This window comes from Nycticebus coucang, chromosome 10 (assembly GCF_027406575.1).
Source record: "Nycticebus coucang isolate mNycCou1 chromosome 10, mNycCou1.pri, whole genome shotgun sequence".
In the NCBI taxonomy this organism is placed as follows: domain Eukaryota; kingdom Metazoa; phylum Chordata; class Mammalia; order Primates; family Lorisidae; genus Nycticebus; species Nycticebus coucang.
This window is the reverse complement of record NC_069789.1, coordinates 100,251,172-100,531,715: the sequence shown is the minus strand read 5'-3', so window position 1 is coordinate 100,531,715 and position 280,544 is coordinate 100,251,172. Positions and strand designations below refer to the sequence as shown.

Sequence of the window (280,544 nt, the reverse complement as noted above, 5' to 3'; positions counted from 1 at the left end):
GTATAATTAGTACTTTTATATGAACCTTAGACAATATTGCACATTATATAGACCTACAGACCTAATCTATTTGTACTATCTGTGTAGAGTTTTAAGGTGTTACTGTTTTTCTGACAATTTCTTAGTAACAGTGTAGTGCATCTGAATATTGATTAAAAATATTTTTCAAGTTTCTTAATGGACTTTGAACCTAATGTAATATTGCATTATTATTAATATTCAACATAAGATAACATGTATAATATTGAATTAATGAATCCTTGGCAATTCTTAAAGAAATTAAAATCAAGGGAGATAAAAAAATATTACCTAGACATTGTACTTGTGTGTTTTTAATCTCTATATTCTTATAAGCATATTTCTTCTGCAGTTAGTCACAATAAAATCAATATAGATTTTTTCTTGTAAAATATTTGATGTTTTATTATAAAGGAGAATTTTTAAGATTTAAGCAAATATTATCATTTAAAATGTTGTTTTGACTATCAAACAATGAATGTCATACTAAGGTTCATTGAAAAAAAATTTTTTTTTTTGAGACAGAATGTCATTTTTACCCCCAGGCTAGAGTGCCCTGGCATCAGCCTAGGTCACAGCAACCTCAAACTTCTGGGCTCAACGGATCCTCCTGCCTCAGCCTCTGGAATAGCTGGGACTATAGGCACCCGTCATGACACATGGTTAGTTTTTCTATTTTTAGTCGAGACAGGGTCTTGCTCTTGCTCAGGCTGCCTGAACTCAAGAGATCCTCCTGCCATGGCCTCTCCGAGTGCTGGGATTATAGGTGTGAGCCAGTACACCTTGTCAGTTCATTCAATTTTTAAGAAATGTGTGAAATTGAGCTGAGAAGACTAGGAGCTGAGAGAAATGAAAATTTGCCTCTGGTTATTCATTCTGTACTTGTTGTGTTGTAGTAAAGAGTCACTTTATTTGTTTGTTTTCATCTATTCTGCCCAGGGGGGAAACATTGTCCTCCCAGAGTGGGTCTTCTTCTCAAAATTAAAATTTAAACTGACTCTAATTATACTTTTGGGTACTTTATTGATTGTAAAAACAAGAGTCTTTCACTTCTGAAAGAATGAACATTTCTCAAGGTTCTTTTTTTTTTTACCTTTTGTTGTGGTTGTTATAAAATGGTTGGTCTGATTAGTAATGCAGTCAAAGCTCAGGACATATTCTGCTCTCAGGTATCTTTATTCTGATCTTCATCAATTGACTGACTATATTCCCCTGGCAACTCTATCAAATGTTTCTCTTCTCTAAAATAGATCCTTCATTCAGGATTTTTGGAATGTTTTGTTGTTTTAAAACATGGAGTGTTTTGTTGTTTTAAAAAATTTTTTTTGCACCCAGATTACTTTTGTGACTCTTCATGTAGATGCTTGGTAGACCAACCTTGTGTGGCTGTCATATTGCACATATGAACAAAAGAAAGGTTCTGGGAATTATTAGGCATGGTTGGTTTGCTTTATGCATCCTTAGGTTTTCAGTGGCATTGTGTAGGTTATCCTGCTATTGGGCCTCCAGGGAAAGAGGGCAGTTCATCTTCCCTTGTTGCAGCTTTGTGTATACCTTCATACCTTTATAGGATGTTTGTCTAGCATGCTTATAAGTAAGGTTTTATGGGCAATGATGGTCACCAAATGCTTTCTCTTAATTTGCAATATTCTTCTTTCTTTTCTTTCCTTTCTTTGTTCTTTCCTCTCCCTCTTTCTTTCTTTGTTTCGAAGGGCTTTATTTTCTGGCCAGCAGTTTATGGCATAGAAGAATTCCAAATGGCCATGCTCCCTGACTGGCTTGGTCTTTCCCTTTTTATCAACAGTCAAAAAGTTCCAACCCATAGGTACCCTTCTCATGGGCCAGTTTGAATCAACCGGGAGATGCTATTCCAGCCCCTACAGAACTATAGGATTTCACAGAACTTGGAAATTTCCAGGTTCCAGGAAGTTAAGTTTATAAATTACCAAGAGCTGAGTCACCATGGAGAGGACCTCACAGGTATATCCTTGTGGTCTCCTTGAGAAGACCCGTTCTTCCAGATCTCACCCTTTAATTTGCAATATTCTTGCCTATTTTTTAAAATTTCAGATTAATGTAAGGCTACATATGATTAGGTTACATTGTTTGCTCTTGTTAGTTGTAGTTGAGCCCTTCACCCAGGAGGTGCCCTATACCCCTGCATTGTACCCATTAGGTGAGACCTTACCAAGCCCCCTCCCTTGTTCTCTCCCCATCTCCTCCCCTCTCCCCATCTCCTCCCCTCTCCCCCACTTCTGGAATTTAATTGTGTTTTTCTCTTGTGTGGCATGTGGTTGTTTATCTACTAGTTTCATATTAGTATTGAGTACATTGGATGCTTGCTTTTCCATTCCTGTCTTACTTTACTTAGGAAGATGTTCTCTAAATCCTTCCAGGTAAATACAAAAGGTGTAAAGTCTTCACTTATTATGGCTGAATTGTATTTTATGGTATACAGATACAATAGTTTATTTATCCTTTGTGAGGTGATGGGCACTTGAGTTTCCACATCTTGGTGATTATGAATTAAGCTGCGATAAACATTCTAGTGCAAATGTCCTTACGATAAAATGACTTTTTTTTCTTCTGGGTAGATCTCTAGTAATTGGATTGCAGGATCAAATGAGAGGTCTATTTTTAACTCTTTGAGGATTCTCCATACTTCTTTCCAAAAAGGCTGTATTAGTTTGCAATCCCTTCAACAGTGTGTAAGTGTTCCCTTCTCTCCACACCCATGCCAGCACCTGCAGCTTTGGGACTTTGTGATGTAAGCTGTGGATTAGGTGGTATGTCAAGGTAATATCCTTGTCTGTTAACAGTAATCAGGGCACGTACTCTATGGGGCAGATTATAAAATTTGAAAATCCCAGTATTTATCAATGCTTTCTTTGCCTTAAATGTCTTCCAGAATTAAAGGAGAATGATGAAAACATTAACAGAATTAAAAAAAAAAACTCATTAAAAGTTGTGGCAGTTTATTTATTCAAAGTACAGGGGCCAGATGTTTTGTCTGAAAGTCTAAAGAACATGAGCGTTTTAGCAAATATAAGGCTAGTGCTCCTCTAGATAAAATAGGAATGAATAGGCCCATGAGAAGCCTGGTTACTAATGGCTTTGCACTGGTGAGACATCTATGTAATGGATAATATTGTGCTAAATTATTACAAAACATTAAGGTTGAGTTAAATTATTACAAAACATTGAGGGCAATTCATTCAGAGGTTCAAGAAGTCCTGACTCAATGGATTAAAAGCAAATTTCATTCCCAAAAGACATTATTTGAACTTGACTGAGAGGGGTCTAATAAAGTTCAGCTGTTCACAAGGCCTCTGTTTTAAACTCCTGTCTTTCACAATAAGGAAATATTGTTCCCATCCTTCAAATAGTTGCTTGCTATTAACTCCTACTTTTCCTTAGACATTGGGACTGACAACAAATCCACCTCTCCCTGAGTTTCAGACCCATGAGAAATTTACAGGAAGATCCTAATTAATGGTAGCCTGAGACCATAAGGATAGCTGGCAGGCCTTCTATTACTAATATAATTCTAACTGTAAAATCTCAAAACTTTCCAGACTTGTTCTAAGTAAATTCCATTCTACAACAACTGATAAAAGAAATTTCCAGCAGGATGCTACTCACCTCACCCATTTGTTGAAAAGAAAATCTTGCTTCTGATTTTATTTCTAACTAGATAGGAATTTGTCTGCTGTCTACACAGTTCTTTGCCCCCACAGGTGTTTGCCCAGCCCTGCACTGCTACCCTCACCCTAGTCATCCACAGTGGTTAGTGGTTTCCTGTGTAGCCTTCCAAATTTTCTTTACATGTATATAAAATATAATTATATTTTCTTCCCCTATTCACCCTTCTTACAAATGGTGGCATGTGGTTCCCACATTGCTGTGCACCTTGTGCCAAGACATAAAAAGAACAAAATATAAGAGATAATACTGACAAATTTAATTATATTAAAAGAAAATTCCTTTTGATTATCTGAAAAATTTCATGAAAAAAGTAAAAATGGGTGGTGCCTGTGGCTCAAAGGAGTAGGGCGCCAGCTCCATATGCTGGAGGTGGTGGGTTCAAACCCAGCCCCGGCCAAAAACTGCAAAAAAAAAAAAAAAGAAAAGAAAAGAAAAAAGTAAAAATGGTGAGTTCTCAGTTGGGAGAAGATATTTGTAGTGAAAATACTTGTATAAAGGATATACATTTATAGATCTCATTAAAACCACAATGAGAGTTCGTATCACATTTACTAGACTGGCAAAAATGTATGTCTGACAACATTGGGTGTTGGAGAGGAGATGAGGTGGTAGGAGTGCAAATGGCTTTAGTCACGTGGAAAGCAATTTGATAACATCCGCTAACATAGGTGAGGCCTCTGCCTCATAGCTCTGTAATTATATTCGGCTCCAAAAAACCTCTTTTAACACCTGTATGCAAAGACATGTCACCTTTCTTTTAAATAAAGAAGGCAAATAAATAAACAAAATAACTCAACTTAAATATCCGTCACTGTGGTTTACTTATAGATTGGGATGTTATTCAGCAGTGAGAACATATTATAGAAACATAAATCAACATGAATGAATTTTTTGAACACGATATTGAGTAAAAAAAAGGTTATAGAAGAATAAACAGAGCATGTTACTTTAGAACTTAAAAACCTGCACCACAATTCCTTTTGTTACCTAGGGAAACAAATACAGTTTTCAGAAAAATACATGAGAATGATAAGCACCAAATTTAGGGTAGAGGTTACATCCGGGTGAAGGGAAAACTCTCTGAGAGGATCCTGGGGGCTTCAGTTATATCGTGTTGAACTTGGAAAGTATATTCTAAAATTTTTAAGGAAAAAATTACATGGTAATTTTTATTTATTAAACTAGGTGCTGAGTATATAGGTGTTTATTATTATCATTTTTACTTTTCATTCATCTGAAATTTTTTAAAAAAACCCACCTGACTCTACATAAGACTTCTAACTCTGCTAGAAGATCTAAAAGTTAAATTATTCAAATGTTTAAGCTAGTTGAATATTTGAATAGCATTTGAATTTCCAAAGCATTTCTTTATTATTTTATTTTATTTAATCTATAGTGCACATAATTTTTGATCATTAGTTATAAAGAAATCTTCTGATTTACTTAATAAAATAACAAGTTTTTAATTTTATCTTTAGTTTTTTCATCCACCAATACAGATGCTACTCAATTTACGATGGGGTTGTAGTCCAATAAATCCATTGTGGGTTAAAAATATCACAAGTCAAAAATGCATTTTATACACCTAACCTGCTGACTGTCAAAGCTTAGCGTAGGTAACCATGCTCAGAACACTTACATTAGCCTATAGTTGGGCAAAATTATCTAACACAAAATCTATTTTATAATAAAGTGTGAAATATTTCATGTAGTGTTTTGAATATTGTACTGAAAGTAAAAAAAGAACGGTTTTATGGATTCTCACAATATGGTTTCTACTGGAATGTGTATTAATTGTACACCATTGTAAAGTCAAAAACTTGTTAATTGACACTATTGTAAGTCAGAGACTGTCTGTATCGGGACACTCTATGTGAGCTACCTAGCCTGACTCCAAGTACTAGTTCTTCAACCTGCATCTTGGTCCCCCATTTGCCTTATCCCCAGGCACCTCCATTCTGGCCCAGCAGTGGACTCATGACTTTCTACTTACGTCCCCATACCATGGCCAAGACCTCCCCTTAGGAAAAGCGTCACTCTTGCTTAAAGGGATGAATTTGTTCCCTTGAACCTCAAGAGGCCCATCACATAAGGATTCAGGTTTACAACACAAGAGCAACGCATCACAGGTGGAAGGGCTGAGCTTGTGATAACATGCAAATGACTAATGATAGCTTCATAATTGCTATCCCAGCTGGAGTAAAGATTAAAAAGACAACTCAGAACCTTCTTCATATGTTGCTGTGTCTGTAGCTGGAGCATAATCTTCACTTGCTTTTAAACTCTGGAGTTGTTCTTTGTGAGTAACAATGAAAGTGGACTATGGTGAATTTTGGCCAGGGCAACTGAGCAGTCAGAGCATACAAGGTCTAGGATAGAGAAGAATCCATACAGTAGATCCATACTGATCACCTTTGCAGGTGGCCCTCATAAGATAACTCAAGAGTCACAAAACCATTGATGGTTTTTTACTTCTGGGCCATGCTTTCTGGAGTTCACTGGCATCACTGCACAAAGTAAATAATCATCCTTGATTAGCCCAGTGACTGTAAATAGAGTCACTCAAACCCATGCAAATATTTGAAAAAGGGTATCCTCTTGATAAAAGATGATGTAAATTAAGAGAGGGAAGAATAATGTGTATGCTCGGTATGAGTATTTATTTTCGTTTTGATTTTTTATTAGTGTTTGCTTTATTTTGAGTTCCTAGAATAGTATTGGGACATAATGAGAATTGCCAAGGTTGGTTTTTATACCAACGAAGGATTAACTCAACACAACAATGACCCAGCATTAGACCCAAATATCTATGACATCATGAGCTTAAGGAATCTTAGAAAAATTTTGAAAGGCTGTAGCTGTACACTTTGCTTTGAATTTTGGGAAGTCTTTTGTATTCCTTAATTCACCCCAAAGTACTAGCCAAACTATAATATAAAACTTGAGGGTCTCCCTGAAATATGAAAGAGCAAGCTATGCTAGGTTTAATTTTATGTGACTTGCCCGCTTTCCTAATGTTTCTTTTTCTTTTTTTAACTAAGTTGAGACCAAATATAAGATCAACCTTTCTTCTCACCCCAGATTTAAACTGAGCTTTCAGTTTTTGGTGCCTGTTGCTAACGGAATGGGGGTGGGGAGGCTTGTGAGGGGGAGTGGGAACCGTTGGTGTAGTCCATCCTGTTTCACAGCATATATCTCTGATTTCCTGTTTATTTTTTAATGTTCTACATAGAAATAGTTTGTACAACTTTGAGTTAAAAAAAAAAAAAAAAGAGTTTCAGGATGGAAAAATCAAGCTATCTGCAAACCCACCAGAAATCCACCTTTGTCTGGGCATCCTGTGGCTCTGTCTGAAAGAGAACTTTGCATACTTAGAGCGGCTACGCTGGGTACCCTGGAAGTCCTAGGGGACCATGCCTCACTGGCACAGCTGGGTCACCTGGAAAGGTGGCTTGGCATTTGTAGTAGATTACTTTCTGGGCCTCAGTTCTTTATCTGTGAATTGAAGGGGTTGGTTTTGTTGACCTTTAGGTGGTTTTTTAAAAGGCCTTTTTCTCTGGATTTCAAGGATCTCAATTTTGCAACAGGAGGCTGGGGTCAGGAAGAGTATGGTCTTCAACTTTCTGTTAAGAAACTCAGGTGTTCTGTTCACATCTAAGAATGCATAGAGGGTGATGTGGGTTCTATCCTAACTCCTTTTGACCATTTTGCCTCTAATGTCACCAAGGTGATAGTATTGCTTTTGTGATGAATGACAATGAATTGATGTGGATTTGGAAGAGGATAAGAAGAGTGTTTGCATGGAATCTTGTGCTTTTTCAAAATTTTGCATAATTCTTCATTTGCATCTTTCTGAAACCCTCTGAAGAAAGGGAACCCAGAGGAGGGAGCAATATGGCAGCTGAGTAACAGCTTCTTTGAAAGTCACATAAAATCTTTGGGGAGAGAAGATTCCCAGCATCTCTGGTTTGTGGGCTCTGCTCAGAAATATCCCTTTGGGGACACAGGGAGACAGTGGGAGACTTCTGGACCCTAAGAGGAGGACAAAAGCAGTGGACAAGTGGCAAGTGGTTGCATTCATTTGGTCTGAGGCTGTGGCTACCACAGCTGTAACACAATAGCAGCAAGATGGCAAATAGGGAAGGCCTTCCCTGTGGGCTGTTTTGATTTTTTTTTTGGACTTGGGCACCTGGTTGAACCACTTTGGGTGGGAGGGTGGATGACTTTAAGCATTGTCTAGGGCCCTGGATTGAGCCACTGAGCCAGAACAGAGCTAATATTGTTTGGCTGTGGGCTGCATGCATGCAGCCATTGTGGAAGAACTGCCCCTGTAGGCTCTGCCCATAGGTTTGCAGAGCGAGGCTCTGGCTGGGAGACCTTGGGCAAGAGATTGAGTGACTGAGCAATGCCAAAAGCTGGAACTGAGATCCTGGGGAAGAGCAGAGATTTCAGTGTTTGGCAGTAGCAGGGCTGCCTTGCAGCCTCAGCCCTCAGGGGCATAGAGTGAGACCAGTTTGGTTGTCTGGATAAGTGGGCAGCCACTTCAGGAGAGATCCCAGTGACAAGTGTTTTCTTGGGAAAACTTCTGCTTAGCCAAGGTTAATGGTTTAAAGTGTCCTTTAAGCAGGCTGAGGAAAGACTCAGGTTTTCAACCCTGCGGGGTTTGAGAAATCAGCAGAGGCCTCCAGTCTCCATCTCATATAGCTGTTATCAGCATTGTGATTAACATCTCATACCCCAGAATATCACCTGTTGCCCAGACGATATTCAGCAAGATATATGTATACTTCTTTTTTTTTTAAATTTCAACATTTTCCCCCTAGATTTTTCTTTCTTTTTCTTTTCTTTCTTCATTTTTCTAGTTTAAATATAATTTTACATTGTTATCTTCTTTAATAATAAGAACTTCATTTTTGCTAGTGTTTCTGCCCCTATTATTTGGTTTTTCCCCCAATTTTATCCCATAAGGTTTTCTGTTTGTTTGTTTTGGCTTGATTTATGGTATTTTTGCCTTTCTTCTCTATTTGGTGGAGGTGGGATACTGTGCCTGAACAGGCTGGCAAAGAGCTACTGTCCTCAAGGGAACCACCCAAACCAGCACCCCCAGAGGTTGGGGTTTTTCTTAAGCTTGGGTCAAAGTGCCCTACTGTACACCTTTATTACTCCTATCTCCCTGTTTCTGTGCCTCTCTTATTTTTGTCAATATTCCCTGTTACTCACCCCTTCTTTTTTCTCTTTTTAAAAAATATTTTTTCCCTTCTTGCTCTTCAATCTTCTCATCCCTTTGGTCCTGTACCAAAAAGACTCATTGAAACCTTAGGCCAGAGGCATGGTAACTTAAAGAGTAAGAGGAAGTGAAAGGAAAATTAGGGCAATGAAACAGATAAAAGAAAACACTCATGAGGAAGAATCAGCAGAAAAATCCTGGCAACATGAAAAACCAGTCCAGAGCAACCCCCACAAGGGGCCTGGGGTCTGATACCCTATTACTACAGAGGTTTCTACCTATAAAGAAATGTTAGAAATGATAGAAGGGGAATTAAAAATACAGCTGATGAAAACAATGAAGGAAATAGCTGAGAAAGTGGAAAATAACCAAAAGGAAATCCAAAAACACAGTAAGAGATGAACAATATGAAGAATATAGAAAGAATATAGCAGAGCTGAAGGAATTGAAGCAGTTAATTAGGGAACTTAAAGATGCAATAGAGCATATCAACAATAGGTTAGACCATGCAGAAGAAAGAATCTCAGAGATAGAGGACAAAGCTCTTGATATAACTCAGATAGGCAGAAAAGAAGAGAGAGAAAGCAGAATGTTCACTGACAGAATTGTGGAACTTTATGAAGAGTTCAAACATACAAGTTATAGGTATCCCAGAAGGGGAAGAAGAATGCCCCAGAGGAATGGAAGCCATACTAGAGAATATTATAAATGAAAATTTCTCAAATATCACCAAAGATTCTGACACACTCCTTTTAGAGGGATATCGGATCCCACGTCACCTCAACTCTAATATACCTTCTCCAAGACACATTGCGATGAACCTGTCCAAAGTCAAGACAAAGAAAAGATTCTGCAAGCTGCCAGGAGTAAGCACCAATTGACTTACAGGGACAAATCCACAAGGGTGACTGCAGACTTCTCTAATGAAACTTTTTAAGCCAGAAGACAATGGTCATCTACCTTTAATCTACTTAAACAGAACAATTTCCAGCCCAGAATTCCATATTCTGCTAAGCTAAGCTTTAAAATTGACAGAGAAATCAAATCTTTTACTGATATGCAAACATTGAGGAAATTTGCCACAAGAAGACCAGCTCTACAGGAAATGCTTTGGCCTGTTCTACACACTGACTATCACGGTGGACCACCAGCAAAGTAAGCACCCAGAAATTAAGGGATAGAACCTAGCTTCCACAAAGATGCAAAAGATACAACTAAGCAATGGACTTCCACAAAATAAGATGAATAGAATGCTACCACACTCATCAATTATCACAATAAATGTTTTTTTTTTGTTTGTTTGTTTTTTGGCCAGGGCTAGGTTTGAACCCGCCACCTCCGGCATATGGGACCGGCGCCCTACTCCTTGAGCCACAGGCGCCGCCCCTCACAATAAATGTTAATGGCTTGAATTCCCCACCAAAGAGGCATAGATTGGCTGATTGGATTAAAAAACACAAGCCATCCATTTGCTGTCTGCAGGAAACACACCTAGCCTAAAAAGACAAATTAAAACTCTGAATTAAGAGTTGGAAGACATTTTTTCAGGCAAACGAAATTCAGAAGAAAAGAGGGGTTGCAATCTTATTTTCAGACACATGTGGATTTAAAGCAACTGAAGTCAAAAGAGACAAAGATGGTCACTTTATATTGGTGAAGGAAAAAATACAACAAGAAGACATTTCAATTCTAAATATTTATGCACCCAACTAAAATGCTCCCAGATTCTTGAAACAGACCTTAATTAGTCTGAGCAATATGATATCCTATAACACCATAATAACAGGAGACTTTAACACTCCTCTTACAGAGCTGGACAGATCCTCTAAACAGAAATTAAATAAAGATATAAGGGATTTAAATGAGACCCTAGAACAAGCGTGCTTGATAGACATGTATAGAACACTCTATCCCAAAGCTAAAGAATATACATTCTTTTCATCAGCACATGGAACATTTTCCAACATTGATCATATCCTAGGACACAAAATGAACCTCAATAAAATCAAAATAATTGAAATTTTACCTTGTATCTTCTCAGACCACAAGGCATTAAAGGTGGAACTCAACTCCAACAAAAATGTTCAACCCCACACAAAGGCATGGAAATTAAACAACCTTGTGCTGAATTAGAGTTGACTGCAGGAAGAAATAAAAGAGAAAATCATTAACTTCCTTGAGCATAACAACAGTGAAGACACAGCTACCAAAACCTGTGGGATACAGCAAAAGCAGTCCTGAGGGAAAAATTTATCACTTTAGATGCCTACATCTGAAAAACAGAAAGAGCTCATCAACAAACTCACAAGCCATCTTATGGAATTGGGAAAATAAGAACAATCTAAGCCTAAACCAGCAGAAGAAAAGAAATATCCAAAATTAAATTTGAGATTAATGAAATTGAAAGCAAAAGAATTATTCAGAAAATTAATGAAACAAGGACTTTTTTTTTTTTTTTTTTTTTTTTTTTTTTTTTGTAGAGACAGAGTCTCACTTTATGGCCCTCGGTAGAGTGCCGTGGCCTCACGCAGCTCACAGCAACCTCCAACTCCTGGGCTTAAGCGATTCTCTTGCCTCAGCCTCCCGAGTAGCTGGGACTACAGGCGCCCGCCACAACGCCCGGCTATTTTTTGGTTGCAGTTTGGCCGGGGGCCGGGTTTGAACCGGCCACCCTCAGTATATGGGGCCGGCGCCTTACCAACTGAGCCACAGGCGCCGCCCCAGGACTTTTTTTTTTTTTTGATAAAATAAATAAAACGGATAAACCTTTGGCCAGACTAACTAGAAATAGAAAAGTAAAATCTCTAGTAACCTCAATCAGAAATGTAAAGGGGAAATAACAACAGATGCCACAGAGATACAAGAGATTATCTCTGAATACTACAAGAAACTCTAAGCCCAGAAATTTGACAATGTGAAGGAAATGGATCAATATTTGGAATCACACCCTCTCCCTAGACTTAGCCCAGAAGAAAGAACAGACCAATTTCAAGCACTGAGATCAAAGAAATAATAAAAATCTCCCAACAAAAAATGGTCCAGATGGCTGGTCTGGATGGCTTCACACCAGAATTCTATCAAACCTTCAAAGAAGAGTTTATTCCCATACTGTAGAAATTATTCCAAAAAGTTGAGGAGGAAGGAATCTTCCCCAACATCTTCTATGAAGCACACATTACCCTGATACCAAAACAAGGAACAGATCCAAATAAAAAGGAGATCGTCAGACCCATTTCACTTATGAATATAGATTCAAAAATTCTCAACAAAATCCTAGCCAATAGATTACAGCTTATCATCAAAAAAGTCATACATCATGATCAAGTAGGTTACATCTCAGGGATGCAAGGCTGGTTTAACATATACAAGTCTGGGTGGTGCCTGTGGCTCAGTGGGTAGGGCGCCAGCCCCAGATACCGAGGGTGACGGGTTTGAACCCGGCCCTGGCCAAACTGCAACAAAAAGAATAGCTGGGCATTGTGGCAGGTGCCTGTAGTCCCATCTACTCGGGAGGCTGAGGCAAGAGAATTGCCCAAGCCCAGGAGTTGGAGGTTGCTGTGAGCTGTGACACCACAGCACTCTACCCAGGGTGACAGAGTGAGACTCTGTCTCTAAAAAAATAAAAATAAAAAAATAACATATGCAAGTCCATAAATGTTATTTAACATATCAACAGAAGCAAAAACAAAGACCATATGATCCTCTCATTAGATGCAGAAAAAGCATTCAATAAAATCCAGCATCCTTTTCTAATTAGAACACTAAAGAGTATAGACATATGTGGCACATTTCTTAAACTGATCAAAGGTATCTGCGACAAACCTACAGATAATATTTTACTGAATGGAGTAAAACTGAAAGCTTTTCCACTTAGACCTGGAACCAGACAACGTTGTCCTCTGTCACCATTATTATTCAACATAGTGCTGGAAGTTCTAGCCAATACAATTAGGCAAGAGAAGGAAATAAAGGGCATCCGAATGGGAGCAGAAGAGGTCAAACTCTCCCTTTTTGCTGACAATATGATCTTATACTTATAACTCCAAAGACTCAACCACAAGGCTCCTAGAAGTCATTAAAAAATACAGCAATGTCTCAGGATATAAAATCAATGTCCACAAGTCAGTAGCCTTTGTATATGCCAATAACAGCCAAGATAAGAGGCTAATTAAGGAGGGTACATGTGAAACTTCGTAAATGTAGAATGTAAATGTCTTAACACAATAACTAAGAAAATGCCAAAAAGGCTATGTTAACCAGTGTAATGAAGATGTGTCAAACGGTCTATAAAACCGTATGGTGCCCCATGATCACATTAATGTACACAGCTATGATTTAATAAAAAAAAGAAAAAAGAAACTTAGTAAATGTAGAATATAAATGTCTTAACACAATAACTAAGAAAATGTCAGGAAGGCTATCTTAACCAGTGTGATATAAAATATATCAATGTTCTATAAAACCAGTGTATGGTGCCCCATGATGCCATTAATGTACACAGCTATGCTTTAATAATAATAATAAAAAAAAGCTTTTTCTGCAAAAAAAAAAAAAAAAAGACACAACTCCTTTCACCATAGCTTCAAAGAAAATGAAATACATAGGAATATGCCTAACAAAAGAGGTGAAGGACCTCTAAAAGAAAATTTTGAAACCCTAAGAAAGGAAATAGCAGAGGATATTAAGGAATAGAAGAACATATCATGCTCATGGCTGGGAAGAATCAACACTGTTAAAATGTCTATACTTCCCAAAGCAATCTACTGATTCAGTGCCATCCCTATTAAAATGCCAACATTGTACTTTCAAAACTTGGGAAAAATGATTCTTTGTTTTGTATGGAACCAAAAAAAAAACCCGTATAGCTAAGGCAGTTCTGAGTAATAAAAACAAATCCGGGAGCATCAGCATACCAGATTTTAGGCTGTACTACAAGGCCATAGTGGTCAAGACAGCATAGTACTTGGCACAAAAATAGAGACATAGACATTTGGAATCAAATGGAAAACCAGGAAATGAAACTAACATCTTACAGCCACCTAATCTTTGATAAACCGAACAAGAACATACACTGGGGAAAAGAATCCCTATTCAATAAATGGTGCTGGGAGAACTGGATATCCACATATAAAAGACTGAAACTGGACCCACAACTTTCTCCACTCACAAAAATTGATTCAAGATGGATAAAGGACTTAAATTTAAGGCATGAAATGAGAAAAATCTTCAAAGAAAGCATAGGAAAAACACTGGAAGATATTGGTGTGGGGAAAGACTTTATGAAGAAGACTTCCTTGGCAATTGCAACAACAAAAACAAATGGGACTTAATTAAACTGAAAAGCTTCTGTACAGCTAAGGAGACAACAACCAAAGCAAAGAGACAGCCCACACAATGGGAAAGAATATTTGCATATTTTGAATCAGACAAAAGTTTGATAACTAGAATCTATACAGAACTCAAATTAATCCACATTGAAAAAAGCCAACAATCCCATCTATCAATGGGCAGGAGACATGAATAGAATTTTCTCTAAAGAAGACAGGTGAATGGCTAACGAACATATGAAAAAATGGTCATCACCCCTAATTATTAGAGAAATGCAAATCAAAACCACCCTGAGATACCATCTAACCACAGTGAAAATGGCCCATATAACAAAATCTCAAAACTGCACTTGCTGGTGTGGATGTGGAGAGAAGGGAACACTTTTACAGTGCTAGTGGGACTGCAAACTAATACAACCTTTTTGGAAGAAGCATGGAGAACTCAGGCTAGACCTTCCATTTGATCCTGCTATCCCATTACTGGGCATCTACCCAGAAAGAAAAAAATTCTTTTATCATAAGGACCTTGCACTAGACTGTTCATTGCAGCTCCATTTACAATCGCCAAAAATGTGGAAACAGCCTAAATGCCCACCAACCCAGGAATGGATTAACAAGCTGTGGTATATGTACACTACGGAATACTATTCAGCCATTAAAAAAGATGGAGGCTTTACATCCTTTGTATTAACCTGGATGGAAGTGGAACACATTATTCTTAGTAAAGCATCACAAGAATGGAGAAGCATGAATCCTATGTACTCAATTTTGATCTGACGACAATTAATGACCTAGTACATGGTGGTGGGTGGGGGAATGGGGGAAGGGGAGAGCAGAGAGAGAGATAAGGAGGCTGGGGGATTGGTGAAAGGAAGAGCAGAGAGAGGGAAGGAGGGAGGGGGTGGGGTGTCAGTGTGTGACACACCTTTTGGGGGCAAGACACAATTGTAAGAGGGACTTTACCTAACAGATGCAATCAATGTAACCTGGTTTCCTGTACTTCGATGGGTCCCCAACAATAAAAAAAAAAAAGAAAGGGGACCAAATAACACAACTAAGATTGATAAGTCATTTACAAAGTGCTAGGTGCTAAGCTATTTATATACACTGTTATAAAACTTCATTTATATTCACATATACACTTACATACATTTCATAACAACTGTGTAAGATAGGTACTGTTACCTCCATTTTACAGATGAGATCAATGACCAAGGAAATTAAGTAATTGAGTCAAAGGGATATAGCTTACACGTGCTAAGACCAGGATTCAAATCTGAGTCGGCCATCTGCAGGGCCTAATGTCCAATCGCTAGTCTGCACTGCCTCTCTGTAGGAACTGAGGTCAAGGATACCAGTGTGGTCTTAGAAATCAGGCTGGACCCCAATTAGTTATCTTAGAACCTCGATTTTCTGACTCTTGTCCAGTGCTTCTTTCTTTTTTCATTTTTTATTATGAAATATATCATACACAGATAATATTGGATGAACACACGTATAGTTTCTGTTAAACTGTGTGGCATTGTTGATATTTGCTCAGAATTGACACATAACCATGGTAACTTCATGATTTAATAGACTATATTCTAGCGTAATGAGCTAGTTTCATGTTAAATTGATTCCCCCTTGTATAATCACCACCCAGCATAAACATCAGAGCGTTGCTGTCGGTGTGCTTTTCCTTCTTCTCTCTGGGTAACACTTCGCTGATTTTCACAATAATCATTTCTTTTCTTTGTAGTTTAACAAGTGTGTATTAAACTTAGTTTTGTTTATGTCTTCATATAAATGGTTAGCATACTGCTCATATTTTTTGTGACTTGCTTTTGACATTCGATATCATGTTTGTGAGATTGATCCAGATTGATGCATGCAAATATATGTTTGTGTTGTTATTGTTTGTGTTATTACTGTATAATATTCCATTTTGAGAATAAGTCACAGTTTATTTATTTATTCTGTTGTTGAAGAGCATTTCAGTTGTTTCTGAGTTTTAGCTAATTAGCCCTACACTTTTGTAAACATACTTGCATGTGTCTCCTGCTGCACATGGCAGGAACCTCTGTAAGTCTAGGGTATATGCTTGTGGTTAGACTTACTGAGTGGAAGAAAAGCTAAACTGTTTATACCATCTCGCTCTGCACCTAGCAGGTGCCAAGTTTCCATTGCTTCATCTTTTCTTACATGTGGTATTATTAGACTTTAATATTTCTGCCATCTAGGGATGTGTAACGGCACTTCACTGTCATTTTATTTTGTATTTCCCTGATTTTATTAAAGACGTTGAGCAATTTTTCATGTCTGGACTGATGATTTGACTTTGCCCTTTGGGAAATGTTGTTTATGTATTTTGCCTCTATTTTATTTTACTGTTTCTCTCTTTCTCTATCCATATTTCTCCATATTAGTCCTTTGTCAGTTATATGTGGTGTAAATATCTGCTCCCAGTTTTTGTCTCAGCTTTTCATTTTCTTTTTGGTTTCTTTAGGTAAACAAATTAAGAAAATTTAATGTATGAGGATACCCTGTTTCCCCCAAAATAAGACAGTGTCTTATTTTAAGGTGTGCTCCCAAAGATGCGGTAGGTCTTATTTTCAGGGGACGTCTTATCTTTCCTGTAAGTAGGTCTTATTTTCAGAGGATGTCTTATTTTGGGGGAAACGGGGTAGTTAGTGCTTTTCATGTCCTGTTTAAGAAATCCTTTTCTGGGCCAAGATCATGAAGATATTTTCCTACATTGCCTTTTAAAATCTTCATATTTTTGTCTTTAATACCACTGGAATTGAATTTTGTGTGTGGCATCAGGTACTGGGGGAAGGTTCAGTTGGTTCCAGTGTGATTTACTTTCAAAATCCACCCTTTCCCACTGATCAGCACTGACACCTGGATTTTATGCCAGTTTCCCATTGTTTTCTCCGTGTGGGTGATCATCCTCCTTTCTTCAAATATGAGAACAATGGAATTATTCACCTTGGTTACCTGTTTCTCCTCCTCCCTGCTTACTGTTTCCTTGTGGTTGTTTTACAGATGAAGTGTTATGAAAACACTACAGTGTAATTAGTGTTATTTCTTAACTTCTCTGAGTTAGCTCCGGTCAGACCTCCACCTTTCTAACGATTTGTAAGTCCCATGGATCCCACTTTCCCCTCGGGGGCCTTGTTCCAAGTCAGAGCTTGTGAACAGTGAACTCTCTGGCTTTGATACTCTGGGGCAAACAAGGAAATAATTCACTTGGGCCTGCAGAAGTTGTATATTAACCTGGAAGCCAGAAGATATGGGTCCTTTCTTTAACTATTTTCTTTCCTTTTTTTTTTTTTTTATTAAATCATAGCTCGGTACATTAATGTGATCATGGGGTACCATACACTGGTTTTATAGACCATTTGACACAGTTTCATCATACTGGTTAACATAGCCTTCCTGGCATTTTCTTAGTTATTGTGTTAAGATATTTATATTGTACATTTACTAAGTTTCACATGTACCCTTGTAAGATGCACCGTTGGTGTAATCCCACCCATCACCCTCCCTCTGCCCATTGTCCCCCTCCCTCCCCTCCCTCTCCCCCTTCCCCCTATTCTTAGGTTATAACTGGGTTATAGCTTTCATATGAAAGCCATAAATTAGTTTCATAGTAGGGCTGAGTACATTGGATACTTTTTCTTCCATTCTTGAGATATTTTACTAAGAAGAATATGCTCCAGCTCCACCCATGTAAACATGAAAGAGGTAAACTCTCCATCTTTCTTTAAGGCTGCATAATATTCCATGGTGCACATATACCACAATTTATTAATCCATTCGTGGATTGATGGGCACTTGGGCTTTTACCATGACTTAGCAATTATGAATTGGGCTGCAGTAACATTCTGGTACACATATCTTTGTTATAATGTGATTTTTGGTTTTTTGAATATATACCTAGTAGAGGAATTATAGGATTGAATGGCAGATCTATTTGTAGATCTCTAAGTGTTCTCCAAACATCTTTCCAAAAGGAATGTATTAATTTGCATTCCCGCCAGCAGTGAAGAAGTGTTCCCTTTTCTCCACATCTACGCCAGCATCTCTGGTCTTGGGATTTTGTGATATGCGCTAATCTTACTGGAGTTAGATGATTTCTCAAAGTAGTTTTGATTTGCATTTCTCTGATGATTAAAGATGATGAGCATTTTTTCATATGTCTGTAGGCCGTGCACCTGTATTCTTCAGAGCAGTTTCTCTTCAAGTCCCTTGCCCAGCCTGCAATGGGATCACTTGTTCTTTTCTTGCTTATACGTTTGAGTTCTCTGTGGATTCTGGTTATTAAACCTTTGTCGGAGACATAACCTGCAAATATCTTCTCCCATTCTGAGGGCTGTGTGCTTGCTTTACTTACTGTGTTCTTGGCTGTGCAGAAGCTTTTTAGTTTGATCAGGTCCCAGTAGTGTATTTTTGAAGCTGCTTCAATTGCCTAGGGGGTCCTCCTCATAAGATACTCACCCAGACCGATTTCTTTAAGGATTTTCCCTGCACTCTCCTCTAGTATTTTTATAGTTTTATGTCTTAAGTTTCAATCTTTAATCCAGTGAGAGTCTATCTTAGTTAATGGTGAAAGGTGTGGATCCAGTTTCAGTCTTCTACAGGTTGCCAGCCAGTTCACCCAGCACCATTTGTTAAGTAGGGAATTTTTTCCCCACTGAATGTTTTTAATTGGCTTGTCAAAGATCAAATAACAGTAAGTAGCTGGATTCATCTCTTGGTTCTCTATTCTGTTCCAGACATCTACCTCTCTGTTTTTGTGACAGTACCATGTGGTTTTGATCACTATCAATTTAAAGTATAGTCTGAAGTCCGGTAGCATGATTCCTCCTGCTTTGTTTTTATTTCTGAGTAATGTCTTGGCTATTTGAGTTTTTTTTTCTGATTCCATATAAAAAGAAGTATTATTTTTTCAAGATCTTTAAAGTGTGACAGTGGAGCTTTAATAGGGATTGCATTAAAATTGTATATTGCTTTGGGTAGTATGGACATTTTAACAATGTTGATTCTTCCCAACCATGAGCATGGTATGTTTTTCCATTTGTTAACATTTTCAGCTATTTCTTTTCTTAGAGTTTCATAGTTCTCTTTATAGAGATCATTCACGTCCTTTGTTAGATAAACTCCCAAATATTTCATCTTCTTTGGCACTACTGTGAATGGAATAAAGTCCTTAACTGTGTTTTCAGCTTGGCTATTGTTGGTATATATAAAGGCTACAGATTTATGAATGTTGATTTTGTAACCTGAGACACTGCTGTATTCCTTGATCACTTCTAAGAGTTTTGTAGTAGAATCCCTGGTGTTTTCCAGATATACAATCATATCATCTGCAAAGAGCAAAAGTTTGATCTCTTCTGACCCTATATGGATACCCTTGATCACCTTTTCTTCCCTAATTGTGATGGCTAAAACTTCTATTACAATGTTTTTTTTTTTTTCTTCTTGAAATTAAATTTTTATTTTACTTTATTATGGTCACAAAACATAAAAAAAATTTGTTAGTCTTTTTTGAGACTTGCTTTATGATCTACTTCTATAAATATTTTGACATGTGTTATCAAAAAGAATGTGTCTTCTCCAGTTTGGGGTGCAAGATTTATACATGTCCATCAGATCAAGACTTAATAATAAATTATGTTAAAATAATTTACATTTGGCTTTTCTATTACAATGTTAAAGAGCAGTGGAGACAATGGGCAGCCTTGTCTGGTTCCTGATGTGAGTGGAAATGATTTCAATTTAACTCCATTCAATATGATATTGGCTGTGGGTTTGCTGTAGATGGCCTCTATCAGTTTAAGAAATGTCTCTTCTCGCGTGGATGTGGAGAGAAGGGAACACTTTTACACTGCTGGTGGGACTGCAAACTAGTACAACCTTTCTGGAAGGAAGTATGGAGAAACCTCAAAGCACTCAACCTAGACCTCCCATTCGATCCTGCAATCCCATTACTGGGCATCTACCCAGAAGGAAAAAAATCCTTTTATCATAAGGACACTTGTACTAGACTGTTTATTGCAGCTCAATTTACAATCGCCAAAATGTGGAAACAGCCTAAATACCCACCAACCCAGGAATGGATTAACAAGCTGTGGTATATGTATACCATGGAATACTATTCAGCCATTAAAAAAAATGGAGACTTTACATCCTTCGTATTAACCTGGATGGAAGCGGAAGACATTATTCTTAGTAAAGCATCACAAGAATGGAGAAGCATGAATCCTATGTACTCAATCTTGATATGAGGACAATTAATGACAATTAAGGTTATGGGGGGGGAAGCAGAAAGAGGGATGGAGGGAGGGGGGTGGGGCCTTAGTGTGTGTCACACTTTATGGGGGCAAGACATGATTGCAAAAAGGACTTTACCTAACAATTGCAATCAGTGTAACTGGCTTATTGTACCCTCAATGAATCCCCAACAATAAAAAAAAAAAAAAACCAAAAAAAAGAAATGTCTCTTCTCTACCAATTTTCTTAAGTGTTCTGATCATGAAGGGATGCTGGATATTATGCAAGTTTTTTCTGCATCAATTGAGAGAATAATATGGTCTTTGGTTTTTAATTTGTTTATGTGCTGAATTATACTTATAGATTTACGGATATTGAACCAGCCTTGAAACCCTGGGATAAAACTGACTTGGTCATGATGTATAATTTGTTTGATGTGTTGCTGGATTCTGTTTGTTAGGATATTGTTGAATATTTTTGCATCTATATTCATTAGTGATATTGGTCTATAATTTTCTTTTCTTGTTGGGTCTTTTCCTGGTTTGGGGATCAAGGTTATGTTTGCTTCATAGAACGTGTTGGGTAGTCTTCCTTCTTTTTCTATATTTTGGAACAGGTTGAGTAATATAGGTACTAATTCCTCTTTAAAGGTTTGGTAGAATTCTGATGTGAAGCCATCTGGTCCCAGGCTTTTGTTTTTAGGGAGATTTTGTATGGTTGATGCTATTTCAGAACTTGATATTGGCCTGTTCAACATTTCCACTTGATTCTGGCTAAGTCTTAGAAGGTGACGTGCTTCCAAGTATTGGTCAATTTCCTTAAGATTTTCATATTACTGAGAATGAAGTTTTTTGTAATATTCATTAAGGTTTTTTTGAATTTCTGAGGAGTCAGTTGTTATTTCATCTTTGTCATTTCTGATTGATGAGATTAGAGATTTTACTCTTTTTTTCCTGGTTAGGTTAGCCAAAGGTTTATCTATTTTATTGAGCTTTTCAAAAAACCAACCTTTTGATTTATTGATCTGTTGTATAATTCTTTTGTTTTCAATTTCATTTAATTCTGCTCTAATTTTGGTTATTTCTTTTCTTCTACTGGGTTTGGGGTTGGAATATTCCTCCTCTTCCAGTTGCTTGAGATGTCCCATTAAGTTGTTAACTTTCTCTCTTTCCATTCTCTTGAGGAAGGTTTGCAGTGCTATGAATTTCCCTCTTACGACTACCTTTGCAGTGTCCCAGAGGTTCTGACAAGTCGTGTTTTCATCGTAGTTTTGTTCCAAAAATTTGGTAATTTCCTTCTTAATCTCATCTCTGACCCAGCTATCATTCAGCATAAGGTTATTTAACTTCCATGTTTTTGTATGAGTATTCAGATTCCTGTTGTTACTGAGTTCAACTTTTATTCCATGGTGGTCCGAGAAGATGCAAGGAATAATTTCTATTCCTTTAAATTTACTGAGGTTAGACTTGTGACCTAAGATGTGATTGATTTTGGAGTATGTTCTGTGGGCTGATGAGAAGGATGTGTATTCAGTTTTGTTGGGATGAAATGTTCTGTAGATGTCTGCTAAATTCAAATGTTGGATGGTTGGGTTTAAATCTAAAATTTCTTTGCTCAGCTTCTTATTGGAGGATCGATCAAACACTGCCAAAGGAATGTTGAAATCTCCGACTATTATGGAGCTGGCGGAGATCAAGTTGCTCATGTCTGTTAGAGTTTCTCTTATAAATTGAGGCACATTCTGGTTGGGGTGCATAAATATTCATAATTGAAATCTCATCATATTGAGCATTACTCTTAACAAATATGAAGTGACCATTCTTTTTTTTTTTTGAAGTGACCATTCTTATCCTTCCTTACTTTTGTTAGTTTAAAGCCTATTGTGTCTGCAAATAGAATTGCAATACCTGCTTTTTTCTGGTTACCGTTTGCCTGAAATATGGATGACCATCCTTTCACCCTGAGTGTATATTTATCTTTTAAGGTAAGATGTGACTCTTGTATGCAGCAAATATCTGGTCTGAGTTTTTGAATTCAGTCAGATAACCTGTGCCTCTTTAGAGGACAGTTTAAGCTGTTCACATTAATGGAGCATATTGATAAATCTGGTAAAATTTGGGGTATCGAGTTTTTCAAAAGTCCAGTGGACATTTTTAATCCCTTTGCCACTGTGGAAGTTGGAGTTTGATTCTGAGTGAGTTTACTTTTGTGGTAGAGGATTGGGCTGGTCATTATGGAGGATAGGTCTGAGAATATCCTGAAGAGCTGGTTTGGTTACAGCAAATTTCTTCAACATATGAATGTCATTAAAGTATTTAATTTCTCCATCATAAAGGAAACTCAGTTTAGCTGGATACAGGATCTGGGGTTGAAAGTTATTTTGTTTTAGGAGATTAAAAGTTGATGACCACCCTCATCTGGATTGAAAAGTTTCAGCAGAGAGATCTGCAGTTATTCTAATATTCTTCCCTTTGTAGGTAATGGACTTCTTATGTGTGGCTGCTTTCAGAATTTTCTCCTTCATATTAACTTTAGTGAAGTTAATTATGATATGCTTGGGGAATGTCTTGTTGGGATTGAGTCGTGCTGGAGTTCTGAAACTGTCTGCTATCTGACTTTCTGAATCTCTTAGCATATCTGGAAAATTCTCTTTCATAATTTCATGGAGAAGGGCCTCTGTGCCTTGCGAGGCCACTTCATCACTTTCAGGAATTCCAATGAGGTGGATATTAGCCTTCTTTGAATTATCCCAGAGCTCTCTGAGAGAATGATCCATTTTTCCTCTCCATTTCTCTTCTTTGAGAGTTTGGGAGCATTCAAAAGCTTTGTCTTCAATGTCAGAAATTCTTTCTTCTGCTTGCTCCACTCTGTTACTGAGGGATTCTACTGTATTTTTCACATCTTTGAGGGCTGCAAATTCTTGCTTCAGTACGTCAAAATCTTTGGTGGTTTTGTCTTTAAATTCGTTAAATTCCTGAGACAACTTTTGAATTTCTCCTTGAATTTGTAATTCCAACTTTTGAATTGTTCTTCGAATTTCTAATTCCAATTTTTCCTTCATTCTATTAATCTTATTTGCAATCCAAATTCTGATTTCGATTTCTGATATCTCAGCCAGCTGTTTATGAATGGGACCTTCAGTTACATCTGCCATATCTTTTCTTGGGGGGGGAGGGGTTGATCTATTCTGGTTATTCATGTTACCAGAGTTTTTTCGCTGATTCTGCCCCATGATTATTTTACACTGTTTGACTAGATGACTGGATAAAGAGAAGTTGGGTTCGGGGCTCCAGGAGTAGTGATTAACCAGCCCTTTGCCCAAAAGCTGGGATTGGTGTTTGTACCTTTTCCCCTGGAGCTTTGCTGAGACCCATACAGTACTATGGCCTGAGAAACTGGGGACCTGCTTGGTGTGGTGGGGCAAAGTGGCTCTGTCTTATTTTCAGCTAGTCTCTGTCTGACCCTAGTGAAACAGTTACTCTGGATTGAAGTCTCAGCTGTGGAGAAATACCAGCAATTAAGTCACCCTGCCCCCCCCCAGCAACAATTGGAAAAGGAAAATCAAACCTTCCTACAACCACACACCCAGGGTACCACTTGGATAGTCCTTGGGTGATTGGCTCAGTTCAAAAAGTCCAAATCAATTGTCTCAGTCAGCACCTGTCTCAGATGGGAGAGTTTAAAAGGTCTCTGGCAACCTCTGGTAGGGGGGTCTGCTGACAACTCAAGTATGACTTGCTCAGGTGGTCCGTGAAGTCAGGAGGATCCACCCAGCAAATAGATTAGTCTGGGAAAGTTGATGCCTCCTTCCCCACCTTGCATTTCTGTCACACCGAGTCACTGATAGCCACTCAGGGCTGTGACCCAGTTGCCTCGATGAGCAGATATTCTAGGGGTTTGCACCTGCCTGAATCACAAGGAAATCTATATCTGCTCAGCTAGGCTGCTGCTCTCTGCCTCTATCCAGCAGGGGGAGGTGAGGCCTGACAACCTTGGGTGCTTGATGGAGGCTGGGGGGTATTAACTCAGTTCCAGTCCTGCCCCTGATTGATGTTACTGACCGAACAGAACAACTTTGTGGAATTTGTTTCTGTCCTGGCTAAATTCCCCTGCAGAAGAGAAGCTGTTTTGAGTTCACAGAACCTGCGCCTCAGGCCCTGTCTTTGCTGCTGCAAAGGTTTGTATTCACAGCTCAGTTAGCTGTCAGTTCTAACCTCCTAATGATCCCCTGAGAGCCGGGTGCATCTTAGGCTAAGTAAAGCAGTCCTCTGGGTCAGCTCCACCCTGGGAGTCAGCTGGCACTGCACGTGCATTTTCTAGTCCCCGCACTCCACCTAGGCCAGTACTGCCTCAGGAAAACCCTTTACTCACAGGGCCTGCATTTCCATCCCAGATCTGTTCCATGGTGGTTGCCACCTGAGAAGCTGCCCAGCCTCCTCTGGTTGCCCAGAGAGACAGGGGGTGTGACTTCAGAATATCCAGGGGTGAGCCTTATTATTGCCAAAAACGGCTGCTGCTTTGTGCCTTGGGGCACCGCCGCTCTGGCGTGGTTCCCTCTCAGCCGACCATCTTCTCCTCACTCCCATGCTGCAGAATCAGCTGCAGTCCAGGCCCTGTCCACACCCCTCGAGAAATCACCCAAGAATCTGGACTCCTGGGGGACAGGCCTCCAGACCTCAGAGTGAGAGTGGAGGGGAGTCCTGGGAGCTCAGAAGTGCAGGTAGAGAATATATACAGTTTTATACAGTTTTATGCCTGGCAGGAGAATGCCATGGCACCCTAGTAGGGGAGGTAGGTCCAGTTTTTAGAGGGTCTCTCCCATGGAGAGTAGTGGGAGGACCTTTGAACTCTGGTCATTTGTTTGTGGGGCACTGAGCCATTCTCATGGGGGAGGGGACTCCCATCTTCTTGGTGATGGATTTTGTACCTTTTGTTTGTATCCTTGGGGTCACAGCTCACCTCAGTGGGGTTGATGTGCATTCTTCAACCTTCTCTCTTGGTACAGCTCTAATCCACCAGGTTACTTGCTAAATTTCTGTCCTTTAACTCTCCTTCTGGATGGGAGTCTCTGTGAAAAGCTGGCTTCAGTCAGCCATCTTGTCTCTTCCCCCTCTTTAACTATTTTCTGTGCAGCCCTGGGCTAACCTCAGTTTTCTTATTTGTTGGATTACATGAGTTACAATCTCTCTTTTATTTCTAAAATTCAAATGGGACATTGTCACCATCTGTCTGTGTGACTAAATGTATCTAAACATCTTTGTGGTTTCCTTTTCCATAGCTCAGTCTCTTTTAGACTGTCCAGAATGAGTCCTAAATAAACATCTGATTTCTTCCTTGTTTGGGCAGAACGGCAATGGTATACCTGAGAAGGAAATGGAAAGGAGGCCTCCTACTTTGTAAGTGTTGATGAGAAGTTTATGAAAAAGGTTGTAGGGCCCATCCAGGCTGCCCTCGATCACTAGGAAGCTCTGTGACAATACATGTAAGTCTCTGAACCTATACTTTATACACTTGTTAGGACGAGCACATCAGAAACTGTACATATAAATAATGAAGTATTTTAAAAATGAAATTCTTTTATGGACATTTACTAAGTACCCACTTTGATCCTGCCAAAACAAATAACCCATGATCCCTGCCTTCAAGGGGTTCACCATCCAGAACTTTCACAGAGACAACATGGTGTCGTGGAGAGAATACTGGAGTAGACAGGAGAAGCCTTGTTTCCTGGCAGTATACTGTGTGGGATCTTGGCTAAGTTTCCTCACTTCCCTGAATCTGAACTTTTTATTTGTAAAATGAAGAATGAGACAGATAAACCAGAGGGTTGATAATATCTCTTTTAACATTCTCTGATTCTGTGCCCTTAAACAAACCACAACGATTCCTCATCTTTTTGGCCTCCTTTGTAGTCAGGTTGTAAAGGTCAAGTGAGATGTGAGTGAAAGGAGTTTGAAACCTTAAGAGGCTATACAAATGGGATGTGCAGGATGTGTTATTGTCACAGGTTTAAATGGGTTTTGAAACTGGTTACCTGATTTGCGGGACTTATTGCAAGATGAGAATGCAGACCCCTGTTTCAAATTATTAAGACTTTCAGAATGGCAACAGCAGAGCATTAAATCAAATGTTAGGGCCCTGGGTGATTACACAAGTCACAAATCCATGAATCGAGCCCTGGTGGTTTTGTTTCCAGACTGTAATTTCCTAGGCACTCAGCATTCCTGTTCACCTTGCATTTCTCAGGGGTTTATAGGATTAGGATGTCTCCTTCAGTCTTTACTCATCCAGTGCAATACGCAAGGATCAGTCATGCAAGTTATTATCCAGTGAGTAGGAAGTGAGGGAATTCCCTGGACTGATAGTGCACCCAAATGTAAGTAATTGTAGTTGTAGAGATTTTGATCTACTCTACTGAGGGGTCCTTTTGACTTGTTGATGTCAAAGTTCCCCCTTGAATGGTTTTAAGCAGTTACTTGGACTTTCCCATTGGGGTCTCCTAACTTCTTACTCTGTTGCATTTTGTTCTCTACCCAGAACATACCCTATAGCCAGCCTTCCACCCCTCCACCAGCCCATCTTTGAATGCTACACTCAGTTCCCTTGGCCTTTCCTTTTACTTTAAGTTGGTGGTCTTCTTTTACTTACTTCAGCTTTCTGTTTGAACCTCAACTGCTCAAGAATAATTCCTTTTAACCGTTCCTGCCAATTTCCTTGGATACTAATGTAATTCTCAGTTCCAGAGATTGTCAACTTTTTCCTAGAACAGAGCTACTTTTGATTTTTATAAAATCTTAAGACTACTGGGCTGAAAGTTAGGGCATAGGGGGATTACCCATGTAAAGCTTCAGTGCTTCAAAATGAGGAATAGCTATGTAATAAAGACACCTGGCCAAAGATGACTGAATATTGTCTAACTAGGCTGTCAGAGGCATTTGAACGTGGGGTAGGAGTTGGAGATAGGCAGTCATAAGTGCTTTCCAACACCGAAAATCCCGTGACTCTGTATTAGTAAATTTACCAGCAGGTTGACTGCTCTTCTGCTTCTTTGAAGGTCTCTTCAACACAGATGGGATCTTTTTGGGGTGGAGGTATGTTCCAAAATTAGATTGTGGTGGTGGTTGCTCAACTCTATAAATTTACTAAAGATCATTGAACTGTATACTTCAAATGAATGGTTTTATGTATGTGAATTATACCTCAATAAATCTGTTTTATAGAAAGTCTCTTAAGATTACAACTGCCATATTTTTAAAACAATGTATTATTTTCCAATATACATTATACATGTTTAAAGTATGTGCTAATAATTGAGGTACTTTTAAAAGACCAGACATTCGAGTAAGAAAGTTAATGTAATACCTGGAAGATTATCTAGAATATATTAAAATGATGAAAGCTTTTAACAAAAGGGATGGAAATCACCAACAAAGCTGCTGCCCTATTTTAAAAACTTTACATTCTTCTTAGTGAAGTATGACAGAATGAAAGAGCAAGTATCCAATGTACTCAACACTAATATGAAGCCAAACTACATTAGACAAACTAATACATGCCCACACAAGAGAAAACTAAATTAAATTCAAGTTGCAGGGAGGGAAAGGAGGAGAGGGGAGGCAAGAAGGGGATTGGTGTGTTCCCACCTACTGGGCACAAGGTAAGGGTATATGGCATAGCGCCTGGGTATAGGACACAACTACAACAGGGACTTTACCTAACAAATGCAAACATTGTAATCTAATAGTTTGCACCCTCATATTAATCTGAAATTAAAAAAAAAGATGACAAAAATATTTAGTGAGTTTAAAATTTACATGCAGTAAAATCCATTCTTAGTGATATATAGTTCTACGGGTTTTCACAAATACATACCGTCATGTAACCACCTTCACAATCAAGATACAGAGCCCTTCCATTATCCTCAAAAATTCCCTGTGTTGCCAATTTACAGTTAATCCCTTTCTCTACCTGCAAACTCTGGCAGCCACAAATCAGTTCTGTGTTTCTGTCGTTTTTCCTTTTCAAGGACATTGTATAGTATATACATTTTGAAAAGATTTTCAAACTTAAAAGTTCCCAATTTTAATTTTTGAATTATGAAAATAATGGTTATTTTGGGGTTGGGGGGATTTCCCTGTGGTAACTAGTCAGATTGAGAAGAGCAAATTAGCAGAGGCAGGATGAAATTAGTCTGAATTCAGTCACACTGACGGGATCACAGGTGGTTAGACCTAGAAGGGCTTTCAGAGTCACTTAGCTAACATTCTAATTATAAATATGAAGAAGCTGAGGTTCAAGGAAGAGTGGTGCAAGCTTTCATGACATGAGCTGGTCTAACATTCAGTTTCCCAATAGTTAGCTTCAGTATGCTTCCTACTACTGTATGCCATGATTCTGTCAGTTTTGTCTGACTCTGCATTCTAGCACAAATTCTGTCTCCTTGTACTTTCTCTGCCACATCCCTCATTGCTGATGATCAAAATAATACTTGGTATTTATCACCAGTCCTGGAAAAAGGATGGTTTTTGAATTGTCATCTCATTAAGTTATTCCCAATTCTTTGCCTCATGAAACCGTATCTCATTCACTACTAGTTAGTGGAAGGGTGTTCATTCTGCTTATAGGCAAAATGCCCACGGAGAAAATACACAGTTCAGAATCCAGTCATTTTTAAAAGGCAAGAACTGAAAAGGCCCTTAGAGATCATCTGAGGTGGTTTCGAGGCATTCTTACGCATTTCCACAGTCCCCACCTGGAGCATCTCAATAAAGCAATAAGGAAAGGGCTGAGTGTTATCTGTGCTATCTCCTTGAATGAAACCATATACTAACATTTTGATTCTTCCTGAAGGGCTTCCTTTAATACTTACTGTAGTGCTGAGATGCTGATGATGAATTCAGACTTTGTATGTTTGAAAAAGTCTTTATTTACCTTTGGTTTTGAAGGTTATTTTAACTAAGTATAGAATTCTAGGATGGCAGTTTATCCCCCCTTGCTTTCAAGATGTTGCTTCCCTGTCTTCTGGTTTGTCTTATGTCCAGTGAGAAGTCTGCTTTCATTCTTATTTTTCTTCTTCTGTACATATTGTGTTTTTTTCTCTGTCTGCTTTTAAGTTTTCCTTTTTATCACTAGTTTTAAGCAATTTGATTATGATGTAGCTTAGCATAGTTTTCTTAAATTTCTTGTGGTTGGGATTTGTTGAATTTCTTGGACATACAGGTTTATAGTTCCATCAAATTTAAAAAAGTGGGCCCTTATTTCAATTTTTCCTCCTAACTCTTCCCTGGACTCCAATCACATATATGTTAGTCTATCTGAAGTTGCCTTATAGGTCAATGATGCTTATTTTATTTTTAGTATTTTCTCTATGCTTTATTTTTGGATGGTTTCTATTGCTGTGTCTTCAAGGTCACTAACCTTTTCAGCTCTTAATTCCATCCAGTGCATTTTTTTTGCATCAGATATTGTATTTTTTTTTTTATGTTTATTCAATTTGGGCCTGTTTTATTTTTCTATGTCTCTCCTTAATATAATCACATTTTCTTCTACCTTCTTACACTTATAAGATGTATTTAGAATAGCTTTTTTAATGTTCTTTTCTTCTAATTCTATCTTCTGTGTCAATTTTGGGGGGTTATATTTCTAGTGATTTGTTTTTGTCCACCGTAGGGGTCATATATTCCTGTTTTTTGCATGTCTAATAATTTTTTATTGAATTCCAGATATTGTAAAATTTAGATTATTGGAATTGTTTGTATTCCTTTCAATATTTTTGAGTTGTGTGTACAGTTAATTTACTTGGAAACCACTTGATATTTTGAGGTTTGCTTTAAAGTTTTATTAGGTGAGATTAAAGACAGAACTCTTTATTTCTTTGTACATATTATATTTCCATCTGGAATCTTTTTATTTCAGCCTTAAGAAATTCTTTTATCCTTTCCTATAGGCTGTGGAAAAACCCCTTTTTAAAATATTTTATGTAATATAGGTCTTCTGGTCATTTTTATATTTATATTTATTTTATATTTCTTAAAACATCTTTATATTTCTTAAAATGTTTTTGTTTTAATGGTGAACTGATAATATAAACTACACTGAAACTCAGCTCAGACTGATAATCAATCAGGACATTTTACACCTCATTTAGGAAATGAGTATAATTGTGATAGATGTGTTACTTAGTTCAATGTAAGCATTTCACATTGTATATCAAAGCAGTACCCTGAACCCTATAAATGCATCAATGTTATGATTTAATAAATTTATAATACAAACATCCATCAAGTTATGATTTAATAAAAATAATAATAAAAAATAAAAATAAATACACCTCATTCAGGGGTCTGTGTCATGTAGCAAACCAACTCAGTACATTCAGCGCCTGCAGGAATTAACACAAGTAATAGTTAGCAAAAAGAAATTTGAAAAGAGATACTTATAAACTAGAAAAATATCATGCACCCAGCAAATAATATAATGGCAGATATGTAAGATCTCCCCTTATTTAAAAACAACACAATTTGGAAAAAATTTAAATACTTAGATAAATGAAAAGACAGATCTTGCTCATGTCTTGGAAAGTCATTATTGTAAAGATATTTTTGGCCAGGATAATAAATAAATCTATTTTAATTTCAATAAAAAATTGTGCTTTCCTTTCTTAAGGTTATTTTCTCTGGATAGAATTCCAGATTACCAGAATGTTTATTGCAGCCCAATTCATAATTGCTAAGTCATGGAAGAAGCCCAAGTGCCCATCAATCCACGAATGGATTAATAAATTGTGGTATATGTACACCATGGAATATTATGCATCCTTAAAGAAAGATGGAGACTTTACCTCTTTCATGTTTACATGGATGGAGCTGGAACATATTCTTCTTAGTAAAGTATCTCAAGAATGGAAGAAAAAGTATCCAATGTACTCAGCCCTACTAGGAAACTAATTTAGGGTTTTCACATGAAAGCTATAACCCAGTTACCACCTAAGAATAGGGGGAAGGGGGAAAGGGAGGGGAGGGTGGGGGGAGGTGGGTAGAGGAAAGGGGATTGGTGGGATTACACCAGCGGTGCATCTTACAAGGGTATATGTGAAACTTGGTAAACGGTCTGTGAAGCTAGTGAATGATGCCCCATGATTATATCAGTGTACACAGCTATGACTTAATAAAAAATAAAACAAATAAAAAAAAGAATTCCAGATCAATGTTCTTTACTTTAAACACATTAAAGATTTTATTTGTCTTCTGGTTTTCAAGTTATTTTTTTTCTATGATACTTCAACAATTCTAATATCTTTTCTCCTATATGTAATGTTCCTTTTTCCTCTGGCTGCTTTTAAGATTTTCTTTTTATCAATGATTTTCAGCAATACAGTTATGATATTACTTCATGTAGTTTTATGTTTATCTTATTTGTGGCTCATTGAGCTTCTTGGATATTTGTGTTTATAGCAATTGAAATACTTTAAGTCATTATTCCTTTAAATATTTTTCTGCTACCTCTTCTGATTACATTTATGTTATACTGTTTAACAGTGCCACTCTTTGCTGAGGCATTGTCTCTCTCTCTTTTTTTTTTTTTAGTTTTTTTCTATCCCTCATTTTGGGTGATCTCCATTGAATGTAATCAAGTTCATAGATTACCTCTTCTGTACTTGTTAAACTTAGCCTATGAATTATCATATCAGATGTATTTTTTGACCCTACAATTTCCATTTGGTTCTGTTCTGTTTCTTTATCTTAGAAGATAACAAGAATCAAATACAACTTCTACCTGAAAAGTTAAAAAAATTTAAGTTAGTTTAGGTTTGTAAACTCAGTATTTAAGAGGGACCTTTGAGTAGCCATGAAATTATACCACTCAGATCTTTTGTTGTTGGAGGTTAATTGATTGATGATTCCAGCAGCTGTTCTCTGAAACCACCATTGTGTTTGCACTGAAGCCAACCTTTTAATGGGCTGCTCCTAGCCAATGATTGAATGTGGCACAAATTCTAATGCATGCCTTTTCCTGCAACATGCAGACTTCTCTGATGGGTAACTTTGGTTTGAGTACTCCCCATCAGCCTGGCTGCAACTTTCTTTTTTATTTATTTATTTATTAAATCATAGCTGTGTACATGGGGCATCATTCACTAGCTTTACAGACCATTTACCAAGTTTCACATATACCCTTGTAAGATGCACCGCTGGTGTAATCCCACCAATCCCCTTCCCTCTACCCACTTCCCCCCTCCCTCCCCTCTCTTTCCCCCTTCCCCCTATTCTTAGGTTGTAACTGGGTTGTAACTTTCATGTGCAAACCCTAAATTAGTTTCATAGTAGGGCTGAGTACATTGGGTACTTTTTCTTCCATTCTTGAGATACTTTACTAAGAAGAATTTGTTCCAGCTCCATCCATATAAACATGAAAGAGGTAAAGTCTCCATCTTTCTTTAAGGCTGCATAATATTCCATGGTGTACATGTACCACAATTTATTAATCCATTCATGGATCGATGGGCACTTGGGCTTCATCCATGACTTAGCAATTGCAGCTCAATTCATAATTGCAACTTTCTTAACACAACAGTCTGAGACTCTACCTAACCAATTCTTTTCCTCTCTTTTTTCTACCACTAGAGGTCATATCTACATCATGGTCTAAAGAGCCTCTCCACCTTCCTCCTGCTCCATATTCTTTTTCCTTCATAGGCTTCTTTCCCATTAAATTCTTTGGCATCTGATTCTTGGAGGATCTGAACTAATATATTTATTATTGTCATTATTTTTTTTTAATTTCAAGTCAATATTGGATTCCATTCAAAGAAACTGTTTCATGCCTATACACTCTTGGTGGGAATGTAAATTAGTATAACCACTATGGAAAACAGTTTAGGGATTCTTCAAAGAACTAAGAGTAGACCTACCATTCTATCTAGCAATCTCATTACTGGCTATCTCCCCAAGGGAAAAAAAGTCATTATATCAAAAAGACACCTATACTTGAATGTTTATTGCAGCACAATTTATAGTGGCAAAGACATGTAATGAGTGAATAAAGAAAACATGGTGTCTATATACACACCATGGAGTACTACTCAGCTATAAAAAAATGAACGAAATAATGTCTTTTGCAGCAACTTGGATGGAACTGGAGACCATTATCCTAAGAGAAATATTGCACGAATGGAAAAACAAATACCACGTGTTCTCATTTATGAAAGCTAAACCATGGGCATATATGGACTTAAAGTGATATAATAGATATTGGAAACTAAGAAAAGAGGAGGATGGGAAGAAGATTAGGGATAAAGAGTTACCAATTGGGTACAGTGTACACTATTCTGGTGACAGGTACCTTAAAAGCCCTGACTTCACCACCTTACAATTCATCCATATAACAAAAAACAATTGTACCCCCTAAATTTATTGAAATAAGAAAGAATAAAGGCTAATAGATGAAAAAGTTCCAGATTTAGAAGCATTTGAGAACTGGTGATCTGTATTTCATCATTTAGCACTTGAGAGACTAAAGCTCTGAGGTCCCTTTTGAATATAGAGTTTACAAACCTAAACTAACATAAATTATGGCAATAGTAAAGTCATGAAGTCCCCTTCTTTTTTCTAGGAACCTGAGGTCCTGGACCCAAATTCAAAAATTCCAGTGTCCTAGTAATGACTGTTACTATGTCGTTTTTTAGTACATGACAACCCACTTAACTTCTCCAAACTTGTTAAAGTTGTTGGGCTAGTTCATTTCTACAGATGTTTTAACTCTAAAATGTAATTTTAGGGTGGTGCCTGTGGCTCAAAGGAGTAGGGCGCTGGCTCCATATGCCAGAGGTGGCATGTTCAAAACCAGCCCCAGTCAAAAACTGCAAAATAAATAAATAAATAAATAAAAAATAAATAAATAAAATAAAATGCAATTTTACAGGTGAGAAAACTGAAGTTATTTACCTGACCAATTATCTAAACATTTGTTAGATAAAGCATGTATGGATTGGATCTTTTTTTTCTCTAACAGCCAAGTTACTCAAGATTTTTTCTTGTATTGAACTGTCTTTAGAAAAATACCCTGGTAAACCACTCATGGTAAAAGATGAGGCCATGGATTTCAGGATTTTGGGAACCAATATAGTTTAAGAAAAAGTGGCTGATTTGTTTCCATAAGAAAGGGAAGGAATTTGGTTTTGGTCCTAGGAGGGAACAGGAAAGGAAGGAAGAAAGGAAAAAAGAAAGGTAAAGGAGCAAAGCCGGCACCTGTGGCTCAGTGAGTAGGGCGCCGGCCCCATATGCCGAGGGTGGCAGGTTCAAACCCAGCCCTGGCCAAACTGCAACAAAAAAATAGCCGGGCGTTGTGGCGGGCGCCTGTAGTCCCAGCTGCTCGGGAGGCTGAGGCAAGAGAATCGCGTAAGCCCAGGAGTTAGAGGTTGCTGTGAGCTGTGTGAGGCCACGGCACTCTACCTGAGGGCGGTACAGTGAGACTCTGTCTCTACAAAAAAAAAAAAAAAAAAAGAGCATTAAACTAGAGAGCTACATAGAAGGAAAATTACCGGGGGTGGAATGAGGTAGAATGGAAGCTATTTGTCCCATGTATTAATTAGGTTTAATTTTGAAAGTGACACAAACCCAGTTCAAAGAAGCTCATATGAAAAACCAACATTAGTGTTTAGAGAGATTCCAGGATAGTTTGTAGCATTTAAGGAACAATTATAGAAACAAGAACTACAGAAACTTGAATTAACATTGCTGGCTCTTTCTTTGTCTCCCTTCCTCCCCCTCTCCTTTCTTTTCCTGTCTTTCTCATTTTTGCCTTTCTCATTCTTCGTTTCCCATTGAACTACTGCAGGCAAGACTTCGTCATATGGCAGGAAATACAGTTACCACCAGACCCAGCTCAGCAACCACATAGAGAGAGAGCTTTTTTGGTGCAAGTATCCATATAACAATTCCAAGGACCTGTTATAATTGGCTCTGCTTGGATTACACGTTCATCCCTTGAGCCGGTCATCAATACCAGGGAAACAGGGCACTGTGATTGTCCTACACAAGTCATGTGCCTCCATTTTTGTGTGGTGAGAAGGGCTGATTACAAAAAGAAAGGGAGTGGAAATGCTTGCTAGGGAGATAAAAATAGTTGCTATATTGGGTGCTTCATTATAAAGCAACCCCTTTTCCAAAAACCTCCAGTATAATCAGAATGTTCTATCCACACAGTGATCTTGTGTAAATGGTGTTTTTTAGGTGGAAATTATGGAAAAGATCCTGGACCTTGCCTAGGTTTAAGGTAGTAAGGAATACTGAAAAACACACAGGTGGTTGAATAATCTGTCAACTGAACTAATTGAGCATAATCAGAAGTTTGGAGCCAGAAATGTCAATGAGAGCCATGCCAGGAAAGAGGGCATTGGACCGTCATAGGATGTGGAGTAGAGGTTTGGGCACATCTCGTGTGCTACTGTGACCTGGAATGGGGCTGATCTACAACTGCTGGGTTATTTTTAAATATAATCATGGGAATTTTTTAATTCCTTAAAATTTTTTATTTTAAATCATTATGAGTACATATGATTGTATATCTTTATAGAGTACTTACGATGTTTTTATATAGACATACAATGTGATTTAATCAAATCAAGGTAATTAGGGAATCCATAACCTCAGGCATTTAACATTTCTTTGTATTAGGAACATTCCACTTCTACTCTTAGTTATTTTGAAGTATACTCTAACTCACTGTTGAATTTAGTTACTGTGCTGTGGTTTCAAATATCATTCATTTTATCTATATATATCTAACTACATTTTTGCACCCATTAATCATCCCCACTTTATCCTTCTGTCCTTACTCTCCTTCCCAGCCTCTGGTAACTATCATTCTACCCTCTGTCTCTATGAGACCAATTGTTTTAAACATTTGGCTCCAGATATGAGTGAGAACATGTGAGATTTGTCTTTCTGTGCTTGGCTTATTTCACCTAACATAATGTTCTCCAGTTCCACTCATGTTGTTGCAAATGGCAGAATTTCATTTCTTTTGGGGACTAAATAATATTCCATTGTGTACAGGTACCACTATTTCTCTATCCATTCTTCCAGTGATGGACACTTAGGTTGATTCTATATCTTGTGACGGAATAAATATGGGAGGGCAGATATCTTTTCAATATACTGAATTCCCACCTTTGGATATATACTTAGCAATGGGATTGCTGGGTCATACGGTAGTTCTATTTTTAGTTTTTTGAGGAACCTCCATACTGTTCTTCTTAGTGGTTGCACTAATTTATGTTCCCACCAACAGTGTACTAGGGTCCCCTTTCTCTACATTCTCACCAGCTTTCATTATTGCCTTTTTTAAAAAAGCCATTTTAAGTGTGATGAGATGATGTCTCATAGTTTTGATTTGCATTTCTCTGATGAATAATGATGTTGAGAGTTTTTTCATATATCTATTGGCCATTGGTATATCTTCTTTTGAGAAAAGTCTATTCAGAACATTTGTGCATTTTTTAACCAGATTATTGGATTTCATGGGGGTATATTTCTTTCTGCTGGGAACTTTTAGCTATAATTCCTGTGATGTGGGTGATACTTCTTATCTGACTGGCTGGTTTTAATTTCATTCCTCATTGCTCATGGGGAACCTCTGTAAGTCATGAGCTTTCAAACTGCCTCGGGGCCAACTCCACCTTGGAAAGCCTAAGTCTGGGCTTGGGCTACAGTCAACATTCTTGTTCCATCGTCTGTGGATGGTCAGTCCTCTTTCTGCTCTGTGTCCTCAGGCACATCTATCCACAGCTTCTCTTGATACTCCTTACACCCCCCAAACTCCGGAGGACACATGTCACTCTGAATGATCTCATTTATGGTTCTATTGAAACCTGTCCAATTCCCCTGCGGTGAGGGGAAAAGGAGTAGAACACAGTATTCCAACAACTCTTTCCAAAGAAAATCCTGTCCTCCTTCTCTTCAACTTTAAGCCCTGATGTAGGCAATATGCTAAGAGGTACAAAACAAGTTTTTGGTCATCTCCTTCATAAATTCCTGAAAAAGTAGGCAAGCTTTGAGATGTGGGGAGAGCTTAGCATCTATTGTTTTGTTTTTGATTTTTGGAGTCATAGTTCAAACTAAACCAGAAAAAAATAGCACTTTAAATTCCTTTTACATGTGCGTTATCTCAATTATGTAGGTATGTATGTTGGTTCCATTTTACACATGGGGAAACTGAGGCTTAGCAAGGTTAAGTGATTTGTCCAAGGTCACATAGGTAGTAAGTGAGAGTGACAAAATCTGAACCCGGATTTTTCTGACTCCAGTGTGTGCTCTTTCACTTTAAAACTGTTAATTGATCACTAGGGAGGCCTTGAGTCTTGTGGTTACTGCTCTGAGCTGGCATGGGGAGTCTTGTTCAAGTGCTGGTGCCTCTGACTCACTGTTGTGTTTAGTCCAGTTAACCTTTGTGCCTAAAATTTCCTTTATGTAAGCTGTGGAACATAAAAATGCTTAAAAAAGCCCTTCTTCCCAACAGAACTACATTGATGATGATGAGCTTTGTTGGGGGGGGGGGGGCGGGGAGAGAGGAAAAAAATAGTAAGACTAAAAAAAATTTTTTTTTTCTTTGAAGACAGGGTCTCACTCTGTCACCCAGGTTAGAGTGCAGTGACATGACCATAGCAGCCTCCAACCCTGGGCCCAAGCAATGTTGCTGCTGCAGCCTCCCAAGGAACTGGGACTACAGATGCATGCCACCATGCCAGGAAAATTTTGTTTTCATTTTTTGGAGAGAGCAGGTCTTGTTATGTTACCCACGCTGGTCTCAAAGTCCTGGGTTCAAATGATCCTCTGGCTTCAGCCTCCCAAAGTGCTGCACCTGGCCATAGAACTAAGATTTCTTAAGCACCTACTGCTTTGTGTGAGGCAGGCTCTGTGATAGCTTTTTAATTTAATTTAATCAAATTGGATTGAAAAATATTTAGCAACTGGTCCAGCACAGACACTGATCAGCAGGCTGGTACTGCGGAAGGAGGCTGGGCAACTCACACAAGCCTAGTGGCCAGAGAGCAGGGGCCAGGATTCACTCTCAGGGCTGGGCTATCCCAAGACAAAGTTTCTCCTCTTTGAGCTATTTGAGCACTTCAGAAGAAAGCAGCCACACCTAGGACAAGGATAAACTAGGTTAAGAAGTTTCCTTTTTATGGTTCCCCTTTCAAAGGAACCCTGTTTTGCTTCTTTCTCTTATCTGTCCCTTTCTCATGCCACTGGTGGACTCACAGGAGTTGACTTAGGAGCTTCAAAACCTTGTGTTCAAAACCTTATTTCCTGTTCTTGTGGTAGCACTCCCAGTTGAGATACACTTAAAACACTTAAAGGAACACACCCCTCAAAAAAAAAAAAAGAAGCAAGAAGGATAGGATGGGAAGGAGGAAGATTATGAAGAAGGAAAGAAATGAAAGAAAAGAAAGAAAAGCAGTATTCAGATGAGGGCACATTTAACCAGATGGGCTCACCGGCTTGGAACGTTGACAAATGTCATTTCTGGCTCCCTAAGAGCCTTCAACATCAAATTGCATAACAGCCCCCAGTATACTCACCTAATGCGAGGGAGCTGTGGTGATCATCACCCGGGAGTGGGTGGGGGTGAAAGGCAGACACAATTACTTGTGGAAAAACTAAGGACAAACAGGAAGAATTAAAAGAGGAAATGACTCATAAACAATGGAAGGGGACCCTCCTCTCACTTTTAGTATCCCCCTCTCAGAGGGGAGTGTTTCCATTTGCTTTGTTTTCGGAAGTTTTCCTTCCACAACTCAAACCCTCCTAATTTCCTTCAATGAGAGAGAGTCAGTGTTTCCGAGGCCACAGCAAACTTCCCTTCCTCTTCTTTCACCCTGACTTCTCATGAGCCATCTCAATATTGAATATTGTGTTCATTATTTGCTATTGAAGAAAGCAGAGCTTTACTCAAAGACTTGTAAATGGATTATTTTAAAACACCTTAGCATCAGTTGCGAGTTTTAGGGATGCTGGTAAAATTTATCTGAGGAGTAGAAGACTCTTGGAGGGGTGGGGAACCTGCGGCCTCAAGGCCACGCGTGCAGCCCCTTCACTAAATCCAAACTTCACAGAGTGAACCCCCTTTTTAAAAGAATTTGTTCTGTAAAATATGGATTTGGTCTAAAGGTCACATTCAAGGATCCAGAAGGCCACTGGTAGCCTCACCGCTGCAGGTTCTCTACCATGATGCGTGTGATCTCTTTTGTTCAGATTGAGACCCCAGAGCTTCTTCTGAAAAAGGTGCAACTGTGACTAGGAAGAGTTTAAATTTATCTGTATGGTAGAGTGACAGGTGCATTTCAGTTTCTACCTGGGAGGCAGGGGTGTTATGCTGGCAATGTGTGACTACCACCTCTCTAGTAACAGCAACTCCAACCAGCAAACAAAACCCCATAAAACTCTGCTTTGCAGCACTGGCCCACTTCCGTGGCAGCATTTCCATCAGGTCACAGAGTTAGGAAAGGCTGTGTGCTACTACACAGCATTTCCATTCTACAGGTACCATAGATGTAAATAACCTCAAGAGTAGAGAAGGAAAGTGCAGTAAGATAATTAGAAAGTGATGCAGTTGAGTACTTACTACTTTTTACCGTGTGTAATTTATTTAAATGTAAACTTGTTTACTTTGGTTTTTAACAATGGTTAGGTTTAACAGCTACCTTATAGAAATCCTGAAATTGCAGCAGTTGATTCATGTGAACCTATATGAACAGCTTCCCACAAGCTACAAGCTTTGGGGGGCTGGAAGGTGGGGAGGAGAGTGAGGCTGTGTGGGCTCCCAGGAAGGGTATATGCTGGGATCTAAGGAAAATCAAATCCACTGGGAAAATCCCTGTGCAGAGACAGCCAAGGGACTTTGAGGACAGTGACTTGAAGGACTTGATTTTAATTTATTTCCCATTCTGTACTGTGCTGTAGACTTCTGTTATCCTCCAATCTTCAAGTAAAAGTGGAATAAACTGGACATGGTGGTGAGCACCTATAATCCTGATTACTGGAGAGGCTGAGGAGGGAGGAATCACTTGAGCCCAGGAGTTCGAGGCTAAAGTGATGATGCCACTGCTCTTTAGCTTGGGCAAGAGTAAGATCCTGTTTATAAAAAATAAATAAATAAGTAAATAAAAATGATAAAGAAAAGATGCGTTCTTTTCTTGAACCTTGGGTTGGAGTCCTTGGAGGGACAGAGTCCACGCTTATGATGAAGTTGCATCAAGAGAACACAGTTATATAATAAGGTGAGATGACCACAGGGCTTGGGAATTCCCTAGGAGCAGAGCTGTGGAGTGAGAGGCAACTGCTCCCTTCAGATCCATCCAGAACTCCTGAGAAATGATTTCTGAGTGGGTCACAGGGAATGGAGGTATTTATTTTTAGATGTTAAAGGAAAGGGTGAACCCAGAAGGCTAGAAGACCTAGAAATATTTGGTTTGATAACTATTTTCTTTTGATATTGAGCAAATGAAGGGTTGTTCTAATTTAGGGAGGTCACTTGTTCATTCTTATTTCTGCTTTGGCAATGGGGATGATGTGGAAATATGTACAAAAAAACCAAAGACCTAAAAGTTATGCCAGTAAAAGTATAGAAATTGCCCTAGATTGTAAACTTTGGACAGTCAGATTACTTGACCAGGAGAGACAGTAAGTAAAGAAGAACTACCCCATTTCACACTGTCTTATTTTCGGGGAAACAGGGTAATTTGCTAAAATGGCCTCCACCATGCCTTTGTCCTAAAGCCCTGTAGGAGAGGTCCTTGGATCGTCTTTTAGAGCCTGCTAACTTTTTTTTTTTTTAGACAGAGTCTTGCTCTGCTACCTGGGCTGGAGTACAGAGCTGGCTGCAGCCTCCAACTCCTGGAGTCAAGCAATTTTCCTGCCTTAACCTTGTGAGGAGCTGGGACTACAGGTGTGTGCTCCTATGCCTGGCTAATTTCTCTATTTTTTTTGTTGAGACAGGGTCTCGATCTTGCTTACGCTGGTCTTGAACTCCTGGCCTCAAATAATCCTCCCACCTCAGCCTACCAGAGCTGGGATTACAGGTGTGAGCCACCAGGCCCGGTCACCAACATTTAATTCACACAGAATCAAAGGTAATTTATTTTCAGACCACAGCAAAAATGAAGCAGCAGGTTACAAAATGCTAGGATTATAAGAGGCAAGCATGGCTGGGCATGGTGGCTCATGCCTGTAATCCCAATACTCTGGGACGCCAAGGTTGGTGGATTGCCTGAGCTCAGGAGTTTGAGACCAGCCTGAGCTACAGTGAGACCCTGTTTCTAAAAATAGCTGGATGTTGCAGTGGGCGCCTGTAGTCCCAGCTACTTGGGAGGCTGAGGCAAGAGGATTGAGCCCAGGAGTTTGAGGTTGCTGTGAGGTATGATGCCACAGCACTCTCCTGAGTGTGACAAAATGAGACTCTGTCTCAGGGGTGGGGGGGGGGAAGAGGCAAGCTCTATGACAAAAGAAGTAGCTATTGTCCTTAAATTAGGAGAAAACCTAATGAAGTACAGTAATTAATAGTTACGGTGACAAACATGATTCATCAAGAATGGTGAAATAATAGTTACTATCATCTATTTAAGAAGGAAGATGCTATTTAAACATTTTAGACAGAACACAAAAAACTTCACAACAAAAAGATGTTACTTGAGAGGTAAACTTAAATTATTAAAAAAATTCATTAATACGAATCACTTTGTTACTTAAGGATGCTGGATAAATGCAAACTCACTGTCCAATTTTCATATTTGAGTTTTAAAGAACTGTCTATAAACACCTTCCTAATTTATCAGTCATTTGAATATAGTAAGAAGTCTAAATTTTACCTCTGGCTACACTTTTCCACTTCATGTTCTTTGTCTCATTCTCAACTTATTTACAACCAAACTCATCAATTCTTCCAAACCAACTTTCTATTCATGACACCAGGTTTCTAATTTTGTATAATAATCACTAAGCCTGGGGCCTTCGAGTCATTCTTGAATAACTTTCCTATTTCCCAGGTGAAATCAGTTTTAAAGTTCTGTTTCCTTGCTTATTCTGTCCCTCTGTTTTTATTTTCCCGGTTAATCCCCTTATCACCTTACACGTAAGTTATGCGTAGCTCTGTAGTTGATAAACTGTCATTACGTTAGGCTTTGGAAACCCACGTCTTCCTTCTGATGGAAAGCATAGACTTTGCTTTTTGACCTGAATTTTAGTCCTAACTCTACCTTTTTCTATTGTTGAAACTTGGGCAAATAAATTAGCTTCTAAACCTCAATTTTTTCAACTGCAAAATGGAAATGATAATAGTGTCTATACCATATAGTGTTATTGTGAAGATGAAATGAGGTAATTATTTTTGTATTTGGCATGATTTAATTTCTTCTTATATTCTTCTATATTTTCCAGATTCCATTTTATGATCATGCCTTACTTTAAAAAACTTCATTAACTTTTTTTTTTGAGACAGAGTCTCACTCACTCTGTTGTTCCGGGATACAATGTCGTGGCCTCAGCCTAGCTCACAGCAACCTCAAACTCCTGGGCTTAAGGGATCCTCCTGCCTCAGCCTCCCAGGTAGCTGGGACTATAGGCACCCATCACAATGCCTGACTAATTTTTTCTACTTTTAGTAGAGATGGGGTCTCGCTCTTGCTAAGGCTGGTCTCAAACTCCTGAGCTCAAGGTATCCTCCTGCCTCAGCCTCCCAGAATTCTACGACTACAGGTCTGAGTCGCCCACAGCACCCAGCTTAATTAACTTATTTTTGACACAATAATTATACACATTTATGGAGTACATAATGATGTCACTACTCATGTAATGTGTAGCAATCATATCGGGGTAAGGAGCATGTTTGTCATCTCAAACATTTATCGTTTTTTGTGTGTTGGGGACATTCAATATATTCCTTCTAGCTATTTGAAACTATATTACTATTAACTATAGTTGTCCTGTAGTGGTATAGAACACTAGAACTTATTCCTATCTAGCTGTAATTTTGTGTCCTTTAACAAATCTCTTCCCATCCCCCCTTTCCCCTATTCTTCCATCCTTCATTATTCTCTACTCTATTTTTTACTTCTATGAACTCTACTTTTTAAAGTTTTCAATTGTGAGTGAGAACATGTGGTGTTGGTGGCGCCTGTGGCTCAACAGAGTAGGGCACCGGCCCCATATGCTGGAGGTGGCAGGTTCAAACCCATCCCCGGCCAAAAACTGCAAAAAAAAAAAAAAAAAAAAGAACATGTGGTGTTTACCTTTCTTTTCCTGGCTTATTTCACTTAACATGATGTCCTTGGTTTCTATCTGTGTTGTTGCAAATGATAGGATTTCATTTTTTATGGCTAAATAGTATTCCCTTATGTATCTATACCGTATTTTCATTATCCATTTATCTGTTGTTGGACACTTAGGTTGATCCCATATCTTGGCTGTTGTGAATAATGCAGCAATAAATGTGGGGGTGCAGATGTCTCTTTGATGTAATGATTTCCTTTCCTTTGGATAAATGCCCAGAGGTGGGATTGCTGGATCACATGGCAGTTCTACTTATAGTTTTTTGGGGAAGCTCAATACTGTTCTCCATAGTGGACACAGTAGTTTACATTGCCATCAGCAGTGTATAAGAGTTTCCATTTCTCTGCATCCTCATCAGCATTTATTATTTCTTTTTTTTTTTTATTATAGTCATCTAAACTGGGTTGAAACTTCATTGGGGTTTTGATTTGCATTTCCCTTATGGTCAGTGATGATTAATGATGATTTGAATTTCTCTGGTGGTCAGACTTATTTCATATATTTCTTGGCCATTTGCATGTCTTCTTTTGAGAAATGTCTGTTGACATCATTTGCCCATTTAAAAAATGTATTGTTTGTTTCTCTGTAGTTGAGATGGTTACATTCCTTGAATATTCTGGATATTATCCCCTGTCAGAAAAATAATTTTGTAAATATTTTCTCCCATTCTGTAGGTTGTCTTTTCACTTTGCTGATTGTTTCCTTTGCTGTTCAGAAGTTTTTAGTTTGCCTTAATCTCATTTGTTTATCTTTTACTCTTGTTGCCTATGCTTTTGAGGTCTTGTTCATAAACTCGTTTCTTAAACCAATGTCCTGAAGCATTTCCCTTACATTTTCCTTTAGTAGTTTTATAGTTTCAGGCCTTACATTTAGATCTTTGGTTTTGGTCATTTTGAGTTAGTTTTTGTGTAGAGTCAGAGGTGGGGGTTTGGTTTCTTCTGCATATGAATATTCAGTTTTCCCACTACCATTTATTGAGAGATTATCGTTTCCCTAATAAGTGATCTTGCCACCTTTGTCAAAAATCAGTTGGCTATACTACATGCCCACATAAGAGAAAACTCAAATCAATTCAAGGTGGGCCAATGAAGGAATGAGGGAGCAGGGAGAGGGGAGGAGGCAGGGTGATGGGTGTGCTTCACACTTAATGGGCACAATGTTAGGGTGTATGGCACACCTCTTGGGGGTGAGATACAACTATAAGAGGCACTCTACCTAACAAATGCAAACATTGTAACCTAATTCTTTGTATCCTCAAACTAACCTGATACAATAAAAAAAAAAAAAAAGAAAAAAGAAAAAAAACCCAATAAAGGTATCTATGCATGGGGGAAAATCAGTTGGCTATAGATGCATAGATTAATTTCTGGGTTCTTTGTTTTTGTGCCAGTGCCATGCTGTTTTGGTTATGATAGCTTTGTAGTATATTTTGAAGTCTAGTAGTGTGATGCTTCCATCTTTGTTCTTTTTGTTCATGATTGCTTTGACTATTTAGGGTCTTTTGTGGTTTTACACAAATTTTAAGATTTAAAAAAAACTGTGAAGGATTTCATTGGTATTTTGATAGAGATTGCATTGACTCTGTTGATTGTTTTGGATAGTATTGTCATTTTAACAATAATTAATTTTCCAACCAACCCATAAGCATGGGTTATCTTTCCATTTGTTTATATTCTCTTCAGTTTCCTTCATCACTGTTTTCTAGTTTTCCTTGAAGAGGTCTTTCATCTGTTTGGTTAAATTTATTCCTTGAGTTGTTATTGTTGTTGTTGTTGTTGTTATTATTTTGTGGCTATTGTAAATGTGATCACCTTCTTGATTTCTGTTTCAGTGAGTGCATGGTTCACATACAGAACAGTTACTGATTTCTGTATGTTGATTTACTGAATTTGTTTAACAGTTCTAAGAGTTTTTTGGTCTTTAGGGTTTTCTATATATAAGATCATATTGTCTGTAAACAGGGACAGTTTGACTTCTTTCCTAATTTGAAGGCCCTTTATTTCTTTTCTTTGTCTAATTTATCTGGCTAGGACTTCCTAAATAAGCTAATTTATATACAATATCAGCATGCTGCCTGGCACATAGTGGCTTCTTCTCACCTCACTTGCCACTCCTTGTTAGAGTCCTTTGCTCCATCTTCCTCTGCAGAGGCAGAAGTCTGCCTTTGCTTTTTCTCTTTTCAATCTATACTCACAACTAGGTGACCTCGTTTAGTCTCAAGCCTTTAAATAACACTTTTATATATTTTTTTACATTAATGCATTTATGGGGTACATGTGCTGATTTCATATAGAGTTAGGAAATTACATCACACTGGTTAATATATACCTCATCTCATTTACTTAGTTATTGTGTTAAGACATTTATGCTCTATACTAATAGATTTGACATGTACCCTTGCATTATGCACCATTGGTGTGATCCCACCATTCACCCTCCCTTGATCTGACCTTCTCCTACCCTTCCCCTTTCCCCCTCCTCCCTCCTTCATCTTGGGCCATAGTTGTGATCTATTATTCATATGAAAGTGTGAATGATTGTAAATTGGTTTCATAATAGTACTGAGTACATGGGATATTTTTTCTTCCATTCTTGAGATACTTTACTAAGAAGGATATGTTCCAGCTCCATTCATGTAAATGTAAAAGAGGTAAAATCTCCATCTTTTTTAAGGCTGCATAATATTCCATGGTATACATATACCACAATTTATTAATCCATTCATGGGTTGATGGGCACTTGGGCTTCTTCCATGACCTGGCTATTATGAATTGAGTTGCAATGAACAATCTGGTGCAACAATCTTTGTTATAAAGTGATTTTTGGTCTTTTGGATATACACCTAGCAGAGGAATTATAGGATAAAATGACAGGTATACTTTGGGATCCCTGAGTATTCTCCATATTTCTTTCCAAAGGGGACATATTAGCTTGCACTCCCACCAGCAGTGCAGAAGTGTTCCCTTTTTCTCCACATCTACGCCAACATCTGTAGTTGTGGGATTTTGTTATTTCAGCCAGACTTACGGGAATTAGATGATATCTCAAAGTGGTTTTGATTTGCATTTCTCTGATGATTAAAAATGATGAGCTTACATGTGTCTGTAAGCCATGCGCCTATCTTCTTCAGAGAGGCTTCTGTTCAAGTCACTTCTGTTCAAATCCCACAATGAAATGGGATTACTTGTTCTTTTCTTATTAATTAGTTTGAGTTCTCTGTAGATTCTGGTTATCAAACCTTTGTCAGAAGCATAACCTGAAAACATCCTCTCCCATTCTGAAGGCTGTCTTCTTGCTTTACTTACTGTGTTCTTGGCTGTGCAGAAGTTTTTAATTTGATCAGATCCCAGTAATGTATTTTTGGTGTTGCTTCAATTGCCCAGGGGGTGGGGTGGGGGTAGAGTATTCTCCCAGGCCAATTTCTTCAAGTGTTTCTCCTGCACTCTTTCCAAGAATCTTTGTAGTTTCATGTCTTAAGTTTAAATCTTTTATCCAGTGAGAGTCAATTTTTGTTAACGGTGAAAGGTGTGGATCCAGTTTCAGTCTTCTACAAGTTGCCAGCCAATTCTCCCAGCACCATTTGTTAAATAGGGAATCTTTCCCCCAATTTATATTTTTGATAGGCTTATCAAAGATCAAATGATGATAAGTGTCTGGATTCATCTCTTGGTTCTCAATTCTGTTCCATACATCTACCTTTCTATTTTTCTACCAATACCATGCTGTTTTGGTCTCTATAGATTTATAGTATAGTTTGAAGTCTGTTAGTGTGATTCTTCTGCATTTGTTTTTATTTCTGAGTAATGTCTTGGCTATTTGAGGTATTTTCATATAAAATGAATTACTATTTTTTCCAGATCTTTAAAGTATGATGGTGGTGCTTTGATAAAGATTGCACTAAATTTGTAAATTGCTTTGGGTAATATGGACATTTTAACAATATTTATTATTTCTAGCCATGAGCATGGTATGTTTTTCCATTTGTTAACATCTTCAGCTATTTCTTTTCTTAGAGTTTCATAATTCTCTTTATAGAGATCTTTCACATCCTTTGTTAGGTAAATTCCCAAATATTCCATCTTTTTTTTGTCACAACTGTAAAGGGAATAGAGTCCTTGACTGTTTTTTTTGACTTGACTATTAATGGTATATATAAAAGCTACTGATTTTTGAGTATTGATTTTGTATCCTGAGATGCTACTGTATTCCTTGATTACTTCTAAGAGTTTTATGGTTGAGTCCCTGGGATTTTCCAGATATAGGATCATATCATCTGTGAAGAGTGAAAGTTTGATCTCCTCTGACCCTATTTGTATACCCTTGATCACCTTCTCTTGCCTGATTGTGATGGCTAAGACTTCCATTACAATGTTAAAAATCAGTGGAGACAATGGGAAAACTTGCCTGGTTCCTGATCTGAGTGGAAATGTTTTCAATTTTACTCCATTCAATATGATACATTGGCTGAAGGCCTCTATCAGTTTAATAAAAGTCCCTTCTACACCTGTCTTCTTAAGTGTTCTGATCATGAAAGGATGCTGGATATTGTCAAAAGCTTTTTCTGCATCTATTGAGAGAATCATATGGTCTTTGTTTTTTAGTTTGTTTATGTGATGTATTATATTTATAGATTACGTATATTGAACCAATCTTGAGACCCTGGGATAAAGCCCACTTGGTCATGGTGTTTAATTCGTTTGATGTGTTGTTGGATTCTGTTTGCTAGGATCTTATTGAATATTTTTGCATCTATGTTCATTGAAGATACTGGTCTATAGTTTTCTTATTGGGTCTTTTCCTGGTTTGGGGATCAGGGTGCTATTTGCTTCATAGAATGTGTTGGGAAGTATTCCTTCTTTTTCGATGTTTTGGAAAAGGTTAAGTAATATAGATACTAGTTCCTCTTTAAAGGTTTGGTAGAATTCTGATGTAAAGCCATCTGGTCCCAGATTCTTCTTTTTTGGGAGATTTCATGTAGTTGATTCTATTTCAGTACTTGATATAGGTCTGCTCAGCATTTCCAATTCTTTCTGATTAAGTCTAGGAAGTTGGTGTGCTTCTAAGTATTGGTCAATTTCTTTCAGATTTTCAGATTTCTGAGGATGAAGTTTTTTTGTAATATTCATTACGGATTTTTTGAATTTCTGAGTTGTCTGTTATTTTGCCTTTGTTATTTCTGATTGATGATATTATGGACTTAGGTTTATCAATTTTGTTGAATTTTTCAAAAAACCAACTTTTTGATTCATTGATCTTTTGAATAATTCTTGGTTTTTAATTTCATTTAATTCTGCTCTAATTTTAATTATTTCTTTTCTTCTGCTGGGTTTGGGGTTGGAATGTTTTTCCTTTTCCAGTTGCTTAAGATGTCCCAGTAAGTTATTGACTTCCTCTCTTTCTATTCTCTTGAGGTAGGCTTGCAATGCTATCAATTTCCCTCTTAGGACTGCCTTTGCAGTAATTCTGTTCTGATAATTCGTGTCTTTTTAGTTTGTTTATGTGTCTTCCTGATAATTCGTGTCTTCATTATTGTTTTGTTCCAAAATTTTGGCACTTTCCTTCTTAATCTTATCTATGACTGAGCTATCATTCAGCATAAAGTTATTTAGTTTCCATGTCTTTGTATGAGTATGCAGATATCTGTTATTGGTGAGTTCAACTTTCATTGCATGATGATCTGAGAACATACAAAGAATAATTTTTATACTTTTAAATTTGCTGAGGTTAGATTTGTGCCTGAGGTGTGATCAGTTTTGGAGGATGTTCCATGGGCTGATGAGAAGAATGTGTATTCAGTTTTGTTAGGATGAAATGTTCTGTAGATGTCTGTTAAATTCAATTGTTGTATGGTAAAGTTTAAGTCCAAAATTTCTTTGCTTAGTTTCTTATTGAACGATCTATCCAATACTGCCAAAGGTGTGTTAAAATCTCCAACTATTATGGTGCTGGAAGATATTAAATTGCTCATGTCTGTTAGGGTCTCCCTTATAAATTGAGAAACATTCTGGTTGGGTGCATAAATGTTAATAATTGACATCTCATCATGTTGAGTGTTTCCCTTAATGAATAGGAAGTGACCATCCTTGTTTTTCCTTACTTTTGTTGGTTTAAAGCCTAGTATATCTCCAAATAAAATTGCCACCCCTGCTTTTTACTGATTTCCATTTGCCTGAATTACAGATACCCATCCCTTCACCCTGAGTATATATTTATCCTTTAAGGTAAGATGAGAATTTTTTTTTTTTTTTGAGACAGAGCCTCAAGCTGTCACCCTGCATAGAGTGCTGTGGCATCACAGCTCACAGCAACTCCAAATCCTGGGCTCGAGTGATTCTCCTGCCTCCACCTCCCAAGTAGCTGGGACTACAGGTGTCCACCACAATGCCTGGCTATTTTTTTTTATTTTTTGGTTGTAACCATCATTGTTGTTTGGCGGGCCCAGGCTAGATTTGAACCTGCCAGCTCAGGTGTATGTGACTGGCACCTTAGCTGCTTGAGCCGCAGGCGCTGAGCCAAGTTGCGATTCTTGTATGCAGCAAATATCTGACCTGTGTTTTTGTATCCAGTCAGCCAACCTGTGCCTCTTAAGAGGACAGTTTAAGCTGTTCACATTAATTGAGAGTATTTATAAGCCTGGTAATATTTTGGGTGTCAAGTTTTTCGGAAGTCCAGTAGACATTTTGAACTTTTTCATCACTGTGGAAATTGGGTTTTGGTCAAGAATTTCAAAGTGAGTTTACTTTGGTGGTAGAGCACTGTGCTGGTCATTATGGAGGATGGGTCTGAGGATATCCTGAAAAGCTGGTTTGGTTATGGTGAATTTCTTCAACATGTGTATGTCATTAAAGTACTTAACTTCTTTGTCATAAATGAAGCTCAATTTAGCTGGATACGGGATCCTGGGATGAAAGTTGTTTTGTTGTAGGAGATTGAAGGTTGATGACCATTCTCTTCTGGCTTGAAAGGTTTCAGCAGAAAGATGGGCAGTCATTCTAATATTCTTCTCCTTGTAGGTTATTGATTTTCTTACATCTGGCTGCTTGCAGGATTTTCTCCATAATAACTTTGGTGAAGTTAATTATAATGTGTCTAGAAGACGATTTATTTGGGTTGAGTCATGCTGGGTTTCTGAAATTGTCTGCTATCTGAATTTCAGTGTCTCTTGCCATGCTTGAGAAGTTCTCCTCAATTATCTCCTAGAATAGAGTATCTGTGCCTTTTGGACCATACTCTTCTCCTTCAGGCATTCCTGTGAGGTGAATGTTTGCTCTTTTGGAGTAGTCCCACAGTTCTCCCAGGGAATGATCCATTTTTGCTCTCCACTTCTCTTTCTCTTTGAATGTTTGGGAGCATTCAAAAGCTTTGTCTTCAATGTCAGAGATCCTTTCTTCTGCCTGCTACATTCTGTTACTGAGGGCTGCAAATTCTTGCCTCAATGTGTCAAAATGTTTGGTGATTTTGTCTTTTTTTTGTTTTTGTTTTTGTATTTTATTTTTTTATTAAATCATAACTGTATACATTGATATGATCATGGGGCATCATACACTCGCTTCATAGACCATTTGACATATTTTTATCACAATGGTTAACATAGCCTTTCCGGCGTTATCTCAGTTACTGTGCCAAAACATTTACATTCTACATTTACCAAGTTTCGCAAATACCCCTGTAAGATGCACCACAGGTGTGATCCCACCGATCCCCCTCCCTCTACCCACCACCCCCCCTTCCCACTTCCCCCTATTGTTAGGTTGTAACTGGGTTATAGCTTTCATGTGAGAGCCCCAAATTAGTTTCATAGTAGGGCTGAGTACATTGGGTACTTTTTCTTCCATTCTTGAGATACTTTACTAAGAAGAATATGTTCCAGCTCCATCCATGTAAACATGAAAGAGGTAAAGTCTCCATCTTTCTTTAAGGCTGCATAATATTCCATGGTGTACATATACCACAATTTATTAATCCATTCATGGATTGATGGGAACTTGGGCTTTTTCCATGACTTAGCTATTATGAATTGGGCTGCAATAAACATTCTGGTACAAATATCATTGTTATGTTGTGATTTTTGGTCTCCTGGGTATATGCCCAGCAGAGGGATTACAGGATTGAATGGCAGATCTATTTTTAGATCTCTAAGTGTTCTCCATATCTCTTTCCAAAAGGAATGTATTAATTTGCATTCCCACCAACAGTGCAGAAGTGTTCCCTTTTCTCCGCATCCACGCCAACATCTCTGGTCTTGAGATTTTGTGATATAGGCTAGTCTCAGTGGAGTTAGATGATATCTCAAAGTAGTTTTGATTTGCATTTCTCTGATGATTAAAGATGATGAGCATTTTTTCATATGTCTGAAGGCCGTGCGCCTGTCTTCTTCAGAGAAGTTTCTCTTCAAATCCCTTGCCCAGCCTGCGATGGGATCCCTTGTTTTTTTCTTGCTGATGCGTTTGAGTTCTCTGTGGATTCTGGTTACTAAACCTTTGTCAGAGATATACCCTGCAAATATCTTCTCCCATTCTGAGGGCTGTTTGTTTGCTTTACTTACAGTGTTCTTAGCTGTGCAGAAGCTTTTTAGTTTGATCAAGTCCCAGTAGTGTATTTTTGAAGCTGCTTCAATTGCCCGGGGGGTTCTCCTCATGAAATAGTCACTCAGACCAATTTCTTCAAGGGTTTTCCCTGCATTCTCCTCTAGTATTTTTATAGTTTCATGTCTTAAGTTTAAATCTTTAATCCAATGAGAGTCTATCTTAGTTAATGGTGAAAGGTGTGGGTCCAATTTCAGTCTTCTGCAGGTTGCCAGCCAGTTCACCCAGCACCATTTGTTAAATAGGGAATCTTTTCCCCACTGAATGTTTTTAATTGGCTTGTCAAAAATTAAATAGCGGTAAGTAGCTGGATTCATCTCTTGGTTCTCTATTCTGTTCCAGATATCTACTTCTCTGTTTTTGTGCCAATACCATGCTGTTTTGATCACTATCGATTTGTAGTAAAGTCTGAGGTCTGGTAGTGTGATTCCTCCTGTTTTGTTTTTATTTCTGAGTAATGTCTTGGCTATTCGAGGTTTTTTCTGATTCCATACAAAACGAAGTATTGTTTTTTCAAGATCTTTAAAATATGACAGTGGAACTTTAATAGGGAGTGCGTTGAAATTATATATTGCTTTGGGTAGTATGGACATTTTGACAATGTTGATTCTTCCCAGGCATGAGCATGGTATGTTTTTCCATTTGTTACCATTTTCAGCTATTTCTTAGAGTTTCATAGTTCTCTTTATAGAGATCTTTCACGTCTTTTGTTAGGTAAATTCCCAAATATTTCATCTTCTTTGGCACTACTGTGAATGGGATAGAGTCCTTAACTGCTTTTTCAACTTGACTGTTGTTGGTGTATATAAAGGCTACCAATTTATGGATGTTGATTTTGTAACCTGAGACGCTGCTGTATTCCTTGATCACTTCTAGGAGTTTTGTAGTAGAGTCCCTAGTATTTTCCAGATACACAATCATATCATCTGTGAAGAGCGAAAGTTTGATCTCTTCTGACCCTATATGGATACCCTTGATCGCCTTTTCTTCCCTAATTGCGGTGGCTAAAACTTCCATTACAATGTTGAAAAGCAATGGAGACAATGGGCAGCCTTGTCTGGTTCCTGATCTGAGTGGAAATGATTCCAATTTAACTCCATTCAATATGATATTGGCTGTGGGTTTGCTGTAGATGGCCTCTATCAGTTTAAGAAAAGTCCCTTCTAGACCAATTTTCTTGAGTGTTCTGATCATGAAGGGATGCTGGATATTATCAAAAGCTTTTTCTGCATCAATTGAGAGAATCATATGGTCTTTGTTTTTTAATTTGTTTATGTGCTGAATTACATTTATAGATTTACGTATATTGAACCAGCCTTGACACCCTGGGATAAAACCAACTTGGTCATGATGTATAATTTGTTTGACGTGTTGCTGGATTCTGTTTGTTAGGCTCTTGTTGAATATTTTTGAATCTATATTCATTAGTGATATTGGTCTATAATTTTCTTTTCTTGTTGGGTCTTTTCCTGGTTTGGGGATCAGGGTGATGTTTGCTTCATAGAATGTGTTGGGTAGTCTTCCTTCTTTTTCTACATTTTGGAACAGGTTGAGTAATACAGGTACTAATTCCTCTTTTAAGGTTTGGTAGAATTCTGACGTGAAACCATCTGGTCCCGGGCTTTTCTTTAGGGAGGTTTTGTATAGTTGATGCTATTTCTGAACTTGATATGGGTCTGTTCAACATTTCCACTTGATTCTGGTTAAGTCTTGGAAGGTGGCGCGCTTCCAAGTATTGGTCAATTTCCTTCAGATTTTCATATTTCTGAGAATAAAGTTTCTTGTAATATTCATTAAGGATTTTTTGGATTTCTGATGAGTCTGTTGTTATTTTGTCTTTGTTGTTTCTGATTGATGATATTAAAGATTTTACTCTTTTTTTTCTGATTAGGTTGGCCAGAGGTTTATCTATTTTATTGACCTTTTCAAAAAACCAGCTTTTTGATTTATTGATCTGTTGTATTATTCTTTTGTTTTCAATTTCATTTAATTCTGCTCTAATTTTGGTTATTTCTTTTCTTCTACTGGGTTTGGGGTTGGAATGTTCTTCCTTTTCCAGTTGCTTGAGATGTCCCATTAAGTTGTTAACTTCCTCTCTTTCCGTTCTCTTGAGGAAGGCTTGCAGTGTTATAAATTTCCCTCTTAGAACTGCCTTAGCGGTGTCCCAGAGGTTCTGATAGTTTGTGACTTCATTGTCATTTGTTCCAAAAAATTGGCGATTTCTTTCTTAATCTCATCTCTGACCCAGCTATCATTCAGCATAAGGTTATTTAACTTCCATGTTTTTGTATGAGTACGCAGATTCCTGTTGTTACTCAATTCAAGTTTTATTCCATGATGGTCCGAGAAGATGCATGGAATAATTTCTATTCTGTTAAATTTACTGAGGTTAGACTTGTGACCTAAAATGTGGTCAATTTTGGAGTAAGTTCCATGGGCTGATGAGAAGTATGTGTATTCAGTTTTGTTGGGATGAAATGTTCTGTAGATGTCTGCTAAATCTAAATATTGGATGGTTAGGTTTAAATCGAAGATTTCTTTGCTCAGCTTCTTGCTGGAGGATCGATCCAACACTGCCAAAGGAGTGTTGAAATCTCCGACGATTATGGAGCTGGAGGAAATCAAGTTACTCATGTCTGTTAGAGTTTCTCTTATAAATTGAGGTGCATTCTGGTTGGGTGCATAGATATTAATAATTGAGATCTCATCATGTTGAGTATTACCCTTAACAAATATGAAGTGACCATTCTTGTCCTTCCTTACTTTTGATGGTTTAAAGCCTACTGTATCTGCAAATAAAATTGCAACACCTGCTTTTTTCTGATTACCATTTGCCTGAAATATGGATGACCATCCTTTCACCCTGAGTCTGTATTTGTCTTTTAAGTTAAGATGTGACTCTTGTATGCAACAAATATCTGGCTTGAGTTTTTGTATCCAGTCAGCTAACCTATGCCTCTTTAGAGGACAGTTTAAGCCATTCACATTGATGGAGAGTATTGAAAAGTCTGGTGGAATTTTGGGTATCGAGTTTTTCAAAGGTCCAGTGGACATTTTTAATCCTTTCGCCAGTGTGGAAGTTGGAGTTTGATCCGAAGTTTCTAAGTGAGTTTACTTTTGTGGTATAGGATTGGGTTGGTCATTGTGGAGGATAGGTCTGAGAATATCCTGAAGAGCTAGTTTACTTATGGCAAATTTTTTCAACATATGAATGTCATTGAAGTATTTAATTTCTCCATCATAGATGAAACTCAGTTTAGCTGGATACAAGATCCTGGGTTGAAAGTTATTTTGCTTTAGGACATTAAAAGTTGATGACCACTCTCTTCTGGCTTGAAAAGTTTCAGCAGAGAGATCTGCAGTTATTCTAATATTCTTACCTTTGTACGTAATAGTTTTCTTTCGCCAGGCTGCTTTGAGAATCTTCTCTTTCATGTTAACTTTAGTGAAGCTAATTATGATATGTCTGGGGGATGACTTATTGGGGTTGAATCGTGCTGGGGTTCTGAAGCTGTCTGCTATCTGAATTTCAGATTCTCTAGGCATGTCTGGAAAATTTTCTTTCATAATTTCATATAGAAGGGCCTCTGTGCCCTTCGAGGCCACTTCATCATTCTCAGAAATCCCAATAATTCGTAAATTGCTTTTTTTCAAATTATCTGAGAGCTCTCTGAGTGAGTGATCCGTTTTTGCTCTCCATTTCTCTTCCTCTTTGAGAGATTGGGAGCGTTCGAAGACTTTATCTTCAATGTCAGAAATCCTTTCTTCTGCTTGCTCCATTCTGTTGCTGAGGGATTCTACTGTATTTTTCATATCTTTGAGGGCTGTAAATTCTTGCTTCAGTGTGTCTAAGTCTTTGGTGGTTTTGTCTTTAAATTCGTTAAATTCTTGAGACAACTTTTGAATTTCTCCTCGAATTCCTAATTCCATTTTATTAATCTTGTCTGCGATCCAAATTCTGAATTCGATTTCTGACATCTCAGCCAGTTGTTTATGAATGGGATCTTCAATCACATCTGCCGTATCTTTTCTTGGGGGGTTGATCTATTCTGGTTATTCATGTTACCAGAGTTTTTCCGCTGATTCCGCCCCATGTTTATTTTACTCCCTTTGATTTTTCCCCTGGGGCTTTATCGAGGGCCCGTACAGTGTTGTGGCCTGAGAAACTGGGGCCCTGTCTTGTGTGGTGGAGTTAAGTGGTTCTGTCTTGTTTTCAGCTGGTTTCTGTTCGATCCTATTGCAACTTCTACTCTGGCTTGAAGTCTCAGCTGTGTGGAAAAATCAGCAATTAACTCACCCCGCCTGCCCCCCTCTGGCCCCAGTTGGAAAAGGAGAATCAAACCTTCCTACAACCGCACACCCAGGGTACAGCCTGAAAAGTCCTCAGTCTATTAGCCCAGTTCAAAAGGTCCAAATCAACTGTCTCAATCGGCACCTTTCTCGGGTGGGAGAGTTCAAGAGGTCTCTGGGAACTGGATCACAGGGGCCTGGTGACTCCTCTGACACGGCTCATCCCAGTGCAGTGTGGAGTCAGGAGGAGCCACCCAGCAAACAGAGCAGTCTGGGAAGGTTGACGTCTCCTTCCCCACTTTGCCCCTCCGTCGGACCCAGTCACTGGTATCTCTGCAGATGGCTAACTCAGTTGCCTGCAGTGAACAGACACTCCAGGGGTTTGCACCTGCCTGAATCTCAAGGAAGTCTGCCAGGCCCCCGCAGACTGCCGCTATTTAGCAGGAGGAGATGGGGCCTGACATCTTTGAGTGCTTGATGCAGGTGATGGGAAGGAGGTGTTCACTCAGGTTTAGCCCCGTCCCTGATGGGTACTGTTAACAGAACAGAACAGAACAGAACAGACAACTTTGCGGGGTTCTGTCTCTGTTCCTGCAGAAATCGCCTACAGAAGACGGGCTGTTCTGAGTTCAAATGTCTTTGCTGCTGGAGGTTTGTGTCCTCTTTGCTTCTGAAGGCTTGTGTCCGATCACCTCTCTGGGTCGGCCCCGCCCTGGAAGCTTCCTGGGTTTGTGAGCAGTGTCAGGAAATCCCCCGCTCACCGGTGGCCTCCTCTGGTTGCCCAGGGAGACAGGGGGTGTGGCCTCAGAATATCCAGAAGTGAGCCGTTCTGCCGTTAAAGAAAAAACGGCTGTTGCTCTGCCTCCAGGGTACTGCCGCTGTGGTGTGGGCACTCAGCCGACCCTTTTCTCCTCAGTCTCGCGCCCCAGAGTCAGCACTGAGCAGCCGCAGTTTATGCTGGGTCCACACCCCTCGAGAGATCCCCCAAGAATCCGAACTCTTGGGGGACAGGCCCCCAGACCCCGAGTGGGAGTGGGGGGGAAGCTAGAGTTTCATTCAGTTTTATGCCTGGCCGTACTGTTGCCCGCCCAGGGAGGGCTGCTGCACCGCACCTCAGGGAAGTGCCACCAAGGCTTGATTTCCCCTCAGCAGAGTGCCCTCTCCTCGCTCATGTGTCTCAGAGTCAGCGCTGACCTGACACAGCTCAGGCACTGTGCACTCCCCTCGAGAAATCACCCAAGGATCCGAACTCCTGGGGGATAGGCCTCCAGACCCCGAGTGAGAGTAGGGGCACTCAGCGGGGAAGCTAGAGTTTTATTCAGTTTTGTGTAGTAATGTTGCCCGGGGAGGGCGGCTGCTCCGCACAGCAGGGAAGTGCCGCGGAGGCGTGACTCCCCCTCAGCCTGGTGCCCTCTCCTCGCTCGCGTGTCTCAGAGTCTGCGCTGACCAGTCGCGGCTCGGGCACTGTGCGCTCCCCTCGGAAATCACCCAAGGATCCGAACTCCTGGGGGACAGGCCCCCAGACCTGGAGTGAGAGTGGGGGGGAAGCTAGAGTTTCATTCAGTTTTATGCCTGGCCGTATTGATGCACCGCAACACAGGGAAGTGCCGCTGAGGCGTGACTCCCCCTCAGCCCGGTGCCCTCTCCTCACTCGTGTGCCTCAGAGTCAATGCTGACCAGTCGCAACTTGGGGACTGTCCACTCCCCTTGAGAAATCACTCAAGAATCCGAACTCCTGGGGGACAGGCCTCCAGACCTCAGTGGGCGGGAGGGGAGTGTTGGGGATTCAGGGTTGCCGGCAAAGGATTTTTAAAGTTTTATTCAGTTTTATGTCCGGTAGGAGAACGCCACGGCACCCCAGTAGGGGCAGTAGGTCCAGTTTTTAGAAGGTCTCTCCCGTGGAGTGTAGTGGGAGGGCCTTTAATTTCTGCCCGTTTGTTTAATTGTGGGGCTCTTGAGCCGGTCTCATGGGGGAGGGGGACTCCCGTCCGGTTGGTGGTGGGTTTTGTACCTTTTGTTTGCGTCCTTGTGATCACAGCTTGCCTCAGCGGTGTTGATGTGCGTTCTTCAACCTTCTCTCTTGGTGTGGCTCAAGTCCACCAGGATACTTACTAAATTCCTGTCCCTTAACTCTCCTTCTGGACGGGAGCCTCTGTTGAAAGCTGGCTTCAGTCCGCCATCTTGTCTCCCTCTGATTTTTGTCTTTTAATTTATTGAATTATTGAGACAACTTTTGAATTGATGTTTGAATTTCTCATTCCATCTTTGCCTCTATTCTGTTAATCTTATTTGCAATCCAAATTCTGAATATGATTTCTGATATCTCAGCCATTTGTTTATGAATGGGATCTTGTGTTGTGTCTCCTTTGTCATTCCTTGGGGGAGTTGATCTCTGATTGTTCATGTTGCCAGAGTTTTCCTGCTGATTCCACTCCATGATTATTTTTCACTGTTGGCTAGAGAAGCTGGCAAGGTGAAATTGAATTGAGGGCTCCTGGAGTTGTAATTGACAAGCCCTTTACCAAAGAACTGGGACTGGTGATTGAGGCTTTTCCCTTAGAGCTTTACAAAGGTCCCATTCAGAACTACTGCCTGAAACTCTGAGCACCTGCTTGGTGTGGTGGGGCTGGATAGTGCTGATCAGTATTCAGCTAGTCTCTGCCCAATCTTAGTGAATCAGTGGCTTTGGGCTGAAATATCAACTGTGGAGATATATAAGCAACTAAGACACTCCACTCCCCAAAGGTGACAACTGGCAGGGGAGAATCCCACACTCCCACAACAACACAACCAGGGCACAAACTTGGTGGGTCCCTGGGTGATCAGCCTAGGTCAAGAGTATCAAACCAATTGTTCTGGTCAACATGAACACTGATCTGGTGGGAGAGTTCAAAAGGTCTTTAGCATCTAGTCAGCAGGGGTCCACTGGCAGCTCAATTTGACCCCAGTGGGAGGGATCATGGAGCCACCACCACTGTCAGGGGTGGCACTGCCACTGTCCAGTGGTGGTGTAGGTCTGGGGTACTGCTATGTGCAGGTTGCTGGAGCTGGTGGGGAGCTGGAGGGCATTGCCACCAGCTGCAAGTGTCATAGGAGCCTGGTGGGGAACTGGAGGGCAGATCTGCTGACCCCTGGCCTCTGCCCACAGGAGCCTGCGGGAAGCAAGAGAGTGGAGTCACAGGTCTCTGGGGTCTCAGGGGTTGCAGGAGCCAGGCAGGAGTCACTGGCTGCAGGCCGCAGGTCTCAGGTCTCAGGAGCCAGGCAGGAAGCCGGAGGGTGGAGTCCCCAGCCTCCAGGGCCTCAGGGGTGCAAGAGCTGGGCAGGATTTGCCAGCCACAGGCCATGGGTCACAGGAACTAGGCAGGGAGCTGGAGGATGGAATCACCGGCCATGGCCCACACTGGTTGCAGGAGCTGAGTGGGAGTTGCCGGCTGTGGGCTGCGGGTCACAGAGCCAGCCAGGGAGCCAGAGGGCAGAGTCACTGGGTAGGCCACATGGGTCGCAGGACCTGGGCGGGAGTCACCAGCTACAGGCAGCATGTCTTAGGAGCAGGCAGGATTCACCAGCCATGGGCCGCAGGGGTCACAGGAGCTGGCAGGAGTTGCCCGCCATGGGCCGTAGGATCCGGGTAGGGAGCCAAGCTGCCCACTATGGGCTGCCGAGCAGGGGACCTGGTGGGCAGCGGTCTCCAGTGGTCGGTAGTGCGGGTCTGAGCTATGCTCTTTCCAACACGGGGCAAGTCTCTCTCCCCTTGTGACTTCCCGCCTCTATTAAAGTTATAGTTTCAGCACAATGGCCCCACAGCTCATGAGGTGACCTGCCCTAGCAAAAATCTGCCAAATGCTCCAGATTTTGCAGGGGGTAGTCTTCCATACTGCCAGAAGAGGCAGGAGGGGTGGTTTGGGAGTTTAGGAAGGCAGGGAGAATACCAGATCAACTTTCAGCCCAGGCAAGAGACTGCCTGGCTTGCAGTGGTATCTCTCTGTGGAGGGAGTCCTGACCCTCAGTGTTCTCTCCACTTTGGTGAAACAAAAGGTCCTCTGTTTTCTACTGGACTCAAGCTGCTTTCCTGGGAGGTGGAGGGGAAGGATTCCCATCCTCTTTGGGATGAGTTTTGTATCTTAAATTTGTTTCCTTGGAGACCCAGCTTGTTGCAGCAGGGGTGATGCAAACCTATTGACCCCCTCTCTCAGCTCATCTCCTGATCTTCTGCTTTATTGGGTTATTTCTGGCCATTATTTCTCCCTCTGGACAGGAGCCTCTGCTGAAAGCTGGCTTCAGTTGGCCATCTTGCCTCCCTCCCAATCACCTATATGTTGGTGATTCCCAGGTGTAAGTTCTCTGTTGTCACTTATCATGTCTGGGTTGGTGACATTCATCTCCAAGTTTGGGGCATATGAAGCAAGAAGAAAACTCAGGAAATTCACTATCTAGTCAGTCTTTCCTTGGGTCCTGAGATACCTAGCCTATTCACTTTTCTGCCCACCTTTCAGATGTTTCTTTTCCACTGGTCCCTGTTTCCTGGTATTCACACTCTTATATAATCTCCTACTACATGGTGCTGCCATTGTTCTATATGACCAATAGGATATGGCAGAAGGAATGGCAGGCCACTTCCAAGATTTAGTTTAAAAGCACTAAGGCTTTGATTAACTTATCTTTCTCTCTGATCATTCACTCTGTGGAAAGCCAACTGCAAGGTCCTGAGAACATTCAGAGGCTCGAGTGGCTGACAAATGATGTCTCTGGTCATGTGGACTGACCACTACCATCACAGGTATGGAGTCCTAACTCAGGCTGGCCAGGCAACCTCTTATGTACACTGTGAGAAAAAGGGCCAGAGTTTGCTTATGGGAGCTTTAAGGAATGTCTAAGAACAGAACTGCTGGTGTCTGTCCTGTTGTATTGGGAGAGAATGAAGTCAAGTGAAGGCAAGCAGAGCTGAGAGACTGAAGAAAGATCACATTAGTATAACATTATTTGAACCCTGGATCCTGTTAGACCTGGAGCAAGGTCTACGACTTAGACTTTCCAGCTCTATAAGCCAACAAATGCTTTCCCACATTTTTTTTTTTAAATTTCAGATTAACATGAGGATACAAACCATTAGGTTAGAATGTTCGCATCTGTTAGGTAAATTCCATGTTGTAGTTGTGCCCCTTACCCAGGAGGTGTGCCCTTTACCTTTACATCATGCCAATTAGATGGGAGCACACCAATCCCCCTTCCTCCTCCCCTCTCTCTCTCCTTTCTCCCTCACCCCCAACTTGAATAGAATTGAGTTTTTCTCTTGTGTTGATGTGTATTAGTTTGTCAACTGGATTCATTTTACTATTGAGTACATTGGATACTTGTTTTTCCGTTCTTTGTTTTTAATCTTTAAAAAAAAGTTTTAGGTTAATGTGAGGGTACAAACAAGTAGGTTGCTGTATTTGCATTTATTAGATAGAGCCCCTCTTATAGTTGTGTCCTGCACCCAAAAGGTTTGTCATATACCCTTATTTTGTGCCCATGGTACACATCAACCCCCTCTCCTCCTTCCCCTCAAATTGAATTGAATTGAGTTTTTCTCTTATGTGGGCATGTAGTAGATCATCTACTGGCTTCATATTAGTGTTTTTCCATTCTTGTGATATTTTACTAAGAAGAATGTGTTTCAACTCCACCTGGGTTAATACAAAAGCTATAAAATCTCTATCTTTTTTAATGGCTTAATAGTATTCCATGGTATACATATATCATAGTTTATTAAATCCATTTATGGGTTGATGGGCACTTGGGTTGTTTCCACATCTTGGCAATTGTGAATTGAGGTGTGATAAACACTCTAGTGCAAATGTCCTTATGGTAAAATGATTTGTTTTCTTCTGGGTAAATGCCTAGTAATGGGATTATAGGATCAAAAGAGAGGTCTAATTTGAGTTATTTGAGGATTTTCCATACTTCTTTCCAAAGAGTCTGTATTAGTATGCAGTCTCACCGACAGTGTAGAAGTATTCCCTTCTCTACACATCTGTGCCAGTATCTGAAACTTTGGGACTTTACCCATTTGTTTTTCTTGTACAATTTTATAATACTTTTTTTTGGTTTGTGTTTTAAATAAGCAGAAACATTGTAACTAACACCCTTACCTACCCTGGACCTCTGTTTTAGTTGTGAATGCATTTGGTTTCAAATTACCAGAAAAGGCAAAAAAAGTGTCTTATATAAATAAGAGTTTATTTGCCTCACATGATAAAGGCAGTAGGGCAGCCCAGAGCTAATGTGACAGCCCAACAACACCATGGGGAACCCACATTCTCTCTGCATTTCTGCTTTTCATCTTCACTTGACTTTGTCCTCTCACTTGCTTCCAAGTGGCTATGCTTCTCTAGGTCTCGTGACTGCTCTACTCTGGAGGAAGGAGGAGTGAGGAAGTGGAAGAGGCCTCATTTGCAGACTTCTGCTTATGTCTCATTGGCCAGAGTGTGTCACATGCCTTCCTGTAGCAACAGGGGAGCTGGGAAAGTAAGTGTTTAGCCTTGTCTCCATATAAGAGTTGGGCAAAGGAAAGAAGAGTTGGAAATGGACAAGCCCAAGTCAAAAACTTGAGTTTTTCTCCGAATTCCAGCATTACATTTTACCTCTTCAACTGCCCTACAAACCATCAGCCATCTGCTAGCTCCACAAATCATTCTATATTTGATTACTGAGTGTTATTGGATAATAACCACAAAAATTGTAGGCAATAGAGCTTCTGCATATGAATGGCATTTAATATCATGTAAGCACTCAGAACTGTTTGTTAGTTCTTATTGTGATTTTTTTTTAGCTTCTGCTGTTATTCTGTTTAATTAACATTGCAAATCTTTACCCCATACTACTTTCCTTAAGCCCCCTTTTCATGTTCCCCTCCCTCTCAACAGTTTGCAATCCCTTGTTTTGCTGAGAAAAGTCAGGCTATTACATACAAAGTTCCTCTATTTCTTATAATCAATCTTTCTTCATTTCTTTTTTCTCCTTTAATTCCTAGACTATAACCTACAGTTGTGGTCTTCCCCTCACCCATATCCATTGTGCTACAAGTGACCTGAGGTTAATTTTATTCATTATTGTATCCCAACACTTGGCATCATGTGCTAGCAGGCATACCATAAATATTTGTTGAGTTTTTATTGAATCCTTTTTGCATAACTTCGCTACATCAATTATTCCCTTTCTCTCCTGAATCTTTCACCTCTTGTACCTCCTATCTTTCATTTTATAAACACAGTCAAACTTGTTTTTTACCCAAAAAGACAAAAGGCGGATATCCAAAAAGAATAAAATCCTTCCTTCTCTTGTACCTACACTCACTCATCCCTTAGTTAAACTTCTCAAAAGAATAATCTCCAGTTTCATTCTCTACTTCCATTTCTTCCAGTCATTTCTCAACTCATTGCTTACCAGCTTTAACCCTAACATGTAAATGGAAAGTCCCCAATGACTTCCTACTCACTAAATTCATATATTACTTAAGTTTTCTGCAGAATTTCCTTACACACTTTGTTTCTTGGAACTCTTCCCTTCCTTAAATTTTGTGACACTAGGATTTTTTGGTTCCTCTAACTCTCCATCAATTCTCTTTTCCCTTCTTTTGGGATCCTCTTCTTCAGTGGTTGTTAGGTGGAGCTCTGTGTGTGATCATCTTCTCTTTTCTCAAAACACACACATCCTGGGTGATCTGATCAATATAATGGCTTTAGCTGCCGCCCAAATAAAAATGGTCCCCAAGTCTCTGTTTCCACTTTCAACTATAATTTTCTTGTTCAGAACTCAAAGTTGTGAGGGAATGAATCAAGTGAACGTGTGGAAGAATTATATCCAGGAAGTGGAAATAGCAAGTAGGATTGTGTTTATCATGTTCAAAGAATGCCAAGGAAGCCAGCATGGCTGGAGCTCAGACAGCACAGAGAAAATTAGTAAGAAATGAGGACGGAGAACTATGGTGAGGGTGTAAGGCCTTACATGCCACTTTAATCACTCCAACTTCTATGGGAATGGGATAAAAAGCCACTGTAGGGTTGAGCAAAGAAGAGAAATGTTGTGCCTCAAGTTTTAAAAGGATCACTCTATTGGAAATAGATTGAAAAGAGCAAAGTAGGAATCAGGGTAACCAGATTAGGAGGCTATTGCAGTAATTTAGATGAGAGATAATGATGATTTGGCCCAGGGTAGCAGCAGTGAAGTAGCCTATCATGAATATATACGCTATCGGAGATGACAGATTGTATGTGGGGTCTGAGAAAAAGGCAAATGCAAAGATTTTTAGCCTGAGTAACTGGAGTGATGGAGATGCAACTTACTGAGCTTGGAAACACTGTGGGAAAAATAGGCTGTAGAGAGGATTAAGAAGTCACATTTGGACTAATTAAATATGAGATACCTATTAGGCATTCTAATGTAGAAGTATTGTAGTTGAATAAAAAATGGAGTGTAGGACCCAGCACAGTGGCTCACACCTGTAATCTAGCACTTGGGAGGCTGAGGTGAGTGGATTGTCTGAACTCACAGGGTTGAGAACAGTCCAAGCCAGAGGGAGACCCTGTCTCTAAAAAACAGCTGGGTGTTGTGGTGGGTGCCTATCGTTCCCATGACTTAGGTGGCTGAGGCAAGAGAATGGCTTAAGCCCAGGAGTTTGAGGTTCCTGTGAGCTATGACTCAAAGGCACTCTACCAAGGGTGACAAAGTGAAACTCTGTCTCAATAAATAAATAAATAAATAAATAAATAAATAAATAAAAAGGAGTCTAGTGGTAAGTGGGATTGGAGGTATAAATTTAGGAGTCATCATCCTGTAGATGTTATCTAAACTCATGAAGCTAGATGAGTTAATCATTTGGGAATAAAAGGAAAGAGAATAAAAAGGGTTTAAGAACTGAGCCCTGGAGCAATCTGATGTTAAAAGGCAGAGAAGGGGAGAATAAATTTTCCGTAGGAGACTAGGGAATGGCCAGTAGGTGGGAAGAAAATCAGAAAAATGTGGTGTCTTGGAAGATAATTGAAGAAAATGTTTTAAGGAGAATGGATTGACCATATCAAATGTTGCTGACAGACTGAACAAGCTGAGTACTGAGCGTTTTAATGGGTTGAGACAGTGGAAAGAGAGAAATAGGAATTATGCTGTAAAGAAGGAGAGAAATGGGGCAGTAGCTAGAGAGAGAAGTGGATTTGAGGGAGTTTTGTTTTCAATTAGATGAGAGAAATGAAAACATGTTTGTAATTTGACAAGAAACATCCAGTAGAGAGGGAATTTCTTTTCTTTTCTTTCTTTTTTTTTTTATTGTTGGGGATTCATTGAGGGTACAAGAAACCAGATTACAGATTGCATTTGTTAGGCAAAGTCCCTCTTGCAATAGTGTCTTGCCCCCAAAAGGTGTGGCACACACCAAGGCCCCATCCCCCCCACCTACCCTCTCTCTGCTCTTCCTTTCCCCACCCCTCCTTCCTTCTTCTCCCACCCCCACCGTGTCCTTAATTATCACTAATTGTGAGAGGGAATTTCTTTAAAGCAGGAAGAGAAAGGGGAGAATTGCTGGAGTGATGTCCTCAGGTAGGTGAGAAGAGATAGGTTCTAGTGCATAAGCAGAGGAATTATCCCTTGCTGGAAGCGCAGTGCATTCATCCTTAGTAACAGGAGACGACAGAGCCAGGTACGGAAATAGACCGATGCATGGATGTTACAGTGAAAGTGTGTAGAAATACTCTTCAGATGGCTTCTATTTTGTCAATAAGGAAGTTAGAAGTACTAGAAGGCTCATGCCCCCGATTATTTCTTTGCTCTCGTCTTCTGGTTGTCTAGGACTGTGAAGGAATGAAGTATGGCAATAAAGGAGAATTGCCTGGCAGCACTGAGATTAGAGATCATAAATTTAAGCAACACAAGTCAGCATGGTCTTATGTTTTTCTCTAGCTACCTTTAGTTGTACAAATTAAGATATGAGTGAGCCAAATAATTGGATTTAAAAAGTATTGACTTCTATTATTATTATTATTTGGTCTGGCAGGTATAACACAAAGTCAAGGGCCAAAGGTGTTGAAGAAGGAGTGGTGGGAATGACTTACTGTAGAATTTAAGCTGAGTGAGGAGGGAAGTGATGACTCAAGGGATATGAGGAACAGTTTAAAGTGCTGGATCAATGGACCATAAGTTGAGGGATGGAAGTCAAAGGATTGTTGGGGTTGGGGTGCAAGAGGGAATGAAATGGAAAGATAGAAGGGTGTGATAGGGACAGTGGGATGCTTGAAATTAAGATTATGGGAGGGGCGGCGCCTGTGGCTCAGTCGGTAAGGCGCCGGCCCCATATACCGAGGGTGGCGGGTTCAAACCCAGCCCCGGCTGAACTGCAACCAAAAAAAAAAAAAAAAAAAAATAGCCGGGTGTTGTGGCAGGCGCCTGTAGTCCCAGCTACTCGGGAGGCTGAGGCAAGAGAATTGCTTAAGCCCAGGAGTTGGAGGTTGCTGTGAGCTGTGTGAGGCCACGGCACTCTACCGAGGGCCATAAAGTGAGACTCTGTCTCTACAAAAAAAAAAAAATAAATAAAATAAATAAGATTATGGGAGGATTGCAGCTTTTGGTAGTAAAGTATGACTATAGAAGTGGAAGGTTGCAGCCAAATATTCAGAGTATCTATTCTGTATTAGGTGCTGTTCTAAGAGCAAGGAATACAACAGCAAAGAAAATGGACAAAAATCTATGCTTTCATGAAACTTAAGTGGGGGAGGCAGGCAAGAAACCTGTATAGAAATAATGTATTTTCCAGTAGTGATCAGTGCTTTGAGAAAATAAAAGGTAACAGGGCAGAATGAAGTGAGTAGACAGGGAGGCAGGAAACAATTTTAGGTAGGAAAATCAGGAAGTTCTCGCTGAGGAAAAGAGATTTTAGCACAGGTATTTACGATGAGAGGAAGGTAGCCACACTAGGACCTGGGGGAAGAGAATGTCACAGAGCAGGACAGCAAGCATCAAAATTCTTAGTGGTACATACCTGGCATGTTCAAAGACATGGGCAATATTGCTGGAAGTCTCCTCCTATCACAGGACATGGATCCATTTATATATTTACCCACTTGGATCTATTATATATTTGTATCCCGTGATCTCTGGAGACTGAGGCCATGTGCTCAACTGATTGCATTTGTTAGGCAAAGTCCCTCTTGCAATCATGTCTTGCCCCCAAGACACCAAGGCCGCACCCCCCTCCCTCCTTCCTGTCTTGTTCTAGGTCATATGCCCAGTGTTTAGTTCAGCAATCGGCTCACAGAAAGCCGTTAAATGTTTACTAAATGAATGCATGACTACATGACTATTTAGTAAATAACGTTATTTATAGGATTAGTTGTTTAATAGATGCTTTTTGTTTTCTACATATAAAAATTATAATATTGACTCTGCCTTTTCAAACTACACATTCTGCTATCATAGGTGGGCTCCTCCCTCAAAAAATCTCTGTTCTCAGAAGTTAGACGTTCAAGTTATTTTCCCTTTGTCTTAAATTACCATATATTCACCCTGTGATTTGTATTGCCATCAAATCCTGAGAGGGGCTTTGTGAAGCGAAAATTCTCCTTCCCCTGGGTCATTAGAAATCTTAATCACATTCAGTGGAAATGAACAAAGAGAGATAGAAAAGTGAAATTTAAGGTGATTACAGGACAGCCAGTCAGTAGAATCTAGGGGAAAAAAATCTATTTATGGGACCAGAATCATAAGAGAATCCAAGCTAGGTAGAGGTAAGGAGGAGCCAGAGAGACAGAGGAGAAAACTGGGATGGTGGGACTAACTGACAGTTAAGGAGGGAACCTTTAAGTGTGGGGAGGATTCTGTGATATCAAATGCTGCAGAGAGCACCAGAATGTAGAGAAAAGACCTCTGCATCCAGATGGCCATGTCTTTTAAGAGTGCAGCCTTGGCTTTTTCAAAAAATTTTAAGGTATTCTAGTTCCTTTGCCTTTCCAGTTTCCAATTTAAAAACAAATTTGTCAATACCCACCGAATTACTTGGGGTTTTGTTGGGATTTGCCTTGAATCTATGGATAAAATAGAAATGCTCTGTATTTTGAATGTATCACTGTTAATATCCTATTGTGATATTCTGCTGTAATTTTTCAAGATGTTACTATTAGGGCGAACTGAATAAAAGGTACATGGATCTTTTTTTATTATTTCTCACAACTGTAAGTGAAGTAACAATGATCTCAAAATGGTTTAACTTTAACATCCTACAGAATTTTATCCAAGATATTATTAAAAGAAACACACTTGTTTCTGGAAGGACAGATTCAATACTATAATAATATCTACTTTTCCTTAATTATTTTACAGGTTTAAAGCACTTACAAGTTCATTTGAATGAAATTTCATTTTTGTACTTGATAAAATGGTTATAAAGTTGGCTTGTGTAAGGAAATAGCTAAAAATATTTTTAGAAGTAGAGTCATAGGATCCAAGTTGAATTATCTGGTGGTACAAGTTGTGTAAACCTATAAATAAAATAATACAGAATGGGAAAAAAAAAAACCCAGAAAGAGTGCAGCCTTGGGAGAATGGTGAGGCTAGGTGTGAGGAAGGGAAAGCTCTGGACATGGCCAGAGGTCACGTGGTAAGAGGTCAGTTATGACATCCCCCCCCTCTTTCTTCCTACAGGGGCTATCTCTTGGGAGGGGAACGTAGGGGAGGTCAGACTTGCTCTCTCTCCTTTTGAGAAGTCACTTCTCAGCTCAATATTTTCATCAACTTGAAATCCAGGGGGAAACATCGGTACAGTGACCTTGGAGAAGGGTTACCTTCTCTGCTCTGTATCCAGCTGTGTCTGTCTTCCTCATATCAGCTTATATGTGGATCTGAGGGAGGCGAGTTGCTTCTTCACTAAAAGTTCCAGGTAGGTGTCCTAAAGCCACAGGGTCCAGGTGCTGGTTTGAGGGTGGGATGGGGTGTGGACGAGGGAGATCAGATGTTGTTATTTCGAGGCTAACTAATATGCTCTCTGACTGGCAAGAGGTGAGGCAAAGCTTCATGGCATAGGTTAGAGGCTGGAAATGTAAATATTTTTGGGGGCTATGCAGGCATCATGAGTGAATGAAGTAGGCAGGGCAGGCCAGGGGTGAAATCGGGAGTGCAAGCCCCATTTAGAATAGGCCAAATGCTGCTCTATACCAGCTAATTATTGTCTTGTAGGAACATGGTGCCAGTGTACAGGAGATCAGGATCTCTAGGCGAATTTTTCCAATTTTTCAGGTTAGTAATTAAAAATAAAATAAACTTGTAGTCACAGCACTGGGGAGGCTGAAGAGGGTGTATTGTCTGAACTCACAGGTTCAAGGCCAGCCTGAGTCAGAGCGAAACCCCAGCTCTAAACAATAGCCAGGTGTTGTGTGGCAGGCACCTGTAGTCCCAGTGACTTGGGAGGTTGAGGCAAGAGAATCGCTTCCAGGGGTCCTCAAACTTTTTAAACGGGGGGCCAGTTCACTGTCCCTTAGACCATTATAGGGCTGGACTATAGTTAAAACAAAACAACAACTGTGAATGAATTCCTATTCACACTGCACATATTTTATTTTGAAGTAAAAAACCAAAATGGGAACAAATGCAATTACACGGCCTCATGTGGCCAAGAGTTTGAGGTTGCTGTGAGCTGTGAAGTCACGGCATGCTACCAAGGGTGACCAAGAAAGACTCTGTCTCAAATAAAAGCACCATGGGGGCCACATTTGTGACTTCCAGTTTAGGACTTAATGAGATGTGCCAAGGATTTGGGTGCAGTGGCTCACACTTGTAATCCCCAAACTTTGAGAGGCTGAGGTAGGAGGATCACTTGAGCACAGGAGTTTGAAGTTACAGTGAGCTGTCATGACACCATTGCATTGCAGCCTGGGTGATGGAGTGAGAGCCAGTTTCTAAAAAAGAGGTACACAGAGGGATACTTCTCTGATTTCTTAATTCATTACTCACCTCTCCTTATCTCAACACTTCCATCCTGGCGTCCCTGGCCCTTTTCCTCAGCATTTGCTGGACTTGGATTGTTTGCTGATTTGTGGGAGGTAGATGAATGGACAATGGCTTATAAATGTGAGTGGGGAAAGATGGGGATATTTCAACTCCAGTTTCTCAAATCTGTAGGATGCCCTCTGTTTTCCCATAAGGTAACTGAGGACAAACACAGAACCTCACTGAGAAAAATAATTTCCTCTTGAAGACTACCCCATGTGATCTAAATGCAAAATGAGTCTCTCTCTTATTAAGTACCCTGGAATTACCTGGGTAGCTAAAAATATTGTTGCCTGAGGCCCAGCCTAGACCAGTTCAATTAGTATCTCTGGAGAGTGGACCTGCCTTCGGTAGCTGTAAAATCCCCAGGTGATCCTAATGAGCAGCCCACGGGTTAGGATTGACCAGATAGGTGATGGGGTGGGATGACTGAGAATCCATAAATTGTGGGCAAAGTTTGGAACAGATGGTGGAGTAAAATATCACTGAATGGGACAAAGGCTCAAAGAGAAATTGCATGGACAGGTGTGCTGCATGATTCATGATTTCTTCTTATTACAGGTTGGGGAAATTGGGATGGGGGAGGGAATCCTTTTGCTTGGATAATGGCCCAGCAGAGCTGAGAGCTAAGAATGTGCAGAGAGGGTACATAGAGTGTTAATAATGGCTTCATTCATCTGTGAACAAGGAATTAAAGGTAGTTAGATAGAGACTAAAGGAGGAAACACTGGTGGGTATAGGGGGAGTGGAAGAAAGGTGGGAGAGGGAATTGCAAATTTGAGATTTCAGAGGCAAATCAGATTATTGTGTTGTGATGAGACAGTTTGGGGTTTGTCACCATGGTGTGATTACTTTGAAGACCTATCCCTTCTGAATAGAAGGAACCCCTTCTGTTGTTCTGAACTTTTGCCAACACTGGCTATATTCTAACAATCTTAGTTCATTCATTCTGTACCCTGTTCCTTCCTCTAGTCTTTAAACATTCTCCCCCACCCCTGCCCATAAAATTACTTCCTATCTATTGTTTGTTCATGTATTCAACAAGTATTTAATGAGTGTCTACTTTGATAGATTAGAGTACCAGGTGAGATTCTGGGGACATGGTCCCTATTCTCATAGGACTTAGGGTCCAGTACAGATAGACATATACATACACACATATCATATATGTGTCTATACCATTACATAATGCTTACAAAATTATAATTTTTGTTATGAGACCATGTAACAGAGAAACTGACCTAGCTGGGGGTAAGGGTGGGTATTTAAGGAAGGCTTCTCTGGGGGAAAAACTTAGAAACTGGGTCCTGAAGCATACACAAGGATTATCTAGCTGCTATGCATATGTACATGTGTGTTGATGTTCCAGAAGGAACTGAAGGCACAAAGGCACAGAGCAGGAAGGAGTGTTTGGAATATTCTAGGAGCTGGATGAAGAACAATGTGGCTGGGAATCTGTGAAAGAAGGGATAGAAATGTGAGTAGGGTTGTTTTTCTTTCTGAGATAGAGTCTTGCTCTGTCACATGGGCTAGAGTGCCATGGCCTCAGCCTACGTCACGGCAACCTCAGACTCCTGGGCTCAAGTGATCCTTCTGCCTAAGCCTCCTGAGCAGCTCGGACTACAAGTGTGTACCACCACACCCAGCTCATGAGTAGGATTCTTGTAGGCCATGACAAAGGTTTGTGACTGCTCAGTGGGTATAATTGGGGGCTGTTTAATAAAAGGGGAGAAGATTCTTATTCCCTTGCATTACCTTCCCAGGACAGCCAATTATATTCTTCTTATCTCAATCAAGGCAGTTTAATGGGTCTACAGTTTCCTCCATTCTCCAATAAAAATAATAAATGACAAGCTTGCTTTCTGATCAAAAAAAATTTGGGGGGGCATACATTTTGTAAGCATTGCATGTTTTCTTCCCTGCTTACAAAATGCAAGGAGTGAGGCATTCAGATCTTAATGTGTTTGCCTTTAGAATAATGGGTTAGTTGTCATTGGTTAAAGCCATTTGTGTCCCACAAGAAAATAAAATAATCAATTACATGGTGAGTCCTGGGTGGGCTTCAGGCCTATGAAGGAGATCTGGTCAAGAATGTCCTGTAACAATGGTGTCATTTCCTGACAGTAAAAAAGAGTAGTAGAAGAAAAGGCTTGGAGAGAAAAATTAAGAGTTTTGACTTTTTAAGTCAACCTTGATGATATACAAGTAGAGATGCCAGGTAGGCAGTTGATGATGTAAGCCAGGAGGCCAAGGCTAAAGGCTTAAGTTTGGAAAACCATTAGCTTATAGAAATAGAAATGGCTGACACATAGATAAGATAAGAACACATAGATGGGGAAGTGAAAGGTACCCCTGTAGAGCCTTAGCTCCAGCCTTCACTGGTCCAACAGAGGAGAGAGAGATTCACAGGGAGACTGAGAAGAAATTGGAAAGGAAGGAGGGAAAGGAGGAAAAACTGGAAGATGGAGTTACAGAAGCCAAGAGAAGGGAGGATGGTCTTGAAAATAAACATGGAGGTTTAAAAGATCGAAGGAACTATAAGAGTCAGGAAGTCTGTATTTTGTTACCTTGTCTAGAGTGAAATATAAGGTTAGTCTTGCTTGTGGGCTCCTTCCTTACTTGCCTCTGCTTATAGTTTTTGTTTTAGCTGTGATCCTCCCCAAATGCAATGCAGACCCAATAGATTCTAGTAGATGCGCTGGGTGGACTAGTAGTCCCTCCCATGACATATTCTCTGATTTTCATGCTGGTTTGGGGCACTCTAGAGATTGAAAGTATTTCTCTCCCTGTCCTGACTTCACAGATGACTTCTTCCCCTCTGAAGGACCTTGGACATCTTTCAAGGTTTCAAAGAAAGTAAGCTTTTTATTCTTGACCCACCTGGTAAAGAAGGTACTCTTTTACCTGCCCAGTGAGATTTTCCCTGAGCTCTAGGCCACATCACATGGACATGACAGTAACCCTCTTCTTCCTCTTTTCTTTAAAGCCTCCATGACTCTATTCCTTGGAAGCCCTTCCTTCTTCCTGATTCAGTGTTCTCTGTCTTGTCTTACTCCGCTGGCTGATAATGCAGTTAACACCCAGAATTTGAGATTAATTTAACTCTGGTAAATATTGTTTTCTTTTCATATTGTTTGCAGCCATTATTTCTGTTTCTCCCTACTTCACTCCTCTCTGCTCCAACTCCCTCTCTCTTTGAATGTTGGGGTCTTGAGAGTTAGTTTCTGTCTCATGTCTTGTTGTGTTGAAGGTCTGTGAGAAGATTCTGTGAGTTCAGGGGGATGTCATTTAAAAATAATAAGTTATTATTTATTAACTTATACTAATTCCATTAGAGTAATCCCAACATTGATGACTGATAGTATTGAGCTTTTTTATGTCATGGAAACTGCTGAGAGCTTCAGGTGTATCATCTTAATCATTTTCATGAAACCCCATTACATTTTTATTTATTTAAAAGTATTTATTGAAACTTTGCAATGTGCTAGATATTGTACTAGGTACTAGGGTTGCAGTAATAAAACAGCCATCATTTCTGCTCCTGAGTAGCATATGGTGTAGTGGGGGGAAATAGACATAAAAAGATAAATATTTAATCACATGATAAACAGTATCGAAGATGTAAGAGAATGATAAGAGGATCCATTTTAAATAAAATAGCTGGGGAAGTCTCTCTAAAGAGGTGATATAGTTAAGCTAAAACTAAAGCATAAGGAGGAACCCAGCAAGCTGAGGAAGGTCCTTCAGGCAGATGGAAAGGACTCTAATGATGTAAAAGAACCTTTTCCTCTCATGGAGGGGCTGCTAAAGATCAGGGAGGCCAAATAGATAGGGTGTGGGGAAACTGATGCTATCTGAGGCTGGAGACGGGCCAGGCTATCCACGGTCATGCAGACTGGGTTTCAATCTGAGTGTGATGGGAAGCCTGCAGGGTTATAAGCAGGCAAGTGGAAGATCTGCTTATCTTAAACACATTACTTTGGCTATCTTTGCAGAATGGGTGGAAGGGGGACAAGAGCAAAAGTGGGAGAGCTGTTCCAACGTTATAGTCAGATTCCTGGTTAGGGGTGGTTATGGTTGGATAGAGGATGGTAATCCAGGGCTTAGAGAGAAGTGGATATGTCCATATTTTTGAGGTAGAGTTCAAAGCACCTGGTGATAGAGAGTCAGGGATGATTTTGAGGTTTGGCTTGAGTGATGGAGCTAATACATTACCATCCTCCTCCTTTTTCTGGCTAGGAGACTAAAGCTCCAAGAGGTTAGGTAACATATCCCAGGAGGTATGTCTGTAAATGTTGCGCAAATTGAGCAAGCTAAATCCAAACACCTGAAATCTGTAATCTCTCTGTCAATCATAATTCTATTTGTTTAGTTACCAGAAGAGAAAGTCATACTCAGTTGTGTGTCTGAAGCATGTTTTGGTCCAGTGTGGGCTGGAAAATATTATTTATTTATTTATTCATTTCTTCTTGTGCCAATTGTCATTTTGTAGCAAGATGGTGGAATTAGTTATAAATTTAAATCATAACTTGGAAATCTTTAGTTAGGCAGCACATTTTAACAAAAGTAAACCTCTTATTCATAAGTGATCAAGTAACAACTCAAAATGCAGAGTAAGAAGGATGAGAAACATCTTACTGGCCAATAGATTTAGTTCTTTCACTATATAAAACTCGTTTTCCTGCGGTACAGAGATGCTCTGTGCCACATGCTTCTCCACCAGTGGGCTCAATAACCAGGAAGAGACAGAAAGTTTATCATGTGCTCTTGTTTGTCTTGATGCATTATATTTTGCACAAAGATATGATAGTCCAGGTGATTCTTTACTTCCTTATGTACTCAATGTAGCCATTCCCGGTGAGTAACCTCCAAGGCCATAGCAATGTTATTCCTCTGGACATCAAAAAAGTAATGCTGCTTCTGACTTCTCAATATCAATTGCATCCTAGAATTGTTGATGGACACTTGCTTCACCTCTTCTAGCTGGGGAAGTTTTTTGCTCATTGAGTTTCTCAGCAAATTCTCCAATAGAGCACCATCACCATAATTTAAAATTATATTGTCAAGTAACCCCTACTACTGATATGGTAGAGAAGGTCTCTGGCATAATCACAAATATTTCTTGGATAGAGAATACAAAATAAGCCCAATTCTGTGCACACAGGTCCCATTACACCAGTTTTAGGATAAAGAAATTGGAAGAATTTCTTTGTTTTGCCCCAAACAAACTTTTCTTCCATATTCAGGAATAGGTGATAGGAGGGCAAGACGTGGCTGTCCTGTGTGAAAGATCCCTGTTGCCTATAATACCCCTGGACCTAGGAGGGCTGAGTTCTTCAGAGAGGTGGATCTTAGGACAGCATGGTCAGTGGAGGTCCAGGCAGCAGTCTTACCGTTCCTGCAACCCTGACCCCTAGAAAATATTATTTAGATAACATGATGGAAATTATGTTATCCTTAGGTATCTGACTTCAATAAGCAGATTTAAGTCTGAAGGAGTGGAAGTAATAATCCTAGATATTCAGATTCTGTTGTCAGGATTAAACCCAAGCTTCTTGCTTTTTATCCTCTCCATGGGATCAGCATATTATGTGTGTTTTCCCGGATTCTGCTGAGGCCTTTCAGCAACTTACACGACGTGGTCAAGAGCAGTTGCCCTGGGAGAAGTGGGTTTAGTCTATGGGTAAAAGAGGAAACTGAAGTAAGTAAATAGTCCTCATGGCTACAGAAGGAGGACTGAAGACCATCCCCAGGAAGCTAATAGGAATATTGATAGCATAAGGCAGGATTAAATTAGAAAACAAGTAGGTTGAAATATCAGTTATGGGTGATGATCCTAATATAAGATAGCTTCCTGGTTATGTTTTGGTGATGTCCTGAGACTTTCTGTATCCTGCTGTGCAAAATGTGCAAAATGACCCCTTTACTTTTGTTTTATTTGTAAAATCATAAGTCTGAAGAGAAAGGTAAGAACATAAGAACATAGGGCAATCAGGGGCCTACCTCTCTGGAAGGATTGATTGTAGAGTAAATTGTGACAGGATCATTATTTTTCATAGGTGTTGGGCTTTCCATTTCCTGTAAAAAGAATCATATTTATTTGGTTCATACAGAGACTAAGAGATTCCTACATAGATAGATGGATAGGACAGTATAACAAGAGAGAAAATATGTCAAAGTTCTTCAGTGAGAGGGACAGGGCATGTTTGGCAGGACACCAAGCACCACCAGCCGTCAGAACTGGGAAGTTTTAGTGGCATTTTCTGAACCCCAAATAGAAGAGTAACACTCCAGGAAACCAGTGGGCTCAATAACCAGAGAGAGGCAGAAAGGTAGGGAAAAGAAAAGTTCTTGTCCTACACCCAACTCTACTTTCCTTCCTCCACTTTAAAGAACTAACTTATGTAGCAAATGGCTATCATATCTTTTGTCTAGATTATTACTAGCTACACTTGGAGCTGCCATTTTGCCTGCTTTGGTTAGAAATTTTCACTATAATTCTAACTGCCTGGTCACCATGTGCTGGGGGCCTCCTCCAGCATGGGGAACTGGTAAAGTATGAACACCAACCTTAAGCATGGCTCTCCCCACATGCACAGTGCTAACAGCAGAAGTCCCCAGGCCCCTCCAATCACCTGCTCAAAATTTTTGATACTTTAAATTAATTAAAGAGTATCTAAAGCATTATCAAGACCTCAGAAACTTTCCAAATTTGTGGAAGATTAGTTTCTTGGTTTGTTTGATTCAGCCTTGATTTGAATTTAAATTTGTTTCAGCAAATTCAAGAGGGCTTTCAAGGAGCCTACTCACAGATACCTGTGAGGGGCTGTGTGAGGGGAGATTTACTTGGGGAATGCAAGATATATAGCTGGACCATTGCTTCCATTATTTGGAGAATGCTGAGTTTTCTTGGCTTATTTTTCCAGAAGACATGAAAATTGGCCTCTCAGAAGGTATAGTATTATTTAGAACCGTGCCACCTGCAGGTGGTTTATTTAGGGGATGGAGGTTGCTGATGTGTGACAGTGGAGTTACTGGTGCATGACCAAGTCCATCCTGTTATCTTGCTAGAGGGGAGGAGTTGCAAGTTCTTGTCTCCTTCCCCCTTTCTGAGGTCCTGTGACACCCCTATACCCTTGTGTCTAGAGTGAGGAGCCAGTCCCCTCCTGTGGAGCTGTCTCCTTAGGAAACTTTCAAACTTAAGAAAACATTGATCCATTTGGCAACTATTTACTGAGTGTCTTGTTAGGGTATAGGGGAAGAGAGAGGGAGACATAATTTGCACTTCCAGGGAGCTTGTAACTAAGCTGGAGAGACTTACTGATGTATCAAGCAGTTAGACAACAGCATAAAGCAGGGCATCAATAAATGTCCCCTCAGGTGAGAGCAGCAAGGGACAGCAGACACTGAAGCTCGTAGCTCTGAGCCAATGTGGCTGCTCTCTCCTCCCCCCAGGGGTGTATGTCATTTGATCAGTCAGATGATAGTGGTGACAAATCTATGAGTAATGACTGTAGAACTGATAGTGATGGATTATGAAGCTGAAGACTCACCGTGGTGGGATGAGTGACCGAAGCATACACAGTACTGCTCTCTGGGGGGACCGATGCATTCTCTGTATTCCTCAGGGACAGTGCTGTTGACACAAGAAGGCACAGTCAGGGGCGGAAGAGCCCCGGGTTGCTCTCCTAGGACCTCACCTTTCCTGGAGCACTTTCTTTCCCCAGAGAAGGTTGTTGTCTGAAGTATTGCCCTTCCATAGGGTTTATTCTGGGTTGGCCAGAACCTTCTCAATCATGTGGTCTATTTCTGACCTCATCTCTTGAGGTGGGGAGTGGTCTTGAGGTACCCTAAAGCTTCAGAATCTCCCTCGGGCCCCTCATGTGCATCAGGAAGCTCCTGCACTGCCCACAGAACTAGGGACACCTCACTGGTGAACAGAATGGAGCCAATCATTTCACGTATGGAATATTATTCAATTTTTCAGAGGTCCTTAAGCGGATTGGATTTTATTTTAGAGATGAGGAATTGGAGGCTCAGAAAGTTCAACTGATTTGTGCAAAGTCACGTGGAAGGTGACAAGATGGGAACTTGAATGCATGTCTTCTGACTTCAGATCCCATGCCCTTTCCCGTACAAATGATGTCATGCATCATTCATCTGTGAAATGAGACTCAGCCACTCTGAGACCAGAATCATCTCTTCTGACTGCATCTATCCATGGCCCACACCCAGGCTGGACAGTAGGGAATAGTCTCTGTACAAACCAAATGGGTATGACTCTTTTTATAGGAAAAGGTTTTGTGCCTTTGCTGCTGTAGTCATGTCTGGGCCCTGGACTTGCTGGGTGGCAGTGGACAAGCCCTTTTGCTGGCACTTAGTTTATTCATCAGTAGGGTGGACAGTGACCCTGATCTCACCAGGAGAAACTGTGTGAGTGACCAGCTCGCATGCTTGTGAGAGACTCTCTGGGTCCCCTGGTTACAGATCAGCTCCCTTTGCACCCTGGGGACTGATATTCTGACTCTCTTCTCTCTCTAGCCCTTTGCCACCCCCTTACCACTTCTATTGGGCTCTTTCCATCTGTTCTATGACTACAAGTTAAGAATCTGGGTGCTTACCAGGACCCTGGGCTTGCTGGGGAGAGAAGTGACGGGAATCTGAAAGATAAAATCAGAACATTGAACTGTGTGGCTGCAGTGAGAGAGACCTTCTGCCCCCCACCCCATGGGCATCTCTCTAGAGGATATGGTGGGAGAGGACCCCAAAGGAAGGGAAGGCAGCCCTGAGGCTGGATCCCGCCTTTCCCAATAGGTCTTCTCCTTCAGGATATTAGTAGGTGTGTGGTCACATGCCAGGGGTCATCTCAGTGGATTAGTGAGCCAGGGTTTGCATCCTTCCTCCCTTTACCTGTCCTCCACCAGAGATCCTTGGGAATCACAGGTCCCACACTCTAAATCCCTGGTACCTTGGAGAACAGACAAGTAGCAAGAAAGAAAACCTGCCTATTCTTTTCCAAACAGTACAGTGTAACAGTACTGCACAGATAAGGATGAATGCAAGTAGTAGTAGTATAGTAGCCCCCGCAATCCACATGCTATGCAGGTATAGATTTTTCTTAATGCCTGAAAGGAGAAAAAAGAAGTAGCATTTGAGACACATTGAGTGAGGCCCCCATGGAGCCTCTTCTCGGCTGCCTTGGGGGCCTGTGTAGGTTTGTCCACACCCAGAGGCTCTGGGGGGGGTCTGAGCAGGTTTCAGGGACTAGGTGTCCCATGTGGCAGGCAGGGCAGGGTGGAGGACATCCCCGTGGATTTGGGGATGAAGCAAACTGCCTTCCTGAGGCATTTGCTCGTGGGCTTTGAGAGGGCTGGAGGAGAGGCTGGGGGAGGCAGGGGAGGGAGGAAGGAAGGAGAGACCTTTGGGAGCCATGAGAGCCACAGAGCTTCCATGGGTGCCCGTCCCCTCCCAGCACTGTTCAGCTGCCTCCCACTGGCCCACTGCATTGGGAACCACATAGGATGTGGGGGACATGCTACACCCCACAGCTGCACAAGGCTCTTAGCAAGACCTGAGGCAGACTGCTACCTTTGCAGAGCGCTTGGGCAGAGACAGAGAAGGATAAATTGCTGACAGCGTTCTCAGCTACGCAGGTATAGTTGTCTTCACTGGAATTTTGGGGGTTCCAGAAGATAGTGAAGTTTGGTTTACTTTGATGTATGTTTTCTGAGGTCTGCCACCTGAACAAGACAGTGTCACTTGGGTTCTCCACAGAGCAGGTCAGGTGAATTTCACAGGTCTTATTCTTAATCAGTGGAATGTGACTGGTAACTTGTATGTTCCTCAGTTTTTCTGTGTGAAGAAAAAAGACCCAGATTAAGAGCAAATGGCTTGGCTCAGCCTCCTGTGAAAAATATTCATCTCAACATTTTATATTCCACTTTCGTTGTGTGTTATGGCTTGTATACTCTGCAAATGACTCAGCTTGTATTGCCCAGTTGACTGTAGCAGAGCGTGGGGCAGCCAAATGATGGTGACATTAATTTGGGACAGGGTTGGCAGTGGGAGGAGTAGGAGGGGAAAGGATTGAGTTGCCATCAATTAGGTAATTCTGGGCTGGTCACTTTACATTTCCAGGCCCCAGTTTACCCCTTCTAGCCCTTGCATGCTGCCCCTGTGTGAAGACAATTTGGAGACCTCAGCCAGGTCAGAAAACAGGAGACCAGGCACAGAGCCCTATTTCTTTTGTCATCTGAATTACCTAACTAGGATGGCAGAGGGAAGTATCACTTCCTTGGGGAATCATATTTCCCACAAATCTGTGGGGATCCTGCTTCTTACTGTATCTGACGCTGGCTCCAGTGATGAGAAAGTGACCTGGATGTGGAAGTTCAGCAAGACAGAAAGAGACATATTGAGAACCACAGAGTTAAGGAAGGAAGGAGTGAAGAAACTGAGAGAGCACGTGGGCGATTCTGGGGACCAAAGAAGTGCAATATGTTTGGGCATTTGAGGTGACATGTATTGCAAATATTTCTGAGAGTGAAAACCAGGAAATCTCTCCTAGTAGGATGTCAGTAGCTCTCCTGGAAACATGAGAACAAACAGAAAAGACCACTGAGCTACTCTTCCCTTGAAGGTTGAAGTAAAAGTGACCCCACAAAGAACAAAATGACTCCCACTCTCTGATTAGGAGGGGCAGAGTAATGCTTTAAGCTCAGAACTGAGTAGGAGTTGTGGAATATGTGTATTCATATCTTGTCAGAACAGAGTTTTCATGGATGGGAAGAGAGCTGGATTTGGAGTCAGGAAGACCTGGACTCCTTTTTTTTTTTTTTTTGCATTTTATGGCCAGGGCTGGGTTTGAACCCGCCACCTCCAGCATATGGGGCCAGCATCCTACTCCTTTGAGCCACAGGGACCACCCCGTGGACTCCTTTTTTTCCTCTCAAAAACCTACTCAAGCTGCAGCCTTCCCCACCTTAGTTGATGACAATTGCGTTCTTCTAGTTAATGAGGCCAAAACTCCCAGACTCATCCCTAACTCATTTCTTCATCTCACATTTCTACATAGGGAAATCTTGTGGCTTTACTGTCAACATGTACTCAAGATGCAACCTCTTCTCACCACTTCCACTGCTACACATACTATCCTGATCCAAACCAGCATCCGGGCTTGCTTGGGTTATTGTAATGGCCTCCTAATCATTCTGTTGGTTTCCACCCTTATCTCTTAAAGTCTGTTCTCAACAGAGACGCCAAAGGGATACTGTGAACAAGTAAGTCCAATCTCCTTACTTTTGCAAAATCCTCTGATGGCTCTCAATCTCACTGAGCATAGAAGCCTGCAATGGCTCTCAGGCCTCACATGATGTGCCCCCTTTTCTCCTTTCTGGCCTAATCCCCTTGCTCTGCGCCTCGATGTTTGGCCTCTTTGATGTTCCTTGAGCATGTCATGCATGGGGGAACTTGCCACCTGTTCTGGATGCTCTTGCTCCCAGGTATCTGCATGGCTTACTCCTTCACCTCCAATAGGTCTTGGCACAAATGTTACCTTTTCAGCGAGGGTTATTCTGAGCACTCCCTTTAAAATTGACCCAGCTCTCTGGCACTCCTGATGCTCCTTCTTCTGATCTCTCCTTTTTCCATAGCACTCATGGCTTCCTTATGTACTGTGCATCACTTGTTTATATATTATATGTATAGTTTATCACTTGCCTCACTTCCCATCTAGAATGTTGGTTCCATGATGGCAGAGATCCTTGTTTTGCTCACTGATGTATTTATTCCAAGTACCCAGAACAGTGCCTTATACATTGTGCCCCCCAAAGACTCTATGAATAAATACAATGTGGTGTCAACATCTTTCTTAACACTGAACTCTAGGCAGTCACTCCCAATTAATTTGTATTGGCCCATCAAATCAAATCTTAGCCATTCCTTTCCTGGAACATACTGAGAGATTGATCAATGTTTTTTTTTTTTGGTGGGGTGGGGGGGTGTTAAAAAACCTCTATAGTGCATACCTTGAGATTCCTTTGCACTAATGTAAAACAAGTTTACACATCTGTGTATGTGTCTTGGAGAAGAGCTACTCCAAAAAGCCCTGAAAAACCACCTCACGAGTGTGGCTGTTGCAGGAGAAGTCATACTTCCCAACAATGGCAGAACACTGTCTCAGGTAATGCAATGGAGCCTGGTGTGGGGTCTGTTCTTGGGATTCCACTGGACATGTCTCTCTTCTCTGTCCAGTGTCCTAGCACTGCCTCGATGATGACCGGTCACCCAGGGTGACCTCACAAAAGGTATGTCCATGTCCTGATCCCCAGAATCTGAATATTACTTTATTTGGAAAAAGGGGTCTTTGCAGAAGGAATTATATTAGAGAGCTCATCCAGGATCATTTAGGTGCACCCTAAAACTAATGATAAGTCCTCTTATAGGAGAAAAGCCGAGGGATATTTGAGACAGACAGAAGAGGAGAAAACAAAAAGAGGAGGAGGAGGCAATGTGACCCTGAGGGCAGAGCCTGGAACAGTGCAGCCACAAGCTAAGGACCACCAAGGCATGCTGACCAGCCAGAAGCTGAGAGCAGCAGAGAACAGATTGTGCCCTGGGCTTCCAGGGGAGCATACCTTGCCCACATTTGATTTTGGACTTTGGGCACAAACTGTGAGAGAGTAAATTTCTGTTGTTTCATGCCACTTAGTTTGTGGTATATTGTTTCTGCAGGCTAAGGGAACGAATACACTGCTCCAAGGTGATTTTGCCCCTGTTGTCAGAATCTCTGTTCTGTGTCTTATTCTTTCAAGGACATGACTTTGACTAATCTAACATGGTCAACCTGTTAAATACTCAGGAGATACTAAAGGTTCACATGTAACCTATTTGTGGAGACATTTCATTTTAACAGTGATTTTTTTGGGTACCATATCTTAACCCAAAGGACCTGAGTGAATTTTAGACACTCTGAGCTCCCTGGTAGACAAGAATTAAAGAATCTGGGCTGCTTTAATATTGTCTATTCTGATTGCTGATTTAATGCTTGAGTCTCCTGTTGAACATTGCTGCTATGTGATTACCCTAAAACATTCACAGCATCTCTGAACATAATTGATTGCTAGAAAGATTCTTTTTCTGGTATTAATTCATAAGCTATCTCATTACAGTTTTCATAATTTTATATTGCGGATGTTTTCATTCATTCATTAATCCTGGGGAGGGAGAGTTTTGACTAGTAATGTACATGAGCTGTCTGGGGGAAAATATTGTTAGAAATTAAATAACCTTGACAAAAAAGACATTTCTCTTTATCAGCTCATCCTTACAGAGCACTTTGTAGGTAGACCCACTGTCCTGTACACAGACCATTGTATCGGGTCAGACTAGCCTTTGTTGCCAGGGTGGTTCTGTAGGAGATGCTGCCATCCATTCCCTTTGGGCCTGTAGGCAAGTTGCTGTAACTGAGGCTAGATGCCTCAAGGATAGATTGTGCCTGTCCCATGGAGGTTTTGTGAGATTACGTGGCAGCTACATGGCCACCATATAACGAATAGTTCACTTCTTTAGTTTTGCTACATTTCTTGATGAAAAGAAACATTTGATTGGGTGAGGGGAGAGAGGTGATTCTGGCTCAGGAGTTAAAAGACTCAGGTTCATTGTCAGCTCTGCCCTTAACTGGCTGTGCTGTGCTGTTGAGTGACTACACTGCTGGACTGCATTCTGATGCCAAATGCTATGCTGTTTACCACTAGGCCACAGTGTACATGGGTGTTCACATAGGATTGAAATGCATAACCTTTTAGTCCACGTATAATTAAATTCCACATTCAGACTCACCAAAAATCCTCAGAGCATAATCAGAAAACTTTGTAGAGGTCTCTGTGGTGATCTGGGCTCTGTAAGATCCTGTGTCTTCCATCGTCAGGTTGCTGAGCTGCAAGGAGCAGCACCCAGGGAAGGTCAGCCGCGTTCTTAGTTTTGGGTTGGTCACCCAGGGGTTTGAACTTTGGGCTTCACTTAGACTTATGAAGGCGATAGATATTCCATTGTAAAGCCAGGTGATGGATGTGGCATTCTCTCCCGTAAGAAACTTCAGGGGAAGAGTTACCGACTCTCCCAGCACTGCATTCACTATCGATGGGGTTGAGTTGTCCCGTGAAACTACACTCCCTATAAATACAGAAATAAAGTCTTTAAAACTGTCCTTAAAACCATACCCCCCAAGTCTTGCATCCTTTCCCCCAACTCTGCTAGTCTGTTAGAGCACTCTGATGTCTATACCTAGAGATGTGATGGATTAAGAAAGGGTCAGGAGAAAGACTGAAATGAATAATCACACTCCCGGCAGCTCCACCCCTAACAGAATGTCTGGTACCCTTGGTTAATGGACATTTGACCCAAATGCTCCTTTATCAGTTCACCCTCCCACACTGATGGTCTGTCTTGGGTCATGACCATACTCTGTGACTCCAACCTCTGAATTCTTAGAGCATTGGGTGGTGGAGGACAGAGAACTATAGATTCCAAAAATTGCAAGGCTTTGCTGATGACATATAATTAAAGCTTGACATTTACTGATTACCTACTGTGTGTCCAACACAACAGGTTTATGCAATTTAGAAGACTGACAACAGGGACTAACATCAGGGATGTGTAGCACAGACACTTCTCCTTATACATGATTTCAATGATGCTGACAATTCTGTAAGGCAGGCAGGATGGATATTTTTACTTCCATTTATACACAAAGCAGCTGAGACCCAGAAGGATTAACTAATTTTCCCAGGGTTACACAGCTGACGAATAGCAAAGTCAAGACTCAAAGCCAGGTTCTTCTTACTACTTTGTGCTCTTTCTTTTACTTTCTGCTCTCAAAAGATCATAACATAGTAGTAGAAGAGATAAAACTGATAAATATAAAAATAATAACACATAATGGCCACATTCTTGTGGGCCTCTCTCAGAGCCATCAAGGTTTGAGCAAAAAAGGTGAAATGGTCATAATTATTTTTAAAGAAGGTGCTTCCTTAGAATCTTTTCCCAAATTCTTAGCAATTATCACACTGTTTGTACTTCCTTGTTTACTTTTTTTGTCCGAAGATGCCTTAATTATCCTTACATCTCAGCACTCACCACATGGTGGGGTCTGTGGGAATGTCTGAGTGGTCAGTGAATAAATAACCATCACCATTACTTCAACCTTCTTGGGATCTCTAATTTCTCAGGAGAGGAGCTGAGCAGGGAAGGAAACATCTCTTGAGATCCTGATACTCAGCTCCTGGGTGAGCTTGCACATCCTCTCTGCTTCTGGAATTGTCATACGGCTCCCAGGCAGATGAACACTACCATCAATTCCTCTGCTGTCTTAGTCTTTCCATCAGCTATAAACATGCTGACATTTGTCATCTCCACCCTTTCCCTCCTAGAATCATATGGGCAAATGCCACATGCTAAATCTTGAGCAAAAAACCCCCAGATACAAAACAAACAAACAAACCAAACAATGGTACAATTTCACTTTTTTACAGTTAAAAAACAGGTTAAACAAATCTGTGCTGCTCAAATTCAGGGGAGTAAGTGCCTTGAGAAGGAGGGAGGGAGAGCCCAGGAGAACTGTGAAGGAGGGATTCTGGGTGCTGATGATGTTTTGCTTTTGACTTGTATTTGGCTACACAGATTTATTCATTCATGATAATTCATTAATAATTTATTTATGATAATTTGTTGATCTGACACTTATGACCTATACAGTTTTCTCTTTGTATTTCCTTAAAAAAAAAAAAAAGCAAAACAAAATCATTACAATGGCCTATAACTATCAAAATGATCTGACCATTTCTCTCTCTTTGACCTAGTTTCTATAATAGGCCAAAGCTTTTGCAATTGAAGTTTTCCTCTGCCTGCCACACACTTCTTCCAGGCATCTACATGGCTCACTCTTTTGACCTCATAAGGTCTTTTATGCAAGTGTTCCCTTTCAGAAAGGTATGAAGAGTATGACCACTCTTTCCTTGCTACCACCCCCCTACGCTTGCACACATAGCTGCTTTTGGATTTATTTTTCTCTATGGTACTTAACATCTAGCATACTTTATAACTTACATATTTGTTTTGTTTATTCTCCTTCCTCTCCAGCAGCATGTAAACTCCATGAAAGCAAGGAATTTTGTCTGTCTTGTTTACTGTTGTGAACATTCTTGAACAGTGTCTGGCACATAGTAGGCATCCAATGATTATTTGTTCAGTGGTGGACACATTTCTATGCCTCCTCTTCAAGGTTCTCTGCCTAGAACATTAAGGCTCAATTCCTCTTAGTGGCCCAAGGACTCATCTCTAACTATTCTTCCCTCGTCTAATAACACGCCTGTAAGGATCCTTGGTTTATTTATTTACTTATTTATATTGTTAAACCATAGCTGTGTACATTAGTGCAATCAAAGGGTACAATGTGCTGGTTTCATATACAATCTGAAATATTCTCATCAAACTGTTCAACGTAGCCTTCATGGTATTTTTGTAGTTATTGTATGTAGACATTTATATTCTGCCTTTAGTAAGTTTCACCCGTACCCATTCTAAGATGCACAGTAGGTGTGGCTCCACCCATCACCCTCCCACCACCCTAACCTTCCCCCTCCCTTCCCCTTCCTTGGCCCTTTCCCCATAGTCTTGTGCTATAGTTGGGTTATAGCCATCATGTGAAAGCTATAATTTCGCTTCATAGTAGGGCTGAGTACATCGGATACTTTTTCTTCCATTCCTGAGATACTTTGCTAAGAAGAATATGTTCCAGCTCCATCCATGTAAACATGAAAGAGGTAAAGTCTCCATCTTTCTTTAAGGCTGCATAATATTCCATGGTATACATGTACCACAATTTGCTAGTCCATTCGTGGGTCGATGGGCACTTGGGCTTCTTCCATGACTTAGCAATTATGAATTGGGCTGCAATAAACATTCTGGTATAGACGTCTTTGTTATATTGTGATTTTTGGTCTTCTGGGTATAGACCTAGTAAAGGAGTTATAGGATCAAATGGCAGGTCTATTTTAGGTCTCTAAGTATTCTCCAAACATCCTTCCAGAAGGAACATATTAGTGTGCATTCCCACCAGCAGTGTAGGAGTGTGACCTTTTCTCCACATCCGTGCCAACATCTCTGGTTTGGGGATTTTGTTATGTGGGTTACTCTTATTGGGGTTAGGCGATATCTCAAAGTAGTTTTGATTTGCATTTCTCTGATGATTAAGGATGATGAGCTTTTTTTCATGTGTTTGTAGATTGTGCATTTGTCTTCTTTAGAGAAGTTTCTCTTCAAGTCCCTTGCCCACCCTGAGATGGGATTACATGTTCTTTTCTTGCTAAACGTTTGAGTTCTCTGTGGATTCTGGTTATTAGACCTTTATTGGCGGTATAACCTGCAAATATTTTCTCCCATTCTGAGGGCTGTCTGCTTGCTTTACTTACTATGTTCTTGGCTGTGCAGAAGCTTTTTAGTTTGATCAGGTCCCAGAAGTGTATTTTTGATACTGCCTCAATTGCCTGGGGGAGTCCTCCTCATAAATTCACCCAGGCCGATTCCTTCAAGAGTTTTCCCTGCACTTTCTTCAAGTATTTTTATAGTTTCATGTCTTAAGTTTAAATCTTTTATCCAGTGAGAGTCTATCTTAGTTAATGGTGAAAAGTGGGGTCCACTTAAAAAATAGTAGGACACCTTTGCAGGATGTTTGCTTGCCCTTGCCCCAGTCTCCCTTCCCCAGTTTGATGGCTGTAGTCTGCATCCCCAATATGAGACCATGGTCCCTGGGTCCAGGGAGCACAGAGCAGACCTTGTTTGGAAAGAATGAGATTTTGACCTATCTGGGTGTTCCCTAAAGAACTGATGGAAGGCACCTAACTCAGCACTCTCAGGTGGACAAGTGGCTATGTACTTGACGTTCCTCATAAACACTGAAAGGCAAATAAATAATCCACTAACATCCAGGGCAAAATATTATAGTGGAGGCAAATAATAGACATGCTAAAATCCTGGGAAGAAAAGCTGAGGAGGGAGATTCTTTGGAGAATAAGGATATTGGAAAATGCTTACTTATACCATAGAATTTAGAAAGCCACATGGATAGATTTTGAGGATATCCTCCTAAGTAAAGTACAACAAGAATGGAAAAGTAGACACCCAAGGTACTCGATACTAATACGAAACTAGTAGATGACCTACTACATGCTCACACAAAAAGAAAAAAACAAAACTAAATTCAAGTAAGACGGTGGGGAAGCAGGGAAGGGGAGAAGTGAAGGGGGAGGAGGGTTGGTAAGTTCTCACCTAATGGGTGCAAAGTAGGGGTATATGGTGTATATGGCATAACTCCTGGGTGAAGGGCTCAACTACAACTTGGATCTTACCTAAAAAAATGTAAGCAATGTAACCTGATCCTTTGTACCCATATATTAATCTGAAATAAATAAATGACATAAAATAATAAAATATAAAAAAGAAGTTTGCCATACACACACACAAAAGAATCTGATCACTTAATGCTAAATGAAAAAAAAAAAAAGAAAGCCATATGCATACCCAGGGCATGGCATATGCTTAGAAAAACTCTGAGAAGATCCTAACATTTTACCTATGACTGATGTTTATGTTCAGTGAAAGCAGAAAGTTAAGGCAGATTGAGAAACAGCCTGTCTAAAGCATTAAAGGAATGCCTCGACACAGAGCCAATCTGCAAACAAGGATGGAAGTTTTCTTTTGTTGGCTCCCGATTGACGAAGAAGTATCTGTCAAAACACTAGCTGAACATAAGCTGAAGAAAAAGAGACTTCAGAGAACACATGTACCAATACTATTAATACAATCTTTACAAAAATAGTTTAGAAAATTTACTAAGCAAACAAAAACTACAACCCCAGCAAGCAACTACAACAAATACTGAGGAGGTAGAAGAGTCTGATTCCAGACTCATAATATTCAAAACTTCTAGTTTACAACACAAAATTATGAAGCAGGTGAGGGGGAAAAAAGTATGACCCATTCACCAGAGAAATTAAGAGAAATTGTCGCAGAAGAGGCATAGATATTGGATTTACTAAACAAAGACTATAAAATTCAACTGTCTTAAATATGCTCAAAGAGCTAAAGGAAATTATGAACAAAGAACTAAAGAAAATTGGGAAAAAGATATATGAACAAAAATGAGAATATTGAAAAAGATAGAAATTATAACAAAGAACCAAATAAAAATTCTGTAGCTGAAAAAAATACAATAATTGAAATGAAAATTTTAATAGATGATTTCCACAGCAGATGTGAACAGGTAAAAGGCAGAAGTAGCTAATTTGAAGCTAGGTCAATTGAAATTATCCATGTATACAGTTATGATTTAATAAAAAAAAAAAAAAAGAACAGAAAGGAAAGAATGAAGAAAAAATGTATAGAACTTAAGAGACCTGTGGGATACCATCAAACATACCAAGTAGCATAATGGGAGTATAAAGAGAGGAGAGAAAGGGGCAGAAATGATTTTAAAGAAAACAATACCCCCAAATTCTCCAACTTGATAGAATGTATGAACTTATACATCTAAGAAAGTCAATGAATTCCAGGAAGAATAATCACAAAGAGAACCACAGTAAGACAAATTATAATCAACCAATTGAAAGGCAAAAACAAAGAAAATCTCAGATGCCGAAGGAGAAAATGACTTAACATGTTCAAGTGGTGTTCAATAAAATTAACAGCCAATTTCTCAGAAGAAATCCTGGATGCCATAGGGCAATGGAATGACATATTTAAGGTGCTGAAAGAAAAAAGAACTCATCAAACAAAAATTTTACAGCTGACAAAATTATCCTTCAAAAATAAAGGTGGATGAGGAGAAAAGGGAATACTTCTACACTGTTGGTAGGAATGCAAATTAGTACATTCCTTTTGGAAAGATGTTTGGAAAACACTTAGAGATCTAAAAATAAATCTGCCATTTAATCCTATAATTCCTCTACCAGGTATATAAACAGAAGACATTATAACAAAGATATGTGTACCAGAATGTTTATTGCAGCCCAATTCATAATTGCTAAGTCATGGAAAAAGCCCAAGTGCCCATCGATCCACGAATGGATTAATAAATTGTGGTATATGTACACCATGGAATATTATGCATCCTTAAAGAAAGATGGAGACTTTACCTCTTTCATGTTTACATGGATGGAGCTGGAACATATTCTTCTTAGTAAAGTATCTCAAGAATGGAAGAAAAAGTATCCAGTGTACTCAGCCCTACTATGAAACTAATTTATGGCTTTCGTATGAAAGCTATAACCCAGTTATAACCTAAGAATAGGGGGAAGGGGGAGGGGGGGGGAAGGGAGAGAGGGAGGGGAGGGAGGGGGGAGGATTAGAGGAGGGAGGGTGATTGGTGGGATTACACCTATGGTGCATTTTACAAGGGTACATGTGAAACTTAGTAAATGTAGAATATAAATGTCAAATGGTCTATAAAACCAGTGTATGGTGCCCCATGATCGCATTAATGTACACAGCTATGATTTAATTAAAAAAAAAAATAAAAAATGAAGGTGGAATTAAGACATTCCAAGATGTTAACAAAAGCAGATGGAGTTTATTGCTAGTAGACCTGCACTATAAGAATTGCTGAAGAGAATCTTTCAGGATGAAATGAAAGCACACTAAATAGTAATTCAAAGCTCTATCAAGAAATAAAGAACAAAGGCAAATTTAACCATTTAGATTAATACAAAAGTCAATATACTCTTTTTGCTTTGCAATTCCTTTTTTGACATAATTTAAAAGACAAAATAACAAAACAATAAATATAAATTTATGTTAGCAAGCACACATGTACAAGAATGTAAATTGTGACAACACAATGAAACAGATGGAACTATATGGAAACACAATGTCTGTATGCTTTTGAAGCTAAGGTGATGTGAATTCAAAACAGCTTCTTAGAAGTAGAAGAGATTGATTGCAATCTTCAGGATAACAACTAATACAATAACTAAAAATACAGAGAAGGAAATGAGAAATGAATCAAAACTAAAAAGTATCAATTATACACAAAAGAACCAAGTAATGAAAGAAATGAGGCAAAAGTGTAAGAGATCAACAAAACAAAGAGAAAATGCAAAAAGTAAGTCCTTATATATCAGTAATTACTTTAAATGTAAATGAATCAAACTCTTCAATTAAAATGCAGAAATAGGCAGAATGGATTTCAAAAACATGATTCAACTATTTGCTATCTTTAGAGACTCACTTTAGATTCAAGGGCAACAATAAGTTAGAAGTAAAAAGGTATTTCATGCAAATAATAACCAGAAAAGAATTGTGGTAGCCATAGTAATATTAGAAAATAAACTTTAAGTCAAAAACTTGCTAGAAACAAAAAAGGACATTATGCATTGATAAAATGCAACTCAGCAAGAAGTTGTAACAATTATAAACACAGACACACCAAAAAACAGCCCTAAAAATATGAAGCAAACATTAACAAAATTCAAGGGAGAAATAGACAGCTCCACAATAGTAGCTGGAGTATTCAATACCTGCAATAATGGTCAGAACAACTAGACTGAGATCAATTAAAAAAAAAAAAAAGAAGACTTGAAAAACAACATAAAACAAGTAGACCTAACAGAAGTACACAGAACACTTCATTCAAACACAGCAGAATACACATTTTCCTCAAATGCATATGGACTATTCTCCAGGATAGACCATATGTTAGTCCACAAAACAAATCTTAATAAATTTTAAAAGACTCAAATTATATAGAGTCTTCTCTCACCACAATAGAATGAAAGTGAAAATCATGCATAGCAGACAAATTAGAAAATTTACAAATGTGTGAAAATTAAACAACTAATGGGTCAAAGAAGAAATCAAAAGGGGAATTAGAATATACTTGAGACAAGTGAAAATGAAAACAAAACATATGAAAATTTATGGGATGCAGCAAAAGCAGTGCTTGGAGGGATATTTGTAGCCATAAATGCTTACATTAAAAAAAAAAAAAGGAATATCTCAAATCAAGAGCTTAACTTTAAGGAACAACAATAACAACAAAAAAGAACAAACTAAACCCAAAGTTATCAGAATGAAAGGAATAATAGATATTAGAGCAGAGATAAATTAAATAGAATAGTAAAAAATAGAGAAAAATCAATGAAACAAAAAATTGATTCTTTGAAAAAAATCAACAAAATTGGCAAATTTAGCTGGGTTGGTTAGGGAAAAATGAGAGAAGGCTTAAATTAATAAAATTAAGTGAAAGTGGGTTGTTACTACAGACCTTACAGAAATAATAATAAAAAGATTATAGGCGAAAACTAGGAATAATATTTTGCCAACAAGGAGATAACCTACATGAAGTAGAAAAATTTCCTAGAAACTCATAAACTGTTTCTTAAGAAGAAATAGAGAATCTAAGAAGACCTATAACAAGAAAGAAAACTGAATCAGTAAACAAAACTTCCTGACGAAGAAAAGACAGATGGCTTCATTGGTGAGTTCTACTAATTATTTAAAGAATAATTAATAGGGCGGCGCCTGTGGCTCAAGGAGTAGGGCACCGGTCCCATATGCCGGAGTGGTGGGTTCAAACCTAGCCCTGGCCAAAAAAAAAAAAAAAAAAAAAAAAAACCACAAAAAAAAAAAGCCAAAGAATAATTAATAGCAGTCATTCTCAAGTTCTTCCCAAAAATAGAAGAAGAGAAAAACAGTTTTAAACTCACTGTTTTAGGTCAACATTACCCTGATACAAATGTCAAAGACATCAGAACAAAAGAAAACTACAGGCCAATGTTCCTTATGAATATCAATGTAAATCCTTAATAGAATATTAACAAACTAAATTCAGGAGCATATTAAGAGGATTACGCAGCATGACCAAATAAAATGTATCTCACAGGCCGGGCACTGTGGCCCATAATCCTAGGGCTCTGGGAGGCTGAGGTAGGTGTATTACTGGAGCTCAGGAGTTGGACACCAGCCTGAGCAAGAGCAAGATCCTGTCTCTACTAAAAATAGAAAAACTAGCTGGGTGTTGTGGTGGGTCCTGTAGTCCCAGCTACTTGGGAGGCTGAAGCAAGAGGATCACCTGAGCCCAAGAGTTTGAGGTTGCTGCGAGTTATGATGATGGCATTCTATCCAGGGTAACAGAGTGAGACTCTGTCTCAAAAAAACCCTGTATTTCAGAAATTAAAAAATGATTCAACATATGAAAAATCAATCAATCTGATATAGGGTGTTAACAGAATAAAGGAAAAGAGACACATGACAATCTCAATTGATGTAGAAAAGGCATTTGAAAAAATCCAACACCCTTTTGTATAAACACACTTGAGAATCTAGAGTAAAAGGAACTTCTTCATAAAAATAAAATACATTTGTATGAAAACCCACAGCTATCATTCTACTAAAAGTCTTCCAACTAAGATGGGGAAAAGGCAACAATGCCCACTTTCACCATTTGTACTCAACATTGTATTGGAAGTTCTAGTTAGAGCAATTAATCAAGAATAAGAAATAAAAGATATCTGGTGGTGCCTGTGGCTCAGTGGGTAGGGCGCCAGCCCCATCTGCCTAGGGTAGCAGGTTCTAACCCAGCCCCAGCCAAATTCCAAACAAAAAAACAGCTGGGTGTTCGGGTGGGCACCTGTAGTCCCAACTACTTGGGAGGCTGAGGCAAGAGAATCACCTAAGCCCAGAAGTTGGAAGTTGCTGTGAGCTGTGATGCCATAGCACTCTACTGAGGGTCATAAAGTGAGACTCTGTATCTACAAAACAAACAAACAAACAACCCCCCCAAAACAACAACAACAACAACAAAAAACAAATAAAAGACATCTCAATTGAAAAATAAGTGAAACTATTTCATTCACAGAAAACATGACCATATAGATAGAAAATCGTAAAAACTACAAAAAATGATCAGAGCTAATAAATGAATTCAGTGAAGTTGAAGTATATAAGATCCACATACAAAAATCAGTTGTATTCCTACATGGTGTATATATCATACGGTCATTACTGGAAATATCAATGGAAATGGGGAGAAAGAGAGAAGTTTTGACATGAGGACATTTAGAATATATCATTCTAGAGGTGTGTTAATTTTGCAAGGAGGTAAAAATAAGGCAAAGGCTGGAGTTTCTGCTTCCAGGTCAGAAAGTGTCTTCAGAATGAATGAAAGAATGTGTTCTCTCTCTCTCTCTCTTTCTCTCTATCATACATACACACACATATACATATATGTGTGTGTGTATATATATACACATATATGTATGTATATTTGCCAAAGTTCGGTCCTCTTTCCACTTTTCTCCTTAGCTTCACTTATTATCTCTATGCGATTAACTTTCAAGTCTCTAGCTCCAGCTCTACCCCTAGTTCAAAATTTCTCACTGCTTTCAGAAAATCTTCTCACAGATATCCTACCATCCTTAAACCAGTAGGTCCAAAACTGAAATCGCTTTCCTCCAAGTGGCTGGTCTCCATCTCCTAATTTTGTCACCTCCTTTGGCTCTCCTATTTGAAATTAGACTGCCCTCTTCACCATATTTCATGTCTCCTTTCCCTTCCTTATTTCTTCCTTATCACTTATCACTTCTTATCACTTATCACTTCTTCCTTACCACTATCCAATACACTACTTTCCTTATTAATCTCATTTATAGTTTGTCTGCTTTGCTAAAATGTTAACTCCATGGAAGCTGGAATTTTTGCCTGCTCTATTCTTGATGTCTCCCCAGAACCTAGTGGTAGGCATCCAACAGTGCTTGGTGAATATTTATTGAATGGCTTAATGAAGTCCTGTCTCCTGTTCCTGCTGAGAATTAATCTAGTCAGTGCTGCATCTCTTGCTTTAGTCCTTTCTTTCTCTTCTGCTGTTGTCCCATTTTATCAGCTGTCGTCGTTTCTTGGAACTATTGCAACAGCTTGTCACATGCTGGCTAATGAAATTTGGGCAAGTTATTTAAATTTTCTTAGCCTCACTTCTTCATTTTCAAATTGACATAGTAATAGTACAAATTCATACAACTGTCTTGAGACTTATAATACATGTATAGCATCTGGTGCAGTCCTTGAAACAGAATAACCACCTGGTAAGTGATGGCTATTTTTATCACCTACCCTTGCCAGCTCTGGGCTAGCCTTCCTGTTGGTTTTCAGACCCCTCTCTTCCTGAATGCTATTCTGTGGCCCCTGTGTACCATCTGTGGGTCCCCAAACATGATATGAACCTTCCTGTCCTTCAGGTGGTGGCCAGCAAGGAACAAGAAGCTAGCGGTCAGTTCATTCTATTCTCACTGTCACACTGAAGCATCACTGCACTAAATAGCCCTGATTTACATCAAAGGAATGTAAATCCTTTGAGACCTGTTTTTTTCTCAGAAATAGCTGAGAAGACTATTTCTAGTGTTTTTGGTCGGGCCCAGCAATTTGGCTCAATTGAATCACGGATTTTCGGTTTTTAGATGAGGATAGTGAGGCTCAGGGAGCATCAGTTACCTCCCTGAGGTTCTGCAGTAAGAAAGTAGCTGAACTGTGTGAGGACTCATTTTCCTCACGTTAGCACCCTTTACCACAATGTGCTGGTGGTAAGCTTATTTTACAAAAGCTCATTTCCCATACCACGCACAGATGGAGTTGTTTGCTGTGAACCATCTCAGGTTCTTAGCATTCAAAGTTAAGAGGAAGCAGTAGTTTATCAGGCACCAAGGCAAAGCCTCCCTGCTCTCCCCACTCCCTGATCCTTGGCAGACAGCCAGCCAGACAGCTGTATACCCATAACTTAGACTGAGCAAGCTACCCCAAACCAGGGAGTCTCCCAGTGACTGCATAGGTCTGCATAGACACTTACCTGGGCCAAGGCAGAAGACAAGCGGGAGAGACTGGAACAGCCAGAACATCCTCTCAGTGGAGGAGACCAGTGCTGGGGACCTCGTCGCAGTCAACGATATTGTCATTCTGTCATAAACTGAAAGTGATCACTGAATATGTACCTACTGAAACTTCCCCTTCCTCTCAGAAGATGTAATGAGAACGTCTTCCCCCACATTAAACATCTGAATTTTAAATTTATTATTATTTCATTTACTTTTTCCTGAACCAAGAACAAAAATCTTAATTGTGCAATGTCAATTAGAACGTTCACTTTCTATCTATGTACTTTTTTCATTTTGGCAGAATTACTTCATTGTGGCAAAATAACCTAAAGTAAATATTGTTATGTCAGCTAAAATTTACCACTTTAACCATTTTTAAGTGTGCCAGTCAACGCACTAATTATATCCGCAATGTTGTGCAATCATCACCATTTCCAAGTTATTTAAATTTTTTCATTTAAATAGGAACTGCGATCCATTTCCCCAGATAGGAACTGTGAGGACTGCCCATTCCTTTTTCTTCTAGGTCCTGGGAACCTCTAATCTACTTTCTGTTTCTATGAATTTGTGTCTTTCAGGTTATCTCTTGTAAGTGGAATCATACAATATTTGTCCTTTTGTGTATGGCTTATTCACTTAGCATAATGCATTCAATGTTTATCTGTGTCATAGCACGTAACAGAACTTCACTCCTTTTCATGATTGAATAATATTCCATTGAATGTATATATGACATTTGTTTATCTGTTCATCTGTTGATGGACACAGGTTGTTTCTACCTTTTGGCTATTGTAAATAATGCTGCTATGGTGTATAGGTATCTGTTCAAATCTCTGCTCTCTATTTCCTTGGGTTCACCTAGAAGTGAAATAGCTGGATCTTATGGTAATTTTATGTTTATCTTTTGAGGAACCTCTGAACTGTTTTCTATAGTGGCTTCACCATTTTGTATTCTAACCTGCAATTGGAACAAGGGTTCCAGTTTTTCCATATCCTTACCAACATTTGTTATTTTTCATTTTGTGGTAATGGCTATCTTATGAGTGTGAAATAGAATCTCGCTGTGGTTTTGATTTGTATTTCCTAATGATTAGGAATGTTGAGCATCTTTTCATGTGCTTATTGTCCATTTGCTTACCTTCTTTGGAGTAAGAAGTGTAAGTCTTTTTCTCATTTTAAAATTAGGTTGTTACATTTTCTGTTGAGTTGTGGGAAATTTTTTTTATATATTCTGGATATTGATCCCTTGTCAGAAATTTGATTTTGAAAATATCCTCTCCCATTTTGTGTGCTGCCCTTCTACTCTCTTGAAAGTGTCTTTTGATGTGGTAATTTTTTTTATTTTAATGAAGCCCAGTTTATCTATTTTTTCTTTTGTTACTCATGTTTTTAGTATCAAATTCAAGAAGCCATTGCCAAATCCAATTCATTTAGATTTTCTCTATTTTATTTCTAACAGTTTTATAGTTTTAGCTCTTACCATTAAGCATTTGATCCATTTTCAGTTAATTTTTGTATATGGTATGTGGTAGGGGCCCAAGTTTCTTTTTTGCATGTGGCTATTTAGGTGGCTCAGCACCACTTGTTGAAAAAAACTGTCTTTACCCTCATTGAGTGCTCTTAGCACCCTTGTCAAAAACCATCTATTCCATTGGTTTCTCCGTCTTTCTGCTGGTACCAAACAGTCTTATTCCTATACCTTTGTGGTAAGATTTGAAATCAGAAAGCATGAATCTTCCAACTTTGTTTTTATTTTTGGAGATTGTTTTGGCTACTGCTGCCCCTTAAGATTTGATATGTATTTTGTATGAGTTTTTTAATTTCTTGCAAAAACATCCTTGGAATTTTGATAGGGATTATATTGAACTTGTAGACTGCTTTGAGTAGTATTGTCATTTTAACAGTATGAAGTCTTTCAGTCCATGAACACAAGATGTCTTTCCATTTATTTATGTTTTCTGTAATTTCTTTCTGCAATGCCTTGTCGTTTTCAGTGTACAAGCTCCTATTTTTTTTTTTTTGGTGTTATTAGAAGTGGAGTTATTTTCTTATACCCTTTTGGATTGTTTGTTATTAGTCTTTAGAAACTCATCTGATTGTTGTGCATTGATTCTGTGTTCTACAACTTTGCTGAGTTTTTAATTAGCTTTAATAGTTTGTGTGTGGGTGTGCACGTGTGTGTGTAACCTTTAGAATTTTCAACATATAAGAGTATGTCATCTGTGAACAAAGACCATTTTGCTTCTTTCTTCCAATTGAGATATATTTTATTTCTTATTCTTGTCGAATTGCTCTGGCTAAAGCTTCTAATACTACACTGAATAGAAGTGGTGAAAGTGAGCAACCTGTGTTGTTCTTGATGTTAAGAGAAAAGCTTTTGGACTTTTACCATTGAGTATGATGTTAGCTCTTGATTTTTCATATATAGCTTTTATTATGTTGAGGAAGCTCTATTACTAGTTTGTTAGATATTTTTATCATGAAAAATATGTTGAATTTTGTCAGATACTTTTTCTACATTAATAAAGATGGTCAGTTTTCTTCCTTCTTTCTTTTAATGTGATGTATTACATTGATTGATTTTTGTATGTTGATTCCTCTTTGCATTCCAAGAATAAATTCTAGTAGGTAATGATATAAAATCCTTTTAATAGGCTGCTGAATTTGGTTTGCCACTTATTTTGCAAACATTTTTGCATCAATATTCATAAGACATATTGGTCTGTAGTTTCATTTTCATTTAGTGTCTTTGTCTGGCTTTCAGAGTAGTGCTGGCCTTCTAGAATGAGTTAGGAAGTGGTCCCTCCTTGTTAAGGACTGAATATTTGTGCCTTCTCCAAATTTAGATGTTGAAGCCCTTACCCGCAATGTGATGGTATTTTGAGGTGGACCCTTTGGCAAGTAATTAGGTGAGCTCACGAACGTGAGACCCTCATAATAGGATTAGTGCCATTACAAAAAGAGGAAGAGAGACCAGAGCTCTTACTTTTTCTCCACTACGTAAGGATGTATTAAGAAGGTGGGCCAACTACTAGCCAGGGAGAGCTTCACCAGGAACCAAATCGGCTGCATCAATCTTGAATATCCCAGTGTCCAGAACATGAGAAATAAATTCTACTTGTTTAAGCTACCTTGTTTTTTTGTTATGGTATTTTGTTATGGACTAATACATTCCTCTTTAATTTTTGGAATTTTGAGGAGGATTTATTTTAAACTTTTAAAAAATGTTTGGTGACTAATACAGCCATCTGGCCCAGGACTTTTCTTTGTTGGGAAGCTCTTGATTACTGATTTAATATTCTTAGTGGTTATAGGTATAGCCAGATTTTCTATTTCTCCATGCTCCAGTCTTCTTTTTTTTTTCATGATCCAGCCTTTATGGATTCTACGTTTCTAGAAATTTGTCTCCTCCCCTGCTCTATTCCCACCCTTCTGTGCTTTTCTGTTTATCAGAGGGTTGGAAGCCTGCAAACTACATTTATCTTTTTCTTTGTCAGATGGGTTCTGATTAGATTTTATCGATGGGAGGTACTGGTGAAGCTGGGAGGGAAGAAGAAATAATGTTTTCCTCTTAATGTTTCTGGTTGTGTCTTCAGTAGTGGCAGCAATAGTGGAAGATGGTACAGCTCCAGGGGTTCTAGTTTAGCAATGCAGTTCTAGCAAGTGTTCCAGAAGTCTTGGCAGTGTGGCATTTGTGGGCTGAGGCTTCTTGATGATGGCATAAGCAGTGCTGGGTGACTTAATCTTCCAGTCTCTTATAATTTTGATCAGACTGAACTCTTGGAATCTTGCAAGGCAGCACCACTGGTGCCAAAGGCAAATTTCTGTAGCAGTGATAGCAACTTCCTGGAATTATTAATTCCTTGGTAACCTCAGCTTTCCTGTTTTATTTCTCCATTACTTTTGCAATCCGTCCCCTGTATTCAACTAGCTGGACTTGAAGTATTTAACATGGTTTCAGTTTTCCTAATTGAACTTTGACTGAAATATCTTCTATTTTTAGCTTGTTTGTAATTTTGTTTTTAATCAGCTGTGTTGATGTTTATCAAATATAGCTTGTGGAATCTGTTATTATGATTATTTCTCCCCTCTCACCCCGCTCCTTTAATCTGTTTAAATGGAAAATTATAATAGATGGTTTCTTAAAGATAAATCATCCTTACATTCTGATAAATCCTATTCATTGCATTTTTTCTTTTAAAGCACTGTGTGGTTCAATTTGCTAAAGTTTAAATGAATACTTTTAAAATTTATAAGTGAGATTTGGTCTGTGTCAGGATGTGGTAGACTTTTTCTATAAAAGTCCAGATGGTGAATATTTTAGACTTTGTGTGCCACACTTTCTCCTTTGCAACTGCTCAACTTTGCTGTCATAGTATGAAAGCAGCCAGAATCAATACATGAAAGAATGAGCATTGGCTGTATTCCAACAAAACTTTATTTATGGACAATGACATTTAAATTTCATATAATTTTAACATGCACCAAAATATTATTTGTCTTTTTAAAACTGTTTAAAAATGTAAGAACTATTCTTTGTCCACAGGTTACATAAAAACAGGTCGAAGGATGGATTTGGTCGAAGGCTGGATTCGGTCATAGGCTATCATTTGCTAACCTGTGGTCTTTTTTATCTCTTTCCAGAGGATCATCTTCAACTAGCTTTGGAGTCAGTGTTTTATTATAGTGTTAAGTGAATTTAAAAGCTTCCTCCTGTTTCCTATGCTTTTGGATAGTTACAGTGAATGGAAATTATCCCTTCATTGTAGGTGGTTGAACTAGTCCATGGAATTGTCTAGGCTTATTACACTTTTGGGAATTCAATCCTTGAATGTCTTTTTTTCTTCAATTAAAGGAATTTTCTGACTATAAGCATTCAACTTATGAATCACTACATATATAAAGTCATACACCAGAGCAATCCATTGGTTCTTTCTGCCACCAGATGATGTCAGCATGGGCAACATAACCATACTTGTGCTTTGGAAAGATCACTCTGTGTATGGCATCCTTTTTGGGGGTAGGACACAATTATGAGAATTAACCTGAAACAACAACAACAATAATAATGAAAGGAAATTATTAAAAAAAAACACTCTGGTTGTGGAGCAGGGAATATGAAATCTGACAATGAAGTTCGTGAACTCATCCTAGAAAAAGTGCTACATACCTCATTACTAAATACCGTTATGATTCCAGATGGCCAAGGGGAGTACTTCAAAGGTGACCATAGTGATATTCAGCAATGAGGTATATAGCACTTTTCCTAGGATGAGTTTGTGAACGTAATTGTTGGGCTGTATAGATTAGACTGTGGCAAGCATGACTGCAGTCATGAAGGTAAAGTGCTATGGCTTCAGTAAGAGATGGCGATGACTTAGACAACCATAGCTAGTGGTGACAGTAGAGAAGTAGATAGATTGCAGGAACATTCAGGAGGTGTGTTAGGGTTTCAAGACCACCCCAGCTTTGATGACTCCCTGGAGGACTCACAGGATCAATTATACTTATTGTAGGGAATAGATACAAAACACTGTGAAAGGAAAGGGTACATAGGGAAAGGTCTGAAAATCGGGTGCAAGCTTTCAGGAGTTCTCTTAGTTGAGTCACATAGGACATGCTTAATTCCTTCAACAACATGTGTGACAACATGTTCGAAGTGTTATCTACCAAGGAAGCTTGCCAGAGCCTAGGAGTCTAGGTTCTACCCTCTGCCTAGCATGTACCAAAATTCTAGAATCCAAGAATCCAAGAAGGAAAGCAGTTTTTCAGCATAACCAAACTGTTTGCAAACAGTCTAGGTACAGTGTGAGCTATTCTTATTAGGAGATAATAACAGCCTTCTCAAAAAGTCCAAGTTCCTAGACACCAGGCAAGGGCTAATCTCATAAGCCTCATATCTTTCAGAGGACAGTTCCCAGACACCAGCTAAGGGCTAGTCTTATAAGCATATCTTTCAAAGGACAGCAGCTTTAGTCTTATTGTGCTAACTTTTCTGTTTTCCCCATAAGAGGTAAAATCAATATTTTCCTACTGCATTTCCAGCCAAGGGTTCTAGAGCAGTGGTTCTTAACCTTCCTAATGCCGCGGCCCTTGAATACAGTTCCTGTGGGTTGTGACCCACAGGTTGAGAACCGCTGTTCTAGAGCATCTTTACTTATTTATTTTGAGACAAAGTCTCACTATGTTGCCCTCGGTAGAGCGCCAGGGGATCACAGCTCACAGCAACCTCAAACTCTTGGGCTCAAGTGATCCTCCTGCCTCAGCCTCCCAACTAGCTGGGACTACAGGTGCCAGCCACAACGCACAGCAATGTTTTTGTTATTGTTGTCGTTGTTTAGCAGGCCCTGACCAGATTTGAACCCACCAGCCTAGGGTGCATGTGGCCAGCACCCTAACCACTGAGCTATGGGCACCACGCCATTACTTATTTTTTTGAGACAAGTTCTCACTCCGTTGCCAGGCTGGAGTGCAGTGATGGGATCTTGGCTCACAGCAGCCTCCAACTCCCAGGTTCAAGTGATCCTCCTGCCTCAGTTTCATGAGTAACTGGGACTATAGGTATGCAACACCATGCTGGGCTAATGTGAATTTTTTTTTTTTTTTTGCACAGATGACATCTTGCTATGTTGCCTAGGCTGGTCTTTAACTCCTAGCCTCAAGCAATCCTCTTGCCTTGGCCTCCCAAAGTGCTGGAATTACAGGCGTGAGCCACTACACCCACCCTGTAGGATCTATTTAGGGAAAATACTGAGGAATAAAGAGAATGATATCTAGCTTTGTCACTGAGACACATACCAAAGGATTGTCACATCCCAGAAAATGCAGTTAAATGCAGCACAAACTGTTGCATCTTCAATAATTCAACAAACTATTGCACATTGAGGACTTCCTCTGCACCTTGCACAGGATCAGGCAATGTGGATACAAATGGTGAGTAAACTAGACACAGCTTGTGTCCTGATGAAGCTCACAGTCCAGTGGCAGAAGAGAATCATTAATCAAATAATCACAGGGAGAAATCTTTAGAGATAAAATTTGAAAATTGCCAGGAAGGAAAAGATATTGTACAATAAAAGTAAAATATGGGCATTGGACGTGGTCTGGAAGAGCAGGGAAGACTTCTCCTAGGGAAGGGATATAAGCTGAGCCTGGAGGAATGATTGTGTATTGAGCAGGTAAACTTGTGTGTTAGAGGTAAGAGGGTCAGGAGGGAGAGTCCTAGGGCTAACACGTAGATGAAATGAAACAAAATGTGCCAAACCTCAGAGGACACTGGAGAAACATCACTCATTTTTTTAATCCTCTTGAGTGGTGACTACATCTGTTGCAGAAGCACAGGGATCTGAAATTCTTCCCAAGTAGCAGCCAATTTCAGCCTCACAGGAAAAGAATGAAGAGATATAGCTGGGGGACCTGGGAGACCAGGCCCCTCTGTAGAGTGGCTCAGAACAGAGGAACTGGGGCTCCTTTGATAAGCAAAGGGCAGAGGAAATGGTTTATTACTCAGACCTGCAAGCTTCCATTTGCTATCTCACACATCACCTCCTAGCAAGTCATTTCCCCATCAGGGTTTTACAAAACATCCTGCACTAGGGGTCTGTGGGATCCCTGACCTTATTCTCCTCATTTAAAAAACCAGCTAACTAGTTTCTGTGTAAAGAAACTAAGATCACCCTGTCAAAATATATTGCATGATATAAAGTATGTAAAATTGGTATTTGATATCTATATATGATTAATGCCTTTATGAGTTTAATTAAAAGCTGTTCATATAAAAAAAAAAACAAAAAAAACAAACAAAAAAAAACCCAGTCTTTTTATCCCTTTTCTCCAAGAGGCTCTATGGTGACACAGACAATCCCTACTCCATCATCCCTAGACTCAGTCTCTGAAAGTGGACTCCAGGAACCCCTTTTCTCTCCTAATGTCTGGGTCTAAATCTGAATTCAGTTGAACAAACATTTACTAATTCCTGGTAGGTGGGACCCTGTGAGTTAGAGGATGAGTAAGACAAAGCTCCTACGATTTAAGTGCCAGATTTTCCCCTCTGTAGGTTGATCAAGGCAGAACTCTCTTCTCCACCCATAGCTGGACACCTCTGCGACCCTCATTTCTTGCCGTTTGCGGTGTTAGACCTCCCCGTCTTTAGCTTCTCAGTCTCTTTCCAGTCGTCTCTCTCATGTCAGGCATCCTTTTTCCTTTCAGTCCCTTGGTCTCTTGTTGTCTACACAGGGCCTGGGTTCTCAAACTGCACAAGACTTTTCTCATGTTGACCCTCTCATAAAACTCTGTTTGCTATTATAGCTACTACTTTATTTCTTCCGTACTTGCAAAATAAAGTAAGATCCCCCCAAAAGTACAGATTCATTATAAATAATGTTTATTGTTTACACATATTTACACAATATTTCATATTTATGTGCACAATTAATAGACCTGTTAGTTCCCCTTCTTAAGCACTTACAGGGTAAAATTTGTGGATGATGTAGAATTAATATACAAATATATCTACTTTGAGCTGTTTTTTAATACCTTTAAATATCAGTGGACGCAAGTATTTATTCAACAAATATTTGTCAAGCAAAGTGTCAGGTGTGTGCTATACCTGAGGCCAAGTACCAAGATGTTGGGAATCCACAGCAGGGAAAAGCAGGAGCATGGCAGGGGGCAAGTGCATAGCCATTGGTGACAAGAAGTCTTGAGTTCAAATCCTATCTTCTCAACCTCCTCCCTTTGCTAAGGTGTTTATACTATGTATTTACACTGCTGAATTTATTGTCTTTTTAGACTGCATATGAATTGGCAAATTACTTGCCAGGTATTCATTCCCTCAGCCTTAATGTTAACTAGAAGAATTAATTTCAGCTGTACAGGGCTGTTGTATCACCAATAATGTATAAATCATCTAGTGTAGCAGTGGGTGTACAAAACAAACCCTCAATGAATTATTACAGGCTCCTTGCCCTCCAAGAACTTTCCAACTTCTGTTGTTATTATTTAGAAATATTATCCCCTCTTCTTTGGGAGACAGGCATAGAATTAGGTAATTAGAGTGTGTTATGTTAGTAGCGAGGGAACAGACACTGTGCACACATGTAAGAAAATAGATCTGAGTTAGGAGAAATGGGAGTTAAAAGTTTGACCTACAACATTAATTTAATGTGCCATCAGCTGCATTTCCACTGCAAAAAGTTTACTTCATAGGTTTGGATTAGCATCTTACGAAGCTTTCAGGCCTGCAAGAACAGATTGTAAGATAATCCAGGGCTTTTCCACATGCAGGCATATTCTTACATGAGTAACACCTCTTTTAATTGCCACAAGGTAGGAACTAATATTGCCCCATTTTACAGGTGGCAACCTGAGGCACCGAGAAGTTAAACTAACTTGCCCAAGGTCACATCACCAAGAAACTAGGGTTAGGACCTAGTCACTCTACTCTCAGCCAGCTTTGCACAGCCAGCTTGCAAACTGGACATGGGCCTGAAGGAGACTGTCTGGCCTGGGCAATGCCCACAGAAAGCACCTCTCAGGTTCCACCCAGAGAGAAGTGGCCAGGCTCTTTTTTCCAAATTCATTATTTTTCTTCTGCTTTTGGCTTTTCTCTGATTTTCCTTGGTTTACATAATTTTCTCAAAAATAATTACTGATTTGAAGAACGATAACAATGTGTAAGCTAGCTGTGCAAAGCTCGTCTTATGGGGGCAGGTTGTTTACAGTGTTCTACAAACTTTTGATTTTATTTTTTTAAACTTTATTTTAAAATTTATTTTAATTAATGTTTTTTTTTGAGACAGTCTTGCTTTTTTGCCCTTGGTAAAGTGCTATGGGGTCATAGCTCACAGCAACCTCAAACTCTTTGGTTCAAGAGGCTGATCCTCTTGTCTCAGCCTCCCAAATAGCTGGGACTACAGGCACCTGCCACAATGCCTGGCTATTTTTAGAGATGGGGGTCTCACTCTTGTTCAGGTTGATCTCGAATTCCTGAGTTCAGGGAATTCATGTGTCTCAGCCTCCCAGAATGCTAGGATTATAGGCATGAGCCACCGCTCCTCGCCCTCTACAGATGATTTTAAAAATCACATTTGAGGGCTCAGCGCCTGTAGCTCAAGTGGCTAAAAGCCAGCCACATGCACCAGAGCTGGTGGGTTCAAGTCCAGCCCTGGCCTGCCAAACAACAATGACAACTACAATAAAAAAATAGCTGGGTGTTGTGGTGGGCGCCTGTAGTCCCAGCTGCTTGCAAGGCGGAGACAAGAGAATCGCTTAAGCCCAGGAGTTGGAGGTTGCTGTGAGCTATGCTGTCACGGCACTCTACCCAGGGCGACAGCTTGAGGCTCTGTCTCAAAAAAGAAAAACAAACAAACAAACAAACAAAAAATCACGTCTGAGGTGGGTTCATTTGCTGTTTCTGAGGGGCATGAGCTGCAACATTCCTTTTTTTTTTTATTAAATCATAGCTGTGTACATTGATATGATCATGAGGCATCATACACTAGTTTCATAGACCATTTGACACATTTTCATCACACTGGTTTAAAAACATTCAGTGGGGAAAAGATTCTCTATTTAACAAATGGTGCTGGGTGAACTGGCTGGCAAACTGCAGAAGACTGAAACTGGACCCACACCTTTCACCATTAACTAAGATAGACTCTCACTGGATTAAAGATTGAAACTTAAGACATGAAACTATAAAAATATTAGAGGAGAGTGCAGGGAAAACCCTTGAAGAAATCGGTCTGGGCGAGTATTTTATGAGGAGGACCTCCCCAGGCAATTGAAGCAGCTTCAAAAATACACTACTGGGACTTGATCAAACTAAAAAACTTCTGCACAGCCAAGAACACAGTAAGTAAAGCAAGCAAACAGCCCTCAGAATGGGAGAAGATATTTGCAGGTTATGTCTCCAACAAAGGTTTAATAACCAGAATCCACAGAGAACTCAAACGCATTAGCAAGAAAAGAACAAGGGATCCCATCGCAGGCTGGGCAAGGGATTTGAAGAGAAACTTCTCTGAAGAAGACAGGTGCGCGGCCTTCAGACATATGAAAAAATGCTCATCATCTTTAATCATCAGAGAAATGTAAATCAAAACTACTCTGAGATATCATCTAACTCCAGTGAGACTAACCTATATCACAAAATCACAAGACCAGAGATGTTGGCGTTGATGTGGAGAAAAGGGAACACTTCTGCACTGCTGGTGGGAATGCAAACTAATACATTCCTTTTGGAAAGATATATGGAGAACACTCAGAGATCTAAAAATAGATCTGCCATTCAATCCTGTAATCCGTCTACTGAACATATACCCAGAAGACCAAAAATCACATCATAACAAAGATTTTTTTTTTTTTTTTTTTTTAATTTGGCCGGGGCTGGGTTTGAACCCGCCACCTCCGGCATATGGGACCGGCGCCCTACCCGCTGAGCCACAGGCGCCGCCCATAACAAAGATATTTGTACCAGAATGTTTATTGCAGCCCTATTCATAATTGCTAAATCATGCAACATTCCTTATTTTCTCAGCCTAGCTCCTGGGTAAAGGTGTGTGCAGACTGAGCAGGGAGTGTCCTGGCTTACCGCTGCTTTCCACCAGAGGGCACTGTCTCAGAGATTTCACTTTCCCTGCACATTAATAAAACCCGGCTCCTCTTAGTCTGAAACAAGATCCTGTTCCACTGAAAGGATACTTTGATTTTATAGAACTGTTGATCACAATCTAGTTCACGTGGAAAACTGAAGGGGAAAATAAGATCACATTCATTTTACCAAAAGAAAATATGAGAACTGAGCCCTAGAGAGGGGGGGTGAGTAACTTCATCTTCATAAATCAGAAGAGGCAAAGGAAAGAAGCAGTGAGAAACAGTGGAGTGGTCCTGAGCCCAAAGGCCACCATAGGAGTGCCTGTGCACTGGCTCCATCCCAGGTTTGCTTTTCTCCAAGACATAATAGGCCTGATCTGCTCTGACTCTTTTTATTTTCCTTTTTCTTTCTTTTATTATTGTTATTATTATTATTATTTTTTTTTTTGCACTACACATGTCATTAGGACACTAGGAATTTTACCTGGGAGAGCATATCGGGGAGAGGAAGGGGTCAGTTAGAGAATGAGAACGTTCAGAGCAATTCTTCAACTCATCTCCAGGGAGGGGAATGATTTCATTTTAGAAGACATTCAGCTGGTTCAGTGTCACTTTGGAAGTCCTCCGCCCTTTATGACCAAGCCTCTTTATTCCCTTCTCTGTGTCCCTCCTCAAGTCACTGCCTTTCCCTAAACCTGGTCAATGCCTCTGCCGATCTCTTAGGTGGTCTGTCTGTGTAACTCTGAAAATCTTCTCGCCTCAAAATGCCTTTGCACCAGGAACAGCCTCTGACATCGGCATCCTGACATTTCATGCTCACCGTGATAGGGTGGCACTGTGCTTACTGGCTTCTATCTAGCTCTGCTTCTGACATTTACCTTCCATTGGAGCTGGCTGGTCAATGTCAGTCCCATTGGACTGCATTTATTGCCACACATGGGATTCATGGCACCCTGTTGGATGGTGGTGGGTACAGAGATCTTGCCATTAAGTAGTGTACGTTGTAGTGAGGAAAATGAGTGATTACGCCGTAAGGCAGAACGAGATGAGCTCTAGTGATGGAAGGACCAAAAAGAAAAAGGAGTGTGAAAAGAGCCAAGATTAATTCTGACTATTAATCCATTAGAGAAGGTTCCATTTGAGGTGGGCGTTGAAGGATGTGGGGTCCGCATTGCACTGAGGCACTCTGCCATACATAGGCAAGAAACTGTGAGTGTGCAAGGGGGATCTGGTACGTGCCCTGAACACAGCCCACAGATCCAGGCCTCTTCTCATGGTCATGCTTCTCTCACTTGGAGGGCTTCTCTGCTCCTCTTTCTTTACCCAAACTCCACCCATCTTGTGAGGCCCAGCTTCAGCCCTGCCTCCCGCGTATGGTCTAGCTCATGCCAGTATTTGCAGGTGCAATTCAGGATTTAACCTCAGTGTCCCCTTGGCTAGACAAGGGCAGACATTATACACACCTTACACTTTGGGGCCTCATAGCCCCTGACATAGCATTAATGGCAGTCAGTGCCTGTTGGGTCTTGGGATCATTCACTGGGACTGATGCCTAAATGCAGCTCATTTTTTCTGTACAGCTTGGGATCATCCACGGGATTTAGGATTTAGCTGGTCGTGTTTGCTAACACACAAAGGAAACACTTCCTAAAAGGATCACATGAAAGTCCTGGTCAGCTGAGGGTGATTCTTCCTCACTGCTGAGAGTTATTAATGTCTGTGTGACCGGCTGGTTCTGTGTTTGTGGGGGGTGGGTGCCCGGGTGGAGGAATGCAGCCTCGGCTTAACCCCCGTGGCTCTCTAAGCTGAGCCTTAGGAACTGAGATAAACTCAGTTCATCACTTGCACCATTACCTCCTATGTTCCCTCGGGAGAATGACTCTGCTTCATGCAAGGTCCCATGCAAGGTGATGGTTGGGTCACACCCAGTTCCCCTGAAGTCCTGGAAATGCAGCGGACCAATTCCTACGGGAGAGCATGGTGCTGGGCATGGCAGATGCTTCTTGCTGGGGCTGCTCTAAGTGTCTCAGAAGGAAAGCCTGGCCAGAAGGAAAATCTTGCATAGCTTCTTCTTCTAGAACCCAGAGAAAAGAGTCCCAGCAGTCCAGACTCCACAGAAAGAGTGTTTTCCAGCACCACATTGGAGAGCATGTTGCATGGCTGGCAGCCATGCTCTGGCAGCCTCTCCCACCCGGACTGTCATCTGTGTTTGGGCTGGTTGAGCTACTTGTACCCTGTCCAAAGGTCCCCAGTGTGGGTGGGGGCTTCCATGCACTTGGGTCAGGGGCTTCATCTGCCTCGAACAAAAGGTGCCTTTCCCTAATTTGCTTGCGTAGAGACCAGAGACCCGAGTGCCAGGGCTCCTCACATATATTGTGTGTGAGCAGAGCATTCTAGCTGGCGTGCCATGACATACAACAGGTATGCAAAATATCGCTCCCCTTCTTGCTGGGCAGGGTTGTCACTTCCAGTCATGAGAAGCTGCTAGTCACCTCCAGCCCCCATAGGCGAGCAATCTTGATATTTTCCTTTTTATCCCAGAGTGCTATAATGATGTTATTTTCTGTATATATTGTGCTGTGAAGAAGTTTGGGAACCCGCTTTGTCAAGTTTGGGAACCCGCTTTGTCAAGTTTGTCCAGAAGGGAGCCACTCTTAGAAAGGCCTCCATCTGTCCATCTAGGCACACGGGTCTCCTGCTTTGCTTACATGTTGGGATGTGGTGATTTGCAATCTCCTGGTAAGAGCTGGGAGGAGAAGGGGTGGTGGCGGGTGTTCAGGGAAGCCACCAGTATTGGTGGTTGTGACTCACTTGCCAGAGGGAGAACTCTTGTTTGGCAGCCTAGATCACAATTTCGTAGCTTGAAGTCCCGAGAGGTTTGCTGGTCTTTGTGCTGGTTTTCCCCATCTATGAGGGAGAGGGAAGTGTGAGACTGTGCGCACTGCAAACTGCTACTGGGAAACTTTAGAAGGTTCCCAGGAGAGTTAAGCAAATGGCATGGGACACCTTAGGTTTCCCCAGCACTGGGGAAATCTGGGAGAGCAAGGTTTTGTCCTTTGCTGAGTCCCTAGCCGCTACTCCAGCTACATGTGTTGGGAGCCCCAGGGCAGCTAATAGAAAAGAGCAATAGGAAAGAATGGGGGCGGCGCCTGTGGCTCAGCGGGTAGGGCGCCGGTCCCATATGCTGGAGGTGGCGGGTTCAAACCCAGCCCCGGCCAAATTAAAAAAAAAAAAAAAAAAAAAAAGGAAAGAATGGGAGGGGGTGGGTATTTGGCCTTGATGTTCATTATAGGCTTGAAGCAACATCCAGGCTCAAGCTACCTGCATTTCTTGTTGTTAGTCAAGCCCTAGTTGTTTTCCTATCCCCATGACTCCACTTTCGCCTACACACACAGTGGAGAGTCACTGCTAATGTCTAGTCACCACTAGCATTTCAAGTGCTCTAGGCATTGAGAGAGCTGCAAACAACTGTCCCATTGGCTTGAGCAGTCTTAGGTTTTTTTTGTGTTGTTTTTTGAGACAGTCTCAAGCTATTGCCCTGGGTAGAGTGCCGTGGCATCACAGCTCACAGCAACCTCAAACTCTTGGTCTTAAGTGATGCTCTTGCCTCAGCCTCCCAAGTAGCGGGGACTACAGGTGCCCGCCACAATGCTCAGCTATTTTTTGGTTGTAGTTGTCATTGTTGTGTGGCAGGCCCAGACTGGAGTCCAACCTCCCAGTTCTGGTGTATGTGGCTGGTACCCTAGCCACTGAGCTACAGGAGCCGAGCCCATGGTCTTAGGTTTTAAATTAAAAACTGATAAATAATTGCTATCCAACTTGTCCATGAGGATTTACTTTGCAATCTCTTGGTCCAGGACTTCCTGATTAACTCCTCAAATGTTGTCTTCTTCTCTTTCTGCCAGCTAGAAAGTTAGGTTACTCTTCCACCCACCTCACCTTTGCCTTTGGCTGCTGGTGCAAACATACCAGCCACCCTGCCCTTCCCTTCCGGGTTTCCGTCCCCTTCTCCCCTCTCCTGATCACTGAGGAAGTAAAGGTCCCTCGGTTTGGTTCTCCAGTACACTTGACTTATCTTTACATTCAGTCTGCCCTGGGCTTCGAATCCCCCTTAAAAGAGAAGTGGCTCCTCCCTGCCTGTGGAGCTCTTAGATTTCCTCCCTGCCACCTCACAGAATCTGCTCTTAATTCTTACCCATTTTAACTTCCTGCCTGGTATAGTTCAGCTGTTAGGAGTATTTACAAAGCCTTTGTAAAGGCTGATGACTTCACGTGATTCAAAGATGTCCTGGCTGTAGCAGAAGTGAGGACCTTCAGATAGTGATGACCCTTCCCTAGATTGCTCCAAAACTTAAAAGTCCTGTCACAGGGCTGTGCATATAGCACAGGACACAGGGGCAGGGAACTATGAGTATCACTAGACCTCTACAAATGGCTTTGCAGGTGTGTGGGGGAAGAGGTAGGCCGAGGGAGCAAGTGGGAATCGAAATTTAGCTTCCGTCCCATTTGCTGCCTGTGCTCTGGATGTAGGCCTGTGTCTGCACAGAGGAAGGGCCCTGTTTTCTAATGGTTCACACTGCCACCTGGATGTTACACGGGCTGCAATTCAAGGCCTAGGGGTTTCTGCGTTGAAAGATGGGATTAGCATCCCAAGCAGACCAACTTGTAAATGGCTGTGGATCTGGGGAGCAGGGCTGTGTGCATATGGGGAAGTGGCTATAGACCAAAGTCTGAGGCAATTACTCCTGAGAAGTAGGGAAAAGAGTCCCTAGGGGACCAGCTGGCCCCAGGCTGGGTGGGCTGGATGCACCAGAATGGCTGGAACACGTAGGAAAACAGGGTTCAAAAGCCAGAAGGGATTTACCTTATCAGAGAACTGCACTATGGAATATATCGTGTTTGCGGGCTCTTCGTTGGAGGGAAGCACCTGTAAGACACCCATGTTCCCCCGGTAAGGAAGCTCAGGCCCAACAGCATGGGTCCCCTTCCTAACTCTGCCCCACCCCCAGCCTTCCCTGGTCCCACTTTACTAGGTGGCCTCTTTCTGGCTTGGACAGAATCAGGGTCAGAAGGGGATGGGTAGGGCCTAGGGGCTGCAAAACCACAGGAGCCTAGAGGAGGGGCCTATACGTTTCAGACTGAGTCCTGCTTGGATAGGATTTTAGCTTCCCTCTGGGGATCCTGCTGCCCGTCCAAGTACTGCTAGACAGAGCAAGCAGGCTTTGTCTTAACTTCATCACTTGGGGACTTTAGGGAAGCAGGTGGCCAGGAACATAGAGGAGGTGATCTGGGTGGAGGGGAGGGAGGAGGGGTACAGGACAGCATAACTCTGAGTCTGAGGGCTATTTGTTTCTGCTGCTGCTGGACCAGGGAGTATACCTCAGGGGGCCTCCCTGCCAGTTCCATGGCCTCGGAGCCCCCTTAGCAACCTTGACCACATCAGTAGTCATATGACAGCTGTCACCTCACATCAAGGCTCCCTTGTACAGCCCCTGTAGGGTCCCTCCTAGTCAAGACTCTCTAGCCTGCAGTCAGATCCTCTGCAGAAGCACAGGGCCACAGCCCATGGAGGTTCCCATGGGGTGACAAGTGGCCACATTCCTATCCTCTCATAGAAAGGCTTGTGGCATCATTTCCCCAATAATGGTATTCCCTGGTTGGACCCTCCAGTCTTGGCTGCTTTCTAGACAACAGCAAACAGGGTGATGGCTGTCTGTGACTCGCTGACCTGGCGATGGTGGGGGGCGGGGGTGTCCATGAGTAGCACCAGCTCACCTTGGATGGGGGGATTTCATCGTAGATTCTGGCTTCTGCTGGCTGGGTGTCTCTTGAAGCTGTGATATTTGTGTATATTGTTTTCTTTGAGACAGCATCTGTGTCACAAATAAACATAGAAACACATGTTGTGAATGGTGGGTGGGTTTCTAGAGATGACCTACTCCAGCGTTCTCTTTTTAGATGAAGAAATGAAGCCTAAGGGGTTAAATGGCTCCCATCCTCTTGAGATGGATGCTTGGATCCTTGGAATCTCTCTGTCTTTCCATATGGGAGAGGAAGCACCTGGCTCAGGTCTCACCCACAGCTCAGTGGGAATTTGCTCCTACTCTTGAGTCCAGATGAGACTAAAGAGAATCTCTCTAGCCCCTGTGGACAGTAGAAAGCAGCTTTTCCCACCCAAGGTCTTACTAAGTTTCTCTGGCACATAGCACTGAGTGTCTTGCATGGCTAGATGCCTTTTCGTGTCAGGGTCTTGAGTTATACACAGAATTGCATTCTGCTGGTGTGTACCTTACTGTGACCAGTTCAATATCAAGCACGTAGTAGAAACTCCACAAACATTTAGTGCTTGCTCGATTGATTCACAAAGTTAATGAACATCTATTAAGATTATTTCATGCACCAAGCTCTGTGTAAGGTCCCAGAGAAGCAAAGACCGTACATAAGTCCCTACTTTTAAAAAACGTATGGGCTAGAAGAGGTATCCATCCCAGTGGATAGCACAGAACATTTTAGAGTCAAACTGAAAATAGCCCAAATTTGGGGCCTTCTGGGTCCACAGCACCAATACATCTATGAATAACAGCTCTGAACTGAGCTGTACCTTGAAGTTCCAACATTTCAGAGTTTTGTCCTGTCCCAGCCCCTGTCCCAGACCTGGTAAGGGAGGCAGACTGAGGGCTTTTTCTTATCCCTTTTACAGATGCAAAGAATATCCCCTTTGTTCCCCAAAAAGGCTGTGAGGTATTGAAGACACATGTTTCTTTGAAGTGGGTGGATTGCTTGAGCTCAGGACAGGAGTTTGAGACCAGCCTAAGCCAGAGTGACACCCTGTCTCTACAAAACAACAACAACAACAACAAAACTGGGCATTGTGGTGGGCGCCTGTAGTCCCAGCTACTGGGGAGGCTGAGGCAAGAGAATTTGCTTGAGCTTGAGCCTAAGAGTTGGAGGTTGCTGTGAGCTGTGATGCCATGGCACTCTGAGAGCCACAAAGTGAGACTCTGTCTCAATTAAAAAAAATAAATAAAATTTAAAAAAGAAAATTAAAAAAGAAAACACAGTACATGCTTAGTCTTAACCATTGCTATGAACTCTCCACTCCGCCCTATTATTATTCAGGGAACCTTGTGGCTGAGAACTTACAGGGCTGTTAGTGAAGCTCTTCAAGTAGAAACCTAAGGACTCAGACCCAAAAGAGTGTGAGGAACATGGGAGCTGAGGCTCCAAGGGAAAAAGAAGATGTATGGGGCATGGGGTGAGGGAGGACATAATAAGTCCTTTGGGGTCTAAGATTAGGTTTTCTGAATTGAGAATGGTACAATTACAGAAAAATTAGAAGGATTCTGAGAAATTTAGTGATAATTAAAGGACACAAAATTGGTACATGTCTCTCAAGACTCTCCCAAGGTCATCATCAAAATGTGATAAAATTGGAAATGACCCTGGAGACCCTCAAGTGTGAACATTTTACATGTGAGGACACTGAGCCAGAGAGGTGAGCACACTTGTCCAGTGATGCACAGCTTGTTAATGGCAATACTAAACTCCCCAAGTTCTGGGCCCCCCAGATGCTGGTGATCTAAGGAACAGATCCTGAAGACCATTCAGGGCAATGTCATACAACACTCAGGACCAACGCCTGGGAGGGGGTGAGGTGATGGATGAAGACAGTAGAAGGCTGAGTCCCTGGACCTCTTCACAACACCATGGATTAACGACTTCAGTCCCAGGGAAAAAGAAAGAACATTTCTACATTTTACCTTCTGGGAAAGTCCTACCTTGTTTTCTCTTGTACAAATGGACCCAAAACACTGAAGACAGAATGAGAACAACCAGGAAGAACCCCGCCAGCACACTAAGGAACTTGGTCTGGTGAACACGGAAGCCCTTTGTGACGTCTGGAAATAGAAGACACAGTGAGTCTTGACTCTCAGGAAACAGGCCCAAGAGGCTGGGGAGGCCTGTCCACATCCAGGGGGATTATCAAAGTTAGGTGATTTCCAAGGGAGTGCCAACCTTCTAGGGAAATCGAACTTTCTGCTGCTAAAAGTCAGGGTTAAAAACTAAATCAGAGAGTTGAGTGGAAGCTGCCGCAGAACACCCTGAGATGCTCAGCATCTCTCAGAGGCTCTGAATCTTTCCCAGCTGACTTCCTGGGAGGAGCTGTCTCCAGGGAGCAGCCCTGCGAAAAGGAGGCACATTTTCCTGGAGAATAGGGTCCACATTCAGGCCTCACATCTCTTTAGAGTGGTTTCTGAGGCTCCCAGGAGAACGAGTCAGAGCTGGTTACCTGCACAGAGCTGCTGGGCAGAGATGGAGTCAGAACTGTTGCTGACGGGGTTCCAGGCTGTGCACGTGTAAGTCAGCTCATGGTCCTCAGGGGCCTGGACGATTTGAAGGACAGGACCCTCTTTTCCTAGGGGACTCCAACTGTATGTCACGTTCTTTTCTTCTTTCTCCACAGAGCATGTCAGTGTGACATTACAGGTGCTGTTCACAGATGTCATTAAACTCTGTGTAATTTTTGGTTTCGTAAGCCGACCTATGCGGGGAAAGCATACAAGCCAGTGAGAAGCTGCAGCTGGCTTGTGCTATTTTAGAAAGCCAGTTGTTCAATATACAGGAATTTTGCAAGTTGTGGTTAAACAGAGACATCATTAAAGTATACAACTTACAGTTAAATACATTATATTAAAAACAAAGGTAATAAACACTCAAAACTCATGTTCTAATCATTGGATTATTCGCTTTATTTTATTATTTTTAATTTTTAGAGATAGGATCATGCTGTGTTGCCCAGGCTGGCCTCAAACTCCTGGCCTCAAGTGATTCTGTCTCAGTCTCTTGAGTAGCTGGTACTGCAGTGGTGTGCCACTGTGCCTGGCATCTAATTATTTTTTGACATTTAACTATCACCTATGCTCGTTAAGTTATTTCCACCTGTCGTATCTATCCTTTGTAACAATATATAAGTGGACATGTATTTCTAGCATATCTTTCTTTTTTTTTTTTTTGAGACAGAGTCTCGCTTTGTCATCCTTGGTAGAGTGCCACGGCATCATAGCTCACAGCAACCTCAAACTCTTGGGCTCAAATGATTCCCTTTCCTCAGCCTCCCAAGTATTTGGGACTATAGGCACCCATCACAACGCCTGGCTAGTTTTTCTATTTTTAGTAGAGACGAGGTCTCACTCTGGCTTAGGCTGGTCTCAAACTTCTGAGCTCAGGCAATTCACCTGCCTGAACCTCCCAGAGAGCTAGGATTACAGGCCTGAGTCACCAAGCCCGGCCTCCAACATGTCTTTAAATCAACCACATTGATTGAGCATTGACTGCACAGAAATTGGCAAATGGCATAAACTTGGCTTGATTTACTGTTTTGTTGATTATCGCTCAGGACCAAAATAGGAATATAGTAAAAGGCACTACTGCAGATTAAACTTAAAAGTATACCATATCTGTAGACATTGCATTGTGAATAGTATAAAAAATTAGGAAATATTCTTCTAGTGCTTGATAACCATTATCCAGTTTGGCAAAGAAGCTGCTCACATGATTGATGGATAAGTGATGCTTCAATATCTGTGTCTTCGTTGAATCATTTTTTTCTGATTACTTAACTTAAATGAAAATAACAACCAGTGTTCATGTTGGAACTATACTCAATCATTAGTTGCAGCTATAGGTTAGTTAGGGATCTAAATGCTCAGCAAAAATCAATGAAAGCATTCTGTGAGAATAATTGCCTATATATAATTTATAATGAAGGTTATCAGATATTTTATTATCATTAATCTGTGTGCTACACACCCTTCATGTCAATAAATTTTATACTAAATACAAATTATATTTATACATATGCACACCCCTCCCCCCGCATCAAGAGCTCATTGAACATTTATCAGCATACCACCACATGAAACAATCTTTTAGAAACAATTTTGGTTCTGTTTTCTAGTGTATGTGTGTTTTTTTAAGTTTTTTGTTTTGTTTTGTTTTAAAATATCCATGGTGACAAGCTATAATACCTTTAAACATCCATTAAAAATGTTATCACTAGGAGAGAGATTAAAGATGGTGGCCGAGTAACAGCTTCCCTGCAACTGGAAACAGTGAGTCTGGGGAGACAAGACTCCAGGCATCTCTGGCCGGTGGGATCTGCCTATAATCATCCCTTTGAGGATACAGGGAGCCAGCAAGGGACTTCTGGACCCCAAGAGGAGGACAAAAACAGTGGAAAACTGGCAAGTGGCTGTGCATGTTCGATGGACCTAATCATGCTGGCAACCGTAAGTACAAGCAGCAGTGAGACTGCAAACCGGAAAGGCCTTACCTGTGAACTATTTCGGTGTTTTTGGACTTGGCACTCAGTTGAACTGCCTTCGGGAGAGCTTGAGCAGGAGTGTGGAGAACTTTGGGCATTGTCTGGGACCCCAGACTGAGCCACTGAGCTGGGTACAGGAAGCCATTGTGAAAGAACTGCCCCAGCAAGCTCCGCCCTCAGGGTCTCAGAGCAAGGATTGGGCGGGTCAAAGTAACCTACTGACTGAGCAGCCTAAAGGTGGGGGCTGAGCTGCCTTACAGCCTTAATCCTTAGGGGCACAGTGAGACGGTTTTGGCACACTGGAGCCTTGGGCTGTTGCCCTGGGTAGAGTGCCGTGACGTCACAGCTCATAGCAACCTCAAACTCCTGGGCTTGGCTCCACCCAGACCTCCATAAGAGCTGTGCAGTGACCCCCGACTGGTGACCCGCACCCACCGGGCCGCCACATTCCCTGACCAGGAACTGCGGGAGCCACGCAAGCCTGCGTCCCCCCTCCTGTGTCCTCCCAGCTTCCACACTAGCCCGTTCATCTGGACAGGGACTCTGGTAGCTGTGTGCCCTTTGGAGCCCTCCCTGCTTCTGCACAGAGCTCTTCTCCTGGTCAGAGACTGCTGGAGCCCTGGGCTCTCTGTGCCAAAGTCACTGGGTGCCTGGCACTCCCAGAACCGTGCGCACCACCCCCAGCCCTGTTGCTAGATCTGGGTGTGTCACAAACCGGAGCTGCTTCCACAACCAGAACTCCCTAGCTAGAGCAGCCCCAGAGGAACTACACAGGGTCACTCCCTACAAAGATCCAGCAACAATAGAGTGATCCTGCTGGGGTCTAATCTTGGAGAGACACCTCCCCAACTCTGAGGACAGCCAGAGGCAACGGTGAAAAACAATCATAAGGCAAAATCAACAGAAAAACTCTGGCAATATGAATAATCAGAGTAGATCAACTCCCTCAAGGATCAATGGGGCAGAAACAGCACAAGACCCCATGCACATACAAATAACTGAGATGTCAGAAATTGAATTCAGGATCTGGATAGCAAATAAGATTGAATTAGAATTCCAAAAGTTATCTCAAGAATTCAATGGATTCAAAGACCAAATGACCAAAGAATTTGACACATTGAGACAAGAAGTTGCATCTCTCAAAGATCTGAGAAACACAGTAGAATCCCTCAGTAACAGAATGGAGCAAGCAGAAGAAATGATTTCTGACATTGAAGACAAAGCTTTAGAACACTCCCAAACCCTCAAAGAAGAAGAGAAATGGAGAGCAAAAACAGACCACTCTCTCAGAGAGCTCTCGGATAATTTGAAGAAAACCAATATTCGTCTTACAGGGATCCCCAAAAGTGATGAAGTGGCTTCACAAGGCACAGAGTCTCTTCTCCATGAGATTATGAAGGAGAACTTTCCAGACATGCCAAGAGATTCCGAAATTCAGATAGCAGACAGTTTCAGAACTCCAGCACAACTCAACCCAAATAAGACATCCCCCAGACACATCATAATCAATTTCACTAAAGTTAATATGAAGGAAAAAATTCTGAAAGCTGCTAGATGAAAGAAAAACATTCCCTACAAGGGAAAGAATATCAGAATAACTGCAGATCTCTCTACTGAAAACTTTCAAGCTAGAAGAGGATGGTCATCGACTTTTAATCTCCTAAAACAAAATAACTTTCAACCCAAGATCCTGTACCCAGCTAAACTGAGCTTCATTTATGACGGAGAAATTAAATACTTCAACAACATTCACATGTTGAAGAAATTCGCCACAACTAAACCAGCTCTCTAGGATATTCTTAGACCTATCCTCCATAAAGACCAGCATAATTCTCCACCACAAAAGTAAACCTATGCAAAAAATTTTTGATCAAATTCCAACTTCCACAGTCACAAAAGGATTAAAAATGTCCACCAGTCTCTCGAAAGGCTTATCAATACTCTCAATTAATGTGAATGGTTTAAATTGTCCTCTAAAGAGGCATAGGTTGGCGGACTGGATACAAAAACTCAAGCCAGATATCTGCTGCATCCAAGAATCGCATCTTACATTAAAAGACAGATATAGACTCAAGGTGAAGGGATGGTCATCTATATTCCAGGCAAATGGAAAGCAGAAAAAAGCAGGCGTTGCAATCCTGTTCGCAGACGCAATAGGCTTTAAACCAACCAAAATAATTAAGGATAAGGATGGACACTTCATATTCGTTAAAGGTAATACTCAATATGATGAGATCTAAATTGTTAATGTTTATGCACCCAACCACAACGCACCTCAATTTATAAGAGAAACTCTAACAGACATGAGCAACTCGATTTCCTCCACTTCCATAGTAGTTGGAGATTTTAACACCCCTTTAGCAGTCCTGGATAGATCCTCCAAAAAGAAGCTAAGCAAAGAAATTTTAGATTTAAACTCAACCATTCAACATCTGGACTTAACAGACATCTACAGAACATTTCATCCCCCCAAAACTGCATATACATTCTTCTCATCAGCCCACAGAACATACTCCAAAATCGACCACATCCTAGGCCACAAATCTAACCTCAGCAAATTAAAAAAAATAGAAATTATTCCTTGCATCTTCTCAGACCATCATGGAATAAAAGTTGAACTAAATAACAACAGGAACCTGCATACCCATACAAAAACATGGAAGCTAAACCACCTTATGCTGAAGGATACATGGGTTATAGATGAGATTAAGAAGGAAATCACCATATTTTTGGAACAAAACAACAATCAAGACGTGAATTACCAGAACCTCTGGGATACTGCAAAGGCAGTCCTAAGAGGGAAATTTATAGCACTGCAAGCCTTCCTCAAGAAAACGGAAAGAGAGGAAGTCAATAACTTGATGGAACATCTGAAGCAACTGGAGAAAGAAGAACACTTCAACCCCAAACGCAGCAGAAGAAAAGAAATAACCAAAATCAGAGCAGAATTAAATGAAATTGAAAACAAAAGAATTATACAACGTATCAATAAATCCAAAAGCTGGTTTTTTGAAAAGATCAATAAAATAGATAAATCATTGGTCAACCTAACCAGGAAAAAAAGAGTAAAATCTCTAATTTCATCAATCAGAAATGGTAATGATGAAATAACAACAGACCCCTCAGAAATTCAAAAAATCCTTAACGAATACTACAAGAAACTCTATTCTCACAAATATGAAAATCTGAAAGAAATCGACCAATACCTGGAAGCATGCCACCTATGAAGACTTAGCCAGAACAAAGTGGAAATGTTGAACAGTCCTATATCAAGTTCTGAAATAGCATCAACTATACAAAATCTCCCTAAAAAGAAAAGCCCAGGACCAGATGGCTTTATGTCAGAATTCTACCAAACATTTAAAGAAGAACTAGTACCTATACTACTAAACCTCTTCCAAAATATAGAAAAAGAAGGAATATTACCCAGCACATTCTATGAAGCAAACATCACCTTGATCCCCAAACCAGGGAAAGACCCAACAAGAAAAGAAAATTATAGACCAATATCACTAATGAATATAGATGCTAAAATATTCAATAAGATCCTAACAAACAGAATCCAGCAACACATCAAAAAAATTATACACCATGACCAAGTCGGATTTATCCCAGGGTCTCAAGGCTGGTTCAATATACGTAAATCTATAAATGTAATTCAGCACATAAACAAACTTTAAAATAAAGACCATATAATTCTTTAAATTGATGCAGAAAAAGCTTTTAATAATATCCAGCATCCCTTCATGATCAGAACACTTAAGAAAATTGGAATAGAAGGGACATTTCTTAAACTAATAGAGGCCATCTACAGCAAACCCACAGGCAATATCATATTGAGTGGAGTTAAATTGAAATCATTTCCACTTAGATCAGGAACAAGGCAAGGTTGCCCATTGTCTCCATTGCTCTTTAACATTGTGATGGAAGTTTTAGCCATTGCAATTAGGGAAGAAAAGGCGATCAAGGGTATCCACATAGGGTCAGAAGAGATCAAACTTTCACTCTTCGCAGATGATATGATCGTATATCTGGAAAACACTAGGGATTCTACTACAAAACTTTTAGAAGTGATCAAGGAATATAGCAATGTCTCAGGCTACAAAATCAACACCCATAAATCTGTAGCCTTTATATATACCAACAATAACCAAGCCAAACAAGCAGTCAAGGACTCTATTCCTTTCACAGTAGTGCCAAAGAAGATGAAATATTTGGGAGTATACCTAACAAAGGACGTGAAAGATCTCTACAAAGAGAACTATGAAACTCTAAGAAAAGAAATAGCCGAAGATGTTAACAGATGGAAAAACATACCATGCTCATGGCTGGGAAGAATTGTTAAAATGTCCATACTGCCCAAAGCAATATATTGTTTTAATGCAATTGCTATTAAAGCTCCATTGTCATACTTTAAAGATCTTGAAAAAATAATACTTCATTTTATATGGAATCAGAGAAAACCTCGAATAGCCAAAACATTACTGAGCAATAAAAACAAAGCAGGAGGAATCACGCTACCAGACCTGAGACTGTACTATAAATCCATAGTGATCAAAACAGCATGGTATTGGCACAAAAGCAGAGAAGTAGATGTCTGGAACAGAAGAGAGAACCAAGAGATGGATCGAGCCACTTACCGTTATTTGATCTTTGACAAGCCAGTTAAAAACATTCAGTGCGGAAAAGATTCCCCATTTAACAAATGGTGCTGGGTAAACTGGCTGGCAACCTGTAGAAGATTGAAACTGGACCCACACCTTTCACCATTAACTAAGATAGACTCTCACTGGATAAAAGATTTAAACTTAAGACATGAAACTATAAAAATACTTGAAGAAAGTGCAGGGAAAACTCTTGAAGGTATCGGCCTGGGTGAATATTTTATGAGGAGGACTCCCCAGGCAATTGAAGCAGTATCAAAAATACACTACTTAGTGTGTGTCACACTTTATGGGGGCAAGACATGATTGCAAGAGGGACTTTACCTAACAATTGCAATCAGTGTAACTGGCTTATTGTACCCTCAATGAATCCCCAACAATAAAAAAAAAAAAAATACACTACTGGGACCTGATCAAACTAAAAAGCTTCTGCACAGCCAAGAACATAGTAAGTAAAGCAAGCAGACAGCCCTCAGAATGGGAGAAAATATTTGCAGGTTATACCTCTGAGAAAGGTCTAATAACCAGAATCCACAGAGAACTCAAATTTATTAGGAAGAAAAGAACACGTGACCCCATTTCAGGGTGGGCAAGGGACTTAAAGAGAAACTTCTCTAAAGAAGACCAACGCAAAATCTACAAACACATGAAAAAAAGCTCATCATCCTTAATCATCAGAGAAACGCAAATCAAAACTACTCTGAGATATCACCTAACCCCAGTAAGAGTAGCCCACATAACAAAATCCCAAAACCAGAAATGTTGGCGTGGATGTGGAGGAAAGGGCACACTTCTACACTGCTGGTGGGAATGCACACTAATACGTTCCTTCTGGAAGGATGTTTGGAGAATACTTAGAGACCTAAAAATAGACCTGCCATTCGATCCTATAATTCCTTTACTAGGTTTATACCCAGAAGACCAAAAGTCACAATATAACAAAGACATCTGTACCAGAATGTTTATTGCAGCCCAATTCATAATTGCTAAGTCATGGAAGAAGCCCAAGTGCCCATCAACCCACGAATGGACTAGCAAATTGTGGTACATGTATACCATGGAATATTATGCAGCCTTAAAGAAAGATGGAGACTTTACCTCTTTCATGTTTACATGGATGGAGCTGGAACATATTCTTCTTAGCAAAGTATCTCAGGAGTGGAAGAAAAAGTATCCAATGTACTCAGCCCTACTATGAAGCTAAATTATAGCTTTCACATGAAGACTATAACCCAACTATAGCACAAGACTATGGGGAAAGGGCCAAGGAAGGGGAAGGGAGGGGGGAGGTCTTGGTGGAGGGAGGGTAATGGGTGGGGCCACATCTACGGTGCATCTTAGAATGGGTACAGGCGATTGCACTAATGTACACAGCTATGATTTAACAATAAAAAAAGAAAAAAATGTTATCACTAGAACAATCAAAAGTTAAACTGTAAAAGTTGTAGGGTATTAAAGGGTTACTAAAGAGCAATTATAATATTTAAGTTCAGCTATATCTGGAGCTGGCAGAAGGAAGGGAAAGTTCTTTTTTTTTCAAACTAGGAAATAAGAAAGTGACCACATTCAGATAAGTTTGGTGCACTGTTGGCAAAGCTGCTGGGGTAGAGTTTGTTCTTTCCTCTGTAGCCATTGGTACAAAGAAGTAGAGAAGTCAGAAGGAACTAGCAGGCCTAGTGTCATAGCTCACACCTGTAATCCTAGCACTCTAGGAGGCTGAGGTGGGTGGATTGCTTGAGTTCAGGCGTTTGAGACCAGCCTCAGCAAGAGTGAAAATAGAAAACTAGCTGGGAGTTGTGGTGGGCACTACTTAGGAGGCTGAGGCAGGAGAATCACTTGAGCCCAGGAGTCTGAGGTTGCTGTGAGCTAGGCTGACTCCTTGGCACTCAAGCCTGAGCAATAGAGTGAGACTCTGTCTAAAAAAAAAAACAAGGGAAACTGGCAAGTAACATTCTAATTAATATGGAGCCTAGAAAGGCAAAAACATTCATCAGTGTAAACACAAGGACCATTAGTCTGTGCTTGTGAAGAAGTAAAGTATGTATGAACATTAAGAAGCTATAAAGATTTCTGGCTCAGGGCCCATAACTCATAGCAAGGCATCAGCCACATACACTGAAGCTGGCAGGTTCGAGCCCGGCCCAGGCCAGCTAAAACAACAATGACAGCTGCAACCAAAATAAATAAATAAATAAATAAATAAAATTAAACAAAACAAAACAAAATAATGTATTAAAAAAAAAAAGGCTCGGCACCTGTAGCACAGTGATTATGGTGCCAGCCACATACACTGAGGGTGGCAGGTTCGAACATGGCGGGCACCTGTAGTCCCAGCTACTCCGGAGGCTGAGGCAAGACAATCATTTAAACCCAAGAGTTGAATGTTGCTGTGAGCTGTGATGGCACAGCACTCTACCGAGGGTGACATAATGAGACTCTGTTTCAAAAAAAAAAAAAAGAAGAAGCTATAAAGATTTCTGATTTCAAGCTAAGCAATCTTTTAGAGCAGTGGTTCTCAACCTTCCTAATGCCGCAACCGTTGAATAGTTGAGAATTGCTGCTTTCGGAAGTTCTTTATAACTAGAATTTTAAAAGAGGCTAAAAATTAAAAAAACATAATAATGACTACTAGTTATTGAACATTTACTTTAGGACACATTTACTTTAGGGGCTAAACTAACATTCTATAGGTGAGGAAACTCGGGATCAGAGAGGTTAAGCTACGTGGCCCAGGTAACAGCTGACAACATCGGCCTGATTCCAACACTCATGTTCTTTCCACTACGCCTTTTATCCAGACACAACCTGATTTCAATTACCTTCTATTAATTGAGCACTTACAGTTGTCAGGCACTGTGGAACCTGGGAATACTAAGATGCATTCATTTTTTTATTCAACAAATACTCCTGGGCATCCGCTATGTGCCTGGAATACAGGTGCTGGGGTTATACCATTAAACTTGACTTATAATGTATGTCTTTATGGAACTTGCAAAGTAATTGGTGAACCATATACCTGAATTGTATCTATTACAATATGGATTAGTCACATTTCTGTCTTTTTCTACTATGAGGCAGGTGGACAGTGAAATCCTTGAACATTATCTCAAATGTTCTTTATGCTAGAAACTAGTGCTGCCCAATAGAAATGTAAATGTAATGTGTGTCACTTATGTCACTGAAAATTTTCTAATACTCATGGTTTAAAAAGTAAAACTTAACAGGTAATATTAATTTTGATAATGCATTTTATTTAACCCAATATATCTAAAATGTCATTTCAACCTGTCCCCTATACACAAATTATTGAGACATTTTATATTCTATTTTTTGGTGCCAAGACTTCAAAATCTGGTATGGATTTTACACTTGTACCATGTCTTGGTTTGGAGCCACACGTGGCTAGTGGCTACCACACTGGACAGGGAAGTTGTAGATCAGTGCTTCTCAAACTTTGGCATACATAGGAATAATCCAGAGAGAGTATAAAGTCACATACCAATGAGGGGAGTCAGGGATGGTTTGTTTTCACATGTCCCTGTCTCTGCTCCCTCATTGGTTTGCAACAGTTTAAACACGAATTTCTTTGCTTCATTCCCACCCAAAGGTTGGGCAGGCAAGGCCTGAGAATTTTCATTTCTAAAAACCTCCCAGGTGGGCGGCACCTATGGCTCAGTGAGTAGGGCACCGGCCCCATATACAGAGGGTGGTAGGTTTGAACCCGGCCCCAGCCAAACTGCAACAAAAAATAGCCAGGTGTTGTGGCAGGTGCCTATAGTCCCAGCCACTTGGGAGGCTGAGGCAAGAGAATCGTCGAAGCCCAAGAGCTGGAGGTTGCTGTGAGCTGTGATGGCACGGCACTATACTGAAGGTGACAGAAAATGAGACTGTCTCTAAAAAATAAAATAAAATAAAATAAAATAAATAAATAAAAAGCTCCCAGGTAATGTCAATACTGCCAGTCCACAGACCATATTTTGATAGCATTTCATAGCAAATCACACACATCTCCCCATGAACTGTGGCAGTTATAATGATGATAACAAATAGCTCTTGTATTTTACCTTTAAAGAGCATTTTGTATCAGCTACTAGAGAAATTCAAATTAAAACTAAAATGAAATATTACTACATACATACCAGATGGCCAAAATGAAAAATAATGATAACACCAAATGCTGGTGAGGATGTGGAGAAACTGCATCGCTCATACATTCCTGGTGGGAATGTAAAGTGGAAAGTAGTTTGTCGATTTCCTTTAAAACTAAAAGTGGACTTACCTTTATTCTTGAGCATTTCTACCAGATAAATGACAACTTATTTCATGCAAAAACTTATACAGAAATATTCATAGCAGGGGGCGGCGCCTGTGGCTCAAGGAGTAGGGCGCTGGTCCCATATGCCGGAGGTGGCGGGTTCAAACCCAGCCCTGGCCAAAAAAAAAACCACAAAAAAAAAAAAAAAAAAAAGAAATATTCATAGCAGTTTTATTTGTAATGGATGCGAACTGGAAACAACTAAAATGTCCCTCAACAGGTGAATGTACAATAAACTAGTACCTCCATACCATGGAATACTATCAGCAACAAAAAGTTGTAGTACCATACCTCAGAAATTATGCACAATGGGAAAAAAATCTAAAAAGGATACATACTTTATGATTCCATCTGAATAACATTTATGAAATAACATAGATGTGGACAAATTAGTGGTTCCCAGGGGTTAGGGAGGGAGAGAAGGGAGGTAACGGCTGTTGTTATGAAGGGAGAGCATGAAGGACCCTTGTGATGGTACAGTTAATTGTCTTGATCCTGGTAGTGACCACACAAAGCTACATATGTGATTATATTTCACAGATTCATAAATGAATGCATGTGTATCTGATGAAATCTAAATATGTTTTATAGATTGTACCAATGTCAATTTCCTGGTTTTGATACTGTGCTATAGTTATAAACAGAACCTCCCTATATGCATCCATAATTACTTCTTTTTTCATAATTATTTCAAAATAGAACTTTTTAAAAAAGCACTTTGCATACATTATCTCACTTGATTTTTCAAAATAATGCTGGGAAGTGAGTAGTATGATTATTGACATTTTATAAAAAAGAGAAAAACAAGGCCTAGGAGACAAACTGCAAAAAAATGGCAAAGCCAGGACTAAACTAAGTCTATATTCTGTTTGTATAATAAGTACTGATGTATTTATATGAGTATTTACAAGTATAAAAACATTTAGGGAATCCAATTATCAGAAATATAGGTATTCTTTACATACCAAATTTGCAAAGTGAAAATAAAAAACAAGCCCTCTGTCCTCCCATAACTTACGATAGACTTGCAGGTTGTAGTGCTTGGTGATGGTGTAGGGATGGTTCTTTATATTGATGTCTGCCTTATAGATTCCTGCATCTTCCATCCTCAGACTGTTAATGACTAGGTCGTAGTTCTGAGCTAAGACGTGTATTCGTTCATAATAATTTTTGTGAGTCACAGTAACTTTAGGTGCTGCTCCTGAGTCTCCAGGTATGACTACAGCAACAGATGTTTCAGAAGTCCAAGCAATGGTGCCAACTTGTTGCGATTCTTGGATGTTTAAGGGGAAAGTGACTGACTCCCCTAGAATCCCAATCACAGTGAGAGAGTCTGGATCTCTGCTAGCTGCTTCCAGCCCTGCGGACAAAATAGAAAACTGTTGTCATCTTTCTGTTGCACCTTTCAGAGTTGTTTGTTTTTCCAGCCTTGGATCTCCCTGAGGAGCTGCTATAGCTGCAGCTCATCTACTTAAGAATACATTCTTTTTGCATATTTATGTATTTTTAATATGTTATGATAATTAAATTTTCTAAAGCGGTGGTTCTGAAGATTTTAGTGCTAGGGACCAATTTTATGGAAGACAATTTTTCCATGGATTGGGGTGGTGGTTTTGATACGAGTCTGCAAGCAACAGATTTATTAGATTTATCAGATTTATCATGGTCTCTGTGCAATCAAACCTCTCTGCTAATGATAATCTGGATTTGTAGCCATTCCCCAGCACTAGCATCCCTGCCTCAGCTCCACCCAGATCATTAGGCATTCAATTCTCATACGGGGTGCAACCTGGTTCTCTCACATGTGCAGTTTACAGCAGGGATTGTGCTTCTGTGGGAATCTTCTGCTGCTGCTTATCTGACAGGAGGAGGAACTCAGACAGTGATGCATGTGATGAAGAGTGGCTGCAAATACAGATGGAGCTTCACTAGCTTGCCCCTGCTCACATCCTGCTTGGTGGCCCATTTCCTACCAGACCATGGACTGGAGGTTTGGGACCAGAGTTCTAAAGGAATCTTGTTTAAAACTAAGTTTCTGGGTTCATTTCTAGTGATCCATTTTATTAAAAAATGTTTACCTAGATTTATAGACTTTGAATGCAGGAAGGCATTTGAGAAGTGAAGGCTCTGGCCTTCACGGGGTCTATGCTATTAGTATGTATTTCTTTCCTAATGTCATATTGCCAAGTGGTGGAAGAACTGGAACAAGACCCTGGAATATCTGGGCTGATGAATGCTTGAGTGATTGCTTTTGCTTTTACTGTGATCTTTGCAAAAAAGCAAATTACATCTTTGCTTCTCTTTCTGGAAAATATAGGAAGAGAACGCTTTGGAGATTCTGGAGAAAATAGTCCTCAAATTAGTGATTTTGGGGGAGGTCTTTTTTGTTTACTTCTATTCCTCCAGATTCTAGAAGAGTGCCTGCCATATAGAGAGGGCTTAATGAACATTTGTAGAGTGAATTGATAAATGGAATTCACTCATAGGTTTCCTAGTCTCTCTAGAAACAACTTTTGAAGTAAGCAAATTTCATTTATTCATTCACTGATTTATGGATAAATGTATATATTTGTTCAGGATCAGTTTTGGTGCAGATACTATGGTGGGTATTGATTTAATTTATAATATAAATGTTTTTTGAGCATCTAAACTTTTAAACAAGATACAAGGAGCTGGGCATTACAATGAACAGTAAAAACAGATATAGTTCCTGCTTTCTGGAACTTACAGTTAAGGGAAGATATCAGTGTTGATCAGATGATCACAAAGACAAATGGACAGACATAAAATATGAAAGCATCATGGTGCCTCAAGCCAGAGCACTTGATGTGCTCTGGAAATCCAGGGAACATTTCCTAGTGAATGCTGAAGGATGAGTATTTTTGAAGTGTAACATGGGAAAACAAACAGCTTAGTTTTTCCTTCTCTCCTCTATCACCTTGTGAAGATGAAATGATTTAATACATAATTTGTAAAATGAGAAGCAATATCTTTACAAAGTGTTATTTTTCTCCTCTTCCTCCTGCTCTTGTTCACTATCATGTTATTCTCCCTGAGTTGTCCTTAGTGAGAAACAGTGTTTGAGGCCAGCACGGGCAACATTTCAAAACATTTCACAGCCTGAATGACATGGACTGAGCTGTCAGAAAGGGCGTCAGCCGTAACAATTAGTGGGCCTGTTGTGGTGTGTACTGGCTGCATGGATGCTCTGAAGACCAGTTCTCCACATAATTAGATTCAGGCCAAAGTTTATCCAGGGCTTGGCATATAGAGGGCAACAACAAGGGTCTTTAAGAATAGAAGTCACTTTGAAGTGTCACAAAAACAAAGGGAATTTTTAACCTGATGGTGCTGTCTCACCACAGCTACCTTGCCCATCAGCAACTCCTGACAGAGCCCCAGGGCCTACAGATGAAAACTTTTTTTTTTCATACCAACAAAGATTTCCTCTCAGGAGGAATATCTCAGGTGAGACCTGATGACTTAGTGGGGGCAGGCTAAGAACAAAAGATATACAGTAACAGGGCCTTGGGAGTGGGGAGGGATGGGCAGGGGAAAATGAGGACCCTTATCTATAGATACTAATGGTGTGATACTAATAGATATCTATAGATAGCTATAGATGCTGTGTTGGCAACACAGGGATAAACAGGACATCAGTGAGACCCTGGGGAGTTCCCAGCCCAGAGAGTAAGATAGGTGTGTATACAATTGCAAATTTTCCCTTATTAAAAAAAAAAAAAAGGAAGAGTCAGACAAGGTGATGGGTGCTAAATGGTAGGAGTGTCCTTGGGGGTCAGAAAGGGGCTAAGGCTGCCTTTGGTGGGAGGAGTCATAGTTCGCCAACATTCTGGAACATAATAAGCTGTTTTCCTGGGCTGATGGTTTCTGTAGGAGGCACCTGGATAAGCCAGGCTTGTGTAGTCACACAGAGCCTTGAACACAGAAGGAGTCTGGACTGGCTCCAGTGCTGCTATGTACCCTGAAATCCTTCATACTATATGATAAAAGGGCCCCCATTTTCATTTTGCATGGGGTTTTGCTGACTATGTAACCATTCCTGGTCCCAGATCTCCCATGTTTCAAGGCACTTAATCGCCACTTCATATTATTTGGGTTCATATTAGGTGTGTGGAGTTGGTTAGGATGTAGTTTCCATAGACTCACAATTCTGACGGGTTCTCTCACCAAACCCCACAGGAAATGTGTTGGTAGTTTGCTAAGGCGGAGGAGACCTTAATATTAGGTTAGTTAAGCAGCCACAAATGATTGGTATGTGGTGCAGTTTTTAAGTCCCATCCCCCATCACAAGACTCTCAGGAAGTGATGCTGAGATATCAAAGGGCAGTCAGGCAGCAAAGCTGGGGAAAGTCCTGCTGTGTGCTGCTGGTGCTGGGCTTGCTGGCAATGGCAAAGGGTTTGTACAGGCAGAATCTGTCACCCTGAGAGGCAGCGGCAAAACCCTAGCATGCAGTGGAAGGACAGGGAGGCAGAGATGTAGGTGTTGGTGTTTCTACTTATGATCTGCATGACCTTAATAAAGGCACAAAACCTTTCTGAGCCTGGTTTCTTCAGACACGGAATACAAATAACACTATCTGCCCTGTCTATTCAGCCAGCAGCAAATGATGTAATATGAGTAGAAGTGCTTTGTTAACCATCAGGGGAAAATAAATGTTAGTTATTTCTGGGGTAGATAATGATCATCATCTTAACAATTGGTATATCCCCTTTGGGGAGTCCCTAGGCCATCCTTAAGATGGCCTTGGTGATGCCAAACCATGCTGGAGCACATCAAAAGAGCCATTTTTAATGACTAATTCAAGTAAAGTCTGGAGGGACAATTTTAGGTACTCTTGATAGAATTTATTCTGCACTCAAAAGACTTCAAGTATTAAAAGAAAGAATATCTATATTAATTGACTCCTATACTTAATTTTCCAGTTGCTAAAGGAACTCGAACATTATATTATTACTGGAGGGAACCTCAACAAAACCCGGTTTCAGAGAGAACTTGTGGCACAAAACTTCCTTGAGGACTTACTGTGAGATGCACTGTGTTAGTCAATGCAACAAAAGTTCTCTACCTTTTTCAGGGTTAGGGAAATAATAACAATACCTGGTTAGGGAACTAAAACACATACCCATAACTCTCCTTTTTGATATGAGGTAATAAATGAGAAATTCAAGTGAATAGGAGAGACCGTAACTTCAGTAAAAATTCAAAAAGGGAAAGATTACTTTGAACTATTATGGTTAGAAAAATTTTCTCAGAGAAAGTAGAATTTGGGGAGAATCTTGAAGAACTAAGAGGATACAGAGGGAGAAAAGAGTGAGGAAGGGTGCATCAGGTCCTGAATAAAAGTTTAGAAGCAGATGATGAATGTGGATTTGCATAACAAAGTAAAGAGAGGTGAAGCTGGAGATACAAATTTGTTTCAGATTTGGGACAGCCTTGAGTTTGCAGTCCACACCATAGGCAGAGGGGTGCTGATAAAACTTTTGGGGATGAAGATTAAAATAATATCTTAGAGTTTTTGTAATGGAGTAATGATGTGTGGGAAGCATAACAGGAAGGCGATGCTATGCTGGAGAAATTAGCTCATTTAGGAGGCTACTATAGCCACCCGGGTATGAACAAAGGGATGACAATGGGAGTGGAAAAGATGGGCTGGATTTGAAAGACAGTGCAAAGAAAGGCAAGAAATATGGCAGCAACTAATAGAATTCAGTTGTTCAACGCGCATTTTGAGGTTCTACTTTGTGGGAGTAGAAAACTGAAAGATACTAGAAAATTGATAAAGTTTATGCTGGAAGGAAATCAGGGGGAAGATGAGTTTAGTGTCCGAAACACTGAATGTGAGTTGATGGTGGACCATCTACACGAGCAGCTGGAGGGATGGAACTTAAGGAGAGAGAATGGGTTTGAAGCATCGTTTGGGGGACCCTGCAGAGTCTGCTAGCTGTTTTTTCAATATTGTTAGTAATAGAATGCCTAATATTCAGTGGGCATATGGCCACTCAGAATAAGACTGTGTTTTCCTGATCTCTCCTTATTAACTTTGGCCATATGACTAAGTTCAGCCTAACAGAACAAAAATGGAAGTGCTCTGGGAAGCCTAGATGGGTGGATTACCTGAGCTCATGAGTTTGAGACCAGCCTGAGTCAGAGCAAGATCTTGTCTCTAAAAATAGTTGGACGTTGTGGTAGGCACCTGTAGTCCCAGCTACTTGGGAGGCTGAGACAAGAGAATTGTTTGAGCCCATGAGTTTCAGGTTGCTGTGAGCTGTGACGTCATAGCACTCTACTGGGGGCAACAAAGTGTGGAAGTGCTGTGTGTAGCTTCTGTGTTTTTGAGAAGAGGGCAGTTTGCTTTCTTCACATGACCCTCATCTGGAGGCCATGCCAGCTGCATCTCAGATAGATTTCTTGAGTCCTGAGGTGGAGCATTGAGGATGGTGGAGCATTGAGGATGGTAGAGCAGGAAGACAGAAAAAGTCTGAGACCCTGAAGACTCTGTGAACTGTCTGTGACTTTTGACAGGAGCACGTGATAAACTTGTTCCTTGCTTAAGTCATTCTTACATCACTGTGCCTTGTACTTACTGTGAAGCTGAAATCCACAAGGTTAGAAATCATCCACAGAGAAAGGGTATTGAGAGGAGGTCATTCAGAAAGGGCAGTCAGGTCTTGTGAGCAGTGCTCACATTGACGGAAGCCAAACAGACTAAGGGGAAGTGCAAGAGCAGCTCCAGGAGTGGACAGATCATGGATCCAGAGTGAGGGAATGGCTCCAGGAGTGGACAGCATCAAGGAACCAGAGGAGGGAATGGTTCCAGAAGTGGACAGCATCATGGAACCAGATGGGGGAATGGTTCCAGGAGTGGAAAGCATCAAGGAACCAGAGAGGGGAATGGTTCCAGGAGTAAACAGCATCAAGGAACCAGAGGGGGGGATGGTTTCAGGAGTAAACAGCATCAAGGAACCAGAGGGGGGAATGGTTTCAGGAGTGGACAGCATCAAGGAACCAGAGGGGGGAATGGTTTCAGGAGTGGACAGCATCAAGGAACCAGAGGAGGGAATGGTTTCAGGAGTGGACAGCATCAAGGAACCAGAGGGGGGAATGGTTTCAGGAGTGGACAGCATCATGGGACCAGAGAGGGGAATGGTTCCAGGAGTGGACAGCATCAAGGAACCAGAGGGGGGGATGGTTCCAGGAGTGGACAGCATCAAGGAACCAGAGGGGGGGATGGTTTCAGGAGTAAACAGCATCAAGGAACCAGAGGGGGGAATGGTTTCAGGAGTGGACAGCATCAAGGAACCAGAGGGGGGAATGGTTTCAGGAGTGGACAGCATCAAGGAACCAGAGGGGGGAATGGTTTCAGGAGTGGACAGCATCATGGGACCAGAGAGGGGAATGGTTCCAGGAGTGGACAGCATCAAGGAACCAGAGGGGGGGATGGTTCCAGGAGTGGACAGCATCAAGGAACCAGAGGGGGGGATGGTTTCAGGAGTAAACAGCATCAAGGAACCAGAGGGGGGAATGGTTTCAGGAGTGGACAGCATCAAGGAACCAGAGGGGGGAATGGTTTCAGGAGTGGACAGCATCATGGGACCAGAGAGGGGAATGGTTCTAGGAGTGGACAGCATCAAGGAACCAGAGAGGGGAATGGTTCCAGGAGTGGACAGCATCAAGGAACCAGAGGGGGGGATGGTTCCAGGAGTGGACAGCATCAAGGAACCAGAGAGGGGAATGGTTCCAGGAGTGGACAGCATCAAGGAACCAGAGGGGGGGATGGTTCCAGGAATGAACAGTATCATGGGACCAGAGGGGAGAACGGTTCCAGGAGTGGACAGCATAAGGAACCAGAGGGGGGAATGGCTCCAGGAGTGGACAGTATCATGGGACCAGAGTGGGGAGCGGCACCAGGAGTGGACAGCATCTCGGAATGAGACGGGGGATCTGAAGGAGTAGACTGTCACCGATGTCTAAGGATTCAGTGTTCAGTGGGATAAAGACTAAAAGCAGTCCCAGATTTGTGCCTTAGGAGATCATGATGATCTTTGAGAATATATGTAAGTCAGATAATTAGCCTAGAGCCCAGATCCTTGGGGTGACAGAACAGAGGATGAGGAGCTGAGCCTAAGCTTGACAGTGAAAAAAAGAGGAAAAATAAGATAGTAGCTAGAGGCGTGAGTAAAACTAATCTATTTGATTTTGTTTTTAAATAGAAGAGATCCCTGAGGGGAGCGGTGCTAGCGAGAGTGAGTAGAGACCGAGCTCCCTGACAGCCTGCTCTGGGTCAGGTGGTCCTACGCACCGGCCGTCTGGAGCCCTTCTTCTGGCACTTGCTACTTTGCGTGATGGCCATCAGTCCCCGTGTCTGTGTTCGGAATACTGAACAACTTAAGTCCGCTGACCTCACCTTAAAATCTCTGGCACCCAGCACAGTGCTAGATACAGGGGCCACTAATGTGTGTCATGGACAGAAGAGGAAGTGTGGGCTGCGAAAGCTTCAGGCTTCCATCAGAAGAGTGTCACATCTTCATCTGAAGTAGAAAGTTAAAAGGAAAGGATGAATGACAGGAAAAGGTATTTCTGGAGTAATTGGGAATGGGAAGAGAAGGGGGGCTTCTTGGTGAGGTGGAGGAAGCATGGGTTTGAGTCAAGGTGGGGGGATCTGTGTTCAAGTTCACACCCTGATGTTTGCTAAAGCCCTGATCTTACCTGACTACAGGACAGGATATAATAATGCTGCCTTATAGTCTTGTCATGAGGGCACAAAGATGAGTTTAGTACACAATGAATTTTTTTGTAATAGAGAGGGTAGCATGGAAGACAGTCATCCTGATGGCCTTTGTCTCTTCAGAAAGGCAGGAGGGGGCTATCTCTAAGGAGTGAGCAGGCAAGGGTGGGACCAACTATAAAGTATGAAGATTAGGGCTGCAGGTTTTGAATGTAAATATATTAAAACCTGGCTGTGTTATTTTGATTTTCTTTTATCTTCATTTTCACACTGATGGCTATGTTTTCTTGAGAAAATTAATGAAATTTACTTATCCTCAGATCCCTCATCTACAAAATGTGGGTAATTATTAAATGTAATTATGAAGATAAAGCACTTAGTGCAATGCCTGGCACATGTAAGTGATGGCTGCTATTATTGTTTTGGTGAATGTAAAAAATTTAGGGGGACTGTACTTTAAGGAACACCACAGGGAGTCAATGAGACATTGGGGAAGGGAGTCAAGTGGTTGCTGAGCAGTCTTGGGAGCCAGTGAAGAAAAGGTGACCCACATTATGACATTTCCCAGTGAGTCCACAACCTGACCGATTTTGGAGCACACATGGGAAGGGCAGGAGAGAGCCATACCTTTGGAGGGGATGCAAAGGCAAAAAGGGTGAGCAGGGAGCAGGCTTGGATAGAAAAGCCTGTTTACTGTGATCTTTTGGTAGCTGTGGTGAGGTGGGAGCCTGGGACCCTGGGGACAGCACGACCAGAATGGAAAGAGAGCACTGGGGGCTGGGTCCTCCTTAGTGATGGTTGGGGCAGCATTCCCAATTCCATCTACCTTTCTCCTTATTAGATGGTAACTACTGTTTCCCTGGGTGATCCCGTGTGTATGAGTGGACTTAACAAATGTACATTTCATGATTAAATAGCCGCCAAAGCCATGGACTAGAAGAAAGCAATAAAAATGGTGATAAAAAGAAAGATATTTGCAAAAACAAACATATAATCAGAAAAAGAATGAGAAACTTCATCGAGGCTACAAAGATTGATGCAGTAAAAGGCCTTCTAGCGGCTAGAGAAAGATGCTTGAGGGCTAGCCAAAAGACAGCTACTCACATGTTGTGTGGAATCCAAAGTGATTTGAAATATTAAATATTGATGACAACAGAGAGGAAATTTAGGCTTCAAACTGTATAGTTCTCCTCAGAATCTAGTAATGACAAAGACAGTGTACCCTCTGGGTGTTGGGGGCTGCTTAGTCTCTGTTGAGACACTTCAGCAGTGTCTAACAGGCCCTGCCCTATCAGGTCCCTCTCTCTCCCTCAGCTCCCACTCTGCTTTCCCTCCCTACATTAACCACATCTGCTTGCTTCATCTCTAACTGCTGCTGTGCCTCTACTTGTTCTCCTTCTTTTCTGACCCTTTCCAGCACTCCCTCACTTGGTTTAGGTCTCTGCTCCAACGTCGTCTCATCAGAAGACTGCCCTGTTCAGTTTGTCTAGAACAGCACCCCCAGCCCTTGGCTCTCTGTTGCCTTGCCTTGCTTTACTTCTCTACACAGCAGTCATCGCCACAAAAGCATCACATGTGCCTATTTATTTATTGCCTCCCCATCTCCCCTATCCCCACTTTAATGTAACACCACTAGTGAGGATTACTAAATGTTTGTTGAAAAAAAGAATGAATGAGGGATATTTTTTCTTTTTGCTACTGACCCAATTCCCCTTTTTACAACAACAACAACAACAACAACAACAACAAAAAGCAGAAAAATTCAGAAAGAAAAAGAGTGAGTGCAAGAGAGAACTCTTTACTGTTCTCTGGGTCTCAGTGTGAAAGGTTAAGGGTATAATTTATTGATGAGGAGCAGATGGCTAACTGAAACTTCTTTCTACTCCAATATCTCACATGTAAGGTGAATTTATATAGATCCAGACAATGGGCCCCCAAAATGTAGTTAGTAAAAGTGTCCTGAACTAGGGGTCAAGAAACACATTGTATGTCCAGGCGGCATGGCTCATACCTAGCACCCTGGGAGGCTGAGGAGGGAGGATTGCTTGAGTTCAAGATCAGACTGAACAAAGACAAGAACATGTCTCTACAAAGAAATAAAATTAGTTGGGTATGGTAGTGCACACCTGTAGTCCCAAATACTCAGAAGGCTAAGGCAGGAGGATCACTTGAGCCAAGGAGTTTGAGGTTGCTGTGAACTATGATGAGGCAGCTGTACTCTAGTCTTGGTGAAAGAGCTCAACATAAACAAACAACAAAACAAAACAAAACAAAAAAATCCATGTTCTTGTTAAGGTCTGTTATCAACTAGCTAAATGACCATGAATGTCACTTATCTGCTAAGCCTCAGAGTTCTAGTTGGTAAGTAAAACCAAAACAGAAGTGTCCTACCTCTGAGAAATGACAGGCTTAGATGACATGAGAGCACTCTCATGTGTGTATAACAACAGAGAAGAATCCAGAAACCCCAAGGGGAGTCTTGCCTTAAGGTACAGTCTTGGCCTGGCCTGGCCTTGACTTACAAAGTGCCATGTGATTAAGAACTGGATTGTTGGCCCAGGGCAGTAATGCATGCCTGTAATCCTAGCACTCTGGGAGGCCAAGGTGGGAAGATTCATTGAGCTTAAGAGTTGGAGACCAGCCTGCGGAAGAAAGAGACCCTGTCTGTCTTATTGTGGGCACTTGTAGTTCTAGCTATTTGGAAGGCTGAGGCAGGAGGATCACTTGAGCCCAGGAGTTTGAAGTTGCTGTGAGCTAGGTTTACACCATGGGCACTCCAACAAAAAAAGAAAGCTATAGGCCAATATCATTAATGAATATAGATGCAAAAATATTCAGTAAGTAAGATCTTAGCAAGCAGAATAGCAGTGACACATTAAAAAAGTTATACATTGTGATCAAGCAGGTTTGTATCCCAGGGTTGCAAGGTTGGTTCAACATACATAAATTCATAAGTGTAATTAACCACATAAATAAAATAAAAAACAAAGACCATATGATTCTCTCAATTGATGCAGAAAAGGCTTTTGACAATATACAGCATCTTTTCTTGATAAGAACACTTAAGAAAATAGGCTTAGGTGGGACATTTCTTAAATTGATAGAGGCCATCTACGATAAGCCAATATCATATGGAATGGAGTAAAACTGAAAACATTTCACTCAGATCTGGACTAGACAAGGACGCCCACTAATGGCACTGCTATTCAACATAATGCTGGAAGTCCTAGCCATTGCCATCAGGCAAGAGAAGGAGATCAATTGTATTCAAATGAGGACAGAGGAGGTCAAACTCTCCCTTTTTGCAAATGACATGTATATATATTTGAGAGTTTGAGGGAGGTCAAACCATCCCTCTTTGCAAATGACATGATACGTGTATATATTTGAGTCTCTGGGATTTTCCAGGTGTACACCATCTTGGGATAAAAAAATCAATGCCCACAAATTGGTAGTCTTCATATATGTCAATAATGGTCAAGCTGAGAATAGAATCAAAGACTCTATACCTTTTACAGTCGTGCCAAAGAAGATGAAATGACCTGGATATATATTTAACAAAGGACGTGAAACTATGAAACCCTTTGAAAAGAAATAGCAGAAGATGTTAACAAATGGAAGAACATACCATTCTTGTGGCTGAGAAGAATCAACATTATTAAAATGTCCATAATACTTTTGCAATCCCCATCAAAGCACCAATGTCATACTTTGAAGAACTTGGAAAAATAGTACTTTGTTTCATATGGGACCAGAAAAAACCCTGAATAGCCAATACAATTTTTAGAAATAAAAACGAATATGGAGGAATCATGTTGCCAGACTCCAGGTTATACTACAAATCTTGTACTGCTGTAGTGATCAAAACAGCATGGTACTGGCACAAAAATATAGACATAGATCTATGGAATAGAATAGAGAATCTAGAGATGAACCCAGCCACATATCACCATCTGATCTTTAATAAACCAAACAGAAGCATGTACTGGGGAAAAGAATCCCTATTTAAAAATGATGCAGGGAGAACTGGTTAGCAACATGCTGAAAACGGAAATTGGACCCACACCTCTCACCATTGACAAAAATTGATTCTTGTTGGACAAAAGATTTAAATTTAAGACAAGACACAAAACTATAAAAGTTCTAGAAGAGAATGTGGAGAAAATGCTTGAAAATACTGGCCTGAGAAAAGATTTTATGAGAAAGAGCCCCTGGCAATTGCAGCACCACCAAAAAACAAATAAATGGTATTTGATCAAGCTAAAAGCTTCTGCACAGCTAAAGGTACCACAACCAAAGTGAACAGACAGCCTTCAGAATGGGAGAAGATTTCCACATGTTATGAATCAGACAAAGGCCTGATAACTAGAATCTATAGCAAACTCAAATTAATCAACAGGAAAAGAAGAAACAACCCCATTTATAAATGGGCAAGAGACTTGAACAGAAACTTCTCTGAAGATGACAGATGAATGGCCAATGAACACATGAAAAGATGCTCGTTGTCTTTGATCATCAGAAAAATGCAAATCAAAACTACTTTGAGATATCATCTAACTCCAGAATGATTATCCCACATCATGAAGTCCCAAGACTGTATATGCTGGCATGGATGTGGAGAGAAGCAATGCTTTTACACTGCTGGTGGAATTGCAAATGAATACAACCTTTATGGAAAGAAATATGGAGAACTCTTTGTTTTTCTTTCAAAAATAATTTAATAATCTTTTTTAAAGATTTTTTTTTTTTTTTTTTTTACTTTTTTTTAATTGTTGGTGATTCATTGAGGGTACAAAGAACGAGGTTACATTGATTGCATTTGTTACGTAAAGTCCCTCTCATAATTGTGTTCTGCCCTCAAAAGGTGTGTCACACCCTGTGACCCCCTAACCTCCCTTCCTCCTTCCTTCTCTCTGCTCTCCTTTCTCCTATACCCCACTGTGTACGAGGTCATTAATTGTCCTCATATCAGATTGAGTATATGGGATTCTTGCTTCTCCATTCTTGTGATGCTTTACTAAGAATAATGTGTTCCACTTCCAGGTTAATACAAGGATTATTATTTGTTAATACAAAGTCTCCATCTTTTTTAGTGGATGTATTGTATTCCATGGTGTACATATACCACAGCTTGTTATTCCATTCCTGGGTTGGTGGACATTCAGGCTGTTTCTACATTTTGGCGATTGTAAATTGAGCTGTGATAAACAGACTAGTGCAAGTGTCCTTATGGTAAAAGGATTTCTTTTCTTCTGGGGAGATGCCTAGTAATGGATTTGCAGGATCAAATGGGAGGTCTAATTTGAGTTCTTTGAGGGTTCTAGTAAGGAGAATTCTTAAAAAACTAAAAGTCAGCCTTCCATTTGATTTCTCAATTTCATTACTAGGTATCAACCCAGAACACAAAAATTATTTTACCACAGATACATTTGCACCAGAGTGTTTATTGCAGCTCAATTCATAATTGCAAAGTCATGGAAGCAACCTAAATGCCTATCAACATATGAATGGATTAACAAACTGTGGCATATGTATACCATGGAGTAGTATTCAGCCATAAGAAAAGACAGAGACTTTACATTTTTATGTTTACCTGGATGGAGTTGAAACACATTCTTCTTTGTAAAGTATCTCAAGAAGGGGAAAAAAAAATTCAATGTTTTTATTACTAAGGAAAAATAAAGCCAGGGGTTTTTATTACAAAGCCATAGTTGTTAAAACAGCATGGTACTGGCACAAAAATAGAGACATAGACTTTTGGAATCGAATAGAAACCAGGAAATGAAACTAAAATTTTGCAGCCACCTAATCTTTGATAAACCAAACAAGAATATACAGTGGGGGAAAGACCTATTCAAAGACCTATACACCTATTCAATAAATGGTGCTGGATATCCACATGTAAAATTCTGAAACTGGACCCACAACTTTCTTCATTCACAAAAATTGATCCAAGATGGATGGATAAAAGGCCTAAATTTAAGGCACGAAACGATAAAAATCCTGAAAGAAAGCATAGGAAAAATACTTGAAGATATTGGCCTGGGGAAAGACTTCATGAAGAAGACTTTCATGGCAATTGCAACAACAACAAAAATAAACAAATAGGACTTAATTAAATTGAAAAGCTTTTGTGTGGCTAAGAAGACAACAGCTAAAGCAAATAGACAACCTCCACATTGGGAAGGGATATTTGCATATTTTGAATCAGACAAAAGCTTGATAACTAGGATCTATCAAGAACTCAAATTAATTCACATGAAAAATGCCAACAATCCCATATATCAATGGGCAAGAGAAATAAATAGAACCTTCTCTAAAGAAGACAAATAGCTAGCAAACATATGAAAAATGCTCATCCTCCCTAATTATTAGAGAAATGCAAATCAAAACCACTCTGAAATATCATCTAGCCCCAGAGAGAATGGCCCACATACAAAATCTCAAAACTGCAGATGCTAGAGTGGATGTGGAGAGAAAGGAACACTTTTACACTGCTGGTGGGACTGCAAACTAACACAACCTTTTTGGAAGGAAGTATGGAGAACCCTCAAAGAACTCAAGCTAGACCTCCCATTTGATCCTGCAATCCTATTACTGAGCATCTACCCAGAAGGAAAAAAATCCTTCTACCATAAAGACACTTGCACTAGACTATTTATCGCAGCTTAATTTACAATCGCCAAAATGTGGAAACAGCCTAAATGTCCATGGACCCAGGAATGGATTAACAAGCTGTAGTGTATGTATGCCATGGAATACTATTCAATCATTAAAAAAGATGGAGACTTTAGATCTTTTATATTAACCTGGATGGAAGTGGAACATATTATTCTTAGTAAAGCACCACAAGAATAGAGAAGCAGGAAACCTATGTACTCAATTTTGATATGAGGACAATTAATGACTTAGTACATGGTGGGGGGTGGGGGAAGGGGAGAGCAGAGAGAGAGAAAGAAGGAGGGAGAGGGGTAGGGGAAACGAAGAGTAGAGAGATGGAAGGAGGAAGCGGGGTGGGAGAAGGAGGAGCAGAGAGAGGGAAGGTGGGAGGGGGCGGGGGTCTCGGTGTGCGATACACTTTTTGGGGCCAAGACAGAATTATAAGAGGAACTTTATCTAAAAACAATATATATTCTGCAGTTTTGAGATTTTGTGATATGGGCCATTCTTGCTGGGGTTAGATGATATCTCAGGGTGGTTTTAATTTGCTTTTCTCTAATAATTAGGGATGATGAGCATTTTCTTGTATGTTTGCTAGCCATTGCTGCGGATGTGGAGAGGAAGGAACACTTTTTCACTGCTGGAGGGACTGCAAACTAATACAACTTTTTTTGGAAGGAATTATGGAGCTACCTCAAAGAACTCAACCTAGACCTCCTGTTTGATCCTGCAATCCCATTACATCTATCCATAAGGAAAAAAAAACTTTTATTATAAAGACATTTGTACTAGACTGTTTATCGCAACTCAACTTACAATCACTAAAATGAGGAAAGAGCCTAAATGCCCCTCAACCCAGGAATGGATTGGCAAGCTGTGGTATATGTATACCATGGAATACTATTCAGCCATTAAAAAAATGGAGTTTTTGCAGCATTTGTATTAACCCGGATGGAGGTAGATCACATTATTCTTAGTGAAGCATCACAGGAATGGAGAAGCATGAATCCTAAGTATTCAACTTTGATCTGAGGACAATTAATGACAATTAATGACCTGGTGGTGGGTGGGGGAAGGCGAGAGCAGACAGAGAGAGAAGGAGGGAGGGGTGAGGGAAAGTAAAAGAAAAGAAAAGAAAATAGTGACTAATTCTCATGTAAATTAGATTTAATTTTGACCAAAGTATATTATTTGAACAATAATTTTTAATTCAACTTGTTAATATGTTGTTTAGGATATTGCATCCTAATTTATAAGTGAAGTATGTTTGTAATTTCCCTTTATAATAATATATTTTTTCCAATTTTAATATCAGGTATATCCAGATGAAGTAGAATGATTTTGAAGTATTGCTTCTTTTTCTATTGTCTATAAGATTTGGCATGATTTTTTTTTTGAAATTATCTTCTATTTTTATTTATAAAAATAAATATTCTCTATTTCTTGAGACTTTGGAAAAAAAAAAAGAAGTTAGTTAACTGATGACTTCATACTGAACCTCAGAATCAAAGCATTCTGTGATAGACATACTTTTAGCTGACAATGTGAATGTTACTTTTTGCATTATTATTATTATTATTCTTGTTATTGCTCAATACTTTGTTGCAGCAATCATCTGATTTCTTTTCCAACTGTATTTATCTTCGTTTGTTCTTTACAAGGTTTTTGTTTCTAGTCCTTATCTTAAACATTGTTATTGTTATTAAATTTTAAGCCTCTTTAATTTTGTGAAGGCAGAAAGTGGAAACCAAATAAACACATGTACGTGTATAGAGAAAATAAAAAAAAAAACCAACAAAACCCCACAACAATATATATTCAATGTACTCAATGTTAGTATGAAACCAAAATATAAATAATTGCATGCCCACATGAATGATAAAACAGAAATATAATCTAGCAAGGGGGAAGGGAGAGGAGGGAGAGAAGAGGAGAGAGGGCAGTTGGCGAGAATCTCACCTAATGTGCACGGTGTGAAGGTGTTGAGCAAGCCCCCAGGTGAAGGGCTCAACTACAACTGGAACTTTACCTTGAAAGTGAGAACAATGTAACCTAATAATTTGTGCTCTCATATTAATTTAAAAAAAAAAAAGAAAGAAAGAAAAAAAAAAAGAACTAGACTGTCTGGCTTGATTCCTGGCTTTGACAAATACTGGCCACAAGCCCTTGTGAAAGTTAATAACTTAAACTTTCAACTTTAAAATGAAAGCCAAAGTAGCACTTACTTCACAAAAGTGTTATGAGGTATATTATTTGTCAACTTTTTAAAACAATGTCTGCCATATACCAGGCACTATATGTGTTTTTTATATAAAACAAATAAGCATCATCACAGACATTAAATAACATCCCAGACAACTCTGAGGGAAAAAGAAATGTGGGGGTGTTGGGGAGATATTAGAGAAAGTCAGCGAATGTTATTAATAAGAGTGGAAATGGGGAAGATTGTATTGTTGCTTCACAGAAACCTCTGTCCCCTTGCATTTTTAGGATCCTTGAAGTAAGCATTTTTTTTTTGATTGCAGCAGCTAAACTTCTCTTCCTCTTCTTCATCCACTGCCTCAAAAAGTGTGTATGGATCCTTCCTGAGTATTGCCAGGCCTAGAAGAGTGACCAGAGGTTGCTCTACCATGAAGTGTCCACAAGATCTGTCATAACTCATCATTCTGAGTGTAGGGATGAAGAAGGAAAGAGGAAGAACAGGCTTGGGCAGCCAGAAGTTTTGTGTTATTCTCCATGACAATGGAAAGTCCTTGGTCATGAGGTTTTCAAGAAAAAGGGAACTACCACTCTAGATAATAGTATACTATTTTCCCCTGGAATTTTTACTTTATATCATCCTTATTGAGATTTAGGTTAACTTGAAACAGTTCGTTCAAAACAAAAACATATACACACACAAAAGAAATCTCAAAACAGTCATGGCCATCACCTATTTTACCACTCCTCTCCTCCACTAGTGTATGCTTGACCATTGAGTATAAGAGAGGAAATGTGGTTGCCTAGACAGTTCCACCAACATCACCCCCCCTTCTGATTGCTCATACCTTTTTCTTTTCCAGATTCTACATAAATGAGTCTAGATAGCTCCGAACTTGTGGATTTGTCCTTCTCCATGGTTCAAGATAGAAAGGTTTGATTCAGGAATACTCCAGTAGCCTGAATGGCCTAGCACTAGGCCCTGGACCTCTGTTAGGAAGGTGCTCTGGCTGCCTCATTGGTCTCCATGTTGATCTCCAGGGCTGCTTCAGCAGATCAGGCTGACAAGGTGAGTTTCTGCTCTTTCCCATGCGAGTCCTGGGTTGTAACAAGGCGCAACATTCTAGGCTCTGTTTGTTTTTTGAGCTGATGTCTTGATAACCAGTTTTCCTTATACATAACATATTTCTATTTCTGTAACTGGGCTTCTGTTTTAGAGGTCTTTCTGCATGTCTGTGATAGTCATCTGCTCAAATTTCTTTCTGGAATAGAGGCCATGTCTTTAACTCGAAGGTCCCTCTCTGAAGGAATTTAGACCAGTGTCAGGAGGGATTTTGCCAGCCCCACACCCCAGGCATGGATCCCATCTCTGACCCCAGGATGATGGTTTGGATCCAGTTATCCATGAACAGGTATCCAGGTGGGCCCCTTAACCTCTTGGACTTTCAAGTTTCAAATGCTAGAATGGCCCATGATTGTGTTCTACATTCAACAGGTTATCAAGATGATCTAGATATTGGATTTTTGTTTGTTTTAAAGAAGCTAATTCAAGTCAACCCAAGTCTTATTGAAGTGAATGGTACTTGAACCATGTCTGGAGATGGTTATTTGCTTGGACATTCTGCCTTGCTAGGCTGCCTTAAACTTCTATCATTGGCAAGGACCATTAGGAGCCTCTGCTCCCTCTGCAGGTTGGTGTACAGACAGGTGAAGCTTCTACCTGAATAATCCTGATTAGCTTGAAATAAATAAATCACTACTCTTCATTGCCAAATTACTAAATGTGATAACCATAAGTATTGGGGACAGTATTTTACTCCACCTTAGCATTGAGGTAAGTGAAGGCAGTGGTTAAGTCCAAGGACACTGGACTTTGAATCTGCTTCCTCCACTTTTTATTAAATGACCTCTGACTTTCTGTGTATCAATAGGACGTATCTCATTGGATATTGTGAAGATTAAACAAAATAATAACTGGAGACTACTTAGAGTAATGCCAGGCATGTAGAGATTTCTCTATAAATGGTTATTGATGGTAGATAAGAAGCGATGAAGAAATTGAAGAAAGGAAGAATTAAAAGAGTGTGAGAGAGAACCTGTATAGTAGATGGGCAAGAAGCAAAACTGGTGGACTTGGCTATCTTCTGCCCCAGAGTGCGAGTAGCTACTCAGATATGTGGAAGGACAGTCAGAGTCACAGTGGTTCCAAAGGCATAATCAGAAAGTCCAGGTCAGAGCATAAGACTGTGAGTCCTGACTCTTGGAGAAACTGTTCCAATGTGTCATAGTCATGAGTTTGCACACTCAGACTTCCCTTGTGTCAGACTTCAGGGAAAATAAGGATTTCTAATTGTGTCTCCTCACTGCTTCTCAGCCTCTTCAACTGTTCTGAATTCCAGGGAAATGTATAAAAGTAGACTGAGTCCTAGGCCCATTACTGAACATAAAAGGCCACCTCTGCCAGGAACAGCAGCAGGAGGAATTGTCTATTTTTGTGCTCGGGCAATGTTTGTGGAATAATCTTTAAGAATCACACAGTTTCGTTCAGTAAAGGTGAATGGCATATGAAAGTATTCCTGGCTTTAATTTTATGAAAACAAGCTTAAACTTCCACCAACTTTTCTCCTGTTTATATTCAGCCTAAACAGAGGAGTCCTGCCCAGAATCTCTGTATAACAAAGCTATGGCCCTTGCTAATAATGCATGAAATGCCAAGCATGAAACCTACAACATTACCTAACATTTGTTAAGCACTTAATATCTTCAGGAACTGTGCCAAGTTCTGTCCATGCATTATCACTTCAATTCTCAAAACAATCTTATCGTATTAATGCTTTCCCCATATTGTAATAGAAACAACAAAGTTGGAGGTTCTATAACTTCCTCAGGATCACAAAGCTGCTAGGTAAAGCGTTCACTACTAGCTGATTTGCAACTTTGACTTCAGTTTCAGTAGATGAAAGAAGTGTATCCCAGAGCCGCCTTTTATCTTAAGCAGATGTTAACTCTTTGGAGAAATCAAGGATTTGAAAACTTAATGAGTCAGGAGGTCAGGTGGAGCAGAAAGAGACTTGGGAGTAAAGAATGTATGCCCATTTCCAGCTCTATCAATTTAGGTAGTGAAACTTCAGGTGATTATTTTTAAACCTCTCAATCTTTACTTTTTTTGTGTGTGTATGCATAATGGCATTAATAATATCTATCTTACCCATTCAATGATTTTAGTATGGATAAAATTAAATGTAAGCATAAAAATTGTAGAATGCTTTGTGAATTAAGCCGTAGCAAATGCTATTCTCTCCAGCCATTCTCTGGAAAATTAGGAACATTGCTAGATTCACCTGTTTTTCTCATCTACTTATATTTTCTGTCTGACATGCTATAGTGATTAGCAGAGGCTCTGAGAACTTGGCCTAGCTAGTGGATGCAACTTCCATGAAGCTCAAAGTAAAGGAGCCACAGCCTTAAATGGTTAAGGGAACCAGAGGGACCACAGTGCATTGATTCTACCTTTTAAACAATTCTAACCCACTGGGTTCCCTGGGTTCTCATTCATGCCAGGAGTTTGCTAGTGAATTTTCAGACCTAATAAGAGATACTAGAACTAGATTTAGAAATTCCAAACATAATAAATTTCTGTTTAATCCAGGGCAATTGCTTGGATTTAGTAAGCTAATATGTGCAGTGACAAAGCCCTCTCAGAACTGTATTAATGTCACTTAGTTTTTTTGTACCTATAATAATCAATATTCATTTTGTCCGTTATTGTTTCTTGTTAAGCCATAAAATTAAGAAAAATAGAATTTTTATTTCAAGCTCTCCGTCTCTTTTTTAAGACTTATTTGTTAAAAAAGAGATAATAAATAATCTCTTTCCCATTTACTATAGACTTTTTGGAGGATAAAAGCAGAGTTATAGGCCTAAAATTTTTTGAAAATAAAGGGAACTAATAGAGACAACGTTTCCACAATAATAAAAATGAATCATCCATTATTCTAAGCTGATAGAGCAAAGAACTATAATTACGAAGGACATATCTTTGTCAACAACCACATGACACATTCTAATGCCAAAAAGAAATTGCTTTTAAGTCATTCACGGTTTTGGATGATCTATTCTTTTGCCAGGCTTTGTAGGTGGGTTTACCACGTGCTGACTCTTCTGAGATGGATTTATCTCAGACTTGTGGAGACTGAGCCCAGATAAAATTCAGAAATAGAAACTTTAAAGCTGAAAAATACTTGGATTTGGACCATAAGTCTTTCTCTAGCCAGATGCATCTCTTTTGAGCACAGTATCCACTGAGACCCAAGGTGTTCTATTCAAAACAGATCAAAGGGATACATCAATGTCTACCTTAAGGGAAATTTCTAAAACTGTATGGATAACGAAGAAGGGATTAGCAAGGGTCAGAACTCACAGGTTTGCAGGCAAAGGAGCAAGATCCATAGGTGGTGTTGAGCCATCTTTCCCCAGAGTCTTATCTGTGTATAAACAGCTTGCCTCTAGCAGAGTCAGTTTCACTTGAGTTTTTTTGCTGCTTTTTATGTCGTTTAAGAGAGGAAGTGTGAGCCAACCGATTTAAACATTAGTCATTGTAGTAAGATGCTCGTTTTTTTCCTATTGTGTATATAATGTACCTAGCGTTAATTAGCTATTTATTCAACAAATAAATTTATCGAGTGCCTACTGGCACTATTCTGGGTACTGGCAATATAAAGAACAACAAAACAATTGATCACCCTCCTATCATGGAGTTTATACTCTTTTCTGGAGGGATCAAGAATTAATCAGGCAATTCCAATATAATACGATAAGGATAACATGATACAGGAAATTATGAGGGCAGCAGGAGCATCTGGCCCAACCTAGGGAAAGCTGGAGAAGACTTCCTAGAGGAGCTGACAACCAAGGCGAGATAGGCACGAGGAGTGAGCTAGCCTGCTTAGGCAGAAGTCGGCGGGGCATAGAGAGGAGGAAGTCTGTCCTGTGGTGGGAGCTTAAAAAAAAAGGTAGCAATTAACATTATACAGGGTGACCATAAGTTCACAACTATTTAAATTGCACATGAATTTTATGGCCACTCTGTATACTTATGGTTATATAAAATAATCTAATAGCATTATATATTATAATACATAATATAATCAGCATATCATTACATTAATATATTATATTAATAATATACAATTATATGTATCTGTGACATATATATAATACATAAGATATAATAGATTTTTAGGTTGTCTAGTCTGTTTTGTAGGTGGGAAACTGAGGCTCAGAAGGAGTGAAAATGATTTTGACCAAGATCACACAGTGATTTAGTGAACTGAGGTAACACCAGCAAGTGTCACTTAGTCAAGACTGGAACTCCTGAGTATGAAAGAGCAGGTGCAGAAAGGCATGTTCAGGTGGAATTGAGCCTGATAAAACACAGGAATTCACCAGTAGAAGCCCCCATCCCGGTTACAAGAATAAAAGTGGTCTTGTAATGTGTGTATTTGGGGGAGTGTGTGGGAATGGTGATATGAATAAATATTTGGGCCTAGAAGCCAGGCAGTTTGACCTTAGATTTGGCTATTTTGTGTAGTGCTGGGAAAGCTGGGGGCACTGCCCGTGAGACCTGAGGGAAGTAAGCTTGGATTTAGCTTTTCCCAAGGAAAGAATTTCTCATGTCATATAGCTCATTTATAGGCAACTGAGCCTCTGGACTAATTCCCTAAACAATCCTGCTCATTATTTCCCACATACACTTGTTTAATACTGAATACAACTGATCCTTGAACTATGCAGGGATTAGGGACACTGACGCCCCATGAAGTGGAAAATCTATATATACCTTTTGAGTTCTCCCTAACTACTAATAGCCTACCGTTGACAGGAAGCCTCACTGATAAGTAGTTGATTAACACATATTTTGCATGCATGTAAAATTACTATATTCTTAAAGTAAGCTAGAGAAAAGAAAATGTTACTAAGAAAATCATAAAGAAGAAAAAATATATTTATTAAGTGGAATTGAATCATTATAAAGTTTTTCATCCTTGTCATCTCCAGTTGAGAGGACTGAGGAGAGAAAGAGGAGGGGTTGGCCTTACCATCTTGGGGGGGCAGAGGTGAAGGGAGTGGGAGGGGAGGCAGGAGAGGTGGGCAATGGAAATACATCATAATTTCTGTCTGACTTTTTTTTTTTTTGCTTTTTTATTGCTGTAAGATAGTTTCTATGGTACCACCTTCTTCCTTCTCTCACCATGTGCTTTAGTTTTAGTGCCCCTATAGTAGAAGGATCCATGTCATAAAAGAAGTCACACCTGTCTAATGCTTGCTTCCTCTACCTCTTCTTCCTCATCGTCTGGCACTGAGTGGGAAGTACTCATCTGCATTTGGTCACCTTGTGTTAATTCCTCAGGTATGCTGTCTGTTAGCTCTTGAGTTTTGCCAGCATCCATACATCGAAACCCTTCCATCTCCCACCTTTGTTTTCTGCCACATCCACAACGTCTTTGGAGTCACGCACAGGGTTGGCACACAGTTTTCTCCAGAAGGAATATTTTTTGTTTCAGGCTTGATAGATTTCATAGCTTTTTCTGTAACAATGATGGCATCTTCCATAGTGTGATCCTTCCTTTCATGATGTTCTCTCTGTTGGGGTTCTGTTCCTTAGCTTTGACAGTCCTCTCCATAGAGTGCCCTGTGTAATGAGCCTTAAGGTCACCATGACGTCCTGAAGTAAAGGCTGAGTTAGAAACGGTGAGTAGACACTTCTTTGCCTTCCATGTTGAACTCATGGAGCTCTGGGTGGCCACAGCATTGCCCAATATTAAAGGGACTTTAAAAGATTGTCCCTTACTGGAAAGATGCTTCCTGACTTCAGGGACAAACCGGGAATCGCTCCAGAAAAAGGGTTCTTATTGTCCAGCCCTTCTTTCTGTACAACCAAAAGACTGGCAGCTGGTGTTTATCTTTTCCTTTCAAGGCTCAGGGGTTGTTAGCAGCTTTATAGATAGGGGCAGCTATGAATATAAACTGTTCATAAACTGCATTCGTATAAAACAGTAGAGTTAGCTATCTTTTCCTGCCTTAAATCCTACATGCATGCATACTTCTCTTCCTTACCAATAAGTGTCCATTATATGCCCCCCCACCCTTGAATAAGCACTTTCCTCTTCATTAGAAACATATTCAGGCAGATATCCTTTCCTCGATAATTTTAACAGTGCCTGGGAACTTGTCTGTTGCCTCTTAGTTGGCAGAAACTGCTTCTTCTGTTATCTTGACATTCTTTTTTTTTTTTTTTTGCAGTTTTTTTTTGGCCAGGGCTGGGTTTGAACCCACCACCTCTGGTATATGGGGCTGGCACCTTACTCCTTTGAGCCACAGGCACCGCCCTATCTTGACATTCTTTAAAGCCAAAGCTCTTTCTAACATAGCCTTCCTGGCATTTTCTTAGTTATTGTGCTAAGACATTTACATTCCACATTTACTAAGTTTCACATACCAAACCTTTAAAGAGGAATTAGTACCTATATTACTCAACCTGTTCCAAAAGTTAGAAAAAGAAGGAAGACTACCTAACACGTTCTATGAAGCAAACATCACCCTGATCCCCAAACCAGGAAAAGACCCAACAAGAAAAGAAAATTATAGACCAATATCACTAATGAATATAGATGCAAAAATATTCAACAAGATCCTAACAAACAGAATCCAGCAACACATCAAACAAATTATACATCATGACCAAGTCAGTTTTATCCCAGGGTCTCAAGGCTGGTTCAATATCCGTAAATCTATAAGTATAATTCAGCACATAAACAAATTAAAAAACAAAGACCATATGATTCTCTCAATCGATGCAGAAAAAGCTTTTGATAATATCCAGCATCCCTTCATGATCAGAACACTTAAGAAAACTGGTATAGAAGGGACATTTCTTAAACTGATAGAGGCCATCTACAGCAAACCCACAGCCAATATCATATTGAATGGAGTTAAATTGAAATCATTTCCACTCAGATCAGGAACCTGCCCATTGTCTCCATTGCTCTTTAACATTGTGATGGAAGTTTTAGCCCCGCAATTAGGGAAGAAAAGGCGAACAAGGGTATCTATATAGGGTCAGAAGAGATCAAACTGTCGCTCTTCGCAGATGATATGATTGTATATCTGGAAAACACCAGAGATTCTACTACAAAACTCTTAGAAGTGATCAAGGAATACAGCAGCGTCTCAGGTTACAAAATCAGCATTCATAAATCGGTAGCCTTTATATATTTGTTTACATATTTCAGAAAGGATCTGTAAATATGTAAGTTTTAGTAAATTTTAACTTTTTATAATAGATTTGTGTATATTTTTATGGTAGGAAATGATAAAGTAGACTAGTAGCTACATATATTTAACGCGTTCATAACATATCTAACTTTTTATTATTGTTTTGGTATTTCTAGGCTACACCGTTTGTCTGCAAGATTTTTCAAATTGTAGAAAATCTTAAAAGTTTTTCTAATAGATTTATTGAAGAAAATCTATGTGTAAGTGGACTTGTGTAGTTTGGGTCCTGTGTTTTTCAAGGGTCAATAGTAGCTCAGTGCCTTTATGTAGAGTTAGTTGACTGGGTAGCTATTTGGAACCAAAGAAGTATTAAAAATAAAAATAGAATTTCCTAAATTGATTACATTTTATTTTATAAAATTAACCATATTACTTTCATATTTTTAGCAAGCAAGTCTTTCAGAAATATGTGATTACTACAGGTGCAAAAAGATACATCTATCATGAATTAGCTGTTATAGAAGAAAGGAAAAAGAATATGAAGTTGTCGAGAACTAAAACCCTGATTTTGTATCTGTTTTCTTCCCTCTTTCTTCTCTGTAGGAATATTCCTTCTTCCCTTACCATTTAGCTCTTGATTAGTCTCATGTTTATGTTTTTAGAAATTCTGGATTGGTGTCTTGCCCAAGATCTTATCTCCTGTTGAGCCCAGACCAGTGTCTTATCTTTGCCTTTCAACCTTAGACTGCCAGACAACTGGAGTATGATTATCAAGAATATATGGGGCCTTCCTTTCCGCTGGAGACGCCATCTTCCAGTAATTCACCAAAGTGACAAACACAAAGGGAAAGAGGAGAGGCACCCGATACGTGTTCTCTAGGCCTTTTAGAAAACATGGAGTTGTTCCTTTGGCCATATATATGCGAATCTACGAGAAAGGTGATATTGTAGATACCAAGGGAATGGGTACTGTTCATAAAGGATATGGCACACAAACGTTACCCTGGCAAACCTGGAAGAGTCTACAGTGTTACCCAGCACGCTGTTGACATTGTTGTAAACAAACAAGTTAAGGGCAAGATTCTTGCCAAGGGGATTAATGTTTGTATTGAGCACTCTAAGAGCAGAGATAGCTTCCTGAAATGTGTGAAGGAAAATGGTCAGAAAAAGAAGGAAGCCAAAGAGAAAGGTACCTGGGTTCAACTGAAGCGCAGCCTGCGCCACCCAGAGAAGCCCACTTTGTGAGAACCAACGGAAAGGAGCCTGAGCTCCTGGAATTCCCTATGAATTCATAGCATAATAAGCACATAGCATGGCACACAGGAGTACCAGTGGACCCATGTTTTTAGGTGCTGAAACCTATTTATTCCCCATGAGCTCATGGCACAATAGGTATACATCATAGCACACAGGATAACCAATAGACACCATGTAACAGTGATACAAGGTGCTGGAACCTATTTCCCATGAATTCAAAAGTCAATCAATGCTTTGTCACATTCAATGGCAAGGTGCCTCCCTGAGCTACTGGAACCTCTTCCCTATGAATAACAGCCTACTGCTACTGTAAAAATGTTTTTTGTTCATTCACTGAAAGTGTGATATTTTTTCCCCCCAAAGAAGTATTAAAGCAAATTTTAATGTGTCCTTAAAAAAATATATATATATACATATATAAAAAATATATAAATATACATATATACACACACGTATATATATATTGGTTCGGGCGGCATCCATAGCTCAGTGGGTAAGGCCCCAACCACATACACCTAGGCTGGTGGGTTCAAACCTGGCCTGGGCCAGCTAAAACAACAATGACAACTGCAAAACAAAAATAGCTGGGCATTGTGGCAGGTGCCTGTAGCCCCAGGTACTTGGGAGGCTGAGGCAACAGAATCACTTGAGCCCAAGAGTTTGAGGTTGCTGTGAGCTGCGATGCCACGGCACTCTACCCAGGATGACATTTTGAGACTCTGTCTCAAAAAAGAAAAAATAAAAAGGATATATTGGCTCGGGGTCTGAGACTTAGTGGTTAGGGCACCAGCCACATTCAGCAGGGTTAGTGGATTCAAACTCAGCCTGGGTCTGCTAAACAAACAACAACAACAAAACATCCAGGCATTGTGGAGGGTGCCTGTAGTTCCAGCTACTAGGGAGGCTGAGGCAAGAGAATCGCTTGAGCCCAAGAGTCGCTTGAGGCTATGTGAACTATGACCGCACAGCACTCTACAGAAGGTGACAAAGTGAGACTTTGTTTCAACAACAACAAAAAAAGAGTATTTTGACTTTTGAGACCTCCTTTTCTTGATCACAATGTAAAAGCATATGAAAACCCTTTCATTCCATGAAAACAATAAGAAAACCATGTACAAAATCAAAATTATTCTTTTTATGGTGTATTGTTTCTTACAGGAAACCCTTGAAAGACTGAGTTCCAGAGAGAAATGAACTTTTCCTAGGTGAGCAGAGAGTCTATTTCCATGCCTGGGGCAGAAGGCTAGTCTGAGTTATAGAACAATAGAAGAGAAGGCCTGCCATTGACAGAGGTTTTGCAGAAGAAGCATAAATTGAATGGAACTTAAGTGACAGGGCTGGCAGGATAGACTGAAATCTAGAAGACCCCCTGTAGTAGAAACAAATTTCTTTGCACAACGGTTCTCATCCTCCTCTAGAATTTTGCTAAAAAAGTGACACCAAAAAGGGAAAGGAAAGCAGAGACAAATTGTATAATACCACCTGTTACATAATGGTTGGGTTTGGGGGTTTTAATCTAAAATTTTAATCTAGAAATGTTAAACTGAAGCTTAACTCCTACCCACATCAAATATTGATAAGATTTAAAAATCAGTGGGGGTGAAGAAGGTTGGGGGGTTGAGTTAATTACAGGTGGACTCAATCTAATTAAACCTATGGTCCTATTCAAGCTCAATTTAATTCTAAGGGAACTACTTGTGGTAGGCCTTTTCCTCTGCCTGCAGTTTGAGTGAAAAGCTGATCACTAGTAGTGATTAGCAAAGCGAAACACGTTAGGCTTGATTATATACTATCCTTTTATACTCAACCATTATGAGAATTGTTAAGAATCAAAAAACATGTGATTCATGATCAAGAGAAAACTAAATCAATAGAAGTAGATCACAGATGACCCAGTTATTGAAAACAGCAGACAAGGATTAAAAAAAGAAAAACTGTTACAAATATGAGGTGTTTTCAAAAGTTCATGGAAAATGTATATTATGAGAAAATTATGCATGGATTTAACAAAATTTTTGCACCAAAAGAAACTCATACTAAATTATTGTTTATAACATTTCTGAACAAGATCTAGTTTGAAGTACTGAGAAGGATAAGGTATTAATTTGAAAAGGTCTGCTATAGGAGCAACATGAATTCTGCTAAAATTGAAGCAAGGATACACATTCGGTGTATATTGCTTTGGTGGAAAAATGGTGAAATAATTGATGCTTTATGGGATCAATACCTCAAATAAATCAGCAGTTTACAAATTGTATAATCCATTTTAAGAAGGGATGAGATGATATTAAAGATGAAGCCTGTAGTGGCAGACTCTCCACATCAATTTGCAAGGAAAAACATTCATCTTCTTGTGCCCTAATTGAAACAAACTAATTATTAGCAGCTGAAACAATTGTCAATATTATACACATATTTATTCAGTTTACACGATTTATTCTGATGTAAAAATTGAAGTTGAGTAAACTTTCCACTCAATGAATACCAAAACAATTTTGTCCAGATCAGCCACAGACAAGAGCAGAACTTTCAATGGAAATTTTAACCAAGTAGAATTGAGATCCTGAAGCATTTCTTCAAAGAATTGTAACAAGAGCTGGGCATGGTGGCTCACACCTGCAATCCTAGCACTCTGAGAGGCTGAGATGGGTGAATTGCTTGTGCTCAGGAGTTTGAGACCAGCCTGAGCAAGAGTAAGACCCCATTTCTACTAAAAATAGAAAAACTAGCCAGGCTTCGTAATGGGCACCTGGAGTCCCCACTACTGGCAAGGCTGAGGCAAGAGGATCACTTGAGCCCACGAGATTGAGGTTCTGTGAGCTATGATGATGCCATTGCATGCTACCCAGGGCTACAGAGTTAGGCTGTCTAAAAACAAAACAAAACAAAGCAGAATTGTAATAGGAGATGAAACATAACTTTACCAATATGATCCTGCAGATAAAGCACAATCACAGCGATGGCTGCCAGTAGGTGGAAGAAAGTGGTCCAGTTAGAACAAAGTAGGATAGTCAAGAGCAAGGGTTGTGGCAATAGTTTTCTGAACCACTCAATATATTTTTCTTGTTGACGTTTTGGAGGGCCAAAGAACCATAGCATCTGCTTATTCTGAGACTTTTTGGAGAAAGTTAGCCAAAGCTTTAGCAGAAAAATGTCCAGGAAAGCTTTACCAGAGAGAAAGTTCTTCTCTACCACTATATTTCTATTCATTCCTCCTACCAAACCAGGGCAATTTTGTGAGAGTTTTGATAGGAGATCATTAGGGCTGATTGGACTCCTGAAGATTTTTGAAAAATTTTCTAATCTTTTTTTTTTTGTAGTTTTTTTTTTGGCCGGGGCTGGGTTTAACCTGCCACCTCCGGCATATGGGACCTGGCACCCTACTCCTTGAGCCACAGGCGCCACCCAAATTTTCTAATCTTAAAAAAATCTTTAAAGTGATTTTTTTGTTCAGTTAATAATATAAAAAAGATGATGTTTTTTATTTTAATTAATTAATTTATTTATTTATTTTATGAGACAGAGCCTCAAGCTGTCCCCCTGGGTAGAGTGCGGTGGCATCACAGCTCACAGCAACCTCCCACTCCTGGGCTCAAGCGATTCTCCCGCCTCAGCCTCCCAAGTAGCTGGGACCACAGGCACCTGCCACAACACCCAGCTATTTTTGGTTGCAGCCATTATTGTCATTTGGCGGGCTTGGGCTGGATTTGAACCTGCCAGCTCAGGTGTATGTGGCTGGCACCTTAGCCGTTTGAGCCACAGGCACCAAGCCAAAAAGATTGTGTTGACATGGTTAAATTCCTATGACCCCCAGTTCCTTAAAGATGGACTGAACAGTAGGTATCATTACTTAACAAAAAATGTCTTGAACTTGATGGAGCTTATGTAGAGGGATAAAGTTTATATCTCTTAATTTTATTTTTAATTCCATTTCATTTTTCTGTAAGCTTTTGAAGTCCAAGTGGAGATTGGGTAGAGAAATAAAACCTCCCAAAAGAACCAATAGACATTCTAATGACAGCGGTCATGGTTATCCTAAAGGACCATCACATACAGGGTGCTGCTGCACGGGCCCTGGCAGGGCCAGATAAGTCCATGTACTGCCATCTGGAATTGTTTATTCGTGTACAAGGCCTTCTATCCCAGATAAAGTTAGGAATGGATGGTCCAAGGACCATGGTGCCAGTCACAGATCCAGTACACCAAGTACACTTAGTAATACACTTAAATAGTGACTATTAATTTAGTCTTGAGCAGAGATGCTTTGAAGATATAACCACTTTAAGATAAGAGGATTGTTGTGTAACCTTTTGACCTATGAAGAAGAATCTGTTTAACGTATACTATGATGAATAATAACATTTCTGATGTTTGCTTTTACTGTGAGACAGAAAACATACAGAAACCTAAGTATGTTTCACTTATGAAAAATTTTAGGAAGGGCAAACTTATCTATAGGAACAGAAAGTAGATCAGCGGTTGCCTGGTTAGAGGGGACTGGAGAGCTGTGAGTGAGACCACAAAAGGCACAAGACAACTTTTGTCTGTGATAAGTGTGCTGATTATTTTTATTATGGTAATCATTTCATGACATACACGAGGTTTGTCTGGAAAGTTTCCAGCCATGAAAAATAGGGACATTTATTGGAAAAGGTACAAGATACAAGAAACATTGTACATAGGCCAATGACACCTCAGTCCCCTTCAAATTGGGCAGCTTGGGACGTTGCAGTTCTCCCAGCATCTCTAACTGAACCCATACGTGTTCAGCACCTGCAGGTGCTCTGCTTGTTGCAGGCCTTCCAGAAGGTGGATCACTTTCAACAGATTCTCCACCATCACGGAAGCGTTTATGCCACACTTTTATTTGTGCTGCACTCATTTCATCGTCCCCAGAAGCCTTCTGCATCATCCGAATGAAAAGTTTCTGTGGAGGAGTGTTCAAACTTAACACAAAATTTAACACTGATTCTTTGCTCAACTCATTTTAAATACCACAGCCACACAGTACACGTGCCCACTCATTGGCGTCTAGTGCCCCACCAACTAGTGCAGTGAAGTCGTCATTGTGCACACATATGTGTTCCAGTCCACTCTCCTTGGCTGCCAAGTTACAATGATGTCACATGACTCATTCTCATTTATATATATTTTTATTTATTTATTTTTTTGAGCAGAGTCTCACCATGTCGCCCTCAGTAGAGTGCTGTGTTGTCATAGCTCACAGCAACCTCCAACTCTTAGGCTTAAGCGATTCTCTTGCCTCAGCCTCCCAAGCAGCTGGGGCTACAGTGCCTGCCACAATGCCTGGCTATTTTTTGTTGCAGTTGTCATTGTTGTTTAGTTGGGCCAGGCTGGGTTTGAACCCGCCAGCCTCGGCGTATGTGGCTGGGGCTTTACTCACTGTGCTACAGGCGCGGAGCCCATTCTCATTATATTAACAATGGCTGGATACTTTCCAGACAGACCTTGTGTGTGCATATATAGTCAGCAAATGATTACCATAATATATACATTTATAAGCATATGTATACACATATTTAGGCCAAAAGCTTTTAGCATGTTCTCTTAAATGGAGATGCCTGTTCTCTTAAATGGAAGTGCCTGTTCTCTTAAATGGAAATCAAACTTTGGGACCTAAAACTTAATTTACGTGACATTGTTCAATTTGCTGTCAGCATGCAGCTTTGACTGAATATCCCCCAATGGCATACTCCTGATATTAGTGTTAATCGTTTTAAACAACTGGCTTCATCTACCCTTGGGAAATTATGGATTATGGATCATATAGTGATTACAAGTCCTCGGTTTATATCAAATAGTCAAAACACCCAGTGTTGCCAAGCTATTGACATAATTCCTCAATTTCCTTCATATGCATGTTTTGCGCAATTGCAGTGTGTGGTTTGGGTGAGAGAAGGCATAGTGATAAAAGGTACACTCAGTTTGCTTTAAAAGATGTAATGATCATAAAGTGTTATGCACCTAACTCCATATCAATTACATTTATAAAGCAAACACTGCTTGAAATACAAGTAGAATCTGACAGAAGAATGCAATTGCAGAATATATATTCCAGGCAAATGGAATCTCTGTTTCTTGGGTTGCAGTCCTCAAACTTGATCTAACAAACTCTCTACTTCTATTAATTTGCCTCTATTTCTTTCTTTGGGTCTACATATCTGCTGTAGCTGGCAGGATTCAGAGTGACCCCACTGCAATCACCCTGAGTTCTGTTTTGGACGCAGTATTTATTTTGTTCCTCTGACTCAAGAGATTTCCCTGGGTGCAAAGAGTGAATCCTCCTGAATCCTGACCTCCCTTTCTTTTTGGTGGAGGTCTATATTTTGTATGGGTTGTCTTTCAACCTTCCTTTTTCTTTTAAGAGCAAGGGCTCCTGACCCTGCTTCTTGGTAAGAGCTTGGGGTTACAATCAGCAAAGAGCTCTGCAGACAACTATCTTCCTGGCTTCTGCCCTGTGGCAGAAGATTTAGATACAATATTGGCAGTCCAGCACTGTGGTTTCACTTTTTTTTTTTGACCTAAAATTACCTACTATGTAGCATGCTTTTAGAATTGCAGCTGTTGCACTTTGGGAGGCCAAGGTGGGTGGATTGCTTGAGCCCAGGAGTTTGAGACCAGCCTGAGCAAGAGCGAGACGCTGTCTCTACCAAAAACAGAAAAACTAGCCAGTTATTGTGGGGGGCACCTGTAGTCACAGCTGGGGAGTCTGAGGCAAGAGGACTGCCTGAGCCCACGTGTTTGAGGTTGCTGTGAGCTATGATGACACCGTGGCACTTTACCCAGGGCTTTGGAGTGAGACTCTATCTCAAAAAATAAAATGAAATAGAATAAAATTGCAGTTGTTTCCTATGGTTTTAAATTTAGACTTGTATTTTCATTTGTGACCAATTCCTGTTAAGTTTCAAACACAAAGGTGCACGTGGTTGAGTTCTCTTTCCTCTAAGAGACACCTGCTTCTTGCAAACCCTACTGAGTGCTCTAGAGACTTTATGGAGGTGTTAAGACCTTGGTCCATGAGGTATAGCAGTCCCAGACCACTTCCCCACAAGAACACCTATAGGGACTTTCAGCTCAGTCAGAAAGTGCACATAGGTGTCGGCCACCTGGCACCTTGAGCACTCTGCAATCTTGAGCACCTTGAGCACCCCAAGGCAATCAGAGATTCTGAGTCACATAAAAGAGAAAATCACGACTCACTGGTGACTCTTTGAGGGCTGACGTTCACATAGCAGCACCCTTCCACCCAACACACTGTTCTGGCCTTGGTCATTTTTGAAAAGGAATTTCTAAAATTATGGGAAACTGCTTGTCAAAAACTGAGCTTTCCCTGAAAAGGCAACCTTCCTTGGATTTTTGCGTAATATGTGTGGAGCTCCATATTGCAAATGGATCCATGTATCTTGAGATGACCCCAAATCACAACGGCCAAAATGGGGATCTTTTGGGATGTCTAAATTAGCATATATGCATGCACAACTAGAAAAAAAGCCGGTTTTAGTTCCTGAAAAATTAAATGGGAAATCTACCTCTGTTTGTCCTGACTGAATTCTAGTAAGATATTTGAAAGGATTTTTTTAAAGAGCTCTGTGGTCAGAAGTTAGCTTAACTAGAAGTTGATATTAAAACCATAATATTCATTTGAAAATTAAAAGGAAGGCCTTTCTGCTTTTGCTCTTTTGGATCCTGTTTCTGAGAATTATTATTTTTTTTTTAGTCAACTGAAATTCCTTTTAAAATACACATGGTTCTACTATTTGCTTCCTTTCTTGTTGGCATGTAAACCTTCATTGGCCTTTCAGAAAGTTTAAAATCTCCCAGATTGGCTGCTCTGAGACTTATTCCTTTATTGTCCTCCACAGCTGCTTCTCCTTGTTGCCATCTTTGAAACCACGTGAAGAAATCCAGAGGTGACTTCTAGCAGCCCTGAGACCCCTCGAGGAACTCAAAGTAATGTAGCACCCCAACCCTTCTTTTTGGAGTCTTCTGGTCTTCCTTGTGGGGCCCAAGAATAGCAGGCAGGTTCCTCTCAGGTATTAAACTCTGCTCTCTTTTTCAGTGAGATACATCCCTTTAGCATTGGGGATTCTAGAATTTAGACTTGTGAACAAAAAACCCCATGATAGCTAGATTCTTGTTCTTTAATTCTTTCTGTCTGGAAATATTTAATATTTTCTCTTTATCCTACGAGAACAAGATTTTATCAGGATGTGTCCTGTAATGTTTTCTTTACAAATTTCTCACTGAAATCTAGTTGTATTTTTTAGTCTGATGGTTTAAATCATTTTGGCAAAAGGAAATTTTCTTCTATTTCCTTTTCTGACCTCTCTTTCTCTTCCTGAACTTCCTATTAAAATCCTCAAAGCTATTTTTCATATTGCTGAATTAATATCTCCTAATTGTTTTTATTTGAGGTTTATATTCTAATAGAGTTCCTTATAGACAGCCTATAGAATGACTTTCAGATGTGGATTTTCAGCTATGTCCATACTGCTTTTCGGCAATTTGCTTGAGTTTTAAATTTTGGTAATGTGCTTTCGTTTCCAAGTCTTTTCTCAGCCTCCAGTTACACCTGATTCTTGATTCACAATTTTCTTTAATTCCATGTTGGGAAATTCTCTATACTAGAGAAAGTATAGATTAAAAAACAAAACATAAGGACAAACCCTTATAGAAAACAGCTGTAATTGTAAGAAAAGGAAACAAAGAAAGCTTAAAGTGGTAGGAGGAAAACAGGAGAGGTGATGGCATGAAACCCAAACAAGGAAGGGTTTCAATAATTGAGACATTTTAAATTCTGCAAATACTTAAAAGAGAAATGAAAGCGTATATGCAATTTTATATGAGCACTAAAGAAGGTTAGGTTCTAATGAACTGAACAAATAGCATAAAAAGATTCCCAAACACTTACCTTCAAGGCTGTAGCTTTGAGTTTCTCAGTAAAACTAACAAGAGGAAAGTGAAAGGAGATAATCACAGTTTAGATGAAAAGCAAGGGGAAGTTATAAGACATAATGTAATGCAAGCAGATGAAGGAATGGGAGGAAACGTGGAGGATTGCTGCCCCCTACCCCTCAGCTGTGTCAACTGGATCTGGTTTCTTAACTCTATCTGGGTTTCCTCCTATTCTCATAAGAATAACCATTATAGTGCCTAAAGTTTGTTTTAAGGGTTAAATGAGAATTTCTGAAAATGCTTAGCACAGTGCTTGGTACATTGTAAGCCTTCAATAAATGTCAGTTCTTAATATTATTGTCACTAATAAATAATAGTTGAACATTAATGATCTGGGAAACTGTTCATCAGAGGGGAACAGATACAGGGGTCCTCAAACTGTGGCCCATGGGCCACATGAGGCAGTGCGATTGTATTTGTTCCTTTTTTTTTTTTTTTTTTACTTCAAAATAAGATACGTGCAGTGTGCATAGGAATTTGTTCATAGTTTTTTTTTTTTTAAACTATAGTCTGGCCCTCTAATGGTCTGAGGGACAGTGAACTGGCCCTCTGTTTAAAAAGTTTGAGGATGCCTGGCACTAGCCACTGGCTCTGCACCTATAGCACAGTGGTTACAGCATCAGCCACATACACCCAAGTTGGCAGGTTTGAACCCAGCCTGGGCCAGCTAACCAGCAATGACAACTGCAACAAAAAATAGCTGGCTGTTGTGGTGGGCACCTGTAGTCCCAGCTACTTGGGAGGCGGAGGCAAGAGAATCACTTAAGCCCAAGAGTTTGAGGTTGCTGTGAGCTGTGATGCCACAGCAATCTACTGAGTGCGACACAGTGACACTCTGTCTCAAAAAAAAAAAAATACTATCAAAATTATCATTCACTGAGTGCCAGGTTTGCTTCTAGGGCTATGTTAGACACATTTATATGAGAAACAGGTAAAGGAATTAGGGACTCTTAACCTGGAAAAGAGAAAACCTGGAGATGGAGCTGGGACAAAGGCAGCGGGGAGGCCAGTGTGATAATTATAGGCCATGTATTTAAAATGCTATTGTCTGGAGTCAAGGTGTCTCCATAAAACAGAATTAGTTACCTTGAGTGTTGCTGTAGCAGTGGTTCTCGACCTTCCTAATGTCGCAATGTGTTTTCATTGTTAAAAAGAAGTCACGACCCACAGGTTGAGAACCGCTACAGGGGAATCAGAGCCATCAAGGTGAGATTTCCTCCCTAACAACTGTAGTCATCCCACAGTAGACAGAAGAGTTGAGGCCAGGACTGGATGGACCTCTGACATGGATGTTATTGTGGGAATTTTTTATTATGTAGTTGAAACTGAAATACCTCAAGACAAAAATATTTCAATTCTGTTTTTTCTTATGCAGTCCTTCCAACTACCTAGGATCATGAATTTATTCTTACATTTTTTTCTTTCTTTTCTTTTTTTTAAGACAGTCTTGCTGTGTTGCCCTCGGTAGAGTGCTGTGGCATCACAGCTTACAGCAACCTCAAATTCTTGGGCTTGAGCAATTCTCTTGCCTTAGCCTCCCAAGTAGCTGGAACTATAGGCACCCACCGCAATGCCCAGCTATTTTGTTGTTGTAGTTGTCGTTGTTGTTTGGCAGGCCCAAGCTGGATTTGAACCCACCAGCTCTGGTGTATGTGACTGGCGCACTAGCTGCTGAGCTGCAGGTGCTGAGCCATAATTTTTTTCCTTGAGACAAAGTCCACCCTGGGTAGAGTGTCATGGCATCATAGCTTAACTCGAGCTCTTGGTCTTGAGCAATCCCTTGCTTCAGCCTCCTGAGTAGCAGGGACTACAGGCGAGTGCCACTATACTGGGCTAGTTGTTCTATTTTCAGTAGGGATGGATCTCAGTCTTGCACGGGCTGGTCTTGAACTCCTGAGCTCAAGCAATCCACCTGCCTCAGCCTCCCAGAGTATTAGGATTACAGGTGTGAGCCACCGCACCCTGCCAGGATCATGAATGTAGAACTTAGAAGTTACTCATTTAATAGATTGTGTTTTTCTACCTGACTCAAAAACACGATCATAAGCAGCATATAGTATCCTAACATGATACATATTAGTACGGAAGAGAAAAATTGTGCAACTACAGTAGAACCTCTGTAAGTTAAACACCCAAGGGACAGTAACAAGTTGTCATATGGAAGTAGTCAACATAAGTAAAGGAGTCTACTGTACTGATATATACACAGAGTGCATGTCTGGTCTGTGAAAATTAGGTCAACTTAAAGAAGTGGTCAGTGTAGGTAGGAGGTCAACTATGGAGGTTCTATTGTATTTTGATGTTTTCATCATGCAAGTGAATTGAATGATCTAATCATTTTTATGCCAGTGTTTATTTTTATTGTTTGGGATTCATACAAACAATAGGGTACAAAGAATTAGATTACACCGATTACATTTGTTAGATAAAGTCCCTCTTATAATTGTGTCCTGCCCTGAAGAGGTGTGCCATACACCGTGATCCCCCACCCCCTCCCTCATCCCATCTCTCTACTTGTTCATTTCCCTACACCTCCTTGTATTAGCTCATCTACTGCCTTCATATTAGAATAGAGTACATTGGATTCTTGCTTCTCCATTCCTGTGATGCTTTTCTAAGAATAATGTGTTCCATCTCCATCAAGGTTAATACAAAAGACATACCGTCTCCATCGTTTTTAGTGCCTGAATAGTATTCCATGGTATACATTTATCAGAGTTTGTTAATCCATTCATGGGTTGGTGGGCATTTAGGCTGTTTCCACATTTTTGTGATTGTAAACTGAACTGCGATAAACAGTCCAGTACAAATGTCCTTATGATAAAAGGATTTTTTCTTCCAGGTAAATGCCTAGTAATGGGACTGCAGGATCACATGGGAAGTCTAATTAGAGTTCCTTGAGGATTTTCCATACTTCCTTCCAAAAAGGTTGTATTAGTTTGCAGTCCCACCAGCAATATAAAAGTGTTCCCTTCTCCCTACATCTACACCAGCATCTGCAGCTTTGAGAGTTTGTCATGTGGGCCATTCTCACTGGGGTTATGAGATTTCAGGGTAGTTTTCATTTGCATTTCTCATGATTAGGGATGATGAGCATTTTTTCATATGTTTGTTAGTCATTCATCTGTCTCCTTTAGAGAAGGTTCTATTTATCTCTCTTGCCCAGTGATATATGGGATTGTTGAGTCTTTTTTTCTTGATTAATTCGAGTTCTCTATAGATCCTGGTTATCAAGTTTTTGTCCAATTCATAATATGCAAATATCTTTTCCCATCCTGAAGGTTGTATGTTTCCTTTGGTTGTCATTTCCTTAGCCATACAGAAGCTTTTCAGTTTAATTAAGTTCTATTTGTTTATTTTTGTTATTGCAATTGCCACTGAACTTTTCTTCATAAAATCTTTCCCTAGGTCGATATCTTCAAGAGTTTTCCCCACACTTTCTTCGAGGATTTTTATTATTTTATGCCTAATATTTAAATCTTTTATTCATCTTGAATCAATTTTGGTAAGTGGTGAGAGGTGTGGGTCCAGTTTCAGTCTTTAACATGTGTTTATCCAGTTCTCTCAGCACCATTTATTGATCAAGGATTCTTTCCCCCAGTGTATGTTCCTGTTTAGTTTATCAAAGATCAGGTGGCTATAAGATGTTAGTTTCATTTCCTGGTTTTGTGCCAGTATCATGCTGTTTCGATAACCATGGCCTTGTAGTATAGCCAAAAGTCAGGTAAGCTGATACCCCTGGCTTTGTTTTTATTACTAAGACTTGCCTTGGCTATATGTGGTTTCTTCTGGTTCCATACAAAACAAAGAATTATTTTTTCCAATTCTTGAAAGTATGGTGATGGTATTTTAATGGGGCTTGCATTGAATCTGTAAATTGCTTTGGGTACTATAGACATTTTCTCAATGTTGATTCTTCCCAGCCATGAGCATGATATATTCTTCCATTTGTTAATACCTTTTCTATTTCTTTTCTTAGAGTTTTGTAATTTTCTTTGTAGTGTTCCTTCACCTCTTTTGTTATGCATATTCCAAAGTTTTTTTTTTTTTTTTTTTTTTTGAGCTAGTGTGAAGGGAATTGTGCCCTGGTTAGCTTCTCACCTTGGCTGTTATTGGCATATGCAAACGCTACTGATTTGTGGACACTGATTTTGTATTCTGAGACATTGCTGTATTTTTTGATCACTTCCAGGAGTCTTGTGGTTGAGTCTTTGGGATTCTTAAAGTGTAAGATCTTATTGTCAGCAAAGAGTGAGAGTTTGATCTCCTCTGCTTTCATTTGGATGCTCTTTATTTCTTTCTCTTGCTGATTGGCTAGAACTTCTAGCACTATGTTGAATAGTAGTGGCAATAGAGGACAACCTTGTCTGATTCCAGTTCTAAGTGGAAAAGCTTTCAGTTTTACTCCATTCAGAATAATATTAGCTGTGAGTTTGTCATAGATGGCTTCGATCAGATTAAGAAATGTGTCATCTATGCCTAAAATAGTAAGTGTTCTAATTAGAAAAGGATGCTGTTAGCCAGGCACTGTGGCAGGTGCCTGTAGTCCCAGCTACTTGGGAGGCTGAGGCAAGAGAATTGCTTAACCCAGGAGTTTGAGGTTGCTGTGAGCTGTGATGCCACAGCACTCTACCGAGTGCGACATAGAAATGAAAGAACAGGATGCTGAATTTTATTGAATGCCTTTTCTGTATCTATTGAGAGGATCATATGGTCTTTGTTTTTGCTTCTGTTGATATGGTGGATTACATTTATGGACTTGCGTATGTTAAACCAGCCTTGCATCCCCGGGATGAAAACTACTTGATCATGATGACTGATTTTTTTAATGCGTAGCTGTAATCTCTTGGCTAGAATTTTTGCTTCTATATTCATTAGTGAAATTGGTCCAAAATTCTCCTTTTCAGTTGGTTCTTTTCCTGGTTTTGATATCAGGGTGATGTTTGCTTTGTAGAACATGTTGGGGAAGATTCCTTCCTTCTCAATTTTTTGCAATAATTTCTGCAGTATGGGTATAAGCTCTTCTTTGAAAATTTGATAGAATTCTGGTGTGAAGCCATCTGGATGAGGGCTTTCTTTTTCTCTTGGGATTTTTTTTTTTAATTATTTCTTTGATCTCAATTCTTGAAATTGGTCTATTCAAGAAATCTATTTCCTCTTGATTAAGTCTAGGAAGAGGTTGTGATTCCAGGTGTTGATCCATTTCCTCCTCATTATCAAATTTCTGGGCATAAAATTTCTTGTAGTACTCAGAGATGATCTCTTGTATCTTTGTGGCATCTGTTGTTATTTCCACTTTACTGTTTCTGATTGAGGTTATAAGAGATTTTACTTTTCTGTTTCTAATTAATCTGGCCAAAGGTTTATCATTTTTATTTATTTTTCAAAAAAACCAACTTTTTGTTTTGTTCATTTTCTGAATGATTTTTTTGTTTTCAATTTCATTAATCTCTGATTTAACTTTGGTTATTTCTTTTTTCTGCTGGATTTGGATTAGATTGTTCTTTTATCAATTCCATAAAATTTTTCATGAGTTTGTTGATCTGCTCTCTTTCTGTTTTTCAAATGTAGGCATTTAATGAGATAAATATCCCTTTTAAGATTGCTTTTGCTGTATCCCACAGGTTTTGGTAACATGTGTCTTCATTGTTGTTATGTTCAAGGAATTTAACAATTTCTTCTTTTATCTCTTCCTGAACCCAACTATCATTCAGCATAAGGTTGTTTAATTTCCAAGTCTTTGTGTGGGGACAAACATTTTTGTTAGAGTTGAAGTCCACCTTCATTTCCTTGTGGTGTGTAATTTCTATTCTTTTAATTTTGCTGCAGTTTGATTTGTATCCTAGGATGTCGTCAATTTTGGAGTACATACCATGGGCTGATGAGAAAAATGTATATTCCTTAGCTTTGGAATGGTGTGTTCTGTATATGTCTATTAATCTCATTTTTTCTAGGGTCATGTTTAAGTCCTTTGTGTCTTTGTTTAGTTTCTGTTTAGAGGATCTATCCAGTTCTGTCAGAGGGGTGTTAAAGTCCTTGACCATAATGGTTTTATGGGATATCATATTGCTTAGACCCATAAAAGTCTGTTTCATAAATCTGGGAGCATTTAATTTGTGTGCATAAATATTTAAAATCAAAATGTCTTCTTGTTGTATTGTTCCTTTGACCAATATAAAGTGTCCATCTTTGTTTTTCTTAACTTTATTTGCTTTAAATATGCTTGTATCTGAAAATAAAATTGCAACCTCTCCTTTCTTCTGATTTTCATTTGCTTGAAATACTGTTTTCCATCCCTTAACCCTGAGTCTTGATTTGTCCTTCAAGGCTAGGTGTGTCTCCCAAAGATAGCTTATGGATGGCTTATGCTTTTTATCCAATTAGCCAGTCTGTGCCTCTTCAGTGGTGAATTCAGTCCATTGATGTTTATTGAGAGAATTGATAAGTGTGGTGGAGTTCTATTCATCTTATTTTGTGAAAATCTGTTGTGTAGTTTTATTCTTTGTGCCTTAAGCTATCATTCTGGATAGAGTGCCATGATGTCACAGCTCACAGCAACCTCCAACTCCTGGGCTTAAGCGATTCTTTTGCCTCAGCCTCCCAAGTAGCTGGGACTACAGATGCTCACTACAATGCCTGGCTATTTTTTGGTTGTACTTGTCATTGTTTGGCAGGCCCAGGTTGGATTTGAACCTGCCAGCTCTGGTGTATGTGGCTGGCAGCTTATTAGCCGCTTGAGCTACAAGCATCACCCGAAAACTGAGTTTTGACCTTTAGCTCTGGGTGTTTACTTAGCTGGTGGTCCATTGTGGTGTTCAGTTTTGAGAATAGGTCTAAGTGTTTTGGAGCTGGTCTTGTTGTGGCAAATTTCCTCAGTACTTGTATATCCACAAAATATTTGATTTCTCCATCAATTTTGGAGCTTAGTTTAGCAGGATACAGAATTCTGGGCTGAAAATTGTTTTGTTTAAGAATGTTGAAGGTGTTTACCTGACAAATGGAAACAGTGTAACCTGGTTCTTTGTACCCTCAATGAATCCACAACAATTAAAAAAAGAAAAAAGAATGTTGAAGATGGATGACCATGTTCTTCTGGCTTGGAAGGTTTCAGTTAAAAAGTCAGCTGTCATCCTAAAGGCTCTGCCTCTGTAGTTCAGTTGGCACTTAGTCCTGGCTGTTTACAGAATTTTTTCTTTTATCTTGACTTGGGAAAGGTTCATTACAATGTGTCTTGGAGAGGTTCTGTTTGAGTTAGATGACCCAGGGTTCAATATCCATCTGAAAGGAGTGTTTTGGGGTCTTTGGTAAAACTTGGAAAGTTTTCCTTTATGATAGTCTCCAGCAGGGCTTCCATTCCATTGTTCCATTCCATCCCACAATGTTCCTTTGGTACACTCTTCTTCCTCTCAGGAATCCCTATTATTGGTATGTTTGAACACTTCATGGAGTCTCACAGTTCTCTCTCTTCTTTTCTGCCTCTTTAACTACCTGGGTTAATCAAAAACTTTATCCTCTAGCTCTGAGATTCTTTCTTCTCCATGGTCTAACCTATTTTTAATACTTACTACTGCATCTTTATATTCCCTGATTGTCTCCTTCATTTCGTTTAGCTCCACCATATCCTTTCTATATTCTACTTATCTCTTGTCTGACTTTTGGTTCTGTCTTTCTATTTTCTCATCCATGCCTTTTATTCCTTTTATTATTCCTTTATCATCCATATTTTAAATTCCCTTTCTGTCAAGTCCAATAATTCTTTATAGGTGGAGTCTTCTGTGATAACTGCCTTATGGTCCCTTGGGGGAGTTCCTCTGTTTTGGTTTTTTATGTTGCCTGAATTTTTCTGTTGGTTCCTCTTCATGTATTCTTTCTTCTTGTTCACCTCCTTGTCCTCCTTCTCACTGCCTCCTTTGTTTCAAACAGAAGTCTTTGTTCTTGATGACATTATATTGCAATATGTTGCTAGCACACAAGGTGGCACTGTGGTTTTTGTTAGAAGACAGAGACGCAGCCAGCAACCTCTATGGTTCTTATTCCAAACTCACTTGCCTTTGGTGATCACTTGACTATTTCCTTGACATTCAGACCCTGATGGGTTGGGATCTTAAAACTCACAAGAATCCTTCAGGGGCAGGTCTCACAGTGCTCCCTGACTCTAGTTCTTGTGGGATGCAAGAGTCTCTGAGCCTGTCCCAAAAGTGACTTCTGATCCCAGCAGGCAGAATTAAGATGGCCATGTTTTAGGCCCCTGCTAAGACCTTTTCACGACCTTCCCACAATGGCAGCCCCTTGTCCACTGAGACCTTGTCAGTATGGCTGCCTCACCAGTCACCAATCTTATAGCAAATATATTCCAACCTGGTTGCTGTATACTGTTCAAGTCCATCCACTCTTCCAAGCTTTCCATTCAACATGCAGCTTCCCCCAACAACTGAAAACTCTGGAAAGGCTTCCTGACATCCCAGACCTCTGTGGGGGGCCAACTGATCCCAGCCAGTGGCACTCACTTGCCTAATTCATCAGATTTCCACTGCTCTGGATCATATGCTGTATCCAGATCCCCATCTCCTTGCTGTGCTCCCTGAACGGGTAAGGTCCCTGTGCCAGGTATGGCTGGGTTTTCTCTTTTTACCCAGTTATTCTAGGAGAGCTTAGATGAATGATCCTTCTGGTTCCCTATCTTGCTCCGCCCCCCTCTATGTCAACATTTGAAAACCTATTTTGTGGTCATGTAAAATAAAGGAGCTTGAGTTTAACTGAGTTAAATAAACATATTAGAAAGAGCATCAGTTAAGGCTCACTAGCATTCTCTCTAGTTACTTGGAGAAAACTATGAGGAGGACAGTGAAACTCCAACTTCAACCCCCAACACATGTGCACACACTTTTTGGGTTATTTGCTCCTTGCCAATTATTAACATCTAATCCATCTATACAGTTCCAAGGGTGGTTGGAAGTTCTACTGTAGTTGCAACCCAAACTTGTTACTCACTTTGGGTACTCTTAAGCAGGGAATAGATTATCTTCAACAACTTTCATCCCCTTTTGGCCTGGAAAAATCCACTGATAATCTTACTGGGGTTCCTTGGTATATAACAATTTTCCTTTCCCTTAGAGTTTTCAAAACTCTTTGCCTTTAACTATTGATGATTTGATTATGATGTGTCTTGGGATGAGTCTCTTTGGATTCATCTTATTTCATTTCCTTTGGGCTTCCTGGATCTGGATTTCTATTTTCTTCCCTTGTCTTGGGAAGTTTTCTGATGCTATTTTGTAGAATAGTTTTTCTTTTCCTTTTTTCCTTCTTGTGATGATGCATATGTTTTACACTTGATGGTGTCCCACCGTCTCTTCTATAATCCTCACTCTTTTCCATTCTTTTTTTCTTTTTGCCTCTCAGATTATATGATTTCCAATGATCTGCCTTTGAATTTACTGATACTTTCTTCTGCTTGATTGAGTCTGTCTTTGCTCTCCTTTACTGAATTTTTAGTTCAGTTATAGATGTCTTCATTTCTATGAGTTCTGTTGTGGTACTTTTTTTATTCTTATCCCTTTGCTGAAATTCTGAGTTTGATCTTGCATTCCTCTCCTGATCTCAGTAAACATCTTCATGACCATTTTGAATTTCCTATTAGGGAAATCACAAATCTCCACTCAGGTCAGTTTCTACAGGTTTATCTTGTTCTTTTATTTGGAATATACTTGGTTTTCCCATGTTTCTTCATTATCCTTGATTCTCTGTGTTGGTGTCCATGCATCAGATACCTCTCTCAGTCTCGTCAGATTGGTCTTGGTTAGGAGAAGAATCTCACTAATCTGTTCAGCCAGAGATTTTAAGTTGTCTTCCAAATATTTCTGTTTGTCCTTTGTTTTGGTGGCCCCTTAGAGCTTCATGTTTCACATCCTGTCAGTACCCTGAGATCAGTAAGATGGGGAGCAAGACACTAGGGGTAGCTGGAGAGGTTAACATGTTGGATGTGCATTCCATTTTCTTCTGCTTTGCTAGTTAAACTGAACATGAGTGTTTTTTCCTCATTGTCTCTGCACTAAATCTGGGACAGCATCTGTGGCAAATGCCTCTGATCACATTCAGGCTGCTCCCTCTGGTCCTAGAGAGACGGCTGCTGGATGTGGGCCCATTGTATGGTTACCTTTGGGTTTTCTATGGCCTAGGGTTACTGAGAAATGCAAAGCCTCATCAGCTTGTAGAGCTGGTTTGTTAATAAAATCTTTTGGGTGGGGGTTATGGGCATTGTAGTTCTTGGCACAGGGCCAAACTCCTTCCAGGAAGAGTGGGTAGACCTGTCCTCATAACCTCCAAGTAGGATGTAATCATTTGCAGCATCCCAATTGTCCTACCACAACAAATTATAAAAGGTCAGATGAATTACAAAAACTTTATTTTTGAAGGCATCAGAGAGCCTTTAAAGCCAAAAACAATGAGATACTATGACCCCAAATTCCAGAGGGTGAACTAGATGACAGGCTTGAGGAGTGCTGAGCTTTGGCACTGGCTGCCAGAGGCTATTATTTATTTGCCCCATTAGGTCCTTGATGCAAATTTGTTAGAAACCAGGATATCGAGTAACCACTAGAATTGTGTTCTGTAAGCCACTTCCAGAGAGAAAATGGGAGCTGCATGTTTCCACCCCTTTTCCACATTGCTTCAAGGGTGTATACCCCATGACAGTGTTTATGTGGCCCTTTAAAACCACCTGTTTATTCTGTGATCTAGGGAGATTTCCATATGCCTAGTCCTTTTTGCTCCCAAAGCTAAGAGGTAGATGTAAATGTTGGGGTACTCAGTGTGTGGCATAAATCTTCCAGAGAGAAGCAAGGAGCTGTGTGTTTAAAGCCCTCTCTCTGCAACATACCTGGATAATGATGCCCCCTGGACATGTTTATGTGCCCATATGTAACTGCTGCTTTTCCCCTATGGTCCAGAGAAGTGTTTTTCAACCTTTTTTTATCTTATGGCACACTTGAACCTATAGTTAAATTTCTGTGGCACACGTAAATGATGTTGATCAAAAAAAAAAAAAAAAAAGGAGTAAGAAAAACAATACACTTACTGTGCTTTGAACTTCTTTCAAAAATAATAATTAACTATCTTTAAAATTTTTTGCAGTACACCTAAGATCTTCTTATAGCACACTAGTTGAAAAATCACTGGTTAGAGAGACTCACATATGTCTAATTCTCTCTACTTCCAGAGTTGATGAGCCAAATTGGAGAGAACCATAGAGTCAGGGCAATATATGTGAGGTTAAGGGGGCAAGCCATGATTGCAAGAGGGACTTTACCTAACAAATGCAATCAGTGTAACCTGGCTTATTGTACCCTCAATGAATCCCCAACAATAAAAAAAAAAAAAACAAACCCTCCTCTCCACAGGAAGAAGCGGAATATTGGCAATTCCTTTTCTAATTTTATGGTGCAGTGCTTGGGGTGGGGTCCAGGCCTGAATGTGCCTCAGCTTTTTATACCCATTCTATATGGATGTTTTCTCAGTAGCCCAGTGGGGAGGATTTTCTCAACTAGTCTTTGACTTTCAGTGGGAACTAATCTGTGAATGGATGTTTATTTGGTGTATTTGTGAGTAGAGAGTCAGGAGCTTCCTATTCTGCCACATTGCGAACATCACCTCTAGGGGGCTCTTTTATAAGGGCTCTACCCTTGTGATATAATCCCCTCCCAAAGGCCTCATCTTCTAATACTATTACTTGACGGGGGCAGTTAGAATATCAAGACATGTATTTTTGGGGAACACAAACATTCAGACCGTAGCATTCTAAATTCTAAGTTTTTGGGCAGTTTGGCCCAAATAGTTTCAGATTCTATTTTGGTACCTCTGTTCAAAGTACCTTTCTTAAATATTTTTATAGCACAACATTTGTCAAATGAGTTTTATCTAATTGTAATTCTTATGATTATTTTGGCAAATTTTAATGCTGTAAAATTGAAGGACTTTTTAATTTCGCTGAAGTCTGGTATAGAATATAAATGTATCCAGTTAAAAGTGAGAATTTGATTCAGAAGTTCTTTGCGTTAAGTCAAGATATTACAAAACTTTTACCTCCAAGTGAGATGTAATCATTTGCAGCATCCCAATGGTCCTACCACAACAAATTATAAAAGGTCAGATGAATTACAAAAACTTTATTTTTGAAGGCAGCAGAGAGTTTTCAAAGCAAAAACAATGAGATAATGACCCCAAATTCCAGAGAGACAGAACATTTCTGATGTGAGCTGATAATCATCAACCATTTTTCACCTTGAGTGGGAGTAGGGAGGAAATTGGTTGACTATAGACATGAACTGAACATTGAGCTTGGTCTAGGTAGAAGAGGACGGGACAATAAAGATTCTATTGCCTGTGCAAGTCTACATGGAACATTTAGAAACATCTATGGTCTAGATGTGTGCCCCCAAATTCACATGTTGGCAATTTAATCCCCCATGTAATAGTTGGGATGTGGGGCCTAACAAGAGATATTTAGGCCACGAGGGCGCCACACTTGTGAGTGTACAAATGCTGGTATAAAAAGGGCCTGAGGGAGTGGGTTCACTCTCTTCTGCTCTCCTTCAATGAGGACATTGTTCATCCTGTTTTGGCCCTTCTGCCTTCTGCTAAGGGAGGATGCAGCAAATTGTCCCTCATGAGATACTGGCACCTTGGTCTTGAGCTTTCCAGCTTCCAGAACTGTTAGAAAATAAATTTCTGGGCAGGGTCTGTGGCTCAGTGTGTAGGGCACCGGCCCCATAACCGAGGGTGGCAGGTTCAAACCCAGCCCCGGTCAATCTGCAACAAAAAATAGCTGGGCATTGTGGCAGGTGCCTATAGTCCCAGCTACTGGGAGGCTGAGGCAAGAGAATTGCCTAAGTCCAAGACCTGGAGGTTGCTGTGAGCTGTGACACTACAGCACTCTACAGAGGGTGACGAAGTGAAACTGTCTGAAAAAAAGAAAAGAAAAGAAAAGAAATTTCCATTCTTTATAAATTACTCAGTCTCATGTCTTTTGTTAATAGCAGCACCAATGGACTAAGGCAGCAACCTGAGGTGTTCTGTAACACACAGTGGATTTTATCACAGGACATCTTCTAGGTTCTAGGAAGACGTGGGACCCTGGGGAGCTAGACTGACATATTCTAAAAGCAGAGTTAAATCTCTTACAGCTCTATGGTGTTATAAAACCTGCCATGATGGTTTCTCCTTTAGTTGATTTGCCAAATTTTGAAGCTGTGCAGGATGGAAGGGCTGAAGAGCTGGGCTGGGAAACTGAAAGGAAGGGCTAGGTCTCCCATTGTCTTTCAGATTGGGGGAGACAGATGCCTGACAATATCTTAATCTAGATCCAGGACAGTCATTTTCAAGAAATAGGCAGAAGCAAAGGTAGATTGTCTTATATAAATTAAAATCCAGCCCAACTAAAAGCTCAATCTCTGATTGCATCAAGATGATCAGTTTCCTATATCTACCTAAGGGACAAAAGAGGGAACTATGTCTGGTCGAAGATAATATAATCTGAAGTCTTTCTGGTTCTTTTATATACAATGCATAACATTAAATTTAAAAAATACCAGACAGACAAAAATGTGATTCATAAGAGAAAAAAGGACATTAGAAGCAGACCTATTAGGTTCAAATGCAAAGATTTTTAAATAACTATAATTAATACTTAACGGATTAAAAGATGGAGATTTTCAACAGAGAATTTGAATCTACTAAAATATGAATTGTTCCCACATTATCTAGCAGCAAGGAAGAAAAAAGGAGTGCAATTAAAAAAAAGATCACACACTGTAAAAGAGGAAAAATCCCAAAGTGCTTTTCCTACTCTTCACTCTTACACTACTCAATGTAACACTTCACCTCTGTGACCAGATGTCTGAGGATTGTTTTCCCACATACCAAGCAATCAGTGCTTCAGCAGATACCAGCTGGATATCTTCTTATTTAATTCAGTGTTGACACGTCCTCCTGGAGATAGCATCAGATCTTACTGGTTGAGGGCTCAGTCCCATAAGACTGTCCCACACTTCAGATGCCAGTCAAAAGTAGTAGATTGTCACATATGCTTCTAACTGACAAGCTATAAATTGGGGTTTTAATGACTCCCTCCTCTGGTTTAATTAACTTTCTAGGTAGACCAGCTGATAGAACTCAGGGAAACATTTCAATTACATTTACCCATTTATTATAAAGGATATTACAAAGGATAATATGGAAAAGATACATAGGGCAAAGCATCTGGGAAGGTGCAGGGAATTTCCATGCCCTAATCGGGCACACCACCTTCCAGGAACCTTCACATGTTCAGCTTTCTAGATGCTTACTCAAACCCTGAACTTTGGGGGTTTTATGTAAGCCCCCAAAGTGGGAGTGTAAGTTTTGGAGATTATTATAAGAAATAGGAAATCTTTATCATCTGTACCCAAACCTAGTGGCTCTTTTTAGGCCCTCTTCCTCCTTCAACAGCTTCTGTTATAGGTAACTTGTCCTCCATGGACTCTATTGCTTTCCGTGACATCAGTGATCTTATCTACATCTTTGACTGTGTTGTAAATTCTTTTGTCTTTTAAATGTGGTATAAAATTATCAATGGCCTACCTTTTTCCTCTCTCTCTCTCTCCCTAGTTTCAGCTTCAAAATGTGACTATAATGAAGGTGACTCTCAGGTCTTATTTCTATTTTTTAAATATAAGCCATACTGTTTCATCTCCAGCTATGTCATGGACATTTTCTACTTCATTTCTATTGTCACTTCAAGCTTTTTACCTAAAATGAACTTACCTTCCTTATTCCTAAAGCTGGGTGCAACTACCATGAGCTTACTGAAGACACCTCACTTCCTCTGCCATTAAGGTAATTACATACCTAGTCATTGCCCCTGTGTAATTATTAATAGCATTTGTCTTTATTTTCCAGTTGGTCCCAGTGGATTATGTAGTGACCCACCTATCATAATATTTTAGTTGCCTTTCTTTGCATCTCCCACTGGGTGGCAGGCTCAAACATTCAATAGAAACTTAATAACTGTTGAATGAGAGGCAGTGAGTAGAGCTCAATTTCTATGAAATAAAGTTATTGTAGTTAACCTTGATTAGAATTTGTCATCAGTCCATCATGGGCCTTCTGATGGAGGTTTCAGTCATGGTTTCAGGCCTACTTCAGGTGACCAGGTGGTCACTTTCAAAATATGATTTTTGAGCTCTTCCCCTAAGCGGCCTGAGGTAATCTGTGAAAATGATTTGCTATTCACTTGACCCAGAAAACTCCACAAAGACATGCAAGTGAAGAGGCTCAAATCTTCATGCTCACTTTAAGAACACATGTGAAACTACCCAGGCCATCAAGAGGCATATACAAAAAGCCACCAAGTATCTGAAGGATGTCACTTTAAAGAAACAGTGTGTACTATTCCGACGTTACAATGGTGGAGTTGGTAGGTGTGCCCAGGCCAAACAGCGGGCTGGACACAGGGTCAGTGGCCCAAAAAGAGTGCTGAATTTTTGCTGCATATGCTTAAAAATGAAGAGAGTAATGCTGAACTTAAGGGTTTAGATGTAGATTTTCTGGTCATTGAGCATATCCAAGTGAACAAAGCACCCAACATGCATCACTGAACTTACAGAGCTCATGGTCGCATTCACCTATACATGAGCTCTCCCTGCCACATCCAGATGATCCTTACTGAAAAGGAACAAATTGTTCCCAAACCAGAAGAGGAGGTAACATAGAAGAAAAAGATGTCCCAGAAGAAACTGAAGAAACAAAAACTTATGGCACGGGAATAGATGCACCATAAAATAAATGCAAAAATAGTAAAACAAATATGATTTTTCATAGACAAACTTCTTGGTATATAGAAGTGTATTTAGTCTTTTCAAGACTCATTAGGGGTCCGGCATATCTCTAGATCATTGTTTCTCAACTGGGGGAGATTTTGCTAAGCAAGGGACGTTTGGCAAGGTCTGGAGACACTTCTGATTGTCATGCTCAAGGGTAAAAAATGGGTTATAGCATCTAGTGGGCAGAGGCTAAGGATGCTTCTAGACACCCTAAGTGCACAGAACAGCTCCCACAGCAAAGAATTATCCAGCCCCAAAGGTCAGTAGTGCTGCGGTTGAGAAAACCCTACTCTGGATCTCCATGAGGGAAATTTGGGGAACTTCAGGGAAGGGGATTCTCTGGTGGTTATAAAAAAATTAAATAATCTTTAGACATTGTTCTTTTCTCCATGTGGAGGGCAGTGCTTGATCTTTGGTAAAGTGGACATGTGGCTAATCCTTGTCAATGACCTAAGAAGGGACAACCTCACATCTCATCTGATCAAATCATCCAACTTCAGGGTTTCATAACTATGGCTGTGGAGACACAGGCCAGCAAACACATGTTGCCGTATCGCTGTGTTATAAATTCTCTAGGAAACACAAGACAAGAGTGTGATCTCCTCAATGCATTGTCAGTAATTTGCTCATTTCTAAGAAGTAGAAACATAAAACTTCAGGAGGAGAATTGACATGCAGTGGCTTGTCAGCCAGCATCCTGTAATAGTCACATCCTGGTTGCATGACTGAGAAAGTGTCCTAGAGAGCCAGGATCACACCCCTTGTATTTCAGAACCTTAGTGCCTTAAAACCGAGACTAGGTCTGTTCCTCCTGACTTCCCCAGAATTCAGATATGCTTGGTCGAAAGAAAACAGCATTAGAGGGGAACACAGGGAAATCAAACTCTAAAGTCTCAGTTTAATTTTTTTAAGCCTGAGGAAAAGGCAAGCTCATGCTCACCCAACAGTGCCATTTGGGGCAAACTGAATAGTGGCCCAGCCACCAGAAGGGGCCCTCTGTTTTCCCAGCCATAACTCAGAGTCTGGAATTGTGAGACATAATGCCAAGGGCTGTACTGAACCCAGAGATTCAGGACATTTTGAAGTGATAGCCCCTTCTTCCACCTTGATTTCTGTCCTTCTATTAAGTAAAATTCAGCCACAGGAAAAACCCAAGTGTTGGGAATTAAGCTTCTAGAGAAATCTGAGTTGTAGTAAAAAAATGACTGCTCAAAACCCCAGTATTCACACATCCCTATTAGCACCACCACAGTTGTGAGAACACATGGCCAGCAAGTTTAAGGTTATACAAGGTTGGTGTAGTGGACAGTTTATTTTTTGTTTGCCCAGCAGCTGGACCCCACTTCTCCTATTTGGAGAATTCCCCAATGCATAAGGAGCAGAGTTTCCCAAACACTGCAAAATGCCAGATATTCAATTCTCAGCATCTCTTGGAGGTGGTGCATGGATGTGTGACCCAGGCTTAGCCATTCAGTCCCAGACTTTGAATTAGAACTGGAGATGAAAAGATGAAGAAGGGATCCTGGTGAACTTATTTTGGTGGCAGACAGGGCAGCAGCAATGGTAACACCAAGTTTTCAAGTCCAGCAGTCCTGGGGACAGTGGCTGTCCAACTATGGGGCCCAATGTCATCATCCCTGAGCTGGTTTTGTAATTTTGCCTGTGGTTTCAGTCACAAATCTAGTCTCCCTTTTTTCTGCTCGCTTTCAAAGCATGGTTTTACAGAACCTCCAAACCAATTGTTATCTTTTCAATAAATTCCTTTCTAGATATAAAATCCGAAGTCAGTTTCTGCTGATTGCAACTAGCAACCCTGTTACAGAGGCTGGTACCAGTAAAGAGATGCAGTGGGCACAGAATATAAAATATGAATGGACTGAATAGAGGAAGTAAGATATAAGACAGAGGACCCCAGAATCTTGAGATTGGTGCCCCTTGTTATGCAGTGGTACAGTGGTTATTTCTTATAACCACCTTGGGTTAACCTTGGGTTCACCAAGGTTATGCAAGAACCAAAAAGAAGAGCTTAAATTAAAGATGGTCTATTTAAAAGCAGAGAGTAGGAAGATAGCAGGACTTTGTAAAACGAGCCTCTTTCTGCCTGTAAACTAAGTTATTAAGCATTCAATCATTTGAGGCTGTTGGGCCTAAATAACTTAATTGTTTACTCAAAGATAAAATTAGTGTGGGCGGCGCCTGTGGCTCAGTGAGTAGGGCGTCGGCCCCATATGCCGAGGGTGGCGGGTTCAAACCCAGCCCCGGCCAAACTGCAACAAAAAAATAGCCGGGCGTTGTGGCGGGCGCCTGTAGTCCCAGCTACTCGGGAGGCTGAGGCAAGAGAATCGCGTAAGCCCAAGAGCTAGAGGTTGCTGTGAGCCGTGTGACGCCACGGCGCTCTACCAAGGGCGGTACAGTGAGACTCTGTCTCTACAAAAAAAAAAAAAAATTAGTGTGAGAAGAGGTATGCAGGGAGTAGGATGAGCCTGGCAGAAACTCTGGTCTGCAATACCCCATGAGGCTCTGAAGAAAAGGTCAGAGCCAGATTGTTGGAGAGAGCCTTAGCAGAGGCTCCAGGTTTGTTGTTCAAGGGAATAAACAGAGAACACAGATTTAAAAATCATTTTGAGAGGGGGGACAATCACTCTGGGATAAGTTCTTCTGAGTATCTCACATTCCCTTGTAACAGCCAAGCGCTTGCTACATTTTTTTTTTCTAAACTAAATGCTGTTTGCATAGAACTCTACTTTTAAAAATCTTAGATGGTTTTCATTCTGTGGTTGAAAGCTCAGAGATCTCAAAGTCATTTTTTCAGTTTATTGATTCTTTAGCTTCTGGGTTTTGTAAATAAAATATGGATTTTCTTAGCTTCATCTATAGAACAATCTCACAGTGTTTTACAATAGTAAAGAATTAACTCTTCACCCTTCTTTTCTCTTTCATCCAGAAAGAGAAACTGAGGCATGCCCACCTCCTTAATAAGGTCTGCAGGTGACCAGGATCAGCTCCCAGAATAAAGTAAAGACACCCCAAATGTGAGCTTTTCCAGACTTTGCAGCCAGTGTTCAACGGGCTGAGATAGGGGTCCTGACTCTCTGTCTTTGGTTTTTATCATCCAGTTCCAGCAAAGAGCAGGATGCCCAGAGTCTGGACTCACACTGCCCATTTCTTCTGCCACACTGCAAAGATGGACAGCTGCGTCGAGTAGTTCTCCGCCCAGTGTCTATGCCAGGGCAACACAGACTGGGAGCGTGGGGAGCCTCACTGCCTTGTCTGTTTCATAGGTGTGGATGAAGGAACCATCACCAGGAGTTGATCTGAGAAGGGTACAGATGTGCAGAGTGTCTGTCTCAGGGAACTTGAAACCCGCGGCCAAGTTCAGTGTTTATTTTCAGAAAGTCCCTTTACTGGATCCTTCGTGTCAGCTCTCTGGAAGCGTCACACTGGCATAGACTGTGATGGAGTTTGGTTCCTGGGGACAAAGCAGAAGAACTTTGTGAGTGGAAGGACCTGGCTTCACAGCCGCAAGTGGAAACAGCACTGCTGAGAAAAAGGAAAGGGTCTGAGAGATTGTGCAGCTTAATGACTTGCTCAGGGTCTGTCGCACACACGGCCTTTCTGGACGCGGCATTCAGGTCCCTAGACTGCTGCCCTGCTCACAGTGAAGGCCGCAACTCCCTTCCAAGCATTAGGGAGCCTCTGTGATTTGAAGACTGGTGCTCATGCCCCCTTCCCTTCCATTCTTTTCCCTTGTAGAGAGAAAAATTTGCTTTGATGTTCGGCCCGGGCACAATTTGCAGAAGCCAAGAGAGTTCTAAATCATTGAGCTTTAAAAAGGGCTGGCAAGAGCCCAGTGTCTAGAGAGAGGAGAGTCAGAGAAAGAAAGAGAAGGGATGGGGCATTTAGGAAGTTTCACTGTAAAATGTAAGGTGTAACATGCTATTTTCTTGCCCAAGGAAAATTTCATTAAAAATCCATGTTATTTAAAGTTTAAAACTTTTGAAGTCAGATTTATATTTTTACTTTCCTCTTAGATATGACAGGTACTGAGAATAGACCTGAAGTTGAAGGTCTATTTAATCTTGAAACAAGGCACCTGCCCAGACCCTTCTGGGTATGTGTGCAGTAGGAACTCTGAGAAGACAGGTGGACGTGGGCATTTTTATGATCTCTGTGCTTCTATAATCCCGGGCTGTCTCCTAAAAGAGCCCAAATGGAGCCCATACTTCAGCTCGGAATTTATTCACAGAGTGATGGAACAATTCCTGTCAGAAGTAAGCACAGGCCATGTGGCTTCTGTATTGATTGGGTGGAATTGGCAGATTCCCTTCTGAGTTGCACCTCAGATTCTCTACCAGGCTTACTGCCCATGCTAAGCCCTACCCCTACATATTCTGATTAAATGGGGCTGGACAGAGGCTAGGCAAGAAGGTTGTCACAAATCTCCCCTGTGAGTTTTGCTTTGCAACTAGAGTTGAGAATTCCTAGAACCAAGCTGCAACCCCCAAACTTCAGTGTTGCTTTTGCAATGTGTGGGTCCCTGGGTACTCCCTGTAGACATTATGACTTAACAGACTTTGGGGTGGACAGCCCAGGAATCCTTATTTTTAAAAAGTATGCCCGCCGATTTTGATGTGATCCTTGGATGAGTCTTTTTTTGTTTTTGTTTTTTTTTTCAAATTAACATGAGGGAAGAAATTTTGAGGTTATGTTATTCTCAGTTCCAAGGTAAAGTTCAAGTTGTAGGAGAGCCCCTCACCATGAAGGGGTGTGCTATATACCCCCACAAACTTCTCACACCTGCTCATAGGGGGTCATGGCTTACTTCCTATTGATTAGTGTTTCTCCAAGAATCATCCAAGCCAAAGCCAAATGCCTTGGCTTGGATGACTCTTGAAGAAACACTAGTCAGTAGGAAATGAGCCATGACCCACTGTGGGCACATCTGAGGGTTTTAGTGAAACCTAAAACCAAGGTCATAGATCCTCATTGCTGCCTGCTTGCTGCACCCTGCCTTCCTCAGTCCAGGACCCAGCAATTTGTTTCCTTCCATTTCTACATAAATGAACAAACAAACAAACAAACACACATATACATTGCTCCCCTTCCCCATCTCCACATATTCCCTCTCTATATTGAGGAGGCACAGAACTGCCTTACCTGGACAGACTCAGGGAGAGGCTCTGTGGCAGCAACGTAAATGGTAGTGCAGGGGTTCTGAGCTGGGAGGGGGTCATATTTCTTCTGAAGAGCCTGTAAGAGAAGCAAATAAACCAGGTTAGCTGAACAGAAGACTAGTTCCCATTCAGCTCTCCACCTGGAGAAGCTGGAGTTAGAAAGCTCCTAAGGTCACCTGGCCCAGCTTCCTGCCCAAGTACGAATTCTCCTCCATCTTCTCTGGAACTCTACTCTTCAGGCTTTGCTTGGACTCCCCAAGGGACATCTTGGTGCTCACAACCTACCAAAGCAGCCTTATTTATTGCTGGCGCTGTGTTTCAAAAGTCTTTCTCACAGTGAACCAAAATCGGTATGGCTCCTAGAGGGGCAGCAGAAAGGGAAGGCCTCTTAACAGAATTTGGTCTGTCCCACTCAGGTCCCCTGCTTGTCCCACTCAGGTTCCCCGTTTGTCCCACCCAGATCACTTCTACACACAGGGCTCTTTCCTCCCACTCTGCTGCTTCTGCTGTTCATCACCCTAACATACGTCTCCTCACTTGCCTCACAACCACTCTGTATATTAAAAATTGTTGTTATTTACACATTGTAGATGAAGAAGCTAAAGCTCAAAAAGATTCAGTACTTAATTTTTGTGCACATGCAAGAAATATTGAAGCCAGGAACTCCGATGAGTGTTTAAGTTCATGTTCTTCCTGTCTCTATTCTTTCATCACCTCAACTTACAACGACCCATCATTTACCTAAATTCCTCAGGTGTTTAAAGCCTAATTCACATGTTATGGAAACTGTGCAGTGTATTTAAAACACTCTGATTGATATATTATGTGTTGTTTCTCCAAAAATATTGTAAATTCCTTAAGAATTTGGATTCTTAGATTCTATATTCCTTTGCATTCTCCACAAAAAAATGCTGGACATATAAAAAACCCTGTGGTTGGTATTTGTTGATGTTACGTTGAGTGGAATAAAATCCACAATACTAAGACAAAGCAATGCAGGAGTGAATTGAGACCACATCCCTGTAAGATGGGGTGCGACCACTTATGATGGTGCTTTGGGACACTGAGTATAGGATAATTCTGCCCTCCACTCTCCATGGGTATAGAGCAACTCAAAACCACAGCACATATATCTTAATGAGAGAGAACTTGGAAACTGGTCATCTGACAGAAGAGTTAAGGAATTGACAAAGTTAACTGGAGGAAAGAAGACTTGTGGTGGGACGTGATTTTTTTCTTTATACATTTGATGGATTGCCAAACAAAAGCAGAATTAGATTTGTCTGTAGGATTTGGGACATTAGTGGAGGGACTTGACAAACTGATCCTAAAACACATATGAAAACACGAAGAACCAAAATGGCCAAGAATTCTTTTTTTTTTTAAGACAGAGTCTCACCCTGTTGCCTGGGCTAGAGTGCCATGACATCAGCCCAGCTCAGAGCAACCTCAAACTTCTGGGCTCAAGTGATCCTCCTGCCTTAGCCTCCTGAGTACCTGCGACTACAGGGATAATTTTTCTATTTAAAAAAATTTTTTTTTTTAGTAAAGATGGAGGTGGTGGTGGGGTTTCATTCTTGCTTAGGCTAGTCTCAAGTTCCTGAGCTCAAGTGATCCTTCTGCCTTGGCTTCCCAGAGTGCTAGAAACATCATGCCTGGGCAAGGTCAAGAACTCTTGAAAAAAAAAAAAAAAAAAAGAACCAGTAGGAAGATTCATTTTACCAGATATCAAGATTTATAATGAATCTGTAATTAAAACAGTATGGCACTATGGCTATAATTTTCACAATGGTTTCAAACTAGAAACAACCTACATGTCCATCAGTAGTCAAATGGATGAACAAATCTAGTTGTTTAAGTTCAAAGACATATATCAGGCGTCCTCAAACTGCGGCCCGCAGGCCACATGAAGCGGTGTGATTGTATTTGTTCCTGTTTTGTTTTTTTACTTCAAAATAAGATATGTGCAGTGTGCATAGGAATTTGTTCATAGTTTTTTTTTTTTTTAAACTATAGTCCGGCCCTCCAATGGTCTGAGGGACAGTGAACTGGCCCCCTGTTTAAAAAGTTTGAGGATGCCTGACATATATGAACCTCATACAGGTAAAATTGAGCAGAAGAAACCAGGCACAATAGGAAGTATCAACAAATGGATCAATGGAGCAGAATAGGAAACATCAAAATAGATTCCCTCATATATGGATCCTTGTTTTATGGTACAGATGATACTGCAGTGGGGCAAGGACAATATTTTTAATATGGTCAATTGGATAATCATATGGAAAAAATACAAAACTTGATCCCTCTCAAACTATACTCCAAAAATCACTTCCAGGTACACAATAGATATGAATGTAAAAGATAAATAGCTTTTTAAAATATGATGGAATATTTTCATTACCTGAAAATAGAGATTTGTCAAATAGGATACAAAAAGGGCTAACTCCAGAGGAAAAGATTACTAAATTATTCAAGACTGAAATCAATGACTCTTTATCAATAGGTATCTCAGAGAAACTGCAAAGGCAAGCCGTAGATGGGTGAAGGTATTTGCTAACATACAACTGTCAAAGGCTCATATCCAGAATTTCATAAAGCTTCTACTAATCTATAACTAATTCATATAAAAGCCTAAAATTCAAAGGCTATGGGCAAGAGATTTAACAGGTACTTTAAGAAACAGAATTTTAATATTTCTAGAAGACATATGAAAATTTGTTCAACTTTCTTAATAATTTGAGGGACGCAAAATAAAACCATATGAGACATATCCAATGATAGGGCTAAAAGCAAAATGACCAACAATCCTAAGTTGTGGTTAGAATGTGCAACCATTGAAACTGACATATGTTATTGATTGATAAGTAAGTTGGTACACCCACTCTGAAAATCAGTTTGGCCTTATCTAGTCAATTTGAGGCTATATATACTCTATGATTCAGCACTTCTACTTCTAGGTATATACCCAACAAAAATAAGTAACATTTCCACCAAAAAATATGCACATGAATGTTCACAGCTGTAATTTTCATAATGGTTTCAAACTGGAAATAACCCACATGTCCATCAATAGTCAACTGGGTGAATAAATTCTAGTATATTCATAAATTGATTTTCTATAAAGCAATAAAATTAATTCATTTTATTTAAGTTCAAAGACATATATGAACCTCAGAAAGGTAAAATTGAGCAACAGAAACCAGGCTCAATAGGAAAAATAATAAAGAATTCTATTTTTATATAAAGTTCAAGAAAGGGGAAAAATTAAACTATTTCTAGAAGTCAGGATGGTGGATATCTGTGGGAAAGAGAGAAGGATCAGTGATTGAGAAGTGGCACAAAAGGTCTTCAGAAGGTACTGGCCATGTTCTGTCCCTTGATCTGAGTGATAGTTTTATAGTATTAGAATACTAAATACTGAAATATGTAATTTCTCCTCAAATAGATTTATAGATCCAATGCAACCCTAATAGATTTTTTTTTTTTGGTGGTACTTGAGAAGTACTTGATTCTAAAACACACATGAAAGTACAAGGGGATAATAAGAACAGACAAAAATTCTTAAAGAAAAACAAAATGGGAAGACTTGCTCTACTTGATATTAAGATTCGCACAGAAGAGTAATTCACTGAGCTGACACTATGTGTTGTGCACGTTTTCTGTTTGCATGTCATGCTTCTTGGAAAAAAAGGGAGATGCTCGCAGCATGGGGTGAAGAAGTTAGGGAAGACAACATGGTAAAGATGAAGCGGGTTACTAAATTTGTAGATGGGGTGGGAGTTATTCTTGGCACTTTCCTCCACTTAAATGGAGTTTGGCAGAGAGAGAAGATGAGGGTAGGTTATGTAATAAAGCTCCCAGGCCACTAGGAGGCCAGAAGAACTAAGAGCTTTGTTCAAGAGTCCATCTTCTGGCTCTCAGAAATGCATTTATAGTCATTTGATGCAATTTTCTGATCCTGTACTGCCGAATTTGACTCCCCTCACTCCCCAAACGGCCAATGGTCAGGTTCTGATCATCCAGAATTGCCTTCACAACTGAAAAACTACAAAATCTCCACAACTAACTACAATCCTCTTAGCCTCCCTCTCCCTTCTGGCATCTGCTCCTCAATTTCACCATGACCCTAGTTTTGCCATCCCTCTCTTCTTAGTCCAACGATCACTCTGTTACAGTCTTACTTTCCTTCATCTCCAGTTTACATGTCATCTTCTATCTCTTCAACCACATTATATCCAGAATTTTCAAGATCCTTCCTGCCTTGACCCTTTTGTGTTTTGCAAATGCCTAACTAAACTTGGATCAGTCCAGCATGTCACACAATAGCTTTTCCAAACCTTCTCCTTTCTCCTCAAACCTGACCCATTTTCCTTAGAAGAGAGTTTGGTAACAGGGGACCAGTGACTCCTAGAATGCCTGGAAGGAGTTGTATGTCACGTGTTTCCAGCTTCCTCATTTATTTGCTATGAAGAAACAGATTACCAGAAGATTACCTCAGTGTTTCCCATTGTTTCGAATAATAAACAGTCCCATATGACACTGAAGTTTTGTGACCTTCATGAGAGCTTTCATTTTTGATTTCTGCTTCCCTACTTTCCTCCCGTCTGGAACCCATGAATGTCAGACATGCAAGGTGGACTGGCCAGGAATCCTATGGGAAACATGACTGGTTCATCTCAAAGAACATACAGAACTTACACCTGATTTCTGGACTTGAGCATAAATAGTAAGGCTTTTTGCTTCTTTTGTTGGCTGGTAATGGTCTGTTTTACCTGGGGAAAAGAAACCATAAGTGGTTATCTCCCTTCAGTGCCCAGCATGAACTCCTTTTCAGACCTGTCTGGTCTTTACTCCCCTTTGCATACTCACCTTCCTTAAGAACATTGTAAAAAGAAAGTACTGAGTCCCACCCCCGTACACATCTGCCATGTGGTCTGGGGTTAGTTCCTGCCTTGTTCCCTATTGTGAAATGGGATTTGAAACCCTCACCTCACAGGCCTGTTGTGACAATTAAATGAGATACCACCTGTAAAGTGTTTAGAGCAACACCTGGCACATAGCAAACGCCCAATGTGTTTCAGGTGTTCCTCCCATCAGGGTGCTGTTCAGGTTCATCTCTCTTGCTTGCTTTGCATTTCTGGCTTCTTAATAGGATTCCAAGTTCCCTGAGGGCAGGGCTAGTTATTTATACCTCTTTTGTGTTTTCCCTGCTAGCATGTTGCTTTACTCCCAGCTTTCTTACCTCCCTATTTCTGGAGGACTTGGTGTGTATGTGGAGAAGGGTAGGGTGGAAATGTGGAGGGATGATGCACCTGGGAAAATTTGGAAAATAAATATGGAAATAAACAATGTCATTCTGTTGCTCACCATTCGGAAATTTTACTTGGGGCCTAGCATCTCTGGAAATGAATAAGGTATAGAACATTCTAATTTTTAGCTAGTTTTAAAAATATATATAAATTATAGGAGTAGTTTATTCTCATTATAAAAATCAAAATTGTGTAGAAATGCATAAAAGTAGAAAATATAAGTCCTCTTCTTCCATTAATCAACCCAATTTCATTCCCAAAAGTAACTAAGGTTTTGAGATACACATCTATCCTTGTAGACCAGCTCTGTGCAGAACCTTCTGCGAGGATGAGATATGCTATAGCCTAGCCTTTTCAAGGGATTGTTGCCAAGTCCAGGAGAGGCAGTGGAGGCTTGGCTCACAGGAAATTACAGTCTTTAGGGTAGGCTTATTTTAACACCAATAAATTCATCCTCTCAAAAACCTGGGATCACATCTCTGAGGAAACAGAACATTTAGGAGGGGCACATTTTTGGTATCATGTATGTGGCGAGCATGGTGGAATGTGCTGCACAAGGGTGTGAGCCTCGGGGAGGGAATGTCGGGCAGACACTGAAGAAGTTCAAAGGATTCAAGGAAAGCCTCATGTGAGTTATGGGCACGGTGTGCCTAGTGGCTCTAAGGTCACTTTTTTGGTTAGGGTTGATCCTGACTGAGGAGTCTGAGTGTGTGTGCCTACATGTAAGTATGCGTAAAATGCAGGGGTGGACTTGAGGATGATGAGAAGTATTTGGGGGCAGCAGAGGGGATGCAAGGTAGTTCCGTGAAATATATTCTTCTGGTTCAAATCCTTGAGTGTTGGCAAGGTTGGACATGCCTGCCCAGCACTCTCCTAGGTGCTACAGAGAACAGACTCACATCCTCTAGGACTTCCAGTCTTGCAGGGCCCAGGCTAAAATTTAGGATTGGGGGAACAATCCTAAATGGTCAGAAAGATGGAAATAATTTGGGCCAATTGTTACTGCTCAAAAAGATCATTAGATCAAGATAATTTAGTCTCACTTTTTTTCTCCAGTATAAAAACAGATGTTTAGGAGCAAGCTTAAATTGGCTTAAAGGCAATAAATTCTTTTGGGTCTAATAAAAACAGTCTTGGCCTTAGAATTAGGGCATCTACATTCTTAGTCAACATTAGCTGTGTGGAATTAGGTCACCTCAGTGCATCTCTTTTCTTTCCATATCTATAAAGTGAGGGTGTAGACTGTTTAATGTCCTCCCCAGCTCTTACTTGAAGCAAAGTTAACTTATATTACCATAACTTCAAGTACCTTGAACCTGTTCTAGGTACCGTTTCCAGATGTTTCCAGTGCAGCCCTCTGCTGGCCTAGGACTTAAACACTGATGCTTTAACTCATCTCCAGTAAGAGATTTATCTGCCTATGCAGGTATGTATGCACATATATGTGTATCTATCTTCCATGCATCCATGGAAGCCACTGTGTGCACTGCTTTCCATGTATTGCCTTAGCAACCCCCAAGAGTACCATGAAATACATCATATTACCTTCATTTTGCAGGTGAGAGGTTATGCCATTTGCTTGATCATATAGCTTGCCTGTGGCAAAGTGTGCATTTGACTGTAAGTTTGTCTGATGCCAACACATGTACTTAACCAGTGTCTTCTCTTGGACCTGAACTTTCCAGGGAGTCAATGAAAAAACTTTCAGAGTCAGGCCACATTCTGGACGTGATACCATCAGAAGCTGCCACTAGAATCTCTCCCCAAAATTCTGTGGAGGGCATAGCATCTAAATAGACATTTGAACACAGGTTTGAGGAAGAGTTTTGTGTGTTATTGGCTTTCAGTGAACAATAGTGACTGGAGATGAGGATGGGTATGTGTGCTGGGGAAGGTGGCAGGAAACTGTGGTGGGGTGGACCGCCATTCCCTTCCCAGTACTACCATGCGATCAACAGGGTGCAGGCGAGGCAAGAACGTGGGGTGCGACCCCAGCACCTTTGCTGGCTGGGTTGAGTGGGTAAATTTAGCCTAGTGTCCTCATCCCTAGCATCTCACCTTTTCCTTATAGTACAAGCCAAGTGTGACAGCCCCACCTCTACCCCCTTAGACTCTCAATACAATTCATATCTGATTTAGCCAGTGGCTTCCTCCTCGGATAACTTAGATAGAGAAAATGAGGCAAAAGTAGGCAGCTGTACTATGATACATCTTCTATAAGCAAAACCAACACCAGAATGCTGAGGTAAGGGCTTTCTAAGAAGGTTTGATGCGAATGACAGTGACCTATGAGATCAGTCATGAGCTTGGTGGCATGAGGATGAGGTTCTGTCCTCACCATGAGAGGCCAGCAAGGGCACCTGTCCTGGTCTTAGTCTGATTCCAGTGTAGGCTGGTGGTGGTCAGTGTGGCTAAGGGGAGCACATTGCCCTGAGATAATGAATTAGGGGACATTTTGGAGGAGACGCCCAAACTTCAGGGGAATAATTGGACCTTATTGGTTTCACTCTTCCCTGACTGACTTCTGAATGAAATCACCAACTTCTCTGAGTTTAGCCCCCTGAACAATGAATACTGTTGAGCCCCTTGTCTGGACCCTCAGGCATCCCTCAGGCACACCCCTATTGCTGTACTAGTCACGCGGAACTAGACTCATCTGAATAATGTCTCCCATGTTAGACACCTTTGGCTCTTCTCTCTATTTATTCCCAGAGCCTAGTAGAGAGGATCAAGGCATGTTGAATTACACTGAATTGAGCAAGGTCCTGGGATACGTATATTTAGTGTTTTGTGCAAAGGTGGGCTGATGCAGAAAGCCAAAGTATTGAGAACAAGTCTGTGCTCATAGGGAGAGGCACCTGCTTAGCACAAAGAGCCCAACAAGAATTGCCTTATTGTCAGACACCTACCTCCTCTTCTCAACAGTAGTAGTACCACTTCGAGAATTATGACGGCACCAATGACAACCCCAAAGCACAGCCCAGCATACAGTCCCCATGGTACTGGTCCTGAAAAAACAAGGTCAAAGGACAATCTCAAAAGTATTGCAAGTTTAAAAACGTCCCACACTGAAGTAGGACAACTGAGCCTTAAGTTCTATTTCTACATTCTTTCCTGAGGGAGATTTACTTTCACGGTTTCAGAGATCAGCTTTAGACCACTGATGATTTCCATATCTGTTTGCTTAATTTCCATAAAGATTTTTCTGTCCAAATGCTTTATTTTTACCTCAATTACTTAAACTTATCTTCATCTCTCCTAAGTCAATCTCTCTGCCCAGTTTCTCTATTTTAGAATTTCTAATGTGTCCTGTATCTATTCTGGGTGAACAGAACATGATGGCTCCTCGAGCTATCCCTAGACAACCACGCTATTCTCATGAGAAACTGACAGGAAGAAAGAGGTACTTTTCTTTTTTTTAAAGTTAGACCTAATAGTGCTATTATTGTCCTTCCAGTCAAGTAACTGTGCTGAACCCACCAGACCTGAACCAAAAGAAAAGCATTTAGTTTTTGTCTGAATCATTCTCATACTTAAAAGTAGCCCGGGAGTACCAATCACCTGGGCTCAAAATCAGAGAGACAACTTCTATTGCCTTCTCTCGTTTTCCTTCTCTACCAAATCCTTCAGAACCAGGAGCAGCCCTTGGGAAAACAGTGAATGAAACCTACTGCCTCAGTAAATAAGACACTTAGCTCAGTAAGATAATAATAGACAATTATTGAGCACTTACAGTGGCTCAAACATTTTTTCAGTGCATCATGTGTGCTAATGTATTTAATCTTCACAACAAGCCTCCAAGGTACATATACTCATTATTACAATTTTATGGATAAGGAAGCAGGCATGAAGACTCTCAAGAACTAGAGCTTGGTCTAGGGGTAGAAATGTGGCTGAATACTAAAGACAGATTTCTTGGGGAGCCAGAGAAACTTAAGGGCCAGGGAAAAGTTATGCCAGGGTAATGAATAGTGAACTAACCTAAAGAACTGAGATTCTGGCTTGGCACCCACAGCACAGTGGTTATGGTGCCAGCCACATGCGCTGAGGCTGGCGGGTTCGAGCCTGGCCCAGGCCAGCTAAACAATGACCACTGTAACAATGACAACAAAAAATAGCTGGGTGTTATGGCAGGCACCTGTAGTCCCAGCTACTTGGGAGGCTAAGGCAAGAGAATTACCTAAGCCCAGGAATTGGAGGTTACTGTGAGCTGTGTGATGCCACTGCACTCCACCAAGGGCAACATAGTGAGACTGTCTCAAAAAAAAAAGAACTGAGATTCTAACTAAGGTAATAGAAGTAAGCATTCTAAAGTTAATATGTAAGGGAAACTAATAAGGATGATTGTGGAATAAGTCTGCTTGTTGTTGAACCTGAGATGGATTTATTGGGAAGAAATTGAAAGGAAAGAATAGTGGCTTACAAAAGAACAGAGTGATCACAGACACAATTTAGATGTTCACAGAGTTGCCTAATGATACCAACTGAAGTCCCAATGAATTCATAAAAGGCATTCCACCAAGATCCAAGAGGGCCTCCAACATAACTAACCAGAAGTTGCCTTCTGAATTTGAAAGATTCTGTTTTTTTCTCTGTAGGCCTTTCACACTTCACCTTAAGGTCTTACTGAACTGACTCTGTGAATGCTTTGATTCTAGATTCTCTTCTGAAAAGACTCCTGAATGTGTATAAAGCATAAAATTCGGAATCACTGCTGAGGCTGGAGGAACCATGTGACCATTCCACTCTGACCACTCTGAAGGGCTCAGAGTATGTGAGAGGCTGCCACACCAGGGACCTCTGGAGAAACCTCCTAAGCTGGAGCCAGAAGCCTAATCTTTGTGCTTCATCAGTCTATGAAATTGATGTAGCAAATTATTATAGCAGCACTTTCTATTTTGAGACTATTTCCTCTTTCTTCTACTGTAGGTATTTTGGGAACTTCTAAAACAACAGAAGTTGTTGTTCATTTGAGAACAAACACCCAGCCATTTATATACTTTTATTAGACAATATTTCTCCCAAATTTTATTGGAGCTTTAAAAACTTTAAACCAACAAACAAGGTAACGCCTCTACAACTGGAAAACAACAGATTACAAAAGTGCATCAGTAGCGCCACGTCCGCCTTTCTTCTCCCCCCTGTGCCCGATGCTCTGCTGCCCCCTGGCCTGCAGGAATTAACAATGACTGGCGCACATCACCCAGGCTCCAAGGACACAATAATGCCAGGCCCTTTCTACCTTTTCCAGAGCCTTAGGGGGAAGAAAACAATCTACTCAGCCCAATTAGATATGAGAGATAATTTGACCATAGTGTTGAAAGATATTTCATAACTTTTAATTTTTTTCCTAGTCTTCAGATACAATATGAACCACAGACTTTTTTTAACCTTAAAGAAACTATAGTATAGGGCTTATTGTACCCTATCTATTAATTTTATGTTGAGAAAACTGAGACTCAGACAGGGGTATCTGGAGTCACAGAAAAAGTTGGTGGCAAAGCTCATTGAGACGAGGAAGGCAATGTGGCAGGCTGTGATGCCTGGAGGACTTGAGTCTAAAGCCCTTTGAGCAGCTAACCCATCCTTCCCCAGCCTCCACCAAACACACGCCCAGTCCTGCACCAGGCTCTGCTCCACACTCTCCTTCTGGCAGCACCTTCAGCAGTCCACCATGCCATCCAGGCCTTGATGCCAGGACAATCTTACTTCCTCTATGTCACCTTTCCTGACCTCAGTTCTTATTCTTCTGTCTCATTTGGACTGATTCAGCACTGTGTCTTAGAACCTGAGTTTTGGCAACATTATCTCTGCCATGGAGGTCATTTTGAGTGATGGCATTTGGAGGTAGATAGATGGATTCAAATTCTGAGTCTATCAATTGATTCTGGCTGTGACCTTAGATAGGCTACTCATACATTCTGTGGCTTCAGGTTCCTCATCTGTAAAATGAGCACAGCAGGAAGTCCATAGAGTGGTTCGAAGAACCAAGGCAGTAACGTAGGGTGAGTGCACAGAGCAACGCCTGGAATCCTCATTGGTGAATAAATGTCAGCTACTTATACTAGCCTCAATACCCCAAATAAATACTAGGTTATAGTGAAAAGTGGGACTGTGCGGAGATGGGTTCAAGTGATGACTTTACTCAGGTTTCTCTGTGAGGAGCTCAAAATGGCATCAGCACCCAGCTGGCTGATTAACCGTCGCTATTCTAGGGCTTTTGGTGCACACACAAAAGGGGGTAGGTACTGAGGAATTAATTGGTCCACATCAATGCAAATTAGGTATTGAAGATCAACCAATCGCATTGTCCCTGGTATGCCCTCTGAGCCCACCACGCTCCTTTTAATGCAAATGGGGCATTAAAATCTGGCAAATCAGGTGACCTACTGGGGGTATGTCCCTCCTCGGTGGCTCTGGGGGCTGAGGGGTGTTGGGGAGCATGGGGGGATTGGAGGGATGGAGATCTTGGGGGTGACCAGCCTCTTCTACAGCTCTCTTACCACTTGGCACATAATAGGGGCCTCGGCAAATTCTGGTTGGTTGATTGAAAGGACAATAAGATGGGTTTGATCTCAAGTACAAAGGAATCTCTTCACTGATGTCCAGAGATGCTTCAGCCCCATGCTGTTCTTTCTGATTAGTTTCCCACCTATGTGGCAGGCCCAAGTGTTTTTACATTAGTGCTCATCCATTTGTTGCTATTCTCTAGTTATGGTATTTATATGAAAACCAAACGTCAGGGACTCTATGCCCTTAGGAATTTAGATAGATATGGACCAAATGCTATTGCTAAAGCTAGCTGGGGTAAGGGTCCCCATGATTTCTGTAGTATCTGGGGACAATTTCCTCCTGGTGCTCTATGTTTTTGAGCCTGAGTTCCATTTGCTCTGCTCTGTGTTGTCCTGGGTGCAAGGTTCAGTTCCTCTGTGCGTTTCCGCAAACAAATGAAAATAAGACATCAAAGACAAAAAAAATAGCTACACCAAGAATTTTGTGAGTTTAAATACTCTACTTAAGATCGAAGGGTTACAGGGAGCAGATTCCATGATGAACCAGGCCGCTTTCCCCACCTGACAGGCTCACACCCTCTCTTTCTCTTCCTATACCTGCATAAACAACATCTTTCCCCAACTCACACCTAGATTCTCTGGAGCTCTCACCCTCTGATGTCAGCATTTATTCAGGTACTATCCTAAATAAATACTGTTTTCTTCCAGAGAGCAATTCTAGAAATAGTTTCTTTCATATTTTCTTCCCTAGTAGGCACAGAATCCCACCTAGATTGTAAATTCTATGAAGGTAGGCCCTGTACCTTATTATTATTATTTTTTTTGTAACCCCTTCTCCAGCTGATATAACACAGAGCAGGAGGACATTCAATATGCACCTAAATCAGATTCAATTAGAGTCCATAGAATGGATCTGGGAGCAGTCTGGTATGTACCCTTTTGTGAAAAATTAACAGAGTGATACATATAAGAAGGTCTCAAAGGAATGAAAGGCCACCTTCTGAATGGCTCAAGGCAGGAGTCAGGGGCAGCAGCAATGACCTACTTGGCTTTTGCTTTAGAATGGAAGGAGAAGACAAGTGTCTGTTTCTGTGCCCTCAATATATCACCTGTGCTCCCCTTTCAAACCACCATTTCCTGTGGCAGAAACTCCAGCTCTCCATCTTTTTTTCTCAGTCATGTAGTAAGGCCTTTTGGGATAGTCATGCTCAGAAATCAGACAAAGGGTATCTTGGGGTCCATAAGCCCCCTTTTTTTTTCATTCACAAAGAAATGCTACCTGAACATTCTGGAACCAGAGGGTGAGGCAGCTGAGCAGGCTGGTTGAGAACTCCCGTGCTATTTAGGACGAGCGCTTTGCAGAATCTCCACCCTGTGGTTCTCCCCTCCACTGACTGCGGTTTTAATGTGACAACTCGGCATGTGGGCATGGGGCACGCCTCCAAGGAAAAAGCCAGAGGGCCTTTTTTTTCCCCTCCTCTCTGGAAAGCTGTTGCCACAGAAACACAAAATCCTCTCTCTCTCTTCCAGTCCTCAAATCTTACTATTTTTCTGGGTGGGGGTGGGGGGGGTGTAAGTAAAGAAGAAAACAAAAAAAGAATCTGAGAAACAAATGTAGCTCACTCAGGAGATGCTGAAATGTTAACGTAACGGTCTGAGAATGCCGGATCTCTTTCCTGCCTTTCATGTGGTTCTGTCAGTGAGGCTGCCTGCATAGTGCTCATCTCCTTGAAGAAGACAACCATCTTTAAGAGACACCTTCTTGTTGGTGGCAGTTTCCACTCAGAATTGGGGGTTGGGAGAGGATGCTTAGGAACCATATACTAATGTAAGGTCTGGGACCATCCAAGTAAAAAATGTTTCAGAGCTCACAGTTGCCAGAAAAATCCCTCAGCCCTTCCCAGCTGAAGACTACATCTCTCAGCTACCCTTGTAGCAGGTGTGGACATGTGACAAGACTTTGACCCATGAGATGTGCCCAGCTTTCGTGCTTCCACCACTGTTGACAGGTTCACTGGATTGGGAAGACCACAGACCACAGAGAGGAAGACCACGGGTTCACTGGATTGGGAAGAACACCCAGGTGACACTGTAATAATGGGAGCTCCCTGTTTGAGGGAGTAGTCTTGTTAGAAAGGGAGAGTCACTGGAGCTCTCTGCAGGTGTCAGCCTTTTCTTCCACTGAGCTAACTCAGACGTGCTGAGCCAGCTTTTTGCTAATCTTTTGAAAAAGATCTTCTTTTCAAGATGAACATCCAGGGGCATTCCCTTTTAGTTAAATTATTTAAGGTTAGGTATTAATCATTCTAGCATAGACATAGCTATTTCAGAATACAGTCATCAAAGAAGGCCGCAAGTCACACACTGTCCAGGTTTGACCCACATCAACATGCCTCACGTGACCTAGCTGGAGTATTTTGTAGCACCCTAGGACTTGGACTTTGCAATGAAGATGCTTCATTATAATAGACATTTTGTTTCTTACTGTAAAACACTGAAATGGCAATTGAAATAAGGATGAATATGAGACTAAGAGCCTGGAATATGTCACTTAAAGAAAATGATTTCAAGGAACAAATTCAGTATATTTTTGCATAGTTTGTTTCAGTTAAGTGAGTCCTTTCAAGAGAGTGTTGACATCACATGGCATTTGGTCTCATCGCAGAATTAACCACTTAAAATCACAGTGCTGATAATAGATGGTGAATTAATCTCTACTAAACCCTCAGACTCCACCATTTCACTCCAAGGCTGGGATTTCCCTTTGCCTACCCTAAGAAGAATGTCCTTGTTAACAGTTCCTGCTTTGGCTCAGGCTTCATCATCTCTGGACAGATTACAGCAAGAATGTCCCTCCATAACTAGGTTCTTTTTCTTCTGCTTCTACCCTGCCCCCGTCTGTCTCTACCCCACTGAATTTTCTCTTTTAAAGGCAAAACTGATGATGCCCCTCCTCCATCTAAAACTCTTTATTGGTTCCCATCACCTATAAGAAAATATAGAACAAGACTCAGCTATATCTGCTTTTCCCTTTGCCTGGAATGTCTGTCATCAGCTTGGATAATTTCCATTTATTTTTAAATCACAGCTTCTTTCACATCTGCTGTGATGCTCTCTCTGATCCCTGAGATGGTGTTCATTCCCTTCTCTTTGTTGCCTTGCACTTACTTCTGTTTTACACCTGTCGTGCTATGTAATGTAGGATAATTATTCACTTATACAACTACCTTCTTAAGGACAAGGATCATGTCCTTTTTATCTTTGTCTATGCAGCACCTAGCACAGTGTTGGGATATAGTAGGGTTTCGGCAAATGTTTTGTCAAAGTAGTGCAGTATTTTAAGAATTACTAGTATTCATTTGCAAAATGAAATTAATGTACTAACAGAAACTCTGTTTTTGGTATTTAGGAGACCTGATATACTGAGAAGGGCGTGCTACAAACCAGGTGCACCATCTGGCACAGTGGTTCCCCCATCCCTGCAGATGGTGGGAGGTGTGTGTGGGGAGAATCTCTACTTGTGTTACAGGTCGAATTGTGTTCCCCCCAATTTATATGTCGATGTCCTTAGAATGTGATCTTATTTGGGGCTAAGTTCTTAAAATAGATAATCAAATTAAAAGGAAGTCCTCCTGGTGGTGTTATGGGTTGAATCGTGTCACCACAAAATTCCTATGTTGAAGCTCTAACCCCATTACGTCAGATGTTACTGCATTTGAAGATGAGATCTTTAAAGAGATGTTTAAGTTAAAATGAGGTCAGTAGGGTGGGCCCTAATCTAATCTGACTGGTGTCCTTGTAAGAAGAGGAAACTTGGACCCACAAAGAGGCGCCAGGGATTCGAGCACACCACGGATGACCAAGTGAGGACACAGAGGGAAGGTGGACACGACCAAGCTGAGGAGAGAGGCTGCAGAAGAAACTAGACCTGCTGACATCAAATCTCAAACCTGGAACTTCTGGGACTGTGAGGAACCAAACTCCTGTTCTTTTTTTTTTTAATTAATTAATTTATTTTTATTAAATCATAGCTGTGTACATTGATATGATCATGGGGCATCATACATTAGTTTCATAGACCGTTTGACACATTTTCATCCCACTGGTCAACACAGCCTTCCTGGCATTCTCCCAGTTATTGTGCCAAGACATCTACATTCCACATCTACCAAATTTCATCAGAGAAATGCAAATCAAACTCCTGTTCTTTAAGCCCCCTGGGCTGTGGTACTAGGTAATGGCAGCCCTAGCACAGGCAGGTCCTAATCCTGTATGACTGGTGTTCTTTTTTTTGACACAAGAGTCTTGCTATGTTGCCCTCGGTAGAGTGCCATGGTGTCACAGCTCACAGCAACCTCAAACTCCTGGGCTTAAGTGATTCTCTTGCCTCAGCCTCCCAAGTAGCTGGGACTACAGGCACCCATCACAACACCCGGCTATTTTTTGGTTGCAGTTGTCATTGTTGTTTAGCAGGCCCGGGTTGGGTTCAAACCCACCAGCCTCAGGGTATGTGGCTGGTGCCGTAACCACGGAGCTACAGGTGCCGAGCCATGACTGATGTTCTTATGGGAAGAGGAAATTTGGACACAGAAATATGCCTGGAGGGAAGATGATATGAAGAGAAGTGAGGAGAAGACAGCCATCTATAAGCCAGGAAGACAGGCCTACAACAGACCCTTCCCTCACAGCCCTCAGAAAAACACCAGGCCTACAGTCACTTGATTTGAGACTTCTGGCTTCCAGAACTCTGAGACAATATTTTTCTATTGTTTAAGCCACAACAGTTTGTGGCACTTTATAGCCTTAGCAAACTAATACACCTTGGCAGTTCTTGCTATACACACAAACTGAGGCTAGACTATCAACTCTGGGAGGGACATCACTTGTTCTTCTTTTTCATTTTACAGATGATAAAACAGAGACCCAAAAGAGGGACAGGCCACCTCCTGTTGGGAGGTTCACTTTATGACTCAGCCAAGACCCCCACAGGGTGCTTCCCTTGGCACCTTGTTTCTGCGGCTTCTTTTCCCTCCACACCTCACAAAAACCTGCTTCAAACTCAGTAAACCTGGTTCTTACTGGTGTATACTTGATATTCATTATGGCTTAGATGGGGAAAACCATCTTCAAATGTTCCCTAGAATGTCCTGAGCTAAGTGACCTTAGCATAAGATTTCTGGCCTACCGAGACTTTGGTTTGTACTAATGAAATTTTTGTTAAACCATATTGAGCATGAAGAGAGTCTATCCCTTTTGGGGATAGGCCAGGGTAAAACATTTGGTGCCTTGTCTTTACTCTACTAGGGCGGCTTTAACCAGAGAGTACTGTGCTAAGGTATGGGCCACTGCTTCCTTATTTATGTAAAAAATAGTAGTAGGAATAGTAGTAGTTGGGGCAGCACCTGTGGCTCAGTGGGTAGGGCTCCAGCCCCATATACCTAGCGGGTGGGTTCGAACACAGCCCCGGCCAAACTGCAACAAAAAAATAGCCGGGTGTTGTGGTGAGTGCATGTAGTCCCAGCTACTCAGGAAGCTGAGGCAAGAGAATCGGCTAAGCCCAAGACCTCGAGGTTGCTGTGAGATGTGACGCCACAGCATTCTACCAAGGGCAACAAAGTGAGACTCTATCTCTAAAAACAAACAAAAATAGTAGTAGTTATAGGGTTCACATAATTAAAGCACATTTTCGTTATGGTTTATAAGATACTTTAAGTACATTATTTCTTCCACTAATACTTAGGAGGCTCCCAAGGACCAGACAGCCCAGCTCTATCACTTGCTCTGGGTGCAACCTTACTTAATCTTTCTATAGCTTTGTTTCCTCATCTATAAAGTAAGGATACTAACACCATCAATATTATCTGGTTGCTGTGAGGTTTAAATGAGATGCCACTTAAATGGCACAGGGTAAACAATTAAGACTTTCCTGTTATTATTTATAGATGAAGGGTCTAAGTAAGTCTCAGAGGGTTGAATGACTTATTTGTGGCAGTGTTGGAACAGGACTTTTGGGGCCACATTCTGTAAAGCACCCACAGTGCAATGAAACACTGCTTTCCTGGTTCTGCAGCACCTTCTGAGTGACTGTGGGTGGGGAGAGAGGTCTGAGCTGGGAGGATAGCCTCCGAATGTGGTTTGGAAGCAACGTGGGCAAGCAACCTCACACATCTAGTAAGAGGACCAGTGGGTGACTCCTGCTATGAAACGGCTTAGAGAGGCGACACATAGTGGGTTCGGACCCACTGAGGAACTCCCAGGTGCAGCCTGAGGGCCAGGTGAGATTTTCACAGAAGTCCATCTGGAAGACTCCAGGGGACATTCTGTGACAGGAGGTGCTATGTGGAAGGGCGTAACTTGGCTGGATTCCCCTGATGCCTTACCTGTGGTGAGGTGGGAAAGCCCTCCACAAGAATACCACGGCTACTGTGGGAAGGAGTCTCCTCAGAATGACTCTCCTCCACTGGTGAAAGGGCCAGTGTTGTATCCTGTATCATGTGGTTAGATGGGTGTACTTAATCAGTCCCCTCTTCTCTTTGGTAACAGAATAAAGGTGCTCTTCTTTCTAGAGAAAGTGCACTCAGAAGACTATGTTTAGGTGCTAACTCCATTTAAACGTGAGGAGGTACTGAAATGCTGTGAATTTCAGTGTCCCCATCTGCATCAGGGTGGTGATAATGACGGTTGGAAGTGCTTTGCCAATAATAATGTGGTACTCAATTTATCATTATTCCTCAGCTCCTGAGTCCAGGTCTTAGTTCCACCTCTCTCTGGCTCCCCTGGCCCTCTGACCTGCTGTGGGATTCACAGTCCCTTCCATAAAATTAGGGCCTTCATTATGTCCCATGTTTCATGATTGAGCAAATGTTTCCTATCTTGCCTTTATAAAGCATTGATTGTTAGAGAATGGAGATCACGTGTCGTATTTACTCCCAATTTCCTACAGAGTAGGTTATCAATAAATACTTACTGATGGTATAGAATCGTCCCCCCCTTAGTGGAATGTAAACTTGAGAGTCCAGACGTGTCACTTGCACTCACCCAGCCAACCTTGTAGGTTGGGGCCAAGGCAGGAGGCAGAGAGGAAGGGCAATGCCTGGGACAGCTGGCTTCTTGGTCTAGCTTGTCATTTCCCATTGCTCTCCTCAACTGTGAACTGTATATGACAGTGCCGCCTGGTCAATGCGAGGGTGCACTCACGGAACGCACACAATGACTTTCACTCACTGAACGCAAACTCGCCATGGCTAGGGAAGCAGAGCAGTTGGCTCAGGTGGAAGCTGAGCCCATACTTGTTAGGGTGGCACCCTAACCACACCAGTGTACTCACCCGAAGGTTCTGTGTGGCATCTGGGCCAGGGGGTGATGGCCTTGGAGTGGTTGCTGATGGGGTTGCTCACAGTGCAGATGTAGGTGTCGTCAGCTTGCTGGGGGCCGAGGGTGACAGACAGCAGGTGGGAGCTGTTGACTGAGCTCAAAGGCTGGCTGTCTGCTTTCTCACTCCAGCTGTAAACCACATTGTCCCCCTTCTCCACCATGCAGGCCAGCATCAAGGTGCATGTCCCATTCTCCTGGGTCTTGTTTAATACTTTAATTTCTGGAGTGGAGACCTGCTCTGTCAGGAGGGGGAGGAAGGGAGCCATCATTGAAGTGAACCTCTGGGAATTCTCACTTGACCTTTTTGTTAGAACCCAGCACAGACTAATGGCATCCCTTCCCAGGGGTCTTCAATGGGATTTACTTCTAGTGGTGACCTATTGGGCCATCCTTCACTTCCCACTCCATCCCTCACTTCCCACTAAATCCTTTCTAAGAACATCTTAGGATAAAATAGAGAAGATGAATTTTTGTTTTAGTCTCCTACTGATACTGCTGAAGCTTCACTTGCCCTCACTCACTTTAGTCGAGTTTGCTGTCAGTTGACCCCTGTGGACTTAAATCAGCTTAAATTATTACCTCCTAGACCTAAAAGAACGATGAAGTGATTTCATCTATATTGTGTGGGGGTGTGTGTAGCAAGTGCTTTTGTGTGTCTGAGATAGGGCTCGGTCCTCCATTATAGGCACAGGCCCCATCAATCTATCCCACTCTGATGCCTTGAAACAGGCGAGATAAAAGGAGTCTTGTTAATTTAGCAATTGCTATAGAACAGGCAAGCGATGGTGTTTCACCCTCATCACCTTTTTTAATCCTTTCAACAATTATAATTCTAGTTTCCATGATTCCTATTTTATAGATGAGGAAATGGAGTTCCAGAGAAGTGGAAGATCTTGTATAATGTCACAAAGCTTCTAAGTGGCTAAATTGAGATTTGAACCTAGGTCTGTCTGACTCCAAAATCCAGCCCCTTTCCTTGAGTTGAGAAGAATGCTAGGGTTGCAGAGGCCACATTCCCAGAGTAAGAATTGGATCATGGGATGTGACAGGGGCAGTGAACTTATAGGAACAGTGAACAGTGTTGAATGTGTGGCACCCACACTGTTTTAACAACTGCTTCACATGCAGCCTGCTGGAGGGATCAGAATCCCAGGAGCCTATGGGGAATTCTGCATGTACTGTTTGAAGGAAAGAGGGTGCTGGGGTGGAGAGGATCTGCTTGGGTATTGCTGTGTTCCCTCTAGATAACTGAAGACTTCCAAGCAAGGCTGGGCAGGTAAGAATTCCTGTCCCATCCTCAGATATGTGTATAAGGAAGTCATTCTGAAGAAAAAGGAAAGCCCTGTGTGGCTATTGGGATTCCTGAGAATTCGGGCCTAAGAGACATATACCCTGGGTACATTTGAGAGGGACTGACCGTTAAAAAGGCCCAAAAAAGCTCTAGCCTTTGGTTCAGATGGACCTGGGTCCTAGTTGTGCAACTAAGGGACTTTATAACCACAGCCTTTGTTTAAATGAGAAAAAGAGTTCTTTTCCCACCAGGTAAATGTGGTCCTCCGCCGGGTCACAGGGCTTGGTGAGTGGCATGTGGGCAGAATGTCAGCTCTCTTTACCCAGAAGCCCCAGTGCAGTGAACCACCTACACAAATGGGTAGTGACATGTGCAAACCACTTCTTTCTGAATTTCGGTATCTTTATCTATGGGAAAGGGTAGGTTTGATCAGTGACATTCAAACTTTTTAAAATCAGAAAAAAAATTCTGTTTTCAGATAAAATCTTATTTGCAGACCAAGACTCTTGGGGCTACAGGCCCTCCAGCCCACAGGCAGCTGGGCTCCTTTCTTTTGGGAAATGTAAGTAAGAACAACTACCCACCAGCTACCACCAGTGTGCAATGTGGAGGAAACATTGTAAACCTCTGAAACCTTTTCCATGAAGCACAGTTTAAACACCCCTGAACTAGATGATCTTCAAGTTCCTTCCAATTCTGAAAACATTTGCTTTTAAGAGAGGCCTAAATTCTTGGACAAGGGAACATCTCGGCTCTGCACCGTAGACGGGAGAGGCCACCGTTATTACCATAAAGTTTCAGCTGCCGGCAAAAGTGCTGAACTGAATCATTTTTCTCCAGGGTCATAAAGTACCATCCCTCATCTTCCTTCCTGCTTTCCAGGATGTCCAGGCTCAAATTCTCCAGATGAAACTTGTAGCGGTCCTTTAGATAACGCGGACGGCCTCCTTCAGATGGATCAAGAGACACTATTTTCTTCTTGACGCTGTTTTCTGGTGACGTTGCTACTGTGACAACGATGTGGATGCTTCTGTTCGTGCTCTTCTTTATCCCTTCATGTGTCAGAGGCAGCAACACTTTCCTTCCCAACTGGTGGAGAGTCTTGGGGCAGTTCATCATGCCTGTGACTATGGGAGGGAGGAGAAGAGAGCCCCTTATTAGGGAGGTCTTAGACCATATCACGTCTGTGGATCAGGAGTGACACGCTGCAGGCTCTCCCTTTTCCTCGTGGGCTATCTCTGGGGTGAGCAGGCTACGAGGGTCCCTACTATATTCTAAGACTTTCGAAAATCTTAACAGAAATCCTAAAATGACTTTGAATAGACAGGTATAGTCTAGAACACCAGGTTTCTATCCACTCAGATTTATAGCTAAGGCCGCAAAGCACAGGGAAGTTGAACGCATTCCCTAAAGTCACAGAACTACTAAGTGGGAGAGTCAGGAACAGCATCTTGGTCTGTCAATCTCTCTACCAGAGTTTGCGCCATCATTGAACACCAGCATAAAGGGTGGAGATCAACAGAAAACAATTCTGTGCTCGTGTTCCCAGGGGACTGAGGCCACGAAGCATCACTTCACGTGATGCAGAAAACGGAAAAGTTTCAGGAATGTGGAGTCTGGGAAGTGGTAAACCCAGCATTCAAACTGTGGCAGCCTGGCTCTCGAAAACACCCTGAGATAGTTAATAATATTGAGGGTGAGATATTATTTTATTTCTCATTTTCAAAAAAGCTGAGCCAACAATAAGCAAAAAGAAAGACACAAAAACCCAAAAACCTTTCAAACCACTATAAGGGATCCTGCTGCTGATTACTTAACACCTCCCCTGTCCTCAAACCCACAACCTACTCCTTTCCTTCCTCTCTCAGCTGATGATTTTGCTTTGTGTTTCACTGGAAAAAAAATGAGAAGAAACAAAAAGAGAGGCTCCATTTATTACCACTACCAAACTGAGCCACCTGCCTGGATGGCTGTTCTATGTTCTCATTTAAGGCCAGCCTCTTCCCTCATGGAACATGCACCTATTTCCAGGCTTGGTTCCTGTAACTGCCTCCACTGCTTGCATTATTAGTTTTCAACTGGGTTATTCTGATCAATATACAACATGTGACTATGTAATTTCTCTCATATTAAAAAATCTGTGCCCTGATCCCAGGTCCATATCCAGGTACCTCCCCATTTCTCTGTTTTCCTTTATAGAAAACTCCTTTCATGTTTGTTTATACTTTCTGTTCCCTTTTCTGGACCCAGTTTTCCTCGTACCCACTCCAAACAGGAGCTCTTCCCTATTACTCCTTGGAACCACTTTTGTCAAGGTCACTGTCTATTCCACTAAGCCATGGCAGAGTCCTTTTCTTATTTGCTTTCTTGGGAGCACTTAGCATAGTTTGTTACTCCATTGTTGAAACACTGTCTTCATTTGGCCCTGGGAACACCATACTCTCTTGGTTTTTCTCCTATATCATGTGGCTACCCCTTCTCAGTGTCCCTTGGAGGGAGGTGCCTGCTCTCCCAGATCTCTAACTATTGGAGCCTCCCAGTACTCAGACTTCTCTTCCGCATCATCACTCATCCAGTTTCTCATCCAGTCACACAGTTTGGCATATTTCTGGAATACTTACAGAGCTATAGCTCCCACCCAAACCTTCACTGAACTCCTGACTGCCTATACAGTTCAGTCCTCGAAGGTCTAAAGGGCACATGAAACTTAGCAAATGAACTTTGATTTCAAAACACCTGCAAACGTTATAATTCACCCCATTTCTCAGGTCAAAACATTGCAATCATTCTTGACTCCTTTCTTTTTCTCATACTCCATATTTAGTTTAACAGCAAATCCTGTTGGCTCTGACTTCCAAATATGTCTGGCATCTGAGCCCTTTGCACCTTCTCTGTTTCCGTGGCCATTGTCTCAGGCGTAGGGCAGGGATTGTCCTCCAACTAATCTCCCTGCATCCATACAATGGATAGAGCTGTCTTTTAAAATCCCACTTTTATCTCTCTTCTGCTTTTTTTTTGAGACAGAGTCTCAAGCTGTCACCTTGGGTAAAGTGCTGTGGTGTCATAGCTCACAGCAACCTCCAACTCTGGCACAAGCGATCCTTTTGCCTCTGTTTTTCTATTTTTAGTAGAGATGGTCTCGGTTTTGCTCACGTTGGTCTCGAACTGGTGAACTCAAGCAATCCACCTGCCTTGCCTCCCAGAGTGCTAGGACTCTGTTCTGCTTTTAAGCCTCCAGGGCTTTTTAGCATCTGTAGAATAAAATTCGTATTCTTGGACTGATGTGGCTTCAAAGGCCCTGCACCCTATCCTTTGTACAGCTGATCCTCCACTTCCAGCCCTGTCTACTTACTCGATACACTCTGGCCACACCAGCTCCCGTTGCTCCATCAGCCCACCAAGAGCATTCTTATCCCAGAGCTCCTGTATTTATTGTTCCTCTGTGTGGAAAATCTCTTCCCTTACATACCTGGGTAGCTCTTTCACCCATTTTAGGTTTCTTTTCAAAAAAGTATCTCCTCTAAGGGACTTCCTTTGACCATCTATCTAAAATAGCCTCTGCCTTCATATTGTATTCACTGGTGCTTGATGTTAATTATATATTTGTTTGTCTTATTTTTGTCCCTCCCACTAGAATGCAAATCTCTCAAGAGGAAGAACTTCATTTTGTTCACAGTTTTGCTCTTAGGATCTACAACAGTGCTTGGCAGAAAGGACATTTTTTAATAAGTATCCGACCTATTTATTAATGCTGAAATCCATATTTGCGTAACATGTACATAACTGAACTTAACCATAAGCTAACGTTGATAAAAGAAGGAGCCCATGACTCAGAGAGAGCACAGATTGTTCTAGTCGATAAAAAAGATGGAGGAGTGTGGTAAAACCATCTGCTTAAGTAATGTGGTTACCAGGAGAGACCCCTCCACAATATATCTGTGGTTAAGATGAGCTGCTAAAAATTAGACATAATGGCCGAAATATTCTTTATACCTAAATACTTGGAAATACCAGCACTGTCCAGTAAAGGACCCAGCCAATCATAGGTTAGAGAGTCAGTGATTAGGAAAAAAGAAAAAGTAGGATTAGAGTGGCTGAAACTCAGAATAATTATTAAGGAAAAGTGAGAAAGGCAATTAGGTGTTTGTTCTTTTATTTTTTAAATTAATTAATTAATTTATTTTTGAGACAGAGTCTCACTCTGTAGCCCTGGAGAGAGTGCCATGGTGTCAGCATAGCTCACTGCAACCTCAAATTCTTGGGCTCAAGCAATCCTCCTGCCTCAGCCTCCCGAGTAGTGGGGACTACAGACATCTCCATAATGCCTGGCTAATTTTTCTGTTAATACTATAGATGGGCTGTAGCTCTTGCTCAGGCTGGTCTCCCCAACTCATGAACTCAGGTAATCTACCTGCCTCGGCCTCCCAGAGCCTTAGGATTACAGGTGTGAGCCACTGCGCCTGGCTATGTTTATTTTAAACATTACTCAAAAATCAACCCTTAAAATGAAGTGTTCTCCCCTCATACTTGATTAGATGAGAAATGGTATTGGATTTGTTGTTTTACACAGACACACTGGGAAGCATGTTGGGCTTCCTTCCAGCCACACTGATGAATGCTTGACTGCCCAGATGATGTGACTCCTCTGGGGACCACATATCTGAATTGTAGACACAGTACCCAAAAGAGTAACCACCTCTTGAATTCTGAACCCAAACTTCTATATATAAAGAAGGGAGAGAAAATTTAGAGCCACACGTGCAATTATAACCCCCCCCGAACATGTGTACAAAAAGTTGTACACAAGCATATGCATATTTTCCCGGGAGTACATCCATAAATAACATTTCTCAAAGGGATCTGAGATTCAAAACAAGATTAAAAATTGCTATCATGCCATTGATTTTTGTAGATCAACTTTAATATTGAGGAAAAGAGAATGAAAAGGATCCCAGTGTTTAGATCATAACCTTTCACCCTCTCAAACATCTCCCCTGAACCTCTCTCCACTACCTGACCCTGCCGACCCTTTGTGCCATGGTTGCTTCTAGAACTTGAAATTGATAAGGGGGAGTGAGGAAATAGGGGATGTGGAGTAAGGTAGTGAGCAGCAAAAAAATTAAAAATTAAAAAAAAATAGGAGAGAAAAGAGGAAAAGCAAAGGGGAGGGGTGATACATAGAGGCAGAGTGGTTTATGAATATTCAATCATGGGATCTGGAACCAAAACTTCATTAGGAAGAGACCCTCACACCTCTAGCCCACATAAAGAATGATGATGTAACACCTGCGTGTGTGAGTGGCTGCGTCTGGAGGGCTCCTGAGCATAAGTGGAAACATAAGTGGGGGCTTTAAAGTGGCTCATAAAACCCTTCACGTGGAGTCCTCAGTCCTGAAACATGCCCCTGCCTGATGAGTGTTTTCCAATGGGGCTGTGATTCAGTCTGCCCCTGCTTACTGAGAGTCTGGGAGGAAACATTTGTAGTTGCCAACACCAACTCACTTTCTTTCACCGATGATTCTGCTTTGAAAAGAGAGTGTTTCACATGGGCCCGTGGATACTGGCCTGAAATTAGTAGGCTTCAGCCAACCTTTTTACAAGATGGTATTCCACCTAATGAAAATCCCTTTTTATTTTTTTGCTTAGCCCTGACACTTTTATAAATGTGCTTTTAGCATCTTTCTATGGCATTTCTTTAAGGTAGAGAAGAAACAGAAGTTATTGGCCTCATAGTTCTTGTGGTAAGTTCAGGCCCAGAAAGAAAAGATAACTTGCCTGATGATGCTTTTTAAACCACAGCCGTATTAGTCAGTTGAACTCTGTTCCCACTCTTGATGTGCCAGGATCTTTCTGCCTTGCTCCGTGCACATGCCCTCCCCTACCCTGAAAGCGCACAGCCACCCATAATTTCGCTGGCTAGCTCCTCTCATCCTCTCTGGTCTCCATTTCAACATCTCCTCCTTAGGGAAGACCTCCCTGACTCCTGGCTTAAGTTAGGCTCTCCTGCCCTGTGCTGCTAAGGCACTTGGGATCGCTCCTTCATATTGCTGATCATGTTTTAAATTCTGGTTCAATGCCTGTCATCCTTGTGCAACTGTAAGCTTCCAAGAATAGGAACTCTTTATTCACCGATACATCCCTAACACCACCTGGGACATAGTAGGAGATCAGTAAATCCTTACTGCCCAAGTGAATGAATAAAATGGGGTGAATGAATGAAGGAGTGAACAAATGACAACATAGAGTCTAAGTTCTCCCCTCTCCAAAACTAGAAAGTAGTCTGCTTTACCTTTATAGCATCCCTGAGAGGTATACTGTGGCAGGAAATCATGGGGACACTTTTTCCCACTTGCCACATGAAGAGATGAAAGTCTTAGCTGTGCACCCTCAGTTTCACGCACAGCAGACAACTTGCCGTCCCCTGAACACTTGAAACACGGGAGTCTGCATTTGTGTCTCCATCTAGAATGGACTTTTAAAAGTCTCATAAAAAATTCAACCTATCAGACCTATATATTTGGAGATTTTTAGTTTCTTCATATTTATTTTCATTAATTTTATCCCAAATATGCCTACCAGAGGTTTTGGATGTTCTAGATCAAAGTCAGATTTCTTATAAAATGACTCCACTTGTCCTTTGTGAGCAACCAGACGTTCCATTAAAAAAAAAAAAAAAAACTTATATTTTCCCTGCTTAGAAAGGGGAAAGAGGCACAGTTCTCTTTAGGAGACAGCTCTCTCTCTTCCTTAAACAATTCCCCCTTACTCCATCACTTTGGTAGGTGAATAAAATCTTGGCCAGATAGCCCCTTGCATGTCTCAGTTTCTGTGATAAGTCCTACGACTGGTCTCCAAGTTCTGGGGCTCATTCCTTCTTACATGTTGTGTGCAGATGGCACAAGCTTATCCAGGCACCTTGGGGGCTTAACCTAGTGACTTCATTCAGGCTATAACAATTTGGCCCTCTCAGAAAGAGAAAAGTTTGATTATACTTTTGAATCAAAGCAATTACCTATAGAAATCATTACTGATTGAATTCTCAGCATACATACAAAGTTTCAGGAAGCTGATGCACTTTATTAGGATGCCAGGAAATCCAGAGAAGTTTCATTTTTCCACTCTCTTTATCCTTAAGTCTTTGATTTCTTCTCTGCCATTTTCTTAAATTGGTATATAACAGATGTATATATTTTGGGGGTACATGTGATAATTTGATACATTTAAATACTGTATAAAGATCAGATCAGGATAATTGGGCTATCCATAACCTTGAATAAATATTTTTTCTTTATGCTAGGAACATTTGAATTATTCTCTTCTACTTATTTTGAAATACACAATAGGGTATTGTTAACTATAGTCACCCTACTGATCTATCAAGCGCTAAGACCTACACATTTGGAAAGACACAAGAAACTGGTAACAGTGATAGCCTTCAGCAAAGGGGTCAGCAGGGAGATTAGTCTTTACATTCTTTTCATTGTTGAAGTTGTATAGATGTACACGTGATAATAAACAAACTTATTAACAAAAAAGATAAATGAAAACTTGCACGATGCAAAAAGTTTCTATCCATTTTCCAAATTCCAGATCAAATACTTCTTACATGTCCTCTACATTATCCTAGGATTTTATCAACATCTCTCACCTTTTGAAATTTCTAAACTTTAAGTTATTTCAATTCAATGCAATTCAACTCCTAGGCCTCAATCGTAGGTAATATGTTCTGATACACATTTTAGCATCCCCCTTACATCCTGCTCACTCCTCAAACACAGGCTCATGCAGTTTCTTTCACTGAGACCTCTGAAGTCAGGCTATGTGAGCACAGAGAAATTGCCACTCTGTTCTTCTCTTTCCTCATTTATAAAGTTGTAATGGTAACAATAACAATACATATCTTATAGGGTCGATGTGCAAATTAAATGACTGGTATTCATAAAGCACTTTTGAATATAAGTGTGCCTGATGCAAAGCAAGTATGTTGTGTACATGATTTTTCATCTTGTGAGGGCCAAATCCACAGGAGAATACCAGCCCCTGTGTCAGGTGCTGGGCAGACCTGGATGTTCATTTTGCTGCCCTGCATCTTACACAGTGCCCGCCATGTTGTGTGTCCTGAATAGATAGTGGATGAAAGGGATTGTCCAAAGTCAAGCTATGGATAAAATCAAACAGCCATGATATTCTGATTTCCAGTCCGGCACTGGGGACAGTGAGGATAATGGCATCATATTCCAGTATTAAAGTTTTTGAGAACTAGTACCTAGATTGACATCTTGGTATAGAATGGGGCAGTGAACACACAAGGTTGGGCCAAGTCTAGGACCACACACTTGTCCTTCACCTCTCCCCTATGTATGTGAAGTGGACAGAGGAACAAAAGAGCTCCACCAGGACAGAAGAATAAAAGAGCTCACTGAGGAGGGTCTGTTAATTACAACCAAGGCACCATGCTGGTGGGGGACATTGCTAATACGGTGGGCTGGGCATGGGCTGAGGTGGGTAGAAGCTCTGGGGGAAATCTCTAAACATTCTGCTCAGTTTTACTGTGAAATGAAAACTGCTCTGAAAAATAAAGTCTATTAAAAAATATTAATGGGGGAATGGAAAATTTATTTCAATTGGGGAAGGGGCATGTGGACTTTTTGAGTTTCACAATTGACTGGGAATTGGAAGTTGAGCTGCGCAGAGCAGGTACTGGTGGTTTACAAGAATCAAGTTTCTTGTTTGGGTAAAATCTGTCATGACTGACCAGTCCCATTTGCAAAGCATTTCCATCTGGGTTTTACTGGGGCTTCACACATGAATGTGTATTTAAAAATAAAAACACTGAAGACTTTTTATAAATATTTCAGAGAAGACGACACACAAGGAAGGAAGTGGCACCAATGGGCAGATGCGCCTGTGCGGCAGGGCTGTGCCTCTAACCAGCGACCTCCACAGCTGGTCAGCAGCACTCGAGATGCCATGGGCCAGGCTGGCCAGGAGTCCAGCCAGCAGAGATGGAAAGGACTGGCCCGCAGTTCAGCTCATTACTGCTTACAATCACCAAGAAATATAGAACAAACTGAGTCAAACTGGGGGCAACAAGGAAGGCTTGGCTCTCCCTGCGACCACTTATAGGGGTCAGTTTGGCTTTCTGAGCTCTGAGCTCAGCCCTCCCTCCCCTAGACCTTGGGAAGGAAGAGCTACGAGTCTGTTGATTCCGAGTGAAATGGCGGGGTTCAGCAAGGGCCTCTTTTCTGGCAGCCTGGCAGGAGGCGCATCCGATGTGCGGCCCCCCAACATCCCTGGCCTATTTGGGGGCTTTTCCTAGAAAAGTCCATAATGGATTTGCGGTCTTGAAAACCTCAAGCCCAAAACACCCTGGGCCTCAGGACTTCCCCCCTTTTCCTAACGCCACCTCCTTTACTCCAGGCTGCCTCCCATAGTCCAGACAAATAAGCAGAAGGGGATCCTCCTTCCACTTACATGCCAGCCTGGAGTCCATCTCTTGCTCACGTACCTCTTCTCACAGCCCTGATACTGCTAAGCAGAAAAGAGCAGCTTGCCTGGAAGGAGGACAGCCAGAAAGACAGAGCCCAGCTCTGAGCTCCGGCCCCGAGGCTTTCCGATTTGCATTTCCCACCTTCTGTAACCAGCCCTGGATGCCAGGAATCCCAAGTTCTTCCCCTCTTGCTGTCTTGAAACCAGCTCTTCCAAGAAAGTAGCCACCAGTATGACCACACTGTGGCCACTGTCAGTTCTCAGCCAAAGAGCTGGGGTTTTCACTTCTACCCTTTCTTCCCGATATAGCTCTTGCTTTCTCTTGGACTGTGTTCCTGTTTGCGTGTGTGTGTGTGTCTGTGTGTGTCCTCCAGGACAGGGATGTAGCACATATCTCCCGAGGGCTGTCCCCTGGCACAGTCCCTCCTGCCTGGGTCCAAAGGATGGCCGTGCAAAACCAACTGCTCAAACCATGATTCCCGTCAGAGCCTCTCACCCTGAGAAGCCCGGCAGGAATGTGACAGGACCTCTTCCTGATATCCTTGGAACACAGGATTAGCAGGGCTAAGCCTTGAAACCCAAAAGCCTGGGAACTCATAGTATTCCTTCCTCTTTGAAAGAGGCAGTCAAAACTCAGAGCCAGTTCCTAAGGAAGAAGTGGCCGAGCTATAGTCCCCAGATCTGCACCTTACCTTCATCCATGAGGTTACGCCGATTCCTGGCAGCTGACAGGGACTGGGACCCTCAGACAGAGGTTCACTCACCTAGTCCATAGCTCGGCTCAAAGGCCAGGGAGAGAAACAGCAGGAGGGTCAAAGAGTGGAGCCCCTTGAGATCCATCAGTCAGTGAGGAGAAAGGAGGGAGTCTGGCCAGGAGCCGGCAGTGGCTCACAGACGCCACTGCCACCACAGCAGAACTGTGGCGTGTCAGGCAGTGCTGCCTCTGCTGTCTGATTTATGCATCACAGGCTGCTTCCTGTGTCTCTGGGGACTTTTTCTACCCGTGCCTCGAGGATTGCTCATCTTACTTCAGGGCTTAACTCACTTTGTTGTTCTCAAGAAGCATGTTTCCACAGAAGTCAGGCACTGTGACGCTGGGAGCTGGGAAGGGGGACAAATCCAGCTTTGACCAGAAATATGCTTCTCTCCTTTCCTCAGCTATCTCCACAAAATGATGTCACAGCATCTCTGAGCAGTCCTCCCTGGTAACTCTTCTTAAAAGAAAAAAGTGTTTTGTCAGACTGCCCTTCACGTTTGATAATTCAAAGAGTTATATGACTGAATTTTGATCATCTGAGGGACGACTTACTTATGACTTACTTTGTGATTTTAAATATCACCTGAACATGCTGTGAGGTCCTGGTGTCATAGTCACAGAGATCACTTGACAGAAACCTGATTTCCCTGATGGGTGCAGTGTGGTAGACTTAAAGAGCCCTGTGCTGTGTGTGAGGGGTTGCCTTTATTTTAGAGTTTGTGGTTAATTTTTCATTGACGGGAAGGGGCTACAATTGGCAGAAGGAAGACCCCGTGCTTTTTCACGAGTTAAGCTATAAGAATAGAACTCTGGAAAATGCTATTTCCAGTGATCACAGGGAGATTTGGAGGACCATGGTCATGTTTTTAGAGTCCATGTTAACAGGTCAACCCAGTGGGCTTCCCCAAGAGGATCAGGGTAGTAAAAGCTGGTGATATATGTGAACCTGCTCTTTATCCCCACTGTCACCGTCCCATCAAGATCAAAGTACCCTCCCCACAACTCTACCCAGTGGTGTGCTCAAGTCAACACATACTAACCTATGAGAGACGGTTGTTAAATTTTCATAAATCTTGTGAACTACTTGATAAACATGGCCATTATTAAATTATGCAAACATACAAAATTAAATTATATAAACCTACAATTTAGTTACATTAAAAACAGGGACTAAAGCTTCAAAACTCATTACTTTCTCATTATTTTATGACATTACTGATATATATGCTCTGGAGGTAATTGACACTTATTGTGTCTCTACTTGGAAGTAACACAACAAATCACTGGGAGGCAGCACCTCTCTTCCCAGCTCTGCATTCAGTGACCACGGTGGGAGTTTATATCATGGAAATTGGCAAATGATATAAATAAGAGCTTTAAGTTTTGGTTTTATTGTTTGCTAGATGTAAGAAAGTAATAGAGAAAACATAATGATACAGATTAAATTAACAGTATGTCATGACTGTAGCCCTTACATTGGGAATAGTATAAAAACTGAGGACATATGTTTCCACCCTTCAAAATCTGTCATCTGATTTAGCAAAAAGTCACTAGTGTCACTGATGAGCAAGGGATATTCCTACATATGTCTTTGTTGTATCACATTTCCTTAACTTAAAAAAGGACATTGGCCAACATTCATGTTGGAACTATATTCTTTTGTTAATTGTAACCCCAGGTTGGCTATGGATATGAATTAAACCAAAATAAACACAGACATTCTGTGAGAATAAATTGACTCTATGGCATTTACAATAAAGGGTATTTTACATTTTATTAAGGCACAATAAACTGTATTTTATAAAGTGTGTGTTACATATCCTTCATATAAGTTTAATTTACCAGCACACCAGGCCATAATAACTCAGAATTCAAGTGATGTGGTGGGTGGCATACTCCCGTTGTATTTATAACATAGCAGCTAAAATACAAGTAGCTGATGTGGGAATTCTGGGATCCCATATTCCCATAAGGCTTTGGTGTTGGCCATACAATCACTCAGTTGAAAAGCAATGTTGGCACAGAGTGGACACCTGCATGTTAATACGTATTTATTCTGTCTTTTTAAAGAAAACTTTTGTGACACAAGACTATGCTGTGCTCTTTGTAGGTAACATAATTTAATGCTTGAAACACCTTGGTGGGGTCTAATTGTTAGCTCTATTTTTTATATGAATGGTGCTCTCTTCTCACGCCACACACTACTGGGATGTGTGCTCTGTCTACCCACGTCAAGCCTCTCTGCCCCAAAGACATTACTCATTCTCTTGTTTAGTTTGCCTTCCTTTCATTTCTTGAATTAACCCTTCTTAGCCTCACCCCGAGATACCCCTTCCGTGCTCCCCTTGATCTCCCTGCAGAGACACACCCAGAACTAATCCTTGGCTCTGTCTGAAGGGTTTTACTCTTCATTGCAATCTAAAGCTCAGCAAAAGTGTTCCTAAGTGGGGATCAGAAAAGATTTAGAGGGAGGTTCTGAGGCCCTGTAGTAGGTTGAATAGAATCCACCTCTCCAAAAGTCTTATTTACCTGAATCTCAGAATGTGATCTTCTCTGGAAAAGGCCCTATTCCAAATACATCTTTCAGATGAAATACATCTATCAGGTGTAATTAAGGTAAAGATCAGATGAGATTATATTGACTAGATTAGGGTGCCCCTAAATCAAATGAGAGTACTGTATCTTTATAAGAAATAGAAAAGGACCCAGAGAGACCAGGGATGGTGACTCACACCTGGAATCCCAGCAATCTGGGAGGCTGAGTTGGGTGGATCAAGTGAGGCCAGGGTTCGAGACTAGCCAGGGTAATATAGTGAGATCTTGTCTCTAAAAATCTTAAAAAAAAAAAATACTAGCCAGATGTTGTGGCAGGTGCTTGTAGTCCCATCTACTCAGGAGGCTGAGGCAGGAGGATTGTTTAAACCCAGAACTTTGAGGCTATGGTGAGCTATGATAAACCCACTGCATTCTGCCCTGGGTGACAGAGCAAGATCCTGTTTAAAAAAAAAGGAAAGAAAAAGATACAAATAAAATGGCCATGTGAAGATGAGATAGAGCTGTGCAGCCACAATCCAAGCAATGCGAGGCCAGCAGAACTTGGAAGAGGCAAGGAAAAACTCTTCCATAGAGCCTTCAGAGGAAGCCTGGCCCTGCCGCGACTGTAATTTCAGATTTCTGGCCAACAGAACTGTGGAAGAATGCATTTCTGTAGTTTTGAGTGACCAAACTTGTGGCACTTTGTTACAGCAGCCACAGGAAGCTGACATAGGACCTGAGGGGCAGCACAGTGCACACAGGTGTGCAGTTCTCACCCCTGCTACACTCATCTGTTTCCTCCAGCCATGACGAGAGGATGTCAGCAGACCGACAACAGAAGACACATGGGTCATAGTGCCTTGTCCATACATAGTCATTTTCAAAAGCCTTCACATTAAATATCTTATCTGATCCTCACAGCGGCCCCACAAAAAAGGCAGAGCTGGTGGTGTTACAAGGCAGAGTCTGGACCAAACTTGGGAATCTTAACTCTGGGTCAGGCGTAATTATCCCTGTTTCACAGATAGAGGAACAGAGCTGCCAAGTAACTATCTCAGAGTCCCAAAATGGAAGGGTTGGATTCAAGTTCTAGATTATATGACTCTAGAGCTGTGCTCTATCAAGTCACCATACCACTTTCATTACCCTGAGCAAGAACCTTGGTGAGTCTTTAGACTTGTGTTGGCCAATTTATCTGCAGAACATTCCTTCTGGCACAAGCGATGGCATGAGCAGCAGCACCATCCCCCATCCCCAGCCTCCAGTGTCTGTGACACAGCACTACTTTGCTCCCTCTGGCTATGCACAGCCCCCACCTGAGACTGAGGAGGACAAGAGGACCATATTGCTGTGGAAGGTAGTCTTCCCCACACAACCTCGTGTGGGCAATGCAACAAGGCTGTCTCCTACTCTTAAACTAAATGTCCCTAGACTTGCTATCCTTTCTCTTGACACTTTATGGTTCGGGGTGGCAAAGTCACCTACATGACAGCATCTGGGCTAGAATACCTGAGCATCTTAGCTCCCCAGCTTCTGGCCATTCTCTCACAGCCTCTAACAAGAGGTCTCCTGAAACATGAGCGGCCTCTCAGGGAAGGGTCACTGAGGCCAGAGCACCTGGTCATGATGAGCACATTTATCTGGATAGTAAACAAGAAAAAACCCTCAAAACCAAAATGAAAATACAAAATTCCCCCAAACTTTGAAGCATCTCCTAGGAGACCTGATTGAAGAGTCTAAAACTGGCCTGGGGAAAGCACTGGGAAAATCACCGTGGGGTCTGCCCTGCAGGGTGAGATGAGGAAGCCCGTGGGGTATCTGACACAGAGGCTGAGCAGACTAGTCAACCAGCTCGCCCTGTATGGGGCTGGGGCTGTCAGGGCTGAGGGCAGAGTGGGGAGAAAACTGGGCTGTGAGATGGCTCCATCCCAGACCCAGGCCCAGGTTCTACCCAGCTTCCCTGCTGTGAGTGTTCATGCCAGCCAGTCACCCTCCTGGGAAGAGAATGTGCTGAGTGACCCAGGCTCAGGCAGGGGAGCTGGAAACATGGTCCAGTGAGGCCTGTAGAGATCCCATGGGTGGTGCCTTCTGGCCCTCATCCTGTCTGTAGTGCTGAGCTTGTGCACTCCAAGGCTTTCACCAGGTTCCTCGTGGCAGTGCCTCCCCCAGGGGTTCAAATCTGGTTCAGAGGACTAGAGTCTTGGAGGAGAAAGATGTCTGTTGGCAGCTGTCATCTGATGCTCCTGACATCCTTCCAGAACCCAGAGCCAACATGTGAGGAGCCTTCTCTCTCAGGGGCCTGCCTTGGAACTAATTCTGAACTCCTTAAGTCCCTTAAGGGATGACTGACTAAGACAGAGTCACCACTTCTCAGACTCTCCACAAGCCTTTTTCTGCAAGTATCCTTGGTAAGATTGGAGTACTTCCTGCTACCATTCGAATGACCTCATGGGGAAGCCGTGTAGTTTGCTAGCCTGCTTTTTACTGGCACAAGTTGCTAGAGAGAGGGAAATGCCCATGGTATCCTACTCAGCCTCAGACCTTTTCTGTGTACCAAAAACTGCCTCCCATAATCCAGCTCTGTTCTCTTAGACCGATATTAGGATAATTTGCCAAGTAACTTGGCAACAAGAGGCCATCAGCCTCTTCTCTTCCATATAAAGCTCAAACCAAAGTCTCCATTTTGGCAGTCCCAGAAAGTTCTTTGGCAAGCCCACTGGAACACTCTTCCTCTGAAAGCTGGTGTGAAGCAAGATTCATCCTTTTCTCTCGGAATAGTTTTAATCCTGACCACCCAGTTACTTCCTTGAGAAACAGAGGCAGCTGGGGAAATAAGAGCTTCATGCTCCATAAAGTCACCCACGTGCCACTGAGTAGCCCACATTGATGAAGTAGGCTGACCTAAAGTGAGTCCAGGGAAAAGGAGAGAGCAAGGACTCTTGATCAGTTTAAAAAGCCTAGCTATAGGGTTGAAAACTTCAGGGAGGACTCTAACTGGGATCACTAGGAGAACTGTGGGGAAGAACTCCAGATGAAGCACAGTGGGGGAAGCCCAGTGACTTCCTCTTCTCCCTCCGCTTGCCTGCCCCTGCCCTAACCATGAGAAAGTCATCCAAGTGGCTTAAAATATAATAACTCTAAACATCTTTTGATGGTGTATTCATACTTACAAGGAGTAACAAAGGTAATTATCAACTACTTGAATGACTTTACTAGATAATATCACTAGTTAAGAGAAAAAATGTTTAGGAATTTTTTTTTGTTGTTGTTGAGATTAGGGTTCCATCTTGTGACAGTTAATTTTATGTGTCAACTTGATGGCACTAGGAGGTGCCCAGATTAAAGCTTATTTCTGAATATGTCCATGAGGGAGTTCTAGATGAAACTGGTGTTTGAATTAGTAGACTCAGTAAACTGGATTTTCCTCCCTAATGTGATGGACATTATCCAGTTCATTGAGGGGGGCCTGAATAAAAGAAAAAGACAGAGGAAGGAGGAATTTGCCCTTTTTAGTTTCTTGCCTGCCTGCTTGACCTGGGTCATTCTGAGGTTCTTCTCTTGCCCTACTGGGATTTATACCATCAGCTTCTTTGGTACCCAGGCCTTCCAACTTGGACTGGAAATACACCTCTGGCTTTCCTGGTTCTCTACCTAGCATCTCCTACTGGTCATGGGGCTTCACAGTGTGCACAGTCTCTTGAGCTAATTCCTCATAATAAGTCTCTTTCTGTATATTTATCCTACTGGTTCTGTGTTTCCCTAGAGAAGCCAAACTAATACACATCTCTTCTTTTTAAAACTGCAAATGTGATATAGCACTGAATAAAATTTAAAAAGAAGAAAGAATTAAATCTTCCATAGTTTTCTAACTTTGTCACAATTGCTTTTATGCTTGTAAATCTCCTCCACATCTTTCATTATCAAGTAGAATAGTAGACTGGCTCAGAATTCTGAGTCCACAGCAGAGACCTGGGCTCAAGTCCCCAGTTATTTATATTCTGCTATTTATAAATCATGCCACCTTGGGCAAGTATTTTTATCTCTCTGAGCCATTCTTTTCATATCAATAACAGAGTTAAGATGAGGAACCACCTCATAGGGTTGTTGGGTGAACTAAATGACATTAATCCAAGTATGGTATTTAGAATGGTGATTGGCAGGTAGTAGCTATTTTGCATTTGGTATCTGTCGTTTTTGTTGTTCCCTAAAGTTGGTCATGAGTGATTAAGTGATGAACCTATGTAGCTGCAGCTGGGGATGCGTGGGAAATACTACCATATGGAGAGGGGCAAGGGCAATCCTCAGAGACGTGGAATAGAATGCTATACAAATTCTCTATAAGAGGAGGCAGAAAATTTGCAACATACATTAGAGACAGCAGCACTATATGAGCCATTAAGACCTTTCAATCACTGAGCACAGAGATAGATTTCATGCAGTATTATTCCTGTTATAATGTAAAATAATTGAAAATTCTCAGCATAGACTATCACATTTTGTAAAGAAAATATCAGTGCATAGTACATGAGGTTGGACAGTTAAGATTGTGAACTCATCTTTGAAAAAGTGCTACAGACCTCAAAGTGCTGAATATCATTATAGTCACCTTCAAAGTACTCTCTTTGGCCATTTGGCAACCTTAGTGATACTCAGCAGTGAGGTATGTAGCTCTTTTTCTAGGATGAGCTTGTGAACTTAATTGATCTTGTATAATAGGAAGAGTAAAATGAAATATGAATCAGAACAGAAAATGTGAAACAAAATGAAAGTATGAACTGAACCCTTTGTCACATCAGATACCATTTCACGAAATCCACATGTGGAGGGATTTGAAGACAATACCAAAATCACACAGTCCAGTAATTGCAGTTGTTTATTTTTACCGTATAAAACATCTATGGGGTTCTCGTTCTGTAGAGTGACTTTGGTCACTTCAATTTATCCTTTTGTTGTTTTATAAAATTTCAAGTAAAAAAAATGCCTCAAGATACCATCATAAGCAAACATCTGATAGTTGGGCTATCCCAAATAATAATTACAGTCATGATACCAGTGCCTGGAGCAGAAACTATGGAAGCAGTCTAGCATCCCTAGTGCCACCATAACTGGTGGCTTAAGTGTTTTCTTGCTTCAGTGGGCTACTCATTCCAGAAACACATTTGTAACTACAATCACTAGTATGCACACACTTTTTTTTTTTAATTTCACATAATACATAACAATGCATTACATGCTGTTGCCTTCTTTTATGTAGAGAAATTTCTTAAAGAACATTGTGTCCATTATTTCGTCTTGAAAAAAGAACAAACAGGGGGGGCGGAGCAAGATGGCAGCCGAGTAACAGCTTCCTTGCATCTGGGCACCGTGAGTCTGGGGAGATAGGACTCCAGGCATCTCTGGCTGGTGGGAACTGCCTATCATCACTCCTATGAGGATACAGGGAGTCAGCGAGAGACTTCCGGACCCCAAGAGGAGGACTAAAACAGTGGAAAACCGGCAAGTGGTCGCGTGTGTTCAACCCGTCTAAACCCGCCCACAACTGTAAGTTCAGTAGCAGCGAGACTGCAAACCAGAAAGGCCTTACCTGTGAACTCTTTTGATGTCCTTGGACTTGGCACTGAGTTGAACTGCCTTGGGGAAGGCCTGAGTGGGAGTGCGGAGAACTTTGGCCGTTGTCTAGGGCCCCAGTCTGAGCCGCTGAGCCAGACGAAGCTAATAGTGTTTGGTGGTGGGTCACACGGATCCATTGTCAGTGATCTGCCCCGCAAGCTCCGCCCTCAGGGTCACAGAGCTAGAAATGGGTGGGAGCTGGTAACCCAGCAACCAAGTAGCCTAAGGGTGGGGTCTGAGCCGCCTTGCAGCCCTAACCCTCAGGGGCAGAGTGAGACCGGTTTTGGCACACTGAGTAAGTGGATAGCCACTTCAGCAGCGATTCCAGCGAGAAAGCTGGGAAAGCTTCTGCTCAGCAAGTTTACAAGTTCAGAGTGCCTTTTAAGTGGGCTGAAGAGAGATTTAGGGTGTCTACCTGCTGGGGTTTGAGAAATCAGCAGCCTCCAGTCGTATTGGAACTGTGACTAACATCCCATACCCCAAAAGACCACGTGTTGCCCAGACAATATTCAACAACATATACAAACTGCTTTGTTTTTGGTTGTGTATTTTTTTTTTCTTTTTTTTTTTTTTTGTTTGGTTGGGTTTTTTTGTTTGTTTATTTTGACGTTGTTGATGTTCTTTTGTTTCTTAATTTCAATCTTTTCCATACAGATCCCTTTTTCTTTCTCAATTTTTCTAGTTTAATTATAATTTCCCATTGCTGCCTTTTTTAATAACTACAACTTCATTTTTGCTAGTGTTTCTACCGCTATCACTTGGTTTTTCACCCAATTTTATCGCCATAAAGTTTTCTGTTTGCTTGTTTTGGTTTGAGTTATAGCATTTTTGTTTTTCCTCTCTACTTGATGGAGGTGGGGTACTGTGTCTGACCAGGTTAGCAAAGAGCTGCTGACCTCAAGGGAACCACCCAACTGGGCACCCAACCCCCAGAAGGTGGGGTTTTTTAAGGTTGTGTCAAAGTACCCTACTGTACACCTATATTGCCCTGTCTCCCTCTTTCTGTGCCTCTCTTCTTTTTGTCAATATTCCTTATCCCTACCCCCTCTCCTTTCTCTATCTTTCTTTTTTTTCTTATCACTCGGTCCTCCTTTCTTTCATCCCTTTTTTGCTCTTCAACCTTCTCACCTTTCTGGTCCTGTAACCCTTAGTCCACAGGCACGAGAACTTAAAGAGCAAGAGGAAGTGAAAGGAAAATTAGGGCAAGGAAACAGATAAAAGAAATCACTCATGAGGAAGAATCAGCAGAAAACTCCAGGCAACATGAAGAACCAGTCCAGAACAACCCCGCCAAGGGACCATGAGGTAGCTACTGCAGAGGATTCCACCTATACAGAAATGTTAGGAATGACAGAAAGGGAATTTAGAATACACATGTTGAAAACAATGAAAGAAATGATGGAAACAATGAAGGAAACTGCTAATAAAGTGGAAAATAACCAAAAGGAAATCCAAAAACAGAATCAAATCAGAGATGAACGATATGAAGAATATAAAAAGGATATAGCAGAGCTGAAGGAAATGAAACAGTCAATCAGGGAACTTAAAGATGCAATGGAAAGTATCAGCAACAGGTTAGACCATGCAGAAGAAAGAATTTCAGAGGTAGAAGACAAAGTTTTTGAGATAACTCAGATAGTAAAAGAGGCAGAAAAGAAGAGAGAGAAAGCAGAACGTTCACTGTCAGAATTATGGGACTTTATGAAACGTTCCAACATACGAGTTATAGGAATTCCAGAAGGGGAAGAAGAATGCCCCAGAGGAATGGAAGCCATACTAGAGAACATTATAAAAGAAAATTTCCCAAACATCACCAAAGATTCTGACACACTGCTTTCAGAGGGATATCGGACCCCAGGTCGCCTCAACTCTAACCGAGCTTCTCCAAGACACATTGTGATGAACCTGTCCAAAGTCAAGACAAAAGAAAAGATTCTGCAAGCTGCCAGGAGTAAGCGCCAGTTGACCTACAGGGGCAAATCCATCAGAGTGACCTCAGACTTCTCTAATGAAACTTTCCAAGCAAGAAGACAATGGTCATCTACCTTTAATCTACTTAAACAGAACAATTTTCAGCCCAGAATTCTGTACCCTGCTAAGCTAAGCTTCAAAATTGATGGAGAAATCAAATCATTTACGGATATACAAACATTGAGGAAATTCACCACAACAAGACCAGCTCTACAGGGAATACTTCAACCTGTTCTGCACACTGACCACCACAATGGATCAGCAGCAAAGTAAGAACTCAGAAATCAAAGGACAGAACCTAACCTCCACACTGATGCAAAAGATAAAACTAAGCAATGGACTCTCACCAAATAAGACGAATAGAATACTACCACGCTTATCAATTATCTCCATAAATGTTAATGGTTTGAATTCCCCACTGAAGAGACATAGATTGGCTGACTGGATTAAAAAACACAAGCCATCCATTTGCTGTCTGCAGGAAACACACCTGGCTTCAAAAGACAAATTAAAGCTCCGAGTCAAGGGTTGGAAGACAATTTTTCAGGCAAATGGAATTCAGAAGAAAAGAGGAGTTGCAATCTTATTTTCAGATACATGTGGATTTAAAGCAACTAAAGTCAAAAAAGACAAAGATGGTCACTTTATATTGGTCAAGGGAAAACTACAACAAGAAGACATTTCAATTCTAAATATCTATGCACCAAATTTAAATGCTCCCAGATTCTTGAAACAGACCTTACTCAGTCTGAGCAATATGATATCTGATAATACCATCATAACAGGGGACTTTAACACACCTCTTACAGAGCTGGACAGATCCTCTAAACAGAAATTAAACAAAGATATAAGAGATTTAAATGAGACCCTAGAACAATTATGCTTGATAGACGCATATAGAACACTCCACCCCAAAGATAAAGAATATACATTCTTCTCATCACCCCATGGAACATTCTCCAAAATTGATCATATCCTGGGACACAAAACAAATATCAACAGAATCAAAAGAATTGAAATTTTACCTTGTATCTTTTCAGACCATAAGGCACTAAAGGTGGAACTCAACTCTAACAAAAATGCTCGACCCCATCCAAAGGCATGGAAATTAAACAATCTTCTGTTGAATAACAGATGGGTGCAGGAAGAAATCAAACAGGAAATCACTAACTTCCTTAAGCATAACAACAATGAAGACACAAGCTACCAAAACCTGTGGGATACTGCAAAAGCAGTTTTGAGAGGAAAATTCATCGCTTTAGATGCCTACATTCAAAAAACAGACAGAGAGCACATCAACAATCTCACAAGAGACCTTATGGAATTGGAAAAAGAAGAACAATCTAAGCCTAAACTCAGTAGAAGAAAAGAAATCTCCAAAATCAAATCAGAGATCAATGAAATTGAAAACAAAAGAATCATTCAGAAAATTAATGAAACAAGGAGTTGGTTTTTTGAAAAAATAAATAAAATAGATAAACCATTGGCCAGACTAACTAGAAATAGAAAAGTAAAATCTCTAGTAACCTCAATCAGAAATGATAAAGGGGAAATAACAACTGATCCCACAGAGATACAAGAGATCATCTCTGAATACTACCAGAAACTGTATGCCCAGAAATTTGACAATGTGAAGGAAATGGATCAATATTTGGAATCACACCCTCTCCCTAGACTTGGCCAGGAAGAAATAGACCTCCTGAACAGACCAATTTCAAGCACTGAGATCAAAGAAACAATAAAAAAGCTTCCAACTAAAAAATGCCCTGGTCCAGATGGCTTCACTCCAGAATTCTATCAAACCTTCAAGGAAGAGCTTATTCCTGTACTGCAGAAATTATTCCAAAAAATTGAGGAAGAAGGAATCTTCCCCAACACATTCTATGAAGCAAACATCACCCTGATACCAAAACCAGGAAAAGACCCAAACAAAAAGGAGAATTTCAGACCAATCTCACTCATGAATATAGATGGAAAAATTCTCAACAAAATCCTAGCCAATAGATTACAGCTTATCATCAAAAAAGTCATTCATCATGATCAAGCAGGCTTCATCCCAGGGATGCAAGGCTGGTTCAACATACGCAAGTCCATAAACGTTATCCACCATATTAACAGAGGCAAAAATAAAGATCACATGATCCTCTCAATAGATGCAGAAAAAGCATTTGATAAAATCCAGCATCCTTTTCTAATTAGAACACTGAAGAGTATAGGCATAGGTGGCACATTTCTAAAACTGATTGAAGCTATCTATGACAAACCCACAGCCAATATTTTACTGAATGGAGTAAAACTGAAAGCTTTTCCTCTTAGAACTGGAACCAGACAAGGTTGTCCTCTGTCACCTTTACTATTCAACATAGTGCTGGAAGTTCTAGCCAATACAATTAGGCAAGACAAGGAAATAAAGGGAATCCAAATGGGAGCAGAGGAGGTCAAACTCTCCCTCTTTGCTGACGACATGATCTTATACTTAGAGAACCCCAAAGACTCAACCACAAGACTCCTAGAAGTCATCAAAAAATACAGTAATGTTTCAGGATATAAAATCAATGTCCACAAGTCAGTAGCCTTTGTATACACCAATAACAGTCAAGATGAGAAGCTAATTAAGGACACAACTCCCTTCACCATAGTTTCAAAGAAAATGAAATACCTAGGAATATACCTAACGAAGGAGGTGAAGGACCTCTATAAAGAAAACTATGAACTCCTCAGAAAGGAAATAGCAGAGGATATTAACAAATGGAAGAACATACCATGCTCATGGATGGGAAGAATCAACATTGTTAAAATGTCTATACTTCCCAAAGCAATCTATCTATTCAATGCCATTCCTATCAAAGTACCCACATCGTACTTTCAAGATTTGGAAAAAATGATTCTGCGTTTTGTATGGAACCGGAAAAAAACCCGTATAGCTAAGGCAGTTCTTAGTAACAAAAATAAAGCTGGGGGCATCAGCATACCAGATTTTAGTCTGTACTACAAAGCCATAGTGCTCAAGACAGCATGGTACTGGCACAAAAACAGAGACATAGACACTTGGAATCGAATTGAACACCAAGAAATGAAACTAACATCTTACAACCACCTAATCTTCGATAAACCAAACAAGAACTTACCTTGGGGGAAAGACTCCCTATTCAATAAATGGTGTTGGGAGAACTGGATGTCTGCGTGTAAAAGACTGAAACTGGACCCACACCTTTCCCCACTCACAAAAATTGATTCAAGATGGATAAAGGACTTAAATTTAAGGCACGAAACAATAAAAATCCTCAAAGAAAGCATAGGAAAAACACTGGAAGATATTGGCCTGGGGGAAGACTTCATGAAGAAGACTGCCATGGCAATTGCAACAACAACAAAAATAAACAAATGGGACTTCATTAAACTGAAAAGCTTCTGTACAGCTAAGGTGACGATAACCAAAGCAAAGAGACAACCCACACAATGGGAAAGGATATTTGCATATTTTCAATCAGACAAAAGCTTGATAACCAGGATCTATAGAGAACTCAAATTAATCCACATGAAAAAAGCCAACAATCCCTTATATCAATGGGCAAGAGACATGAATAGAACTTTCTCTAAAGACGACAGACGAATGGCTAACAAACACATGAAAAAATGTTCATCATCTCTATATATTAGAGAAATGCAAATCAAAACATCCCTGAGATACCATCTAACCCCAGAGAGAATGGCCCACATCACAAAATCTCAAAACTGCAGATGCTGGCGTGGATGTGGAGAGAAGGGAACACTTTTACACTGCTGGTGGGACTGCAAACTAGTACAACCTTTCTGGAAGGAAGTATGGAGAAACCTTAAAGCACTCAACCTAGACCTCCCATTCGATCCTGCAATCCCATTACTGGGCATCTACCCAGAAGGAAAAAAATCTTTTTATCATAAGGACACTTGTACTAGACTGTTTATTGCAGCTCAATTTACAATCGCCAAAATGTGGAAACAGCCTAAATGCCCACCAACCCAGGAATGGATTAACAAGCTGTGGTATATGTATACCATGGAATACTATTCAGCCATTAAAAAAAATGGAGACTTTACATCCTTCGTATTAACCTGGATGGAAGTGGAAGACATTATTCTTAGTAAAGCATCACAAGAATGGAGAAGCATGAATCCTATGTACTCAATCTTGATATGAGGACAATTAATGAGAATTAAGGTTATGGGGGGGTGCAGAAAGAGGGATGGAGGGAGGGGGGTGGGGCCTTAGTGTGTGTCACACTTTATGGGGGCAAGACATGATTGCAAGAGGGACTTTACCTAACAATTGCAATCAGTGTAACTGGCTTATTGTACCCTCAATGAATCCCCAACAATAAAAAAAAAAAAAGAAAAAAAAAAAAAAAAGAACAAACAAAGATCATGAGATCATCTAGAATGTCAAATTTTAGAAGGCATCCTCTGGGGAGAAGTAAAGACCATCCTCAGAGATAGATGTTTTCTTTCCTAGTTTTAATGTTTCTGAACTTTGCTTTGTTCAGCAAGATAATAGAGTTAAAACAGGAAGGAGTAGGTTTTATCTTAACAAACTTTTCTAGGAGTGAATAAGTCAGTTAACAGGAGATCTCTATCTCTGTTGTGTCGTCTTTAAGAAAAATGATTTGTCACTTCCAGTTCTGATGATAAAACCTGGATAAATACCATTGAAATGTCCAGCCCTGTTCTCATTTGAGCCCCAAGTGACTAGGATATTATCCTGCATGCTTTGGTGCCTTCTTGAGACCCAGCTGCCCTTTTTGGTTTCAAAACCTCCAGCAGAAGTTTCTGCAGAGACATTCTCCCTGCATCCCAGAGCATCCACTCTTCCTCCTGGGGGCAACTCCCATACCACGAGAAAACGGTACTCTGGGACAAAGGGCTGGGAGAAATAAAGCAGTCATGTTGCTTCCTATATGGTCTACTGAACTCTTTAAAATATAAGAATCCACCTTAGGAGACTCATCCTTAATTTGGTTTTCTCACACAGGTGTTATGTCATGGAAGTACTGTAGAAGAATATGAGGATTCTGCAACAGCGCACCTTTCCCGTGAGCTCTGTGCCAGGCCTAACCTTACCATTATTACCACCAGATAATTTATCAATGAGGAAATAGGCTTAGAGAATTAAACAACCTGTCCAAGGTCATACAGTAAATAAACAACAGAGGTAGCACTTGGGTATAAGCTCTCCCACTTTCTACCAGATGATGTATGTCCTGCTTAGCAAAGCCATTTCCAGAACCTTTAAAATCCAGAGGAAAGATTGGCAGGTAAGAAAAGACCAGGAAAAGGGAACAGCTGTGGCTCTATGTCCTCCTATCACATCCTTTCTACTGCTTGCCCCATACCCTTATCTATTTGTCATGAAAGATCTTTGACTCTCAACTTCCTTTACTCTTTCCTGTCTTCGTTAGAACTGCCCTGGTCTTGACCTTAGGCTCCCTCCTTCTGCCCCTTTCCTTACCCCACCCCCTTCAGCCCTTTGAGCTCTGCAGTTCTGAGGCCACTTCTGGGCACAGACCCACATCCATGCTTGACGCCTTGTTGGCTTTCTCAGCTGCCGGTCTTCAACAGAGACTCTCCTAGAGCTGCCATCGCATGGTCCTGTTTCTCCTTGACCTGAGTTATGCACCAAGCATCCATGGGCCCTGACACTTCCACTGTCTGTTCTCATGAATCTCTCTCTGGGACCTTAGATACTTGGCCCCTCTGTTGCTCAGCTCTATTCTTCCTCGAATGATTAATGCTTGTCATAACTTATATTGCCACCCAAAGTATCTAAGACTTCAAGTCTGATCGTACTCTAATAAAATGTTTGCCCCAAGAAAGTTTCTAAATGCAGGGGTTTCTGTAGCCAAAGGAACATGAAGACAAATATGAATTAGAACCACAAAGATTTCACTCACTACTTGTAAGACCTAGGGTCAATCACGGTGTCTGTGAAACTCAGTTTTCTAATCTATAAAATAGTACAATACAAGTTAGGTCACATAGAGCTATGATGGGCTCCTCAGAGCTTTCCCTCAGGGCCAAAGCAGTCAGCCCCAAGCTGGAAGTGTTGGTGGCTGACAGCTCACAGTGGCACCCTCTCCAGGAACAGCCTTCAGCCAGTTCCTTCCCTTAGGGCAACTCACATCCAATAACAGATTGACTAGTTGATGAAAGGATGCATAATTCTGGTCCCCTTGCCTCAATTTGAAATAGCTCTGAAAGATCATCCTGGCTCCAGAGTGCCTCATGAAGTTGGCAGAAACCTTTGTTGCGACCTTAACCACAGCTTGACTTCTGCTCAGTTCTGCGTCCGTCACTCTCCACAGGTGTTGATTGTTTCACGGGCATGCCCCAATGAACTTTCCTCACACAAATCTCGCAGAGTCTGATTTGGGGAAGACCTTAACCTAAGATAGTTTGTATTTTTTTTAAGTGTTATAACAGCAGTGTATACAAATTATAGTATCTATTATATCAAGGGCACTCAGTATTTCCTAATTTCTTTCTCGTCCTCATTTTCTTTTTTTTGGATCTTTCATCCCTAGGAAGGGTACACAACCTAATAAACCTAGACCCTCCCATAGGAGGCAATGCCCCTACTCTCACCTGATCAAAACTTTTTGCACCCAACGAGTTCAACACATTCTTGGAAACTCATTCATCCCTTGATGGGAGCCACCAAAAGTTTTAAGCAGGTAAGTGACCTGTTCATATGTTTGCTTTACCAAGATCACTTTGGCCTTAGAGTGGGAGAGATTTAGGTAGAGCTAGAGGCTGGGAGCTGATTATAAGAAATAATGGACTCAGCTGAAGAAGTGTCAATGAGGTGGGAGAGGAGGCCCACTAGAGAGTTCTCTCACAGGTTGATTCAGAAGGTATGGTTTGTTAGGCCAACGGGAGAGTGACCTGCATAGCAGTCTCCTAGCAGAGGCAATGCCATTTTCTGAGAATGGAAGTGCGGGAGGTGAAGGAAAAATTGGGAAGTATAAAATTATGTGTTGTTTGGGGATATCTTCAGCTGAAGTGTTTATGATTCATCCGGATGAAAATTTCCAGGGAGTAATATAGAGAGCTGAATTTCAGAGGAGAGGTATAATCTGGAGGGAATAAGACCAAACTTAGAAACCACCTTTTCAACTTCACCATGAGAAAGAAAGCTAAGGCTTGGAGACTGACACCTCCGAGGGACTTGCCATGTGGCCAGTTTTTTGTAAATCAAGATAAGAAACCAAGTCTCTTGGGTCTAGGTCAGTGTACCCATCTCCTGATTGAGTTTCATTATGCTCAATTTGTCTTCCTGTTTCCCCAACCTAACAATGCCTGACATACAGTAATGTTTGTGGAATGACTGTACTGATTGCAGCTGCACTTTGAGGTCTCTACATCATCAATGGAATTATATCTCAGAGGCATCTTGGAAGTCATCAGACTCAGGGAAATCCTACCTAACCACCAAATTTGCATTTCCCCAGATACCTCCCACTTCCTCTGAGAGCAAAAATTCTGTTATCAGGTTACACCCATGGGCAGCCTTTCTGCTGAATTACAGACATGATTGGGGAGATTGATAAAAGCAAGTAGAGTGGAAAGAAGGTATGATTTGGGGCACAGAAATCATGTAATTAATTCCCTCTTATTTTACACTCAGAGAAACTTAGGCTAAGCTATCTTACCCTAATTCAGTCGAATGAGAGTCCTGAGCCGGGAAGAGAGGATCATCCTTTTTTTTTTTCACATGAGGAAACTGAGGCTTAGAAACTTTACTTTTCCTGAGGTTCTAAAGCTGGCAAATAGTGGTTTTGGAATTCAAGTCCAAGACTGTGTGGCTCCAAAAGTTATTCTCTTTCCCTACACCATGCAGCCTCCCAGAGGCTTTGATTGTGGTTCTACGTGTTAGGGATAAGCCAAACATGCTTATTCCAGTGCTCCCTCCAGGATCCAGCAGTCCCTCCAATGTTGCCATCCTAGTGAGCCATGCAAAACTCAGTGGTATAGACTTTGAGGGAATCAAGGAGACCCTCATGAAAATAAGATGGGCAATGGGGGAAGGTAGTATTTAATGAACATCAGCAAAGAAGGGAGAAAGTGTCTTTGAATTCTGCCTTGGCTGCGCTAGTAACCTTCTAGATGGCCAAGTGCTAGCCACTTACTTCTTTTATCTTCCAAAATTAAAGGAAGTGGGGAAATACAAATTTTAAGAGCTTCCGTGCTGATGTTTCTACGTCTTCTCTGTAATCCTACCACATAGGGAGTGGAAAAGAGATGAGATATGGGGGAGGGAAAGAGCCCCACTCCTAAGTAGTAGTTCTTGAGCTTTGGCAAGGCAAGTGCTGGTCTGAGTCTTAGCAAATGAGTAGGAGTTTTTCAGGCTAACATGAAGGGGGAAGGGGCATTCCAGGAAGTGCAAAAAAATGAACAAAGGCAATGAGTGAGTTCGGGAAATTGCAAGCAGTTTAGGAAGGTTGCAGCATTTGGTGCAAGAAGGTGCTAGAAAATGAGACAGGAGAAACCCACAGAAAACAAACCACATAAGGATCCTTAGGCTCTCTAAAGAGCCTACCCTCGCAGGGGTCCTCAAACTTTTTAAACAAGAGGCCAGTTCACTGACCCTCAGACCATTGGAGGGCCAGACTATAGTTAAAAACAAAACAAAACTATGAACAAATTCCTATGCACACTGCACATATCTTATTTTGAAGTAAAAAAAACAAAATGGGAACAAATACAATCACACTGCTGCATGTGGCCCTCAGGCATTAGTTTGAGGACCCCTGTGAAAGGTTTTAAGCATAGATATGTTGTCATTGTCAATTTGTGCATTAAGAAGATCCTTCTGCTGCTGGGCACAGTGACTCATGCCTGTAATCCCAGCACTTGGGAGGCTGAGGTGGGTGGATTGCCTGAGCTCACAGGTTGGAGACTAGCCTGAGTCAGAGGGAGACCTCATTTCTAAGAATAGCCAGGCATTGTGGCGGTTGCCTGTAGTCCCAGCTACTTGGGAGGCTGAGGCAAGAGAATTGCTTAAGCCCAGGAGTTTGAGGTTGCTGAAGCTATGACACCACGGCACTCTGTCAAGGGTGACAAAGTGAGACTCTGTTTCAAAAAAAAAAAGACCCTTTTGCTGAATGTTCCTTTTCCTCTGCCTGAGAGCGGAGCTGCTCCTGTAATCCAGGAGACAGGGTGGGAAGACACGTAGGGGCAGAGACTGATGGAACCAAAGCTTTTGGAGGGCCTTGTACCCCACCTTCTTGTTACTCATGGGTGCTCTCTCTTCTTGATTGGATCAACAGAAAAATAATCTGTCTCTTCTGGCAGATAACTCAGAATGATTGCATATAAAATGTATAATCATATAAAAATGATTATATACTGAAAGCTCACAGATCCATAAAAGGAGAGGCCTATATGGGGAAAGAAGATGTAGGAAATGTGAAACAGGCCATCAGCATCTTGAAGGACTGCCAGGGGGAAACAAGTATGATAGACCTTTTATTAATCTGTCTTTTTAACATTTTACTTGAAAATAATGTTAAACTTAAAGAGCTGGAAGAAAAAAAAATAGTACAAAGAACATCTTTATAACCAGCCTACCAGTTGGCTACATCCAGGCCACAAAGGGGCTGCAAGTGGGGGGGGGGCTATGAATACCTGTTTTTTAATGTTTTGCCCCATTTTTTTCCATAATTACAACTTTTTATTGCTACTGTTTTTTACATTTTTTTTTTCACTTTTTATTGTTGGGGATTCATTGAGGGTACAAGAAACCAGATTACACTGATTGCATTTGTATAAAGTCCCTCTTACAATTGTGTCTTGCCCCCAAAAGGTGTGGCACACGCCAAGACCCCCACCCCCTGGCTCCTTCTCTCTGCTCTTCCTTTCCCCCATCCTCCCTCCTCCTTTCTCTCTCTGCTCTTCCCTTCCCCCACCCCCACTGTATGATTGTCATTAATTGTCCTCATATCAAAATTGAGTACATAGGATTCATGCTTCTCCATTCTTGTGATGCTTTACTAAGAATAATGTGTTCTACTTCCATCCGGGTTAATACGAAGGATGTAAAGTCTCCATTTTTTTAATAGCTGAATAGTATTCCATGGTGTACATATACCACAGCTTGTTAATCCATTCCTGGGTTGCTTGCCCCACTTTTTTAAACATTATTTTTCTTTCTCTCTCTTCCTCTTTCTCTCTTTCTGTCTATGTATGGATATGTTTTTTTTTTTCCCTGAACTGTCTGAGGATAAGTTACATAGTTACATGTGTCATGGCTCTTTTACCTCAACTATTTCAGTGTGAGGAGTGAGGATAGTCTCTTTCATAAACCCCAGTATAGTTCTCAGTTAAGTAAATTTTCCACTGATGATAATATTTTTCTGCAGTCTGCTATGTGTACTCCAATTTTATCAGGTGACCCAATAATGTAATTTATAGCCGTGTTCTTCCCTCCAGTACTGGATGTTGTCTAGCATCATATACCGCGTTTAGTTGTCACACCTCTAGTCTTCAGATTTACACAGCCACTTTTCCTCCTTTATAGTATGGACATGTTTGAGCAATACAGTTTTTCTATCTCCTCTTTTTTTTTTTTGAGACAGAGTTTCATTCTGTCACCCTGGCTAGAGTGCTGTGGCATCATTGCTCGCAGCAACCTCAAACTCTTGGACTTGAGCAATCCTCTTGTCTCAGCCTCCTGAGTAGCTGAGACTACAGGTATGTGCCACTACACCTGGCTATTTTTTTTTTTTTTTTTTAGTAGAGGTGGGCTCTCACTCTTGCTGAGGCTGGTCTTAAACTCCTGAGCTCAAGCAATCCACCTGTCTTGGCCTCCCAGAGTGCTAGGATTAGATGCGTGAACCTCTGCTCCTGGCCATCCCCTCTTTTTTAACAGCCAGGTCCTCACTTGGGGTTTTCTGATATTTCCTTATAATTATATTTGGATGATTCATTCCTGGATTAAGTACTGCATAAATGGTGTTCTGTAGTTCTCAGAGTGTTCCATTTAGAGGCCCTTGATGTCTTCTCACTCATTGGTGATATTAATTCTGATCACCTGGTCAAGATGTCAGATTTCTCCACTGGGGTGTTACTTCTTCTTCTTCTTTTTTAAACTAACGACAGTCTGTTGGTGTACACTACAAGACCATGTATACATTCTGTTTCTCATCAAAATTTCCTCTGAGATTTAACTTTCATTGATGATTTTTGCCTGAGCCTATCTTAACTGTGATGATTGCAAACTGATAATTTCTCACTTCAGCATTTCACTCCATATTTACCAGTTAGCATTCTACTGTAGGCAAGACCCTCCTTTTATCTATCTATCTATCTACCTACCTACCTATCTCTCTATCTTCTTAAGTCAGTTTTGTAGTTTCTTTGTTTCTTGGAATTTTCCATTTTGTCGAATTTTTTGCCATCCAAGTTCATGGTATCTTCTTATAATTATTTTTATTTTTCTAAATTCAGTAGTAAAGTCCCCTCTTTAATTCTCAATTTTGATCATTTAGCTCTTCTCTATTTTTCACTCAACCAAAAGGTTTGTCAATTTGTTGATCTTTTCAAAGAACCATTCACTAGATTTGTTTTTCTCTTATTTTTCTATTTTCTCTTTCATTTATTTCTACTGTTATATTTGTTATTGCCTTCCTCATACTTTCTTTGGGCTTAGTTTGTTCCCTTTATAGTTTTTTTAAGGTAGAAGGTTAGGTTACTTATTTGAGATCTTTCTTTTTTAATGTAGGCATTTACATCTGTAAAATTTCCTGTAGAACTTACTTCTTGTATAACATTTTTAATATTACATTTTTAGTTTTGTTTACCTCAAAGTATTTTCTAATTTATCTTGTGGTTTATTATTTGATCCATTAGTTTTAGGAATATGTGGTTTATTTGCACCTGTATGTGAATTTTCCAAATGTCATTTTATAATTGATTTATAATTTTATTCCATTGTGGTCAGAAGCACTTTCAATATTGTTACAATTGTAAACATTTTAAATTTATTGAGACTTGTTTTATAGCCTAACATACAGTCTACCCTGGGGAATGTTAAATGTACATTTGAGAAGAATATGTATTTTTCTACCTAATGCTATAATTGGGTAAATGAGATGTATTTTTCTTCTGTTGAGTGTTGTGCAGATGTTGGTTAAGTGCAGTTGGTTTACAGTGTTGTTCAAATCTTCTATGTCCTTGTTGATCTTATGTCTAGTCCTTCAATCTGTTATTGAAAATGGGTTATCGAAATCTCCAATTATTGTCAAATTGTCTATTTCTCCCTTTAATCTATAATTTTTTGCTTTATGTAGTTTCGGGCTTTGTTCTTTTGTACATATGTGTTATTGTCTGTCTGATGGATTAACTCTATTACCATTATACAATGACTTTCTTTGCTTTTAGTACAATTTTTTGTACTAAAGATTAGTACTTTGATCTTAGTTTCATCACCTCAGCTCTTTTAGTTATTGCTTATATAGTATCTTTTTTCATCTTTTACTTTCAAACTGTAGGTATATTTGAGCCTAAATTGCATTCTTTGTAGATAAGATATAGTTGGATCATGTACAGGGTGGACATAAAGTTCATGTTCAATTTACTATGTTAAACTATTTTAAATTGCACACAAACTTCATGCTCACTCAGTATTTTAAAATCAATTCTATAACATCTGCCTTTTATTAGAATGCTTAATTCATTTATATTTAATGTAATTTCTGATAAGGTAGGATTCTATTTGTTTTATGCATTTTTTATGTTCTTCTCTTTCTTCATTACTGATTTCTATTGTGTTGTATGGATATTTTCTAGTGTACTATTTAAATTCCTTTGTCATTTCCTTTACTGTATTTGTTCTTATTTTCTTCACAGTTGCTCTAGTAATAATAATTACCTTAACTTCAACAATATAAAAATACTTTTATTTCTTAAGATGAGGTCTTGCCCTGTCACCCAGCTGGAGTACAGTAGTGTAATTGTAGCTCACTGTAACCTCAAACTCTTGGGCTCAAGCTATCTTTCCGCCTTAGCCTCCTTAGTAGATAAGACTACAGACATGTGTCACCATGCCTAATTCTCTCTCTTTTTTGTTTGTTTGTTTGTAGAAATGCAGTCTCCCTATATTCCCCAGGCTAATACTTTTTTGTTAAATAGCTTTTTCTCTTGCCATCTCTTTTGCGCTGGCAAGATTGTTACACAGATTATATCTTTCTTCATGTGTGTCATTGGCACTAATTTATAATATTGTTTTATATATTCGCCTTTTAAATAAGGTAGGAGAAAAAAAGAGTTATAAACAAAATAATATGTTTATAATGTCTTTTATATTTACCTATGTAGTTCCCTTTACCAGGTACTCTGTATTTCTTAGTTTGGATTTGAGTTATTTTCTAGAATTCTTTTATTTCAGCTTGAAGGACTTTTTTTTTGAAGTTCTTGTAGGGCAGGTATGCAAGTAATAAATTCTCTCAGTTATTATTTATCGTTTTTTTTGAGACAGAGACTCAAGCTGTCACCCTGGGTAGAATGCCGTGGCATCACAACTCACAGCAACCTCCAATTCCTGGGCTCAAGCGATTCTCCTGCCTCCGCCTCCCAAGTAGCTGGCACCACAGGCGCCCACCACAATGCCCAGCTATTTTTTGGTTGCAGTTGTCATTGTTGTTTGGCAGGCCTGGGCTGGATTCCAACCCGCCAACTCAGGTGTATGTGGCCGGCGCCTTAGCCGCTTGAGCCACAAGCACCGAGCCCATTATTTATCTTTTAATGTCTAAATTTCTCCTTTATTTTTGAAGGATAGTTTTTGTGAATATAAAAATCTTGGTTCATGGTCTTTCTTTTTCAGCATTTTGAGTACGTCATCTCACTACCTTCTGGCCTACATAATTTCTGGTGAGCAATTGGCTGTTAGTCTTATTAGGGATTCCCTTTATGCAATAAGTCATCTTTCTTGCTGCTTCCAAGTTTCTGTCCAGCTCCTGTAGAACCTAAAGGTCAACTAGAGGTGAGAGCTTAGAATATCTCAGTTCTGAGATACACTACATATATGCATGGCCTTTCAGATTCTCAGGAATTTTCGAAGATCCTATGCACATTTTATTCCCCTAGCTTTTAATCTTTTCTGTTAGTCTATTGTTTGCTCCCAACTATTAGACACAGTATTAGACAGCTATAAAATGTACATATTGTCTCTAATTATTCTTGACAAATAGCGCTGGAGAAAAACTTTTGCTTTGGATCCTCACTGAGTCAGATCCAGTAAAGACAGTTTTATAAGTGGGTTTTTCCAAGGAACTATTAGGTCAGATAAGACATTCTGTGATACTGAACCTTTGAGAGAGGTCCAACCCCCTCCAACAGCTTGGAGGCTTGTGGTTTTCACTGTGATTGTGAGCTCTTGGTTTTAAAGGCTAGAGGGGGCTACAGAGTGTGGGATAATGAAGCAAGTTAAAAATACCACAAAGATCACTGTTTTTACTTAGATGCAGCCATTTTTCTTGATCAGACACTCCCTGGGTTGCTGAAAAATTTGGTTAATTTCTAGAGTTCTGAAAAAGGTGATTCAGATTTCTTTTCAACATTCTTGTTGCTTTTATAGAGGAAAGAGTTTTTGGAAGTCTTTACTTCGCCATGTTTGTTAAAATTGGAGATAGTTTTCTTTGGTGAAATTCCCTTTATCAGGTTAGGAGAATTTTCATCTACTAAATTGTCAAGAAATTTTTTGAGCTAAGTTTTTTACAATTTTGTCTTCATTTATTGAAGTTATTGCATTCTTCCCATCTTTGTTAGCCATTATGGTTAATTACCTAAATAATATTTATAATAATATACAACTTTTTAAAGTTAAACCATCTTTGTACGTCTGGGTTAAACTCTGTTATGTATTTTATAATATTAATGAAACCAACTTGGTAACATAGAAGAACTCCATAGTTGACCACCTCCTTAAGTTGGACTAATTTTTATAGACCAGACAGACATGCATATATGTGCATACCAGTATATTAGGCCTAGTTCCTTATGTTAACCACCTCTATATGTTGACCAGTTTGTTATAGTTGCCTCAGGTGGTCAACTTAGAGAGATTCTTCTGTATTTTCTTTAAGATTTCTGTTTGTGAGTGAGATTGGCCTAAAATACCTCGTAGTACTAAAAGAACAATAATCATTATCTAGAGACTTGATCAGCGAAGATTGAATCCATAGCATTGCCTACATATGCAGCAGTTGGCTATAAGCTTATGCTGGTTCCCACTGGAGAATCAATATCCATTTCAGGCTATACATCATGAATCAGGATTCGGATTGAGAGAGGTTTCAGAGACCTACAGAAAGTGGCTTAATTAAGATACATGTTAATTATTTTCTCAACTAAAATAATAGGTAGGCAGTGCACAGTTGGTATGGTGGTTCCTCAACCACTTCTGGGGTGTCTGGGATAGCTCTAGGATACACTAATCTGTGGGTTAGAGTTTAGTGTAGGCTATTATCCCTGAGAATCTACTTGGTAACAGCCCAGATTCCTCAACCCCCATCTTGTATTGAACACAGTACCTGAGGGATACTACCAGGAGATCAGGAGTGTTCAGAAGTTTAGACAAAGATGTAGGGGGTCACATCCTTGAAAAAGCTCAAAGGCTGAGATTGCTTAAGGTTTAAGATATAGATCATCAGCATAGAATAGAGAAGTTAAAGTTTATCCCCAAGGCATTATAATCATTTCTTTTTTACTTTATAATCTTAGGATAATCTGTTTCTTTACATTGTTTCCTCTACTCACTGATTTGCAAAGCTTCTTTATATCTTTTTATCTATAATTAAGTTTGTATGTTTCATATGTCTTGCCCTACAGATTTTTCCTGGTTCAATTAAAGACCCTTGAGGTTTTTGTTCAGGGAGACACTTCCTTGCTACCTCTTAGCATGTAAACTTACTTGCTTCTCTGTGCCTCATAGGTTATTTCTTTGAAAATAACTTAGTGTAAGAGAGTAAGAGTTTACTTTTCACACTGATAAGCTAAAAATTATCTATATGGTCACACTAAGATATCAAGGATGTGGGAAATTGGGTGGCAATGTGTCCAACTAAATATCAGGGCTTTTTAATTGAAGGGGAAAAAAGAGGACGTATATTTATTTGATAGGCAACTAAGAGTCTGTCACTCTAGGAATTGTTTGATCAATTAAGAGGTACCATTTTTGTAAACAAGATGTGTAAGAAAAATGTGAGTGTATGTTTATTCAGGTACGTGTGCCTTTCAGGTACAGGTTCCTTTGTCTAGGGGTGTATATTGTACAGAAAATTACATTTTGGCCAGGGCTTGTAGGTGGAAAAGCATCTTTTCAAGTTAATGAGTACATTAACAAATGAATGCAGTCCCTCTGCTGGAGCAAGGTTATTTGGTCTTTGCAGTTTTTGTTTCAGGGAAGGGATTAGGGTGTGTGCTCCCTACTCAAGGTGGAACCACCCCCCAAAATGCTTCAGGATGCTTTGCTCATGACCTTGCTAGAGCCCAGAAGATGTGGCCTGGAAAGGGCAGCCTGTTTGTGCCCAGAGATGGGGGTCTGATTTCTGAACTCACCTGGGCCTAGAGAATGAGGGGGCATCTCTGTCCAGCCCTGAGTAGGAGAACCCTGTATCAGAATGAGGGGTCCTCTATCAACTTATATGCTCCTCCCCTTACCCTGAGAACAGTGTCACTATAGTATTCTCTCACACATATTTAATTATAAGTATTCATTTTCTTGATTTGGGTTTTGGTTACAGAGATACTGATCACTTGTGAAAATTCATCATGTACTTATCAGTACATATGTAATATTGGGAAAAAGCATGACAGTGATAAAAGGCAAAGTCTGAGAAAACATTGGCTCTTAAGGTTTTGTTTAAAATCCTTCTCTAGATGTCTCTATTAGAGCCACAACACTTTGAGCCCATTTCTCTCCCCTTTATATATAAATATATATAAATATTTAATTAAAAAATATGTATTTTTGTAGAGACAGAGTCTCACTATGTTGCTCTGGGTAGAGTGCCGTGGCACCACAGCAACCTCCAACTCCTGGGCTTAAGTGATTCTCTTGCCTCAGCCTCCCAAGTAGCTGGGACTGTGCCCGCCACAATGCCTGGCTATTTTTTTGTTGCAGTTTAGCTGGGGCCGGGCTTGAACCAGCCACCCTCAGTATATGGGGATGGCACCCTGCCCAGTGAGCCACAGGCGCCACCCAATTTAAAAAATATTTTTAACCAATATCATTTCTGAGGTCCATGGATATATATTTAAAGCTTTAGTATTGCAATACATTAATTGTTCTATACTTAAAATAAATTTATAAAATAAAACCAAATTAATATTCAGGATGTTTCAATGAGATATTTGAAATGTCACAATTTACAAACTCCCCTCCTTATCCTGCAGAAAGTTTTCATGGTACTTCTATCAATACCTGTAACATCTATGAAGATTTCCATTCATCAGTGGATTGATACAGGGTTACCCTACTCAGGGCTGAACAGAGGTGCCCCCCATTCTCTAGGTGAGCTCAAATATCAGATCCCCATCTTTGGGCACAAACAGGCAGCCCTTTCCAGGCCACACCCTCTGGGCTCTAGCAAGGTCATGAGCAAAGCATCCTGAAACATTTTTGGGTTTCCACCTTGAGAAGGGAGCACACACCCTAATCCCTTCCCTGAGACAAAAACTGCAAAGACCTAATAACCTTGCTCCAGCAGAGGGACTGCATTCATTTGTTAATGCACTCATTAACTTTGAAAAGATGCTTCTCCACCTACCAAGTCCTGGCCAAAATGTAATTCTCCAGACTATATATGCCCTAGACAAAGGACCCATGTGGGAAGCACTGTGCTTTTTACTTCTTCTGTGTTCCTTTCTGTCTAATAAAATCCTATCTTACCACTGATCTGTGGTTCGTGGGTTCATTCTTCAAATTCCTATAGCCAAGAACCTACTGAAGAAAGAAATTCTGGTAATAGGAACTGAGAGAGGATATGTGAAAAAATAAGGTCTAAGAGAACAGAGGTCTTCTCAAAGAGACCTACCTGCGAGGTCCTCCCCATGGTGGCTCAGCTTTTAGGAATTTGTAGAAATTTACCTTCCTGGGACTTGGAAACTAACACACACTTCTGCTTCTGTAAAAGCCCAGGATTCTGTAAAAGCCAGAGCCAGCTTCTTCAGCTTGATTCAAACTGATCAATGAGAAAGGTACCTGCTGGCCAAAAGTTTTTTCTTTTTTTTGAGACAGAGTCTCACTATGTCGCCCTTGATAGAGTGCCACGGCATCACAGCTCATAGCAAACTCAAACTCTTGGGCTTAAGTGATTCTCTTGCCTTAGCCTCCCAAGTAGCTGGAACTACAGGTGCCCACCACAACGCCTGGCTATTTTTTGTTTGTAGTTGTCATTGTTGCTTGGCAGGCCCAGGCTGGATTTGAACCCACCAGCTCCAGTGTATGTGACTAGCATCCTAGCCACTGAGCTACAGGCGCTGAACCAGGCCAGAAGTTTTTGACTGGAGATAAAAAGACCAAGCCAGTCAGGGAGTGTGTCCATTTTGGGACTCTAGGTCTGCTGTAGCTCTGCCAGCTGAAATAAAGCCCTTCCTCTTTTAAACACATTTGGGTGCTCTTTCTCTCCATTGGGCCTCATCTTCCTGCAACAGATCAATCTTTCAAAACTCAAATCTGGCCATGAACCCACACTGTTGAAAGCCCATCAATGGCTTGCCAATCTTCTCAGGATAACATTCTCAAGACTCTGCATGGTATGATTACTACTCCTTCAGTCGTATCCCATACCACTCTTTTCCTGGCTTTTGCAGACCAGTTCCCAGACTGGTCATCTCTCAGTCTAAAACTCCTAAGTTTTGGGCTTCCTCCATTACCTAAATGAGGGAATTCAGTTTTATTATTTTTGGTGCTGGTGCAAGATAGGAGGAAGTGGAAGCTTGGAATTAGGGCAGTATCTCTGTAACTCCTGGCCTGGGGAGCTGCCTGATGGTACCAGTAGTTATCTTTGGCTCTCCTTGGAGATTCATAAGATAATCAGGTTGATTCTCCTCCAGCCTCACCCCTCCAGAGCCCTTGCAAGAGACTGGAAGGGGATTACTGGCCCTTTTCAGAGTGATTCTTGCCTTCACATTTTTTTCTTAGAAAAAACACACCATACCTTACCACAGATAGAGGTACACTTCTTTATTGAATTGTTCAGTAGATCTCAAAAGAACAAGGAATTTGAGAAGAGACAAAAATTATAGAAATTTGCACAATGAAACACAATGTCACAATCTGGAAAACAATTGGGAACTAATTCATCTTGAGAGAGAGAACTCGAAAAATTTGTTAATTAAATCTTGCTACCTTGATGCCAGTGTTAGGTTTTCTCATGATTCTTTAAGTTGGTCCAAAACTTTTCCATAAAATTCTTTCCCACTTTCCCCCCCTTTTTTTTATTTGGATGTCTTGCATACAACCAGCTGCCATGCACAATTTTAATCCTTTCTCATCTCTTATGAGTGCAAATGCCTTAGCTTTGGCCAGATGTTAATTGAATTTTTCCTTTGCTCAATCAGAGGTAGTTTTTAAGTAGGAAAGGTGAACACCAGTCTAAGGATTAGGAAGAAGATGGACCCACTCCACCCTAGTTAAGTCTCCTTACCAGTGAGATTTTCTCACTAGTTTTCCAAAGAAATAAGCAGACCTCAGTCATTTTAGAAAAATAGATTTCCCTAATTGATATGGCCCTCACTCTTCTGAAATTTTAACCCCAGGATCATTAGGCCAAAGAACATTCAATACTTCGAGAATTGGTTTACTTTTTAAGAGGCACCACCAAAGATGGCTCTTTATTTGTCACCAAGAAATGAAGCAACAGCTTTATTTGGATACCTTTTTGTACACACTTTCCCAGCAACCAGGTTGTTTGGCTTTCTAGGTATCCTTGCATCATTCTCTTCCCTCTTCCTTGAAGAATCCCCACAAATACTTCCATGACCTAATTCCTCTCTTTTTTTTTTTTTGAGACAAAGTCTCAAGCTGTCTCCCTGGGTGGAGTGCCATGGCGTCACAGCTCACAGCAACCTCAAACTCTTGGGCTTATGCGATTCTCTTGCCTCAGCCTCCCAAGTAGCCGGGACTACAGACACCCACCACAACGCCTGGCTATTTTTTTTGTTGCAGTTGTCATTGTGTATGTGGTAGGCATCCTGCTGACTGAGCTAAGGGCGCCACATAATACCTCTCTTTTTTTCAGTCTGATTCCAAAGAAAAGCTGTCTGACCCTCAAAACTAAATCCAATCTTCCTGACTTACATTTTCTCAATAGTTCTCTCTTAAAAGTTGTCATGTTTGAGACATGCAGCAGTTGTCATTGTTGAAAGTAAGCTACTAATTTTCCCTGTGGCTATCTTCCAGACTAGAATGAAACTAGAATGAAATCTGCAGGAAGGCAAGCGCTGTGCCTGTCTTTCTCAGTGTTACATCTAGAAAGATGCTTGACTCATAGCAGGTGCTCAGGGAATACAACTGATCAGTTTTTTGAACAGTCTGAACTTGGTTGGTTGGGGGTTACCATCAAAAACTTTATCCCCCATTCACGTGAGGACTATGTCAAATGTGCCTTTCATCACTTGAGGATTTTTTGGCAAATCCTTCAGTTTCATTTTTATCACTTCCAGTAATTTAACAGTGAGCTCAATGTAAAACTCCCCTCTTACCTCTTCCTGTCACTTTAGCCCAAGCTGGTCTCATGACCTAAAAATCTGTAATAGGAAAGAGGGTATGACCTTATCTTTCCCCTCCTATTTTTACCTTATCTAGTTTCAGCTTCTCAAATGAAACAGGGCAGGGAGGAAAGAGACACCCAATTTCTTAGTTACCTGCCTGCTTTCAGTTGTTACTGGTTTTTGACAGGTGCAGCTACTTGCGGGGCCTCTGCAAGGTCAGTGGTGGGCGGGAGCTCTCCCCTGAAAAGTGTGCTGATATGGGACATCTCTGCCTTGGCCTCTTTTGACCCTGCTTCTGTTCAGCTCCTGTTGATTGGTAGATCACAAAACCTCTTGCTGCTGGGGTCTGCTTCCCTGGTGGCCAATGTGGTAAGACAACCAAAACCTGGCTACTGTCCGTGGCCTCCACTATGGGAACTCCTTGTCATACAAAGCAGGCAGCTTCCCATCCTGCTCTGATGCTACTTTAAGAAGATTAGCAGGTCCACTGTCCCACCAGGAAATGAGACAGTATTCGTCCCTTCTTTTGCATACCTTGAACCTCTCAAGTGGTGCTCTTGAAGGCCTCTGTGATTTGGCATTATGGAAGAGGACTTCACCCATGGGAAAAGAAGGGAAAGCCACAGGTCTCTCCCAGCTTGAACAGACTTGGTCCTGATGATTACCTTCCTCTCCTCTCTCCCTAGTTCTCTTTTTATCTCTAGCAAGGGTGAAGAGTGCTAGGGGAGCAGAACCAGTTCGGTCACCCCTTACCAAGCCCTAGAGGTGGTGTTGTCTCCAATTTATTTGTTGCTTCTTTTAGAATATGAAGTCTTTTTTGTCCTAGCCTCAAAAATGAGTCATTAGGAAATGTCTCTTTGGGAGTTCAGTTACAAACATCTGTTGAGGGGACGAACTAATATGTATGCTGTGTGGTCAGCTCCTTAAGGATCTTCTGTCCAAGCTGGGCTCCAGGGCACAAAGGTCACTAGGCTGGAAGGTACTTGTTGAGGGGACTGTATTTCCTATTTCACTAAGGAAGGAAGGAAACAAACCAAGGCATCGCCTACTAGGGATGTTCATCAGAGGCAGAACTGAGCCTGGTGAGGCCTAGGTGGAAGGCAGGAGTGATGAGAGGAACATAGCAGCTGGAAGGAGTGGGACAGAGGAATAGAAATATGAGAAATGAAAAGATAATGGGAATAGAAAACGAGGGTGATAGAAATTTGGAAGGGGAGAATATGGTGGAAGAAAGAGGAGGAAAGACTGACAGGCTGGGGATGGGGGAGGGTACTGGGCCACACCACTGGGCTCAGCTTGCTCACTGGAGCACAGAGCTGGGCAGAGCAACTAGTGAAAGAGAGCAGGGCCTGTGGCTACCATTTGCCAGCTGGTGCCAGTGGCGCTGGGCTGAATCTGTTTTCTTCCCACCATGTAGTCTTCTGAGGAGGTTAGAGAAGGGGAGGACGTGCAGAGGGGGTATGGGGAGCAGGGAGCACACCTGTCCAGGTGCAGGGGCTGCCATTTTAACAAATGCACTTGAATGGAGTCCAGGGGCACTGTGGAGGAGGCTGGTCCTTTCATTCCTGGATAATAAATGACAACAAGAAATGGAACATTTCTAAGGCTGCTTTGGTTACACCAATAATTGTGTAACATTATCATGGCCAAGAAAGCTATTTAAAATTCAAACACCCAGTGCAGAATTTTGGAAAGAAAGAATTCTTCTCCCAACACCCCAACCCCATTCCTTCAAAGAGCTCATTAGGGTGAAGCACAGGGGCTGGCATGTGGATGGGCACAGTAAGTGATGGTTCTCATGTAGTAGCCCCCAACATGGGGCCCAGCACCTAACATGGGTAGGCACTTGGTACTTAGTGAATGAACTCACTGATCTGAAGGTCCAGGTCTAATTTATGTGTATTTACCTTGTCTCACCACCAGGACCCAATCTGAGCTGTTTGCTTGTGCAAAGCCAGATATGATGCTGACATTGTCTTAGTTCCCAGGAGCTCCTGGCCTTGCTAACCTTCCATGTGTAACCTTGTGCTGGCTGTTAACACAAGCTTTGTCCCTGGAGGCAGAGCTGGTGGACCTGGTGGTCATGAGGCTTGGGGAAATCACAGGAAATTTCAGCCTGGGAAGGGAAGGTAGCCAGGAACAGAGCAGAGAAGAAAGTGGAAGAGAGAACCAAGTCCCATGGACAGGTCTAGAACCATGAAGCTGGTGGTCAGAATGGCAAGAAGCTAAGACACATCATGCCTTTCTGTTCAAAAAGTGGTCCATGAACAACAGCATCAGTATCTCCTGGGAGATGCAGAATTTTGGTCTGCATACATATATATATATATTTTGAGACAGAGTCTCATTCTGTTGTCCAGGCTAAAGTGCTGTGGTGTTAGCCTAGTTGACAGCGACCTCAAACTCCTGGGTTCAAATGACTCTTCTGCCTCAGCCTCTCAGAGTTTGCAGGATTGCGGATGTCAGCCACCTGCCCTGGACTTTCCTCTGCATTTTAATAAGAACCCCAGGTGATATGGTGTCAAATAAAAGTTTGAGTAGTAGTAGGCTATTATTTTTAATATCTATTATGCCATGAATTCATAGGAAAAAGGTTCCAGTAGCTTAGGGAGGCACCTTGCCATTGAATGTGACAAAGCATTGTATGACTTGAATTCATGGAGACTAGGTTCCAGTGCCTTATATCACTGTTACATGGGTTCTATTGGTTATCCTGTGTACTATGCTGTACACCTATTATGCCATGAATTCATGGGGAATAAATAGGTTCCAGCACCTAAAAAAAAAAAAAAAAATAGTTTGAGAAGCACTGGTCTGATCCAAGGCTTAAACTTGCTGCAGCAGTGGGGCCAGCAGAGGGCAGTGCTGCAAAGCTTGCTGGAACCAGCAGAGGACAGTGAGAAGCAACAGTTTCGATGAGGTTGCTCGTGACTAGAACTTTGGGCAAATCCTCTTTGTACAAGAAAAATGTCCTGAGTTTACTGATAAGTGAATCAATTAACCCACTGAGTTTAGATGTGTAGAAATATATGCATAAGAACCAGGCTTGCCTGTTGCCATGCAATTTCCAGAGAAGGGAGCTGTCTTGGCATAAGGTGTTGGGTATCCTTGAGGCAAATCTAGCTTCGTGGCTTTGTGTCATGTGCCCATGTTGAGAAGGGCACTGCGCTGCTGTCACCATCTGGCAATTCTTAAGAATTTTGTCTTTCAATGTATGTTTTTAAAAATATGTATTATTATTATCTTTTTAGATATGAGGTCTGGCTCTGTTCCTAAGCTGGAGTGCAGTAGCTATTCATAGGTCAGATCATATCTCATAGCAGCTGCTAGTTCTTGGGTTTAAGCAATCCTTCTGCCTCAGCCTCCTGAATAGTTGGGACTACAGGCATTTGCCACTATGCCTGGCTTCAAATAGTACTTTTTCGATGAAGTCTGTTGTGACAGTGGAGTGTGCCTGTGAGATGTGTATGACATGCAGCCCACTACCCTTCTGTGTTGCCTCACACATGTAGAGCACTCCCGGGAACCTAGGAGCACAGCATTCACAGGACACCCACCCATAATGTGTGGGGCAGTTCAGCGAGACAGGCAAGGCCAGGACAAAGTTGTCACATTATGGCTCCCATAGAGTGTTGGGAGAATGTGTGTGGGTCAAGAAGTAAAATAAGAACAGTTAAGTCAGGTTATTGCAGCATTTTCACTGCTCTGCTAAGAACAAAATACATATGCATGCATGAGCTATGAAATATGAATTGAATAATTTCAGTGATGCTGCATATAAATTAAATGTTCTTATTTTTGCATTTAAAATTCGCATTGCAAAATATAGATGTAAAATTCATGATAATTTAACATGTTCATTTGCCTTTAGTTAGAACAGCATTAAATGGCAAATAAAAAGTATCATCTCAAGTAGAGAAAGAAACTTCAGAAAAAAGGAAAAAGCTTAATATTTAGTAGTTTTAATGGCATTTCCCCCTGCTTTTTGAACAAAGAAGCCCACATTTTCATTTTGCACTGAACCCCACAAATATTGTACCTGGCACTGCCTTGAGGCCTGGGAGAGGCCAGGGACAGTTGATGCCTGTGACATTGGCCCTCTGAGGTGGGATTTGCCTTGGATTTCCAAGTACAATAATTAGAACTAATAGACCCATGATGTCTGGAGGGGTCGGCAGGTTTATCTGCAGCTGAGGAATGTGCTGATTTGTGACATAAAGTGGCATTCGTTTCCTTCTTATTGTTTCTCCCAAAAATTCTTTTTAAATCCTGTTCCTCAGGGTATGATACTGTCTGTTTATATGTGTGTGCTGTGGTTTCCACAAGAAAAACCTCTTTTCCATTGAGAAAAGTGAGAGGAAGGGAAACAATGCTGCTTACAGATTGAGACCCAGACAGTCCTGCTGGGGACACAGGCTGCTTGGAGGGTGGTTGGGATGGGACTACAGGTTGGATGGGGGGATGTGTCACAAAGAGCCCGGTTGTCTTGTGGTAACAGAAAAACCATGCTTTCTTATCACATAGGTGCAATGCAGGGCCGGCAGCTGCCTTCCAAACGCTGGCTCCAAATACTTGCATTATGGCCCTCTCTCCTGCCGTCAGTTCTACTCCATTGGCCACACCCAGTCACAGGGCCCCAGCTACATGCAGGGAGAGCTTGGAAAAGAGGTCTTTCTACTGATCTGGGGGAAAATACATTTAGTAAAATGTGTATGTTAATAAGCCAAAGGTAACCAGAAGTTATCTGCTCTCACCTGCACTGGTTTTGTGCTGATCTGGACTTCCACTGCCATCTGGCAAGGGGTCATTTGGCTGTTTGTGACCTCCAGGCCACCTGACGTTCTCGAGCAGCTATGCCCTTAGATAAATTAACGAAAGAAAATCTGTTAAAAGATAGAAAGAAAAGGGAAGGAAAATAAAACTGTTAAAGTTTTTTAAAGTTTTCCATCCACTTTGTTGGGATATCCAGGTGACAGGAACATAAAGCAAAATTCCCAGGTGTTCTACTGGTGGTGGGCCTGAGGATGCCCACCTGCATATAATGGAAGACCCTGGTGAGAACATCATGTCAGCTTGATGGTTTCATTGGATCCTGTGACACAATGAGGACTTGAAGAGTTGCTGATGCTGCAAAATGGTGAAAGAGGAGAGAGAACTTAACTCCCCGTGAAAGGCTTGGGAAGGACCCTTTCTTTGTAGTGAAGTTGCATACCAAGCTCTAGGGGAGGAAGCCTGACCCCACGTTCACAGGAGACATAAAAAGTGGGGGCCTCAGTGGGGCTGGAATGAGGCAAACCACTGGAAACGGGGAGATAGTCTTTATGTCTCTTTGGTAGGGAGATAGTCTTTATGTCTCTTTGTTCCAATTTGTCCAGACTGATGGACCGGACGTATAACTTCAGGAATCCAAATCACACCAACTGTTTATTTAAACAAATAAGAAAACATTTGCATAATGTGGTCACAATTTCTGATGGGAAGAATATATGAACATTCAAATAGATATTATAAAAAACTAGGGGATATAGAATTAAATGCTAGTTTTTTTAAAGTTAATTTGAAAATCCTTATTGATCCTTCGACAACACATTTTTTCCCCATCTCATATAGTCAGTGCTGCTGTCTCAGTTAAGACCATGTTTTCTGCAGGAGACAAGATCTTCTGGCTTTGAAGCTTCACTCGAGTTAGAAGAGCTCATCTCTGATAAGTAGGAGGCCAAGAATGGTGGGTACCATGACTATTAGCCAACTTGCAATCCAATTTACTCCAGAAGATCGGACTGAAAGAACAAGAAAATCTCAAATACTTTGGTGTCTTGATTAATGTGTTGAGAAGGGGCAGGATTACGGAATGTTGCCATGGGAGCTCATAGAAAGGGGAATGAGTTTCCTTCCTGATTCATTACCAGAGAGCCTGTGACATTCTCTTTCTTACAAGAACTCAGTCATTCCAGATAGGAAGTTTAAAGAGCAGGAAAAAAAAAAAAAAAAAGAGTGCAGAAGTTCCCTAAATATCACTGGTTAGCTGAGCCCTATGCTTGAAAGTTGCCTTGGTGTATCCATGGCCTGGGAAAGAACCACTTCCCTACCCTGCAATCAGTGAATGAGGCAGGGCAGAGCTTGAGGTTTGGACCAGTGTCCACGTAATGCTGTACTCAGCTGACTTTAGCAAGGGAAGGACCATTTTGGTTCCTTGTTTCTCCACCCCATTAGCCATCTGCACCAACTAGGAGGACAAGGGAAAAGGAAGGGGAAACAGAAAGGGAAAGAAAAGAAATGGGATGGAAAGGAAACGTAGCATCCTTAGATGTTGGAGTGGGGTGGGGTGGGAGAAAATCAAAAGGAAAAGGAAATGAGTGATACAATAGGGAAATGACATTAAGGGTGCTAAAAAATGATGAAATGGATTTAGCCCTTCCTGCCAAGGGATGTATTTTTGCTTTTATCCTTTCTGAAGATGAGAAGTCACCCCTGTGTCATAAAGGAAAGGGATTGTGCCTCTTCCTTTTTCTGGATCTCCAGACATGGTATTGTTATGAAGGCAAAACATTGAAACTGCCAAGCCAAGCTGTGGTTCCATGGTCAAACACCAAACTATGGTGCTGGGCCTGTTGACAGCAGAAGAGCAGGTCCTGTCAGGAGGGACTCGAAGAGACACAGCTAGTTAGCTGGGAAGAATAAGGAAGAGTGTGCACTCTGTAGCCCAAGTGTGAGAGTGGAGGCAAAGAAACCAACAGAGGTGTGGAGGGTACAGCCCTAGGAGAACATGAAAGAGCAGTGTTCCCAAGGGCCAGGACGCCTGATGAATGGGCATGACAGAGATCACAGGTAAACATTGGCACCATGGCCATGAGTCTGGAACAATGTTTGCTTCAGTGCTCAGGGATCTAACATCAGGAGTGTGGCAAATCCAGGCCCAGAGTGCTGGAGATAGTGATCCAAGTTTATTAAGGTGTCCTCAAAATCCTAACATCTCCTAAGTTGAAAGGACTAAGCTGGATGTTGCTCCCATTCATTGAGGACTTGTCAAGTCCTGTGTTAGGTAAGTAACATGTGTTGTCTCATTGAATCCATAACACCATGAGATAAGAACTATTGTTTTGTCTTTTACCTAGGAAAAACAAGACTTGGAGAAGCAAAGTAACTTGTGTAGCTGGTAAGTGACAATCCCAGGACTGACTGACTGGAATGCCTGTGACCTTAGCTGTCCGACTCTTGCACTGGTGCAGGCTAATCTAGAGTCGGGCACAATGTCCCAGTGGGCGGATTCTCCAGGAGACACAGAGAAATCTGTCTTCCTAACTTTACCCACGTGCACACAACTGTGGAGGTCAGTCTCCACCTAAAGTCCAGGCCCTTACTCCTGCTCACAGGCCTGTCTCAGGCTGTCTCCACAATCCTTCTCTCCTTGTCTTACTGAGGCCATGGATGTGTCTGGAAACCTTTCTAGGCACCTGCCCTCCCACGTGCCCTTTTTCTCCCTGCTCACCAGGATGTCTCAGACTGTCCTACAATTACCTTGGCCTCAGAGGACAGTGCCTTTATAGAGTAGGGAAAGAGGAGGGAGCATCAGGGATCCTCTGTCAAATGCCCTTTGCACGTGAGACAGACACCAAGCTCCGCAGAGGGAGGGGCACTCGCTCCTTGGTGATGGCAGCACCAGCAGCTGCTCCCAAGTCTGTCTGTCTGTCTGTCTCTCTCTCTCCCTCTCTCTCTCTCTCTCTCTCTCTCTCTCTCTCTCTCGGATCCCCCTCCCCCCCCCCCCAGATACTCCGCCAACGCTGTGGCCCAGGAGGCCGTTTAGGACGTCCATACCTTTCTTCATTTAAAAGAAAACTAATTGCCCTGTGCCCATTCCAGGTCCCTAGGGGATGTTTCTTACACAGAGCGCAAGGTGGAGTGAAATAGACGGTGTCATTCTCGCTGCTCACAGGATTGCTGACGCGGCAGGTGTAAAACTTGGAGTAGTTTTGTGGCACAGGCACCTTCAGTTCAAGGGTGCTCAGGCACTCATTTGGGAGGGGCCCTGAGTCCTCGTGCCAGGTGCAGGTGCAGTTCACACACTGGGCAGGAGACTGGTCGGGTATCGCGCATGACAGTTTCATATAACAGCTGCTGTTCTCTTGCCTTATCGTCTCAATTTTTATGACAGGCTTGCGAACGGGGTCTGAAAATGAAGAGGGTGTTAGAAGGTGAGACCATGAGGCATCATTGCTGTGAGGGTTTAGGTAACAAAGACCCAAAGACCGAAGGGAACCAGGGAGAGTCCCTGCGTGCGGCAGGAGGCAGAGTCGTGGCGAAGAGGCCCCTGCAGAGGGCGGCGGTGAGCAGCCCTGATTCTCGGCAGGTGCAGCTCCCCGACGGTGACGCTAAACTGCACCAGGAGGGGGCGCCAGGGTCCCTTACATGCTCTGAGAGCAAATAGGGTTCTGGCGGTCTGTGAGCCAGGAAGAACTAACCCAGCGTTAGCAGAGAGATTGACAGGGGACAGACTATGCTCGAGGGCCCTTCTCTGGCAGTGGTCCACCGCCGGCACCTTGGTTGATCTGTCCCTCAAGAATTCTCAGGCTCAGATGCAGCGAGAGCCCTGAGGAGAGTTTGCCCAAACAGCCAGAGGAGGTGCCATCCTCATGAACTCTGACAGAGAAGGTAGAAGAACCTCGTGCACCCCCACATACGTCAGAGGTGACGAACTGCACCGGTCTGTTTACTGTAGTTTCTCAGTGCCTGGCACAATGCCTGCCATGTAACAGGGATTCCGTTAAGTATCTGATGAGGGGATGAAGGAATGAATAGTTATGAGCTAGAAAGGACGAAGCACCAGCTTTGGAGAGAGACCAGCCTGGGTCTTGGACTTGGCTCTGGTGGAATGACACAGGCAAGGAAGTTAGTCCCCCTGTATTCCTCAGTTAAATGACTCTGCCTTATAGCACACTGTGGGTAAGATAAAATGACGCTTGCCATGGAGAAGTGCTTTTTGCCAGCATGTGTCACCATCCATGCTTGAGGTTACATTACCATCATGACTGTTGTCCTGTGGCCACATAGCATGAGCGGAAATCCCAGCATCTGGCCCTTCCTTGGCTAGGGGTGGCTTACCTGAATTCTTCTGGAATCTTTTTGTTCTGGTCAAGGGTAAAACACCTGCAGAATCGGTGCAGCTCAGATGCTGCAGGATTAAAACGTGGCCGACAATTGATCAGATAGCTTGCCTCTGGCTTGTATGTTTGGAGAGGCTATAGAAACTCTACCAATCTAGCCTCCAGAATTGTAGTTACATCTTCTCTGTGAAGTTCACTCAGATTGCTGTACTTCCCCTCTATGCTTTAACCAAGCAACTTTTATACTGGTTTTCATCATTTCCTGTGTTCTGACCTCATGTCTTCCACAACTTCCGCGTTTCCCATGGTGATCAGTGGGCACTGGGCACAATGTGGGTGGGATTTATCCAGCCAGTTTGAATGGGCTGACTCTCAGATGCCCTGTGCTCTCAGATGCTGTCAGAAATTCTTGGCCTGGACTGAAGGACTATTTTTCTGTTCATCACATTCTGGGAATCTTACCCACAAGCAGGGTGTGCTAAGGCTAAGCCGGCTTGTACATGTTTAGGTATTTGGAAATTTCTCAAGCTTTTTGTAAAACTACAAGAAAGGACCTGGCAGAAGTAACACCCTTTTGACTTGAGTGTGATATTGTTTTGTTACAGAATTACATGGTTATGAATTTGTAATAAAGATTGGTGTAGATTACCAGCTCATAAAGAAGGGGCATTATTAATGCCATTCCTTGTAATTTGCATTATTTGCATGTAATTCTGTAACATAGCACACTCAAGCACAAAAGGGCATTACTTCTGCTGCACCCTGTGTGTTAGAGTCAACTATGGTAGGAGTATTTAAAACATGGAAATCATAAACTTAGTAAGTCATATAAATTAGGGATTTCTTTTCTTTTCTTTTTTGTTTTTTCCTCAATCCTAGAAAGCTGGTTAACCAGAACACTACTCCAAGAGACTTTGAATCTCTCCTCTTTCTAGGACCTCCTGAATTTTGAGGCCATATAACATAGAGCAGTGGTTCTCAACCTTCCTAATGCCCTGACCCTTTAATACAGTTCCTGTGGGTTGAGAACCACTGACACAGAGGAAATGAGTAGGAAGGAGATTGTGGCCTCTCACACCGGGGACTATCTACCTCACGGAACTTGAATATATACAGTGTTCTTTATTTGCACTGCTTTAGCATTTTAAAAAAGTTTTCATTTTCATTATCTGCTTTGGTCCTCATAATATCCCAAAAAGAAGATATATGGGCAGTGCCTGTGGCTCAAAGGAGTAAGATGCCAGCCCCATGTGCTAGAGGTGACAGGTTCAAACCCATCCCTGGCCAAAAACTGAAAAAAAAAAAAAAAAAAGTAGATATAAGTATCCTCATAATAACCTAAACTTTGCAGGCCTCCCCAGGAACCATGTTTCTGCTTTATAACCTGATCTTCTTGGCCATGAATGTTTAGATCAGGTACAAACACCCGAATCAAACGGGGTCAATCAGTTTCCCTCTCTTTAAGTTTCCCTGTGAATCAAAACTCAGAGGAATAGAAGTCTAAGCTAAAGATAAGTCATGCAAATGGGAGGGATCTGTAGGCATCGTCTACAGATTCCTGAGTCTGAGGACTCTGGACTTAGCCCTGTTTTTCAATCTTCCTCTCCTTCAGTCCTTCTGAACTCTTCTCAACTCCTTGAATTTCTTTAAATAGTCCTAGCTTCTTAAAATAAATTTTCTTTGTAAAGGTACATTGAAGTACTTTCTGTTACTGGCTGTGAAAAGAATCTTACCTAATATGGGCACAGAGATGTTAAGATCTTTCTCCAAAGTCACACAGAACTCTGACTAGAGTTCTGAACCCGGGTCTGTCTGATTTCAAGTATAATGCTCTGCTCTTCATTCCATATACGCTAGTTAGGCAGGAGCTGTGAGTGGAAGTTTCTGTTCCACCCATTTGGAAAAGTAAAACCCCCTCCTAACAGCTCCTGCCCTATCCTTTGTATCCTCTCTTCCCTTTTAGTTAAAGTTTAGAGATATAATTAAGTTGATCTCAGAATTGATTTAGGTTGATCACAGGGGAGAATGAAGACCCTAGAGAGGAAATAATCTCTATTTCCTTCTCTTCAAATCTTAGATTCACTAACTTCAGAAGAAATATTAAATGTCCTAAAATTATTAATGATCAGTTTTGTCCCAGGTCTGCTGCCTAAGCTCACTCCCAAATAGAACTGGGTCTAGGAAAAGTGATTTAAGCCCATCGTGAAGTTTTTCTCTCCTCCTCCCTTGCCTCCCAGGAAGCCTCCCAATGGTCCATCAAGGCCCATGGAGCGGAGACTTGCCCTTGGGGTCCCCTAACTCACCAAACACCTGCAGTAGAATCATCCAGGTTTTCTCCAGGCTTTCAGTGGCATTCAACACCTTTATGAGGTAGGTGCTGTTGTCATCTTTCTGAATGTTAGAAATGTTCAGGGCACAACTTTGGCGATCAAGCACGACCCTGCCTTTGAATGTAGAATCAAAGTACTTAGTGTCATTAGGACGCCATTCTACAATCTTCTGCTCGGTGGTGTACCACCAGCTTAGTTGCTTGTAGTTATCCGGCAGTCTCTCGGGGATTTGGAGAATCACATTGCTGCCAGAGACGGCGTTCACTACGGATGCCACGTGATCTGCCAGTGAGAGTCAGAGTGAAAGCTACCTTAGAGGAGAAATGCCACTGATAAACCCACAGCTTAGCCTGGGCTGGTGTAACAGCCAGGAGAGAGGAATCGCTGCTTGGGAGCAGTGAGTATGGTCTTCTTCAGAGGTCTTGGTCTCCTAGTCAGGAGTTCAAGAAAAGTTGGAGTTTGAGAAGTAGGCATGGGGAAGAGGGTGTTGTTTATAATCCACGTAGCACTGCCCCAAGACAATAAGAAAAAGGATACTGTGGCTGGGCTTGGCTCTCTCCATTTCTCTGATACCAGTACATTTTCACATAAAATAACAATAAATCATGTTCTCTCTCCCCGTGTTTCCTATCCATTCAATTTAGTTTGATAAGCACTGTGTTATTCCCAAGAGGCATAGATATAAATAGTACATAATTGTCTTCTAGAAGATTTAGTACACCAATGTGTGGGAACAGACACACAAATCATCTTAATGTAATCTCTTGGTTAATATAATAAAGATACACATGAGGTACTATGGAAACAATGTGGGAATGTCCCCCTATCCAGAGTACACGGGTAGGAAATACTAAGAAAATGTCTTTGGAGTAGATGACCATGACAAGAGTCAAAGGATGATTAAAAGCTAATATTTTTTGAGAACCATCTGTTTGGGCACTATCTGAGGCATCAGAGACATCAGTGAACTAAGGAGCAAAGATCCCTAGCTTAATAGAGTTTACTTAAAATGGAGTAAAAAGGCAGTTAACAATTAATGCAGTAACTAAACATGCAGCATGTAGGGGAGTGATAATCACTATGACAAAGGAGAACCTGGAATAGTCTTAGGGGAGTTATGAGTACTGACGGAGGGAGAAGGTAGACTTCATTGTAAAGAGATAAGTAGGTCACACCTGAGCAAAGACTTGAAGGAGCAGAGAGGTAAACAAGACATCTGGGGTAGGACTGACCCAGGCACGGGGAGCTAGAGCATAGGCCCTGTGGTGGGGGAATACTGGCCACATATAAACAACAGCAAGGAGGCCCAGGGGTAGTGTGGATTGAGCCAGGGAACAGGTGTTGATCAGTGAGGGAATGGGATTGGGGAAAGTGGGTAAAGCTAGTTTAGCTTCACTGATTATGTGTTATGCTATAAAGAACTCCTTTCTGTCAAAATGGCTCATGTCCTAAGCAATGCATTTATAATGTATTTAGAAGCAAGTTGGTAGAAGGTAAGAAAATAGAGGCTGTTTGTCTAAACCATTATTTGACAAAGTTTGGATCAGAGGAAGATGTCCTGTGAAAATGATAAAGCTGAAGATTCAAGGACCCTTGTGTGGCCCTGGAAGGACCGTAGGGGTGTATTCATGTGCCAAAATTATGTTTTTACACTACACAATGTTTCTTTAAACACAGATAATTAGACCCTTGCCTCTGCCCACCCGTAACATCCCTTGCGTCTCATTTCCACTTGTGTTGGATGGTATCTCAGTTGTGAGCATTTTGGGATCTGGCTTAGAACTGGGGAATATTTTCTTGGACTTTGTGGGATGTATACATGTGGTTCATAGACTGTTGTGTGTGCAGTACTTGCCTGCCATGTCGGGGAAGGAATGACATGTGGGGACATTCCTGCTGCCCTTCACTGATTCATGTCTTAGCATGTTGCGGTAGGGTTGAAGTTGGGAGGTAGAGGAAAAGCCAGGTTTGAAGTGAAAAAGGGCCAGTGCTATTCAATGGCAAAGTATTATAGAAGTTGAAGATATTTAATTAATTAAAAATGTTATGCTATTTTTCTGGCTTTAATGATTTATGTAGCATTTGTCAGCTTATTAAAACTTGTACTAATTCACTGAGATTTTTTTCATCCTAACTGAATTTATTTTTGTTTCTATTTTTTTTCATCCTAACTGAATTCATTTTTGTTCCTATTTTGAAAGAAAAGACAATCGGGAGAAGGTGAAGGATGAAGGGAGGTCTGTTGGCTTTTTTTGTGAAGGAAGGAGACCCAAGAATACATACACATAAATAGAGGAAGGCTAGAATAAAGCTTCAGCCACTGAAAGATAAAAATGCCCCAGGGCTTTCAAGTTCCCATTCCTTCATCCTTCCAAATACCCATCTATCTATTCAACAAACATTTACTGAGCGTTCACTCTACCTGCGTACATATGTGGACACAACCAGGCATTCATTTCCACAGTGCTTCTGATCAGTCCAGTCTGTAATCTATAATGCCTCTGACAGAATGGGTTCAGTCCCAGAAACAGTCACTGCACAACCGTGATGTGCCTGGCTCGATACTAGGCTCTGATGTCAGTGATGTACGTAGGGTCTCTGCCTCTCAGAGGATAGGAGGACATTCTGTCCAGAATTTTAAAGTCTCTAGCCGTATATCCCAGACATGTTTTCCTTCTGTTACTTGTTACAAGTGAATTAATAGAAGTGGTAATGATAGCCTCGAGCATCGTTTTTTAATCTTGGCACCCTTGACATTTTGGACCAGATAATTCTTTATTATGAGGGGGCTGTCCTGTGCATTGTAAAACGTTTAGCAGCATCGCTGGCCTCTGCTCATTAGATGCCAGTAGCACCTGTCCAGTTGTGACAACCAAAATTGTATTCTGATATTACCAAATGTCCCCCGAGGGACAAAATTGCCTCACCCTCACTGCAGTTGGAGGCTACTGGCCTAAGTCATCTTTGGCAGACTCTCTAATAATCTCAGACGTACACTCAGAGAAGATAGCACACCCACTATCTGGTGACAAAGGCAGGTAGTAAACATCAGACAGATTATTTCAGGATAATTAGAGCGCTAATTATGGATACACATAGAGTGTTATGTCTTCCTTCCTTTCTTAACCACCTATGTGTAATGATTCTTACAAGGCTGTCCTAATGGTTGGCTGTGACTTCTTACTGAGAAATAAAGTGGTTAAGTGTTGGTAAAAATCTTGATCTACTTTTCTGACAATTCCATCTTTTAGAAGGTAGGTGAAGCAACCATAGGGATAACTGTTATTTTGATTTAATTCTAACAGGAAAAAGTAGTTGTCAATGTGCCTGGATGCTTATGCTAAAGTAACAGTGTTTACCTGGACGTTATAATAAAAAAGAACAGATTCTTCCTGTGCCCACCTGTATTTCTTGTCTATAGAAATGCATAATTGTAAGGGGAAAAAGTCAAATTAAAGGAAGTCATACTATCATACCAATGAGTCCACTCAGGAAAAATAGATTCTAAAGGAGAAGTTCTGCTTACTCTGTAAGACACGTGGTTTCTAGTAAAACTGTTAAGGAAGCAAAAGAGGCATGTTTTAAAGATACTGAGGTGAAGTTACCTGAGCTCTCTGATGAGATCAAAGATTTAAAAAGTCCGTACAAACCCTCTAAGGAAGTAATTTGCCAGTACATCATGACCACAGACTTGTGTCTTGATGACAAGATAAGCAGGGCACCATTTCCTGAGATGAGAAGTATAATGTGTTCAGTAAGCAGTGAGGCAATGGAATTTGAAGATGAGGAATAAGAGACAACAAAAACAGACTCTTCTTTGAAGAAATTTCAGTGTGAATGGGAAGAAGAATAATAGGGTGTGTATGTGAAGGAGAATGAAAGTTAAAGAGAATTTTTTGGTTTTGTTCTTTGATTAATTTAAGGAGGGAAAAGACTTAAGCAATGATAAACCAAGGAAAGGAGCCAGTGGATTTGTGGAGAGAGGGGAAGTGACAGATGGGCCTGGGCTAGTGGGGCTTCATCCTCTGACAGAAAGACAGGTGGTAACGTGGAGAAGTTTCTAGTTTGGAGATAGTAGACAGGAAGCTGAAGGGCTTCCTACATAATGATCTCTGATTCCCACTTTTTCAGCAAAGTAGGAGGCAAGTTCTTTGCTCAGAGGGCAGAGGGATAAGGTAAGGGTCCTTGAGGATAAGGGTGAAGGTTTGAAATAGCCACTTTGGAAAATGAGAGAAAGAATTTATTAGGGCCAGTTAGGCCACTCTGATATCCCAAGCTTGGCTGAAACAATGACTTGTAGCTCCCTCTCTACGTTCTTTCCTCTTTCTATCCATCCATTCATCCACTTATTCATCTATCCACCTATCTTTCCATCCTTTCATACACAAATACGTGTGTTGCTTTATCCCATCTACTAACTGTCTGGTGAACACATACTATGTGCCAGGTTCTGTGTGCACACGATAGATATGACTTCTTCTCTTAAAGACTTTCTATTCTAGTGACTAGAGACAAATTGATCAGATGATTCCACTATGGATAGTGTTGGGATAAGGAAAATATGGAGTGCTAAGGGGGCAGATAAAGGGAGTATATAATTCAAATTTGGGCATGAGGGATGGCTCCTTAGAAAGTGTGAAGTGGAATTAGGATAAGCAGGATTAAGCCAGGGAAAGATGAGGACTGGGTGTAATGAGTACTCCAAACAGAGAGGGGAAAGAAAAGGCAGAATCAAGTTCCCAGAGGGAACTAGAACAAGATTCATTTGCAGAAGTGAAAATAGTTTCATTTGGTTAGAATATAAAGTAGGGTAGAAAGTGAGCATACTATGAAGCTTTGTGCTCAGAATTTCTGCTTTCTCCTTCCTGATAGTGGTCACTGAAGAGTTTTAAATAGAACAGTGAAGCAAACAGAACCACTTTAGAAAACTTCCAGCAAATGGCAGATTGGAGACCAGGCCAGAAATAGAGAATGGTGTAGAAAGATCAATTAGTTTAGGCAGCTGCTGTGGTCACTGGTGATAGGGAAAAGGTGGCTTCAACTAGAACAGGTGGCAGCAAGGATGGATGGAATTGGGCATATTCAAGAGATATTTTTTGATGTAGAATTAATAAGATAATCACTGGGCACAAGAAGGAAGAGAAAGAAAAGAGTTGAGGATAACTCTTAGAATTCTGGCTTGAGCAACTGGACAAACGAAGATGTCATTTATAGAGGCAAGGAATAGTGGAGAAGCTGTAGATTTGAGGGGAAGGAAGATTACAGTAGTTTTTCTTTTAAAGTCTGCAATTTTTTTTTGACACTGCTCCCATTAAGAGATGGAGTTTGTGTTCCTTCCCCTTTGAGTGGAGTAGGGCTTGATGCCATAATAGACTAATGCAGCAGAAATTTTGTGACTTGCAAAGAGAGGTTAGAAAAGGCCATGGAGCAATTGTCTGCTTCTCACAGGATGCCTACTCAGAAGGCTTCTGCAGGGTGGTGCCTGCCATGTGGCTGCTTGAGTCATCCTCAGCCTACACACAGCTGTGTGATTGGAGGAGCCTTCAAGATGATTCTAGGCCCCACCATAGAATCATATCTCTGATTAGAGGTACATGAAAGTTCTCAAGTAAGAAATACTGAGCACAGTGCACCCCCAGATTTGTGGGCATCCTAAATTACGGTTATTATTTTAAAACATAGCACTGTGATGGCCTAAACAGTAACAGATGAAACAGAGGTGATGGATTAAGTTTTGAACATGTGTTTGGAGAGTCTAGAGATGTTTCAAAACAGAAATTCAGATCTGAGGCTCAGGCAAGTGCTTTAGGCTCAGGAGTTTACTCATGCTCATCAAAGCTTTTAACCATCTCAGATTGTGTGTGTGCCTGTGTGTGCATGTATGTGCATGTGGGTGTGTCTGTGTGAGAGAGAGAAAGACAGAAAGTGAAAAGCAATATTATCTTCTTTATTCTATTTGATATGAACAGTAATTCCTTGAAGAAATAGGGGGCAGATTATTATACCCATTACAGAGTTTAAAGAGCTGAGACTCAAAAAGCTTTTATGATTATACAGCATCCCATGGCATAGAACCCAGATTAAACATAGGTTTTCTTGTTCCTTGTACGATGCTGTTTCCATTGGACCTTGCTAAGTGCTGGGGGACAATGGTAAATGCCTAGTAGTAGAGGGTGCCCTGAATGATGGCTTTGAAGTCAGAGAACTGAGAAACTCAAATCTGGAGAGATGAAGGAGGAGATCTATGAGTGCTTCTCAAATCTTTCCATGAAATATCCCTTACCGGAGGAGAGAACTACTTGTATCCTCAGGAGGATATGATTTATACTCTAAAATGAAGTTCTTTGAAGTCATTTCTTTGTTTAACAATGCCTTATTTAGCACATACTATGTTCAAGGCACTGTGCTAAGTTCAACAGCATAACCCTGTGTGGTTCCTGTCCTCACAAAGCTTAAGGATACAATCAAACAAGTAATTCACAAACCACGATCTTCCTCCTGAGGTTTCCAGGAGGAGGTCACATGAAGATGAAAACCAAAAGGAAAAGTAAAGAGAGAGGGAATTCTACACAGAAGGAAAGAAATGTACATAGGCCCAGATGTAAGAGAGAAAACACCTTTTTATAGGACAAACAGCAAAATTAAGTTTAGCCAGAAAATGGTTAATAGGGGCAAAGCCACAGATTGGAGATAAAAATGACTATCTGTAGGCATAATCTATGCGTAAAAGAATTCAGACACATTGGCCTTCATTAAGATTTCCTGGGAATAGTCTCCTAAAAGACTAATAATATTAACATGGTTTGGAAGTTAGACATGAGTGTCTTTAGGAGAATTTCTTAATCTCTCTGACAGTTCTCTTTTGTGAAAAATGTAGATGATGATAACCACTTCACTAATTTCTAATGAAAACTACTTGATAAATGAGATAGTATACAGAATACCTAGCACAATGCTTGACACAGAGTAAATGCTTGATTTTTCTTTCATTAACCTAAATTATAGAAATGGATGGTACTAACCTAATCAAAACCAACATCAATGGGTGACTCCTGTCACCCATTCTATGAACTCCTCATACAGAGGATAATAGTCAGGAGTGACCTGCATGTTTCAACCAAAGGAGAATAAATGACCAGGATGAAAGTCAGAGAATGACCAACTGGCAGGGTATGTTCAACATACCTAGAATTAGTCCCAAAATATTCCAGTTCTCAATGGTAGCTCTATTTTTCCCAACAGTTGGGTTAATATTTCACATCATCACCCACTCTCAAGGCCATTCCAAGGTCCTATGAGTCGAGTCTGCCCCTGGGATCCCATACAACTATAAGTATCTCTAGACTTACATGTGAACCAGACCTAAAAGATGGCCGCCCTGAGAGGCAGAGGGAGTGAGTGACCAGCCATGTTTCCTCCACACGTTACTGTCTCATCTCTCTAACACTTACATACTGTCATAAATCTATGACTCTGTGTAACTTCCCCATGTGTATAAAGATACATAGTGGTAAGCATTAAAGCCCTTTAAATAAAAAAGACCTGAGTATTTATGTGGGGAATAGCAAGAAAAAACAAACAAACAAACAACCTTAACTCTACTTCTCAGCTGGCTTGGAAAGAAAGGAAATAGATGAAGAAAGAGGGTAAGGCAACTTTAACAGAGAAAGAGAAGTTAGTTCAACCCCTAGGGCATACAAGGGGTACTAGAACAGGCTGTGGCAGAGGAATGGACCTTACTTAACTCTTAACAATTGCTGCTTTGGTGTTCCTGTGATACTGAGGCACCTCCGGCCTCTTGTCAGAAGCCCTGGTTCAGAGACCCTGGACAGAGCAATTTTCCAAGTTTTCCTTCCTACTATTTTGATCTGTCTGGGGATAATGACAATATTTTTTACCTTGGTTTAGGACACAGATCCTTGTATACACAGAGGTATCAAAGAATGCGTAAGGGAACACAGTGGTCTGAGCATAAAATGTGGCAGCTTTTGGTTAGAACTTCCTTTTACTCAAAATGCAAAAACAAGTACTTTCCTACAGCAGTTTCACAGACCACTGCGCATAAGGTGAAATACAAAGTTTGTACTTCTCTATCTCCTCAGTGTCCTATTTGTGTCATGCCCTTTTGGGAAAAAAAGTGGAGCCTGATTCTCCAAGGTTAAGAGGGACTCCCCAACCTCACACCAGCCCTGCTTACTAGAAAAGAAGTCTCTGGTGCCTGGGGACCAGACCTTACTTCCAAGGTTGAGCCACATCCCAGTGCCCTGTTCCTATCTGACCACACCTTTGGTGCACAGTTACCTGAAGACACTTGGTGGAAAGTACCTTGAGTGTTGGCGGCCTGGAGTAGCAGAGACAGCAGCAGCAGTTCCCTGGGTACACACCACTTCCATCCTCTGGACCTCATGCTACTATCCAGAATTTCTCAGGAACACCAGAGTCAGCTGAGAGTCAGGCTAGAAAGGGATCCTGACTAAAAAGGAAACTCACTATGCAGGGCTAGAAGGAAGCGCCCACTGATCTTTCGGCTCCACGCTTCACACATGTATGGGGCAACAGAGAGCAGAAACAGGAAGTCACATAGATTTTTGTTTCTGAGCTGTCTGAATATGCATGAGCCCTTTTTTGGAGGCAGAAGATTCAAAACTTCTACCGGATTCTCAGAGAAGTCAGTGGTCAGAAAAGATGAAGGGCCCAGCCCCTGATAGAGAATATCTGCTTTTGGTTCCTGGACAGGAATCACCCTGATTAATTCGGGAACTAAGATAGCAGGTACCTGTCCAAGCATTGCAGGTCTCATTTAGAGCAGATGGTCTGGGAAATCAGACAGTGCTGCATCCCCCCACCCCTCTCTTCTTCCTTTATGATAAATTTACTGTTTGTGTCTTTGAATCAGCCTGTCTGCAGCACATTAGTAGGAAAGTAAGATTACTTGGCCCACAAAAATGGATTGCCAACTCTTGAAGTCTAAAAAATTTCCAGTCTATTCCTCTTGAATCTAAGTGAATTATTTGCCTACCTAGGACTATAAGGCAAGCCACAGTCCCTGATACAGCATGTTTGTAATCACTTAAGATTTGAGGATATTTCTGATTCTCAACATGGAGGTGTCTAACAAAATGGGCATTACCACCTATTTAAACTCCTGTCACCCATTGTATGAACTCCTGTGACAGAAGTAGTCATCCCTAAAGACATTATGTTAAGTGAAATAAGCCAGGCATAGAAAGATAAATACCCCATGTTTTACTACATGATAACACCTCTCACCTGTATGTGGGAGCTAAAAAAAATTGAATTCAAAGAAGCATAGAGTAGAATTGTGGTTATAAGGGGGGAGGAGGGAGGAGGGGTGGATAGGTAGATTCAAAATGATGGTAAACAATCATAAGATGTATTGTGTATTGGGTCAAACATACTGCCTTGGCATCTGTAGTGCAGTGGTTACGACATTGGCCACATACACCGGGGCTGGCAGGTTCACATCCAGCCCGGGCCAGCTAAACAACAGTGACAACTACAACAAAAAAATAGCCAGGTGTTGTGGCAGGTGCCAGTGGTCCCAGCTACTTGGGAGTCTGAGGCAAGAGAATTGCTTAAGCCCAAGAGTTTAAGTTTGCTGTGAGCTGTGATGCCATAGCACTCTACCAAGGGTGACATAGTGAGGCTCTCTCAAACAAACAAACAAACAAAAACAACATACTCCCTGTGCCCCTCCCTTTTAAAAAACCTTTTGGTTTGCACTTATCTCCCATTATATGAGAGATATGTGCAAATGGGGGATAATCAAGGAACTAAAAAATAGTTGGTAATGCCCTGGGATTCACAAAATCTCTTACCAAATTATTCCCCACTGCATTATTTGTAAATACCATCAAATCTCTGGAGGAAACCAACACTCTCCAGGAAGCCCCCAAAGGCTCAGACTCCCTTGTGGGACTCCAAATTAGGTTTTCAAATTTACCTCCATCTTTAGGCTTTTCTCACTTTTGGTTATTGTGTCCGTGATTTGTGGACTGACTGGATGCTTTCTAACTGGATGTGCTGATGCTACAACAGTGGTAAGGAAATTAGTTACTGAGATAGACTTTGCTTTGGTATTCCTTTATGGATTGAGTCAGATCAAGGGACTCATTTTATAGCAGAAATAAGCCACTTGCTTGCAAAAGCTCTGATATACTTATTAAAATTTCGTATCCTATATTATCCCCACTCCTAAGGGCAAGTGGAACATAAAAATCTAGAAATAAAAATGATTTGGGGGGAAAGCTGTCAAAATGTTGGACTTTAATGGTGAGAATCATCACTTTTGGCCCTTATAGAATCCAGAATATTCCAAATAAGAGACATGGATTAACTGACTCTGAAATATTGTTCAGTCACCTTATACCTACTGATGCCAAAATCATCTCTTCTGGGGCTGGCTGAACACTATTGGGATTTAAGTGAATAATTTGATACCATGACTAGTTGCATAAATCATATGCTTGGAGCATATCATCAGCACGTGAAAGGAGAATGGCCTCTACCAGCTGACAAGCCTTGCCATCCTTTTTAACTAAGGGATCTTGTATACATCAAAGTTTTTGGAAGGCTTTTTGTGCCCCTTTGAAAGAGCCTTGAGTCTTGTAGGCAAAGGGGGTCTCCCTCCACCACTCCCCATGGGCTGAGGCCCTTCCCTCCAAGCCTGCCACCCCCTGACTTCCATGTCCCCACAACTTGCTCTGCTCTTGGGTATAGTCTGGAACAGACATTACTGGCAGGGAGCTGGGATGACCTCTCAGCATAGCATCCTGTCACTCTGCTGGTAAGACCTTTATGAAGTACTATTAACCACCTACACCACCACCAAAATAAAAGAAAAAAAATTTCCTGGATTCATACAAGCCCTGCCAAACTGCAGTGAAATAATTGGAGGATTAAACAGTAAAGATTTCCAAGGCCAGCTCCCAGGCCCCTGAAGCAGACACCATTTCCCCAAGATTAGGGATCAAGAAACCCATTTCTTAAAAATCTAAAGCCTCAAATTTTTTGTTTTCTTTATATCCCCCCCGTAAAAGGATTTTTTTTTTTTACTTCTTTTTATTTATTTATTTTTTATTGTTAAATCATAGCTATGTACATTTGTGCAATCAAGGGGTACAATGTGCTCGTTTCATATTCAATCTGAAATATTCTCATCAAACTGTTCAACATAACCTTCATGGCATTTTCTTTCTTTCTTTTTTTTTTTTTTTATGAAATCATAGCTGTGTACATTAATGCAATCATGGGGCACCATACACTGGTTTTATAGACTGTTTCACACATTTTCATCACACTGATTAACATAGCCTTCCTGGCTACATTTACTAAGTTTCACATATACCCTTGTAAGGTGCACCGCAGTTGTAATCCCACCAATCACCCTCCCTCTACCCCCCTCCACCCTCCTCCCCTCCCTTTTCCCCTTCCCCCTATTCTTGGGTTACAACTGGGTTATAGCTTTCATGTGAAAGCCATAAATTAGTTTCATAGTAGGGCTGAGTACATTGAATAATTTTTCTTCCATTCTTGAGATACTTTACTAAGAAAAATATGTTCCAGCTCCATCCATGTAAACATGAAAGAGGTAAAGTCTCCATCTTTCTTTAAGGCTGCATAATATTCCATGGTGTACATATACCACAATTTATTAATCCCTTCGTGGATCGATGGGCACTTGGGCTTTTTCCATGACTTAGCAATTATGAATTGGGCTGCAATAAGCATTCTGGTACAGATATCTGGACCAGCTGCAGTCCAGGCCCTGTCCACACCCCTCGAGAAATCACCCAAGAATCTGGACTCCTGGGGGATAGGCCTCCAGACCTCAGAGTGAAAGTGGAGTCCTGGGAGCTCAGTACTGTAGGTATAGAATATATACAGTTTTATACAGTTTTATGCCTGGCAGGAGAGGGCCGTGGCACCCTAGTAGGGGGGGTAGTTCCAGTTTTTAGAGGGCCTCTCCCGTGGAGTGTAGTGGGAGGACCTTTGAACTCTGCTTGTTTGTTTGTGGGGCACTCTGAGCCGTTCTCATGGGGGAGGGGACTCCTGTCCGCTTGGTGATGGATTTTGTACCTTTTGTTTGTATCCTTGGGGTCGCAGCTCACCTCAGCGGGGTTGATGTGCGTTCTTCAACCTTCTCTCTTGGTGTAGCTCAATCCACCAGGTTACTTGCTAAATTTCTGTCCTTTAACTCTCCTTCTGGATGGGAGCCTCTGTGGAAAGCTGGCTTCAGTTGCCATCTTGTCTCTGCCCCCACCTTCATGGCATCTTCTTAGTTATTGTAAGTAGACATTTGTATTCTGCATTTAGTAGGTTTTGCCTGTACCCATTCTAAGATGCACCGTAGGTGTAGCCCCGCCCATTACCCTCCCTCCACCCTCACTTCACCTCTCCCTTCTCCTCCCTTGGCCCTTTCCCCATATTCTTCTGCTATAGTTGGGTTATAGCCTTCATATGAAAGCTATAAATTAGCTTCAAAGTAGGGCTGAGTACATTGGATACTTTTTGTTCCATTCTTGAGAAACTTTGCTAAGAAGAATATGTTCCAGCTCCATCCATGTAAACATGAAAGAGGTAAAGTCTCCATCTTTCTTTAACGGCTGCATAATAATCCATGGCATACATATACCACAATTTGCTAGTCCATTCGTGGGTCGATGGGCACTTGGGCTTCTTCCATGACTTAGCAATTATGAATTGGGCTGCAATAAACATTCTGGTACAGATGTCTTTGCTATATTATGATTTTTGGTCTTCTGGGTATATACCTAGTAAAGAAATTATAGGATCGAATGGCAGGTCTATTTTTAGATCTCTAAGTATTCTTCAAACATCCTTCCAAAAGGAACGTATTAATTTGCATTCCCACCAGTAGTGTAGAAGTGTTCCCTTTTCTCCACATCCACGCCAACATTTCTGGTTTTGGGATTTTGTTATGTGGGCTACTGTTACTGGTGTTAGGTGATATCTCAAAGTAGTTTTGATTTGCATTGCTCTGATGATTAAGGATGATGAGCTTTTTTTCATGTGTTTGTACATCATGCGTCTGTCTTCTTTAGAGAAGTTTCTCTTCAATTCCTTTGCCCACCCTGAGATGGGATCACTTGTTATTTTCTTCCTAATACATTTGAGTTCTCTGTGGATTCTTGTTATTAGACCTTTGTTGGAGGTAGAACCTGCAAATATTTTCTCCCATTCTGAGGGCTGTCTGCTTGCTTTACTTACTATGTTCTTGGCTGTGCAGAAGCTTTTTGGTTTTATCAGGTCCCAGTAATGTATTTTTTATACTGCTTCAATTGCCTGTGGAGTCCTCCTTATAAAATATTCACCCAGGCTGAGTCCTTCAAGTGTTTTCCCTGCACTTTCTTCAAGTGTTTTTATAGTTTCATGTCTTACTTTTAAATCTTTAATCCAGTGAGAGTCTATCTTAGTTAATGGTGAAAAGTGTGGGGCCTGTTTCTGTCTTTTACAGATCGCCAGCCAGTTCACCCAGCACCATTTGTTAAATAGGGAATCTTTTCCCCACTGAATGTTTTTAATTGGCTTGTCAAAGATCAAATAATGGTAAACAGCTGGATTCATTTCTTGGTTCTCTATTCTGTTCCAGACATATACTTCTCTGCTTTTTGCCAGTACCATGCTGCTTTGATCACTATCAATTTATAGTACAGTTTGAGGTCTGGTAGTGTGATTCCTCCAGGTTTGTTTTTATTTCTGAGTAATGTTTTGGCTATTCGAGGTTTTTTCTGATTCCATATAAAACGGAGTATTTTTTTTCAAGTTCTTTAAAATATGACAATGGAGCTTTGATAGGGATTGCATTAAAATTGTATATGGCTTCGGGTAGTATAGACATTTTAATGTTGTTGATTCTTCCCAGCCATGAACATGGTATGTTTTTCCATTTGTTAACATCTTCAGCTATTTCTTTTCTTAAAGTTTCATAGTTCTATTTATAGAGATCTTTCACATCCTTTGTTAGATAAACTCCCAAATATTTCATCTTCTTTGGCACTACTGTGAAAGGAATAGAGTCCTTGACTGATTTTTCAGCTTGGCTACTGTTGGTATATATAAAGGCTACAGATTTATGGGTGATTTTGTATCCTGAGACATTGCTGTATTCCTTGATCACTTCTAAAAGTTTTGTAGTAGAATTCCTAGTTTTTTTCAAGATATAAGATCATGTCATCTGCAAAGAGTGAAAGTTTGATCTCTTTTGACCCTATGTGGATACTCTTGATCACCTTTTCTTCCCTAATTGCAATGGCTAAAACTTCCATTACAATGTTAAAGAGCAATGGAGACAATGGGCGACCTTGCCTTGTTCCTGATCTAAGTGGAAATGATTTCAATTTAACTCCATTCAATATGATATTGGCTGTGGGTTTGCTATAGATGGCCTCTATAAGTTTAAGAAATGTCCCTTCTATACCAATTTTCTTAAGTGTTCTGATCATGAAGGGATGCTGGATATTATCAAAAGCTTTTTCTGCATCAATTGAGAGAATCATATGGTCTTTATGTTTTAGTTTATTTATGTGCCGAATTACATTCATAGATTTACATATATTGAACCAGCCTTGAGAGCCTGAGATAAATCCCACTTGGTCATGGTGTATAATTTTTTTGATGTGTTGTTGAATTCTCTTTGTTAGGATCTTATTGAGTATTTTTAAATCAATATTCATTAGTGATATTGGTGTATAATTTTCTTTTCTTTTTGGGTCTTTCCCTGGTTTAGGGATCAAGGTGATGTTTGCCTCATAGAATGTGTTGGGTAGTATTCCTTCTTTTTCTATATTTTGGAAGAGGTTTAGTAATATAGGTACTAGTTCTTCTTTAAAGGTTTGGTAGAATTCTGACGTAAAGCCATCTGGTCCTGGGCTTTTCTTTTTAGGGAGATTTTGTATAGTTGATGCTATTTCAGAACTTGTTATGGGCCTGTTCAACATTTCCACTTCATTCTGGCTAAGTCTTGGTAGGTGGCGTACTTCCAAGTATTGGTCGATTTCTTTCAGATTTTCATATTTCTGAGAGTAAAGTTTCTTGTAATATTCTTTAAGGATTTTTTGAATTTCTGAGGGGTCTGTTGTTATTTCATCTTTACCATTTCTGATGGATGAAATGAGAGATTTTACTCTTTTTTTCCTGGTTAGGTTGGCCAAAGATTTGTCTATTTTATTGACCTTTTCAAAAAAAACAGCTTTTGGATTTATTGATCTGTTGTATAATTCTTTCGTTTTCAATTTCATTTAATTCTGCTGTGATTTTGGTTATTTCTTTTCTTCTGCTGGGTTTGGGGTTGGAGTGTTCTTCCTTCTCCAGTTGCTTGAGATGTCCCATTAAGTTATTAACTTCCTCTCTTTGTGTTTTCTTGAGGAAGGCTTGCAGTGCTATAAATTTCCCTCTTAGGACTGCCTTTGCAGTATCCCAGAGGTTCTGATAATTCATGTCTTCATTGTTGTTTTGTTCCAAAAATTTGGTGATTTCTTTCTTAATCTCATCTATAACCCATCTATCCTTCAGCATAAGGTTATTTAACTTCCATGTTCTTGTATGGGTATGCAGATTCCTGTTATTGAGTTCAACTTTTATTCCATGATGGTCTGAGAAGATGCAAGGGATAATTTCTATTTTTTAAAATTTACTGAGGTTAAATGTGGCCCAGGATGTGGTCGATTTTGGAATATGTTCCATGGGCTGATGAGAAAAATGTGTATTCTGTTTTGTTGGAATGAAATGTTCTGTAGATGTCTGTTAAGTCCTCATGTTGAATGGTTAAGTTTAAATCTAAGATTTCTTTGCTTCATTTTTCTTTGGAGGATCTATCCAGCACTGCTAAAGGGGTGTTAACTTCTGGAACTACTATGCAACTGGAGGAAATCAAGTTGCTCATGTCTGTTAGAGTTTCTCTTATAAATTGAGGTGTGTTCTGGTTGGGTGCATAAATATTAATAATTGAAATCTCATCATATTGAGTATTACCTTTAACATATATCAAGTGTCCATCTTTATCCTTCCTTATCTTGGTTGGTTTAAAGCCTATTGCATCTGCAAATAGGATTGCAATGCCTGCTTTTTTCTGCTTTCCATATGCCTGGAGTATAGATGACCATCCCTTCACCTTCAGTCTGTATTTGTCTTTTAATGTAAGATGAGATTCTTGTATGCAGCAGATAACTGGCTTGAGTTTTTGTATCCATTCAGCCAACCTGTGCCTCTTTAGAGGACAATTTAAACCATTCACATTAATTGAGAATATTAATAAGCCTTTCGAGAGTCTGGTGGACATTTTTAATCCTTTTGAGACTGTGGAAGTTCGAATTTGAGCAAAATTTTCTGGGTCGGTTTACTTTTGTGGTGGAGGATTATGCTAATCTTTATGAAGAATATGTCTGAGAATATCCTGGAGAGCTGGTTTAGTTGTGGCACATTTCTTCAACATGTGAATGTCATTAAAGTATTTAATTTCTCCATCGTAAATGAAACTCAGTTTAGCTGGGTACAGGATCCTGGGTTGAAAGTTATTTTGTTTTAGGAGATTAAAAGTCAATGACCATCCTCTTCTAGCTCGAAAGGTTTCAGCAGAGAGATCTGCAGTTATTCTAATATTATTCCCCTTGTAGGTGATAGTTTTCTTTCATCTGGCTGCTTTCAGAATTTTCTGCTTCAAATTAACTTTAGTGAAATTGATTATGATGTGTCTGGGGAATGTATTATTCGGGTTGAGTCATGCTGGATTTCTGAAACTGTCTGCTATCCGAATTTCAGAATCTCTTGGCATGTCTGGAAAGTTCTCATTCATAATCTCATGGAGAAAAGACTCTGTGCCTTGTGAAGCTACTTCATCAATTTCGGGGATCCCTATAAAATGAATATTGATTTTCTTTGAATTATCCCAGAGCTTTCTGAGAGAGTGATCTGTTTTTGCCCTCCATTTCTCTTCTCTCTGTGAGTTTGGGAGCATTAGAAAGCTTTGTCTTCAATGTCAGAAATCCTTTCTTCTGCTTGCTCCATTCTGTTACAGAGGGATTCTACTGTGTTTCTCAGATCTTTGAGGGCTGCAACTTCTTGTCTCAATGTGTCAAAATCTTTGGTCATTTGGTCTTTGAATTTGTTGAATTCTTGAGGCATCTTTTGGGTTACTGCTTGGAATTCTAATTCTATCTTATTTGCTATGCAGATTCTGAATTCGATTTCTGACATCTCAGCTATTTGTTTGTGCATGGGATCTTGTGCTGTGTCTGCCCCATTGATCCTTGGGGGAGTTGATCTACTCTGATTATTCATATTGCCAGAGTATTTCCTTTCATTTCATCTCATGATTGTTTTTCACCATCGCCTCTGGCCGTGTCTCTCCAAGATTAGCCCCTGGGGGATCACTCTATTGTTGCTTGATCTTTGTAGGGAGTGACCCTGTGTAGTTCTTCTGGGGCTGCCCCAGCCAGGGAGTTCTGGTTGTGGAAGCAGCTCCACAGCATGACACCCCCGATCCAGCAACAGGGCGGGGGGGTGGTGCACACAGTTCTGGGAATGCCTGGCATCCAGTGACTTTGGCACAGAGCACCCAAGGCTCCAGCCAGCTCTGGCCAGGAGAAGGTCTCCGTGCAGAGGCAGGGAGGGCTTCAGAGGGCACGTGGCTACCAGAGTCCCTGGCCAGACGAGTGGGCAGTGTGGAGGCAGGGAGCATACAGGAGGGAGGAAGCAGGGTTGTGTTGTTCCCGGAGTTCCTTGTCAGGGAGTGGGGAGGCCAGGCAAGTGTGGTAGCGGGTCCCTGTGCAGCTCTTACCGGGGTCAGGAGGGCGCAGCTCTTTGGAGGTCTGGGAGTGTCCTGGTGCAGCTCTTACTGGGGTCTGGGAGCGTGCCAACCACAGGTCCCAGCACAGCTCCTCCAGAGGTCCAGGAGGGTGCTGATCATGGAGGGTGCTGATCATGGTCCCGGTGCAGCTCTTCCAGAGTTTGGGTGCAGCTCTTCTGGAGGTCCGGGAGGGTGCTAATTGGGATGTACTTCTTAAATAATATGACTTGAAAGTTGAAATTACTCCTTGATCCATGAGCTGCATAATATATACTGTTTATAGTCCTTCAATTGCTCCCAGTGTTCTCAGGACAAGATGCCCTTGGGTTTCGAGTAGGCCTCGTGGGCCTCGTGAACCCCGGGCGAATTCGCATCACAAGCTTCTCTCCCCACAGCGTCCTCCTGGGTCTGTGTTTGCCCACGCCAGACCTTCCAGCCCATAAAAGGATCTTCTAAAATACTTCTTCTTTTAAGCCTCCACATTCTAGGATTGCATATTGGAAGCTGAGTGGAGATTGCCTCAACCTGTCCCGTCCTCATTTTAATCTTTCACTATGACTCTTTCAAACTATGCCTTGCTTTTACTAAGCTTTACTGTTTTTCCAGCAGGTTAGTCATAGACCAGGTATCCCTTTGCACCACTCTTTCAAATCCTGGAGACACTAATCGATCTAATTACTGGTTATGGCAACATATAGACCATGCAAAGGAACCTGAATTCATTTTGTTTTGGCCAATGTGAGTGCCTAGTGGAACTTGTCTGGAAGATGAATGTGTGATAGGATGTGGCATCCACAACCAGAAAACACAAAACCAAAAACCATCATGTTGCTTCTGTTGATGAGTGAACTGGACATAGGAAAACCCCTGTGAAAGCTCACAAGCTGTCTTTTACTCAGGTAAAGTAATGAGAGAAATTTTTTATTTTTTCTGGGTGACATATTAGGGCAATATCATGATCAAACATGATGATTTTATCCCACAGATGGCATTCTTACACCTCTTAGGTGATGCTCACACTAACCCTTCTAATGTCAGATGCTTGTTAAATCACCAGATGTGGGCAGTGCCTGTGGCTCAGTGAGTAGGGCACTGGTCCCATATACTGAGGGTGGCGCATTTGGACCCAGCCCCAGCCAATTGCAGCAACAACAACAGAAAAAATCACCAGATGTTATGGATGGCTCACACAGCAGGCCTGTGCAACTTGGGGTAGCTCACTTGTTCCCCTCGTTCATTTGCCAGACACTAAAGATTACATATAGACAAATGTCTGGACTAACTTTGTTAGGAGACAAAACCAAGCTCTATAACTTCCAGACACAGACAAAAGTCCTCTTATATCAAATATTTTGCCAATGTGAGTGCCTAGTGGAACCTGTATGGAAGATGAATGTATGCCAGTATGTGGCATCCGCAACCACATACTGCTTCTGTTCATGAGTCAACTGAAAACAGTAAAACCTCTGTGAAAGTTCAAGAGCTGTCTTTTTTTTTTTTTGTAGAGACAGAGTCTCACTTTACCACCCTTAGTAGAGTGCCGTAGCATCACACAGCTCACAGCAACCTCTGAATCTTGGGCTTAGGCGATTCTCTTGTCTCAACCTCCCGAGTAGCTGGGACTGCAGGCGCCTGCCACAAGAGCTGTCTTTTGTTCAGGAAAGTCATGAGAATGAATTTTTATTTTTTCTGGATGACATACAAAGGCAATATCATGATCACACCTGATGATTTGATTCACAGATGGCATTCTTACACCTTTAGATATGCTCACACTAACCCTCCTGATGTCAATGCTTGTTCCCAGAGATTGACAGGATACACAGAAAGTGGAGATGTGAAAGAAAAGGCACAGCAAACTTCAGGCTGAGAGGTCACAGGTTCCAATCTGACACTATCCATAAATAATACTGGTCTTTTGGCAGCACCCATGGCTCAGTCGGAAGGCTGCCAGCTACATACACCTAGAGTGGTGGGTTCAAACCCAGCCCAGGCCTGCTAAACAACAATGACAACTGCAACCAAAAAATAGCTGGGTGCTGTGGTGGGTGCCTGTAGTCCCAGCTACTGGGAGGCTGAGGCAAGAGAATTGCTTAAGCCCAGGAGTTTGAAGTTGCTGTGAGCTGTGACGCCATGGTACTCTACCCAGGTGACAGCTTGAGACTGTCTCAAAAAAAAAAGGTCTTTTTTTATTGTGTGTGATGATAAAGTGTACAAGTGAGTCTCACCCAGAGAGTCAGGATGCTGTGGACCTGGTTATCTGAGACCCTGTGTTACCAAGTATTCCACTTTAAATGCCAGCCAAACTACAAATCTGGGCTCTGCTGTTCATAAAATGGTACCACACAACTGTAGTAGATGTTTTATTATTAAAAACCTACTTGTATATCAAAGTTATAAGTTATTTTTGGTGCTCAGGACTCTTTTCCTGGCATTTTCAACTGATGAGATTGAAAAGACTGTTTTGAATCTCCCTGGTAGTAGAATAGTTTATTATCACTATGCAAGCATTCAGAGCACTTCAGTTAGAAGTCAACAGCCCAGCCTCTGTTGTATTTGAAAACTGCTATGTCCTTGATGCCTTGACAACCCAAAAGGGGGGAAAATTCCGTTTCTACATAAACCACTTCGAGCAAGTAGATACTGCTATCTATACATCTCAAAGAACAGGATAAATATTTTCTATCAGATTAATGAAGACCACTTCCCAAGAATAGGAGACTGATTTAATGGGGTATGGAGAAATGTGCTTAGATCTGTTCTTTTTTATTTATTTATGTGTGTATTTATTTTTTTTTTTTGGAGACAGAACATTACTATGTCACCCTCAATTGAGTACTGTAGTGTCATAGCTCACAGCAAACTCAAACTCTTGGGCTTAAGTGATTCTCTTGCCTCAGCCTCCCAAGTTGCTGGGACTACAGGTGTCCACCACAATACCTGGCTATTTTGTTGTTGTTGTTGCAGTTGTCATTGTTGTTTCTCTGGCCTAGGCTGGATTTGAACCTGCCAGACTGGGTGTATGTGGGCAGCACCCTACCCACTGAACTATGGCACCACTGTATTCATTTATTTTTATTCTAACCTATGTTATTGTCTCTCTTTTCAGATCTCTTGTTACTTGAGTGCTAATTAGATCTTTCTCTACACAACTTGAGTGCTAACCAGATCTTTCTCTCCACAAACACCAACTAATGTGTGAAGTTCCAGATAGGGAGAATGAAGGAGGTCAGGAAATTTCACCTTAAAATATAACTCCTTGTTATAAAGAGGATTTTGAATTAAAGGCCCTTAATAGGGGCTTTCCCTCCATTTGCATAACCAAATGGACCCATCAAGAGAACAACTGACTTCCCTTCCCCTCCCTATTATCTCAATATATTGTAGAAAAGAAGAGCAGGAATGCCATCTTCCAATAATTCACCAAAATTAAGAACACAAAGGGAAAGAGGAGAGGCACCCCATACATGATCTCTAGGTCTTTTAGTAAACATGGACTTATTCCTTTGGCTGCATCCATGAGAATCTACAAGAAAGGTAATATTGTAGACATCAAGGCAATGGGTGCTGTTCAAAAATACATGACACAAAAATGTTATCATGCCAAACCTGGAAGAGTCTACAGTGTTACCTAGCATCCTGTTGGCATTGTTGTAAACAAACAAGTTAAGGGCAAGATTCTTGCCAAGATGATTAATGTTTGTGTGGAGCATGTTAAGCACTCTAAAAGCCAAGATAGCTTCCTAATATGTGTGAAGGTAAATGATTAAAAAAAGAAGCAAGGCAAAGAGAAAGGTACCTGGGTTCAGCTGAAGTGCCAGCCTGCTCCACCCAGAGAAACACGCTTTGTGAGAACCGATGGAAAGGACCCTGAGCTCCTGGAACCCATTCCCTACGAATTCCTGGTTTCCCAAGAGAACTAGTTGAGCAAAAGCATGAAGTACTGGAACCTATTCCCTATGAATTCATGACATAATAGGCATACAGCATAGCACACAGGAAAATCAAGAGAACCAGTTGGATGTGAGCATAAAGTGCTAGAACCTACTCCCTATGAATTCATGGCATAATAGGCATTGTAAGCTTTGTCACATTCAATGGAAAGGCCCCTGAGCTGCTGGAATGTTTTCCCTATGAATTCATGGATAATAGGTGTAAAAAATAAAAGACAACTGTAAAAAAAATATAAATAGAACTAGCCCACATCATTTTAAACATAGTATCTGTTTCTCAGGTTAATTTACAAGTCAATCTGTCCACCCCATCCACTCATCCTTTCTAGCAACCATTTATTGCCCCTAAACATAATTACCTGTATTCCTCATCCTCCTCCCCTCCAAAAAGAGGGTATGAGAATTGCTGAATTTCACTGGGTGATCGCTTTGTAATCCTCTTCATGCACACAGTAAATAAACTTCTTCCTTTCGTTAATCTACTTAATTGTGAATTGATCTTTCAGCAGACTTTCGAGAGGAAAAGGGAAGTTTCTCCCTCACTCTCAAGTACTGACTTTCTGAGGAGAAGGTAGATAGTGAACACCTCCTGGGGGCAGAGGAGTAATGGGATGTGAAAGGGTTAGAGGATTTTTAGAAGAGAAAGGCAGGCTGAATGGAAGACAGGACCTGAGGGAAGGGAGGGAAAATCTGTGGGTTCAGGTTCCCTCTGAGGAACTGAGCCAGAATTGGTGAAAGCATCCCCCACTGGGCCTATGCCTGAGTCTCCCAGATACATCATATTATGCTTCCTGGAGCTTAGAGAAAGCATGAAACAGAATGATCAAAATGAGCTTTCCTTGTAACAAGGTACACCTTGACACTCAGATTTTTTTTTTTTAAGACAGAGTCTCAAGCTGTCGCCCTCAGTAGAGTGCCATAGTGTCACAGCTCACAGCAACCTCAAACTCTTGGGCTTAAGTGATTCTCTTGCCTCAGCCTCCCAAGTAGCTGGGACTACAGGTGCCTGCCACAACGCCCAGCTATTTTTTTTTAATTGTAGTTGTCGTT

General features: G+C 40.9%; 4 protein-coding genes and 1 pseudogene across 12 annotated transcripts; 1 reads left to right on the top strand and 4 right to left on the bottom strand.

Moving 5' to 3' along the window:
• Positions 1–74,220: 74,220 nt before the first annotated feature.
• SLAMF6 (SLAM family member 6) lies at positions 74,221–96,721 on the bottom strand. Of its 3 annotated transcripts, none has more exons than XM_053608085.1 (8): positions 96,627–96,721; positions 84,578–84,910; positions 80,327–80,590; positions 79,744–79,863; positions 79,360–79,398; positions 78,292–78,374; positions 76,742–76,816; positions 74,221–76,415 (listed from the first exon to the last, which is right to left on the bottom strand). In XM_053608085.1, the coding sequence occupies exons 1-8, from the start codon at positions 96,673–96,675 to the stop codon at positions 76,368–76,370; spliced, it is 1,011 nt and encodes a 336-aa protein (XP_053464060.1). In that variant the 5' UTR covers positions 96,676–96,721; the 3' UTR covers positions 74,221–76,367. The 3 variants fall into 3 exon arrangements, with proteins under 3 accessions (XP_053464060.1, XP_053464059.1, XP_053464061.1); XM_053608084.1 differs by lacking the exon at positions 96,627–96,721 and adding an exon at positions 85,874–86,168; XM_053608086.1 differs by lacking the exons at positions 79,744–79,863; positions 96,627–96,721 and adding an exon at positions 85,874–86,168.
• A 7,293-nt stretch (positions 96,722–104,014) lies between these two features.
• Positions 104,015–149,644, bottom strand: CD84 (CD84 molecule). 2 transcript variants are annotated; one of them, XM_053607815.1, is made up of 8 exons: positions 149,573–149,642; positions 128,565–128,906; positions 116,534–116,785; positions 116,022–116,141; positions 114,019–114,116; positions 113,108–113,170; positions 111,055–111,150; positions 104,015–104,030 (listed from the first exon to the last, which is right to left on the bottom strand). In XM_053607815.1, exons 1-7 carry the CDS (start codon positions 149,616–149,618, stop codon positions 111,085–111,087), a joined length of 987 nt encoding a protein of 328 aa, XP_053463790.1. In that variant the 5' UTR covers positions 149,619–149,642; the 3' UTR covers positions 104,015–104,030; positions 111,055–111,084. The 2 variants fall into 2 exon arrangements, with proteins under 2 accessions (XP_053463790.1, XP_053463789.1); XM_053607814.1 differs by lacking the exon at positions 104,015–104,030 and having other exon boundaries at positions 105,034–111,150; positions 149,573–149,644.
• A 26,778-nt stretch (positions 149,645–176,422) lies between these two features.
• On the bottom strand, positions 176,423–215,559 carry SLAMF1 (signaling lymphocytic activation molecule family member 1). Of its 3 annotated transcripts, XR_008383298.1 has the most exons (8): positions 215,427–215,559; positions 205,962–206,300; positions 203,836–204,120; positions 192,906–193,004; positions 189,386–189,459; positions 184,671–184,763; positions 182,668–182,982; positions 176,423–176,615 (listed from the first exon to the last, which is right to left on the bottom strand). XR_008383298.1 is itself a non-coding variant. In XM_053608104.1 (7 exons), the coding sequence occupies exons 1-7, from the start codon at positions 215,500–215,502 to the stop codon at positions 182,932–182,934; spliced, it is 1,017 nt and encodes a 338-aa protein (XP_053464079.1). In that variant the 5' UTR covers positions 215,503–215,559; the 3' UTR covers positions 181,956–182,931. The 3 variants fall into 3 exon arrangements, 2 of the variants coding, with proteins under 2 accessions (XP_053464079.1, XP_053464080.1); XM_053608104.1 differs by lacking the exon at positions 176,423–176,615 and having other exon boundaries at positions 181,956–182,982; XM_053608105.1 differs by lacking the exon at positions 176,423–176,615 and having other exon boundaries at positions 181,956–182,982; positions 215,355–215,448.
• LOC128597604 (60S ribosomal protein L17-like) lies at positions 178,909–179,475 on the top strand (annotated as a pseudogene).
• A 29,188-nt stretch (positions 215,560–244,747) lies between the features above and the next one.
• On the bottom strand, positions 244,748–266,254 carry CD48 (CD48 molecule). Of its 4 annotated transcripts, none has more exons than XM_053607543.1 (5): positions 266,016–266,254; positions 257,688–257,996; positions 254,166–254,450; positions 251,038–251,141; positions 244,748–247,848 (listed from the first exon to the last, which is right to left on the bottom strand). In XM_053607543.1, the coding sequence occupies exons 1-5, from the start codon at positions 266,119–266,121 to the stop codon at positions 247,843–247,845; spliced, it is 810 nt and encodes a 269-aa protein (XP_053463518.1). In that variant the 5' UTR covers positions 266,122–266,254; the 3' UTR covers positions 244,748–247,842. The 4 variants fall into 4 exon arrangements, with proteins under 4 accessions (XP_053463518.1, XP_053463520.1, XP_053463521.1 ...); XM_053607545.1 differs by having other exon boundaries at positions 266,040–266,254; XM_053607546.1 differs by lacking the exon at positions 244,748–247,848 and adding an exon at positions 251,316–251,410 and having other exon boundaries at positions 251,095–251,141.
• Between the last annotated feature and the right edge of the window lie 14,290 nt (positions 266,255–280,544).

Bases quoted from the DNA above. Each gene is read 5' to 3' on its own strand.
- SLAMF6 (XM_053608084.1), bottom strand. From the start codon at position 85,931: ATGGTGATGGTTATTTATTCACTGACCACTCAGACATTCCCACAGACC. The intron at 79,864-80,326 runs GTAGCAGTCTGC...TTCTCCTTTCAG, and splicing joins TGCCCAAGCGCTCTGCAAAG to GCATTAAGAAAAATCTATAC. The intron at 78,375-79,359 runs GTAAGCACCCAG...TTGTGTCAACAG, and splicing joins CCAGCAAGCCCAGGGTCCTG to CACTGTCCCTGAGGAATACA.
- CD84 (XM_053607814.1), bottom strand. From the start codon at position 149,618: ATGGCTCAACACCACCTATGGATCTTGCTCCTTTGCCTGCAAACCT. The intron at 116,786-128,564 runs GTAAGTTATGGG...TTCCCCGCATAG, and splicing joins CTACAACCTGCAAGTCTATC to GTCGGCTTACGAAACCAAAA. The intron at 111,151-113,107 runs GTAAATCCCTTC...TCTCCCTCATAG, and splicing joins TAGTGCAGTTCTCTGATAAG to ATGGGGAAAACCAGCACAAA.
- SLAMF1 (XM_053608104.1), bottom strand. From the start codon at position 215,502: ATGGATCTCAAGGGGCTCCACTCTTTGACCCTCCTGCTGTTTCTCTCC. The intron at 189,460-192,905 runs GTAGGTGTCTGA...TCTTTTCCCCAG, and splicing joins ACTACTGTTGAGAAGAGGAG to GTAAAACAGACCATTACCAG. The intron at 182,983-184,670 runs GTAAGGCAGTTC...CTTTGTCCCCAG, and splicing joins CTCTCCCTGAGTCTGTCCAG to GAACCAAACTCCATCACAGT.
- CD48 (XM_053607543.1), bottom strand. From the start codon at position 266,121: ATGAGGTCCAGAGGATGGAAGTGGTGTGTACCCAGGGAACTGCTGCTG. The intron at 257,997-266,015 runs GTAACTGTGCAC...TCTCACTGGCAG, and splicing joins TTTCCACCAAGTGTCTTCAG to ATCACGTGGCATCCGTAGTG. The intron at 251,142-254,165 runs GTAAGAAACATC...AATTTATCTAAG, and splicing joins CACTCCACCTTGCGCTCTGT to GGCATAGCTGCTCGAGAACG.